We start from the raw sequence: 227346 nt of genomic DNA on the forward strand, positions 1-227346 counted from the left end.
ACCAGATGCACAATTTTCATATTATGCAGCAACAAAAACAAAATACAGAAACCTACTGGATGTGGGATGGGATACAGCTATCTAATATTGTGCCAGACATGAAGAAGATCTGTAAAGACAAACAATTTCATTAATCCCGTTAAATGTAAAGACAAAAAATGATTTCAACGTGGAGAATGGTAAGCTTATTTACTTTCTTACTATGCTTGTGTATGTATCAGGTTTTTTTAAAAACTGTAATTGACGATTAGGGTTCCGCGAGCAAAGCACTGGTCTAGAGGAATAGGTGAGTGCATGTGAGAAGAGAACACAAGCCCAGTGAAATTTGATAAACTGAGATTTGAAAATTCAGTATTCATACCACTTACCACTTGTCAGCAATCATATGAGCAATTTTCATCTCTATCAATGGAGAAAGCAGAGGACAGGCAGGAAGATTAGGATGAGTGAGTCCAGATGCAGTGGAGAAAGAAATTGACAGAAAGAGGTGGTATTCTTATAGGAGGGCATGTATTTAAGTGAGGGAGAGGAAGTTTAATGGAGATGTGTGGGACTCTTTTAATGGTGGATGCATGGAATGGGTGCCAGGGTTAATTCTGGAAGTAGATTCAATAGAAAGCATATGAATATGAAGGGATATCTATCAAGTCCAGAGTTTTATTTTGATCGAGGCATTGTGTTTGGCAAAGATGTGGACTGCAGGGCCTGTTCCTGTGCTGTATTTTGTTAGGAGCCAGGGAAAGAAAATATTACAAAGGTAGCTTGGGCATCAGTGCATTTATAGAAGTTGTCAATTCAAGTCTGTCTCATGAGATGACAATGGTGATATCGAGAAAAGGAAGAGAAGTGGCATGTATAGTCCAATGAATTTGAGGATAGGGAGAAAGTTGGTGGCAAAGGTGCTGAAGTTGATTCTGCATGGAGGAGACAAGTCTGATGCAGTCATTAATGTTGCAAAAAAATGGGCTGGGGAAGGTGTTCCACATGGCCAACAAAAGAACAGCATAGGTTGGTCCCACTCAAGAGCCTATAAGCTACCTCTTTAATCTGTAGAAAGTGTGAGGATTCAAGACACTGACAAGTTCTGCCAAGATAGATAAATGTTACTAGAGTGGAACTGGTTGGATCTTTCAAGAAACAGGCTCCAAGACCTCTCTGATGAAGTTGTAAAGAAACTGTTTGTCCATGGTAAAGGTAGGATGGATGGAACCAGAGAATTGAAGTTATCAAAATGGTGAAGGGCATGAGAGATATCCAGGATGTTTGAGAAGGGACTCAAAAATGTAAGATGAGATGGAGTCCAGGTATGAAGAAATGTGTTCAGTGGGGCAAGAGCAGGTTGAAATGGACCTCCCATGGCAGTCCTATTCATGGATCCTGCGTGAAAAGCAAAACAAACTGGCATTGGGTTTGGACACTGAGGTTAGAGATTGTTTTAGGGAGATTGTCTGGTTTGATGTAGTAGCTCAGTAGATGATGGCCTGGCATTTGAGTGGACTCATGGTCCTTGCCTCTAGTTATTACATTATCTCGGGTCAGGACATTTGTCTGAGTGCTACTGGTACCATGCAACCCAGTACTATCTGTCTCATTGTTGGTGGTTTGTGACTAAACTGGCTCCCCCATCAGGTTTGACTGGTGTGGAGGATGGCTCGACACCTGCAGAATGAAAATCAAGATCTGTCAAAGGGCAGACAACCCCCTAGCAAAAGCATACCTTGAAAGCTTGGTCTGGCCATTCAGTGCAACAGAACGTCCCCAGCCATCTTGGACCTCACCATGCTGCTGGATCTGGGAAAGGATGTCGAGAGGATCAGTCTGGACATGTGCAAACCCCCTACTCACCTAAAATCCATTGACGCACACGCTGTCCTATCTGAGCAATGGACCTGTACAGCCACTCTATAGCCTGTATGCACATATCATACCCCGCAAACTGACTGAAAGGAACCATCAACAGCCTATGGGATGGACAGCCAGAATAAGGCATTATCTCAAACTCCTGAATCTTCTTTCTGACGTGAGCAGAGTAAACAGATGTAAGTGTTTTAATATATTGGATGTTTTTACCAAGGTAGCATGAGTTATAGTTGGAGTTGATGGATGCGAGCAGGTATGTGTGATGGCCTGATTCACATTCACAACCCTCTGCTGTGGGTTGCAGTACAGAGGAATGATGCAACCTGATTGAATGCTTTCAGTGATGTACAAGTTAAGGGATGCAGGTAACATTCCAACTTTCCTTAGGCTTTCCTAAGTAATGGTGCTGCTGTGCATCCTTGGCCATTGCATTGATGTGATAGACTAGGACAAATCACTAGAGATATTTTGCTGCAGGAACTTAAAGGTGTCTACTATCTCCACATGAGCACCATTTGTTGTTAGCTGGAGATTGAGCTTTGTTCCACTTCCTGAAGACACAAAGTGCTTGGGATTTATTATGTTTTTGGCCCTTCTTAGATGGTGACATTTCTTTAGACCATATGATGTAAGGGCAAATATAGGCCATTAAGCCTGCCCCACAATTCAATCATGTGTGAGCTGATTGATTTTTCCAATCTGTCCCACTCCCCAGCCTTCTCTCCCTAACTTTTGATGCCCTGGGTAATCAAGAACCTGTCAATCTCTGCCTTAAATACACCAATGGTTTGGCCTCCACAACCATCTGTGACAAAAAAAATCCAGATTCTCCACCTTCTGCCTAAAGAAATTTCTCTGCATTTCTGTTCTAAGTTGTGCCCTCTTATCCTAGTCTCTCCCATTATGGGGAAACAACCTTTCTACATCAACTCTGTCCATGACTTTAACACTCAATGTTTCATTGAGATTCTCACCATTCTCCTAAATTCTAAGGAGTGCAGGCCAAAATACGTCAAATGGTCCTCGTATAACCTTTTCATTCCTGAAATTATTTTGTGAAGCTCCTCTGAATCTTCTCTAATGATAACCTTTGTAGCGGTCTGCACTGATCCGCAAGTGAACTAGGTCACAGAGGTGCAGGCTCACACTCGCTGATGTCCCAGTGGATTGGGGGGGGTGGGTGGAGGGGCACACAAAAGATCATATGGGTCTTGCTGAAGTCATCATTCATGAGTAGGCAGATGTCAGTTCAAATGAAATCATTTGGTTGGTTCAGCTCACTCACAACTTCCATATGGTTTTTCTTTCAATTGCTGCACAATGGAGACCCCGACAGTCCAAAATGGCATTTTGGACCCCACAATGAACAAAATCATTTGGTTGGTTCAGCTCACTCACAACTTCCATATGGTTTTTCTTTCAATTGCTGCACAATGGAGACCCCGACAGTCCAAAATGGCATTTTGGACCCCACAATGAACAAAACGAGCACACTTGATGCAGTCTCACTGAAGCTGCCGATCTTTTGGACCTCACAGCTGCTAGTTTGGTTTGAACAGGCTGAGGCCCAGTTTCAGGTCAGGCAGATCACCGCAGACTCCACAAGATAGTACTACGTGGTCAGTTCGCTCTAACAGGAGACTTCTAGATGAGTCATTGACTCTGGTATCAGGTGCCAATTGCCGACAAGTATGAGGCAATTAAGGTGCACCTTATCTACACCTCCGCCTTTCCCACTGCGAACGAATGGCATAGCTTCTCCACATGGATGGCCTGGGCTACTGCACGCCGTCTACCCTCGTGAACGATATGCTGGCATTAATGGATGGCCGCAGGCCCTGCTTACTGTTTGAGCAGATATTTTTTGAACAGATGCTGAAAGACATCTGCCTACTCATGAACGATGACTTCAGCGACCCACGCAGGTTAGCAGCCCATGCAGATGTCTTGTGGCATGCCAAGCAATATGGTAGGGTGTCCGTTGACCTAGTTGTTGTCATGCCCAGCGACTAATCTTCCACTTCACCGAGGAGGCCTGCGACAGCCGCAGCAGGTGGAAACTCAAACTCGATGGTGTTTCTATCATCAGAAATGGTGTTCTGGAGCCTGCTGCTGCCGTCCACCTTGCTCCGATTTGGGAAATACCGGGGCTGGCTGTCACTGATGGCTACAATGGTTCGCCACTGAGACCGCCTTCTTTATCTTTGGAACCAACACTCAGGGTGGTGTTCCTCATGGACATGGGTAGAGGTCAGCTTCTTGCCCCTCTCAAACCAAGGCACCCGTGCTGGGTAATCAAGACTGTTCCACACCAATGCCAACAATAGCAGCATACGCATGTACAGGATCCCACTCTAGTTTGGCTCCTGCTGTTTTACCTGGACCTTTGACATGTTTCAGCTCCTACTGGGCGCAGACTTCCTTCAAGCCCACTGCCTCGTCACCTTTTCCTCCTTCCTCTCTCTCCTAGTCACTCAAAGATAATTCTACTTCTGAGATGCTTGGGGCCCACAGAAGCCAGCATAATCCACGTCCATTTAATCCACGTCTTTTTGCAGCCTATAATTTGCTATTTGGTTGTACATGTTTTGAGGGAATCAAAAATATTAGCTATGGCTTGTAAATTTACTACTAGCTTATCCTTTCCATTGTTGAAAAAATCCTCACTGAAAAATGAATTTTATTGTCATTGTGCACCCTGCAAATTGAATATTGGCTGAATTGCAGAATAAAAGTAGTTTTATTCTATTTTGTCCAGCACATGGACATCTGTTCTTTTGAGATGCTCAGTGTTGTGCAGAGGTTCTAATATGCATTTGTAATTTATAAACTGCAGTGAATCAACTTGCTGCTTCATTGTGGCGCAAGGTACCACATGACTAAATTGTACCATTTCTCTCAAATTAAAGGAATGACAATTTTGTAATTTCTGAAGTGCTTCTTTGTAGAACCGCCTCTGCAACAAAAGGCCTGACTTGTTAAACATTTACAAGTGTCTGTTTAATCCAGTAGAGCTTTCGAAATGATTTGTCTACAATGTATTTTAATCTCGTGGAAGGTGATCTTCCAAGAATCATTTTTATTAATTGATGAAAGGACCTATATATTCTCCCTTTTGATCAGTGTAGTCTAGGGGTGGCAACCTTTTTTAAAACTCACATTCCACCTTAAGTATTCCCTATGCCATAAATGCTCTAATTGTTAAGGGATTGCTTAAGGTGATATGTAAAGGTTGAGAACCACTGCTCTAGACCCAGTTGTTACTGAAATATTTTGCTTGAGAAAAATTGTCATTGGCCCATTTCCTTTAGAGTTGTGAAACTGTCCACAAGTCAATTAGGTGCAATTAAAACAGTGGTTCTCAACCTTCATTTCCCACTCACATACCACTTTGAGCTCTTATGACATAGGAAATACTTAAGGTGGAATGTGAGTTTTTAAAAAAAGCTTGCCCACCCCTGGTGTAGTTCATCTGTGAACATTAGCCTAATGCAAATATCCTGTAACCAAATAAATTTTATTCTTATTAAATCTTTGAAGTAATTATTACATTGTTTTATTTAGTCCATTAACTAATGTTTATTTATAGATGTGCAACAGGACCAGAAGTATGTAATTGTAACATTATTAAAAAACCTAATTAGAATTTGTATGCACCAAGATACTGTGGAGAAATTTTGTGTGCTACTTAGTGTATTGATCCATGTGTCAGTGCAATAGCTCGTTCAGAGGATCGTGTTACAGAAAAGAGCAATTAAAACAGTGCAGGGCAGCAATTGGTTAACTTTAGGATCTTTTAAATATGAGGTCCTTTCATGAATCTAAAAGGAAGAAAGAAGCTGTCTTTGTGTATATAGGTACACATTTTCACATTTGTATTTTCTGCCCAAGGAAGAAGAGAGTAAGACTGGAATGGGTTAGTTGAGCACCTTTTGTTTGTATGCATCAACGGCAGGGATCTCACAGTGGCCAACCATTTCAATTCTGCACCTCGTTCCCATGCTGACATCTGTCCTTGGCCTCGTATACTGTCAAACCCAAACCACCCATAAATTGGGGGGAACAATACTTAATTTTCCACCTGGGCACACTCAAACCTGATATGGCCTGTTTCTGCGCTGTAAAATGTTATATGGTTATAACAAATGTAAACAAACTGTGCAATACAGAGAGAACAAAGAAAATCAATGAAAAGAAGTGCACAAGTAAGAGTCCTTAAATGAGTCTCTGACTTTGTTGTTGAGGATTGTGATGATAGGGGGATAGCAGCTGTTCCTAAACCTGGTGGTGAGAGTCTTGTGGCCCCTATATTTCTTTCCTAATGATGGCAGCAGCAAGAACAGCATTTGTTGGTGGTGTGATGGCAGCGTTCCCTATAGATGTGGTCAATAATGGGGAGGGATTTGCCTGTAAAGTCCTGGGCTGTGTCCACTACCTTTTGGAGGACTTGACACTCAGGAGTATTGGTGTTTCCATACCAGACCATGATGCAGCCAGTCAGCACACTTTCCACCACACCTCTGTAGAAGTTTCCCAGCGTTTCTGTTGTCATATTAAACACGCAAACTCCTGAGGAAGTAGAGGTACTGACGTGCTTTCTTTATAATGCCATTGGTGTGTTGGGTCCAGGAAAGAACCTCTGAGATAGTGACTCCTAAGAACTTAAATTTGCTCACTCTAAGAACACAGCCCTGTGGTGCTCCGGTATTAATGGAGATTGTGGAGGAGAAATTCTTACCAATCTTCACTGATTGTGGTGTAGAGGTGAGGAAATCAGTGATCCAATTTTGCAGTGGGGTGTTAACTCCCAAATCTTGGAGTTTGCTGATCAGTTTTGAGGGGATGATGGTGTTAAATGCTGAACTGTAGTCAATAAAGAGCATCCTGATGTATGGATCTTTGTTGTCCAGGTGTTCCAGGGCTTTATGTAGAGCCAGTGAGATGGCATCCACCATAGACCTCTTTCTACCATAGGCAAACTGGAATGGATCCATGTCACTGCTCAGACAGGAGCTGATATGTTCATCACCAGCCTTTCAAAACACTTGACTGTTGATGCAAGTGTTGCTGGTTGATGGTTTTTAAGACAGGTCACTGCACTCTTCTTAATTGACGCCTCTTTGAAGCAGGTGGGTACCATGCTTGCTGGAGTGAGATATTGAAGATATCTGTGAATACCTTGGTAAGTAGATCAACACAGACCTTTAATACTCGGCCAGCTACTCCATCCAGCTGGATACTATCCTCAGATTAACTTTCCTGAAGGCAGCGTACTCACCATCCTCAAATATGGACAGGATGGGATCATCGTGGGGTGTGGGTGTGCAGACGGATGGTTCTTTGCTGTTACAGTTGTCAAATCAGGCGTAAAAGGTGTTGCGTTCCTCTGGGAGAGAAGCTTTGCTGTCGGCTACTTTACTGGATTTGATTTTGTGATAGATTATGGCATTAAGGCCCTGCAACAGCTGCCTGGTGCCCATTTTCAACTGTAATCTCAACTTCACCCAGGAGATGGCCTTCAGCAGGTCATATCTGCTCCTGCTGTACTGATTTGGATCTCTGGACTTAATGCCTGTAATCCGGCTCTCAGCAGGTTCTGGATTTCATTGTCCTTCCAGGGCTTCTGGTTGGGGAAAATCCTGAATGATTTAATGGGGACACACTCATCCACAGCTGTTTTCATAGTGTGTGACAGCCTTGGTGTACTCGTTCACATTCTGAGTTCTTGAACACTGCCCAATATGCTGACTCAAGGTTTCTGCTGGCCTACGCTCTTCCCCATCCCTCTGTCTTTCCTTCAGTTGTCCACAACCTTCCCTCTCTATTCACAGAGCCATTCCCCTTCCCCTTGTTTCCTGGTGTGCCTTCCCTCCCACCTCTTGCCTGTGAGATTGTGCCCTTCCCACCCTCCCACCATTTTGTTGAGATACCTGCGCTACCTTAATGAAGGGTGTAAGCCTGAAATGTTGGTTATGCATTTAAGAGCCCAGAGAACTCACAAAACCCAGCAGCAACAGAAATTCACCAAGACAGTGGTTACTTAAACAAAAGTTACTTTTAATTTTCTTCAAACATAATATCAACCTTTCTTTGGCTTGGCTTCGCGGACGAAGATTTATGGAGGGGGTAAAAAGTCCACGTCAGCTGCAGACTCGTTTGTGGCTGACAAGTCCGATGCGGGACAGGCAGACACGATTGCAGCGGTTGCAGGGGAAAATTGGTTGGTTGGGGATGGGTGTTGGGTTTTTCCTCCTTTGCCTTTTGTCAGTGAGGTAGGCTCTGCGGTCTTCTTCAAAGGAGGTTGCTTCCCGCCAAACTGTGAGGCGCCAAGATGCACGGTTTGAGGCGATATCAGCCCACTGGCGGTGGTCAATGTGGCAGACACCAAGAGATTTCTTTAGGCAGTCCTTGTACCTTTTCTTTGGTGCACCTCTGTCACGGTGGCCAGTGGAGAGCTCGCCATATAACACGATCTTGGGAAGGCGATGGTCCTCCATTCTGGAGACGTGACCCATCCAGCGCAGCTGGATCTTCAGCAGCGTGGACTCGATGCTGTCGACCTCTGCCATCTCGAGTACTTCGACGTTAGGGATGTAAGCGCTCCAATGGATGTTGAGGATGGAGCGGAGACAACGCTGGTGGAAGCGTTCTAGGAGCCGTAGGTGGTGCCGGTAGAGGACCCATGATTCGGAGCCGAACAGGAGTGTGGGTATGACAACGGCTCTGTATACGCTTATCTTTGTGAGGTTTTTCAGTTGGTTGTTTTTCCAGACTCTTTTGTGTAGTCTTCCAAAGGCGCTATTTGCCTTGGCGAGTCTGTTGTCTATCTCATTGTCGATCCTTGCATCTGATGAAATGGTGCAGCCGAGATAGGTAAACTGGTTGACCGTTTTGAGTTTTGTGTGCCCGATGGAGATGTGGGGGGGCTGGTAATCATGGTGGGGAGCTGGCTGATGGAGGACCTCAGTTTTCTTCAGGCTGACTTCCAGGCCAAACATTTTGGCAGTTTCCGCAAAGCAGGACGTCAAGCGCTGAAGAGCTGGCTCTGAATGGGCAACTAAAGCGGCATCGTCTGCAAAGAGTAGTTCACGGACAAGTTTCTCTTGTGTCTTGGTGTGAGCTTGCAGGCGCCTCAGATTGAAGAGACTGCCATCCGTGCGGTACCGGATGTAAACAGCGTCTTCATTGTTGGGGTCTTTCATGGCTTGGTTCAGCATCATGCTGAAGAAGATTGAAAAGAGGGTTGGTGCCAGAACACAGCCTTGCTTCACGCCATTGTTAATGGAGAAGGGTTCAGAGAGCTCATTGCTGTATCTGACCCGACCTTGTTGGTTTTCGTGCAGTTGGATAATCATGTTGAGGAACTTTGGGGGACATCCGATGCGCTCTAGTATTTGCCAAAGCCCTTTCCTGCTCACGGTGTCGAAGGCTTTGGTGAGGTCAACAAAGGTGATGTAGAGTCCTTTGCTACAGGGGAATCACGTTGCTCTCCATTGCAGGCAAAATCTTCGCTAGGATTCTACTAAATAGAATAATACCTAGTGTCGCCGAGAATATTCTCCCAGAATCACAGTGCGGCTTTCGCGCAAACAGAGGAACTACTGACATGGTCTTTGCCCTCAGACAGCTCCAATATCAACCTTTAACTTATTACTATTAACCTTACTTGACCCCCTTCTAATTCTAAGTGCATGTGTTCAGGAAAGTTCTTTGATTCACTGTCCAATCATTCACTTTTCACTTCTCCAAGTTCACTGGTATCAGACATTTTTCATGCTGTGCACAGAAGATCTTCAACAATCTCTGATGCTTTAACATGAATTGTTACCGTAAAGGAAGGTCTTTGGTTTCAGATAGATATACTTGTTTGATGGACACACAAACTGATCTCCTTCAATCAGGCATTTCAATGTCTTGCCGAAGAAACTTGCCCCCTCTTGGGTTTTCTTCCAGGTGACCACAAAGTTCTTTTTCCCCTTTTCCAGGAGAAACATATTAAACTCCCATTTCCTTTTGTAATTGACTACAAGGGTTGACAATAGGCTGAACTCAAAACCAGTCTTCAAATGGGGTCTTATAGCAGTCTTATGAGCCCAGAGGACCCCAAAACCCAGCAGCAATAGATATTCACCAAGACAAATGGTTACTTAAACAAAAGTTGCTTTTAATTATCTTTAAATATGAAAACAGAATCACACTTTAACTTGTCACGATTGACTTAACTAACCTAACTTAACCCCCTTCTAATTCTAAGTGCAAGTGTATGTAATCTGTGTGTAAGTTCAGAAAAGTTCTTTAATTCACAGTCCGATCTCACTTCTCATTCCTTCAAGTTCACTGGTTGCAGGCAATTCTTATACTATGCACAGAATTTAACATTTATGAATTTCACCAGGCTTTGGTGCTTGAAAGGTAAATGGTTACCACTCAGGAAGGTTCTTGTTGGTTTTCAGAGATTCATTGTACGCAGACATCCACAACTGATTGACTTCCATCAGCCACTTCAGTGTCTTGCCGAAGAAACTTGCCCCCCTCAGGGATCTCCAGATGATAACCTCTTTCTTTCAGGTCACCACTGAGTTCCTTTTTCTTTCTTATTTCAAGTGTAACGTTAGATAGCCAGTCCTCTCTTTCATGAACCACAAGGGCTTTCACCAAACTGAACTAAACACTCACAACCCATCTTCCAAATGGGGTTTTGTTGGGTTGTACTTTTACAATCAGATGACAATAAACTTAGTGGAAATCAGAATTCAGTTTAATGTCATCTGGATGGAGAATGCCCAGATGGGATATTGTGTGTTGCTCCTCCAGTTTACAGATGGCCTTGGTTTGGCAGTGAGTGCCTGAGGCCATCAACAGACATGATCACAGATTGAAATGGTTGGCCACTTGGAGATCCCTACCATTATTGCTGACTGAGAACAGATGCTCAACAAGGTGATCTCCCAGTCTGCATACAATCTCTTTGATGGAGAGGAGATCACAACAGGAGAACCGGATTTAGTAGATGACCCCCACCGATTCACAAGTTAAGTATTGCTAGTGAATACAAGTCTAGATGATCTGATCTCCATTACAGTCCTATCATCCATCATCTCCTTGATTCCTCAAAGGCAAGTATACACTTTGGTATTAAAAGCCAAGCTGCATGTAATTCTCCAGATGTGGCATCACCAAGAATCACTACAATTGGAGAAAAAAAAATCTTTGAGCTATACTTGGCCTCTTGTGATGAAAGACCCTATGTTCCATTTAATGTCTTAAATTCTTAATGCACCTCAATTTTTGCTTTCAGCAACTAATGTGCAAGGATACCCAAATCACTCAGTACATTAACATTTACCAAATTATTGTTTAAATTGTATTCTTTTTCTTATCAAAGTTAGAGCTGCCATACCTTCAGACACAAGTCAGCTCAATTTAAATTCCCTTGAAGCCTCTTGGTGACCTCATCAGCAGTCATATAAAACGTGTATTCTGTGCCTTCCAGCCACATCTTTGTACGTTTGAATAGCTGTGACCCCCCCCCACCCCCCCCCCGAACCATGCAATGCAAACCCCCTCCCCCCCTCCTCAGTGCTTCTTCTTTTCTTTGGCTTGGCTTCGCGGACGAAGATTTATGGAGGAGGTAAAAAGTCCACGTCAGCTGCAGGCTCGTTTGTGGCTGACAAGTCCGATGCGGGACAGGCAGACACGATTGCAGCGGTTGCAGGGGAAAATTGGTTGGTTGGGGTTGGGTGTTGGGTTTTTCCTCCTTTGCCTTTTGTCAGTGAGGTGGGCTCTGCGGTCTTCTTCAAAGGAGGTTGCTGCCCGCCAAACTGTGAGGCGCCAAGATGCACGGTTTGAGGCGTTATCAGCCCACTGGCGGTGATCAATGTGGCAGGCACCAAGAGATTTCTTTAGGCAGTCCTTGTACCTTTTCTTTGGTGCACCTCTGTCACGGTGGCCAGTGGAGAGCTCGCCATATAACACGATCTTGGGAAGGCGATGGTCCTCCATTCTGGAGACGTGACCCATCCAGCGCAGCTTGATCTTCAGCAGCGTGGACTCGATGCTGTCGACCTCTGCCATCTCGAGTACTTCGACGTTAGGGGTGTAAGCGCTCCAATGGATGTTGAGGATGGAGTGGAGACAACGCTGGTGGAAGCGTTCTAGGAGCCGTAGGTACCATGAAAAAGACCTGTGTATTCCTATGTTTTGACTGTCAACCAGTTTTCATTCTATTTCCCCCTAATTCTGTTTGCATTAATTTGCACACTAACCTTGTGTGGAACTTTGCTAAATCCACAACATCCATTAGTATGCTGTTATCTACTTTACCATTTAAACTTTTATTTTAATATTTTCTCAGACCTGGTTTCCATGCCGGTTTTGTCCAACTCCACTGTTTTTTTTTAAATTCTCCATCCTTTATAATACATGCTGGTGTTTTTTTTCTTCTTGTCAATCTGTAATCCCTATTTTCTCTGCATGTTGGGGTTACAATATATAGTCCTGCTCATCTGAAAAAATTGCATGATAATTAACTTGCAGTAAATAAGTTGCTGAAGGAACTCTGGGTCAATCGAGATTGATGGGTAAAACTGGTTGGTCCATGTTTCGGAACAGGATCCTTCAATGAGATTTGAGTTTTTAAAAAATGTATACAAAGGAGAAAAGGGTGTTGGACAAAGGTGAGAGGCAGGAAGGCGAGAACATTGAGGGGTGGGAATTTGATGAGAAAACTATGAACAGCAGTAGGAAAAGAAATGGAAACAGGAACCAGATAGAGGTGGAGTAACCTAAAATTAGAAAAAAATGTTTGTGCCATTAGGAGATGATAGATGCTCAAATTCTGAGTTCATTTTTGTAGTTCCGAATCCAAGTAGTTTTTACATCATTGTCTTAAAATTTCCATTTTTTTAAAAAAGCTGCACAAAGAGACATGGGATGAGTTTGGTCCTCAAATTTCCATTCAGGAACCTCCCAGTTATGCCTCTAATCACTTTGAAATGTAGGGAAATTGTTTGAAAGTATTCCCAATCAGTCTGTTGAGGCCTCAAAATGGGGGAAAAAGAGAAACATATTGATTTGTGATGCAAATTTTTATGGTGTTGATATCAATACTTTTGGTGATACTGTAGCGGCCCATTCCACAGGCCAGCACAGCAAGCAATCGTTGAACACAATGATCGGGCAGACAGCAAGCAGATGAGACACCCGCTCCCATAGGCCGCAGGAATAGTGGTCGAATCAGCCAATCACAGCCAGCGGATCGCAGGGGGTCCAATCATGGCCCATACATCTGGGACAACCAATCAACAGCTGGACTCGCTCAAGCCACGCCCTGGTGATCACATGGCCAGCTGCCTACAAAAGACAGAGCTGCAGCCCAATAAAGTTATTATTGATTACCATCTCTTGGTGTGCGAGTCTTCTTTCTTCGAGCTACAACTGTAGCGACCCTGCTACAATACTGCAAATAACGTAGCCTGGCTGGATGTGCTGTTGTTTTACTTGTACATCAGTATGCGTGCTAAATGCCGTGCGTTCCATAATTGCTTTGTTGCTGGAATGTTTGAAGAAATGCTAGCAATCTGAACCCACTCAATGAATTATTTCCTCTACTGAAGCAGGGATGTAGCAAATAAATTGAAATATTAAATATCCCAAAACAAAACAAAAACTCAAAAGTTCAGCCTTGATGGAAGGTTCTGACCTGAAATACCATTCTTTTTCTCTCACTAATTTTGCTTAATCTGCTGATTTTCTTCAGCAGGTTTTTTTTAGCTCCAAGCTCGTGTGTTTTAAATCATGGGAGCTTGAATGAAAGATATTTTTGTAATTTATAGAATCAACTTGTCAATCCTTTTTTAATTGCATGCTTGGTTGCAAAAAAAATGCAGCTAAATGTAACCTTTTGCAATTTGTTTTGCATCGTGTGACATGCTAATACAATGAGGTATATAGACCTACGTGTGAATCTCACTAATGTGCCTGGTGCAGGAAGCTTTGATGCCAAATGTTGTATTGCTAAATCTGGGTATTACGGCAGATGAATCCACTAGCAATCAGGCTCTTTCCAAGTTGGTAATTTGGTTCAATAGCATAGTGCAATATTATCTCATGGATTTATTTAATGCATTGAGTTCTTGAGCTGTTGTTGATAAAACATTTCATGTGTATAGTGATCTTAATTAGGCAGTTTATTACAATAAAAGCTGGAACTCTTGATGACATGTACAATATAATTACTCCACATAAAGCACAAAATTAAATTCAGTGTGAGAATGTGGGTCAATTGCAACAGACAATGCAAAAGATGCACAATGGTTACACGAGGTTCAGTTTTGGCTTACAAGTTTTTCACAACTGGCCAGTTCTGTTACCAGCAGATATTTTTGCATGGTCTTTCCCCACATAGGAGGCATACTGTTTCTGAGTAGACCTCCAAGATGCTCGCAGGATGTCAAGAGTTCAAGGCTGCAGAATGTTTGTCAATCCTTGCTCTCCAATCCTAAAACCTAACAGACTTAAGTGAGACAATTGATGAGATATCTTTGACACCGGTTGGATTAGCATACCTCTGCTTTTGGTGAATATCAACAGAGTGCCCACCATAAGACTAAGGAGTACGTGGAACCACCATTGGGAAGGCCAATTAGGTGCTACCAACAATTCCGAGACACTGTCTTTGCCACCAAGGCGAATGGGGGAAACACATAAAAGTTCAATTTTGACCAGTCTAGGGTGAAGATGTCAATGGCCTCCGCTTGGGGATCCGGCAGCCAGGACACGAACCTCGGAACCTGAGCATCAAGCCTGGATGCAAACAAATCAATTTCTGGCATGCCAACGGTGTCTGGTAGCTGTTTAAAATATTTCTTACCCAGAGTCCACTCAGTGCTATCATTGAATTTCCTGGACATGAAGGTCCAACTATATGTTGATCCAACCCGATAGGTAGGCAGCAGTAACCCAAATGCTCCTCTGAATACACCAGCGCCAAGTCTCGATAGCTAACTTGTTACAGGAAGGAGATTTAAGACCTCCCCAAGTCTCGATAGCTAATTTGTTACAGGAAGGAGATTTAAGACCTCCCCAAGTCTCGATAGCTAATTTGTTACAGGAAGGAGATTTAAGACCTCCCCAAGTCTCGATAGCTAACTTGTTACAGGAAGGAGATTTAAGACCTCCCATATTATTGAGGTAGGCCACAGCTGAAGTGTTATCTAACCTTAGCAACGCATGAATGTCAGCTTCCCTCGCACAGAACGACTTTAGTGCTAGAAACCCCGCTAGCATTTCCAAGTAATTAATGTCTGATTTAGAGCCCTATGTCCATCCATTTGCCCCCAATAGAGACCTTTAGATTCGTGGCTCCCAACCTTAACTCTGGTGTCTGACCTAATCTCCAGGTCCACCTTTTTGATCCTCGTGTCAGCCCACGAGATATGGTCGATCCACCATACCAGGTTGGATCTGGCCTCACTCATTAGCCTCATGGGCCTGTCAGTGTCCCCTGGCAGTGTCTTCAGAGCAGATATTTTGTCCCTGTCCAGGAACCTATAATGTAATGGGCCATGTTGCACCGCCGGGAAAGCCACCACCAGTTTCCCAATCAACCCACTGCGGGCAGTCCTGGTCTCTGCCGCCTTATCCTCTGGCAGGTTTAAGTCTCATGCCTTCTGTATCAATAATGAAGCTGAGGAATTTTAAACTCTTGCTAGGCACCAACACTGATTTCTCGGGATGTATGAGAAACCTCACATGGCTTAATAATCTTGGTGGCTGCTACTGTCCTTTTTGTTCCTCGAATGATCTGCCCACGGTAAGAGTATCATCTAGGTCACCCATCCCCTCTTTCCTGAGTCTTGGCAAACACCGGCTTCGTAACTTGGTAAATGCCCTGGGTGCCGAGCTCAGCCCATTCAGCAAAGCCTTATACTGCCATTGCTCTCCCTTCCAGGAAAATTTTAAGAACTTGCTGTGCTGTGGGCAGATTGCAACCGAATAATAATCTATCGAGTCCATCTAATAGCCCTTGAGTAACACCAGTGACACAGAATACATGTTATTCATTTTAAAATACCTGGACAAGACATATTCGTTAAGATCTGATAGATCTCGTGCCGCCACTTCTTTTGGGCCGCGTGAAGATGTTTGATACAAACTCGTTTTTCGTGGCTACAGCGTTCAATAACATGTTCCTTTTTAGTGCCATGATCTTGGCATGTACAGCCTCCATCAGTTGCGGTCTGTGCAAAGGTGTATATAAGACCCTTCCTCCTTATCAGAGGGGATTTCTGTGGGTCAAATTTGATTTTGTACCTCTTTACTGTCTGCCAAATAGAAGCATCAGTGGTAATATTACACCATCTATCATTAGAATAGCATTTAATCGACTGCCAACTTTTGAAGCCTTGTAATTATCAAGAGTACTCAACTGTAAATGTGTAGCGTTCACTTCCTCAACCCACCTACTCTGCGGGCTGGTGTATTCTGGGCCCACCTCCACGAAGCACTTTGAGCGGGAAAACTCTGCTGCTGCTGCCTTCACAGAGGGCGTTGCCCTAAAAAAGACCTGCTTCTTGGAGCAGTAAACTGCCTTGGATAACCCGCTTACCGTAAATATTCCTGTATAATGCGTTCTGTGTATAATGACGTTATAGGAAACTTGCTCACTATGGCTGTCACCAGTTCCTCCAATTTGTCCAGACGACTTGCAATTTCGTCGTTGGTCAAGGCCTCTGCTCTCTGGCAGGCCTTACTCTTGGGCCCTGATCAAGTGGGTGCCTGTGCAGAGACCACGCCCTTCTTCGGGCTTTTTCTGGTTATTCTTGCCTGTAGAGTGGGTGGTTTCACTACACGACGTGTTAAGTTAGGCTCTGTTCTTACCTGTTCTTGTGCAGGGTACTCTCCCTCTCTGCCACTCGATATTCTGAGGTCCAATAGTCTCGCGCAGCTCACCTCATGCAACGGCATAATGGTATCACTGCTTGTTTTTTGAGGTCCCGGCTTCTATGAAGTCTAGTCGGTGGAACCGAAGGAACCTAGATCTCTGTGCCTGATCCCACCCCCAGCTGAGGTAGATTGGCATCGCTGCTCATCATCTGGGACACTGCACCCCAGCAGGCCTGCTGGATTTTTGGTGCTAATGAAGCACGATGGAGGCTCTTCTTGGAGGCCTTCCTCTTTGGGCCCTTACCGCCCTGCCTCTGCCCCTCATCAGGATCTGGGAACCTCCCTCTGGTTGTCTAAGACCTTTTCCGGTACATCTCCACCTCCGGAGGGCTACATCAAGGCCTCCCGTCATATATGGGGGACCCAGGAACCCCTGACCAGCAGTCCTGGAATTTTTACCGCTCCTCTCCTTCTCTGGAGGACTTATTTTGGGGTTTGATTCCATTTTGTGGACTGCACTCCTGCGATCTCCTTACTGTTTCAGCGCTTTTGCTCCTACGCCAAAAACACGTGCTTCTCCTTGCAAGTTAATGGCTGTGCATGTGTCTATGGGATCTCACGGTGAACCAACAATCATTGCGAAGAATAATGTCTTTTTACACCTATCCAGGCAGTCATTATTATTTGAAAATGAGAATGCTATCTTTAAAACAGAATTTGGTATAAAATGGATAAACAACGATATATATTTTGCTTTTTTTAAAAGCAAATATAATATTTACAGTAATGACTATTTCATCTGTGACTTGATATCTTGTGCTGGTTGTATCTTTTGGGTACTTGGCACATCAAGAGTATTGTATTTTCAGCTGTGCAGTTCACAGTGTTTTTACTACTATAGAGAATTGGTTTACACATGGCTTCTCAGGATAAATCAATAAGGTTGGATACAAACAGCAAAATGTTGTTTCAAAATCATTTTATCCCCTCGATTGTTGCTCTCACCAGCTCTCATTAGAATGATATTTTACCTCCTGGACCCCCAGTGAATTTCATAGAATGCCTGCAATCGTTCGGCAAGAATGAACTAATGAATGGGATGTTATCGATGATGCGACGCTGTACGTCGCATGTAGGTTATATGTCACGGTCAATATAATGGCGTCCTGCGTTGACCAAAAATACTGCACCTCATTTATTTAGTGTAAATGCATGCTGAGATCTGAATTTTTAGCTTTCTGGTCGTTCCAATGTGAATGGCCACTTCAGAAGGTGGATGCAATAATTGCCAATGGAAAAAAAACATTGTATATTTTTAAAACATGTGACTAAATGGCCTGCTAATATTTGGCTTTGCATACATTGAAATTCAGTCCTATAGAAGAGGAGAGGAAATTTGGCAAAGTCAACAGTGGAATGAATTCAATTTTCAAGCATACAACTCATTCCTATTGACATTTGTGTCTCAAGGCAATTTTTGTTCATGACTGATGAAGCAATTCAATTCAAATTAGTCATCATGGATCTAAAGTCAATCTGCTGGATGAACTCAGTGGGTTAAATGGAGTGGTTAATGTTTTTGGCCATACTGAAAAATGCAAAGGGGTGATCCTCAGTATAATGAGGACAAGGTGAGAGGGGTTGGACAGTGAAATGGAAATGGGAACCAGGAAAGAGTGAAAGCTGACAGATTGGCAGGTTCCAACAAAGGGGAGAGGGAAGAGGAAAAAAGATCAGGTGGTGGTAAGTGGAGGTAAAGGCTGCCATTCTGGAATCTGATAAGAAAACATGACTAGTAATCTTGTGAGAGCTATTGGAGCCTGTGGAGGCTGCGGGAGCACTGGAGGCGATACCATGGACACTTGGTGACTCTCTTTTGCTTCTCTCTCTCGCAGTAAGAGGCGCTTCAGGCAATTTCTGCAGATGGCAGATCTATCTTTTATAGCAGACAAATGGCAATTTTGTGTAATATGACACTTTATTACATGACAATAAATTGAATCTTGAGGGAGAAAAATCTATTTAGCAGGGAAATGGGGTGAGAGGAAAGGGTTTCAACGTGACCTAAAATGAGGTGAAGGTGAGGGCATCTCAGAAGAAGAGAGAGGATGTTACCCAAGATTGGAAAATACAATATTCACACAAATGCACTGTAGACTGTTTAGGTTGAATGAGGTGGTGTTCCTCTAGATTTTGTTGGGCCTCACGCTGGCAGTAGAAAAGACCAAGGATTGTCAAGTCAGTTGGTGTAAGACATAAATTTGCATACACCATGTTAACAGGCCTTTTTGGCGCATGAGCCCATGCCACCCCATTACACCCAATTGACCTACAACTCCAGTACATTTTTGAATGCGGGAGGAAACTGGAGTACAAAGAGGAAACCCACGCAGACACTGAGAATGTACAAATTCCTTACAGATAGCACCAGATTCAAACCCCAGTTCCATGTGCTAACCGCGATGTTAACTGTTTTCCCCATCTGTGCTTTGTCTATAGTGGCCATCTTGGGTTCCTGGCTGCAAACAATTTCAATTCCCTTCCTCATTCTCACACAACCTGTCTATCCTTGGCCTTCTCCATTGCCAGAGTGAAGCCCAAAGTAAGTAAATCAGATCATTTTAAGATTCCTGTATTTTCATCTAGTACAGGACATGTAATGCTTGCCATAAGACAAAGAATCACCACCATTAGTGTTGCCTGGCACCCCTTACAGCAGGGCCAAAATTAAAAACTTGAACTAAGTCGTGGGCCAAACTAAATATTTATTGAAAATTTTCAACAACATCTGCATGTTTTCTCTTCTTTCAACATATGTAATGTTAAACTTTTTCTTATTAAATTAAATGCTTAATAATAGTTTTGGTTAAACTCTTTCCAGAAAAAGCATTAACGAATGAGAAATAAAATATTCAATAAATAATATTTCTCTATAGCCTTTAAGCTCCTTTTAAATGTATTTTTTTTCACAAGTCAAAAAAATAACAACTTGCTTCAATGAAAATCCAATCTTTCAACTCTGAACAGTCCAAAGTTAACCAAAGAAAATATTAATCCAAGCTTAGCTTGCTACACTGTGATTTACTCTGATGCACCTGGGTCTAAACCAGATACTTGGCATCTCTTCTTAGATGCAAGTTCATCAAACTCTGGGGTCAGAGTTTGCCTCCCACCTGTCTTGAAAGGTCCTGTTTTCTGTCTTTCGTTTGGCCATTTTTCGTAAGGGGTTTATTCCATGTGAGTTAGGCGACAGGTCGCAGATACTAATGAAAGTAAAGAGAGGAGGTGGGGGCGATTAGCGGGCTGACGCCATCGCATTTGCAAAGCATTCTGGGATTTGTAGTATTAGCTGTGCATGCGCTATACTGGCACGGCAGCCAGCGGGCCAGCTCTAATACATATTTGATATGATCTCGCCAAATATAATTATATCACGGGCCAAATTTTGTCCGCGGGCCTGAGTTTAACATGTGTGCCTTACAGTAAGAGAAATAAGCAGAGTTTCTGAGTGTCTGTGGATTCACCTCAGCACACCCCCAAAGCCTGTGCAGCCGCATGGTCTCCTGTTCGATACATTGGCAAGCCAGACTCTAGATCCAAATCTCCAAAATGATCAGTTTTCAGTGCCTGAGGCCCTTTGGGAGTGCTTCTTTCCCTTATCATCCTCTTGAATCCTGGTTCTGATACCTGGTAGTCATGACCCAGTTTCCAGAAGCCCGTACAGGTCACCCGTCCATGTCACATGGCCTGTGTGAGCCACTGAGCCTCTCTATGGCCTGTTGCCATGGTGACCTTGTAGGGTCATTTAGCGGCTTAGGTCCTTGCTGGTTCACTGCCGTGGTCATTGTCCTGTAGTTGTCTTCTTAGCTTTACCTGTGCAGTCTCCAACCCAGTGATAGGAACATTGGATTTTTCAATTTCAGCTTAATTGTCCCATCTCTGAGCTTCTTCCATGCATACACTTGCTATTTTTTAATCCCTTTTACCACCCCTCCATTTTCACCCTTTTCCACCCACATTTCCCTCTACATCATTCTTCCTCCTCCTTTTCCTTCCCTTTTTCCTCCCCCTTCAATTCCATCTGTCTTTCATTTCTGCTCGAAAGCTCTTTGTATTACTTTTGTCACCTTGTAACATGTTCCAGTCATTGTATCCTCTTTATTACCATTTACAAATTTGCTGACGATACCACAATAGTGGGTTGTAAAAAGGGGATTGAAAATTTGGCTGAGTAGTGCACCTACAACCACCTCGCACTCAAATTTCTACAGAGGTGTGCTGACCGGCTGCATCATGGTCAGATATGGGGACACCAATACCCCTGAGCATAAAGCCCTCCAAAAGCTCATGGACACCGGCTGGGACATCACAGACAAAACACTCCCCACTATTGAGTACATCTACAGGGAACATTGCTGTCAGAGATCAGCAGCGATCATCAAAGACCCACACCAACCAGCACATGCTCTGTTCTCGCTGCTGCCATCAGGAACGAGGTTTAGGTGCCACAAGACTCGCACCACCAGGCTCAGGAACAGCTGCTCCTCCTCCACCATCAGATTCCTCCACGACAAACTCAGAGACTCATTTAAGGACTCTTGTGCACTTTTTTGATTTTCTTTTTTATTCTCTCTGAATTGCACAGTCAGACTGTAATCTATTTACAGTTCTTTTATACACATATTTATACTGTGTACAGTTTTTCTGCACTGCCATTTTCCCGCAGGAAAAAGAATCGTGGGGTTGTATTTGATGTGTATGTACTCTGACAATAAATCTGAAATCACTGCTCTCCATCTTGTACACTTGATTGTTTCTGTTTCCTTTTCCTTCGGCACTGCATGTCTGTCATCCATCATTTGCTGATTCACCCTTGTCCAAAGCCCCTGTCCAACTCCTCCCACCTTGTCTTCATAATACTGGCAATCTCCACTTTGTACTCTGTTAAGTTCTTCTCACTGATGCTGCTTCACCTGAGTTCCTACAGCAGATTGTTTTTAGCTCTGGGTTCCAGCATTTGCATTCTCCTGTGTCCTAAGTAATCATGGGTGACGTGTATATAACTGATTAACTGATCTGAATTACCCTGGGGGTTGGATGATGGCTTTCATTGCAGAATTGAGCAGAGGAGTTGGTCATTGGCAACTACCAAACAATTTTCTTAATGGTCACATGGTCAAAAACGAGAACTGCATTTTGTCGTTTCCAGTTTGCAGGCGGTTCACCAGCCAGTACAGTATTAATTAGATCTTGTACTAATAATACCATAGACCATTTCTCTCAACAGAACATCTGCCTTGAAATTGTAACATAACATATAACATAATTACAGCACGGAAACAGGCCATTAGGCCCTTCTAGTCCGCACCGAACCAAACACCCCTCTCTAGTCCCACTTTGTATATTTTCCAGGTCCATTCAATTGAATTCACTGGTGACTGCAATTGAAACAAAGCAGTACAGGATCTGTCAGAGGTCTGATGAAAGTAATTTTAACACTTTAAAAGCCTGATGTGACCAACCTTTAATGTCAGGTAGCCAGAGTATCATTAAATAAAGGGGAGGAGTAACTTCATGTTATTCCCAAAATATTTATGGTGCTTGTTTAAAAGTGACTCTACTGGTTTTGTAGGAGAAAAGTGTACGTGTTGTGGTTTTTTTTTTTTGCAAGTTGATCATGCAATTTGCATGGCGGGTTGCAGAGAAACCAAAACACTTGTACTTTGCCCAAATGAATGGATTTGAAGCATGTCATTACTGAACTGGAGCAAGTGTGGAGGGTCCAGCTTTGGTAAGGACCATTCATGTGCAAATGTAACTGGAAAGAAAGGACTTGCTGGTCTATTTAGCCCACCCCATAATGTGTTTTCAGGTTTCTAATGTTTAAATTGCTCTCATCAGAATATTGAATGCACTCTACTACTGCGTTTCAACTGTCATGGAATATTTCCCAGTTATATTTGACAATAAACAAAGAGCCTGATAAACTATTTTCAATTCAGGCAGACATTTTGTTAGAAAGTTGGTAATTTTTCTGCAAGGTTCAATAAATGCTGTGCAATCAGATGTCATCTGCAGACAAGACCCAAGGGATACTGTGGTTTGGTTTCCAACTCTTCTGGTTATTTGAGCTCATCACTCAACTGTATCTGCAGAATACTTTAAAGTTTACTGAGCATTTTTTCTTAGTCTAATGAATATTAATGGAAACTAAGGATTTAAAATTCCTCTGCTTGCTTTGGAGTAATTTAGCAGATTTAATTCACTGCTGTACTGCATGAGCAAAATAATCCTTATTCTCTCTACAGCAGCAATATAATTGCATATTTTCCATAAGTTATTGTGTAATTTGACTAATAGAATAATATACACTCAGTTGTGGCTTGGGTAGGATTGACTCGCTTCAGCCCGAGCCCCAGTCCTTTGTTTAATGCCTTGCATCAGAATTTTTTGTCATGAACGTGTCACAAAATTTGTTATTTTGTGGGAGCATTACAGGTGCAAATATTTTTTTAAATAAATAAATTAGTGCAAAACAAGAGAAAGGTAGCCTCTGTTTTTCATGGTTATTTCAAAAATCTGATGGCTGAGGGGAAGAAGCTGTTTTTGTGTCGTTGTGTATTCATCTTCAGGTTCCTGTACCTCTTTCCTGATGGTAGCAGTGTGAACAGGGCATGACCTGTGGGCAGTGGGGGTCATTGAGGATAGGAGGCTGCTTTGTTAAGACGCCACCTCAGTGGATTGTTGCCCTCCACCATCAGACTCCTTAACAACCTCTGCACTGATTTTTTTCTCTCTGTATTGCTCAGTTTGTTTACATGTCTACGTTGTGTACAGTTTTTGCACTACCAATAAGTGGTAATTCTGCCTGGCCCGCAGGAAAAAGAATCTCGGGGTTGCATGTGATGTCATGTATCTATCTTCAACCTCTCAGCAGATTGCAACTATTTCGATTCATCCTTGGCTTCTGGTTGGGGTGCTTGCGGTATGCATGTAAATTCTAGCCAGTGATACCAAGTTTGAGTTTTCCCTAAGTAGAAAAATAGGATTTGGCTCTTTAGTGTTGATATTGAATTGGTATTTCAATAATTTAAAATAAATATCATTTGAGTTGGAAATGTTTCATAGCTTTCATTATTAATGTAGAAGTTAGATAAAAGGGCCTGCTGCTCATGTCAGAGGATGAGCAAACATTCCCTCAATTTGTTGTGCTTGGCTTCAGAAATGAAATATAATTTTTAAAATGTGAAATCTAATATTGAGTGACTAGGCTTTTGTTTTACCAGCTCATAGGTCAAGGGTTATTGACAAGACTAGTATTTGTTCTTCACCATAATTACCCAAGAGAAAGCAAATATAGAACAATGCAGGAAAAGGCCTTTTAGTTCTTCTGTGCCAAGAACCATGTCCAAATCAAACTAACAATTTGTTTGCACTTGATAGATATCCCTTTATATTCATGTCTATCCAGAAGCCTCTAAAACACTACTTTTGCATTTGTATCCATCATTACTGTCAATATTTGCTCCACACATCAACCTTGCATTTCCTCCCTTGCACCTTAAATGCATGTCCTCTAGTGAGTGATGCTTTTGTTCTTGGGAAAGGATTCTGACTGGCCATCCAATGAGGCTTTGTAATTATGAACATCAGGTCACCCTTCCGCCTCCTGCACTTCAAAGGAAACAACTCGTTCATCCAATCTCTCACCTTAACTCTCCCTCCCAACCAGGCCACACCCTGGTAAACCTGAACTCGTTCCAAAGTTGCCACATTCTTATTGCAATGGGATAACCAGGATTGGAGTGCGACCTAACCAATATTTCGTATGGATGAAGATGACCTCCTTTTATACTCGGTGCCCCACCCAATGAAGCCAAGCAAACAATGCATCTTCTTTACCATCCTGTCTACTTGTGTGGAAATGAGCTAATGACTTGGACTCCCAGATACCTCTGCACATCAATACTTTAAGAGCCTTGCTACTAACTGCACATTCCCCTTACTTTTAACCCTTCAACGTACAGCACCTCTCATTTGTCTGGATTAATTTACATCTTCTTTGTCCATATGTGTAACTGTAAATCATGTATTCTTTGACAGCCCTCTACACTGTCCACAACTCCACCAATCTTTGTAATATGTGCAAATTTACTACATCTACTATTTCATCCAAGCCATTCGTGCATATCGCAAACAGGGCTCCTAACACCCATCCCTGCAGAACATCACTGGTCACGATCACCAGTCCAAATAAGCTTTCTATTACCCTTCATCTTCGAGCCCACCAATTTCTAGCCAAACTATTATCTTGCCTTGGACCCCATGCATATGTATGTTCTAAAATTAATTACTTTGAGGAATTTTGTCAAAAGGATTGCTAAAATCCATATGGACAATGCCCACTGCCCTGTCCTCAACATCCATCTTTGTCACTACCTCAAAAAAAAATTCTCAATCAAATTGGGTAGACATGACCAGGCCCTCTCAAAGTCACGTTGACTTTCCTTAAACTTTGCAAGGCCCCAACAATCTCATTGCTTGCCTTTTTCAATAACTGCAGATGTTTGCCATCAGGTGCAAGAGATATGTCCAGATTTCAGATTTATTGTCAGGGTATATAACCGTTTACGGAGCTGAAACAGGCCATGTCGGCCCTTTGAGTCTGCACCAGTTCACTAGAACAACTCCACTCGCTCAACCCTCCCGCTCTCCGCCCATAATCCTCCAATCCCCTTACCTCCATGTACACATCCAATCTTCTCTTAAATGACAGAAGGGACCCTGCCGCAACTATCTCATTTGGAAAATGATTCCATTCTGCCACCACTCGCTGAGTGAAAAAGCATCCTCTAATATTTCTCCTAAAGTTTTGCCCCCTTACCCTTAACTTATGTCCTCTTGTTCTAACCTCCCCTGCCCCCAGGGGAAAGAGTCTGTTTATGTCTAGTCTATCTATTCCTTTCATAATTTTAAATACCTCTATCAAGTTCCCTTTCAGTCCTCTACATTCCAATGAATAAAGTCCCAGTCTCCTTAATCTCTCCCTGTAATCCAGATGCTGTAAGCCAGGTAACATCCTTGTAAACCTTCTCTGCACCTTTTCCACCTTATCTATATCCTTTCTATAATTTGGAGACCAGAACTGAGCACAATACTCCAAACCTGGCCTCACCATTGCCTTAAACAGTCACAGCATCACCTCCCAGCTCCTATACTCTATACTATGATTTATGAAGGCCAGCATACCATACATCTTCTTAACCACCCTGTCTACATGGGAATCCACCTTCAGTGAATTCTGCACCATAACCCCCAGGTCCTTCTGCTCTTCTGCATGCCTCAATGCCCTCCCCTTACATGTATATGTCCGATTCTGGTTATTTTTACCAAAATGCAGCACCTCGCACTTGTCTACATTGAATTCCATCTGTCATCTTTCAGCCCACTCTTCCAAACAAACCAAATCCTTCTGTAATCCAAGAAAACCTACTTCACTATCCACCACTCCCCCTATTTTTGTATCATCTGCGTATTTGCTTACCCAGTTAACCACACCCTCCTCTAAATCATTAATATAAATAAACAAGGGACCCAGGATCGATCCAAAATACATGACAACCATGAGATTCTTTCCTGCAGGTGAGGCAAAATTACTTTTGGTAGTACAAAAAAAACAACACAATGTACGCATGTAAAAAAAAGTAAACCAATGGCAATACAGAGGGAAAAAATAAAGTACAAAAGTAAGAATCCATAAAGGAGTTCCTGATTGAATTTATTGTTGAGGAGTCGTGGTGGATGGGGTAGCAACTTTCTGAACTTGGTGGTTGAGTCTTGCAGCAAAAACAAGGCACATGCCAGGTGATGGGAAACCTTGATTGCTGCTGCTCTCCGACAGCAGCATTCCTTGTAGATGTTCTTGATGAAGGGGAAGGTTTTGCTTGTGATGTCCTAGGCAGTGTCCATGACTTTTTGCAGGGCTTTATGCTCAGGCGTATTGGTGTCCTCATACCAGACTGTGATGCAGCTGGTCAGCACACTGTCCACCACACATCTGCAGAAATTTGCTCGGGTTTCTGCTGTCATACCAAACCTCCACAAACTCCTGAGGAAGTAGAGATGCTGATGTGCTTTCTTCACGATGCCGTGAGTGTGTTGGGTCCAGAAAGGATTCTCCGAGATGGTGATTCACAAGAACTTAAATTTGCTCACCCTCTTCACCTCTGATTCCCCAATAATGACTGGATTGAACACCTGCTTTTCCCTTCCTGAAGTCTGCAGTTAGCTTCGTGGTTTTGGTGGCATTGAGAGAGAAGTGGTTATTTTAAATCTCCATGCTCCATGCTGACTCATTGCCCCTTTTTATACAACCCATTAATTACCATGGTATCATAAGAAAATTTGTTGATGTCCTTACGAAGTCATAGTCATGGGTTTATAATGAGTAGAGCTTGGGTCCATGAACACAGCACTGTGGTGCCCCGGTACTGATGGAGATGTCTCGTCTCTGCCAGCCCTTTTCCATCTAAATCTGAGGCACCTTGCATACCCTCCATTTTGGCAACTTTTGATTCCTCCAACTCTCTTCATTCTGCATGTCCAATTTTTATACACTTCCATCCCTGTCTGGAAGGTCTTAATGTCCTTTGCTTTCTACAGCAAAGATACAACCAGTACTACTCTATTAGTTCCTGCCTAGCAGAACAATGTTCTTGGGACACAAGAGACTGCAAATGCTGGAATTTGGAGCAAAAAATAATCAGGCAGTTGTATGATATCTCTTCCTGCATTTGACTCTCTTTTTCTCTTACCTCTCTAATTTCAGACTTGACAATCAGCTCTAGTAACCCCATCTCTTGCCCTCTCCATTTATTAGTCCTCCAAAACAGGTCCAGTTTACAACATCTGCAAATACTTCTTTCTCTTCTCTTTTAAAGTGTTGCAGTCCTTGCAGTAAAGGTGCAGCATAATGCTGTGAGGGAATTTTGTTTTAATCGAGTGCTGAAGGCGTATTGGGTATGGGCGGAGAGCTGATCTCTTACCAGATGACACTAAAAGGAATGTGTTTATGATGTTCTTTGCACCTGCTCATCCAGAAGTTGAAGGATGTGGGTTTGGAGATTCTGTTGAAGCTTTCAGAAGTTGCTACCATGTGTTCCTGTACACTTTTGTACCTTCAGGTGGAGGAGGGGCCTTGGGAAGGTGGTCTTTGCTTTCCACTTTAGTCCAAGTTAGAATATTAGCTAGTTGTATGTGAGGGTGGCTTATGTTATCAGTGGAGTTCTGAGTAAGACTGAAGTCTGCAATTATCAGTAAATATCCTCACTTCTATCTGAAATGGAGGGTAGTGTATTGATAAAGTACGTGGTCAAATCACTGATTCTGTCATGGCTAATTTGGGGTTGAGTCGACTGATATGGGGGCATAGATACCTCTGAGCTCAAAACCTTGTAAAAGATAGTGGACACAGCCCAGTATATCACAGGCAAAACTCTCCTCACCATCAAAAAAAATCTAAGTGCAACACTGCCGTCGGAGAATAGCAGCAATCCTAAGGATCCACACCATCCAGGACATTCTCACTGCTGCCATCAGGAAAGATGAATGTGTCACCATCAAGTTCAGGAACAGTTGCTACTCCTCCACCATCAAACTCCTAAACAAACTCAGTCAGAGCCTCATTTAAGGTCTCTGACTTTACACTTTATTTATTACTGAATATTTTTCTTTTTTAATATTTCTCTATTATATTAATATCTTTCCTTGATTACATTGGCCCACAGGAAAAAGAATCTCAGGGTTTTAAGTGATGTGTATGTTCTCCGACAATAAACATGAACTTTGAACTTGGACTTTCAACAACCATAGTCCAGTTCCTTGGTGTGACAGAAAACTGACCAGTGGAAAATTTCCTGCTAGTTACCGTTAACAAATTTTTACTAGGACACAGTCAAATATGGTTACCTTGATATAAATTTTAACCTTATCACTAGAATTTGGCTCCTTGCCTAATTAGAGATCAGGAGTCCGAACTCGAGCCAAGTATCAGTGAGCAATTTTTTTTTAAATTAATTGCATTTAAATGATACATTTGATGAATCTGAATAAATTGGCTGAATTTCAGTTTTCCTATTTTGTAGGGAAATACTGTGCAATTTTCTACATTTAGGGAAAGATAGGTATAAAGCCTTCTGATTAAATTATTCCTTGACTCGTGTTTATCAAATGTTAAAATGCAACAGGTGTCTCTGACTTCATCAAGACCTGAGTGGATGAGTGTGTGCTGGGTGTTCCCCAACCAAAAGCCCTGGATGAATCAGAGTTTGCAACCTTGAGGGTGAGAACAAGGACTTTTAAGACCAAGATCTTTACAACCTGCGGAAGGCTATCTCTGAAGCAAAGTGATCATTCCAGAGGAAGCTAGGGACAGTTACACGCCACCTATGGCAGGGAGTGCAGGCCATTCCAGCCTACAAAGTGAAGGTGAACACTATAGATGGCTGTGATGCTTCATTATCCAATGATCTGAACACCTTCTATGCACACTTTGAGAAGAATCACCAAACAGTGCCTACTAGAATCCCTGAAAGGCTGAAGGCCCTAGATCTGTATCTGAAGTCAGAACATCATTCAAGAGGGTCAGACCCTGACGGTTGGCACTGAAAATCTGCACCAACCAACTCGATGGTGTGTTCAGTCATTTTCTATCTCTCATTGGTCCAATCAGATTCCCTCCTGATTCAATCATCCCAGTACCCAAGCAGAGTAGTATGAGCTGCCTCAACAACTCCCACCTAGGGCTTACAGCTACCAAATTTTAAGAATTATTATAGAGCAGCACAATTAAGAGATCTATCAGATTTTTATCAAACAAGGGAAAAACTAGATTGGACCAGGTTAGAGCGAGATAAAATAGGGGAGAAGGTACCAGAACATACTTTAAAAGTGGGATGAAAAACTGGTACAACATAGAAGTTCACCAGTACTGCACCATCTGCTCAACGTTTGGCAGAAGATTCACGTAGAAAGGAAAAAAACAAATGACCAACTACCAAAATTATTATTGACGCAAAATCAACTAATCCCTTTCACAGTAGATAACCTTTAGAGAAAGGGAGAGAAAAGGGATCAAAAAATAGAAAATTGTTTTTTGGGAAAATAATTTATTATCTTTTGAACAAATGAAGTACAAATATGGTATAACTCGCGGTACAATGTTTGCATACCACCTACTGAAAATCTACTTGAAGGACAAATTGGGAAGCAGGCTGAGGTTACCAGAAGGTGATTACAGACACAATGATAATTAAAAGATTTATAACAAGCATGTACATCAAACTGCAAGAGAAAGAGAACGAGGAAACAAGCTGTAAACCCAAACAAAAGTGGGAACAAGATCTAAACATAAAGATAAAGAATGAAACATGGGAAAAGCTATGCTCCGGAACTATGAGAAATACAATAAACACGAGGTTGCGCATGATACACAGACTATATATCATGCCCCAAAAGTTAAATAAATGGGACCCAACAGTATCAGATAGATGTTTTCGCTGTAAGAAGGAAACGGGATCAACAGTACATGCAATTTGGGCATGTGAGAAAGTGGAAAAGTTTGGGAAGATCTAAATCTAAATAAAATCACAAAAAGCAATATACCAAAAAAATCCAGAGATCTTTCTTCTAAGTAATATAAGAAGTAAAGAATTAGGCCTCAAATTGAATGAAGCACAAAAAAGATTTATTATGATAGCCTTAGCTGTAGCAAAAAAATGTATAATGTCAACCTGGAAATCAGAAGAGAGCCTGAGAGTACAGCAGTGGTACATAGAAATGAATAAATGTATTCCATTGGAAAAAATAACATATAATTTAAAAAATAAAGTCACAGTATTCGAACAAATTTGGGAACCGTACATGGAACACAACAGAGAGGGCCTACCGTGCACCTCCACCCCCTAAAATAACAGAATGAGAAGACGACGAAATGAACTAACCCAGTGTGTAAAAGTAGATGACACAATTTTCTTGTTTATTTTCATTGTGTGATGACATTGTTTAATGGGTTTATTGTATATGTTGAATGTTTAGTGAGGGGGGTGGGAAGGGAGGGGGGAAATGGGAGAAAATGACACTGTGTATATTCAAGAGGGAAATGGTTCATAGTGTGAAAAATAAAATATTTTAAAAAAAAAAAAAGCAACTCACACCCAGTATCACTAACTTCTATGGTGATGAAATGCTTTGAGAGGCTGGTCAGGGCCAGAATTAACATGTACCTAAGCAAGGATCTGGACCTGCTGCAATTTACCTATCGTCACAATTGCTCCCCAGCAGGTGCAATATCGCTGGCTCTCCACTCAACTCTGGATTACCTCAAAAAACAGCAATTCATACATATGCTGCTCTTCATCAACTACAGCTCAGCCTTCAATACCATTATTTCCTCAGTGCTGGTCGAGAAGCTACAAACACTCGGCTTCTCTACCTCTGCAATTGGATCCTTGACTTTCTTATCGGAAGACCACATTCGGTACAAATTGGAAACAACGTCTCCTCCTCTCTGATTATCAACACAGGCACACCTCAAGGATGTAATCACCTATTTCATGCAGTAAATTCCCTATTTTGATTTGAAAAGCAGTGTTGAAACAATGTGCTGATATTTATTTTCAGAACACTGTAAAAAATCTTTAGAATATATTTCTATCAAGATGTTTTGAGCACGTTAATTGAATTGAGATGTGTTGAACCTTGGAGGTTTAAAGGATATTAAAACCAATGTAAAATTATTACTTGGGAACAGACTGTCTTGAGCAGTACTGTTCAAGTGCTAAAGAATAATGTGTCCATTGCCCTAAATTGAACAGTGCTTTCTAAAATTTTTTTGGGGTTGAGTAATGGACTCAAGCATTTTAATCCAAAGTGCTGGAGAAACTTAGCAGGTCATGCAAAGTTCTTCATAGCAAAAATACATAACCAACGTTTTGGGCCTGAACCCTTCAAGATGTGAGCAAAGAGCCTGAATAAAAAGGTGGGGATGGAGCAGGGAAAGGAGCATAGGCCAACAGACAGGAGGTCATAAGCAATTTATTCTTTAAAAAAAAATCCTGTCCATGTTTTTAATCCTTCAGTTGAATACAAAGGTAGCACTGCTTGTTCTAATTGAAACCCAAGCTATTTTGTAGCCCAAATGGATAATTACAAACTATAATTCAGTGGCATTAATATATGCAAGTTGTAATTGTAGCTAATCTTAACAGCAACATGTGGAAATCCCAGTGATCTTGGGGAGTTGAACTGAAAATTGCTGCCAAACAGCAGTGTATTCATGGTGTGTGAATGACTTTTCTGTTCTAGATTCATCATGTTGCACAGAATGGAGGCCTGTACAAAAAGCCATTTAATCAATCCTTTGAGGAAACTCCCATGCTCGTTGCTGTCTTGACCTATATGGGATATGGAATCCTGACGCTGTTTGGCTACCTCAGGGACTTTCTTCGGCACTGGAAGATTGAAAAGTGTCATCATGCTACTGAGCTTGAAGAGCAAAAGGCAAGTATATCATTTGCATCATTTCTCATTGTTTTACTGTAGCTTTTAAATGATGTATTGCTTTGTATTGCAGACCTGTATCCCCAGGCCAAATCAATAACTTACAATTTCCGAAGTAGGCTTTATTTTTGCATGATATTCAGGAATTTTCACAGCTCTGTAAAAATGAAGATCAGTAACCTTTTGTGTTTGTATGAATACATTTTTTTTAAGAAAATGATCAGTGCTAATGGTTTATGGTGGATACACTGCTTAGATTCAGTTCAGCAAGCTGCTCTGTGTGAAAGAAGTGAACAAAGGGATTTTGTCATGTATTAAGACACTGTACTTTTTATCCATTGGATAATCCATGAAATGCTAACATTTTTTCTACTAGCTCTGAATAAGATTACCAACATTAACAAAATAAATGAACGAGAACATTCTCTCAGGGTTCCATCTCATGCCATGTTAGAAAAATGAGTGGTTGTCACTGGGCTTTCAATAAAATGGTTCATCGGTGTCCTTTGATTCAGAAATGGGATAGTTATGCACCAATTTGAAAGTTGTATAGCGTAGTTTAAAAAAAAATTAATCAGTTGGAATTTTTGCATCGAATGATCAAGACAGCATTTCTGGCAATTTAGCATTAAATTGTCAACCTAGGTAATGCTGCATTGAATGAATGTTTTTTTGTCATGTGTCCCAAAATAAACTAAGAAGCTTTGTTTTATGTACTACCTACCTAGACAATTCAACTCGTACAGTAGATTCTGCAGGAATAACAAATATACAAAATATAGAGTATTTTGGCAAAGTCTTTGCTCATGTAACTCTGGCACGTTAACAAACTCTGGCAGAATGGGTCTACCCTGTGTCTCAATGTGGTTTCCGCACAGGGAGGCCAACTGTCAACATGATTTTCTCACTCCATCAACTCCAAGAGAAGTGCAGGGAACAAGAGAAACCCCTCCATCACTTTCATCAACTTGACCAAGGCATTTCGACCTTGTTAGCAGGGATGGGCTCTTTCAGATTCTCCCCAAGATCAGCTTTCCCCCAAACTCCATAGTACCATCAAGTTATTCCATGACAACATTAGGACTACTGTTCAGTACGATAGCAGTTCATCAGAACCCTTCCCTATTCATGGTGGAGTCAAACAAGGATGTGCGTTGGCCCCAACATTATTCAGCATCTTCTCTCTGCTATCAAAGTTTGGGACGTTGACAGAAGGCAGCTACATGAACACCGGGTCTGATGGGCGACTGTTCAATCCTGCGCACCTGAGAGCAAGTACAAAGGTGTGAAAGATATTACTACGCGATGTGCTCTTTGGCAATGAGGCTGCTATAATCTCCCACACTCAGCAGCAAATGCAAACTCTCATGGACCAGTTCTCTAAGACCATGCAAGAACTTCAGACTTACCATCAGCTTAAAGAAAACAAATGTCCTTGCCCAGAATGTAGTGGAGACACCAGTCATTACCATCAACAACTACGACCTATAAGTGGTCCATGAGTTCAAATACTTGGGGTCAGCCATTAGTGACGCCATCTCCCTTGATTCTGCAATCAATAGACATGTCGACAGAGCAGCAGTGATCCTTGTTCAACTCTCCTTGTGGGTCTGGGAGAATCAGAAACTCACTACAAAGACCAAGACTGCTGTGTACCATGTATGTGTTATCAGTATCTTCCTATATGATAGCAAGTGGACCACCTACTCCAACTCAGTGGAAACTCAACAGTTTTCACCTGTACAGTCTTTGCCACATCTTCAGCATCAGCTGGAGAGACGGTCCCAAATTCTGAAGTCTTCTCCCGTGCTGGACTTCCCACAATGTTCACGCTTTTAAGATTCTACGCTGGTTGAACCACACCCATCACATGAAGGATGGTAGACTGTTAAAAGACATCCTCTATGGAGAATTCGCAATAAGTAAGAGGAATGTTGGTAGACCCCAGCTTTGCTTCAAGGACCTCTGCAAGTGCAACATGGAAGCCTTAAAAAATCAACAGACTGCTGGGAGGATACAGCAGATGACCGCAACAAATGGCGAGGTACTCTTCATCAACACCTAGAGCAAGGTGAAAGGGTGATCTTGAGTCATTTTGAGGAGCAGAGAGCACAGTGGACAATTCAATGCTACCCTATATTTGCATTAACTACGATAAAGCCTGCAGTAAGATCAGCCTCCATAGCCATAGTCAACGCTGCTAAACAAACCAGTGACTACCAGAGGTGCAATCATGACTGAAGGAGACCAAGAGAGAATAGAGTAGTATAACAATTGTCAGAGTACAGGATATGGAGAAATAGTAGTTATAAAAGACACTACGAGGGCATCATCTTGTGAGATCCGTTCAAGAGCTAATAACGCAAGGAAAGAAACTGTTCTTGAATCTGGAAGTTTGAGTTCTCCAATGTAATCTTTTGCCCAACAGAAGGGAGGGATGGAGAAGAGAATGACTGGGGGTGGGATGAGACCTTTATTTTAGGAACTCTTCCGAGAAATAAATGAAGTTGAAGTGGGCGGTGGGCACTGGGGTGGGGGGGGGGGGTGGGGGGGAAGAACCACAAACATTCACTTTATCTATTTACTTGATGTTTCAAATCAATGACCTTCAGTTCTGAGGGAAAAGCAGATAATTATGAGCTATCAAGAGGTGATTATAAATTTTTTGGGCAGAATGGAATTAGCCTCTAGGAATGAGTTAATTGTGAAATTAACATAAATCTAGATTTTATGCTTGCTCATTACATCTGCACTGGCTTTATTAAAATATGAAATCTTTACAAATTTCTATGTACATACAGGGATGATGCATTTACTAGAGAAAATCTGAAAATAAGATGTCTGCTATGTAAAGTGATACGTTTGCATAAAAACTAAGGAATCTCTGCAATTCCCTACCCAAGAGAACTGTGGCATTTCAATTATTGATTATGGTATTTTCATAATCATTTCTATATTACTGGTCTGTCATTTATTTAACTCGTCCTGTTATTATAATATATGAAGTCATAATCATAGAGCTACACCCCATATAAACAAACCCTTCATCCTAAATTGCACTGACCAAGCTGCCTATCTGAGCGAGTCCCATTTGTTTTAAATATATTTCTAACCAAGTGCCTATTACAGTGAGAAGGGTTCTGAACAGACCTGAACATTTATGCATTCATTTATAGAGCACAATTTAGAGTTTAGAATTAGTGAAAATATCATTTGGCAAAGACAAGATGGTAGCACTTGTGAAGTTCATTCAGGAGCCAAATGGCTGTGGGGAAGAAACTATTTATGCCGATGATGTCCATTTTCACACTCTTCAGCCTTCTCCCTGATGGGAGGAAGAAGAGTGTGTCTGAAGTATGATGGGTCCTTCAATATGTTGGCTTCCTTTCCTAGGCAGTGAGAGATGGAGATGGTTCCACAGAGGAGAGGAAAGCTTGTTACTTGTGCCTCTAAAGTTACTAAACCATCCCTATCAGTTTACCTATTTAAATGTTAATTGTTTCTACCATACAGTAGCTTGATGTGGAGGGATGTAGATAATGCTACTTTTTTTTGAAAGGTGAGAGAAGGGCTTGTAATGTCCAATGTATTTATCTACAGAGGGCTAAGAGCATACTGTTACAAGATCAAACCAGCAACCACAAAGAAGGCATATCACACAGGGGTAAAGATGAACAATTACTTTATTAACAAAAAATTCACCTTCAAATTTTAATTCAAAATCCCCCCCTTTATAACAATGCCCACTATGCAAATTTCTATAACAGTGTAAAACTAATAAATTCCCCAGCCTTAATATAACATATGTAATTAAAGTCTAAGTTATATTTCCAACCAGCCCACAGAAAAGCTTAGACACAAAACACAAGACTCACAAAAACTTTGATCTCAACTGAAGCAAAGATCATAAACAAAATTCAGTTTGATTGGTAAACTGAAGCCAAAAGATCTTGGAGAGTGAGCACAAAATTCGAAGTTGTCTTGTGTTGCTTGCAGAGAGAGGAACCACTGGCTTGGTCCGGATCCTTCTAGTTGCCTTCGGAATGTTCATCCTTTTTGAAATCCCAACATTCTAAACTGTCCTCCAGACCATGACTCATGGTCTTAGCCTCCTTCCACTCCACAGCACCACCCAGTGTGGTTTATCATCCAAGTCCAGAAATTTTCTGGACATTTTCTGCACATGCTCAGTCCGTCTCCCACTCTCTCAGCAGTCCACCTTCACCTTGGCTCTCTAAGGCAAACTGTCACTTTTTAACATAAAACCATACAACACAGAACTCTGTAACAATACCCATGAACAGAAATTTCCTGGAGTTGTATATTGAGAAAGTGAAATTTCTTCCCCCCCCCCCAACCCATCACCCTGCTCTGGATTCTACTATATCCATTCCATTGTATTTCAAGCTCTGGTTGATGTTTCATTTTTTGGTCTTTGAGTTTTGAGAAAAATCTCATGCTAGAATATTGAACAATGAGAAGGGAGAGAAACTCTGCAGGTCAGAGAACATCAATGAAGAGAAATAGGCAGTGTTTTGGGTTGGAATTTTATTTGGAACTGTAAGGAGTGCTAGCAAATGTTAAAAAGGGAGAGCTAGGCCTATGGAGAAGCAAGGTGGTAATAGGCCACTGGACAAATGAGATGGGAGAGGTGCAATGGGAAGACAAGTGCTGGTGGAGACCACATGGTAGTGGTGGCTCCACCCAAACTTTCCCGGTTGACTGAGTTTTCAAGCATCTCCTTAACTGGCCTGTTTTCTGAATATTGCCCAACCTGTTTCCCATTCTCGACAGAAACCCTAGCACATTCAAACCACTACCCTTAATCTTGCAATCCAAGCTTGACTCTCGCACATTTCTTTTGCTTTTTTTCCTGTCTTCAATCTCTGGGCAACGCTCATCTCTGTGCACCAGACAATCTCAACTTTATTCTGTCAATAATTAGCAAGTGCCTTGGTCTGAAGCTTCTGCAATCTATTTAAAACCGAAAAAACTAAAATTAAGATGTTTTGACATTTAAAGATCTAAAAATTTTCTCTAACCAGGAGCTTTATTAGAACTTGTCAGTTTTTTGTTCTGTTAAATACCTTGCTTTCTTTCCTTTCATTATGGTGCGACATTTATGCAAGTCATACCATGACTACTAGCCCCCCCAACATCTCCATCGGGCACACAAAACTCAAAACGGTCAACCAGTTTACCTATCTCGGCTGCACCATTTCATCGGATGCAAGGATCGACAACGAGATAGACAACAGACTCGCCAAGGCAAATAGCGCCTTTGGAAGACTACACAAAAGAGTCTGGAAAAGCAACCAACAGAAAAACCTCACAAAGATTAGAGTATACAAAGCCGTTGTCATACCCACACTCCTGTTCGGCTCCGAATCATGGGTCCTCTACCGGCATCACCTACAGCTCTGAGAACGCTTCCACCAGCGTTGTCTCCGCTCCATCCTCAACATTCATTGGAGCGACTTCATCCCTAACATCGAAGTACTCGAGATGGCAGAGGCCGACAGCATCGAATCCACGCTGCTGAAGATCCAACTGCGCTGGGTAGGTCACGTCTCCAGGATGGAGGACCATTGCCTTCCCAAGATCGTGTTATATGGTGAGCTCTCCACTGGCCACCGTGACAGAGGTGCACCAAAGAAGAGGTACAAGGACTGCCTAAAGAAATCTCTTGGTGCCTGCCACATTGACCACCGCCAGTGGGCTGATCTCGCCTCAAACCGTGCATCTTGGCGCCTCACAGTTCGGCAGGCAGCAACCTCCTTTGAAGAAGACCGCAGAGTCCACCTCACTGACAAAAGACAAAGGAGGAAAATCCCAACACCCAACCCCAACCAACCAATTTTCCCCTGCAACCGCTGCAACCGTGTCTACCTGTCCCGCATCGGAGCCTGCAGCTGACGTGGACATTTACCCCTCCATAAATCTTCGTCTGCGAAGCCAAGCCAAAGAAAGAAGAAAAAAAACCAGTAACACTTGGAGATATGTTTGACCCAATCAAATTTATTGCTGATGTCTCCTGATACGTATTTCAATCTTTCTGCAGTGAAACAGCAATGATGTTGTGCAGTTAGCATAAAGAAAATTCTTGGACAATACCAGTCAGCTGTGGCTTATCCCAGAGTCCAAACACTGCGTTAGCCTTGAGCCAAGACCTGAGCACACGACACTCAACGACTGCATTGTCAGGAATGCCATCTTTTGGATGTGATATTAAACAAAGGTCCTATCTGTGATCCATGATGTGAATACTATGAGATTATTTCCAAACGTGGGATGTAATCTGTTTTTTTCTGTGCAACTATAGGAGCTTGCACTGCAAATTATTGCTGCTGGTTTGCTATGGATTTAAAAGGAGAAAGGTCATTTGAGAAACTCTGGTCTTGCAAAAATAAATTGCTGTAGCTTCATCCTAAAATTTCTACTTTGAGCAAAAACTTGTGCAAAAGACTTAAATTGAAAAATATAGTGAAGTTGAATCTTAGATTTGCAAAGTTGTGAACTTGGCTCAGGCCACCTCCGCTCCATCTATAACTCCTTTTGCCTTGGAAAAGCAGCCAATATATTAAGACTCACTCAATGTTTTGTGACAGTCAGTCAGTTTGGGTCTTCGTATGTTTCTCTGAACACGTAAATCTGATTTCTTTGTGCTGCCATTGGAATCCAAAGTAGATTATGGGAGTAGAAGCAGGAACTGTGTAAGTTCCTCAGAATTTGTGCTGCCAGTTGTTTCATCGGTTCGATTTTTTTTCTACTTCTAGAAGGATAAATCCAAAGGAGAAATTGCAATTTAATTGTTTCCAATTTAAAAGTATGTAGCGTTAATTTTGTTTTTTAATTTTGAACTTTCAAATGCTTCTGAACAGATGAAATTTTGACAGATCATGTGGCTGAGGGTGTAGCTTTGAATTATAAATGCCTTTCTCAGCAGTTTGTGGATAATTTTTCACGAGATTGAATAGGTATGAAGTCCTGGTGACAGATCCAGGATATAGTTAACCAGAACAATTTTCCACCCTAGTCACAAATGAGATCTACGCTCAGTGAAATTTAATCTCTGGATTTAGTATATTTCATCAGAATTATTGTAGGATTATTGAAAACCCTATCTCACTGATTTATCTTGTACTTTGAATGCTCTCGGGCACCTAATCAATTTTATTTTTAAGTTCAAACTTATTGTCACATGTAACAAAAGTGTAGTGACAGGGTGTTTGTGAACAAACCAGAAGAATCTTTTACATCATACAAGTAAAATTGTATAAAAGTGCAGAATTACAGTGAGATCATTCACATGAAACACAGGCAACATAATTTTACTATTGTATTCACTCAATGTCACCAAAACTAAGGAGCTGATTGTTGACATCAGGAAAGGAAAGCCAGAGGTTTACAACCCAGTGATCATTGGGGGATCAGAGGTGGAGAGGGGGAGCAAATTTAGGTTCTTGCTCCACTATCGCCGAGGATCTTTCCTGGACCCAACACACCAATGGCATCGTGAAGAAAGCTGGTCAGTGCCTCTTCTTCCTCAGGAGTTTGCAGAGGTCTGGTATGACACCAGAAACCTTGGCAAATTTCTACAGTTGTGTGGTGAAAATTGTGCTGACTAGCTGCATTATGGACTGTTTTGACACCAGATCCCCTGAGCGTAAAGTCCTCCAAAAGGTAGTGGATACAGCCCAGGACATTACAGGCAAAACGCTCCCCACTCTTGAGTTCATCAATAGGGAATGCTGCTGTTGTAGGGCAGCAGCGATCATCAAAGACCCACACCATCCAGCACACACTGTTCTCGCTGCTGCCATCAGGAAAGAGGTGTAGGTACCGCAAGACTCGCACCACCAGGTTCAAAAACAGCTGCTACCCCTCCACCATCAGACTCCTTATTGACAAACTCGGAGACTCATTTAAGGACACTTACCTATGCACTTTATTTTTTCTTTTCTCTCTGTATTGCACAGTCAGTTTATATTCATTACCTGTTAACAGTTCTTTGATTGTTTATGCTGTGTCCAGTTTACTTTTTGCACTACCAATTAGTGGTAATCCTGCTGCGCCCACGGGAAAAAGGAATCTCAAGGTTGTATGTGATGTCATGTATGTACTCTGACAATAAATCTGAAATCTGATTTTGGGATTCATTTAGGAGTTTTAACAATGGGAAAGAAACTCACTTGTGAATATTCCTGGCAGGAGCAGCGTAAGAGTGTGGCTGGAGAGGGGTGAATCTTTAAATGTTGGCTGCTTTTCCAAGTCAGCAGGAGTAGTTAATGGGAGGGGGTTGGGGGGAGGGAGGGGGAGTTGTATGAGAGACTAAGCCATGTTAACAACCATATGCAGTTTCTTTCTGTATTCAAACCATAGAACATTACAGCACAGAAGCTTCGAGCCTGTGCAGAACTACAGTACAACACCGATTATCTGCACTTGGATACTCCAAAATCCTCATTTATCTGACATTTTTTAAAAATTGGATAAATGAGGATATGAAAAACAATCAGAAATCCTAATTTATCCAAATTTTTTTGGAGCTGAATTGACCTCACAGGTTAAAAAAAAAGTTCACCTGACATGAAATTCTTTCTTTGGCTTGGCTTCGCGGACGAAGATTTATGGAGGGGTTAAATGTCCACGTCAGCTGCAGGCTCGTTTGTTGCTGACAAGTCCGATGCGAGACAGGCAGACACGGTTTCAGCGGAAAATTTGTTGGTTGGGTGTTGGGTTTTTCCTCCTTTGTCTTTTGTCAGTGCGGTGGGCTCTACGGTCTTCTTCAAATTAGAATGACAATTATCCTCATTTCAGGTAATTCCCTCCCCTCTCTCTTTCAATTTCTTCTTTACCTTCCCCTATTGATTTTTCTTTCCAACTCTCCCTCTCAAACTGCATGCCACTGTCTCCCAGCTGCAAGTGGTTGGGAATCCCTTCCTCCAACGTCATCAAGGAGAGTGGCCTCCCGGGCAAAAGAGAGGCCTCGAGGTCAATAGCATTCCTCCCCTTCCCTTCCTTCCTATGCCCTTCCCTCCCTCCTCGCCTCAGGAATGCCATCTTTTGGCTCCCGACGCCGAACTCTCCCCTTGGCCTACTGCTGCATATGCACACCAGACTCCCTGGTGTGCAGTAGGCCAAGGGGAGAATTCAGGAGCTCTGGGGACCAGGGAGACAGGAGCCCACCGACTCACTAGTGAGTGTTCCACCAGCCTGGGAAGCCTCCCCAGGAATCAGCGGTGATTGGCGGTGGTGTTGCAGCCAGCAATTTTTTGATTAAAGATTATTTTAATACTTAAAAAGCCTTTTCTTGTTGTTTGTTATTTAAACATTCGTACAAGTGATTTGCTGTTGCTACTGGGCTGTTTTTTAAAAATGACCAGTTCTCTGAAAAAAAATGTTTATCCAACATAAGCCCGGTATGGTCCCAACCATTTCAGATAATTGGAATTGTACTGTATTATTCTGCCTTGTCTCACTGATCTGCACCCATTCATGTACCCCATCCAATTTTTTCTTATAAGTTAAAACTGAGCCTGTATGGAACTGCTGGCAGCTTGTTCCATACTCTCTCCGCTCTGAAAAAATTCTCCCTACTGTTCACCCTTAACCCATGTCCTCTGGATTGTATCTCACCTAATCTCAGAAAACCAAGTTGAATTTACTCTTATCTATAGCCATCATAATTTTGTGTACCTCTATCAAATCTCCCCTTATTCTTCTCCACTCAAGGGAATAAAGTCCTAACCTGTTTAACCTTTCCCTGTAATACAGTTCAAGTCCCAGCAACGTAAAACTTCTTTGCATTCTTTCGATCTAATTGATACATTTTCTGTCATTAGGTAACCAAAACTGCATGCAATGCTCCAAATTTGGCCTTACCAACTTTATCATCACATCCCATCTCTTATACTCAAAACTTTATTAAGGCTAATGTGTCAAAAGCTTTCTTTACGATGCTACCTACCGAAGATGTCACTTTCATGGAGTTATATATATGTATTCCCAGATCCCTTTGTTCTCCTGCACTCCTCATTGCCTTACGATTTACTGAGTATAGGTATTCCCTGACTTGCAACCTATGTGACTTGCATCCATCTGTGTATATGACCGAAAATATTTTAAAATATAAAGAAAAAATATAAAATTTACATGGATTATGTTGTATTTGACAAAACTGTAACAGGGATTCAGGGCATGTAAGGCCCAAATGTATGTACTTGTTAGTTGGCATCCCGTGGCCTGTAGGCTGGGCACAGCCATCTTGATTTCTTTGCTCATGTGCGAGTCTTTAGCACATGCAAGGTGGGTTCGTGTATTGGAGTTCAGTTGGCACGTGTGAGAGTTGAGGGTGCGACTTCAATATCTTTAGGGTACTTAACTCTTGCACATGTGTCAACCAAACTCCAGTACACAAACCCACTGACCATGGGCCAACTGAAAACTCGCATATTTGCACAGGAATCAAGATGGGGGTGCCCAGCCTGAGGACCTGGAGACGCTGACGAACAAGGTAAGTATGGACCAGAATGTGGAAAGATAAACCAAGGTTGATCAATAAATTCAGGAAGCTTCAAGTTTTTATTGTTAAATCTACAATGAAATAAAGATTTGATTTATTTTTTTTTAAATTGCTCCATGTGGGTGGGCAAAATTTCGACGCATCCATTTCGAGATACGATTATCCTTTGGTCCTAATTACAGTCTTAAGTTGTGGAGAACCTTTATGTCCTACCTTGGTTTGTCTTTCAAATGCAAAACCTCATTGTCTGCATTAAATCCCATCTGCCATTTTGCAGTCCACCTTTCCAGCCAATCCAGATCCCTCTGAAATCCTTAATCCTTCCTTGTTGACCTGCAAACTTGCTCATCCAATTTACCACATTTTCATCGAAATCATTGATATAGATGACAAACATCAATGAACCTGGCTATCCACATTCTGCATGTCCCTGCTCGCCATTCCCATTGTCTTAACCATATAACCATTTACGGAGCGGAAACAGGCCATGTTGGCCTTTCGAGTCCGCACCGGTTCACTGATTTTGTGCGCCCTCTTCAGGCATTGGTCCCGGTAGATCTTCATCAAAATTCAATCATGTTAATAAAGTGCAATATTACACAAAATTCACTTCATTCAGACATAAAACGGAGATACATTAGCAGAAAGGTAAATGATGATTTTGTTCTTCACATAATCTTAGAACACCTTAGGATTTTCCTTAATCCTACTTTCTAAAGCCTTCTGATGATCCCTTTTAGCTCTCCTAAGTTTACAGAATCATATACCTGGCAGAAGCTTTGGCCCTTTGGAAAACTATTTAAAATACTGTCTGATAACTTCCAGCATGTTTTCTAGGTATACAATGTAAACACTGAGAATGGAATCATGATCTCGTACATTTTTTTCTGGGCTTATGAGATATATTTTAAAAAAGAAAGCCTGTCCTTGCCTTGTCTCAACTCCTCCACCACGTCAGACTCTGTCTTGGGTGGAGTAGTCCTGTACCATGGAGTTGATGTACCCTAATGAGATACTTTTAATGGTGCTCCTTAGAGGTTGAGGGATGCTGGTACCAGATTTACTCAGGCTCTGAGGAAGTAGAGGTGCTCACATGCTTTTTGACTATTGCGTTGATGAGGGTGGACCAGGACAAGTCACTGGAGCTGTTTACCTCAAGGAACTTAAAGCTGGCTACTATTGATGTGGACCAGTGAGTGAGATTTGTCCCTCCATGAGAAGTCTATAAACAAGCTCTTGGTTGATGCCTTGGCACAATGTGCCTTCATTTCTCTATTTTCTTATTTTAAGAGATCCTGCCTCAATGTTGGGATCATATGCAAATTTATATGAAGTATATATCCTTGTCAACCCACTGATCTTGTCATTACATCCACAGCAAAATTAATTGATGCCTTGTGCGCTGAAGGAATGCCTGAAAACAGAGGCATTATCTATTTGGGAAACATTATTATTGTATATTTTTTAAAACTTGTTTCCTTGTGGACCTGTTAAATACTTCAGTTAACATTTTATTTAAACAAAAAAAGTTCAAAAGCTGTTGGAAAACATTTTTTGTAAACCGAAGATGGTTGATTTATAAATTTGTCTTGATGTTGATCTCTTTTGGATTAACACTAAACCGTGTTTTTAGTTTTTACAACTTGAGTCATTTGAAAGGATTTCCTTTCTAAATTGCTAAATTACAGGAACCTGGGCGTAAGTTTCTGTGCAATCTTTTAACAAATCTTGGAACAAACATTTCCTGAAATCTTGGCAGTTCTGATTTTCAAAATTTTGTTTCATTAGTTTTATTTCAAAACTCATTTGTTGATCTTGGGAGTATATTAAAAGGTTGAAATGATTGGTCAACAATGGCCAATCAATTATCATTTTCAATTTGAAATGAAAACTGATGTTTGCCTCTCACTTGCTGGCTAAATGATCAAAGACTGTGCCAGCACACTGGAGACAGATGAATAGCATAAAGTGCCACACTAGATCAGAAGCCATTCTTTGTCAAGGGCGCAGGAACCAAGCCGTTCAGGTAAATTCTCCAAATGGTATTATTGGGTGCAGTTTGGTTTATTAACATTTAACTGCTCATGAACAACTAGACAAAACAGCGTTTCACCAGACCACAACTGCATAAACGGGCACACATTTCTCACACAGCACGTTAATCACAAAAATTAAGAAATATGTACAAATATTTTGGAATAATTTGTACTCAATTTCATAAATAAGAGACCCAAGGTTACAGTATCTCACAGCCTGTGGGAAGAAGCTATTTTGCAGCCTGGCAGCCTAATTTTGATGCTTCTAAATCTCCTGCTTGTGGTAGTAGGTCAAAAGGAACTGCATGATCTCAATAATTCTGAGGCCTATTTAAGCAGTGCTCCTGGTGAATGAAAAGAGTTTCTTTTCTGTGCTCTTTTTCACTTACCAAACCCCAATGAAAATTTTGAATGTATATTTTTAAGCACTAAGTTGCACAGTAGCAATTTTCATTTCCATTAGTGCTGTTAATATGAAAGCTAACAGCACAGATGAAATCAGACTGTGCATCGAACTCTCATTAGGAGCCTATATCACTGTTGGCTTTGCAGTTCCTTTACATTAACGTTGCCATCAATGCCAAATTGTAATGTGCAGCTGAATAATGAATTGGAGTTTTAACTGGTCCAGAGAAGCCATCTTCAATGTGAACATTTTTTGGTATCTGGGAAAGCTTTGATAGCTTAACTCCTTGAACCAGAACTGTCCTTTAAAACCGCTTTGGTTTCCAGAAAACCACTTAGTATTTGGGTTGCTTGCCAGTTTCCACTATGTAATCCAAAACTCGACTGCTATTGCAAGTTACAATTCTGGTAAAATTACACTCCACAAATCTGCAGTTTCTTGCACTGGATTTGTTTTCCCTACTTTAATATCTGCAGTCAAGCACTGCATGTTTGAATCTGCCTTAATGTTAAGTGTTGTGGTCCAGTTTAATAGCCATTGGACTCAAATGGAAGAGTACATAAGGGAGCTCCAAAGCTATAAGCCCAGATGTACAAGAGCAGTCCCTCGAATGATTATCTGACCAAGACTCACAACACAACCTCATTAGTCAAAAAGGTGCAGCAGTACCTACATTTAAGGGCCCCATCTTGACCGCATCTTTTCTTTCCAGAAGCACAAGTGAGTATCCTGTCTAGCTGAAGCATTGTATGGTACAAGTAACTGCAAAACAATAGATCGGAAGTCCATGCAAAGGGTCATTGAAATGGCTGAGAAGATCACTGTTTTTTTCCCTTTTCATTCACCAGGAGCACTACTTAAATAGGCCTCAGAATTATTGAGATCATGCAGTTCCTTTTGACCTACTACCAAAAGCAGGAGGTTTAGGAGCGTCAAAATTAGGCTGCCAGACTGAAAAATAGCTTCTTCCCACAGGCTGTGAGATACTGTAACCTTGGGTCTCTTATTTATGAAATTGAGTACAAATTATTCAAAAATATCTGTACATATTTCTTAAATTTTGTGATTAACATGTGCTGTGTGAGAAATGTATGTGCGTTTATGCAGTGTGCTCTGGTTGTTCATGAGCAGTTAAATGTTAATAAACATCAACCTGAACCCAATAATATTGTTTGGAGAATTTATCTGAACGGCTTGGTTCTTGCACCCGTGACAAAGAATGGCTTCTGATCTAGTGTGGCACTTTATGCTATACATCTGTCTCCAGTGTGCTGGCACAGTCTTTGATCATTTGAGGAAGCATTCAAGATGAAGCTGTGAATGAAAACTTTATCGTGTAAACTGTACGATTATTGTAGAGAGCTTAGCTTGAAACTAGTGGCCTGCAATGCGCAATTCATACTTCAGTAGTGTAAGCTATCAACAACAGAGACTGCAAAGCGTTGAAGCATTCTCTGAATCAATGGTCTTTTTGGGAATGCATTGGGACGATGTGGCCTGCCCAATGGAGCTAACTGAGCAGGGCTGAGGATATTGACCTGGAAGTGGATGCAGATGTGGCCTTATTTTTCAGAGACGACATCGGTGGTATCTCCAGTATTTTTAAATGTTCTATTCCAAGTTTTGGATGGATACAAAAGAGCAGAAATTCATGCGATCAATCTAATAGATCATGGGTTTTGTGCAAGGTCTAAGAAAATGATCTTCAAACACTTCCTCAATCTACCAAAAGCTGTGCTGATTGAGGGTGATGAATTTCATTATCGTCAGTTTCTGAGATGTGGGAAGTGGTCCATGTTTTCCAGTTTTGCCATGGACCTTTATTATTGGATGACAACTGTACACAGCAGGCAGGAGCACCAGTAACTTTAAGTTCCCCTTTCAACTTTAAATGTTTGATTCTGTTAAATGGGAGGGAATGTGTGGCATTCTCTCATTCAGCTGTGCATCGACTGATCTTGGTATTTCAGCAGACTTTTTTCATCCACTTGCACAACTTTCTCAACCCAGAATTTGCTGTAATTAATCCAAATGTCATGACTTCTCAGTGGATGTGTTGGTAATGTGCACCCTGCTGTTGACCCTGACCATCTTCTTAAGCCGTTTTAAAATAATTAAAGATGCATGTTGGATTTATTTCAGGAATATACAAATTATTACAATGGAAAATGTCTGAAGTGGATTTGCATAAATCACAACTTGAATGGGAGGGATATTTGGGGATTCAGTTTTATATAGATAATTGGAGGAAGATTAATAAAGATACTATGATAAAGTTAGTTAACGTTAGGTATAGGTTGGTAACATAACTTTATACATCAATTATATTTAACTCCTGAGCATTTGAAACAATAAACTGAGTGCTTCAGATTTGTGTTTTCGATGCAATGAGCAGAAGAGTACATTTTTGCATTCAGTTTGGGCATGTGATAAGATTAAAGGTTTTTGGGCTAATTTAAGAGACTGTTTGCAGGAAATCTTGAAAGTACATTTTTAATTGGGACCTTACTGAAACGGTTTTATTACAAAAATTTGATAAATTTCAAATGGCATTTTTGAGATTGGCTTTAGCTGTAGTAAGGAAATGTAGAGCTGTTTCATGGGAAGATCAGATAGAGCATGGTTTACGAAGATGTTATTCAGAAATGAAGTCTTATATACCAATTGAGAAGATAACTTATAATTTAAGAGGTCAATGTTATAGATTGAAAAAGATTTGGAGCCCATATTTGGATTATTTTAATTTGAAACTGGTTGTGTGCGGCTGGTTCGCCACATTGAATACTAAATAAATGATTGAAGTTGCTCTCCTTATCTCTTTCTTTCTCTTTTTTATGGGGAATAGGGGGTAGATATAGGTTAAGGGGAGAGGTAGAGGGGGGTGGGGGGGGTTAGGTTGTAGATTTTTTAAAATCCTAGTTTTATTTCTATGTAACCATGTAAATTGCTTTTTGATAATTTGTTAATTCTAATTCTGTAATTATGGATATTACTTTGTTTTCTAATAAATAAAATATTTTTAAAGAAGATGCATGTTGATTTTTGTTTTGAGGGGGAGTGAAATGATGTAAGCTATTGTCCATTATTTGTGCCTCACACATTAAATTCATTTTAAAAATTACAATAGAGGAAGTAAATGGAAATGTAATTATATTTAGGCTCTAATGTAACCAAAGAGCTGCAACCATGTGAACTTGAAGCCTGTTTGCTGGACTCTGCAGTCTTGTCTCCTTTATAAATGAGTTAATTTTTACATTAATTTGAGAGTTGGAGATGGTTTTGATTTGGGAATATAGTGGCATAATTAATATATTTTCTTCATTGTCAAAACATCTGCCATGTTTACTTAAATTGTTCTGAGGATAAAATGTTCTAAATTGCAGTGTTTTTGAAGGTTCTCCACAAGAACATGTGGTACCACTGATGTAAAAATAAAAACCATGGCCAGCTAACCCTGGCAACAGCACAAAAATTTTGAATTTTCCTGTATCACTGGTCGCTTTCTTCCGTCATGGAGAATTCTGTACCTTTATCCAAGTTTGTACATTCATAAAGTAGATATAAATAAGAATATAAACTTACTTCAGCTTCTTCCAAGTCATGAGGTGTAACCTTATTTGTCAAGACTTGAGACTTGTTGTATGACTTCCAAGGAAAATTAAATCAACTTTATCAGCTGGAGTTTAGTTTATGGTTAAAAGGCAATTTTCCTTCTTGTCCCCAATTGGAAAAGCATTCAAAATGGAAGTTTCTAATAATTTGGATAATATTTTTGATGTAGAGATTAGAGTGGGAGTATTCTTCCTTCTGACTTTAGATTCAGGTTTATTGTCAGAGTACAAACATCACATATAACCCTGAGATTCTTTTTCCTGTGGGCGAGGCAGAATTACCACTTATTAGCACTGCAAAAAAAACTGACTCATTGTACACGTGTAATCAAATAAATAAATTTAATCAAGCTGTGCAATACAGAGAAAAAAAATCAAAGTCCAAAAGTAAGAGTTCTTAAATGAGTCCCTGATTGAGTTTGTTGTTGAGCCTGATGGTGGAGGGGAGCAGCTGTTCCTGAACCTGGTGGTGCGAGTCTTGTGGCACCTATACTTACACTCTGTTCTCGCTGCTATCATCAGGTATGGTGTGGATCCTTGATGATTGCTGCTGCTCTCTAACGGCACTGTTCCCTGTAGGTGTTCTCAGAGGTGGGGAGAGTTTTTACCCGTGATATCCTGGGCTGTGTTCACTACCTTTTGCAGGGCTTTTCGCTCAGGTTGATGGGGGTTTATTGGTGTCCCCATACCAGACCGTGATGCAGCTGGTCAATACACTTTCCACCACACATCCTTAGAAATTTGCCAGGGTTTCCGATGTTGTGCAAAACCTCTACAAACTCCTGAGGAAACAGACGCTGATATGTTTCTTCACAATGCTATTTTGCCTTTCACCAATTTGTCTATTGTCAGTTAACTTTAAGTAATGGAGTAATGTCCCAAATTTTAAAGTCTGTAGCATATTTGATTTTGATTATAATGCCAAAATCTGATTTTTGACAATTCCTGTTCTTTCGTTTGAGTTGTGGGAAAACTATAATATCAATATCAGATCTGTTTATAACTGCATGAATTCAAAAGTGCAATGTTGCATATGCTGGAAATTTGAAAGAAAAACAAAATGCTAGGAATATTTGATAATTTTGTAAGGAGAGAAACAAGCTCATTTAACTAATGAACTTGATCTTTTACCTGAAATGTTCTCTCCATTGGTTCATGATGCTTGCTCTCTTCATACTGTATGCTGGGTGAAGTCAGGGATGAAAAAAAGCTACAATGCCCTCTATTATTAACCTTTAAGTCATGACTATCCCTGGTTATTTCTGTACTTTGGAGATGCTATTCTGAGGCATAGAGGGAATTCTTGTACTGTTCATTTCATTTCCAACTGTCCTTTCATTACTGCCCCAAAGCAAATTGATGCCATTTCTTTATGTATGTGGCAGACCACTGAGCACCTTATGAAAAGCAGAATATTACAGGTCTTCTGGGAGCAAGTAACTGATAAAAGTTGACAATGATACTACCTGACGAATCCTTTGCATTTTTAGGTGGTTTGCTATAAATTTGACTAATGTCTTGTTTTACAAATTTCACATCTCAGTTTCAAGATATTCTATACTGTTCACTTTGATCCTCTGAATCATTCTCATCTGAATGCAAAAGTTGCTGTTCGTGGAACATCTGTCTAGCGCGGCATCAGGTCGCTAACTTAGCGACTGAGAATTTGGTTGAACTTCAATAACATTTGACTCCATTTATTCAGTGGATTTCAACCAAACTGATTACATGGTGGCATTTCAAATGATTCTAGACTGGATAGCAAGAAAGACATTCTTTGAAGGAAGGAAAGGTATTGGAGAACCGGCTGGATTTTAACAGTTTGGTCATTAAATGTCAGCGTTTTGCTTTTTATAAATTTACTTTTGAATACCAGATCCTTGGCTCCCACAGAGTTTGTATTTTCATATGCCAGAAAATACATACTATGCAATCTGCTTAAAATAGATGTGTTGTTTCTAATTTGCAGAAAATTGCCATGTTTTGGCATTACACATGAATAAGTGTGTTTGTTATTCTATTTTATATGCATATTTTGTGATGAAGGTGTCTTGGTCTACTTTGGTATTAGCTACTATCTCTCAAGTGCTCTATTAAGACCATTAGAAACTAATGATCAATTACAACTCTTGGTTGTTCAGAAACAATCATGTAAGCAGTCAAAATAAATAGCATTTTGGCACTCAGTGCAAGAGACTTTGACTTCAGGTGCAATGACGTTTTAATACAATTATCATAGACTTTGAGAGGACACACAATATTGTTTAGTTTTGGCCTCGCCTAAGAAAGGATATATTTGCTATTGCAGGAGTACCACAACAGTTCAGCAAACTGGTACCCTGGGTGGTAGCACTGCTCCAAAAGGGAGAGGTTAGCCTGTATTCACTAGAATTCAGAAGAATGAGGGAATATCCTTCAAATGTACAAAATACTGACTAGGTTAAACAAAATTTTGGGACAATATTTGCTCTGGCTGGGGGAAATCCAGAATGTTAGACCAGTCTAAGACTGTAGGAGTGAGGAGAAATTTCTTAATTTTGTTAAAAACAAGTGAAATTCTGTATTAATGGCTTAAAAAATTAAAATGAAACAAGGTGCTGTCTGAGGCAAGAAGAGCAGTTGGGAAAGAGTAGAGATATGGAATTAAGGTGGGGTCAACCATGATATTAAATGAATGGTGGGTTCAGAGTCATTACCCTACTTTACTCCCATTTGTTATGTTTCCACTTTTTAAATGGGAGAAACTTCATAGGATTGTTTTTGCATTGCATGGCATATTTATGGTCAGTGACATTGAAGTTGCCATAACCAAATTACAGTATAGATGAGCTAAAGACAGAATGAATGCTTTGGAATCTGTTCAAGTATTGCATGTTGGCTTTGTAATTTCTTGGTGAGAAGGTTCCTGGATCACCTCAAACCTTGCACCATTTGATGTGATAAACATGAAAAATTTCAACTTGAAGAAACAATAAATGAGAGATTCCACCAGAATAGAATTCTGAAATGATTGCTGTCACATGACTAGAATGATGCGCGTTTCTTCCGAAATCCTAAATTTCAAGGTAGTTATTTAATTATTTATTATGAATAGTTGGGTCTTTTGTATGATGGACAGCGGTTCTAGGTTCCTTTCCAATTGCTAGTGGTCAAAGTTGATACAAATTAATCAGAATGCAGAATGTTTCAAGGAATGTTTATAAGGAATTAAATTTAAATCTATTTGAAGCTCAATTATTCAGTTAATAGGTGTAAAAGCCTGTTTGTCTAAACATCTCTTGCATGTTCTCTAACAGCCAAGTGAACACTACTATTATTTGGACCTTGATTTCATGCAGCATGTAACTTGCATTTGTGAAATATTTTAAATTGTGAAGGGTGATTTTTGGCACCATTAGAATTGTTTTAATTCTGGACTGTAAAACAGCGAAAGAGCTACCCTTGAAATAATCCGAAATTCTTCCTCTGCAGGATTTTGTACCTTTGTATCAAGACTTCGAAAATTTCTACACCAGAAATCTGTACATGAGAATTCGAGACAACTGGAATCGACCCATCTACAGTGTTCCTGGAGCAAAGTTTGATATAATGGAGAGGGTTTCCGATGACTATAACTGGACCTTCAAGTGAGTCATTCACCCCACATTTTACTAATTTTGTTTGATGGTGATGAATTGATGCTGCTGCTTACCTACTAAAGAATTTGATGGTGGGGTCCTTTAAGTTTTGAGAAGCATGCAGACACTTAATAGGAACACTATATCATAGTGGCAAACAGTAAAACTGGGATACATTCCTTTTTTTTTTTCAATTTTTTTTGTTAATTTAACAATCCATATACAAAATATTAAAAAGCAAGGCAAAATAATAACATACACAACATAAAATTAAAACAGATACACAGTATGCCATGCAATAAATCACCTATCAAAAAAATGACATTATACAGGATAATTATAATTAACCCAACAAATCCACTTATCTAAAAGGAGAAAAAAAACTTAAAACTAAAACTAATCTTACCCTCCCACCTTCCCCCAAATCAAGGTGACAAGAAAAATATAAAGATGGATCAGGTCACAACCTGTAGAAAAATGGATCAGCCCAAATCCATTAAAACTGGCAATTATGATAATAGTTAATAAATGGGCCCCATACCTTGTCAAACTAAATTTTAAAAAATATCTTTAATACTATACCTAACTTTCTCTAAGCTTTACATATGACATTACATCCTGCAGCCACTGTGCATGAGTCAGTGAGAGTTCATTTTTCCATTTCATCAACGTGCAAAAAGCTAAAACTTGAGTTCATCAATATGCTACAACATTGAATTCTCTAACATAGTTCTGGAATTCCCTGTCAAAAGCACACTACTGCTTCCTCTGCTTGAAAAACAATTTGTGAAGGTCAGATTTAATCTGTCCTCTTACAAAAGTACCTGGAGAAGTTTTACTGCTATATATAATACTGCTGTTGATTTAACTTTGGACCCAGAATCACAAAATTGGTGCAAAACATCGGCCATTGAAATATACCAATTTATGAAACTCTTCACTCAAAATTATTTTGCATTATTTTTATTGTAAAGTTACTTGCATGGAATAAGTTTATCACTCCTGAACATTTTGAAGAGACTTACATTTCTTATCAGTAATGAATGTGCATGTATTAAATAGGTTTACTGGCACAATCATCAAGGATGTCCTCAACATGGGTTCATATAATTACTTGGGCTTTGCTGAACGCAGTGGCTTCTGTGCCGATGCAGCAACCAAAGCAACTAACGAGTATGGAGTTGGCATTTGTAGCACGCGCCAAGAGATTGGTGAGTTGTGATGTTCCATAAATCCATACAGCCTTTAACCTGGTTTTATGTAATAAAAACAAAAAAAATTAAATATATCACTATTAATTATACAATGAATAAAGAAGGGACAATAGATTCTACACACACAATTCTGCTGGCCAATAAAATCATCCACATCCTTTTTGCCCTTGGAGGTGTGGCGGATAAGAGTCCTGGTTGACTCACTTGGGTGAGTCTGAGATGGTTGACTAATTCCGGTAAGGATGACATCTTCCCTGGAGGACATTAATGAATCAAATTATTTTTTTTTCTGTTACTGGGCCCAGTACGTTAAATTCCAGATCTTTTAAATTCTTCAGCTACCATGATTCAATTTTAACTTGTCCGTGGATGAATGGCCCTGAATTCTGACTATTAATCCAGTAACTTAACTACTACACATTTGTAGCACTTGAAGTTCTATCCATTTAGTATCTTAAGTACTTAAAGGCAAATGCAGAATGAAGATAGCAGTAGTTATAGGCTGTCTAAATATTATGACCTCAGAATATTAAAAATTATTGAAAGGTTGCAGTGATCATCGTTCAGAATGGAAGCATAAAATAACACCTTGTCCGGAAAATCAATTATGCCTCGTAAATCTGCCAAATACAAGATTTCTCTAAAATATATGAACTGATAAAGGAGGCAAAAATGAGGAAAAGAAATGGAGGAAAAAAAGTCGCTGATGAGCCTGTGTTCGAGGTGGGTACAACGAACAATTTTCCTACATGGGCAAGTGATAACGGGGCTGACATTGGGCCTTGTTTAGGCGAAGCCACAAATCTAAAAAATTTCTGGGAGAGATATAAAGGGAATATCAAAAAGACATAAAACAGCAACTGAATGTTATCAAGTCAGAGCTCACCAATGCTAATAGAAAATGAGGTGGTAGAGATATGATTTGAAAAGGTAGAAAATCAAGTCAAAATGTGGAACTGATACTAAGTAAGATGATAACTGTATTAAATCAACAAGAAAATAAACTGCTCAATCAAGAAGGAAGGTCATGACAGAAGAATATTAAGATATATAATGTTCCCAGAGGGGCTGTCCATGGTGGAGTTTGTAGAAAAGTTACTATGGGACACGCTGGAGATTTCCTGAGAGAACACATTGTGTGCTCGTCCCAAGGCCTTTTGGAGGTAGGGAAGATTCTTCTTTGGTTTGGCTTTGCGGACGAAGATTTATGGAGGGGTGATGTCCACGTCAGCTGCAGGCTCGTTTAATAGTAATCAGCTTCTTAGGAACAAAACCAAAGCAGGTCCTGAGGAAAGAAGGTATTTTTCAATGGGAAATTAATATATTTTGATCAAGATTACCCCCCACCCCGAGGTCCTGCAGAAACGTAAAGAATATTCTGAAGCAAAGTGAGTATTAAAGCAAAGAAAGATTAACTTTCAGACTCTGTACCCTACTGAACTGTGAGTGTTTTATGAAGACGGGATGTGGCTGTATCAGACAGTGAAAGAAGCGACTGCAGACATGAAGGACAGAGGGTTGTCCGTCAACCTGGTCAAACCGAGGGAAAACCTGTCTGACCGGTGATCCTGCTCAATTTGGGAAATAGTGACGGAATTGAGAAAGCAGGGGACGGGAGGAGGGAGAGAGAAGAATATCAGGAAGAGACTTGAATTTTCAGAACACAGACCTCACCCCCTTCAGAACAGTCATAAGGAGAACTTCAGTCACCGGAGCAATGTCTGAATTATTGGACTAAAGGAAGGAATTGAGGAAAGAGACCTGGTGAACTTTTCTCAAAAATGGATCCCACAGGGTTGGGAGAAGACAAACTTGGAGAAAAACTGCATATCGAGAGAGCTCACCGAACACTTGGACCCAGAAGATCCGGTGACCAGAGACCAAGACCAGCTCTGATGAGACTTTTAAGCGACTGAGAATGGGAGATAATTCTGGGAGGAGCATGTGATTACTCGAAACAGAATAACGACCTGCCCAAGGTTGATCATGAAAGAGGTACTCTTTTTTTTTTTCAAGGCTTTAGACCGACCTTAATTAATCAAAGAAAAGAATTTGAAGATGTGAAAAGACAATTACATGTTTAAAAATTTGAAATATTCAGTGATGTACACTGGGACTTTGAGGGTCGAAGTAGCAGAAGGGAACCTGTGATTTTTCAAGACCAAGAACAAGGTGGAAGATTTTCTGCAAAGTTTGTAAAATAGAAAATTGAGATTGCCAAGGGAGAAGATTGTGAAAATATTTATAATGGAACTAGTAAAAGTTGTATTTTTTTACTTTTGATAAACTATCTTGTATTTGTTGTTTAAAAGGTGCAGAAGTGTTCATGGAAACCTCAGTAAAGGGAAAAAAAATCTGGGAAAAATGGTAGCAGGGTAAAGACTCCGATCAAAGGGAGAGAATAGCACCTGGAAAGGAGTAACAAAAAAAAATGGCACTAAAGGAAGGGGTTCTTCTTCATCGAGAGATTCTGCAGGCTTTCATGGCTCTACGTATACATCACTATCGGGGCAGGGACATTTTGTGTTTTTCTTCAAGGGGAAGGATCACTTTACAATTTAAAGACTCAGATTTTATTGTTTAAAAAATATTGTTTTAAAGAAGAATACGGATAGAACATTGAAATTTATTAATTTTAATGTTAATGGAATTAATCGGAAATGAAGATAAAATGGGTCTTGGCATACCTAGAAATAAATTAAAGCCAGATACAAGAAACCCATCTAACCAAATTGGAACATGCAAAATTAGAGGATGGGTGGGGCAAGTAGTATCATCTTCATTTGGATCAAAAGCAAGAGGTGTAGTGAATTTAATTAATAAAAATATACCAATAATAATAGAAGACACATTAATGGATCAAGCTGGAAGATTTGTAATGGCACATTGTAAAATAATTTATGCAGAATCATGGATGTTTATGAATTACGCCGCAAACTATGGTGATGGTCTTTATGAAGGATATCTTTTTTAAAAACCACAGTGTGAAGAAAAAATGTATTGATTGGAAGAGATTTCCATTTTTGTTGCAATCCAATATTGGACAAATCGGCGAGAATAACAAGGGAAAAAATGACGTTATAATTTATGAAGGATTTAAATTTAATTGATATATGGAGACAGCTCAACCCCTTTGAAAGAGACTATTCATTCATTTCAAGAGTACATGATTCACATATAAAGATTGACCAATTTTTAATGTCTCCTCAGTTACAAAATAGAATGGTAAAAATAAAGTATTTGGCAAGTCTCTTATCAGACAACTCGCTGTTAATGTTAACTATTACGACAATGGAAAAGCAAGAAAGTATGTATAGATGGTGTCTTAATGCTACATTACTAAAGAAGGATTTTTTGTGAATTTATTAAGAGACAGATAGAAATATTTTGAGAAAACAATCTTCCTTCTACTGACAATAGTTTTCTAATATGGGGTTGCTATGAGCCAAGAGGACACCAAAACACAACAACAAATGGTTACTTAAACAAAAATTACTTTTAATTATCTTTAAACATAAAAACAGGATCAAACTTTAACTTATCTCTATTAACTTAACTTAACCCCCTTCTAATTCTAAATGCACGTGTATGTAATGTGTATACAAGTTCAGAAAAGTTCTTTCATTCACAGTCGAATCTCACTTCTCACTCCTCCAAGTTTTCTGGTTGCAGGCAATTCTTATACTGTGCACAGAATTTAATATTTATGAATTTCACCAGGCTTTGGTGCTTGAAAGGTAAATGGTTACTGCTCAGGAAGGTTCTAGTCAGTTTTCAGGGAGAGATTTGTTGTACGCTGGACATCCACAACTGATTACTTCAGATCAGCCACTTCAGTGTCTTGCCAAAGAAACTTGCCCCATCAGGGATTTCCAGATGATAACCTCTTTCTTTCCCTTATTTCAAGTGAAACATTAAGTAGCTAGCTGTCAACTCTTGTATGGACCATAAGGGCTTTGACCAGGCTGAACTAAACACTCAAACCAGTCTTCAAAATGGGGTTTTTCCACAAGCTTGCCAGCTTGTCACGTTCCAGTCCCTGCTGTTGAACTGAGTTCTCCCCCTCTCCCACCCCCCCTCCGCCCACTCAGAGAAAACCACATGACCCTCTTAGCAGACTGCAGCTCTGGACCTAATCTTCTGAGTTCGTTCATCTGTTGCTTTCCAAAACAATAATCCATTACTCCACAGCATGTCCAATTAACACCTACTTGTGAAGTCCTTATAGACATCCTTCAAAGTTTTTGCAAAGGCACCTGGACTGTCTGGCTTTAGCAGAGCTCTGGCATTTTAAATGAGATCTGTTTTGAAGTGTTTGAATGTGACCTACACTTAAAAAAAAAAACTGCCACAATTTATCTCCTATAAAACATATCTATATTTCTTATTTTCTTTGGCTTGGCTTCTCGGACGAAGATTTATGGAGGGGTATGTCCACGTCTGCTGCAGGCTCGTTGGTGACTGACAAGTCTGATGCGGGACAGGCAGGCACGGTTGCAGCGGTTGTAAGGGAAAATTGGTTGGTTGAGGTTGGGTTTTTCCTCCTTTGTCTTTTGTCAGTGAGGTGGGCTCTGCGGTCTTCTTCAAAGGAGGTTGCTGCCCGCCGAACTGTGAGGCGCCAAGATGCACGGTTGGAGGTGATATCAGCCCACTGGCGGTGGTCAATGTGGCAGGCACCAAGAGATTTCTTTAAGCAATCCTTGTACCTCTTCTTTGGTGCACTATATACAATATAAAGTATAACATGATCTGTCACAGGGATACACTTAAAGCTTACTTGAGGGGACAAATTACTTCTTATGCTAAAAATCTTAAAAGAGACTATGTGAGAGAATTAGAAGGAGAAGGATATAACAAAATGGGAAAAAGAATATCAGGAACACAAAAATGTAGAATGTTAGAGAATAAAAAGTTACAACATACAGTACAACTCCGATTCTCTGAAATCCTCAAATATCTGAAATTTTAAAAAAATTTCTGATAAATGAGGCCATCTGAAACAAACCAGCGGGTAAGGCGGGCTGCCGGTGGCAGTGGGTACATCGGTAAGGAGGTGTCTGTGATCAGCGGCAGCCAGCATTTTTTGGTGAGAATAAATCATTATTTTAATCCTTAAAAGCCTTCCCTTGTTGCTGTTGAAACATCTTTACAAGTGATTTGCTACTGGGCTGTTTTTTTAATGACTACTTCACCCAAAAAAAGTTTTCCAAAATATGCCTGCTCCGACCATTTCAGATAATCGGAGTTGTACTGTAATACACTACAAACATATAGAACAGAAAAAGTGGTACTAAAAACTAAGTAAAAATATTATGAACTAGAACAAGCACACATTGTTATCTCTGCAGTTAAAAGCAGAGGAGTCATCCAGAATGAAAGATGCAATAGAAACAGAAACTGATACCATGTTTAGACAATACTATATTAAACTATATAAATCAGAATTAGTAGGAGATGAAAATGAAATGGAAGAATTTTTAACAAATGTTGCACTTCCTAAATTAGAAGAGAGAGGAAAGAGATGATTTAGATGCACCTTTTTCAAGGAAAGAAATAGAGAAAGCTTTAGGAACTTTACAAGTTAATAATTCGTCAGGGGAGGGTGGGTTCCGTCCTGAATTCTATAGACAATTTAAAGATTTGTTGATGCCTCTTTTGATGGATGTGTTAGACCAGGCGGTGGAAAACCAACCCCTCCCAGAAACCTTTTCAACTGCTATAATTACAGTGCTACTGAAGAAGGGTAGAGACACACTAAAAGCCTCATCATACAGACCGAAATCACTTCTGTATGCAAGCTATAAAATTATAGCAATGGCCCTAGCTAATAGATTGGGTGAGTATTTACCAAAATTAATACATACGATCAGGTGGGATTTTGTTAAAGGAAGTAATTCTTCAAATAGTCTAGATTATTCAATATAATACACATGGCAAAATCAAAGTGGAATCCAAACATAACATTTTCTTAAGATGCAGAAAAGGCATTTGACTGACTAGAATGGTCTTTCTCTTATAAAACATTGGAAAAATTTGGTGTAGGCAGAAAATTCATAAATTGGATTTAAAAACTCTATCATAAGCCACAAACTAAAATTATAACTAATAACCAAATGTCATCTATTTTTTTCCCTTGAGTACATTGAGTAGACGGGTGTCACCTATCACCTGCATTATTTATTTTAGCTATTGAACCTCTGGTAGAGTCTATAATTAAGGGTTTTAAAGTTGCTCAAGATGAACATAAAATTGTATAAGACTTTGTGGTGTATGTGGCCTTCATGGTTGACCTGGAGCTTTATCTTTTGGGCAAATTTATTAAACTAAGTAATAAACTAACTACATTCCAAACATCATTTGCTAAACTAGCTTTAGCTGTGGCAAAAAATTTGTTATGATTATTGGATGTCCAACTCCCCTTTACAGATAGCATGATGGAAGACCGAGTTGAATAGTTGTATTCCAATGTGGGGAAAAAAATCTCATACAATCTTAAAAAAAATATAGCAATCGTATCTGGACTACATAGGAGCCCAAGTATAAAAAGGTCCTAGTATAAAAATGTGACCTCCCCAACGAAGATTTTCTTTTTTAACCCAATTATAAGCTCTGATGGTGTACACATTTATACTGGGAAGATGGAGGGAGGGAAGGGGTGTTTTGTAAGAAAAAAGAAAGTTATGTACATATATATTTTTATATTTTGAAAATGGAAAATTTTGATGAAATTTATGGAAAAAATATAATATTCAACAAAAAAAGGACAGAGCATAAATTGGCCTGTTACGCAGATGACATTTTGATACATTTCAGGCAACCAACATACTCTTTACCTGAATTGATGCAATTTTTTGAATAATATGGTCAATTATCAGGACAAAAGATTAACGTAGATAAAACCTAATTACTCTCGTATAACTATAGCCCCACCAAGAGAAATAAAGTAGATATCTCTGGGCATGGCAGACAGTCTGTTATGTATTTGGGCATCATTCTGGAAAGGTTATTAGAATACAATTATTTATCTATAATAGCTTTCTTAATTTTTTTTATATACAAGATGGAACCTAATTCCTCTTTTTAATCTCAGTTCAAGGATTGAATACATTAAAATGAATATATTGACCAGGCTATTGTATCTTTTTAGATGCTACCAGTAGAGATTAACCAAAATCAATTTAATGAATGGGATAAAATGTTATCAAGATATATATGGCAAGGTGAAAGGCCTTGAATTTGTCTCAAAGTATTGTAATTTGCCAAGGTAAAAGGAGGATGGGGCCTACATTTTTTTTTTTTTTTTTTTGCAGCAAGGTTGAGAGCTGCGATATCCTGGTGTAACCCATCATGTGATCCCCAATGAAAAAATATTGAGTAAAAGATACTTTCCATCCCATACAGGCAATTTTGGCTGATAACAACCTACAAAGATACATAGTATTGATAACCCATGGGTGAAATGGACTCTTTAAAATATGGAAAACTACTATAAAAGAATATAAACTAGGGGGAGATATTGTAATTCTTAAATGGTGTACGTATGACTTGGATTTCATGCCAAATAAATTGGATGCTAGATTTAACTACTGGATAGCTAATAGCAGTTCTTTGTAATATAATGAAAGAAGGAAAACTATTCCGTGTTGAAATGCTTAGAGAAACGCTTAGTAGAAAAACAAGACTTTTATTGGTATTTGCAAATGTGGCATTACAGTACAGACGTAACCTTGCACAAGTACCATGAAAATTAGTGCACATCCTGACGGTGCACACATACATCAAACAATGGCAGTATTCATTTCATGTATAACTGAGGTTAAAACTTTTAAGACGGTCTGTGATTTAATGGACCTAAAACGTCTACTGGAGAGCAGCAGTTCAAACGGATGATGACCAGGGTGGTAAGGGTCCTTCAGGATTTTGGCTGCCTACTGAGGCAGCGACATCCATATAAATTATCCAAAGATGGCAGTGAACAGCCGATAATCTAGGCCTCACTGATGACCCTCTGAAGGTCCCTTTTGTCTGTTGTCGAGCAGCTGGAAAACCACATTGGAATGCAGTAGGCCAGCACACTCTCGATTGAGCAGCGATAAAAGGACATCAGCAGTATGTTAATTGGAGAGTTAAAAATATAACTAAGGCAAGTGCATGTTTGATAGAACTGTTTAGAATAGCATCTATTTCAGATTATAGTGGTAAAATCATTTCAAGTGTATATAAAGCTCTGTCAAATCTTAAAACACACTCAACTTCATACAATAAAACAAAATGGGAAAAGGAAGGAGGATAACTAGATCTGAGTAAGAATGGAAAATAATATGGAGGTATCAATGGAAGTATACCAGTTCACAGAAATGGAGGGAGCTTGCATGGAAAAACCTGATAAGACATTACACTCTCTCAGAAACCCCATTATGATAGTAACCTCCCTGTAGAAACAGGCACAGTTTTGTTGAAAATATATTTGTACAGATGGGGTCAGAAAGATATGGGCCAAATACAGGCAAGAGAGACTAGACCAGAATTCCAACTGGTCTGCATTGACAAGCTAGACTGAAGGGCCTGTTCCATACCATAACACTGACTCTAAAATGGAATTAATGTAGAATTTATTAATTTTAAATTTAGACATACAGCACGGTAACAGGCCATTTTGGCCCACAATTTACCGACAACCCCCAGTACCTTTCAATCGAGAGGAGAAATCTGGAGCCCTCGGAGAGAATGTAAAAACTCCTTAGCACAGGATTCAAACCCATGTCCTGATCACTGACACTGGAACAGTGTTGCACTAATCCTACTGCCCAATTACTGTAAAATGGGTGGTTGATCATCATTGAAGACTTGATGGACAGAAGACTTTGTTTCCATGTTCTATTTAAGCTTTTTAGCAGGGCGAAAAATGAGATTAAACGCAAAAAAAAAAATTCTGTTTGAAGAGCAGTAAAGGGTTGGATACCTGTGGAATGTTATTCAGGAATTAAAAGCAGAGTTCTCATCTCCTTAGAAATATTATTGGGGATTATGGTGCAGGCTCACAGTAATTGGGAAAGTCACGTGCTGGATAAATGGACTGATTTAGCTGGTGACCTTTTTCTAAGCAAATGTTTGTGCTGTGAACAGATCAAAATAACGGGTTGCCTTTTTGGTGAAATTAGTGTGCTTTTGTTTGAAGAATTTTTTAATACAAGACAAAGCAATGCAGAGACCCAAAGGGACAAATGTATGGGTAATTTCCCAGCATGTACATAGGTCCGCCTACCAACGAGATAGACAACAGACTCGCCAAGGCAAATAGAGCCTTTGGAAGACTACACAAAAGAGTCTGGAAATACAACCAACTGAAAAACCTCACAAAGATTAGAGTATACAGAGCCGTTGTCATACCCACACTCCTGTTCGGCTCCGAATCATGGGTCCTCTACCGGCTCATAGAACGCTTCCACCAGCGTTGTCTCCGCTCCATCCTCAACATTCATTGGAGCGACTTCATCCCTAACATCGAAGTACTCGAGATGGCAGAGGCTGATAGCATCGAATCCACGCTGTTGAAGATCCAACTGCGCTGGGTAGGTCATGTCTCCAGAATGGAGGACCATTGCCTTCCCAAGATCGTGTTATATGGCGAGCTCTCCACTGGCCATCGTGTCAGAGGTGCAACAAAGAAGAGGTACAAGGACTGGCTAAAGAAATCTCTTGGTGCCTGCCACATTAACCACCGCCAGTGGGCTGATCTCGCCTCAAACCGTGCATCTTGGCGCCTCACAGTTCGGCGGGCAGCAACCTCCTTTGAAGAAGACCACAGAGCCCACCTCACTGACAAAAGACAAAGGAGGAAAAACCCAACACCCAACCCTAACCAACAAATTTTCCCCTGCAACCGTGTCTGCCTGTCCCGCATCGGACTTGTCAGCCACAAACGAGCCTGCAGCTGACGTGGACATTTACCCCTCCATATATCAGCGCGGACATTGGCGACTTCAGGGGTTTTTATGAGGCTCTAAAGGCTGTGTACGGCCCCTCACCCCAAGTCCAAAGCCCGCTGCACAGCTCAGACGGCAAAGTCCTCCTCAGCGACAAGATCTCCATCCTCAACCGATGGTCAGAACACTTCCAATCTCTTTTCAGTGCCAACCCCTCAGTCCAAGATTCCGCCCTGCTCCAGCTCCCTCAACAGCCCCTAAGGCTAGAGCTGGATGAGGTCCTCACCCGGGAAGAGACATATAAGGCAATTGAACCACATAGGTCCACTGTAATTTTTCATCTGGCAGTTTAATGGTGCATTTAAATCATGTTTTTGGACCATGTTCATTGGCAGTTGATAATTAAAGAGCTGTGAATCCTCGTCAAGTTGGCTCTACGTCTGGTAAATGCATTCGAGGAACAATATTTCCTGTTTTTGTTTTAAACAGAGGAAAATTTTCATAAATTAAATCTAGGCAATAAATCACATAACCTTTCCATCCTTGCCTTGCTTGACTATACTCCAGTTTTGCTACTCTGTTGAAATATCGACCTAGTGCATGACTTTTGGAAGAAACCAGCTTTTCATATGCTTAGTATCTTAATTGTACTTGTTTGAAGTTATACCAAAGGAACAGCCATGATTACAGGATGGAACACATTGTAGACAATGGAGGGTATGAATTTTGTGTTCTCAACATGATCAATTCTGTTGACAGGCAACCTCAACAAACACGAAGAGCTAGAAAAATTGGTGGCCCGATTCTTGGGAGTTGAAGCAGCCATGGCTTTTGGGATGGGATTTGCAACAAATTCCATGAATATTCCTGCTCTTGTTGGCAAGGTTTGTTAATTAAAAATTCCCTACTCCACATTCACCCCAGATCTCTGCTCTCTTGGTTTGCATTGCATTATTAAGAAGTTATGGTAACTGGTCAAATAATTTGTCAGCCTAAGTAATTAAGGCAGACATTTTGACTGTAACCATCATCAAGTCTCATCTGTATTCAGTAACCTCTGTAGATTAAATGTAAGAACCTTGATTTGGTTTGCTTTAATTGTCTTTCCTGAAATCATCAATTGTTGATAGATGGTTACCTCTGTTCTATAGCTAATATCTGTGACAAGATAGATGTGCAAAGGAAAAACAGGATAAATTAAGGCCACCCACAAATTGGAGGACCAATACCTAATATTCCATCTGGGTACTCTCCCACTGGATGGCATTAACATTAACTTCTCTGGTTTTCCATTAGGCTCCTTTCTTCCAGCTCTCTACCCCCTTCCCTTTCCATTCAGAGAGCTATCCCCTCCCACCAACACTTCTCAGCTTTTTTTTTTCCTCTTCTGCCCTCCCACACTTATTCTCCCATAAGCTGTAAGTCTTTGTTCCTTCCCCTGCCCTCCCCCTACCATTTTATTCAGGTTCCTGCTGACAATTTGCTCATACTCTGATGAAGGGCTCAGGTTTGAAATGTTTGTTAGGTGTCTTTATCTTTGCTACATAAAGAAGCTGCATGAATTTCTCCAGCAATTTTGAGTAAACAACAATCAGTGTCTGCAGATTTTCTTCTTTAACGGGATTTTGGAGTGGATGTTTACTTCTGTGAAGGAAGCAGGGCCCGTAGGTTAAATTTTAAGCTTGAGGAAAGTTTGCTTTAATTGGTTGATGCACAATTTGGGGAAGTCGAGCTAAAACTGTACCAAACACTAACTAGGTCACAGCTGCATGCAATTCTGGTCCTTGCACAGGAAGGATGTGTTGACGTTTGGGAGAGATGACTTACGAGGACATGGGGATTTTTGTTGAGAGAATGTTGAAGCAGGTGTTTACTTTGAAACTAAGTAGGAAGTTCATTTGAGAGGCCTGGATGTGATGAATAGGAAGAGCCTATTTCCCCTTGCAGAGAGGCCAGTAATAGGGCTTCTGTGGTTAAATGATATTTGCGGAAGTGGCCATTTTCACCTGCAGACTGTGGGTTTGGAATTATTGGTGGTGGAAGCAGAAAACTTTAACCACATTTTAAAAGTACCAGTGGAATTGTTGAAATCCAGTGGGAGGATGCCTTGGAGCAGTGCTGGTATTGCTAATGTGTTGCATACCCCGCATCTCTGGTACAATGAGTTCCAATTTATTTGAAATGCTTTAAACATGATAATGAATTTTAGTCAGTAAAAATTCATTATCGTGGGTCATTATATTATATGGGGGCTGAGGTCATAACATTTCAAACTGGTCTATCAGCCTTTAGAGTTCTAAAAATAAATTTAAATGTTATTATTTTTCCATCTTCAGGGTTGTCTAATCTTGAGCGATGAACTAAATCATGCATCATTAGTGCTTGGAGCCAGACTTTCAAGTGCCACCATCAGGGTTTTCAAGCACAACAGTAAGTATCTGAGAAATCTGTGTAATTCTCTGCATAGACTGTATTATGTAGGGGAGATATTGGAAGAAGTGGCAGTAATGTGCTGTCAGAAAATATCTTTGAGGTTTTATGGGCTTCAATGGAGCAATGTATGAGGTTGAAGCTGGAAAAGGATGAAGAATTGGTATTGGATGTCTAAAACTCAAAGTCACACTTGCAGTCTGAAGAGGGATTATTCACTCAATTTGTGCACCATTTCCACAATTTTGTTGATCTTTCAGAACTTTAAAATAGTATCTATTTATTTGCAAAGATAATGGATCAAAGTTCAAGGCCTCCCTGAAATCTCAACTGCCTGGAAAGGGTTAAGCAGAATTTTTGAGATGCACGCAGGCCTTAAATATGATCAATAAATTGATAGAAAACAGTTAGCCTTGGCACAGTTTAATGCAAAGTGTAAGGTGGTGCATTTTGGAAGGGCAAACCAAAGTAGGACATACACAGTAAATGGTAGGGCATTGAGGAGTGCAGAGGAGCAAAGAGAAATGGGAATTCCCTAAAGGTGGCATTGCAGGTGGACAGGATTGTAAAGAAAGCTTTGGCCATCTTGGTCTTTATTAATCAAAGTATTGAGTATAAGAGTTAGGGCATTATGTTGAAGTTATTTAAGACATTGGTGAAGCCAAATTTGGAATATTATGTGCAGTATTGGTTGCCTTACTGCAGGAGGGATATCAGTAAGATTGAGAGAGTACAGAGATTTACTAGGATGTTGCTGGGTCTTCAGGAGTTGAGTTACAGGTTGGGACTTTATTCCTTGGAGCAAAGAAGAATGAGGGGAAATTTGATCGATGTTTACAAGATTGAGAGTGGGTGCAAGTAGGCTTTTTTCCCCACTTAGATTGGGGGAGATAAATACAAGAGGTCATAGTTTTAAGCCGAAAGGGGAAAGGTTGAGGGGGAATATTAGGGGAAAGTTCTTCACTCAGACAGTGGTGGGAGTATGGAAAGGACTGCCATCTGATGTGGTGAAGGTGGGCTCGATCTTGAGTTTTAAAAATAGATTGGATAGATGCATGGATGGGGAGGTCTGAAGGATTATGGAATGGTAGCAGGTCAGTGGAACTAGCGAAATAGTGGTCAGCACAGACTGGAAGGCCTGTTTTCTGTGCTGTAGCGTTCTATGGTTCTGGGTTGATAAAATAAGTGGATCTTTACCATTTGAAGGGTTCCAACCCAAAACATCAGGAATTCTTTTTCTCCCATTGATGCTGCTAATCCCTGCTGAGCTCCTTCAACAAACTGTTCGCTGCTCCAGATTCCAAGATATGTAGTCTGTCGTCTGTTTCTGGATCACAACCTCATTCTCTTTATGCTTTCATCTTCCTTTCCATTTGTGGCTGCCATGAGTGGATAGGTGCTCTTGTCCAAAGTCTGCCTTTCATCTTAAATTTAATGAGATCACCTCAAATACATCACTGATAAAAGCAACAAAAAGGAAAGATGTATTACTGGCATTTTGGGCCTGAGCCCTTCAGGGTATGATGAAACAAAAATACTGCACATGCGTAAAATTGGAAATATTGTTGGAAATGTCCCATCAGTGCAGATTGGATGCATGGGAATGAAACCTGCGATCTTTGAGGTCAATAGAGTTTTTTAATTTGAATCTTGGAGCCAATTGATTTGCATACAGAGCAGGACATGGGGGGAAAAATAAAAACATACTTGAAACTTGATACACGTGTTGAAGAAACACAGCAGGTCAAACAGCGCCTAAAGGAAGCAAAGGGATACAACCAATATTTCGAGCCTGAGCCTTTGTCAAGATTTCTCCAGCACTTTGCAGACTTGAAATTTATAAAGACTCAGAGGGCCATGATTTGTCAGTTCTGAGTTTAATACTGCAGAAAGCTTAGAATGTAGAAAATATAATTAAAACATAACAGGCAATAGTAGAGGGCACTGAAATAAATATCACCAACAAAATCCAAATATGTTTAGACCTCAAACGAGAGGACTTAATGAAGTATGACCAAATCATTTTAATTTGTGTGTAGAAAGAAAATTGTCATGTTTTTAATGAACACTGTGGCTTAAGAAGGGATGATTTTGATGGAATTAGAGGAAGTGTTGGAATATTGAATGGGATAGACATTGTAGTAAGTTTATGATAAAGAGCCATTAAGCTGCAGTGTTGACTTTTTCCCTCCTCTCTCTCTTGGGCCCTCTTCCAAAAGGATTCTGCCTCACCTGATTATCTCCATTTTTTTCTATTTTGAAATTTTAGGTATTTAAGCATCTTTAAAACTGAATAAATCATCAAGTCAGAAGGAATGCATTGGGTGCTTCAAAGTAAAGGAGAAATTTCTGAAACGCTGGCCATCGTTCAATTCTTGACTCAAGTGCATTAATGGAGCACATTGTTTATTTTTTATTTAAAAAAGAGAGAGAAAAAAATAAGCTGTGTAATTGTAGGGCAGTTTGTCTTCAATGATTAACTGATTATTAGAATCAATTCCAAGGGACGCTGTAAACATTTTGGACAGACACAAGACATAAAAGCAGCATTCAATCATGAGCTGATCCATTTTTCCACTCAGCCCCACTGCCTAGCCTTCTCACCATAACCTTTGATACCTTAGATAATCAAGAACTGCCTTAAATACACCCATGACCTAGCCTCCCACATCAGCTTGTGGCAACAAATTCCACAAATTTATCATTCTCTGTCTGAAGAAATTCCTATCCATCTCCGTTCTAAGGGGACAGCTTCAATCCTGGACTCTCCCACCATCAGAAACGACCATACTTTCTCCATGTCTTTCAATGAGATCTCTTATCATTCTCCTAAATGCCAATGAGTACAGCCAAGAGCTGTCATGTGATAACCTTTTCATTCCCAGAATCATCCTTGTGACCCTCCTCTGAACTCCCTCCAATGTCAGCACATCCCTTAAATGAGGAGCCCAAAGCTGTTCACAAGACTCTGTCTCAGTGCCTTATAAAGCCTTAACGTCACACCCCTGCTCTTGTATTCGATTCCTGTGAAAATGAATGCAGGCGTTGCATTTGCCTTCTTCACTGAGTCAACATGCAAGGTTACCCTTAAGCTATCCTGCACAAGAACTCCTAGGTCTCTTTGTATCTGGGTATTTTCAATTTTATCCCCGTTTAGAAAAGAATCTGCCCCGTTTTTGTTTCTATCAAAGTGCACTTTGACATTGTATTTCATTTGCATCTTTTCTACCCATTCTCCTAATCTAAGTTCTTCTGCAGCCTCCCTGTTTCTCAACACTATCTGCTCCTCCATCTTCCTTTTTAATCATCTACAAACTTAACTACCAAGCCATTTATTCAATAATCTAAATCATTGATGCACAACAAAAAGAAGTGGCTTCAACACCGACCCCTGTGAAACACCACTGGCAACTTGCCATCCAGAACATCATCCTTGTATTTTGACTCTGCTTCCTGCCAGTTAGCAAATGCTCTACCCATGCTAGTATGTTTCCTATTGTACCATATGCTCTTATCTTCATGTGCAAAAAGCTCAGACCCAAAATGTTGCGGTTACCCTGTACTTCCTGTGTGACCTGCTGAGTCCAGCACAAGGCACTTAAATTTTAGATTTAAAATAAAGATAGTAGGGGAGATTGTGAAAAAAAGCATTTTTCACCTACTGGTAGGGATCCGAAGCTTGCAGCTTAGAAAGGTAGTTAAGGCAAAACTCTCATCACATTTTTTCTTTAAAAACCTGTCTTTAATCTCTGACCTGCAAGGCTGTTTACCAAATACTGTGAAGTGATTTTTCAGATGAGTGGTCTTCAACTGTCAGGTGAGTAGTCTTCAACTGTCGGATGAGTAGTCTTCGACTGTCGGATGAGTAGTCTTCGACTGTCGGATGAGTAGTCTTCGACTGTCGGATGAGTAGTCTTCGACTGTCGGATGAGTAGTCTTCGACTGTCGGATGAGTAGTCTTCGACTGTCGGATGAGTAGTCTTCGACTGTCGGATGAGTAGTCTTCGACTGTCGGATGAGTAGTCTTCGACTGTCGGATGAGTAGTCTTCGACTGTCGGATGAGTAGTCTTCGACTGTCGGATGAGTAGTCTTCGACTGTCGGATGAGTAGTCTTCAACTGTCGGATGAGTAGTCTTCAACTGTCGGATGAGTAGTCTTCAGGATGAGTAGTCTTCAACTGTCGGATGAGTAGTCTTCAACTGTCGGATGAGAGTTCCAAATGCATTGAGGAGTTTATACAACTTGTGGGAAGCTACACAACTATCAAAATAGTTACAGGGAATTATAACAGGCCAAATTATAATTGATAAGAATGGGTAACATAATCCCATTGTATTCCTAAGTTTGATAAAGCCTTTAGAAAGTGAAAAATTGTCATAAAAATGTGTTGTTTTGCAGGAGCATTTCCAGTGCAAAAATTAACATTTTTTAAAAAGATTGAAATAAATGGATGCAAAAGAGAAAAAGTGAGGTTGTTCATTTGTCCCCATAAAAAATCTGATAGTGGAGGGACAGAAGCTGTTTTTGTACCACCTTCCTAATGGTAGCACTGCCTGGATGAGTGTCCTTGATCAAAGAAGCTGCTTTCTTGAGACAGACTCTTGTGGATGTCCTTAATATAGTGAAGACTGATGGCATTGGCCAAGTTCACAATTCTCCATAATATTTCCCTGTGCTGTGTATTGGCACATCTATACCAGTCAGAATGTTCTGCATGGCACACCTGTAGAAATTTGTAAGAGTCTTTGGTGGTATACCAAATCTCTTCAAACTCCTAATGAAGTATAGTTGCTGGTGAGACTTCTTAATGATCACATCAACATGATGGGCCCTCGGATAGATCTTCAGGGATGTTGACACCCAGGAATTTGAAGTTCTTGACCCTTTCCACTGCTGTCCCCACAATTGATTCCTTGTAACCAGCCATTTCAGTATCTTGCCGAAGAAACTTGCCCCCTTCAGGGTTTTCCTGATGATAACCTCTTTCTTTCAGGTCATCACAGAGTTCTTTTTGGTTCTCTTATTTCAAGAGAAATATTAGACAGTCAGTCCTCACCTCTCTTGTATGAACCACAAGGGCTTTGACAAGGCTGAACTAAGCACTCACAACTCATCTTCCAAATGGGGTTTTTCCACAAGCTTTACAGCTTGTCCTGTTCCAGTCCCAGTTGCTGCTGCTGACTGTAAAACTGCAGAACTGAACTCTCTCTCTCTCTCTCTCTCTCTGTCTCTCTCTCTCTCTCTCTCTCTCTCTCTCTCTCTCTCTGAGAAAAAGCTTATTTGACTCTTTGCTTGTAAAACCACAACTTCCACTCCAGACAGCCTGCAGCTCCGACAAGTTCTTTCATCTGTTGCTTTTTTTTGTAAACAACAATCCCCTAGTAAAGTCTCTTGGGCACTCTCCAAAGCTTTTACAAATGCTCTTGGCATTGGCCTGTTTAGCATTAGCAGAGCTCCAGTACTTTAAATGAGATGTTTTTTAAACTGTTTGTATGTGACCTACACTAAAAAAAACTTGCCCTAATTTATCTCCCAGAAACATATCTATAATACAATACAAACACAACATAATCTGTCACAGTGACATCACAGATAACATAGAGATTCTTTTTCTTGCAGTCTAGGCAGAATTTCTACTTGTCGGTAGTGCAAAAAAAATGTCTTCAAGAAAAGATATGGAAACGAGAGAAATGTAAACAAGCTATGCAGTATAGAAAATATTCATTAACAAATATTGTGCAATCGAAGAATCCTCAAATGAGTCTGACTTTGTTTAGGGGTAGCAAATGGTTCCTGAGCCGGGTGGTATCAATCTTGTGGCCCCTTTACTTCCTTCCTGATGGCAGCAGCAAGAACAGAGCATGTCCTCTGTGGTGTGACGAAAGCTGCCATCAAAGAAATAGGGACTTTTTTGGCATTCAGTGTTTTGAAAAAGTGGAAAGGTTTTGGAATGAACTGAGTTTATTATTAGGGCAAATTATGAAGATAAAGATACCAAAGGATCCAAGATTATTTTTACTTGGATATATTTATAAAAATGATATAAAATTGAAATTGGACAAATACCAAGAAAAATTTTTAAGTGTTGCAGTAGCAAATGCAATGTCTAGTGATATCAGGAAAGATGAGAGAAGTGTTATTAAGTAGATGGTATAATGAGATTCTTTGGAAAAAATTACATATAGTTTAAGGAAGAGTTGAAATTTTTTTTATAGTATTTGGAAACCATATATGGATTTTATGGATAATTTTCCATCTGCCTCTTCTATCTTATCCACTCCTCTTAATTAGTAATTTTTAATAACAATTAATGATTATCTATGCTAATATTATTGTATCTTAAATGGTAGGTGTTTCCTTTACTTTTAGGGGGGAGGGGGATGGGGAGAAGATATATAAAAGTACCTTTTTTGTATCTTTGGCGATGGATATTTGATTAATGTTTTCATTTTTTTCCTGTAATTATTTAAGCAATTAAATAATTTTTTTTAAAAGAAAGTTGCCATCAGTAATAATATTGATTATTTCTTGGAGAAATTGTAATACTGAATTACCATCTGGGGTTTAATTTGTGCTCTTCAATCTCATGAAACTTATTCTTAACATTTTAATGCGACAATTACGTTTTTGGGCATCCACTGCCTGATGATGAAAGTGCTAACTTGTTTGTTGTTTAAAGGCCAACTGGATCATAGTCATTGTAATGCTTGTGTTACTTTCAGATATGCAGAGCTTGGATAAATTGCTTAAAGACGCAATTGTACATGGGCAGCCTCGGACACGCCGACCATGGAAAAAGATTCTCATCATAGTAGAGGGAATTTACAGGTACAATCCCAAGTTGCAGAATCTGGTCTGAATGAGACCTTTATAACGAAGTTTATTTGTAAAATATTGCAGTGACACCTTGTCTTGGGTAAACTTATACCTCTCATTTTGTTCGTTTTAGATTGGTCACAGTGTTTGAGCTACCAAAAGAAAATAGACACCCACACCGAGAGCAGTTCAGTTTATATAAATGTTTATTACAAATTCAAAAGCTGATTTCACACTACAATATGCAAGCCCTTCCCAACTATACTTATCAACGCTTGGACTGGTCCCAACTGCCGAAGCAAGGCAATGACTGCACACTTGTAGTAGGTTGTCAGGGCGCCGGTAGCAGCTTCTCCACCTCCCCTGACCGGGACGTTGGCTGGACTCCAAAAGTTCTTCTTCTTGCTGAGAGATGTTGCCACCTCTCAGAGAGTCTCAAACTTCAGCAGCGAGACCATGACTTATATTACCCAAAAACTGCTTACCCAAGCACCTATTCCCAGCACAGCAAGAAAGATAAGCAAGCAAGCTAACATGCTAGGCTTATAACGAATAACATAATTTTCAGCTTATCACTTTGAATACAATGGTTTATTTTGCATCAAGGCTAGGCCTCTGACAGTCTGTGACCAAAACAAGCAGGAAGATTAAATGTTCTTGGTACACAGATGTCCTTTCGTCAGATAACACCATCTCTGGCCCCTTGGTGGAATTTAGCTTATGTCTGCTGATTCTAAAACACAAGCAGATTCTCAGCCTTGCAGAACCCAGAGCTGCAAGTTTATAAAAACAGGTTAGAATCTTCCATTACACACCTTGTGTTAAATGCAGCATGTTGTTTATCTTGCATTATCTGTGATTCAAGCATTCTTGTCATTGGAATACAGATTTATTTAAAATATCTGGTCAGTTGAGTCCTAAGATTGTCTTGTCCAAATTGCAGTTTAACCATTTTCATTTATATTGTACTATTAGCAATGCAAACACCGTAATCAGAAAAGAAATTGAGAAGTATATCATCAAGTGAAATTTGGCACCAATATTAGGATGTTTAAGAGCTCAGTTGCCAACGTTTTATAGTGGAAAGTGAGTAGAGGGCTGAAAGAGTCGTAGTTGTACAGCACAGAATAGGCCCTTGGGCCCACTGACTTCACAATGACCAAGCGCCTATTTATACTTAACATTAAGTATTCTCACCAGATTATGACGGGGTACTCCAAAACCAAGAACCGAGGCAGTTGTGGGGCTAAGATTACAAAGTTAAGGAGGGATTTGGAAACTAGGATGATAATTTGGGTTTCATGATAAAGTTGCATCTTTATTTTCATACTTCTTTCCAGCATAGGCTTGTCCACCAGCAGAATTTACAGAGGTTTCGAGTAATCCCATTCTACCATTTGTTTCTTTTTTTGTGACAATCGTTCTGGATCTCACCCCTCCATTCTTCTCCAGTTTTTTCCACCAGCTATCTTCCTGCTATGACCTTGTGCTGAACATCTGGATGAGAAGAGTTTTAATCAAGTTTTAACTTGATAATGGACCTTGCTGAATAATATCCTCATTTTAGCTGAAGATGTCCAAATGTCATTGGCCGTTACATTTTTTCAGCAAAATATTTTGGGATTCTATTTAGTTGACTTGGTGCTGCCACTATTGAACATTTGTGTAGTGCTGCTTGCCAAAATTTCTGTCCAATCCTCTCCAGTCCAATCCCACCTGCCAAAATTCCATTACTTTGATAAAAGCTATTGCCAATTCTATTTCTTTACTGCAGTTTTTCGTAGCTATGCCTTCTTTCAACCAGGTCCTCGACCCTTAATTAATATCTTCACCCTTTTGACCAGTTCTTTTTCATATTCTTCTACATTAATTCTTTAATGTAGGGATGTTCAGCTACACTAAAGGCTCTTGTGCTCTTGTGTAAATATAAGTTATTGTTACTGATTTGATTTGCCTTCGGGTATGCAAATAGTGTCAATATGCTGAATTTCCAGGAGTACTGCTTTCATCCTTCAAAGGACAGCATTTAATTGCTAGATTTTCTTTAATGCATCACACTCCAAGGTTAGACTAACCTTTTATCCTTTGAATATCTTTTAAATTTGCACTGATTAATCACTAGTTACCTTGGGCAATATTCAAATGTGTTCCCTTGGTCTTAAAAGTGCATTTCTTGGAAATCTACCATCAGCATCAATTATTTTCGTATCTAGAGATGACTTTTTCTATCCTATTTGCTATTAGGCAATGTTATGGCTTGTAATTGGAACAACTGAGCGTGGCATGGTTATTGTAGCAGTCAGAACAATGCTATTACAGCGCCAGCGACCAGTATTCGAATCTGGCATTGTCTGTAAGGCGTTTATACATTCTCCCCATCTCTGCATTGGTTTCCTTCAGGTTCTCCAGCTTATCTCCACCCGTCAAAATTTACAGGGGTTGTAGGTTAATTGGGGCATTTATAGGCAACATGGGCTCGTGAGCTGGAAGGCCCTGTTGCTGTGCTTTGTCCAAATTTGAAATTGCACAAAGCAAATAAAGGCTGTCTCATTGTACATTTTAGTAAATGTTTAATAAAATGGAAAACAAATCAGTTATATGCAGCTTTGCTGAAATTATCTCTGCAACTTTCCCTGTCATCTCCCCCCAAAAAATCCTTTCTAAAATGACATTCTAAAAGTTGTTTCTACAACAGAAATTTCTAGTTTTAGTGTATGCATTCATTGATTTGGCAGTCTGGGCATAAATGTGTGATGTTCTTGAACTGGCATAGTGATTGATAGCACAGCACCTCATCAACATGTTGGCATCTTTTGTGAAGACTGATAGCTAGCTCCTCATTGCATCTCCAATAACCTGGATATTTTGGTACAGCAGATAGCTTTGGAACAGGCCTTTCAGTCCACTGTAACACTGTCAACCATAGCATCAATGTGAATCGTTCTATCTACTACCACAAGGTAGATCCCACCACATTCCTTTAATCCTTGCCTATTTGTGCCAAGCTAAATACTTCTGATTGCTATTTGCTTCAGCTCTGGGTTCCACTCACCAACCCCTATTTGTTTTAAACTTTTCTCACACATCTCCACCCTAAGAAAGACTACCCTATCTGTGGCTCTTATAGAACCATAAAATATGGTCCAAGTCCCACTGACCTGCACCCTGACCCTTAATACCACTCCAATCCATGTACCTGTCCAAATTCTGCATAAAAATTAAAATTGAGCCTGCATTCACCACTTCAGTGGGTAACTTCTTCCACAATCCCACCACTCTGTGAAGTTGTTCCCCCAATGTTTCCTCTAAACCTTTCCCCTTTCACCCTTAACCCATGTCCACTGTTTTCTCACCTACCCTCGGTGTTAAAAGCCTATCTATATTTACTCAATCTCCCTCATAATAATTACTTCTATCATATCTCCCCTCATCTTCTACGCTCCAGGTAATAAAGTCCTAGCCTGTTTAACCTATCCCTGTAACTCGGTTCCTGAAGTCCAGGCAACATCCCAGCAAATCTTCTCTGCACTCTTTCTATTTTACTGATGTCTTTCCTGTAGTTAGGTGACCAAACCTACACACAATACAAATTTAACCTCACTAATGTCTTAAACAACGTTAACATAACATCCCAACTCCTGTACTCAATACTTTGATTTATGAAGGCCACTGTCAGGGAATTTTGTATCTGTATTCCCAGATCCCTCTGTTCTATCATACTCCTTAGTACCCTACCATTTCGCATGCATGACCTTCCAAAATGCAACACCTCACACTTGTGTGCATTAAATTCCTTCTGCCATTTTTCCAGCTGGTCCAGATCCCTCTGCAAACTTTGAAAACATTCCTTGCTGCCCATAACACCTCCAATCTTTGTGTCATTTGCAAACTTGCTGATCCAGTTTACCATATTGTCATCAGGATCATTGATATAGATGCCAAACACCACTAGTCACAGGTTTCCAGCCTGAGAAGCATCATCATTCACTACTACTCTCTGGCTTCTCCCGTCCAACCATTGTCAAATCCATTTTACTACTTCACCATGAATATCGAGCATCTGAACCTTTCTGACTAACCTCTTATGAGGGACCTTGTCAATGGCCTTACTAAAGTCCATGTAGGCAAAATACACAGCCTTTTCTTCATCTTTCCTGGTAACCTCCTTTATATTAAAAAAAATCTATCAGATTGGTATCCCTAATCAGTCCCTGAGTATCTAAATAAGTTGTATATCTGATCTCTTAGAACATCTTCCAATAACTTTCATGCTCGCCCGCTTATAATTTCCAGGGTTTCTTTGGAGCCTTTTTAAACAATGGAACTTCATGAGCTACCCTCCAATCTTTTGACATCACACCTGTGGCTGTCATTTTAAATATTTCTGTCAGAGCCCCTGCAATTTCTACCTAACTTCCCTCAAGGTCTGAGGGAATATCTTGTCAGATCCAGGCGATTTATCCATCCTTATTTGCTTTAAGACAGCAAGCACCTCCATAATATACCCATAGATATATATATTTTATATTTGTCTGGTTGCCCCTCAGTCCATGCAACCCAATTTACACCCCATTAACCTACACCCCCAGTGCATTTTTTTGAACAGTGGGAGAAAACCCATGCAGACACAGGGAGAACATACAGCGTGGGATTCGAATCCCAGTCCAATCCCAATCGCTGGTGCTGTAAAGGTGTTGCACTAACTGCTATGCCAATCGCGCTTCCCTTTGTCCAACTTCCCCGTGTAGCTGGTAAAACACAGAATTCTGTTGACACTGTGGTTAAGTGAAAAACACACAAATGCTGGAGATACTCAGCAGGTCAAACAGTGTCTTTATGTAGCAAAGGTTTTTTCACTTAACCATGGTGTCAACACACCTTGATGAAGGGCTCAAGCCCGAAACATTGGTGATGTATATTTACCTTTGCTACATAAAGGCGCTGTTTGACCTGCTGAGTTTCTCTAGCATTTGTGTTTTTTTTCTCCTTATAGCTAATACTCTCCAATCCAGGCAACATGCCTTCTTCACCATCTCAACCACCTGTGATGCCGCTTTCAGGGGGCTATGGCTTTGCACCCTGCGGTTCTTATGTACACTGAGGCATTGATTTAAAGGACTGAATGGCATTTTGGAGTACCCCAATTTCGGGACCCTGTCTGTGTTCTAACAGTTCTCTAGGTAGTTTCTGCAACTTTAAAGAAATAGGCGTATGTGTAGATAATTGCAGTCCTGCCAGTTTCTAACCTGTTTATCATTTATATTTTCTCATTCTCCTGAAACCAAAAGTAGGTTAAAGTTAATTTTGTGTAATCGAAACCTGTTTTACAGACTAAGGTGATACATTTCAAGTTTTGCCTGCAATTCAAACACATTTGGATGAAAATACCATGGAGCTGGGTGTTATGAAGATGAGAAAATTGCAAATACCTTGTAGAGCATTACAAAGATTGCAAAAGTTCATTTGTCTGCAAGTTATTAAATGGTCTTTGAATTAAAATGGCCCTTTTTGGATTAGGTATTAACTGAGTAAGACTTGCTATCAATGCCATAGCCTAAGGGAGAGGTTGAGTAGGCAAGGGCTTTATTGGAGCGCAGGAAGATGGGGGTGATCTCACAGAGGTGTATTTCTGGGGTGGCACAGTGTTGCGGTTAGAGTAGCACTCGCTGTTAAAGTGCCATCGACCTGGATTCCGATCCCTGGCTGTTTTTTTAGTTTACACAAAAATAATAGAGAAACTCAGCAGGCTCCGGCCTGAAACGTTGGTTCTGTATCTATGACTACATAAAGAACACTCTGACTTGCTGAGCTTCTCCACCATTTTTGTGTAAGTTACAATCTCAGCATTTGCAGACTTTCTTGTTTAACTCTGTGGCTGTAAGGAGTTTGTATGTTCTCCCCTGAGATTCACCAGGTGCTCCAGTTTCCTCCTACATTCCAAAGTTCATGGTAACCTCGGTGTGTTTGGGCGGTGTGAGCTGAAAGGGTCTGTTGCTGTGCTGTATTTCAAAATTTAAAACAAAATCGTGAGGAATAGCCAAGGGCAACAGTCTTTTGCTCAGAGTTCGGGAATTGAAAACCAGAGGGCGTGGATTTAAAGGTGATGGGGGAGAGATTGTTGGAACCAGAGGGATGACTTTTATTAAACAAAGGGCAGTGAGTGATAGTTGAGTATGATTGCATAGTTTAAGAAACATTTAGATGGATACATGATGGAATGGATTCATAGTAATTATGGGCTGAATGCAGACAGGTGAGGTATTTTAGTTGGAATGGGTAGGTTGTGCCAAAGAGTCTGTTTCTATGCTGTATGACTCTGTCACGAAGTGAAAATCTGCATTTTTCATTAACAGTATGGAAGGCTCCATCATTCGCTTGCCTGAGATAGTGGCTTTAAAGAAAAAGTACAAGGCTTATCTATACCTGGATGAAGCTCACAGCATTGGAGCTCTGGGACCCACAGGTCGCGGTGTGGTTGAATACTTTGATCTCAACCCCAAGGATGTGGATGTTATGATGGGAACTTTCACCAAAAGCTTCGGTGCGGCTGGTGGATACATAGGTGGTAAAAAGGTACAATAGTTTTTAAATTTTTTTTTTACTTCCTTTGCCATATCCTTTTGTTGTGTGATGTAACTGCTATTTTCCTTCCTTTAGAAGCAATTTGTATTTTTCTGTTCTTAAAGTCGATGAAAATCAAAGTACAGATACTGGAAAAACAAACTGCAGATGTTGAAATCTTGAGGGAACAGCAAGAAGTTGGAGGGATTTGGCAAGTCAGGCAACATCCATGGATAAAATGGTCAGTTACTGTTTTGGGTTGGGATGCTTTATTTACAATCTTAAAAGACAAAAGTGAGACGATAAAGAATCCCACCCCAAAATGTTGACTATTTCTATCTTCAAATACTGCTTACTAGAAATAAAAGTAATGCAAAATTCCTCAGCAGCTTATGCAGAGAGAAGCAGTCAATATTTCAGATTGATATCCTTTTATCAGAATTAGCAGTTCTGTTACAAATTGGAAGGATTTCTTGTCCAAAATGTTCAGTTGAATATCTCGTTCTGAGATTTGTATGATGAGTGAAAAATTACGTCCTTTTCATTGTTACAGTGGGTTTCTTTGGAAAAGATCATGGGATGGCAAATTCCAGGATCCAGCTTTGCGTGCGCGCGTGCGCTCTCTCGCTCGCTCTCTCTCCATACATTGCTTACCGATTATTTTTGATGTTTTCTACCCTGAAAACTGAAATCTCTCACTCATTCAAGGCAGATTAATCTTAATATTAAGAGAATGAGGGGATAGGAAGTCTGTGTACAAAAGATGCACTGAGATAAAGTATGGGCCACAACCTATTGAATGGAGGATCTGCACACAGGGATAACTGGCCTTCTCCTACCTCTTTTTCTCTTTAATTCTCTGATCACCTCCATGTGACCTTGGTTTATACGTCACCTCATTATCACTCCCTGCCCACCCTCGAGGTAAAGCTTCCTTTACTCTTCACATTACTTCAGAGGACCATTCTTCTTTCTTCTTTGGCTTGGCTTCGCGGACGAAGATTTATGGAGGGGGTAAAAAGTCCACGTCAGCTGCAGGCTCGTTTGTGGCTGACCAGTCCGATGCGGGACAGGCAGACACGATTGCAGCGGTTGCAAGGGAAAATTGGTTGGTTGGGGTTGGGTGTTGGGTTTTTCCTCCTTTGCCTTTTGTCAGTGAGGTGGGCTCTGCGGTCTTCTTCAAAGAAGAGGACCATTAATGCCTTGTTTATGTCAGTAAGGCATGAATTCATGTTCAATCTATTCCTGATATCTGCACTTCATTAGCCCAACTGGGAGTATGTTTATAGAATAGGCAGCATTCACGTTACAGTAAGATCACATCAGTTTTTGATTAAAAACTGCAAGAGGAACTCTGGTCAGGTGGCAAAGGGATCGATATCCAACAGTTTTTGCTCCAGATTTCAATGTCTGCAATCTGTTATTTGCATGAGTTTAATTGGATAAATTCTGTGTTCCTGAACCTATTTAAAGCCTTGACTAGCCTTGCATCATATTAAGCATTTTGCATTGGATAATCTCTCCCCCTTGGGGTCAGGAGTGAGGAGAAGATGCTTGCCCAATTTCAGACATACAAACCATCTGTATGAATTTCACAAAACTTCAGTTTGGATTCTCTTAAATGTGGCGATGGATTAATGTTGAAGACAGGCATCCAACTAACCACAAAAAACTATGGTATTTGAAGCCCTCACTTAATGTGGTTTAAAATAAAATGAAATGATCTCGCATTTTAAAAACAAGTTTCCTTGTTATAGCCAAGGCAGTATTGTCAATGCTCAACATCACCAACTTCTGTCAATTTCTGGATGTGCCAGTACCATAGATTTCCTGTTGACCTTTATTTTGGAATTCAAAACTCAGCACCTAACTTAAATTTGTACTTCAGTTTAAATCTTCTGCTGCAGTGTTTTCAGTTCCAAGTGAGAACATTTAAATTGGTGCAACAGGTACTAAAATAATAAATGCAACTTGGCATTAATGGCACCTGCAGATTTTCAGAATTTATTGTCATGAAGATGCCGTGAAAATCGTTGTTTAGTGGCAGCAGCGACACAGTGCAAATCCTGTCATGTAGGGTGCTGTTATTGTCAAATTTCTTCATCACTGGGGACAAGATTGCTGTAAATGTTAATATTGAGTGTAAACCTTAAAATATAAAATTTGAAATGGCATGTCATATTTATAATCAAACGCATACAAATACATAGTATCAAGAGGGTCTGGTAGGAGGTTTCTGAAGCAGTTTGATTTGAGATTCTCCGATTGTCTTCACACAATTTGCATCTAAATTCTTCAATGCCTGTACATTGTATTTCTCACCCAGCCAATTGGCCACAAAACTGAGACTGAGAAAGTACAACATAATGTGAGATTTGAATCCACCAGGTGGGAGTAGTGATCCACAAAAGTGAATGTGCAAGCCAGGCTTGAAATCTAAGTAAATTAATGTGTGCTTGTCTGCATAGCAGTGGCACAGCAGGTAGAGCTGCTGCCTTGGGGGTCCAGTGACCTGGTCTTGATACTGATCTCCAATGTTGTCTGTGTATATTTTACCCATTCTTTGTGTCTGCTTGGGTTTCCAGAGGGTGCTCCAGTTTTTCTTTGAATCCCCAAGATTACTCATTGATAATTTGATTATGAATTGCACCTTGTAGTGGTAGCAGAAATTGAGAAGCATGTATGAGTGTAGAATACAGGAAAGTAAGTGGGATTGATGGGATTGCTTGAGTGCCAACGTAGACTCACTGAGCTGAATGACCTTCTGTCATGAAGAAATATGCAAACAGTGCATGATTCAAAAATTTTGTAAAGGGCAAATCTAACTTCTGTAATTTAACAATGTAGGCTCGCATGCTCAATTTAAGGGATTCTATGTTCACTATCAAACAATCTTGCAGATATGAAATGAGACTATGCAAAAAAAAGTATTTTGGTGTTGTAGTGTATATGAATTTGCCCATTCCACAAAACAGTTCATCAGAGCTTTGGGTCCAATTTATTGTTCAGGCAATTCTATTTTCTGGATCTGAGGAGGGTTAACCTATTTTAAACACATCATTCGCTAAATAGAAAGGAAATTAGATTTGCAAGATTGTAAGAAGGAAAAGCGTACATTTCCATAGTTTCCATATCCTTTAATTCATTAAGCTTGTTATTTAAAATCAGCACAGAATTTTCAGACACTGCCACACTGTGTCCAAGTATTTCCTTGATATACTTACCAGTGTACAGAAATCCTAGTTTCTGTCATTTAAAATAGAAAAAGCTGAAATACTCAGCATTTCTGGAGAGGGGAAACAGTTAATAGTTCAATGGCCTTTTCTTTTAATCTCCTTTCTTGCCCTTGGAGACTGGGTGTAGACAAGTGTAAGAAGGAAGGTTAAAAGAACACCTCATAAATCTGTGCTATGATCCTACCAACACCAATGTATCCTTCCTAATGTGTGATGTTCTAAAACAGCTCCCTGTGGTTCAGCTCAGACTTTTTATTACTACTCCAATCTTCTAGACATAAACATTAGAATTCTGCAGGCTTTTTTGTATTACTTTAATATTTATTCATGACTTCATAATCTGTTTACATGAATCCCAACCACACTCCCTTCTCCATTGCCTAGTATCTTTGGACTTTTGTGGCTCTAGAAAGAAATCTATTCTATCCTTTTGCATATGTTGAAATCTGTCTTGTCCTACTGCTTATAACTAATAGTTTCTTTTTACAACTTTTTGTCAACATCAAGACTGGACATTGCTTTCTATTCTGAGTTGTTCTTTATTCTGTTATTTTGGTAATTGATTGCAGCTTCAGTGCCAACCCTTGAGTTGCCTCAAATAATTACCTGCCACTTTAAGAACCTGCCAAAAATCACATCTGTGATTCTTGGAGAGGCCAGTTATTTCTCTTTAATGCCATAGACTTTTTAACTTTATTCAACCGCCTCTTTCTAGAAAAATTTATCAAATGGAACATAGGAACATAGGAAGTAGGAACAGGAGTAGGCCAAAAATGGCCCATCGAGCCTGCTCCGCCATTCAATACGATCATGGCTGATCTAATTTATGACCTAACTCCACCTACTTGCCTTCTCCCCATATGCTTTCTAGAAGCCCAGCTAGACTTCCCTGTCTGTGGGAAATCCTTGCTTGTGCTTTGATCAGCTAAAATTTAAATGGTTCTTAAAACTTTAACAAAATTTTCCGATACAAGGACAGTGAAATTGGTGTGAGAAAGGAAATTAAAGTGATACGGCACAGAGTGCGTGGACATGCTTGGAATCCAAGAAAGCCTACGGGAAAGGAAGTTGTAAGTTCTCAGCAGCATAATGGGACATGGTAAATGACATGATTTGAAATCCTTGCATTTGCACGAGGGAAGGTATTGAATATGAAAGAATAGACTAGCCTTTGAAGCTTTAATTTGAGTATTGTGGTATGAAGATGCGAGCAATTGTCGAAATCATGGGAAAGATCTTGGAAGAAAAGGAAAGCTTAGCATCAACATGTGCCTCCTGAATGCCAGTAAATGAATTTGAGGCTAAATGTGCCTTGGTTATTGCAGAAATGAGAGGGAAAGGCTTGGAATAAGCAAGAGAAAAAATTAATTTATTAACTTTTGATGTCAATATATTACAACAGCATTTGATCTGCAAATAAACAGAGGGGATAGACCATGAAAAGTCAAGGTAAGAGCCAATTATGGACTTCTAGATCTAAACCTGGATCACTTGCATTGTAATGCAGGCAGTGCCTCCAAATCAACACGAGTTAAATTAAGTACTATAGAAGTAAATGATGAGCTTATTGAGGGATCAGCAATTAAACAAATGCATATCAACTCTCCTGCCGAGAATCAAGTAATTGGAGAGTTCCCTCACTTTTCTGAAATAGTTCCCCATCACTTTATGCATGTACTATGTAATCAGAGAATTTGGTTCATTTTCTAATTGTATCATCGGTTCTCTTCAGAAAAGCAAAACCACAATGTCTGTTACGTAGACATAATATTTGGATGTGTTATATATTTATTTTGAGCACTTGTCCTTGGTATCTAAGATGTCCTGGCAATTGATGTTCAGGACATGAATGTCAAATTTGCCACAGTAAAATGGGCTCTGCATTTTTAAAAAATTATGCCAGATTTGATCAGTTTGATGTTGTGTAAAGTCTTGAAATTCAGTAGTTCCAAGAATACAGCCATTCATTGATTCTAATCTTTATCAACTGGATTAATAGGCATGTTTCTGCCTTGCAGGAGCTTGTGGACTACCTTCGCTCACATTCTCACAGTACAGTCTACGCTACTTCAATGTCTGCACCTGTTGCTGAACAAATAATTGCCTCCATGAAGTGCATCATGGGAGAAGATGGCACAACTCTTGGTAAGTCTTGATGGCTTAATGGAAGATCAGTCATCCCAGGTGGAAACATCTTGGTTGAGAAGATCTTTCAATAAAGATCTTATTAAACCTGCCCAGTCAGGTTAATAACAATGAAATAGAATATATACTGGAGAGATAATAGCCAGGTTGTGTTAGACATGTTTGCATACTATATGGGTTACTTTTAAAATTCTCAAATTTATCTTGCAAGGCTTGTTTGCTACTGGTGGAGTTGGTACTTTCCTATAAGACAGATGACAGAAACATCATGGCATATGTTTTGACATATTTTCTCTATCATGTTTGTGGCTAGACTCTGACTGTAGCCCTGGTGCAGCCCCTTATTCAGATAGAATCAACAGAAAGACTATTATTGATTTTAGCAGCATTAATTGTATTACACACAACTCTTGAATGGAGTGTTTAATGTATTTTAACATTTTTTGGCTTCCTAGAAATTTGGCTTCTTCGTGCTACATACATTTCAACAGCTTTCCTCGCTATCCAGAACCATACCAATTTTTTGTGTTGTCTGCAAATTTACTAATTGGATCACCTATATTTTGTCCAAATCTATATTTTAAACAGGCATCCCAGCATTTAACCTTGCAGAAGGTCACTGGTCGCAGATCTCCGGTCAGAATACTATCTTCCGTCACTACCCTGAAATCATCTTTGGCCAAGCCAATTTTAAATCCAATCTACCAAATTGTCACAGATCCCATGTGCCTTGTTCATCTTGTACAGCCAATCATGACAGACCTTGCTGAATGCTTCACTAAAGTCAGTGTAGACCACAGTCACGGCCAAATCTCATTAATCATTTTAAGAAATTCAAATTTGTGGGATGACCTCACCTATAGACACCCATGCTGACTACACACAAGTATGTTTCCAGATGTGAATAAATCCTATTGCAAAGAAACTTCTCCAAAAACTTCCCAACCACTGATGTAAGGGTCATAAAGCTTTATAAATCCCTGGTTTGGATGAGATCCCAGGTTGCTTTAGAACAGTGGTTTTCAAAAACTTTTTCTTTTTACTCACATACCACCTTAAGTAATTCCTATGCCTTAAGTGTTCTGTGATTAGTAAGGGATTGCTTAAGGTGGTGTGTGAGTGGAAAGAAAAAGTTTGGAAAAACCACTGCTTTAGAAGCAAGGGCAGGTTTTGCTGGGACCCTGATGGAGATTTGTTAGAGGTGCCAGAAATCTAGAGGGTAGCTAATACTACTCCTTTAAGAGGAGCATTCGGGATAGACCAGGTAACTACAGCCCAGAGAGCCTTGTATTAGTAGGAAAATCCGACGGGATCATATTTATGTTCATTTGGAAAGGCTGAGGCTGATGAGGGTAAGCGGGCATGATATTGTTCAGGGGGAAATCCTGTGACTTTTTTTTAAGGAGGTAGCTGATGAGATTGAAGCCAAGGCAGGTAACAAGATCCTGAATGTTAGAACTGTTCAGGACATTAAAATACATTGGATACAAAATGATTTGGTAATTGGAAAAGGATGATGGTACAAAAGATGCTTTTCTAATTAGAATATTACATCACAGTAAAGGACCTTGTGCTGACGAGAGCATTCCTACAGAACCTTGCGTAAGCTAAAACAGCATAAAGTGAGGAAGCAATTACCATTATCCTTCTTTGTTAATGGTTCTTACAATAAAACATATCACACTTTGCATGTAGTAAGCTTTAATTGTGGCTATTAGGCCTTGGTCACATGGTTACAGCCTCGCATTTTTTTATAAAAGCAAGAATCCCTTTTGTAAAAGTGAATTTGCGCAAAATATACATTTGTAAAGCGAGGTTTACCTGTAAATCTATTCCACAACAATCTAATTTTCCCTACTTGACACTCATAAACCCTAATTAAAAATCCATGACCAGAGATGTATTACAGGAATTGGTGCAGGGATTACAGCCTTATTATTTTTAACATGTATTAATAACTTGGATGTGAATATTCCAGTTATGATTACAATTATGGATGACAAAGTTGGTGGCTGTCTAAGGCTACAACAGATATGGATAAGATGAAAAGTTGGCTGGAGTGTTACCAGTTGGAATTTAAAGATGCATGTGTTAATGCATTTTGGGAAATAAAACCGTCATAGAACATCACAGAAAATAGTTATGCACTGAGGGAGACACAGGGTCCAAATCCAGAGTCTGAAAGTGACAGGATAGATAGGGGATGGGCAAGGCATGTGATATTTTTTTCTTCCTTTGTCACGGAAGAGAATGTAAAAGAGAAGACTTTGCAAAACACAAGACTGCATGGAGTATTAAGTTGTTCTGGCTGCCACACTATTGGAAAGATGTGTTTGCACTGGATAGGATGTGGAAAGGATTAACATAACATAACATAACAATTACAGCACGGAAACAGGCCATTAGGCCCTTCTAGTCCGCACCGAACCAAACACCCCTTTCTAGTCCCACCTCCCTGCACAATGCCCATAACCCTCCATCTTCTTCTCATCCATAGACCCGTCCAACCTTTTCTTAAATAATACAATTGACTCCGCCGCCACTATTTCTCCCAGAAGATCATTCCACACGGCTACCACTCTCTGAGTAAAGAAGTTCCCCCTCATGTTACCTCTAAACCTCTGCCCCTTAATTCTTAACTCATGTCCTCTTGTTTTAATCTTTCCTCCTCTTAACGGAAATAGTCTATCCACATCCATTCTGTCTATCCCTTTCATAATCTTAAATACTTCTATCAAATCCCCTCTCAACCTTCTACGCTCCAAAGAATAAAGACCCAATCTGTCCAATCTCTCCCCATACTCCAGATGCTTAAACCCAGGCAACATTCTGGTAAACCTTCTCTGCACTCTCTCCACTCTGTTTATATCCTTCCTATAATTAGGCGACCAGAACTGCACACAGAACTCCAAATGAGGCCGCACCAATGTCTTATACAATCTCAACATCACCTCCCAACTCCTATATTCCATGCAATGATTGATAAAGGCCAGCATACTAAAAGCCTTCTTCACCACCCTATTCACGTGAGTTTCTACCTTCAGGGAACGATGTACCGTTACTCCTAAATCTTTCTGCTCTTCTGTATTCCTCAATGCTCTCCCATTTACCACGTATGTCCTATTCTGATTCTTCTTACCAAAATGCAGCACCTCACACTTATCAGCATTAAATTCCATCTGCCATTTTTCAGCCCACTTTTCTAAGCAGCCCAAATCCCTCTGCAATCCTTGAAAACCTTCTTCATTATCCACTATTCCACCTATCTTAGTATCGTCTGCATATTTACTAATCCAATTCACCACCCCATCATCTAGATCATTAATGTATATAACGAACAACAATGGGCCCAATACAGATCCTTGAGGCACACCGCTGGTCACCGGCCTCCAACCTGACAGACAATTATCCACTACCACTCTCTGGCCTCTCCCTTTCAGCCAATGTTCAATCCATTTGACTATCTTAAAATTTATACCTAAAGACTGCACCTTCCTAACTAACCTTCCATGTGGTACCTTATCGAAGGCCTTACTGAAGTCCATATAGACAACATCCACTGCGCTACCCTTGTCCACATTCCTAGTCACCTCTTCAAAAAATTCAATCAGATTGGTCAAACATGACCTTCCTCCCACAAATCCATGTTGAGTGCTCCTGATCAGACCCTGTCTATCCAGATGTTTATAAGTACTATCTCTAAGAATTTTCTCCATTAATTTACCAACCACAGACTTCAAACTTACAGGCCAATAGTTGCCAGGCTTCCTCCTTGAACCCTTTTTAAATAACGGAACCATATGCGCAATGCGCCAATCCTCCGGCACTATCCCCATATCTAATGACATTTGGAAAATTACCACCAGAGCCTCTGCTATTTCCTCCTTCACTTCTCTCAATGTCCTGGGGAAGATCCCGTCTGGTCCCGGAGACTTATCCACCTTTATATTCTTCAAAAGCCTTAAAACTACACCTTTTCTAATCTCTATATTCTCCATATTTACCCAATTTGCTTTTTTTATCTCACATCTCCCAATATCCTTTTCCTTAGTGAATACCGAAGAAAAGAAACTGTTCAATATCTCCCCTATTTCTCTAGGCTCCACACACAGTTTTCCGCTCTGATTTTCTAAGGGACCAATTTTGTCTGTACCTTTCCTCTTACCATTAACATATTTGTAGAACTCTTTTGGATTAGTTTTCACCCTGCTTGCCATAGTTTTCTCGTACCTTCTTTTAGCTTTCCTAATTCCTCTCTTAAGATTCCTCTTACATTCAATGTATCTTTCAAACATCTCCTTAACTCCATGCTTCTTATATCTAATGTACGCCTCCCTTTTTCTTCGAACCAAGTTTCCAATATTCCTTGAAAACCACGGCTGTCTCCAACCTTTTTCCCCTCCTTTTAACCTTACAGGAACATAAAGCTTTTGCACTCTCAAAATCTGATCTTTAAAAGACTTCCATCTCTCTACTACATCCTGCCTTAAAACAAATTGTCCCAATGCACACCCTGCAAGTCCTTTCGCATCTCCTCAAATCTAGCTTTTCCCCAATCAAAAACCTCAATCCTTGGCCCTGATTTCTCTCTTTCCATAATGACATTGAAGCTGATGGCATTATGATCACTGGACCCGAAGTGCTCGCCAACACTAACCTCCGTCACTTGACCCATCCCATTTGCCAACAGTAGATCTAACACTGCTCCTTCTCTGGTCGGCACCTCTACGTATTGTTGTAAAAAACTATCTTGCACACATTTCACAAACTCTAACCCATCCAGTCCTTTCACAGAATGTGTTTCCCAATCTATATGTGGAAAATTAAAATCTCCCATAATTACAACCCTGTGCTTATCACAAATATCTACTATCTCCCTACAGATTTGCTCCTCTAGGTCTCGGTCCCCTCCGGGTGGTCTATAATACACCCCTACAAGTGTAACCTCTCCTTTCCTACTCCTCAGTTCCACCCAAATAGCCTCCGTGGATGTGCCCTCTAATCTATCCTTCCTAGGCACCGCTGTAATATTCTCCCTGACAAGCAATGCAACCCCACCTCCTCTTGCCCCTCCGACTCTATCACACCTAAAACAACGAAACCCAGGGATATTCAGTTGCCAATCACATCCCTCCTGCAACCATGTCTCACTAATCGCTACCACATCATACTTCCAAGTATCAATCCACACCTTCAGCTCATCCACCTTTTTTACAATACTCCTGGCATTAAAATATATGAATTTCAGAGATTTCCCAATTTTTAATCCCTGTTTTCACCAAACTATTGGAAGACTTTAGTTATAGGGAGAAATTGGATAGGCAAGGCTTATTTTCCTTGGAGTGATAGAGGCTGAGGAATGACTCTAATAGAAGTACAAAATTATAAAAGGCATAGATGGGGTAGATAGAATTATTTTCCCATGGTATTTGAGGAGAAAGGTTTTACACGGTTATATTTTCCCAGTTGGTAGAATCAGTGTCATTTCATTTGAGATATTTAGGCACTTAATAAGCAGGATGTAGAATGCAAATGGGATTAGTGTGGACAATTCAGCATGATGTGGTGGTCAAAGGCTGTTTTTCACCATCGTCCTTGTGTGCTATCTCTTTAGGTATGTAGGTAAAAAATTGAGTCGGATTTTATTTTTGCCCATTCTTGCTTCGAGCCCTCCAATATTTCTTTTCCCCATGTTCTCCAAAAATTTTCTGAAAGAAGTTAATTTCTTAAAATGACATCATTCAATATTTAATACCATTACTAATTCTGCTCCCCCCCCCCCACAATCCACATTTTTTTTTTAAATGGAGATGTCATCATTTCCAAGGATCTGACCTAATTGAGTGTGTACAACCATTGTCTTGTTTTCCAATCCATGCATGTTAATGAAATTCTTCTTGCCTTCCATTGTCCTGATTTGAGTATCTTGTAGGGTTTGTCTTTCATCCAAATCAGAAGTCAGCATTCTTTATATTGGTTGCAGCTTTCTGATCCCAAAGTCAGAGTGAGAATCTATAACTTCAATTGCAAGGATTGTGCAACAAAATATGGTACTGTTGATGCCAAGAAATGCCTCATTGGCACCAATTTCCCACTGTGAAGAAGCAAAAATTTAGATCTGTTAAACTTTGTGTATTTTCTTTTCCTTTCCCCCCCAAAAAAAACTCTATTCCCCATTGCCTTGTAAAGAATGAAGATCCGTTATAGATTAGAAAATCCAGTAGAAATGGTTTAATTTGGGAAAAAAAGTTTTCTTTAATTATAATCTCTGCATGCTGCGCATGGGAAATGATCTGATATTTAAGGAACTTGATGCTTGCCATAGATGAGGGTTTGTTTTAATCTTGTTGCGAGGTTACAATGGAAATTCCTTTAAGATTTAACTTAATTGGGTAATTTTGCTGCAGTTTAATGGAGAGGAAGTGATTCAAAGTTCATGCTTAAAGCAGTTTTTATAAACTTGGAAATCTAAAGGAGTAGTAGTTAATGTTATGAAATACTACAGCATGCTTAATATATTCCTCCCAAAAAAAACCTAAACCCTTGCTGTCTTGTAACCCTCTATTTCTTTCATCCATGTGTCTAAGGGGGTGTTTCTACTGAGCCGAGAAAAGCGTGGTGATGTGAGGTGATGCATGGTGACACCTCGAATCTGGCTGCACTGTAAACACATCCGATTGTGGCCAATGTGCGGCGATTCGAGGTGCTCCGGCGTCCTACTTTTGAGGTGGTTGATGCGGGGTGATGCGAGGGACGACCGCGGGTGACTCACCGGAAGTCGCAATTTTTCACCCGAGGTTTTCAATTGCTCATCGGACTTCCTGGTCACCTCGCGTCGCCCTGCATCACATTGCATCGCCCTGCATCACATTGCATCGCCCTGCATCACCTCGCATCGCCCTGCATCACCTCGCATCGCCCTGCATCACCTCGCATCGCCCTGCACCACCTCGCATCGCCCTGCATCACCTCGCATCGCCCTGCATCACCTCGCATCGCCCTGCATCACCTCGCATCGCCCTGCATCACCTCGCATCGCCCTGCATCACCTCGCATCGCCCTGCATCACCTCGCATCGCCCTGCATCACCTCGCATCGCCCTGCATCACCTCGCATCGCCCTGCATCACCTCGCATCGCCCTGCATCACCTCGCATCGCCCTGCATCACCTCGCATCGCCCTGCATCACCTCGCATCGCCCTGCATCACCTCGCATCGCCCTGCATCACCTCGCATCGCCCTGCATCACCTCGCATCGCCCTGCATCACCTCGCATCGCCCTGCATCACCTCGCATCGCCCTGCATCACCTCGCATCGCCCTGCATCACCTCGCATCGCCCTGCATCACCTCGCATCGCCCTGCATCACCTCGCATCGCCCTGCATCACCTCGCATCGCCCTGCATCACCTCGCATCGCCCTGCATCACCTCGCATCGCCCTGCATCACCTCGCATCGCCCTGCATCACCTCGCATCGCCCTGCATCACCTCGCATCGCCCTGCATCACCTCGCATCGCCCTGCATCACCTCGCATCGCCCTGCATCACCTCGCATCGCCCTGCATCACCTCGCATCGCCCTGCATCACCTCGCATCGCCCTGCATCACCTCGCATCGCCCTGCATCACCTCGCATCGCCCTGCATCACCGCGTATTCATCGCTCAGTAGAAACAGTTCGGGTAGTCCTAAAATGCGCGGTGATGCGAGGGACAAAAAATCACGGTGATGCGAGGTGTCCTTAGTATAAATACACACTAAGAGTCTCTCAAATGCCCCTAATGTTTCAACCTCCACCACCACCCCTGGCAATGCATTTCAGGCACCCACAACTCTGTGTCAAAAATAACAGCAAAACCTACCCCTCATATGTCCCCTAAACTTCCCTCCCTTCACTTTGTACAGTTTTCCTCTGGCATTTGCTATTCCTGCCCTGGGAAATGCTTTCTGCATATAAAATATATTTTTTAACTGTAATATTTTGCTATGGCTTTAACTGAATGTGTTTTCTAAGATACCTGCACCATCTTCATCTCAGGATTGAGGATAACTTGAATCAATTGGAGTTTTCTGGATTGTGCAGCACAATTTTAATTTATCTAATTGAGTACAAATGCTTTTAAAGCTGACCATATTTGAGAACTGCATTGTATTACATTTTCTTGAGTTTTGGCAACTCTCTTCAGTTAACTTTTATTTTCAGCTTGTGGTTCTCCTTCAATTGCAAGTTTTAAATGTTTAGTTATGCAGTCTTCACTTACTAGAATTATCACATTCGGAATTTGAGTAGATGGGGAGTGAAATCCTGAGATTTACAGTATGAAGATTGACTGGGGGTGGTTTAAATTAAACCCTATGTTATACATAGGGTACAAAGAGGATCAGCACAATGTCTGCAGCAATATGTTAAGCTCTTTAATAACCTTCCTTACAAATTGGCTGACAAACTATTATAAAGTAAGTTGTGAAAGTATTCAGACAAGTTAGAGTAAACTGTTTGCAGATGGAGCATAATGTGAGAGAATTAGATTATTTGGAAGGAAAGTTAACAAGACTATATAGTTTGTACATAGAGCAAGTAGACAAAATGCCAAAAGAAGTTGTGCAGGAATGTTGGCTTTTGTTACACAAAGTGTCTGGAGCACAAGCTTCACAAATATTGTTGCTTCAGTGTAGATTTTAGAATGATGACAGCTGGAGTAGTAAGTGCAGTTTTGGTCTCCCTACCCAAAAATGATGGCCTGGTTATAGATTAATTTGATTTTTAGGATGATAATGCTGAACAATAAGTAAAGTGGAATTGCCTACGTTCAAGGTAGTTCAGAAAAGAGTTGATGGATATCAGTGAAATGTGGAAGATTCTGAAATCTGATGGTGGAGTAGATCTTGTGGCTGGTGCCTTTAGAGCAAGGGCCCATAATCATGTGATAAGAGCACAAGAAATGAGAGAAGGACCAGGGCAGCAGCAATCATCAAAGACCCACACCATCCAGCACACATTCTGTTCTCGCTGCTGCCATCAGGTGCCCACCAGGTTTAGAAACAGCTGCTACCCCCTCCACCATCAGACTCCTCAACAGCACAGTCAGTCAGAAGCTAATTTTAAGGACTCTTACTTGTGCACTTTATGGATTTTGCTTTGCTCTCTGCGTTGCACAGTCAGTTGTTTACAATCATCACCTGTTAACAGTTCTTTTGATTGTTTGCATGTTTATGCTGTGTACAGTTTACTTTTTGCACTACCAATTAATGGTAATCCTGTTGCGCCCACAGGAGAAAGGAATCTCAGGGTTGTATGTGATGTCATGTATGTTCTTTTTCTTTGGCTTGGCTTCGCGGATGAAGATTTATGGAGGGGGTAGATGTCCACGTCAGCTGCAGGCTCGTTTGTGGCTGACAAGTCCGATGCGGGACAGGCAGACATGGTTGCAGGGGGAAATTGGTTGGTGGGGTTTGGTGTTGGGTTTTTCCTCCTTTGTCTTTTGTCAGTGAGGTGGGCTCTGCGGTCTTCTTCAAAGGAGGTTGCTGCCTGCCGAACTGTGAGGCGCCAAGATGCACGGTTTGAGGCGAGATCAGCCCACTGGCAGTGGTCAATGTGGCAGGCACCAAGAGATTTCTTTAGGCAGTCCTTGTACCTCTTCTTTGGTGCATCTCTGTCACGGTGGCCAGTGGAGAGCTCGCCGTATAACACGATCTTGGGAAGGCGATGGTCCTCCATTCTGGAAACGTGACCCACCCAGCGCAGCTGGATCTTCAGCAGCGTGGACTCGATGCTGTCGGCCTCTGCCATCTCGAGTACTTCGACATTAGAGATGAAGGCGCTCCAATGAATGTTGAGGATGGAGCGGAGACAACGCTGGTGGAAGCGTTCTAGGAGCCGTAGGTGATGCCGGTAGAGGACCCATGATTCGGAGCTGAACAGGAGTGTGGGTATGACAACGGCTCTGTATACGCTTATCTTTGTGTGGTTTTTCAGTTGGTTGTTTTTCCAGACTCTTTTGTGTAGTCTTCCAAAGGCGCTATTTGCCCTGTTGTCTATTTCGTTGTCGATCCTTGCATCTGATGAAATGGTGCAGCCGAGATAGGTAAACTGGTTGACCGTTTTGAGTTTTGTGTGCCCGATGGAGATGTGGGGGGGCTGATGGAGGACCTCAGTTTTCTTCAGGCTGACTTCCAGGCCAAACATTTTGGCAGTTTCCGCAAAACAGGACGTCAAGCGCTGAAGAGCTGGCTCTGAATGGGCAACTAAAGCGGCATCGTCTGCAAAGAGTAGTTCACGGACAAGTTTCTCTTGTGTCTTGGTGTGAGCTTGCAGGCGCCTCAGATTGAAGAGACTGCCATCCGTGCGGTACCGGATGTAAACAGCGTCTTCATTGTTGGGGTCTTTCATGGCTTGGTTCAGCATCATGCTGAAGAAGATTGAAAAGAGCGTTGGTGCAAGAACACAGCCTTGCTTCACGCCGTTGTTAATGGAGAAGGGTTCAGAGAGCTTATTGCTGTATCTGACCCGACCTTGTTGGTTTTCGTGCAGTTGGATAACCATGTTGAGGAACTTTGGGGGGCATCCGATGCGCTCTAGTATTTGCCAAAGCCCTATCCTGCTCACGGTGTCGAAGGCTTTGGTGAGGTCAACAAAGGTGACGTAGAGTCCTTTGTTTTGTTCTCTGCACTTGGAGCTGTCTGAGGGCAAAGACCATGTCAGTAGTTCCTCTGTTTGCGCGAAAGCCGCACTGGGCAAAAACCAGCAAACACTTGATGAAGAAGTGTCGGACATCAGTTGGAAGAATGTTGACAGCACTCGGCCCCGGTCCGGGCTGAGGGTAGGCAGCGGCGGCCCCGATCCGGGCAGGAGCAAGGGGGTGGCGGCGGCCCCGGCCTCGGTCGAGTGAGGCAGGCGGAGGCCCCGGTCCGGGCAGAGAGTGAGAGGCGGCGGCCCCAGTCCGGGTACAGGGAGAGCAGCGGCGGCCCCGGCCCCGGTCCGGGCTGAGGGTAGGCAGCGGCGGCCCCGATCCGGGCAGGAGCAAGGCGGTGGCCCCGGCCTCGGTCGAGTGAGGCAGGCGGAGGCCCCGGTCCGGGCAGAGAGTGAGAGGCGGCGGCCCCAGTCCGGGCACAGGGAGAGCAGCGATAGCCTCGGCCCCGATCCGGGCAGTATGGACCGACCTAGGAGGGGAGGCAGACCCCTCCAGCCCGGGTAAGAAACCTGCATAGGAGAAGGTCACTCCGATATAAAACCTACGACCCAAGGACCTCGCTGCCACGTCCCAGCTTGCTTGGCCACGGCACACGAACCATGGGTGTAAAGGGTGGGGCCAGTACTGCGCACACTGCACTCCACCTAAAAGCTCCTTTGCACAGGCCCGAGGACAGGTCCACGTCCTCCCCCTCCACGTCCTCCCCCTCCACGTCCTCCCCCTCCACGTCCTCCCCCTCCACGTCCTCCCCCTCCACGTCCTCCCCCTCCACGTCCTCCCCCTCCACGTCCTCCCCCTCCACGTCCTCCCCCTCCACGTCCTCCCCCTCCACGTCCTCCCCCTTAAAAGATGCTCACAAACTGAAGCTAGCATGCTGGAACATCAGAACAATGCTAGACAAGGCTGACAGCCACCGACCTGAACGTCGGTCTGCCCTCATTGCACATTAACTCCTCAGACTTGACATCGACATAGCCGCTCTCAGTGAAGTCCACCTGGCAGATGTATGCAGCCTCCAAGAACGCGGCATGGGCTACACACTCTACTGGTCTGGCAAGCCTTTGGATGAACGTCGCCTATCTGGTGTAGGCTTCATGGTCAAGAACTCCATTGCCTCCAAACTCGAAAACCCTCTGACAGGCCACTCGGACCGGATCATGTCCATGCGACTCCCCCTTCAAAACAAGCGTCGCATCACACTCATCAGTGTCTATTCTCCAACCCTCCAGGTGGAACCAGCAGAAAAGGACAAGTTCTACACTGACCTGTGCAACCTCATTCAACGCACCCCTACAGCCGACAAGGTTGTCATCCTTGGCGACTTCAACGCTCGCATCGGCAAAGACTCAGAAACCTGGCCAGGAATCCTGGGCAAGCATGGTGTCGGCAAGTGCAACGACAATGGGCGCCTCCTGTTGGAGCTCTGCGCAGAACAGCGGCTTGTCATTACAAACACCCTTTATCAGCAGAGGGACAGCCTTAAGACTACCTGGATGCATCCCTGATCCAAACACTGGCACCTCCTGGACTACATCCTGGTGCGAGAAAGAGACAAACAAGATGTGCTCCACACCAGGGTCATGCCCAGCGCGGAATGCCACACTGACCACTGGCTGGTTCGCTGCAAGCTCAACCTTCACTTCAAGCCAAAGCCCAGGAACAGTAAAGCCCCCAGAAAGAGGTTCAATGTTGGAAACCTGCAGTCAGACGAAGTGAGAGGAAACTTCCAGGCAAACCTCAAAGCAAAGCTCGATGATGCAATCCGCCTCACGGACTCGTCCCCTGAACCCCTCTGGGATCAGCTGAAGACTACCATACTGCAATCCACTGAAGAGGTACTGGGCTTCTCCTCCAGGAAAAACAAGGACTGGTTCGACGATAACAGCCAGGAAATCCAGGAGCTGCTGGCAAAGAAGCGAGCTGCCCACCAGGCTCACCTTACAAAGCTGTCCTGTCCAGAGAAGAAACAAGCCTTCCGTCGCGCATGCAGCCATCTTCAGCGCAAACTCCGGGAGATCCAAAATGAGTGGTGGACTAGCCTCGCCAAGCCAACCCAGCTCAGCGAGGACATTGGCGACTTCAGGGGTTTCTACGAGGCTCTAAAGGCTGTGTACGGCCCCTCACTCCAAGTCCAAAGCCCGCTGCGCAGCTCAGACGGCAAAGTCCTCCTCAGCGACAAGATCTCCATCCTCAACCGATGGTTAGAACACTTCCAATCTCTTTTCAGTGCCAACCGCTCAGTCCAAGATTCTGCCCTGCTCCAGCTCCCTCAACAGCCCTTAAGGCTAGAGCTGGATGAGGTCCTCACCCGGGAAGAGACATATAAGGCAATTGAACAACTGAAAAGTGGCAAAGCAGCAGGTATGGATGGAATCCCCCCAGAGGTCTGGAAGGCTGGCGGCAAAACTCTGCATGTCAAACTGCATGAGTTTTTCAAGCTTTGTTGGGACCAAGGAAAACTGCCTCAGGACCTTCGTGATGCCATCATCATCACCCTGTACAAAAACAAAGGCGAGAAATCAGACTGCTCAAACTACAGGGGAATCACGCTGCTCTCCATTGCAGGCAAAATCTTCGCTGTCATATATGTACTCTGACAATAAATCTGAAAAATCTGTCAGGCCTGACTGACCTTTCAACGAGAACAATAAAGGATCCTTCCTTTTTGACTGAGGTCATGTGGTATCCATTTAGATACTCATGAAATCAAATTTGTGCTGATTCCTGCTGAGTTGGAAATAGTCTTTTCTAATTGGCATTTCCAAGTCATTTATATACAGTTGAGATCTATGATAATGATTTCATACCTTGTCATTCTACCCATTTCATTTTTAATGAACTGATGACTAAAGTAGATAGAAAGAAATAGTGGAGATTTTTATTTAAACTGCATTGTCACACAGGCACAAGTTCACTCCATGAACTTGAAATGGCTCCTTGAAGGAAGATGACCAAAAGAATTGAGTATTTTTGCTCACTCCAGGTTCACAGGCCTCTTGTCCACAGGAAGCAAGCACTGTCCATGGCTCTCTGTGGACATTGAGCTTTTCCATTGTCATCAGCCCCTAGTGGTGGTTTGGTATTTGCTCTCCTTTGCCAGTCTTTCTCATGCTTTGAAGAACTTGTGGCAGTAAAAGATTTTGCCTATGGCTAGCTCCAAAATCTGAAATCCATACTCTAAGCCACTATCTCCTGGAACAAAGTTTTGGGTCTGTGCAGAATCATTGTCTTGGACACCACATCAAGGAATCAGTTTGAATTAGCAAAATCCATGACTCTGCACCTTTTAGTTCAATGTACAGGTAGGGGTTGTAGGAAGTGACCAAATAGTATCTTAAAATATTATTTTGTTTAATTCTGCCCTGCTTATTGAAAGGTAACTACACACTTGAACATATCTAGAATATTAGCACTCCAGTGTTCATTATATTTTATATTTTTTGTAGAATTTAATACATTAAAATTTGCTCATGTTTGAGTTGGAAGTATATTATGTAGAAAATATTTGGCAAAGATGTGTATTATAAAAACATACTTTTGAGAGGGAAATCAGGCTTCCCATGGGGGCTAAATTTTCCCAAGGCGCCAAGTGAGAGTCAGATGTAATGATTGATAGTGTTTGTGAAAAGCTTCTAACTTTCATCAATCAAAGTTCTCTGCCTTGCCCTTTATACAAGAGACTGAATCTCATTCTCTCTGTGGTTCATTATCCATCAATCAAAATGTTTCTATCATTCCATTTCAAACATTTAAATGAAAAATTGCATAAACTTTTCAAATGGGAATTTATGGGTTTTTTTTTTCAGAAGTTGAACACCCAAGAGTTGGTATTATCCAGGACATTAAGTTGCCTCTCCAACCCTGAACAATCTTTAAAATGTTCAATATTTTGAATTAGGATGGAATATGAAAGATGGAATTTGGCAACTGAGTTGAACATGTAATTGGGTTTTCAAAGTGTGAATTTATGTGGGCTTTAATGTTGATTCTAAAGACTTGTTTAAGCTGCCACACAGTGAGGAATGAATCTGTTCTTGGGAATGTTTCAACAAAGGAAGCCCTGACTCCTCTGCAATCCATAGGTCTGATGTTCATACGGTTTGATTTGCTGCATGGGATTTTGATCTCTACATTAAATATTAAAATAATTTTGCCAACTTGAGAAGTTGTACAACTCCTTGCCCTGAAGTTTAAGCAAGAATGCATGTGCATCAGAGACACCAAGAACTTTCAGTGGCCCTGAAATCCAGTCTCTAAATTACCATTCTTAAGCCAGACAGCTAGATTTAAATACCTATCTCCAAGGCTTGCCTGTCAAATTTTGAATGTTGAGGCTGCAAATTAGGGAAGAGGATCCAGAATTTAAAAGCTTACAAAGTAAGCTTCTGGCTACATATTAACATTGGGTAGAAAACCAACAGAAATCATTAGGAATGGGTGGTGGGTTGGTGGAGAGCATCATTTGCTCTTGTTTGCTTTCGCTCTTTGGTTAACTGCCCTCCAGTAAGAGTATGGAATTTCAAGAGTTACTGATTCCAAATTCAGCTTTCAACATGAACTGTTTCACTTACTCTTAAGATGGGCTGCAACTCAAGGCTGAAAAGAATGTACTATGCTTCGTTTGGGATTTTTGTACAGTAAGCTGAACCATAAATGGAAATGTAAACTGAAAGAATATTTACCGGAGAGGGCTCTCAATATATATTGCGTCAGTGTCATTGAGTTTATTCTTTCTAGAAGCATGCTTCCTTTTTTCAGTTTCTCCTGAATTCTTTGTGATGAGAAAGTTTGAAGTACATGTAAATGCTATAAATATTTAAAAAAAGCATTTCTTGGTGTTTTTACATCTGGATGTGTGCACTGTAGCGAGTGGGGTAGATTAAAATGTCTGGTAAACTTGCAGTTTTCTCCTCAGCATCTCTTAGTCTTTAGTTGTACAAGTATTGGTAGAGATATTTGGCTAGATTGGGTTACCAACCTATGATGGATTTAAATTAGTTGACAATGGAAAGAAAAAGAATTCCTTTTGAGGACTTGATTCTAGAATTTACTCTTTGGATTGATGAAAAAATTTTTGTATGTCATTTGCATAAGCAGGGGTATGGCTAGATTCCAAACTTGTAGGTCTGAATTAGACTAGTTGTGGAGGTTTGGTGCAATAAGCTATATGACCTACTTGAGTCATGGTCATACAGTACAGAAGCAAACCCTTTGGCCCACTATGTCGATGCTCGCCATCAAGTATCTATCTATACAAATCCCATTTTCTTGCACTCTTTGTCACTACTTTTGGTGCTTAAGTTTGTTCATGTAAATACTACCAAAATGCTGAGTGTTCACCTCTATCATATCTTCAAACATTGTGTTCGAGACTTCAGCCAAAAAAATTCTTCCTCGAATCTTTTCTGAATCACCCTCCCCTTCCCTTAAACCTTTGTCCTCTAGCCTTGGACATACTGTGTAGGGAAATTTTTCTCAACTCTGTGCCCTTGATTTTTTTCTAACCTGTCATGCTGTAGGATTTCTTGATCATTTACAAATGTATAAAATGCACTTTGTTGGATGCTGAAGCCCTTGACTTTGGAATCCCTCTTCATACTTGCTTTTTGTCTCTTGCTTATTAGAAAGGTCCTCAAATCCTACTTTGACCAAGCTTTTGGATATTTGCCTTAATATCATCTGTGGTTCAATCAACTTTTGCTTTGTGGTGTTCTGTGGAACACTTAGAAGGCATGCCAAATGCTACTATTGTATCTTTGCTTTTGGGTATCTTAGCTGACAGAAGGATGAAGTCATTGGATCATTAATTGAATTCTATATTGTGTAGAATTTTTTTTTAACATTTTTTATTTTTCACACCATAAACCACATTGACCATGATACATACATTTTCCTTTTCAAATATATACAGTGCCATTTTCTCCCCCCTCCCTCCTCCCATCCCACCCTCCCTACCTCCCCCCCCCCCATCCATTTAAAGTACAAAATCTAAGATACATTAAACCAGTCAAACAATGTTGTCATTCAATAAAAATAAACAAGAAATTCCACTGAGTCAATTCTTTTCATTTCCTTCTCCTTTCGTTAATTTAGGTAGTGAATGTCCCCGGTAGGTTTTCTCTATTGTGTTTCATGTAAGGCTCCCATATTTGTTCAAATATTTCATTATTATTTCTAAAACTATATGTTATTTTTTCTAATGGAATACATTTATTCATTTCTATATACCATTGTTGTATTTTCAAATTATGTTCCAATTTCCAGGTTGACATAATACATTTTTTTGCTGTGGCTAGAGCTATCTTAACAAATCTTTTTTGTGCACCATCCAAATCAATTCCAAATTCTTTGTTTTTTATGTTACTTAGGAGGAAGATCTCTGGATTTTTTGGTATATTCTTTTCTGTAATTTTATTTAATATTTGGTTTAGATCTTCCCAAAATTTTTCTACTTTCTCACATGTCCAGATTGCATGAATTGTTGTTCCCATTTCTTTTTTACATCAAAAACATCTGTCAGATACTGTTGGGTCCCATTTATTTAACTTTTGAGGTGTAATGTATAGCTTGTGTATCCAGTTATATTGTATCATGCGTAACCTCGTATTTATTGTATTTCTCATCGTTCCAGAACATAACTTCTCCCATGTTTCCTTTTTTATCTTTATATTTAAATCTTGTTCCCATTTTTGATTAGTTTCCTCATTCTCCTTTTCTTGCAGTTTAATATACATATTTGTTATAAATCTTTTGATTATCATTGTATCTGTAATCATATATTCAAAGTTACTTCCCTCTGGTAACCTCAGACTGCTTCCTAATTTGTCCTTCAAGTAGGATCTCAATTGGTAATATGCCAGCACTGTATCTTGAGTTATATTGTATTTATCTTTCATTTGTTCAAAGGATAATAATCTATTTCCTGAAAAACAATTTTCTATTCTTTTGATCCCTTTTTTCTCCCATTCTCTAAAGGAAAGGTTATCTATTGTAAAAGGGAGTAACTTATTTTGCGTCAATATTAGTTTTGGTAATTGGTAATTTGTTTTATTCCTTTCTACATGAATCTTCTTCCAAATATTGAGTAGATGATGTAATACTGGAGAACTCCTACGTTGTACCAATTTTTCATCCCATTTATATAATATATGTTCAGGTATCTTTTCCCCTATTTTATCTAATTCTAATCTAGTCCAATCTGGCTTTTCCCTTGTTTGACAAAAATCTGATAGGAATCTTAATTGTGCGGCTCTATAATAATTTTTAAAGTTTGGCAGTTGTAAGCCTCCTTGTTTATACCATTCTGTTAATTTATCTAGTGCTATCCTCGGTTTCCCCCCTTTCCATAAAAATTTCCTTATTATTTTCTTTAACTCCTTGAAGAATTTCTCTGTCAAGTGTATTGGCAATGCCTGAAATAGGTATAATATCCTTGGGAAAATGTTCATTTTAATGCAGTTTATCCTTCCTATTAGTGTTAATGGTAAATCTTTCCAATGCTCTAAATTGTCCTGTAATTTTTTCATTAGTGGATAATAATTGAGTTTATATAGATGGCCGAGATTTTTATTTATTTGTATACCTAGGTATCTTATTGCTTGCATTTGCCATCTGAATGGTGATTCCTTCTTAAATTTTGAGAAATCCGCATTATTCATTGGCATTGCTTCACTTTTATCTACGTTAATCTTGTAACTCGACACTTCTCCATATTCCTTCAATTTCTTATATAATTCTTTTATTGATAGTTCTGGTTCTGTTAAGTATACTATAACATCATCCGCAAATAAACTGATTTTATATTCCTTGTCTTTTATTTTAATCCCTTTTATATTATTTTCTGTTCTTATCAATTCTGCTAGTGGTTCTATAGCTACGCGAACAATAAGGGTGATAGTGGGCATCCCTGCCGTGTTGACCTGCTTAAGTTAAATTGCTTTGATATATATCCATTTACTGTCACTTTCGCCAATGGCCCCTTATATAATGCTTTAATCCAATTAATATACTTCTCTGGTAAACTGAATTTTTGCAATACTTTGAATAAATAATTCCATTCTACTCTGTCGAAGGCCTTCTCTGCGTCTAAAGCAACTGCTACTGTTGGCGCTTTACTCCCTTCTACTGCATGAATTAAGTTAATAAATTTACAAATATTGTCTTTTGTGCGTCTTTTTTTAATAAATCCAGTTTGGTCTAGATTTACCATTTTTGGTACATACTCTGCTAATCTGTTTGCTAATAGTTTAGCTATTATCTTATAATCTGTGTTAAGTAATGATATTGGTCTATATGACACTGGTGCGAGTGGATCTTTCCCTTGCTTTAGTATTACTGTAATTATTGCTGTTTTACATGAATCTGGTAAGCTTTGTGTTTTATCAATCTGGTTGATTACTTCCAGGAGGGGAGGAATTAATAAATCTTTAAATGTTTTATAGAATTCTATTGGGAATCCATCCTCTCCTGGTGTTTCATTATTTGGTAATTTTTTTATTATCTCTTGTATTTCTACTATTTCAAATGGTTCTGTTAATTTATTTTGTTCCTCTATTTGTAATTTTGGTAGTTCAATTTTAGTTAAAAATTCATCTATTTTCCCTTCTTTCCATTTGTTTTCAGTTTGGTATAATTATTCATAGAATTCTCTAAAGTTTTCCTTGATCTCCGTTGGATTATATGTGATTTGTTTGTCTTTTTTCCTTGATGCCAATACCATTTTCTTAGCTTGTTCTGTCTTAAGCTGCCATGCTAGAATTTTGTGCGTTTTTTCCCCTCGTTCATAATATTTCTGTTTTGTCTTCATTATGTTCTTCTCCACCTTATATGTTTGTAGTGTTTCATATTTTATTTTTTTATCTGCCAATTCTCTTCTTTTAGTTGTATCTTCCTTCATTGCTAATTCTTTTTCTTTATTTACTATTTCCCTTTCCAACTGCTCTGTTTCCTGATTATAGTCCTTCTTCATCTTGGTTACATAACTTATTATTTGCCCTCTAATGAATGCTTTCATTGCATCCCATAGTATAAACTTATCTTTCACTGATTCCGTATTTATTTCAAAGTACATTTTAATTTGTCTTTCAATGAATTCTCTAAAATCCTGCCTTTTAAGTAGCATGGAGTTTAATCTCCATCTATACATTCTTGGAGGGATGTCCTCTAACTCTATTGTCAATATCAAGGGTGAATGGTCCGATAATATTCTAGCTTTATATTCTGTTTTTCTTACTCTATCTTGCATACGAGCTGATAACAAAAATAGGTCTATTCTTGAGTATGTTTTATGTCTACCCGAGTAATATGAATATTCCTTTTCATTTGGGTGTTGTTTCCTCCATATATCCAAAAGTTGCATTTCTTGCATCGATTTAATTATAAATTTGGTTACTTTGTTCTTTCTGTTAATTTTTTTCCCAGTTTTGTCCATATTTGAATCCAAATTCAGGTTGAAATCCCCTCCTATTAATATGTTCCCTTGCTTATCTGCTATCTTCAAAAAAATATCTTGCATAAACTTTTGATCTTCTTCGTTAGGTGAATATACATTGAGTAGATTCCAAAACTCCGAATATATCTGACATTTTATCATTACATTTCTCCCTGCTGGATCTATTATTTCCTCTTCTATTTTAATTGGCACATTTTTACTAATTAATATAGCTACTCCTCTTGCTTTTGAATTATACGACGCTGCTGTTACATGTCCTACCCAATCTCTCTTTAATTTCTTGTGCTCCAATTCAGTTAAATGTGTTTCTTGCACAAATGCTATTTCAATTTTTTCTTTTTTCAGTAAATTTAGTAGTTTCTTCCTTTTAATTTGGTTATGTATTCCGTTAATATTTAAAGTCATATAGTTCAGCGTAGCCATTTCATACTTTGTTTATCTTCCCTTTCCGTTTCTCCATTATCACCTTTCCTTCTTATCCATTTCTGCTTTCTTGTTTTGAACAGTTTATAAGACAACATTTCTAAAACATCAAACATTTTCCTTATTCTCCTATTTAAAACTTCTTTAACCCCATTCTCCCCTCCCCCTCCTGAGTTGCCCTTTATCCCTTGTCGGGCAACCACATCTCCCCTCTCCATTTGGATTTGCGAATTCACTCGCAAACGTCAACTGATTTTGTAGTGACCGTAACTCCTCCCCACCCAGCCCCCCCCCCCCCGAAAAGATTTCAATTTTCATATGTAACAAAGGTCACTCTTTTAATTCCCTCCTTATTCCCTCTATTCCCTTTCATTCCCTTATTAATTCTTATCTATACTCTATATATTTTCCTCTAAATACGGATACATTCATGTATACACATCATATCTTTGGCTTGGCTTCGCGGACGAAGATTTATGGAGGGGGTAAAAAGTCCACGTCAGCTGCAGGCTCGTTTGTGGCTGACAAGTCCGATGCGGGACAGGCAGACACGGTTGCAGCGGTTGCAGGGGAAAATTGGTTGGTTGGGGTTGGGTGTTGGGTTTTTCCTCCTTTGCCTTTTGTCAGTGAGGTGGGCTCTGCGGTCTTCTTCAAAGGAGGTTGCTGCCCGCCAAACTGTGAGGCGCCAAGATGCACGGTTTGAGGCGTTATCAGCCCACTGGCGGTGGTCAATGTGGCAGGCACCAAGAGATTTCTTTAGGCAGTCCTTGTACCTTTTCTTTGGTGCACCTCTGTCACGGTGGCCAGTGGAGAGCTCGCCATATAACACGATCTTGGGAAGGCGATGGTCCTCCATTCTGGAGACGTGACCCATCCAGCGCAGCTGGATCTTCAGCAGCGTGGACTCGATGCTGTCGACCTCTGCCATCTCGAGTACTTCGACGTTAGGGATGAAAGCGCTCCAATGGATGTTGAGGATGGAGCGGAGACAACGCTGGTGGAAGCGTTCTAGGAGCCTTATATACCCCTTTACACACATACATATAGTTCGTGGTCATTTTTACTCTCATTACATGCCTTCATCTCTCTGCTTGTTTTGTAGTTGTTCTGCAAATTTCCTTGCTTCCTCTGGATCCGAGAATAGTCTGTTTTGTTGCCCTGGAATAACTATTTTAAGTACCGCTGGGTACTTTAACATAAATTTATATCCTTTTTTCCATAAGATCGTTTTTGCTGTATTGAACTCCTTCCTCTTCTTCAGGAGTTCAAAACTTATGTCTGGATAGAAAAAAATTTTTTGACCTTTATATTCCAGTGGCTTTTTGTCTTCTCTTACTTTCTTCATTGCTTTCTCCAATATATTTTCTCTTGTTGTATATCTTAAGAATTTTACTAAAATGGATCTTGGTTTTTGCTGCGGTTGTGGTTTCAGGGCTAAAGTTCTATGTGCCCTCTCTATTTCCATTTCTTCCTGTAATTCTGGTCTTCCTAGGACCCTGGGGATCCAATCTTTTATAAATTCTCTCATATTCTTGCCTTCTTCATCTTTCTTAAGGCCCACTCTCTTTATATTATTTCTTCTATTATAGTTTTCTATTATATCTATCTTCTGAGCTAACAGCTCCTGTGTCTCTTTAACTTTTTTGTTAGATTCTTCTAATTTCTCTTTTAATTCCTCTACTTCCATTTCTACAATTATTTCTCGTTTTTCCATATTTTCCACTCTTTTTCCTATCTCTGATATGGCCATTTCTATTTTATTCATTTTTTCTTCTGCATTCTTAATTCTTCTTTTTATCTCATTAAATTCTTGTAATTGCCATTCTTTCACTGATTCCATATATTCTTTAAAAAAGATATATCCATTGTCCTGCCTTTCTCTTCTTCTTCCATTTCTTTCTGTTCTTCTTCTTCTTCTTCCTCTGGGTTGACCATCTGTTGTTTCCTTGTTTTCTTTTTACCCTCTTCTTTCTTGTTGTCGTTATTTTCCATGTTCTGCACCTGCTGCTGTGTTGCAGGTGTCTCTCTCAGCTGTGGAGATCGACTCTGCAGCTGTTCCCCCCTCCCGTCAGTGTGGTTATTTTCATGCGCGGTTGCGCACTTTTACTCGGCTCTGCGAGCCATTTTTGTAGTCCCGAGCCCGGGGCTTCCACTGACCTGAGGGAGCGGGCTTCTCTCTCTGCGGCGGGCCTCTTCGGACAGGTAAGGCCTTCACCTGCTTCTTCCGACATTCTTTCTTCCTCTTCCCGTTGTTTTCGACTTTTCTCTCTTCGCTGCCATTTTCTTCTCACCTTTATTTTTACTTTATTATAAATTTTAATCTTGTACCTTTGTGCTTTGTGTGTTTTTTTTTAACTTTTCGGGAGAGGGCTGGAATTCCCTGACCGGCCACTACTCCATCACGTGACTCCTATATTGTGTAGAATTGATGTGTATTTAAATGATCTAGAAACTGGCTAAGTAAGCAATCTATACATTATTACAAGGATTTATTTTAAATCTCAGAACTTGAATGTTATTCAATATTAATACTGAATGTCTACTTAAAATTCATTATATTAAGAGAAAAAAACAAAAACTGCAGCTATTGGTAATATTAGGCAGGTCAGATAGCTTGGATGGGGTGACCATTGATCAGTCTTCACTGTCCTGAAGTTCAAATGTTGACTATCTCTCCTCAGCAGATAAGGCAATATCTGTGTGCTTCCAGTAATTGTATTCTTCACATTGTTTAATTTGTGTTTCTGCAGTAGAATTAATGTGAAGGGGAAGTGTCTGTCATGGACGAGTTGCAAAGAGCGATTAGAACAGAGTTGTATCCAGTATATTGTAAAAGAAAAATTCTAAATCTCTGCAGTTGCTGGAAATCTGGAAGAAGAAAATGTCTGGAAAATCTCTAGCCAGGTGGTAGTATCTGTGGAAAGAAACGGCAAAGGGTTTTTGACCCAAAACATGGAGCTACCTGACCTGTTGAGTTTTTCTGCTATGTAGGAGTTGCCATTTTTGGAATAGAGTTCTTTGAAAACACATTTTTCTTGTATGTATTTTGACTTGACTTTAACTTGTGAATTAACTTTCTTGACATTTTTGTCATTCTCTGAAAATAACTTGCCTTGCACTTAGACTTAAACAAAAAAATTGCACCTGGGTTGCTTTTCAACTCAAGATCAACTATGATAAGCAAAGATCAATCCACAGCCTGATTGTGTTTATTTTGTATTGTAACTCAAGATATCTTTCGCCACAAAGATAAAGATCCTGATGCTCTTGATGCACGTAAACAAGATTTCATTAAATTTTCATTCCAGTCTCTTGCTGGTCAAATCTAGGTTGTGCTAAACTGTCATTTATGAAATGAAGCACAATGCACGTTCCCGGACATGCGCGTTCCCAGACAGGTTTTATCGTTTTCAAATGTGTGATTTAGTGGCAAGGTCTCTCAGGCCTAATGTCTTGAGCATCAATATTAGGCATTGCCTCCCTCTCACAAACAGACTTATCTTGGAATATTTCCTTTAGAAGAGAACCTGCGGCTCCTATTTCTGAGAAAATTTTGTGAGTTTGAATCTCACAAAACAGCGACTGTGTGTGGTTGCAGTGGTGCCATCATCTCTTTCTAGCTTTTAAATATTCTTTGTAAGTCCTAGAATGGTTACAGTATGGAAGGAGGATATTAAGCCATTGCGTCTGTGCCAACTTAAAGTGGGAGCAATTAATGTAATCCCATTTACCCCATTGCCCTGCAAATTATTACAAAAACCTATCTAGCTCCCTTCTGAATGGTACAGTTGAATCTTCCCCCACCATTATCTTTGGCAATCCATCCCTTAAATCTAACCACTTCCTGGATTTAAAAACTTGTCACTTTTCTACTTTTCCTTGATGCTTGAATAACCCATTCACCATCGGGTTGCTTGAATAACCCCTTCACCATTGGGTTGCTTGAATAACCCCTTCACCATTGGGTTGCTTGAATAACCCATTCACCATTGGGTTGCTTGAATAACCCATTCACCATTGGGTTGCTTGACTAACCCATTCACCATTGGGTTGTTTGAATAACCCATTCACCATTGGGTTGCTTGAATAACCCATTCACCATTGGGTTTCTTGAATAACCCCTTCACCATTGGGTTGCTTGAATAACCCATTCACCATCGGGTTGCTTGAATAACCCATTCACCATCGGGTTGCTTGAATAACCCATTCACCATCGGGTTGCTTGAATAACCCATTCACCATCGGGTTGCTTGAATAACCCATTCACCATCGGGTTGCTTGAATAACCCATTCACCATTGGGTTGCTTGAATAACCCATTCACCATTGGGTTGCTTGAATAACCCATTCACCATTGGGTTGCTTGAATAACCCATTCACCATTAGGAACAGTTTCTCTATAACCTTTGATTTCTATTACACCATGTGCATCTCCTGAATTCACATCCCTTGATCATCCTGACAAAGTTCTTTGGCATCTTTCCACAGATGCCACCTCTTTCCTCAAGTTTATGCATCCAGATTTGAAAATCAATCTTGTAACTAGTTTTTTAATGAACGTTCATCACTATTGCTCATGTATTCTATTTAAAAGCCCAAGATCATAAAATATGTATGACCTCTATGAGCAGTGATAAATTTGTTCACATCAGCAAAGCACTAACTTGATAAAACTGGATGCATCTCACTTTTGTCCACATATCATGGGGACTACACTATAACATCTTGATCTTTAATAGGAATATTAGTGAAAAAAAAACACTATGCCATATCATGTTGAAAGTCACCTTTGAGAAGTATCTTGAGATCCTCTCAAGAGAGGTGAAAAGATTTGAAGGGAACATTTTAGAACTGACAGTGGAAAAATTAAAATTTGGGTTTGTGCAAGAGCTCAGTATTGGAAGAGTATAAACTTCAAATGAGGCCATGAAACGATTCTGATATTGGACCAGCAACCACTTTAAATTGACAGATGCAAGAAAGCAGAATAAATTGAGTTCTACAAGTGGGGGGAAATAAATTGGATTAATTCAGATTTAAAGAGTAAACTTTTTGTAGTTTCTTCCATAAAGAGACCCTGATCAGAATTTTCCAAATTCCAAGTCTTTTGTTGTTTAATAATAAGTAGCAAGATTTAAACCATGAATGATTTCTTTGCCATGCCATGATTTATTAAAATCTAATTTGAAACTGGAATGCTAAATTGATTAGACATCGGCCCTTCTAATTCAATGCTTAAAATTAGGTGAAGTATCCATTTCCACTCAAGCAAATAAAATTTAAATAGTGGCCAATGTACCATAAATGTTGGGATTCAAATACATTTAATTAAATAGATTGACTCGAGTTTATCTGGAAGCATTTTAGACTACGCATTAATAGGCATTGGTAGTATTGCTGTGAGACAGGAATTATCAAGCATAGGGAGACATTAGTGACTAACACAAGTCAGATAAAAAACTATTGGTGAGCACATGCCAGAGATATGAGTTCCTGTCCCAATCAAGAATACAAATCATTTTGGTTAATTTCGAGAATGAAACATTGTCAGAGCTCACTGTTCAGTGTCAGTTAATGCTGTTGAAGTATCAATATGGTGTGTTAGTAAATCGATCATAACTTAGCCAGAGCATCAAAGGTTATGGGGAGAAGGCAGGGCAGTGGGGCTGAGTGGGAAAAATGGATCAGCTCATGTTTAAATAGCAGGGCAGAATTAATGGGCTGGATAACCTATTTCTGCTTCTATGCCTCATGGTCCTAACTTTAAACATGTGGAAGTAGTACAGCAGGCCACATCGCATCTGGAAGCAATAGCAAGCAAGGTGGATCCAAGAATTAGATGATCTGTTGGAGAATCCCAGCTGAAACGTGGACCTGTTGGTTGGCTTTTCTATTTCCACAGACACTGCTGGACCTGTTTAAGGTTTCCAGCATTTGTACTTAGTTCAGTATTTTTGGTGAAACAACTTAACATTCAAGCCTTTTTAAAAATATTTCAATTTTTTATCTGCTTTTAATTGAAATGAACAATAACTTGAATAATGGTGAAAAAAAATCAGTGTTATTCTCACAAGAACAAAATAAACCTGAAAGAAAGCTTTTAAATAAGTTAGGTTTTTCCTAATGCAGGGCGCATTTCAAGAAAACGTCTTGTGATCAGGGTTTATTTTAATTATACACTATTTCTTGATGTTCATTTGTTTTCAAAAACCTAATTGTGATCTGAAGGGCACTGGCTGTGAAAGAGATGTATGTATTGATTCAGGTGAGTAGGTGAACTCGGTTTTGCTGTTTGCAGACTAGTTCTGCTTCCCACAGATGTGTCCTTGCATTCTTTTAAGGAGTGCATATGTTCTATTTTAGCTAGTCTGATAAATACTAATTCATCCCTGATAGTATTGAATGTATCTAATCTAGATCATTTAATGTTTAAGGAATGAGAAAATACAAATGGTTCCTTGTTTAACTCTGTGGATGTTTTTCTGAAGTACCTGCATGCCACTGCATTATGAGTGAGTGATATGGCATAGGCAGGAAATGAATGAAAATTGCAGTACTGGAGCAGTAGCTGTAAGGTGTGGATTAACCAATGGCCTGCTGATAAAACAGCATCTGTACATCGAAACAAACCAAGAAGAGCATAAAATTAAAAGTCTCGCAAATGGTGCAACGTTGAAAAGTATCAATTTGCCTCCACTGCCTCAAGTTACAACATTGATTAGAAGTGTCAAAATGTGAGGCAATGTGGTAGGGGCTTCGATAGTGAGAACAGACAGGAGTTTGTAGCCGAGAATGGGACTCCAGAATTGTTCTGTTGCCAGGTCTGAGTGGTCTCTGATTAGATATAGAACCTTCTGAAGGGGAGAATACCCAGAGGTCAGTGTGCACATGGGTGCTTAAATGGAGATGAGGTCCTATAGAGTGAATTTCAGGTCTATTGTTATCTGACTGTTGTAAGGTAAAAACATCATGAGAGGGGACCGGAGAAGGAGTCACCCAGTACTAAGGAGTAACAGGATGCAGATGTGACCTTGTCCACTCAAGATAAGCGTGGCACTAACAAGAATGATGTGCAGCAGACTAACAGAGAAGGATAGCAACAGTTTATTCATTGGACAATGTCATGGTATGATAATTTACTAAGTACGTATCCTGAGGTATAAAAAAAACACCACTTGCTGATAACGGCAGAATGCGCCTTCTCCAACTAACACTGTTAGTTGCAAGTGTTACAATCCGGCAATAAAGAACAAAGAACCTTGATTTCGACTCAGTCTGGTGTCTGACTCACTCATTCATGAACAAAGCAGACCTAACACTGTACATATACAACCTGGCAAAACAGCGAGTCTCCATGTCATGGTGCACACATAATATATAGTACATGATGATAATATAAATGACATCATCAAAATATAAATATTTAAGATGATTTACATGGTTCGCACCACAGTTAGCACAATGCTGTTACAGTGCCAGTGATCAGGGCAGAGCTTTGAATCCCGTGCTGTCTGTAAGGAATTTGTATGCTCTTCCTGTGTCTGTGTGGGTTTTCCCCTGGGGCTCCAGTTTCCTCCTACCCTTCAAAGTCAGGGGTGTAGGTCAATTGGGCAACACAAGCTTGTGGGGCTAAATTTAAAAATTTTTAAAATTCACGGTCTGCAGGAAGAAGCCTGGCGGACTGGTTTTGATGCTCCTGTACAACCTCCTTGCTGGTATTGAGTTAAAGATACCCTGCGCTGTATGGAAATTACTTTCTAAATAGGGCTTGAGGAATTGTAGAGGAAAAGGAGACCCCACCAATCCTGTTGGCTGTTTTAATGGTCCTCCATGTAGACTTCCGGTCTGATTCTTTGCATCTACCAAACCACACAATAATGCAGCCAGACAGAACACTCTCAATTATGCTCCTGTTTATTTTAAAAAAAGGTCAAGATGGGGGCCAATAAGCTTTCCCTCCTCAGGAAGTGTAGGCACCATTGTGCCTTCCTGACTAATTTAGAGTTGAGCAAAAGACTAAACTGCAGGTCTATTGGTCAAAATCTCAGGATTAATTGTGCCATGTACTAGCAAGAAGGAAAGGAGGATCGAACAGATGAAGAACTGGTACAGAAAGCGGAGCTTTGGGTGGTTGAATAAATAGGATTACCTCTGAGCAGGTGTAACTTGTACATGAAAGATAGGTTGTATTTAACCTGGAAGGGGACAAATATCCTTTCAAGGAAATTTGCTAATATTCTTTGAGGGTTTAAACTGCCCCCTAAACTCACATTCCTCCTTAAGCAACCCCTATGCCATAAGTACTCTGTGATTAGTAAGGGATTGCTTAAGGTGGTATGTGAATGGGAAGGGAAAGTTGAGAATCACTGCTCTCGACGGAATTGTTACTGAAATATTTTGCTTGAGAAAAATTGTCATTAGCCCCATTTCCTTTGGAGTTATGAAAATTGGTCAATAACACAGGTTCTCATACTTTTTCTTTTTCAGACACAAATCACCTTGAGCAATCCCTTACTAATCTTAGAGCACTTATGGCATAGGGATTGCTAAAGGTGGAATGTGAGTTTATGGGGGCAGTTTGAAAACCACTGGTTTAAATCAGTTTGGCAGATGGATGGGAATCTCAGTAGCAAAGTAGGAGATGGGGACGGAGGGGTGGGGTGATTGACCTGAATGTCTTGTGCAGCCATTCTCAATGGAGCCCCTATGGTCCCACCCCTAAGGCCCACAGCCTTGTTTTATTTTTCATCTCATGTAACAAATGTTTTTTAATGAGGTCGGTCAGTAGGAGAGAAGTACAGAAGAAACCAAAGCATAACTGGTTCACAGGGAAGGGGACATATAAACTTTGAGGTTGTATCTGATCACATCTTAGGAAATTTGGCAGGTTGGGGTGAAGCAAGAAAGGCTGCAGATGCAGGCCATGCATCATTCACAGGAAGAAAGGTTAACCAATGTTTTGGGACTGGGACTCTTTGTCAAGTGTAAGCAAAATAGGGTAGGTACCTAAAGAAAAAAGGTGGGGGGAGATGAGGGAGCAGGGAGAAGAGCACAGGCTAACAGGTAAGAGGTCATAAGTAGATACAGGCAGGAGGGTAAGGAAAAAAGCTGATAAGTGATGGGGAAAGAGGGCTGAGGGTATCTCTGATTTAAAAAAAAAAGAGAAGGGAGTAGGCTAGAAAAAAGATGGGGATAGAGAAAGATTCACGGAGAAGGAGTACACAGAAATACTCCAGGACTGCAAAGATCCTAATAGATCCTAATCAGCACAGAAAACAGACCCTTTGGCCCCTCTAGACTGTGCCACCCATCATCTTGCTAGTCCCACTGACCTGCTCCCATTTCATAGCCCTCCAGACCTCTCCCATCCATGTATCTATCCAATTTGTTCTTAAAACACATGATCGAGCCCACATTCACCACATCAGATAGCAGATCCATTTTACTCTAGAGTACCAGATTATTTCCCTCCAATTGGCAGCATCATTGTTGGGTAAAATTAGTGCTTTCTAGCATCTTGCCAATGCTATTTATTCAATAATTACTTCTCATGCTTTTCAGTTTGCTCTTATTGCACATTAACGTGCAACTTAATTGCTTAGTTTAATTACTTCATTGTATTAACATGTTTCCATTAGTGTTGAACAAAAAAGGACAAACAGAACTAGGAGTACAAGTTGGCCAGCATGCCCTACCATTCCACATTAGGACTGTTCTGCCTCGGGTGCCTTTTGTCATAAAAGGACAGTATTGATTTGGAGTTATTCTTTTAACAGGAAACTACAACTGGATATGCTCCAGCCCAAACTAAGATTTTGCTCTGGAACTGTTAACAGGAGGTAGATCTTTCTGATCCTTTCCTATGGTTAAACTAATTTCCTAGGATGTAAATTATGGTTTTGCATCAATATCCAATGCTGGAGTGCAACCTTCGTCAGTTGTCCTTGCCTTGAACTACAAGCGAATGAAACAAGGTGCATCCTCTTGGCACTTGTACATGACCTCAGGCAAGTTGCATACAACTTAATAAGTTTGTACATTAAAGTACTTAAGGTCACAAAAGAAAGTGATACATGAATTAACTCTTAAAACTGAAATGAAAGAATGTGTTTAGAGTAGGAATTCCAACTGATGCTGGCATGCAGAAAAATGAATTAATGTTTTTTTTAAACCAAGCTTGAAACTGGTATCTTAATTTTTCTGGAAGTTATCAAGTTGCTGAGATGGTGTAACAAAATTTGATTACTACCAGCATGGATGCCGAACAGCTTAAAAATATTGAAGGTGAACGCATCTTGATGGGTGAGGAGCGTCAGAAGGCCTTTAAGCAGCTACTTAAGATTGTTACAAAAATCTTCCAAAACAAATTGAAAACTTGTGGCACCTATTTTTAGCAGTAGCCTCGAGGGGTTTTGGGCTCCGGGGAGGTAGTGTACAGCGCAGGGCGCCCGTATCAAGGAGAAGCAAAGAAGACAACCTTAAGGATGGTGACCAAGATGGTGGACCAGCAAAGGGCTCTGCGACTGAAGGACTCTCATCAGGCCACGAGCTGCTGGAGACTGGTTCATGAGAACTAGGTATTGGAATAGTGGTTTGCTGAGGGCAAGGAGGGCTCCCAAAGGACCCTGGGGGCTGAATACTTCCTCTTGTGTCAGATGTTTGGAAGGGCTTGGGTGCTGAAGGTTTGAACTGAAGTGGAGTCTTGTGCGGCCACAGAGGCTGCAAGAACATTGGAGGCGAATCCACAGGCTCTCAGTGACTTTGGGGGACTCTTTTGCATCTTTTTCTCTGACTGTAAAGGGGTGCTGAGCAATGCCAATGACAAATCTTTGTCTGCCTTATGAAGGCAATTTAGTGTAATATTACATTTCTGTTTTATTACATGACAATAAATAGTATCTGATCTAAAAAGAGAACAATTTTTTGTATAGATGCCCTGGAAACTGCAGATAAGTGAATTTAACATCCTTTGTATACAACGTTCTGCCTACCTTCATTAAAGACAAAATTGTGATAGGAACTTGGATTCACAGTTCTTATCCTGACCTGTCATCCCAATACATGTAGTAACCAATTAAGTATGTTTGACATGCAGCGTGTGGGGTTAAGATTATGGCATCCAGTTTATATACAGCATAGTCTCTCAAAAAGCAGCAATGATAATGACCTTGTAATTTATTTGCGTGGTGTTTATTGCAGGAGAAGTATTGGATAAGACACCAGGGGAACTCCACTGTTCTTAGTTTAGAAACTAAATTGTAAAGTAATGAAAAAGAAGTCTTGCCAATCAACCACTGAGGAACTGAAAAGGCTTTGATTTAAGTTAGACCTTTGCAATTTTGCAGGAAAAGCTGGTACTGAAAATAAATTGGGATTCTGTGGAAGTATTCTACAATAAAACACCATTAAATGTCCAATTAAAGCCTGTGAAAGAGTTGGGTTTTTAAGCTTTGCAGAATATTGCCAGTAGGATTCCACACAGATGCTTCAGATAAAATCTTTATTCAATATTTTAATTGAAATTGAGGGATTCACTTTGACAAACTTGAAGTACTCAGACAATATAGAAATGATGGAAGTAAAACACGAAAGTCTGCAAACACTGAAATAAAAACACAATGCTGGAGAAACTCAACAGGTCAAACAAACATACCTTGATGAAGTGCTCAAGCCCAAAATGTCGATTATGTATCTTTATCTCTGTTTCACCTGCTGAGTTTCTCCAGCAAAGTGTTTTTACATGATAAAAAGGTAAAGGTTCCATTATTGTCATGTAATACTACATTTAGAATGTAACATGCATGAAATTCTTTAACTCTTGTCTACCATCGGGCAAACAGTGAGTCACCACTTTGTCCGGTGCCCCTCTCAAGTTGGTTTAATCATACTTGAATGAAAAGTTAAATTCAACATCAAGAAGAGCAAGAGGATAAAGTTAAAACTAGGTGATGCCATTGTTTTCAACCATAATTAATGGTTTAAAGTTAAAAGACTAATCAACCAAACTAGCTGAAGTGTGTCTGATCACTCAAAATATTATGCAAAAAAAATATTTCTTTTGAGCATGGAAGCAGATCAACACTGGACCATCTTGTTTTATGTTCAAGGTGAATTTGGTGTTTAACTTGTAGCAGATGATTTTCTGTTTGACTGGTAGTCATTATCCCACACTCTGCAGGCAGTCTTTTGCACTCTAGTTCTGCATTTGCAGATTGTGGAATGTTGCATTTGGTATTATATGTTTCAGCTTAAGCGTTCGTAGTAGCAGGTCTACGGATTGAATTTAAAGGAAGGCTCCAGAAATTCCTGGTATTTCGCCTGCTGGTGCTAAGTCTTAAAATTGTGAATAATTCCTGATTGTTTCTGAATACGTAATGTAAGTGCATAAAATGAGCTATATTTGTCAAATTTTGCTAATCCTATACCTTTACCAATATATTTTAAGATGGATGTTCTTCCTCGTCCAAATAAAGGTGAATTTGTTAAAATAGCTGTACTGAAGCATTCAAAGACTCGCTCAATATACACAGATCTGTGACTGGGTGGGATGGGGCATTTGGAGAGGGTATGGTGCAATTGAAGTAAATCACTTTGACATTTAATTTTACTGCTGGTCTTACAATATGCATTCTTTCACCCAGAACACTTGCATGCTTGCCTTAAGCAACTCCAGATACATTCATGGGGGGGGGGGGAGTTAAAAAAAAAAAGCTTCCAGATGTGGAGGCCGAATCCTTTTGAAACAGTTCTCTAGACTTCCTTTTCATCTGCCGGCAGATAATTACAGCGGTCGCCTTCCATTTTCAAGCTTCTAAGGGGCAGGAACGCCTACGCAGAGTATCAGTCAATCTGTAAAAGGTCTTTTAGTCTCGACAGGAAATAGAGCCGCACTCAAACCGCAGAGATTAAGTGAGTAACCGTTCTTAGCTGGTAGATGAAAATGACTGCGGGTTATTCGCCCAGGTTTAGGGATCGTTCATTTTTAAATAGGAATTTGCAGTTTAAGATGGTTGTCCAGGAAATTAAGAAGCTGCACTGTTAGATTTCATCCAACTGTTTTATTTTCTTTCCAGAAAAACATCTGGGACTGTTAATTGGTTTGCTGTCTTCTGTTGCACACCCATCAGCGTTAAGTTTGACCTGTCAAACTGTGACGACCATAATAGAAAGTAATACAAGAAGCCGCGGCAGCAGTTAAAATGTTCAAAGTAAAACCATAATGCAGCGGTGTTGATGTTATCACCAGCATTTATCTAGTATGAGCAAGTGGCGCATTCATTCTGTAGATACCTGATCTAAAACTATTAGTCATAACAGAATACATTTCAGATTGCTCTTTCAAGAGCTTTGTAATGGGTGAAGTATTGTTGAATAGCCCTGTACACTTACCTTTTTCTCAGGCTCTCTTTCATATGAAGCTACAGGTGCTTCAGTCAATTCTGATTCCTTCAAAAAGGGATAGATTCCGAATTTCTCCATGACCCTGGGAGTTTTTTTTCGCTCCTGACACACTTTCCTTTTGAAGAATCCTTCAAGTCATCCTTCATCCCTTGGAACGTGCTCCAAATTTTTATCTATTTAGAATTGCCTTTTTAAATATTCAAAAAAAGTTCCCACTTGTTTTTTCAACCATTGCCTTTGGAATGGGACTGTCTGGTTATTGACTCATCAGTCATAAGAATTGACCTTCACAATGGCATAGTTATGTAACTGTCCCAGAGTTGCTCTGTTTTGGTGCTGCCAAGTTTTCTAGTTAGCTGTCATGACAACAAGATAGTTCCGCTTGGAAACTGTGTAACTGGCCTACCCATTAGTGCATGGCTTCATTCCCCAAATTATATGAAGTCAGTGAAAATCAGATTGACAAGTGTTGATAAAAGCCTGCTGTTCTGATTGTCAAGGAACTGCTGTCAAAGAGCTTCCTCATGAATGTGGGATTAGATTCTCAAACCTGTTTAAAATCCGACTTCCAGACTTAACTTTTATTCTGTTACATCATGGGTGATTTTTGTTTTCTCTCTCAAATATTTTCTGGAGCTTTTTTTTTCTTTAGTAGAGATGTACATTATTGCAACTTATTGAAGATTAAGATTAATTAAAAATTAGGTGTTCCTAATAGTCCAAGGAATACTTAATATAATTTTCTTTACTGGAGAGCAACATAACAATAAAGAATAAACAAATGTTTGTTTACTTCTAAATGGAATGCTTGCTTCTAAATGGAAGAATTCAGATTTCTGTTTGTACAATATGTTCACAATTAACGCAGTGAATTTTTGAAAGTGGATCACTCAAAATGATTGGGTATGTTGTGGTAATGAAAATTTGATTTTTTTTTTAATTGAGTTGGAAAGCTGGTCATAACTTTGATGCCATTCCTTTGCTTAATCTTGTCTTTTCAACCAAATAAAACAGATTATCCCAGCTGCTCTGAAGAATGGTTGTCTGCAAGGAGTTTTTACGTTCTCCCTGTGTTTGTGTGGATTTTTTTGCGGGGGTGGGGGCGCTCCGGTTTCCTCCCTCCCTTCAAAACATACTGGGGATTTAGGTTAATGGGGTATAAATTGGGTGGCACAGACTCTTAGAGCCGAATTGGCCTGTTATAGTGCTGTATGTCTAAATTTAAAAACATTAGTCATTTGAATGAGAGTTCTGGTTGTAGGCATATCTGGACTTGAGATGGATTTGATCAGTCTTGTGTTTGACATTGTGCCATCTAATGAGTATCTGACAAGATCTAAATGATGCAGTGGACTGAAAACGACCAAGAGCTTTATTTAGAGCATTTCCATGGGTGAGATTTAAGAGTCATTAGGCCTTAACAACTATTAATAGGACACAAAAAAGGACTAAATGGTTCAAATGTAGCACATCGAATTTGACAAGCAAGCAGTGTCATTTGTATTGGCATCCATAAGAATTAAGCCTTTGTAAATGAAAACTTGCCACTGATGCGAACATTTCTCTTTACAGATAAAATTCACAGGAATGGATGCAAATTTAAGATTTGCAAGTGCACACTTAAATATTATCCTTAAGAGTTGTAGGCCTATTTTAATTCTTCACCAAACAGATAAATTCTTGTACTAGGTTGACCTTTGAAGTTTTTATTCACTTGAGGGACTTGTGCTTATCCCTAATTGCTCGAGAGAAGTTTGTGATAAGCTATCACTTTGAACTGCTGCAGTCTCTACAGTGTGTGTATATCCTCAACACTATTAGGAAGTTCCAAGATTTCAGAGAGAGATTCCTTTACCAGGATATCCGCAACTGATTCCTTCTCAATCAGTCTTGCTGACGAAACTTGCCCCCTTCAGGGTTCTCCAGATGATCCCCTTTCTTTCAGGTCACCTTTCAGACCGCCAGTCTTCTCCGTTGACCAGGCAGCCTTCCAAAGTTTGCCAGCTTGTCCTTCAGGAACTGATTTCTGTCTCTCCTCTCTGAGAGCAAAACTGTTCTCCCCAAAAGATCACGTGCTCTCCCAGGCAAGCTGATGTCGATACTTTGTTGCCTCCTGCAAAAAGCATTTTGCAAAAGTCGTGCAAATATTCTGTGTTTTAAAATGTGTGTGTGTGTAAGTTGCTCTAACAATTCCTCCCAAACCACCTCTAAATACTTTATCACACAACCTTCTATTGGAGTTCTATAGAGAACTGGCTGTTCTCAATAGTGGGGAGGGTTTTACCTGTGTTATCCTAGGATTCTGTTCAAAACAGAACATATGCAGTGAAGAGGAGGGCATTGAGGAATGCAGAGGAACAAAGAGATCTTGGACTAATGGTTCATCGTTCTTTGAAAGCGGAATCTCATGTGGATAGAGTGGTTAAGAAGGATTTTGGTATGCTGGCCTTTACAAATCAAGGCATAAAATATAGGAGTTGCGAAGTGATGTTGAGACGAATCAAGGCATTTGGTGAGATCAAATTTAGAATACTGTGTACAGTTCTGGTCAATAAGGTTGAGAGGGTGCAGAGAAGATTTACTAAAATGTTGCCTGGATTGCAGTATCTAGAATACAGAGAAAGATTGAGTAGACTGGGTCTTTGTTCATTGGAGCGTAGAAGGTTGAGGGGGGATTTGATGAGGTATTTAAAATTATGAGGGGATTAGATGGAGAATATGTGAATAGGCTCTTCCCCTTGAGGGTAGGTGAGATTGGAACAAGGGGTCATAAATTAAGGGTTAGGGGGCAAAAGTATGGAAGTAACATGAGAGGAAGCTTCTTCACTCAGAGAGGGGGGGCTGAGTGGAATGACCTGCCGGAAGAGGTGGTTGCAGCAAGGTCAATTTTGTCGTTTAAGAAAAAGTTGGATAGGCGTATGGATGTGAGGGAATTGGAGGGTTATGGGCAGGGTGGAGGTAAGTGGGACTAGAAATCACTTAAATTGGTATAGACTAGAGGGGCCAAGGTGGTCTGTTTCCATACTGTAATTGTTGTATGGTTAACTAGTTGTATAAACATGTACAGGTACACAATCCTTTATCCGGGACCCTCGGGGGACAGTGTGTTCCGAATTTCTGATTTTTCCGGATTTCGGAAAGTCCACTCAAATTGTGCTGCCATATCCACCCCCACCCCCTTCCAGTCGCCCAGCCGTCTCCCCCCAACCACTCAGCCGTCTCGCCCAGCCGCCTCCCCCGACCGCCCGGCCGCCTCCCCCGGCCACTTACCAGATTTTGGAACTTTCTGGAACTTAGGTGTCCTGATAAAGGATCGTGTACCTGTGTTATCACATCATCTCTAAATAAATTAACATAATAAGCAGCTGATATAAAGGTGCTTTATTTCTACTTTATTGTTTCAGAATTGGGTCAAAGGGATCTAATGTCAACCTTGGGTGACTGTTTGATCATACAGGCTCATGGTTCTGAATATGAGCCCATAAAGATCAATTTTCACAACATCTGTCATCGTAACATTTTGAGGATGAAGATGAATGATGACAAGGCCCAATAACAATTACCTTGTGTGTGGTTTTATTATTGCAACAAGGAATTTAAAGTGAAAACCTTAAGCAAGGGAAGTACAAAGTCTGGATGAATTAGCATTGTCTCAAACAGCAAGAGATCTGAACAATAAACTGCTCCGGTGTTATAAATTTGAACTGTTTGGCCTGCAGGAAAATCTTAAAAGAGCAATCTGTTAAATCTGTTTCTTATTTACTGATGCAATTGAATCCTATTGAGGGAACTAATTTCCAGAGGGAAAATTAGAAGACTCTGTTAGATAGTGTTTTTTTGTAGTTTTGAGAGCATTAGAAAAAGTAGGACTTGTCATCTTCATCTTATTCTGAGGGCATTAACAAACTGCAGTGTTAGGATTGGTTACATCAACCAGGCTGCCTAAACATTATAGATTTTTTTTCCTGAAAGACATTGATGAAACTACATTTTGTCGTGAAACTAATTTGTCAAGCAACACGGAACTTCTGTTGCCAGTTATCTGCCTGTCCATCGTGAATTCAGTTTGTTACACAGTAAGCATTGAGCTTGCAACATTCTAGTCAGGTACTGTAACTATTAAATTCTCGTCAATTCTGAATATAGATGAGTGTTTGAACATCTATAATGCATAACAATTTGAACATTTCAAGTTTTACTCTTCATTATACAGTAATACAAAGGAGAAAATTGATTCTGAATTCTGCTGTACAGAGGAAGGCAAAATATCATATCTTAAATTAGCCTGATTCCATTACCAATCTTTCAGATGCTTAAGTACTATAATCTGTGTTAAGGTCATTGGATTAATCCTGTTTACATGATATATAGAGCATGAATAATGATCGTGAGAGGCATAGATATGGTGGACAGCCAATGCTTTTTTCCAAGGGCAGGAATAGCAAATGCCAGAGGACAAAGTGAAGGGAGGAAGTTTAGAGGTGATATGAGTTTTTATTTTATAGAGTTGTGGGTGCTTGGAATGCTTTGCCAGGGATGATGGTGGAGATGAAACATTAGAGGAATTTAAGGGACTCAAATAGACACATGAGTGGAAGAAAAATAGAGTGTTATGAGGTAGGGAGGGTTTGGTACTTTTTTAAAGAATATATGGGTCAACACAACATTATTTGAGATATTAAACACAGTAAATGTTCCAGTGAACCTGGTAAGTACAAAAGGGATGTGAGAAACAGAATCAAACAAGTTTCAAGAAAATGTGGGGAAGCTTTGACACCGGTGAGTGGAAATGGGAACACGGGTACCAGTTTGTGAATGGTGAGTGCTGCAAATGTTAGTTGAGCTGATACTGAAAGGTCAGGATTCCAAAATTGTGTGAGCGTGGATGATCTGAGTTTTACTGTTTTGCTCACATAGATTTTGAGTTAATACAGCATTCATTTCGTGCACAAAAGCACCAAAATCTTTGAGTAAGGGCAGTATCTGGGTTCTACTATTAAAACAATACCAGGTAACAACATTTTGATACTGGCTTGGGTAAAACAAAAATCTGTAGACGCTGTCGTTGAAGTTTAAAAAAAACATACATTGCTGGAGAAACTCAGCAGGTCAGTGTCCTTTATACAGCAAAGGTAAAATGCATAACCGAAGTTTCGGGCTTCATCAAATGTTGGCAGACATCCAAGCAAAAGAGTAAGGGGGGGTGGTTGCAAAGGTAGGGGTGATAGGTGGAGAAGGGAGGGAGGGTACAGCAGCGATCAAGTGGAGGAAGGGTGGCTAGGTGAAGGGAAGGAGGAAGGAGAAAGAGGAGAGCAGATTGGCATAAACCAGAAAAGTCTATGTTAATGCCATCTAATTTCTAAATTTCCCATATTTAATATCAACCTAAACTGCTGCATTGCTAGAAATTTTTCTCTTTTCTTCATGAGGAAGTCAGACTAAAACTGCATGTTGTGGCTTGTAAACTAAGCCTCAGGTGGTAACTGAGTTGAACCATCAGTGCAGGGTTTAAAGTTCGTTGAAACCTAGTCGAGTTGGTACTTTTAAAACGTGTTATTACTTTTACATTTTGATTATTGATTCGTGCTGCAGTAAATCAATTCTATCCAATGGGTGGTAAATATATCATGTTAGTTCCTTTTGTTTTAATGTGGAGCTTAGTTCTTCCAGACCTGGCATTCTTAGCTCCCTGTTCTCCTCACTTTAGACCTAAAACTGTGTGGTTCAGTTCGACAATAACATCATCTACAAATGTGCCGATGATATCATGGTAGTGGGTTGTATATTTTTAAAAAAGGGCGATAAGTCGGCATACAGGATGGAGATTGAAAACTTGGCTGAATGGTGCACCAACAACATCCTTGCACTTAATGCCACTAAAACCAAGGGGCTGATTAATGACTTCAGGAAGGGAATTCCAGAGGTATACGAAACAGTTATTGTCGAAGGATCAGGTGGAGAGGGTGAGCAAATTTAATTTCTTGGAAGTCATTATCTCGGAGGATCTTTCCTGGACCCAACACTCTAATGGCATCATGAAGAAAGCACATCAGCACCTCTACTTCCTCAGGAGTTTGCAGAGGTTTGGTATGACATCAGAAAACCTAGCAAATTTCTACAGAGGTGTGATAGGAAGTGTGCTGACTGGCTGTATCATGGCCTGGTATGGGGACACCAATAACTCTGAGCATAAAGCCCTCCAAAAGATAGTTGACACATCCTAGGACATGACAGGTAAAACCCTCTCCACTATTGTGAACATCTACAGGGAACACTGCCTTCGGAGAGCAGCAGCAATCATCAAGGATCCACACCACCCAGCACACACTCTGTTCTCGCTGCCATCAGGAAAAAGGTATTAGAAACAACAAGACTCGCACCACCATGTTCAGGAATAGTTGCTACCCCTCCACCATCAGACTCCTCAATAACAATCAATTTAAAGACTCTTGAGCATTTTATTGATTTTTTGTGTTACTCTCTATTGCAATTTATTGACATTCATTATCTACTTAAGATTCTTTATTTACATGTGCACATTGTGTACAATTCTTTGCAATACCAACAAGTGGTCATCCTGCCTCCTGCAGGAAAAATCTCAGGATTATATGTGATATCGTGTGTACTCTGGCATTAAATCTGAAATCTAAAGGAGTGAAAGTTTCTCAAAGTTCTGGATATTACTGTTGGAATTGCATTTTTCTGAGTTAATAAATTTCTGGGTGTTGGAAATTCTGCCATGATGTATATTGATGTGTAGGAGTGTAATCTAGTCATTTAAATGTTTTTGATGGCATCCATCTTACTGTTTTATTATTCTACTATTTCATTTGAATTTTTAATTTGGACGTACAGCCCGAGAACAGGCCAGTTCAGCCCATGCCTGCCCAATTTACTCCCAATTAACCTACAACCCCAGTACGTTTTGTATGATGGGAAAAACCCATGTAGAGATGGGGAGAACGTACAAACTCCTTACCGACAGCGTGGGATTCAAACCCAAGACCCAAACACTGGCGTTGTAAAGGCGTTACGCTAACCGCTATGCCAACCTTCCCACCCTTTCGAGTTTCTATAGAAGAGGTGACTCACGGCAATTTAGCTGTTCCACTTTGACAGTTTAGGTGTACCAATGGAGAAATTTGCAAAAAGGTGCAATTTTTGAATGGGTGTCAACAATGTGTGATGAGATTATGAAGACCATCACTCCAGGTGTGAATTGACAGAGTATTGACAGTGGTGTATTGACAAAGTTTGGGTTGGCATCACACAATTCAATCTAATATTGCTGTGGCTTGGTTTGGCTTCAATGATAGGATATTGCAGAGCTTGAAAGTGATTACTGCAGATTTAAAGTACAACTTTTTAATTGCCTCTATCCCTTAAGTTTTCAACCCATACAAAAGCTCCAAGGTCATTGTTTTCACTGGAGTGCATTGATTATTCTGGGGAATGAAGTGAGAGTTTATACATGCCTGCTCGTAAGTTTTCTCTTGTGATTTTCTTTTGCAAATAGAAGTGTGTGTGAGCATAAATGTATGGTCTCACTCGACAAAGTGTCCTTGTATTAGAAGATGAACATTGGTGTTTAATGTGAATTCAACTTTTGTCATTTTTAAACTGGCCAAAATGACCAATAAGAACCTATTTCTAAAACCTTTTGTTAAGGCAGCAGGGAAGCAGCGTGGTAATAAATGGGTCTTTTTCAGATGGGCAGGTAGTTACTAGTGGAGTACTAATGTGGAATACTGAAAGGTTCAGTGCTTGGATCCCAGCTATTTACAATACAAGTTAATAATCAAGAGGAATAAATTGTATGTAATATCTCTGTAGATCATCCGCTGTGTTTGTATCCAGTATATCCAGGTTACTGGGGTTCCGGGGGATTCTTTATGCTGGCGCACTCCTGTGGCCATGTTCTGTTATTTTGTTTCCTCGATGTACATAGTTAATAAACTAGCTTTGAAGTTAATTCACTTGCTTTCATTCATCTAAACTCACAACATGGTGTCAGAAGTGGAATGGTCCTAACTTTTCAAGGTTAATGTTTTTTATCCAGGATTTGTTTTTTTTGAATGAGGATAACTAAGCCAGCCACAATAGCACAGCTAAACGTTGAATATGGTGGATGTATTCCGAAGGCGTGACCCACTTATCTTTCACGGTAACGTCGCCCAAAAACTGGCAGATCTTTGAACAAGAATATGATATTTTCATTGTGGCGGCATGTTCTGACAAGTCAGCCCATACTCAAGCATACATTCTCCTCAGTCTAGTGGGATCGGAGGCCATTGAACATGAATGGTCTTTCGTGTATGTGAGAGATCTTGGCGAAAGAAGACCAGTCTTTGTTCCCATGGAATTCCAAGAGGATCCTGAATGTCTCAAATTTAGAGAGATATGCAACCCTCAAACCAATGTTACTATGGAAAGACACAAGTTCAGCCCAGGAAATCAGGAAGCTGGTGAGACGATTAACTCGTATGTCAGTGATTTAAGAATCAAAGCAAGAAACTGTAGTTTTGGAGTTGTCTGTGATGAGCTTGTTAGAGATGGACTAGAGTGTGGTATTAATAATGACAACATGAGAAGGGTGCTACTGTATGATCGGGATTTGTCATCAACTAAGGCTATCTCTATCTGTCAAATTCAGGAGATGACCAAAGAACACAACAAAACACTGGGTTTTCCACAGCACTCAGTCATAAATGTTGATACAGTCCAAGCTAGGTTCATGAGAAAACAAAAGTATGAGACAAACGTGAAAAACCAGCCAGAAAAATTGGTGACAGTTTATTGATAACTGTGGAGGTGATCCTGCAGCTAAAAGAGACAAATGTGCAGCTTTTGGTCAACAGTGCCATGCCTGTAACAAATAGAATCATTTTTTTAAAATGCTGCAAGTCCAAACAACAGACCTACAATAGGCAGAGACCTAGGAGAACTGTTCACCAGATAGTACCAAACCAAGCTGATAGCAATATAGATGAGGCATGCTTCGTCAATGGTATACTCTGCAAATGGCTGTTGATTCAACTGATGCACAGATGGAAAAAAAATGAAGCTTTTGTCTTTGTAAGTTAAAATGTAAGTTGCAAGTGTAATGTCTTGTCGAGCGGGTAAAGAACAAATAAGAACATGCATTAAATCCACAAGCCTTATTGCATATGGGGGTAGCAAAATCGAAACAGTTGGTACGGTTATGCTGCAGTGCTACCTAGAGGGATGCCTATACACATTGTTCATAACGATGTTCTGCCACTGCTAGGGCTACGTGCATGCATTCAAATGGGGCTGGTGTCATTCAGCAATGACATTCACCAGTTAAGCCCCAATGAAGATGATCTGTCACTTCAAATTCAAGCTGAATACAGCAACCTTTTTTCTGGTAAGCTTGGAAAGAAACCCATGACCTATTCCATGAGACTTGACCTGGAAGTGAGACCAGCTGTTTGTCCTGCTGTTGCATTCCTGTGGCTATGAAGGACATAGTCAAACTGAGCTAGACAGGATGCAGGGATTGGGTGTCATCACTCCGGTTTCTGAGCCAACTGGTTCTATCGATGCCATCAACAAAAAGAACAAACAAGAAATCAGAATATGCATCAATCCAAGAGACCTGAACGCTGCTGTGAAAAGGCCACATCACCCTATGCATATGGTGGAAGAAATGGCCCCATAAATGTCAAATGCAACTGTTTTCGGTCTTAGATGCGAGGAACTCCTTTTGGCAGATTTCACTTGACTACAAATCGTCATTGCTAACTACCTTCAGCATTTGGTTTGGTCACTACGGTTTCTATGGATGCCATTTGGACTGAACTCTCCCAATGACGTCTTCCAGCGTACCGTGGATAAGATTTTTGCTGGATATCCCTGTGCAATCAAAGTCAACGACATAATCAATGGAGTAAAAAAAACATGGAAGAACACGATGCCAACTTGAGAAAAGTGCTCAACCGTGCTAGAGAGGTGAACTTGGGGCTTAATCCCCTCAAGTGCAGGTTCTGGCTGAACCAGGTCAGCTATATTGGTCACGTTTTCACAAATGAAGGCCTCAAAGCTGACCCCTTCAAAACAAAAAGCAATTAGTGAAATGCCAGTACCAGGAGATGTTCCAGCTCTGCAAATATTCCTGGGTGTGGTCAACTATCTTGGAAAATTTATTCCAAATTCCAGTCAGCTGACGACTCCACTGCAACAACTACTACACAAGGACAATGAATGAACTTGGCATGAGCAGTAGTAAAATGCCCACTGGTTCTGTCTTATTATGTCAATAAGCCAGTGATGCTTCACAGTGTGGACGAGGTGTAGCCTGTTTGCAGGAAGGAAAACCTGTAGCCTATGCTTCATGAATACTAACTGAAACAGAAACCAGATATGCTCAGATTGAAAAAGACCTGTTGGCAGTGGTTTTGGCATGTTCAAAATTCCAAGATTATATTTACAGCAAGCCAGTGGCCATAGAAACACCACCAGCTCCTGGTCACTATACTGAAGAAACCCATGCATGCAGCACTGGCAAGACTACAAAGGATGATATTATTACCCTCTCGTGTATAAAAGTGGAAAACAAATGTGTATAAAAGTGGAAAACAAATGTACCTGGCTGACGTTCTGTCTCGAGTTCCCAGCAAGTTAATGAAGTTAATGAAGAAGATAACTTTGACATGAAGACAGTCAACTACATATGCTCTTCTCACTTGGAGGAGTTAGAGACGCACAGTAGATGATACAACCCTGCAGACACTCAGACATGTGGCTCAGCAAACAGCGTCGTCTTCCACATGCTGTTCGTCCTTATTTTCCGTTCAGAGACTAACGATTGAAGACAGGATCATCATGAAAGGTCAGAAAGCTGTCATTCCTGGGTCACTACAAAATGAGTACATCAGTATTATGCACAGAGGGCATCCTGGTGCAGAAGCTACTAAACTGAGAGCAAGAGGGATACTCTACTGGCCTGCAATGACAGATGACATCAACAAGGAGATACAGTCATTCTCTGTCTATAACAGCACAAAACCACACCAGCAAAAGGAACCACTACTCCTTCATCCAATTCCAGACCTGCCTTGGTTGACCATGGCAACAAAAAAGCTTTGAATGGCACTGTCAGCAGTATTTGGTGCTTGTGAACTCTTATTCAAGCTGGTATGAGATTGGCCTGCTTCGTGATGTTACCTCAGCAAGGGTCATCACAAAACTCAAGAGACACTTTTCAGTTCATGGAACACCACATATCCTCATATCAGACAATGCCAGACAGTTTACAAGCCAACGATTCAAGGACTTTGCTGTACAGTGGGACTTTACTCATGTCACGAGCAGCCCAGAGTCTCCCCAATCTAAAGAGTTAACTGAAAGAGTTGTCTGCAACAACAAGCAACTCATGAGAAATCTCAGAAATAGAAGTGATGTTTTCCTCAACCTCCTAAACAAGCCACGAGACACAACGCTACGGTCTCCTGCACAAAGACTAATGTCAAGGCAAACACACACTACTCTCAACAAAGCTACTTGAACCTCATATGCATAAGCCACAGGAGGTAAAATCCCAGCTTCTCAATAAGAGACTGTCGCAAAAGTTGTGCTATGGCAGATCAAGCCAACCATTTTGGCCTTTAAAGGAAGGACGGGTTGTCAGGTTGCAGACCCCGCAAGGTTACAACCGGACATGCACAGTAAAGGAGACTTGCAAGGAGCCAAGATCTCATCTTGTTCACTCAGAAGGAAACCTATACAGGAGGAATTGCCGACGCATTCTACCTGTGCCAGCCCTGTCTAAGTGACACTGGCTATCGGAATCCTGAACCTGGGTCAAAAGACTGCAACACTGAGAGTAGGACCAGAAAGGATAGACACAGCGGTTTCAGGTTGATGTGCCTCCAGCTGAGCCACCCTCAAACACAACATAAAATCTGTATAGAACACACTCAGATCATGTTAGTAAGCCAAATCTTAAATACAGAGACTGAATCGTGTTTTACAGTGTATATATTTGTTTGGCTATAGTGTTTCTCACCTAAAATGGTTGTCATTTAAGTTGCTGAATGTGTCAGCTAAATATTGATCATTCTGTGATACTTTGTTAGCACTGAAGTTTAACAAGGTAATTTTGTCATGGTATGGAGCATGAGCTCAGGAAAGAGGATGTAAATCAGTCACTGTTCATATCCTATATATGCAGGTTACTGGGGTGTCGGGGATACTTTATGCTGGTGCTCTCCATTGGCCATGTTCTGTTATTTGGCATTCTTAATGTATATAATTAATAAACAAGGTTTGAGGTTAATCCACTTGCTTTCATATATCTCAACTCGCAATAATTTGCAAAGCTGTGAGGAAGATTCCAAGAGGTAGCAGGGTGATTTGGATACCAAACTAAGTTCATCAAAATTTTTGCCATAAAGAATCTCAAGTATTTGTTCATGAGGTTTTCATAAATATCATGTATTCCCTCGAGTTTAAATGTTATGGGTGTTCTATTCAAGGTAAGTAAAATGGCTGCTAAGGGAAACTATTTCATTCAGTGGCATATTCCCAAACAGGAGGCCATAATAAAGTTAAGGTTAAACTATTAAATGAAGAAGCAGTTTTCCCACACAGAACAATGGAAAGTGAAACTTGTTCCAAAAAGCTGTAACTGATGATCAGGTGAACCTTTCAGCTTGGGACTCTAAAACTTTGAGGTAATGAGGTTCAGGAAATGTGAAGCAAAAATGGATGGATGGAATTTGCCTCTACTGTAACAATTTTCAAGTTTGAAATACTGGAAAACCTCCCCATTTTTTTTGTGCAATGCAATCTGTAGCAATTTCCAAAGACGCTGCGTAAAGATAGTTCAAGAGAAAAATTAGTCTGCATAAAACAAAAACGGAGAATCCATCTTCTGATCCCAATATTATTATTTGAAGAAGCTGGTAGTTTAAAAAAAACTTTTAGAACTAGTTTGAAGTGCAGTATTCTTTCATGTATATATTTGCTACAGTAAGTTGTTGAACAACACAGTGTCACAGGTGGCAAATAGATTGGTTCCTGAATGATTCCAATATTTGTGAATGTGGGAGAAATATCAGCTACCTGGTGTAATATGATTGTCATCTGAGTCAACGGAGTATTTTCTTATTCTAGTGATTAAACCACCAAGCATATAGCATTGTATCTGTACTGACCTGCTATGTCAACCTTGAATATACTCCCAGATTCCCAGTTTAGAATCTGCTATTTACTGATACTGAGCCAAGTGGATATGAGTATTACTGATGGTTTTTATAGTCAAAGCTCTACTGCATGGAAATGCTTGATCTCTTTGGTTTGTTCAATTCTTAACTTGGTGGGTCATATGCATTAAATGGTAGGCTATTGAGATGTGGAGAGCAACAAAGGGATGGTAAATAGTACCCTCAAGGCTGATACTCAGGTAGATGGTGTGGTGAAGAAGGCATTTGGAATGTTGGCCTTCATAAATCGGAGTATTGAATTCAAGAGTAGGGAGGTTGTGATGAAATTGTACAAGGCATTGGTGAGGCCAAATTTGGAGTACTGTGTACAGTTTTGGTCACCAAATTATAGGAAAGATATAAACAAAATAGAGAGAGTGCAGAGAAGGTTCACGAGAATGTTGACAGGATTTCAAGGTTTGAGTTACAGGGAAAGGTTGTACAGACTAGGGCTTTTTTCTCTGGAGCGTAGAAGATTGAGGGGGGACTTGATAGAGGTGTTTAAGATTTTAAAAGGGACAGAGTAAATGTGGATAGGCTTTTTCAATTAAGAGTGGGGGAGATTCAAACTAGAGGGCATGGTTTAAGATTGAAGGGGGAAAATTATAAGGGGAACATGAGGGGAAATTTCTTTACGCAAAGGGTGGTAGGGATGTGGAATGAGCTTCCGGCAGACGTGGTCGAGGTGGGATCATTGTTTACATTTAAGGATAGCCTGGATAGTTACATGGATAGGAGAGGACTGGAGGGGTATGGACCGGGTACTGGTCAGTGGGACTAGGAGGGTGGGGATTTGTTACGGCATGGACTAGTAGGGCCGAACTGGCCTGTTCTGTGCTGTAAGTGGTTATATGGTTATATTTACATGGAGAGGAGAGGACTGGAGGGATATGGACCGGGTGCTGGTCAGTGGGACTAGGAGGGTGGGGATTTGTTACGGCATGGACTAGTAGGCCCGAACTGGCCTGTTCTGTGCTGTAAGCGGTTATATGGTTATATTTACATGGAGAGGAGAGGACTGGAGGGGTATGGACCGGGTGCTGGTCAGTGGGACTAGGAGGGTGGGGATTTGTTACGGCATGGACTAGTAGGGCCGAAGTAGCCTGTTCTGTGCTGTAAGTGGTTATATGGGTGGAAGTTGGACAGCTTGATATTTATTTTCCCATTTGTTTCTTAAAATATAGTTGTAACTTAATCCTGATGTGACTAGCATCAGTCAAGGTTGAACAGATCTTAAACCTTCAGGTTAAATTTAAACTACTGACCTTCAGTCCTGATAATGGCAAAAAGATAAAGTATCTCTGCAGAAGTTTGTAGAATATTGTTTCAAGGTTGACAATCACACGAATGTTGATCAGTTTTTCCAAGTGAAGTTCCCAGTTTTGCAACTTGTAACACAACCAAGACTTATTTTTATGTAGTCTTATTTATTGATGTCTTTAGATGGCATGTAGCGTAGCAGAACACTATGGTTAAGGAGCATGTGTTCGTGTCTAGGGAGGAAAGGTAAACAAGAACTGACCTCTCAAAATCTGCTAACTGCTCTCAAGAGCTGTAACTTTATCTGCAAACAATGCGTGAGAAGTTGAAAATGATACTACCCTATACAAGCTCTGGCGCCAGAACTATAAGGGTGTAAGATCTTGGGCAATACAATTGCATAGTAACATAAAAGATATCAAATCACTTGGCTGAAATTCTGAATTACAAACATGATTAATAGTGCCAGGCTCTAAATTGCTTCAACTTGTATGCCCTTGTTTTTTTTTTACCAAGGCCTCTGTACTGTACAGACATTCACGTTCTCTCAATACTTTTGTACAAACCACAAGGTTTTAGCAAAGAATTGTGTGCTTTCCCCTTCCCATTTACCCATCCAACCCCATTACCCCAAAGGAATACTGTAAGAAAATTGTTCTGAAGTCAATTTGAGTTGTTAGTCACTTTCTAAAAAATTGTTGGCACTTCACCGCAGCCATGATAAGGACTTCAATCGGGCCAAATAAAAAATGGTTCCAGCAAATTAAAATTCTCCAAGATGGTGTTGACAAAATAAGGCTATGTATATAAAGCTAGTATCATCATTTCACAAACTTTTTAATGAACTATATGATTTGCATCTCTAAACATTCTGGAATGCATTCTTCCATGATTTCCCCTGCCCCCCCCCCATTAAAAAAATGTTTATGCAAGCAGCTGATTGCCCACAAAGGAAAGTCAGAATTAGAATTGATTGCCATAAAATCTGGAGTCTGTAGCAGCATCATAGAGCAAACATTTATTATTATAACCATCTTACAACAATAAATATTAAAAAAAAATAAAAATAATAGTGCACAAAAAGTGAGGTTGTGTCTTTGAATATTCGGAAATCTGATGGCAGCGGGGAAGAAGCCGTCCTTGTGCTGCCGAGTGCTCGTCTTTAGGCTCCTGTACCTTTTCCCCGATGGTAGCAGAGTGAAGAGGGTGTGGCCTGGGTGGTGGGGGTCTTTGAGGATAGAGGCTGCCTTTTTAAGACACCACCTCATGTAGACGTTCTCGATGGAGTGAAGTCTGGTGCCTGTGACGTCGCAGGCCGAGTTAACAACCCTCTGGAGTTTTTTCTTGTCCTGGCCATACATCATGGATATATAATGAGAAGAGCAGTGGGATTCACCTGTGTTGATAATCAGTGAGGGGAGATGTTGTTTCAAATTCATACTGGAAAGTCAAGGATCCAGTTCCAGAGAGGAGTACAGAGACCCAGAGTTTGTAGCTTCTTGACCAGCACTGAGGGAATAATGGTATTGAAGGCTGAGCTGTTGTCCAAGAAGTGCAGCCTAATGTATGAAAGTGCTCCCTTGTGTGTAGTCCAGGTCAAATTTATAGATATTGGAAATCTGAAATGACAAAAAGAGTCAGTATTTGTGGAAAGAGACAATTAAAGTTTCAGGTTGAAGATCCTCTAAAATGTTTGAAGCGACTGTTGATATGAAAGGCCAATTTGAATGGACAACCTTCAAAGATTATAAATGCACAACTGATTGTTTTAATTTCCGTGGTTAAGATGTTTAAGAAAAATCAAAATATGGTAAGTAAAGGAGCTTGGCTTGCAATGTTAATTCCATTTCTTAAAGAGAAAGAAAAACTGTCGCTGCTATAATCTTGAGCGAACAAAGAGAAGCTGGAGAAATTCAACAGGTCATGCAACATCCATAGATAGAAATGGTCAGTCAACATCGACACATTAGGCAAGGAAACTTGGTACAGCAACTGAGTGTACATCTACAGCACAGAGCCAGTTATTTTATAACTTTGGGGTTGAAAATATTTGACAATAGGGTAATTATTTAATTCTTTATAGTGATGTCATTCTAAATAGAAGCTTAGAACGATACAGCACAGAATGGGCCTTTCAGCCCTTCTAGACCATTCCAAACTATTATTCTACCTAGTCCCACTAACCTGCACCCAGACCATTGACCTCCATTCCCCTCCAATTCATGGACCTGTCCAAATTCTTAAAAGTAGAACCACAGAACATTTCATTTTATAAATGATTTTTTTAAAGTATAGTTCATGTTGTATTGTATAATATAGCAAACAATTTGTCATGAGATTCTTTTCAGACCTTGGAAGTAAACAACTGAGTCTTAGTTTTATATTTCACTGAGAGGTGACCAAATCCAATGATCTCTGTGAAGGCTAATTGGAGAGCTTTACCTAATGCTTTATGCTGAATACTGCTCACCTTACAAGGAGATAAAATAAACTTTTGTCTTTTTGTTCCTGGCTTTCTTCAATATTTTTGGATTTAACATTGTTCATAAAGGTGTGAACTAAATGTGAAACTAAAAAGCTAAGTTGAGAGAGTTTTTTTGGCTTTTTGATTTCACTGCACACTTTTCATTTCCAGAATGGCCAATGGATAAGATGCAAGACCATGAAAGGGCTTTATTGCCACTCCAATGGAAGACTTTGGGGCTTAGTTTATTTGTTTCGCATTTCATGATTGGTCATTGTCAATAAAGGGTGCTGATCCAAAATGTTGACTGACCATTTCTATCCATGGATGTTGCATGACCTGTTGAATTCCTCCAGCTTCTCTTTGTTCGCTCAAGATTATAGCAGCAGCGGTTTTTCTTTCTCTTAAGAAATGGAATTAACATTGCAAGTCAAGCTCCTTTACTTACTATATTTTGATTTTTCTTAAACATCTTAAGTCAAAAACAATCAGTTGTGTATTTATAATCTTTGAAGGTTGTCCCTTCAAATTGGCCTTTCATATCAACAGTCGCTTCAAACATTTTAGAGGATCTTCAACCTGAAACTTTAATTGTCTCTTTCCACAAATACTGACTCTTTTTGTCATTTCAGATTTCCAATATCTATAAATTTGTATTTCAAGCCTCTGAAACCAGGAATTCAGTCAAAGATGAATAATACTGCAGCAGGGATACAGGCCTGCTTATGGCTATTCCTATGTGGCTCATTTCCCTCTTAACCTTTCCAAACCTTTTAGCTGTTTTTAAGTCTTTTAAAGATTATAATTGTACCACTTTCTCTGGCAGCTCATTCTATATACCACCCCGTGTTGAAATTGTTGCCCGTCTGTTCCATTATAAATCTTTCCCCTCTCACATTAAATCTGCGCTTCTCTATTCACCTATTACATTACAATTCTGATTATTTTGGATTGTCTGAAATCCTCATTTATCTAAAAAAAAATTCTGAGCTGAACTGACCTCACAGGTTGAAAAAAATCACTCAACTTGAAATTAGAACAATGATTGTCCCCATTTCAGGTCACTCCCTCCCTTTCTCTTTCCATTTCTTCTTTACTTTCCCCTATTGACTTTTCTCTCCAACTCTCCCTCTCAAACTGCATGCTACTGTCTCCCAGCTGCGAGCAGTCAGAAGAATCCCTTTTCCCATTATCATGAAGGAGAGCGGGGATGTCAGGATCTTGGGCAGGTGCAAGACGTCAGGCCCAATAGCATTCCCTCCCCTTCACTTTCCTCCTTTGGCACAGCTGACACCAACTCCGAACCGTCTCCTTGGCCTTCTACCGCACCTGCACTCTGGACTCCCGTGCATGTGTGCATGCGCATGCTGTAGGCCTGGGGACGATTCGAACTTGGCACTTGTTCATCAGGGTCAGGGGCTTCGGTGTCCGGAGACAGGAGCCTGCTGAATCACCAGTGAGTGTTCTACTGGCCTGGGAAGCCTCCCCAGGGATCAACCTTGGCATTTGGAACGTGTCAGGGATTGGCTACGGCCGGCATTTTCTGGTTAGAATTAAATATTATTTTAATGCTTAAAAGGCATTAAAGGTTGTTTGTTGTTGTTTAAACATTGATGTAAGTGATTTGCTGTTGCTACTGGGCTGTTTTTTAAAAATAATGACCAGTTCTCTGAAATATCCATTTATCCGACGTAGGCCCAGTCCTGACCATTTTGGATAATCAGTTGTATTGTACCTCTTGCTCATTAGCCAGTGCTCCTTCCTCTACCACTTGTTATTCCTGATGAAGGGCTCAGGCCCAAAGTGTTGACCACCTTTTACTTCCCTTGGATGTTGCACGGCCTGCTGAATTTCTCCTGCACCTTTTGTGTCACACTAGACCCTAACATTTGCAGATGTTCTTGTTTACTGCTAAATATCAGCTTTTATCCAGCTTTCTTGTGTACTGGATTCGATTGAGGATGACCTCTGTCTTCAGTTTGCATTCAATTTCTTTAAAAATGCGAGTGACATTGAAGCTGTGGAAGTTTTTAATCCGATTTAATCGATATATGCTGGATATTATACAGTGCTAATGAAGTTTTCATGATTCTAAACCAATAACAATGTAAATTTATGCACATTTGTATATCATTCTAATCCAGCTGACATAGCTGGTATCCTCTCTGCAGTTGGAATATGAGAAATTTAGCATGATTTACTATACTGCTAGATGCAATATTGTAGATCACTGGTGCCGCAAGCGGTCAGAAGAATCCCTTTTCCCATTATCATGAAGGAGAGCAGGGATGTCAGGATCTTGGACAAGTGTGGGACGTCAGGCCCAATAGCATTCCCTCCCCTTCCCTATCCTCCCTTGACACCAACTCCGAACTGTCTCCCTGGCCTTCTACCACACATGCACACCGGACTCCCGTGGACTCACAGATGTGTGAATCGAGCCAACGGCCTAAGCTTTTGCTTGCATGTATGTTAAGTTGCTGAGACTTTTTGATCTTACAAATCTGAACCAACATTGGATAAAAGTCTCAAGCAGGCCAAAAAAAAACAAATAATACCAAAAATGGAATATGCTTGACATGCACAGCGAGGTAGGCCGTATCAGTGGAGGAAAACACAGTTTTGCAGTGGAAATGGTTAAAAGATGGACAGGCTTTGAGATGCAGAGGATTGTTCATAAGAGCAGAATGCTTGTGTTGGGAGAAAAGGAAGGAAGATGAGGGTTCGTGATGCAAGGCATTAAAGCCTAGAAGAGGTGTAAACGTGGAATTAGCTGCTGCTATTGAAATAACTGAGCAAGAAAACTAGTGCATCGAGTGAGATCAAGTCCTGTTCTGAACTAGAATGGTACTGGTCAGGTCTCTCACCTGAGTGCAGCTGATACCATGTAACCCAGTACTACCTGTCGGGTGGTTGGTGACTAAACTGGCCGTCCCACCAGGCTTGCCTGGTGCGGAGGGTGGCTAGACACCCTGCAGGATGAAAAACAAGCCCTGTCAAAGGGAGGATGAACCCTCTCATAGGGTCAGCGGCCGTCTAGCAAACACGTGGCGTGAAGCACAGAAAGGGCATCCCTTGCATTGAAGCTTGGTCTGGCCATTCACTGCAACAGTATTTCCCCAGCCATCGTGGACCTCACCATGCTGTTGGATCCGGGAGGGGATGTCGAGAATGAGAAATCCCTACTCACCTAAATCCATTCATGCACATACTGTTCCTTTCTGAGGAGTGGGGTATCTTATCGAACCCCACAAACTGACTGAAAGGAACCATCATCATCCCATCGGATGGATAGCCCGAAAAAAAGAACTAGAATGGTGAAGGAGGCTGAGAGTAGAGGTGAGTGAGGCAGTGACAAGCAGTTGGAAGCTTGCAAATGTAGAGAACATAATTTCGTGACCAGTGAATGCAGCATACTGAATTGGAAGCAGTACGTGAATCAATGAAATACATGGAGATTGTGCTTGGGGTTAAGAGGGCGGGTGGGGAATGCCTTTGCCTGCGGGAAGGGAGGAGTTGGAAGGGGCCATGGCAAGGTCAATGGAGGTAGAAATGTGTCCTGGAGGAACCAGTCCTTGAGAATATTTTAAGTTGAGGAGTTTGAGATGTGTATGGTGAAGTTGCATGTAGGACTTGCCGAGTGTTCAAGGCAATGTTGACAGGTGCAAATTGGATTTTTCTGCCTTGATTGTTCAGTCAACCTACTGAAAATTAATTTCTTTATAAATAAATGTTTCAGCCTGTACTTCAACCTGTCCACAAGAGCAAATGTTTAACTAGAGGTTTTTTTTAATATAAATGTTTTGAAGTTTTTGCTTTAATTAAAGTCTGGATTTACCTGTGGTGAACACAAAGTGTTCAGGCCTAATTTGTTTCTCGTGCTGCAACTTTAATGTGGCTGAAACTCCCATCTTTAGCACAAACTACTAATACAGGTGGGCAGAGGAGTTTGTTTTAATGCCTTTTCCTTCAGCCCCTAATTTACATAGCATTGTAATTATAATCTCTGAACATTATATTTGCTCAAGATTTTTTTTAGCAACTTGACTAGTTCCTTTAATCTGAATTTTCTCATTGCCATGAGGATTTTTTGTCTAAGATGTTAAATCCCAGTGATTTACTGGGCTAAATATATTTAGTCTTCATGGTTATTTGAAAACCAGCAGAAATTTAATAGAACTGGTCAGCTGAGCTTGAATTTGTTCTACAACTGTTCTGTTATCTTCATCTCTGCATGCTGGGACCATTATTGTTTTTTATCTAGATCAACAATCTGGATGATTAGCTTGTTTGCAGATGACACCAAGATTAGGGTGTTAGTGAAGTAGAGGGGAGATATAGCCAGTGTTCTCCTCCCCACCCCACCACCATTTTATTCAGGCAACTGCCTGATTTTCAGCATTCTGAAGAAGGGCTCACACCTGAAAAGTTGACTGGTTTTTGCTTTCTATGGAGGCTGAGTTGCTGGTCACAAGATGAAAAATATTAAATATGAGATTATTTACTCAATTGATTTAATAAGACAGTTGCCTTGAACTTTTGTGGGCATGAAACTGGAGGCTGAAATCTGTTTTAAAAAAAAACAGCTGGAGGAACTTGGCGGGTCAGGCATCGTCTGTGGGGTGGGGGGACATTGCAGATTGAGATTGAATGGCAAGGGAAGACAGCTGTATAAAAAGTGGGGGGGGGGGGGGTGTTGAGATAGGCCATTAGTGATTAGACCAAGGAGGGGCATGGTATTATGGTGAGAAGGGATAGGTGGAGTTAGGAAACAGTCAAGCAGGAAGGGATAGGTGGAAGCAGACAGGTGAAAGGGCAGATGAAGCCAAGTAAAGGAGGGAGAAAATGGAGACAGAAGCTGGAGAGTGATGAGCAGTGACATGTAGGTGGTAGGAGAGGATTCTGATGAGAATCGTGACTATAGCAGCCATTTAAGGGACCTATGAAGGGCCGTAAGAACCAGTAGATTGAATTAGGGGGGGGGGGAAGATGGTGGGGGGGGGGGAAGATGGTGGGGAGGGAGCAAGATGGTGGGGGGGGGGAGCAAGATGGTGGGGGGGGGAGCAAGATGGTGGGGGGGGAGGAAGATGGTGGGGGGGGGGGGAAGGGAACAGAAGTGGGAGGGGCGGGGGATGACAACACAGGAGGTAAAGTTAGCCGAAATTGAAACTGTAGACTGTACAGGCAGAATGAGATGGTTTTCTCGTGTTCCATTTACTAATGTGCAAACTTGCCACCTTCCCTTGCCCTACTTGACTTTATCAACCTCTTTGCTTCTGCCCATTCTCCATGAGCTTCGATTTCTATCTCTTTCCCTCCCCAATGTACCCAACACCTTCACACACTCAGTCTGCCTAGCACCTACCAGACCTTGTCTCACCTCTCTCAGCTATTTACCTCTTTATAGTGTTGTCTTCCCCTCCTCACTCAGTCCTGATGCAGGGTCTTGGCTAAAAAAGTCAAAAATTCCTCCTGTCCTCTCCCTCTAACACTTTTTTTTGCTGAAATATTATACATCTCTGAAGATTTAAATATGCCACAGAAAGATTTTAATTACAAATATGGCAGATTGGGATTTGCTTGTCCTTAATCTGGGGTTGAGGGGCTGTTGTCGTGGGAGGAGAAAGAAATCCATGCCCTCGCAACTGCAAAGACAATCATTACATGATATTTTGATGATCTGTGAAAGGTGCAGAGGAGGGTTGATTAATACCCAGTTTAAAGCATCTTAGTCTCCAAGATCAGCTCAGAGCTGGTATTCTGTATTTTCAAAAGCGTAGGCTTGGTGATTGAAGTTTAAGATAAAGGGAATAGATTGTTTAGACAATTTGTCTCAACTTAATAGGTTTGATCAGGTCACAATCTCCATTTAGAGCTAGCAAATGCACCGAGCTTATGCTTGGGTATTGGTTCGTTTTATTTAAAATATGACGATCATAAAATAGTTAATAGGTTCCAATTGGTCCCTATAACAAGCAAAAGGGTCAGAAGAAATTTCCAGGTTTTGTTTTTACTTATTTTTGAGTCTACATTTTTGTCTCTCCTAAGGGGTTCCTGATCTCTCATATGGATGAAAAGTGTGAACATTGTGGTATGCAAAGTATTTTAGTTTCGTTGACCAGGCTGTGCTTGTGGATCATTTCCTGTCCAATATTTCCTGATGTGGCTGGAATTCAAAATGGGGATTTTTTTTTTGTTAGTTTTGGTGAAGGGAAGGTATGCTATCCTTCTGTTAAATAATCGCTCATTCTGATTCAAGACTCATTCATTCTTTCAGGAATAATAACATTCTCGTCTTTATTTGGCATGAGAATAAATGGCTTTGCAGAGCAATTTTCCAGTTTTTCTCCCTGCAGTGTTGCACTTCCCAGCTAGAGTGTAACTAAAGGAGTAATGTGAAGATATTCAACCTAACACATGCTCACTCCAGAACGAATGGCATCTCAGCCCTGGCAGTTAAGCTACCAGAGGTCGACTATTGTAATTCACTCATTTAAGGTGGTGATCCCAGAGTCCTCCTCGACTACTAAGACCCAGCATAAAGGCCACTGTTAATCTTTGGGCAACAGAACTGATAACCCACATGCCTGACACCTTAAACACTATTCTGAGGTCTGTCATGAATTTTTCAGGTAGCAAAAAAAAGATTCAAGAACCTGAAGCCTCTAAGGAGGTGAGGGAAGGAGTGTACTGTGAACTTGATCACCGTTATCAGGAACCCACTGGTGCAGGAATTGGCCTCTTTCCCACCCCTAAATTCAATACAATAATTCATACAGCCATCTATCTATCTTAAATATATCTAACGGTCTCGCTGGCCTCACACCCACAAAACAAAGAGATTTCCAGAGATTCACCATGCTTCGAGAGAAGAATTTTTTATGCACCTGTTTTAAATGACAATCCCTAAATATGCAGCTGCACCCCGTTGTTCATGCCTCTCCCACTACAAGCTGAGTGCATTTTAATTGGCAGAAGGAATTTACCACCTCGCTATTGACCCATCAGCTCGTCCCCTTGTGCACAGCCTGTCCTACCTGTGGTGGAATCCAGAGACCCATATTGGCCACATGAGTTACCTCAGCTAGAATGGATACCAGTCATTCACTGCTCTGTATCTAAACTGAAATTTGTTTTGAATCTTGTTTAGCCGGTTATGGTCAACTTAGCATTTAGAGTTGACCCCATTACTAAAATCCTCGAATAGACTGATTTGTGACATTCGATTTTCTGTTTCATAATCTTGTTTAAAGAGTTGAAGAGAATAGCCAAGCCTAACCAAAGGATACTTTTAAATCACTATTCAGTTTTGAGACTGGAATCCAGCTTTATTGCTGAGAATTGAAAATTCTAGACCCTTGTTAAAAAGCTTCACCCTCTTTAAAACCAAATGAAGGAACCAGGTGGTCCTCAGTAGGAGTTGTAATTTTTTTAAAGCCAAGTTGTTTGATGCTCACCAGCAAGTCATTGATGGCTTCACTTGGCCAAGCCTGATCCTGGATTGAACTGGTGAATGTTGATTGGCTGTCTTATCATGGTGTATGCCAGCTGCAACTTTTAATTGTGGGTAAACAATGCGAAGCTGGAGCAACTCATCGAGTCAGGCACCATCCGTGGGTAGAAATGGCCTATCATTGTTTCAGATCTGGATGATTCCATTTCTATCAATGGATACTACTTAAGACACTAAAACCCTCCAGCTTCTCATTTTTTCAAGATGTCAGTATCTGCAGCTTTTGTGTTTCCCTTAATTGTGGGTGTTCCGGCTTGTCTCTGAGGTAATTAGTTCTAACCAATACCAAGGCATAGATGCAAGTTGAAATACAATAGGGTCTCGTTCAAATATTAAAACACGGCTGAATGGTTGATTAGAAATCAACATGTCACAATTGTTTTGTTTGATGATGGCAATACATCTAAGGGACAATGATCCTACTTCAAACAGTACAAGTAGCAAGAGTTGGGTTCTGTGAAAAATCTTAATAGTCTGTTAAACTGCCTGAGTGAATTTCAGCCACATTAGAATGGATAGCTCAAGTCATTGCTGGAAGTAAAACACAAAAGTCTGTAGACAGTCAAAATATAACCTGCTGAGGTTCTCCAGCATTATACAGTATCCTTTATATAGCAGAGGTAAAAATACATAACTGTTTCAGCCTTGAGCCCTTTATCAAGGCAGGTCGATGCTGTATTGACATATCTCAATTCTCTATCCTGGCACTTACATGAACTTTGAATAATATCAATATATTTGCCTCCATTATATCTCACAGGATTGTTCCACCATGCTAATTACACACTGAGTAAAGTAATTCTTCTGTCCATCTTTCCATATTGCCGTCTATCTTTCCATGTTGTCATATTTGTTCTCTACTTGCTGTGATTGTTCACTTGTAAATTATATTTACTGCTTCTGTTCAATTGTTTGATTACATTAATCCCTAATATTTCTTTGCTACTTTCAAAACCAGTTCACTGCCATTAAGCTATATGCAGTCCAGCACCCTGAAAATAAATTGACCACCCATGGAATTCAGTAAGTTAGTTTTTAGTGTGAAGTCAAGCTTGTGAATACGATATAAACATGTGCAAGCAATAATTGTGAATAGTTTGTTCAGAAATATTAAATAAAAGTTGATTACTTCCTCAAGAAGCCAAATTTCTGTTGGCAAGCATTGAAGGTAAAGTAAGCCAGGGGCAATCTTCAATTATATATTGATTTTCCTCTGCCTGTGGTTGAGTGGATGTATTGTAGTTGGCAACCAATATGGTAGTTTAAGCAGAGGTCATAATGTGAATAGGTTTTGTCCTCTGACTGGGTAAAAGTACTCGCTCAACTTGCATTAGATCTCGACAAGATTTGATTAATTTTAAACCATGAGAACAAGACTAATATCAAACGATTTTCAGCAAGTATATTACCTTTTAACCAGGATGAGCATTTTATTATGTTTCACGATGATTCTGTTTCTGTGTCCTCAGTATCGTTGCACCTGTAGTCTAAATCACTTGCCTTATTGTTCGTTTCGTATGTAGGTCAAACCCGGGTTCAACAGCTGGCGAAGAACACTCAGTACTTCAGAAGAAGACTAAAGGAAATGGGATTCATTATCTATGGAAATGATGATTCACCAGTCGTGCCTTTGATGCTGTACATGCCAGCCAAAATTGGGTAAATGAGAAACATACTTGAGCTTTGTATTTTAGACTCCGATTTTGTGTTTAGTTTCCTTTAGCTGCGTGTAGTAACAAAATTAGCTGGAAGTTTTGCAAAATACTTCCACTGGACTGCATAATCAAATGAATAAGAATACAAGTAACCAAATTAAAAATGAATAGTTATTTCCTCTTATTGAAATGCTAATCAGGCTCTTCAATTTTGCAGTTTCTCTGCTGAGAGTAACCCCATGCATTGAAAATGAATGGGAGCTACCAAAGTTTGATTTCTTTTGGACCTTGTTTCTCTTGTGTTTAATTTGGAAACCAAAGCTATTTCCACCAGCAACTGCCCTCTAATTTGCTCTTCTAGTAGTGAGAGTTGAGATATTTTGGTCATGAATGGAAAAAAAGATGAATGGACCAGGTTAAAAAAAAAACACAATTTGGGTCAAATAGTGTCCTTTATATTTTCTTTCTTTGGCTTGGCTTCGCGGACGAAGATTTATGGAGGGGGTAAAAAGTCCACGTCAGCTGCAGGCTCGTTTGTGGCTGACCAGTCCGATGCGGGACAGGCAGACACGATTGCAGCGGTTGCAAGGGAAAATTGGTTGGTTGGGGTTGGGTGTTGGGTTTTTCCTCCTTTGCCTTTTGTCAGTGAGGTGGGCTCTGCGGTCTTCTTCAAAGGAGGCTGCTGCCCGCCAAACTGTGAGGCGCCAAGATGCACGGTTTGAGGCGTTATCAGCCCACTGGCGGTGGTCAATGTGGCAGGCACCAAGAGATTTCTTTAGGCAGTCCTTGTACCTTTTCTTTGGTGCACCTCTGTCACGGTGGCCAGTGGAGAGCTCGCCATATAATACGATCTTGGGAAGGCGATGGTCCTCCATTCTGGAGACGTGACCCATCCAGCGCAGCTGGATCTTCAGCAGCGTGGACTCGATGCTGTCGACCTCTGCCATCTCGAGTACCTCGACGTTAGGGGTGTGAGCGCTCCAATGGATGTTGAGGATGGAGCGGAGACAACGCTGGTGGAAGCGTTCTAGGAGCCGTAGGTGGTGCCGGTAGATAAAAATACATAACCTACATTTCAGGCTTGAGCTCTTCATCATGAATGGACCAGGTCCCTTGTCTGCATTACATCATGTATCTGGCAAGTCAACTATATTCTGGAAGAGTCGAGCAAGAATGAGGAATTGAGAGAACTGGTGAATTTAAAAGTGATAAATTCAAAGGGCCAGATTTCCATCGGAGTTTTGAAAAAGGTTCAAATTCAAATTTATTGTCAGAGTACATAACTTATAATCCTGAGATTGTTTTTCCTTCAGGCCAGGCAAAATTTGTACTTATTGTTAGTGTAAGCTATATTCAGGAAAAAGTTGCAATGCATACTGTATTTGAGAAAAAGAAGCATACATTATACAAAAGAGAGAAATGTAAACAAACTGTGCAAATACAGAAAAAATAAAATATTCAGTAATGTGCTAAGTAAGAGCCCTTAAATGATTTTGAGTCTGATGGTGGAGGGGTACCAACTGTTCCTGAACCTGGTGGTACGAGTTTTGTGCCACCTGTACAGCTTTCCAGGTTGCAGCAGCTTGATGATTGATTACTGCTGGGTGGTGTGGACCCTTGATGATTGATTACTGCTGCACTTTGATGGTACCATTCCATATAGATTTTCTCAATGGTGGGGAGCATTTTGCCTGTGGTGTACAGGTCTGTGTGGGAAGGCGATGGTCCTCCATTCTGGAGACGTGACCCATCCAGCGCAGCCCACTGGCCACCGTGACAGAGGTGCACCAAAGAAAAGGTACAAGGACTGCCTAAAGAAATCTCTTGGTGCCTGCCACATTGACCACCGCCAGTGGGCTGATAACGCCTCAAACCGTGCATCTTGGCGCCTCACAGTTTGGCGGGCAGCAACCTCCTTTGAAGAAGACCGCAGAGCCCACCTCACTGACAAAAGGCAAAGGAGGAAAAACCCAACACCCAACCCCAACCAACCAATTTTCCCCTGCAGCCGCTGCAACCGTGTCTGCCTGTCCCGCATCGGACTTGTCAGCCACAAACGAGCCTGCAGCTGACGTGGACTTTTTACCCCCTCCATAAATCTTCGTCCGCGAAGCCAAGCCAAAGAAAAGAAACAGGTCTGTGTCACTACCTTGCACTGAGGAGAGATCATCAACTGGGACTGTATCCTTTAGAGTATAGATGAATAAGAGGGTACCTCACTGAAACCTGCAAAATCTCTGAAGAGTTTGACAGGCTAGATCCCCAGCTGACATGTCAAGAACAAGAAAGGGTTAGCCATTTAAGACTAAGATGAGGGAAAAGCTCCACGTGAAGATAGCTAAACATAGAATTCTCCAGATTGAATCCCTGTAGTTGTACTGTTGTTGAATTCATCCAAAGCACACGTGGCTAGATTTTTGAATACTGAGGGAATTTATGGATGGAGTATGAAACTGGAAAGAGGTAGAATGCCACCACAATCAGAGGAGATGCAAACTCCTTGCTCTTTTGTTCCTGTAAAGGCATTTAGACTCGGACTACAAGTCTGTAAGGAGTTTGTGTTCTGCCAGTGTCTGCGAGGGTTTTCCCAGAGTGCTCCAGATCCTCCCGCACTTCAAAATTCATGAGCTTGTTGGTTAATTTGGGTATAATTGAGTTTCATGGGTTTAAAAAGTTGCTTCTACTGTGTGCTGCAAATAAAATTTAAAATTCTTTATGGCGACAAGACAGCCACAATCTGAATGCAATAATGCTATAATCTAACACTGCAGGAGGAATTCAGAAGGTCCTGATGTGGGGTCTCAACCTGAAATATGTCTATTTTTCTGCCTCCACGGATGCTGCCTGACCCACTGAGTTCCTTCAGTAGTTTTTTGCCTTATTGATTTATGTTGCCTTAAAGAATGCACCTTTTTTTTGGATTGTGGAAGAGAATGAGACAATTGTTTCCTAAAAAAAAAATAACAATTTCCAAAAAATCTTGTTTCTCTGATCACCAATGCCAATATTTATGTGAATCACTGGTCAAGTTTTAAGGAGTACTTTAGCTTATAGTGTGCATGTTTTTGGTAAAATTTCCATTAATTTAATGACATGCACAGCGAGGTAGGCCGTATCAGTGGAGGAAAACACAGTTTTGCAGTGGAAATGTTTAAAAGATGGACGGGCTTTGAGATGCAGAGGATTGTTCATAAGAGCAGAATGCTTGTGTTGGGAGAAAAGGAAGGAAATTAATTAATTAATGGAAAGTATATTTGTGAACAAGTTATGATTTGTGTGCAAGAATGTTAAACATTTAGTGATTCCTGCTAGAATCTATTCTCTTAAGGCACCATGCAATTCCGTTATTGAAAGCAGATAGATGGATTACATTAACTGTGTTAAACGGTAAATGTGTAATCTTATCATTTGCAAAATGTTTCCTTACTAATTCAATGAACCAAATAAAATGTTGAACCAAAATGCAAGCTAATGGGCATGTACAGGTACTGTAAATTTGCAAGATATGAATATCCAGTCCAATTTCTATTACTTCATAAGGTAAAGTCCCCTAAATCCTAATGGAGATTGGATTAAGCAGATATCTTCATTTCGTAGCACAGGTTTCTCTGTCCTCCTTCCTCTCTGCTCCTCCCTCCTTTTTATTCGGGCAGCTGCCCGTTTTACCAGCTTCCTGATGAAGGGCTCAGGCCCGAAACAGTGGCCTGCTGAGTTTCTCCAGCACTTGAGTGTATTGCTCTCGACCACAGCACGTGCAGATGTTCTAGTTTAACTCCATTGAGCAGGTATTTGAGGCTCAGGAACTTAAGGTTACAGAATTAAAGCACCTACATGGGACAATATGCAACAGCTTTTATTCAGAAGGGGGCCACATGTTGTTCTATGATTCTGGTGTCTATCATGTCAGAGCATCTGCAGCCATGATGCTGTTTAAAAGGTTGCAAGGTGTTGATAATTGCATTGTAGATTAGGAAAAGCAAGTTTATTGGAATTCTATTTTAATTGTTGCTTGTCCTTTTAACACTTTTCCACTTCTATCTAGTAATACCTGCTGTTCATTTTTCTCGTTTTTAATTTGTATTTTTTTAAATCTGGTGTGTTTCATTTCTACAGTGCTTTTGGGAGAGAAATGCTGAAAAGAAATATTGGAGTTGTGGTGGTTGGATTTCCTGCCACCCCGATTATTGAATCTCGAGCCAGATTTTGCGTATCTGCTGCTCACACCAGAGAGATGCTCGATACAGTAAGCTTTCATTTCATGGCTATTCTTTTACTCCTGTTGGACCACAGGGTAAATTTTATTTAACAGTTTCCTCATTGAAATGATTTGCCTCATTGTAAGTATCCATGAAAGTTCCCCAGCAATCCTTTGATAAATATAGCTGTATTAGAAGCTGTCGTAAGAACCCAACTGGACATGAAGTATATTCTCTTGTAATCCTGAAAGTAGAAAAATTATTTATTTTGATGCAAGTGGATGTGGAATGAATATTTTTAATCTTGGAAATAAGAATAGAGATTTGTTTACTTTTCCATAAGGGTCCCATATAAATACTTCATTCAAAACCACTTGGGTCTTAAAATCATAATGGCTTGGGTTAAATTCTGCTCTACTTTTTAAGGCTCGTGTGTATTTAGCCAGTCAACATGCCTGGACTAAGGTACCAGAAGCAGCAGTATGATGATCAGAATTTTAAGTGTCGATGGTTGAGGAATAAATGTTGGCCAGAACATCAAGGTAAATTGTTCATCATATTGTTGCAGGATATCTTTCACCTCCACCTGAGAGAAACTTCCTTTGTACTCTACTTCGTACAGCATTAGTGTCATGTAATTTATGCACAAGTCTGGTCCGTCGGTCTTTGATTCGGGTGAGAATGCTAGCCACAGTTGGAACTAATGATGTTAATAGCATTCCTTTTTCACTTTGGGAAATTAAGACTAGATATCCTGACTGCATTAACGTGGAGGCGTGAAAGGCAATTAGGGAGGTGACTTTATTGCTGAAGAATTTTAGTGCAAGGGTAAAGATGTCTTAGTACAAATAGGTAGAACTATGATGAGACCACATCTAGAATACTGTGTACAATTTTTTTTAAAATACTCTTGTGTTGAAAGAGTGCAGAAAAAAATATCAAGGGTTGATTTCTGTGGAATTGAATCCGTCCTATGAGGAGAGATTAAATAGATAGGTCTTCTACTTGTTTAGAAGAAGTGACCTCATTGAGAGATGCCAAGTCATTGAAAGGCCTGAGGGACTTGGGTAGATGCAGGAAGGACATTTCTCTTGGCTAAAGAGTCACAGTTCCAATTAGAGATAGGCCATTTAAAAATGAAAAGAACGTTCTTTACTTGCTATGTTGAATCTTTGAAATTCTCCATTAAATGCAATTAAAAATTGCACTTTTTTATATAAGATGATAAAGGGTTAGAGCAAAAAAATTTGTGATAGGTTCCAAATTTGGGTTAATATTGTGTTCCAAAGATATACAAGGTTAGTAGGTTAATTGATCTCATGGTTCGGGCTAGTGGGCTGGAAGGGCTTGTTATTGTGCTTTATCTCCAAATTAAATTCAAGGTAGAAGATGAGCCATGATCTTTTTGAATGGAATGGCAGAGCAGGCTCAAAAGGTGAAGTGGCCTACTGTTTCTTTTTCACTAGGGTTCCAAATATTTTTGTATGCACAAGTTAAATTTCAACAATGCAATGAGATAGTGAGATCTCGAGTTGAAGGGAATTCATCATGCAGTCAGAACAATAAGAGGATTCACTATTTTCTGGGACATTGAGTGCAGTACGACACTGAATGCCTTCAAAATGACCTGCTCATCAATGAGTGAAAGGCATTGGGGAAGGGGGAGCCTGTTTTTCTGGGAAATCAATAGACCTTTTTATGGTGAAACCGTGCATTATAGCCGGCTCAAGTTTATTAAAATGAAGCTGATTTTACCTTTTATGGTGACGACCTATAAGGCAGATCCCGCAGTACCTTTATGCAAAGCTAAGCTGGGAGCCGGCTTCTAGAGCTGAAGGAGGCGGGGCGAGTAGTGCAGTAGCACCGCCTGCCACCGTCGTCAAACTTGCGCGCCAAGATGGGAAAGCGGCCTATACTCGAAAATAGCGACCAAGCAAGTAAGAGCACTCGTGGAGATCTGTGCAAGCAGTCTTAGGACTCGTGCAGATCTCCTCCACAATGTAATAGCCTCTATTAACTATATGGCATCATCATGAACCCTCCCCTTTGTAGCCGCTTTCAGTGGCATTCCTTTTATGGAGGAGGTGGAGTGACTTCACTCCACCTCTAAGTGCACTCCCCTAGGCAGATGGAAGCTGGAGCAAGTTTGAGCAGTCAATCTGCCTTAGGACCTTTTTATGGAGGTAAGTGCAGTGAAGTAAAGACAGAAAATCTCTCTTTACAGTTGCTTTTTTTTCCTATAAAAAGAGCCTAGTTGTTTAGGTCACACTTGATAGGTGCTAGAAGACCATTGCAATGAATCACCAACAAACTTTCAAGCACCAACACCAAGTGAGCATTGGGACCCGCAAGTCAGTTAATTGCTGAAATGTTGGCTAATTCTGCACTTTGCTTTTTAAAAAGTCGTCGTCTCCGCTAAAGAATTTCTCCCCCGAGAGGACTTTGACTTAATTAGTACCATTTATGGCCTCAAAACAGATTTCAAGTAATGTATCAATTGTAACATAGAAAATGTGGCAGCCAATTCATGCCAGTCAAGCCCCACATTCAATAAAGAAGTAACTGACAAAGTACCATTACATTTGAGAAATGAGCAACAAACCTGTTGGCTCAAGCTAAAGTGTAAGGGAGGGAAGAAGTTAGAGCCTTTGGTTGATATGCAAAATAACAAGAATTGGGTAAGTCAGCCTAATAGTAAATCAAGAAAGCTGGATAATTTAATGAAAATTGTGATTGCTGCACTTCGTAGGTTTGAGTTTAGAAAATAAATGTCTTATCTGGAGACAATAGGTCATCCAGAACTAAAGGAGGAGAATCCTTGAAGGTTTATTGGGTCGGAGATTGGAATGGGTGAGGCCATCATGCGATCTGGACACCAGAATTAAATTTTAGAGCAGTCATTCTTGATCTTTTTTCGGCTACGTGTTTTTCCCTTCTTCCCCAGCCCTGCTCAATGTTTATGGGCCACCATCCCTGTGAATCTGTCAGGTTTTGGTTTCTTCCTTACTTCTCTCCTCCCGACTACATTAAAAAAAAATATTTGTTACGCAAGGTGAAAAGAAAATGAGACTTACTTAAACGTGTGCAGGCCCCTCTCATTGAAAATGGCTGTTTTAGACTATGGATTAAGCCAGTAATGATCAACCAATTTAGAGGGAGTGAGCGAGAAGTTTCCCCAGTAATGTAGAAAAGCATTTGTGTTCTAACATTTGATGTTTTGTACCTTTCCTTGAGTAGAATTTTCTTCCAATTGCTGTTGAATGGCATCGCATTTCTGGGCTTCACTTTTTATGTGGAACAACATTTACGGGAACAAAATGCTAAGTGACGTGCCAATATGGCTAAAATGTGATTGTGCTTTGAAATATTTGTCCCAAGAGATACTTATCAAAATCAATGCTCTGAGATTTTGTTCAAAGATAAAAGTTCAATTGGAAACTATCTTAAATCCCTCAGCGCTAGAAATCATAACCGTTCAAAATGTATATTTGGTGCGTTCATAACTGCATGCTTGAATAATGTACTCTGTTGTTGAAATCACATGGTGCTTTATTATAAATTGGAAAGCCTATTATATCCTGAAGTTCATAAAAGACTTAATTTTATTTGAACAAAATAACCAAATCAGTACCACATGGCAGGTGGCAACTTAATCCAAGAGAGTCTCCTGCTACACTGATTTTATTTTGTTTTGAGCATTGGCGGCAGTGTTTCAAGATTCATCTAATGAACTCCATATAATTGTCAAAAGATGTCATGATGTGGTGTTTATTTGGCATGCACCCAAGAACAGTCCACTTAATCAGTTCTGTAATGATTTTATTCAGGGAAGTGCAAGAGTCTGGGTATGCTGGGGCTTTTATCTTGGTTATTCTCCATCATTCCACCCAGGCCATTCTCCTATTTTCGCGAAATGCTTATAAATCATCAAAATGCATTGGCTGCACATGACAAGTTTATGCAGTACAATACAGAACTTATCATCCAAAGGAAGCCCCAAGATCTAATGCTCCTTACATTCCTTGAAGTTCTACTGGATTTGTATTTCAGTGCTTTTAACTCTGGGACAGCACTATTATTCAGAGATATTTTGGAATTCTTGCAAGATATCAGCTTGCTAAACCCGATTAGCAGGAAAACAAAGTTTAGTTCTAATTAACGCCAAGCTTGCGTCGTCTTTGGGTAATGGGCCAAAAACCTGAGGTGGACGAGTTGCTATTTGATTCTGGTGCCACAGATCTGTTTTTCTGATCCAACAAGGTTCCTGTGGTATGACCACTGAATGAATAATACAACATGTGGTTGAGTAATGGCACTTTATAAACAAGAGCCAAAAATTAGATGAGTACATTAGTGCCTCTGACCCGATGAAATCCACATTTCGGCTTGTCTCAATGCACATTTTCCTCGAGGGTTATGTACTGAAACATTGTTTCAAATAAAATCCCGTCAAGTGCTGCCAAAGTATTTTGCATTAGATCAATCCTGAAAAAAAAATCTTGTTTTCCTTGAATTTCAACTGTGAATTACATTTTGAAGATTTTTCAAAAGTGGGCCAATATTCCAAGGCTGCGTGATGGCATTTGGCTGTTACCAAAAGTAGTACGCATTCCAGTGTACTGATAAAAGATTGCTGCATGATGAGGAAACCTGGCCTCAGCAGGATGAAATTCCTGCATTGGGTGGTATATCACTTGTTTGAGTAGTTGTGGTGGTACCATGGACCTCTTACCCCAGGAAATTAACAATATTGAATCTCACAACAATTGTTGCAGGCCTAACCCTGTCTGTTTCTCAGTATGGTATCGTGATCAGTAGCTGTACACAGGCACTGACTGATCAACTCTCTGAAGGGCATAGTTAGGGCGGACAACTAACACTTATTCCTGGGGTAAGAAGAAACTACTAGAGGACATCTATTTAAGGAAAGTTTAAGGAAATAGGTTTTTTGACACAGAGTGGTGAGTGCCTGGAATGCATAGCCAGGGATAGTGCTGGAGACTGGTACAATTGGAACATTCAAAAGACGCTTAGACAGGCACATGAATGTAAGAAAGATAGAAGGTTGTAGATTGAGGTAGGGAAGTAGTAGATTAAGTTACATAGGTCGGCTTGTGAGCCGAAGGACTGTACTCTGCCGTAATATTCCATGTTTTTGCTTCACCTTTTGAAATGTTAATTTGCTTTATGCTGTTCTTTTATTTTGGAACCACCATTGACTGAACAGAATGGGAGGCAGTTATAATTCATGTATAGTTTATATCTAGCCAAATCACACTTGACATTCTCTAATTTATTTGCAACTGATGGTCTCTCTATTTCAATCTATGAATCTTTTTGCTCCAATGTATTGAAAATACTTTGTTGATTTCATGATTTAAAGTGCATTGCCCAAAATATTTTTAGCCTTCCAATAGTCGCACAAATAGCAGAACTGATTGCATATCCTTATGAATCGATTAGAAACTCATCACAAATTTCCCATCATTTGAAATCATGGAAAGTCAGATTTTTGGCATGCCAAGTACTTGTTTACCAATACCTACAGTGCAACTCCGATTATCCAAAATTGGATTATCCGAAATCCTTATTTATCCAAAAAAAATTTGGACCTGGACGTGAAGTCTGTACGACTCTGAAAAATTTTGGAAAAATGAGGTTATCTGAAACAATCAGAAATCCTCTGTTATTCAAACTGACCTCAGAGGATGAAAAAAAAAATTCATCTGACTTGAAATTAGAACGATTGTCCTCGTTTATGGTAACTCCCTCCCCTCTCTCTTTCCATTTCTTCCCCTATTGGCTTTTCTCTCCAAATCTCCCTCTCAAACTGTGCCACTGTCTCCCAGCTGCAAGTGGTCAGAAGAATCCCTTATCCCGGTGTCATCAAGGAAAGTGGCCTCCTGGGCAGGAACACAATGGGGAGGTGTCTGTGATGGGGTGTGGGGGGCGTGTGAAGGCAAAGACTGGGTCTGTGTCGGGATTCAAGATCGACAACTAGGATGCGAAGCTGGAACAACTGCTGCTGGAATGAGCCCACGTGGAGACAGGAATCCATAAGTCTCCCCGTGGAACGGTGGCAGCGATAGGGACATATTGGGGATCAGCGACAGTTGGGAGGTCTCGGTGATTGGCGGCGCTGTTGGGGGTTTATCGGGTATCGATTTTGTGAGAATTAAACATTATTTTATTGCTTAAGAAGCCTTCTCTTGTTCAAGCACTGTTACATGTGATTTACTGTTGCTACTGGGCTGTGTTTTTAAAAATGACCAATTAACTGAAAAATTCAGTCATCCGAAATTGGCCCGGTCCTGACCATTTCAGAGTTGTACTGTCCTTGTAATTAATACAAATAAAAACATGACTCATCTCACCACTTGAATGTCCCCAAATAATTTTTTTAAATCACTGTATTATATTAAAGATGCATACCCTGAGTCACTCATAATATTTGCTCATAATACATCTTGTTCCACATCATTGAATAGCATCTTTCCATGCTGATGGTATGGTTAAAGCAACCTAGCCCATTGCAATTCTTCTATTGTTTAAGTTGCTTGTTTTTTTTACTGGAATATTATTTTTGTACTTTGGATTTGCCTGTGGAACATCTATGTCACTTGCTTTGACAGTCATGGAAGAACTCACTTAAATAATTATTCAGCAAATGAAAAAAGACACAAGAGGTTTTAATTTTGAGGCTTTTGTCAAATAATAAAGGATTCGGGCTCTCCAGAATTCTTCAGAGACTGTTAACTGTTTCACAAATATCCAAACTTGCAGCAAAATTATAAAATTATTCTTGCTGTTAAATTCTTGATTCCGTCTCTGAACCTGGCCAGTATCAGTGAATCAACTCCCTTTAATTTGGCTAAAGATTATTCAAGAAACTCTACATGAGCATTCCATCGATGCCTTTGTTACTTTGATTCCACCTTGTGAGCATGTTTTTGAAAGGACTGGCTTCAAGATGACTTTGTATTGTTATTGGCTATTGCCTGCCTCAGATCTCTCCACTCTGCCACCAGCCTTGTGATCTGAGAACTCCAAGCTCCTGTCAAGCCTATTAAGTGCTGTTGTAACATCTTGCCAGATGCATGTCATGAGTGTTATTTTTGTACATATCTGAAAATTAAACACTACATATTTAACATTATATTTCTCTGCATAAAGAACATCTGTCTTCTTTCTTTGGTATACAATCAATAATATTGTCTGATGTCCTGCAACTGTACTCTGCAACTAACTTCAGATGAAAATAATATAGAATAGATGACAGCATAGTATCAGCCCTTCAGCCACAATGTTGTCGTGACTTATGCAAACCTAGTCCACGACAATAGAATTCTTCTGTACCTCACTTATTGTACTGCCCTTCACTACCATCACCCTGGCAATGCATTCCAGATACCCACCATTTTTTTTATATATGTGTATCAACTCTGACATCTTCCCTAAGCTGTCTTCCATTCAGCTTAAACAGATGTCCTCTGGTATTTGCTATTAGGTAAATGTGGTGGCTATCTACACAATCTAAGGCCCCCCCCCCCCCATAATCCCATACACCTATATTAAGTAACTTCTCACTCTTCATCGTTCCACAGAGAAAATCCTTACTTTGCTTCATGAGGCATGTTCTTTAATCGAGGTAAATCTCAAAAGCATCTATTTCCAACCTGTAATAAGGTGACCAAACTAACTGCAACATTACCTTGAGGCTCTGGAATTCCATCTCCCAACTAGTGAAGTGCACCATTTACTTTCTTAACCAACTGGTCAACTTGCAAGGAAAACTTGAGGGATCCATGGACCTGGTCCCTAAGATCTCTCTGTGCCATAACAGTGTGAAGAATTCTGTCATTAACCACTACTCGGCTTTGAAGTTTGATCTTCTAAAGTTCATCACTTCACACTTGTCATTTTCTTTTGTCACCTCGATGTCTTTTGTGGAAGTTGAATAGAATCATTATTGCTGTGGTGCCTACACTTCAAATACTTCTAAGATGCAAAGATTACAAAAGATAAAGCTATTTAAATACTATAATCAAGGAAGCAGGCTACTTACCAGAGGTGCAAAGGAATTAGGGTGAGGACTTGAGTATTGCATCTTGAGTTAAAGGTGCCATCATAGTTTCCCTTTGCCTGATTGCATATTAATATTTTGTTTGATTTCTTTTTAGGCTTTAAAGGTGATAGGAGAAGTTGGTGACCTCCTACAGTTAAAATACTCACGACACAAGTTGGAACCTTTAATTGACCATCCATTTGATGAAACCACCTATGAAGAAAATGAGAATTGAGAAATATCCTGGTTAGACAAAGAATTGCAGTGTTTTCAGTTCCATACCCTCTGCTGCTTTATGCTTTGAATTTTCACACTCATTTATATTTTTGAAAAAACCCAAACTGAACTTGAAGGCATTGAATGTGCCCATTCATTAAATCAATTTGTTTCATTAACAAGGTGTATGTAAACATAATTATGTTTTCAGCATAATTTTTATTATTGAAAATTCAAAACAAATGAGGCCCTTGAGATCCAGAGTTTCTATCCTCCAAACCTTGCCAAATGTGAGCTTCAATTCAAATCAGGCAAGTGCGTGTCATGGAAAAATTGGGGCCACTGCTTGCAGCCTGAAATCCTTCCTAATTGATCTTTTTTTCCCCTCATAGTCTGTTTTGATTTCTCACTGCCTTTCCTCCCAATCTTCCTCGCCAAAGAAACTCACTTCAACAAGTACACTAGCTACTCTAGTCTTTGTTGAATTTTTAGAAAATGTGTCAGCTTTCATTAAATTTTTCAGGAATTTGTTTGGCAGGGGATGAATGGCTGGTCAGGGAAAGTCTAAATCTCTACCTAAATTGTTGTGAACCATTTTTGTTGGTACACAATTGGAGGGTGGTGGGGGGGGAGAAGACCAAAAACTCCTGAGGTTGAGTATGTGCTATCTTTCACTTCACAAAAGTCATTCTTGTAGAAATTGTTTTTCAATTATGTAGTTGAAAATTATGAACTTTGAAGATAATATTGGAGAAACTTAATTTTCAGTAGAAATAATGCAAGGATGTCAATGCTTCAAACTTTTGATATTTTTAAATTATGTTGACATGGTTTATTCTATTTTTGAGAAATGATATGATTTCCTACTTCAGGTCATCCCAAAAGCAGCACATTTAATCGTTTATTTTCTCAATTGTGTATCCAGATAATACAGTTGAAGGTCCTTCCGCTGCTTCCTTCAATTTTATCCCTCCCAGATGTTCAGCTCGCTAACGGACACTGGAATTTTGTGTTTTGCTATGTTTGGAAAGCAACTACTTAGAAGGAAGGGATTGAAAACAGTCATGTTGGTCCCAGTGATGTCAGTGTGAGCATGTTTTCTAACCATATGTTTAATTTTGCTGTGTTTCAATGAATCCTGGTGCTATATATGTAAATGATGACCATCTGGTTGTAACACTTTTCTACAAGAAACTTAAATTTTGAAAATGGACTTTTTCATTTGCTCTTCCTTCAATAACAATATTCAGATATGGGATTTATTTGCCTGTTAATTGCTTAATGGAAAGTGAGCACAAATGACAAATGTGCTGCCATAGTCATCATTCATTCCTCAAAATTTATATGGAATATTTTCTATTCATTTGCTTTTGTTTCTCTGCAAATTACCAAGCGAATATTCAGCTCTACGGTGAAAGACATGGCACTTTGTCACATTTTTAATGCCTTTGCTGTTGGGTTGACTATTGTCTCAGTTTCTTGATCAGCATTTAAGATAAGTTTGCAGAATTTTGCCTGGCTCGAGAGATGTACGATTTCTGCACAAGTAAGCATAGATGTGGAAACAGATGCCTGATAGTGAGAATGTGGTTGTCTCAGGGGGAGGGAGTAATTCTCTTTGCAGCTTCGTTTATGTTTTAAGTTTAGCTTAATGACGATTACTGAAGTGTTTAACTAAAGCCTGTTTGTGTGCTGGCCATTACAGTTGAAAAGCAAGCGAAATGATATTCAAGTTTTTCTGAAATTTAGGCCATGGCCCTGTGTCTAAGTTGAACAACTCCCATTGTGAGCTGTGGGCGAGGTGTATTTTGTTTCCAGACTTCCTTTGCTTGCTTAGTTTTGTAATTCCACTCATTAATTTGAAAGTCAGCCACCCAATAATTTGATGGCTGACAATGCAGGTCACTCGGTGTGGATCTGAACCATGCAAGTTCTCAGATTGCTGCCAATCTGTTCTGAGCTAGCTGATCCCTGCCCCGAGTATTGTTAGTTGTGCTACAGTTCTTTGCTTCTCTGTGTACACAGGTGAAACAAAGAAACTGATCACAATTCCTAATCCATATTGTTGTCCATTGACCCCTTCTGAAATGTGTAGGTTTGGGTGAGGGCAGCACAAGAATCATGCATTCTATTGGCAGTGCAGCGTATTGGGCAGATGCATATAAGGTTAGTGTGTTGGGGATGGTGACGAGTGGGAGAAAGCAGCTCATGCTTGTTGCACAATCTATGCATCTAGAAAAGGAAAAATACTGAAGGAGATTTCTTTAAATCCAAAGAATCATCAATTTGGCTGGACTAAACTAATATAACGGAAATGTGCGTGTGTAAGTGAATATTTTGTGTGTCATCTGGCGTAACTGTGTTTGGGGAAGCCACCCCATTGTAACAATTGGCATTCTGTTTATCTTCAAGCCATGCATTATAATAATTCTCCTTTTATTCTGCATTGTTTTCTCTTTACAAATCATTTTATAAATCTCACCTAAAATTTAAGGATTGAGTTTCTCCACACAGTCCCTATAAATTATTGTACTAAATTGCACAGATCAGAATTTGTGATTCTTTTATTGTTCAGTAGATTTACTTTTGTTTCAGTTGAGGGGAGGCAAATGCATCAAATCATTGCAGGTAAATTTGCAGCTAGTTTCTGTGGAATGTTGCATTTTTTTAAATTTGGATTGGAAGGAGTTGCGTATCATATTACTCATTGGCTTAGATTCTGTTACCGGTATATTTTGAGCTGCATTCAGTACATTGCCAATCAGGCAATTCGTGATTATATATTGGAGATGTGCTTTTTTACATAAATCTGGGTCAATTTATTTACATTACAAATGACATAATTGGATTCTTGTAAGTTCCTCATTGAAGCTTAATGTACCACATGCTTTCCCTTTCCTTCCTTGCTCGAAGAGTATTAAGTTCTAGATATTGTACCTTTGAATAATGAGGGTTGCCATGATGGTCAATGACGTTGCTTCCCAGTTTCTGACGAAGAGGAGGAACTCCCTATATTCAGTGCAGGTGTACAATCTGGTACACAGTGCGCAGCCTATTATGGGAAATTGAGTTATAATTACAAATTCCATGTGACAAAGGAGAAAAATTATTTCATCATCCTCATTTGTAGGAAAGTCTCTGCCTAATCCTTTACATGAATTCCACAGATGATAGAGGAATAGGTATATATGAAAGGATACTTGAGAGCACCTTGCAGTAAGTTTCCATTATGTAGTGTCGGCTTGCCAGGATTTCCTTTATTTTTAAAGACATGAGTAAATAGCACTGAAGCAGTAAAACCTCTGAATGTTGGAGCATTTATTTCTCTGGCATTATTTGTGGTTTTAAAAAAAAACTCAAATTTTCTATCTACAGAAGATTTGAAGTGGAGTGGAAGGAGTCCATTTTTCAGGTAGATGTTCAGATACCCAATGTGGTAAAATGAGGCCAGCACAGAAATGTGAGGAACACATTTAAACCCATCATATTTCAAATGATGTCACAAATTCCGTAAACACAGAAGCATCTGGAAGAAATGTCTTCTGCCAGGTGCTTATTTTGTGCTTGACTCTGTGGTTGGATCTATTGCACTGTTTCATTTTAAGCTGATACTAAAAATCAGTCTCGTACCTATGATATGACTGGTGGTGGTCTTAGAGGTTGAGAAGAGATTCGGTATATTTGCTATATTGTATATTATTAGAAGAAATCTTCAAATGTTGTTATAAAGCTTTAGGCCTTTTGATGTATTGGCATGCAAATTATTCTTTGCCATTTCATAAATACAAGCTTTTGTTGGTGTTATATTTATACTATCATATCATCAATTAGTTTCAATTTTAAGCCTTTAAATCTTGTTCTATGTAAATGTTAAGCCTACGAGTGCAGTTATTTTTAGCTGTATGGTCAGGATGCTGCCAATTTGAGACAAGTCAGTAGTTGTACTGATTCCAACTGATGGTTGAGGTAGTTATGAAAGACCATACAGAGACCCTTGTACAAGCTCATGGCAATTGAAGCTATGCAGACCTTTTTTTATATATGAAATATATATTAAATAAATCTTTTAATATTGCTATGTTTAAAGAAAAAACAAATACTTGGGAGGGTAATGCAAGGGAGTGGAACTGTTGGAATTAATGTAAATGGTAGTCTTCGGTATGTGCCCTCAGCATCGAATGTGTAAGAGTTTATTTCTGTTAAAAGACGCCTTTTGTTTCCTGAAGGCACATTTGTTCTGCATCTGTGGACAATGTGCTCCCAATCTCAGCCAAGCTGTAATGACAAGGGAGGAAAAGAATGGGATGTGCTGAACTGGAGCAGGATGGCTAAAACTGGTGAGGCTGCAGGTCCCATGTCTCCACCAATGAATGGTAATGGTCCGAGGTGTTTGTAGGGGCACAGCAAATAAAGAAATACAAAGAAAAATGTTCTCTGGTGTTTAGGGTATGACTCGAGCTTTAAATGCACTCAATTTATTAGACTTTTGTAACTTTACAGTACCAGCCAAAGCAGATTATTCTTGCAACAAATTGCTTTTACTTCAAGATTGAAGCCAATCATTTTTTGGGGTAATATTTTTAGTGGCAGGTTATAAGGTTCACAGGGCTGGTTGGATGATTAGGTTTGCACATATTTGGGCATTGAAGGACCTCTCTTTAGACCGCTATTAAACAAAGTTACGCCCTGGTTTTTAGTGAAAAGGACCAGTACAGGTACTGCAAAGTGATAGTGTTATGAAGGGGAGGTGCTAATTAATGTACCCTTTGTGAGAATGCTGAGATTAAATCGATTTTGGAATGGCAATGCAGGACCTCTTTTCAGGGGAGATGAAAGGTATTAAAAAATGTGTCGGTCTGTTGTCTGACATTAAAACCCAACATTGTCCAATTAAATGGTAGCTTTCAGAAATTGGCATTGTCTGTGTTTTGAACACTGCTATTTATGAACATTTTATCACAAAGTCCATACCCATTTTGCGAAAGCAAGGCATATGAAATTTTTTCAGGGACCAGGTAAGTACATCGTATAAAAGTTGATTTTAAAAGTAGTACTGTATTTGAAGACTAAAAGAATTGTCATAATCTATTTGCTGAATGTATCGCTGTTAAAAAGCAGAATGAAAAATCTATGGATTACTCAGCGTGTCAATTCCTTTCCCACTTTGCCAGATTTGAAATCCAGAATATTTCCTTAATTCAATCATCCATGGGTTTGTGATTTTTTTTGTTCCTTTTTAGCAATCTAGTAAGAATCCTATTGAAATAGGATCCTATCAAAACATGTAATTTGCATATGAAAAGCCAGTTTATGCAATCTCAGTATGGTGAGTGTAGCGGTTAGCGCGACGCTGATACAGCACTAGCGATTGGGACCTTGGTTCGAATCCCATGCTGTTTGTACGTTCTCCCGTGTCTGTGAGGGTTTCCTCCTGGGTCTCTGATTTCCTCCCACCGTTCAAAACGTTCCAGGGGTTGTAGGCTAATTGGATGTAATAGAGCAGCACGGGCTCATGGGCTGAAAGGGCCTATTATTACCATATTGTATCTCTACATTTTTTAAAATTCTCTAAAGCAGGTTTTGAATATCAAATCATTTTAAACCTCATCCAAAATGCGCTGCGTTTATAATCCTAATATGACTTCAGATCAAAACTGGTTTTGTTCTAATTGTTATTTGTAACTGAGGCCTCGGTTTTTGACCTGCAATTTTCAGGCTGCACTGGGGGGTTCAATCTCCAAAGCAGCCTGCAGTCACCCAAATGCAGTGCATGTTCATGAAAAGTAATTGAGCTCATAATTAAAACTGCAGTGAAGTTTCTCAAGTCTTGAGAAATGTTTACAATTTTGGGATTTTCTTTTTTGTTTTGTGTTTTCTGGTAAAATCAACGACTCCGATTTGTGCTGTATGATTGCATGTGAGGTTGGTATTTTAAAGTTTCCAAATTATGTCGAGGTTTACAAAACAAATCCCAGTTTGTAGAAATATATGAAACCCCGTTGTGAGCAGCAAGAAAGGGTGGAAGTAGTTTCCTTCTGCAGTCGTTTCAATTTTGTTGCTTGATTCAAATGATCCTGGTCCTAAAAGTGAAAGATCAAATTGCAGGGTTGTGGATGCATGTGGATGTCACTTAAATCATTATTTTTGTGCATAGCCTGTCATTTTATACACAAGCTATTATAAATGTACTTTCTTTGACAGATCTGCCCGAGTACAATTACGTTTGTACTGAAATCTTGTCACCCTTTTACCTTGAATGTGACTAGGCAAACACCATTGGTTTATGAAAGTGTACTTTATTCTTGCATTGTTTTCAACGTGCATTATCTTATTGACACTGGAGAATCAATGACTTCTTAAAATAACTGATAATTGTAAAATGTTCCAAATAAAGACTTTCATTATATGTGTTGATCAATGTGTCATTACTCATGATGTTTGATACCCTGCAAAACAAGTACTTGCTCTTCTTTTGTGCCTTGTCCCATTGTTCCACATACAGTATTCTGTCATCCTCTGTTCACAACATTAGTATTGCTTTAGAATCTCATAGTCGCACAGGCCTTTTGGCCAACTGAAATATCCCACGATATTGGTGGAGATAACACCAAGGTCGTATGTTCAGTCCCCACACTGCAAGTATGTGCTGTATCCATGTTGTCAGGCCGCCTCACTTCAGGACAGTGCACGTTGCTCCTTCCTCGGTGCTGGGAGCTTGGGTAAAGTGAGTGCTGACTATGAACCTTTTTCATTGACTTGGGGCTGCAGGGTTAGCGTAGCAGTTAGCACAACGCTGTTACGGTGCCAGTGACCCCCCCCCTGTTCGAATCTGACACTGTCGTTCAGAAGTTTGTATATTCTCCCTGAGTCTGCGTAAGTTTCCTCCGGGTGTTCCAGTTTCCTCCCTCTAGTCAAAATGTGTGGGGATTGTAGGTTAATTGGGCAGTTCAGGCTCGTGGTCAGAAGGGCCTGTTATGTGCTGTATGTCTACCTTTAACATTTTTGCCACGCTCAGTTAGTGCTGTATTTCTAAATTTAAAAATATTTGCCACCCTCAGGCAAGACAAGTGAGTCTTCTAACACCTCACCTGTACTTAACAGCTCAATTTTCACCCATGGACCCTGAAGTTTCCTCTCTAGCTTCCCACAGTGTCCTTAGATATGTCTGATCAGGCCCAGAAGGTTTGTCTACCTTCATGTGCATCAGGACCTTCAGCACCAGCTCAGCTGAAATACTGACTGTTCTCAAGTTATTGATTACCCCAAGTTCCCCAGTTCTCATTGCCTTTGCAGTAAAAACAGATGTACTCATTGAGGACCATGCCCATCAGTGGCTCCGCACATAGTTGACTGCATTGATTCCTAAGGAGTCTGTTTTCTTTTCCTCCAGTTACCTTTTTTCCCAAACAGTAGCCACGATTTGGACAAAAAAATTGCAACAGCAAATTGAAAAGGCATGTCAGAAGGGCAATGTTATGGTAGTCATGGGGGAATTTTAACATGCAGGTTCTCGAGAAATTTTGTACAAAGCCCACTAAGGGATCGGTTGTACTGGATTGGGTGTTGTGCAATACACCTGAGGTAAGGTGAGAACAGAGTAAAGGAACCATTGGAGGAAGTGTTCACAATACAATTTTTTTTAAACTTTATTTAAGATTTTATAACATGAATAACATATAGGATTACATTTAAAAAAAAATTAAGAATAAAATAATAAAATTACAATACAATATCAGTAATCTAAATAAACTATACCCTCCCCAATAATTATTACACATTAATAACCCAAGTCAAGTTAGTCCAACCCCCCTTCCCCCCAAAATAGAGTGAAGAATTAATAAAGTTAATAATATATATGAGAAAAAAACCCACTTACAAAAAAAAACATAACCGATTAAAATACTAACAAAAAGAAAAGTAATTAATACTAAAATATCAGACTTAAAAAACATTTAAATCAAACTTAAATGCATATATTTAACAAACAGAGTTAAGATGAAACATATATTTACTCAAACTTAATATAAAAAATTAATAAAGTTAGTAACATTATCAAAATTCTTAAACAATAATCAATTCTTAAAAAAAATTGTAGCATGAAAAAAAGATGAAAAAAAATTTTCTCTATAGAGATAAACCTTCACCAAATATCAACTAACTTCACATCTATCATCATATTAGTCGCATAAACCACCATCTTAAAAACAAAATTCAAACCTCGTTAAGCATTGTACAATTCAATTTTAGTACTCTTCCACCATTTTTCCCTTATACTCTTGAATAGTTATCCAATAAAAGCTCCAATACCACATTTAAATATCCCCAATCATTATGTTAAAATTCAGATATCCAAATAATAAAAACACATCTACAACAAAATCTATATCTTCAACAAATGGAGCATAAACCACAAACAAAATTCAAGCCTCATTAAGAATTGTACAATTCAATTTATAACTTTCACCATTATTCCCTTCGTTCTATAACTAAAATAGCAAAAAAATATACACCAGAATTACCACTCCTTTCACCTTAAAGTTAAAGAAAAAATATTTTAAAAAACTTATCCATCCCATTCACATTTAAATTTCAGATATTCCTTATCTACTGAATAAACTTTACAAAAAAAACCACATCAATTTTTAGTTTTTTTTAAACAATCAAATACTTTCTTATGCTTTTTTTATATATTTTTAAAAAAAAACCTTCACTCTTTAAGCTAATAATACAAAAAAAAGGGAAAAAAACAGGTAGGAGGTTAAAAAATACCCCCTCCCGTCTAAACCGCGCAATGTGGTAACTCCCAAAAAAAAAATGGGTGTGAGATAACTCACTGTGCAAAACATTCACTAATACAGTTTAAAGTTGTTCATAGAGCTCATATGTCTAAAGATAAACTCCATCGCTTTTATTCTCATATCGATCCTATATGTGATAAATGTCAATTGGAAATGGCTTCCCTTACACATATGTTTTGGTCCTGTCCCTCTTTACAGAATTATTGGAAGGAAATTTTTTCCATTATATCTACTGTTTTGAATATTGATTTACAACCACATCCCATTACTGCAATTTTTGGATTACCTATGATAGATTTGACTTATTTATCTCTTCCTGCGGATCGTATGATTGCTTTTCTTACACTAATGGCTAGAAGATCTATACTATTAAATTGGAAAGAGGTAAATCCTCCCACTGTTTTCCAATGGTTTACCCAAACCATACTATGTTTAAATTTAGAGAAAATTAGAAACTCTGTCTATGAATCCCCTTCTAAGTTTGAGTTAACCTGGCGACCATTTATTCAATATTTTCATTTGTGGTGAGTTGATCTGGCTCTGTTTTCTTTCTATGATTATGTATGATAATTGGGCTGTAAGATGAGATCGGAGTGATCGGCGTGGTTTAGCTATATCTGTAGGTTTTTTTTTAAAGTTTTTTTTTAACTCAGATTTGTTTTTTCTTCTTTTTTGGGGGTTTTTTTTCTCTTTTTTCATATATTGTTATTAATTATATCTTTTTTTTTAGAGATAGTTCACACCCTAAACTGATCAAAAAATTTTTTTGATATATTTTTATTCTGTAATATTATTGTTTAATATCTCTGTATTAATTCATTACTTACTATGTATTTTTTTTATATCTCTTTGAACTGTATGTGTTTATAAATTATAATAATAATAAAAAGATTGAAAAAGAAAGAGATAACTCACACGTAGCAGATGACCTTCAGGAAATAGTGCCTATCCAGTTCTCTCCCCCAACTCTCACTTCATCTTAAACTAACATCCTCATTATTTAATATCCCTTTTTAAAAAAAAACATTAGAAAAAAAAGGACAACTCTTCTTTTAATCAGCTCCAACTGCCGAGTCACCATTACAACCATTGCTTCTTGGAGCACGGCTCTTTTCTTCCATCTCTTGTCTCCTTAGAGATCGCGGCGGACTACGTCTCTGTTGAAACTGAGTAATTGGCAGCTCTTGAGCAAATGCTATAGCTTCTTTTGGAGAATCAAAGAACTTTGGTTGGCAACCATCTTGAAAAACCTTCAAAACAGCTGGATATCTAAAGGTTGCCTTGTAACCTTTCTTCCACAACAACTCTTTAGCAGGATTGAATTCCCGTCGTTGGAACATAACTTCTTGACTCAAATCCGCATAGAAGAACACTCGATTATTTTGAATCATCAAGGGTGATTTTCTCTGTTGTGCATTTCTAATAGCCATTCGTACAATTATTTCTCTGTTGTAATAATTCAAGCAACGAACCAAAACAGGTCTTGGACTTTGACCTGAAATCGGTCTTCTACGCAAGGCTCTGTGAGCACGTTCCAGTATTATACCTTCCGGGAAATGTTCTTGATCCAGTTCACAATACAATTGAGTTCAATTTGAATTTAACAAAGAAATAATTAAGGTGTGTCAGTATTTCAGTGGCATGAGAGAGGAAATGGCCAAAATAGATTGGTAGGGGGTGCTAGAAGGGAAGACAGCAGAGCAGCAATGGATGGAGTTTGTGCAAGAAATGGGGAAAATGTAGGCTAAATACATATCAAATAAGAGGAAATATTGTATGAAAAATCACATGTGGCTGACGAGAAGACAAAACCAATGCGAAAGCAAAGGAGGGGGCCTAAAAGGAAGCAAAAATTTGTGGGAAGATAGAAGATTGTGAATTTTTTTAAAAGTTACAGAAAAAAAATTCGTAAGGAAAGAAAAGATTAAGCATGAATGTAGGCTAGCAACTAATAGCAAAGAGGATACAAAAAGCTTCAAGTATAAAAAGAGGTGAGAGTAGATTTAGGACCATTAGAAAATAACTGGAGAAATATTACTGGAGGTGGCAGAGGAATTAAATGAGTATTTTTGCATCACGTCTTCATGGTGAAAGACATCAGCAGTGTTGGATGTTGAAGGGGATCATGGAAGGGAAGTGAGTTGTTACTAATTCAAGGGAGAATGTGTCAGAAAGCTGAATGGTCTAAAGGTGGATGAGTCTCCTGAACCAGATGGATTGCACCCTCAGGACCTGAAAGAGGTTGTAGTAGAAATTACAGAGGCATTGGTAATGAACTTTCAGGAAACTATAGATTCTGGTATGGTCCCTGAGGACTGGCAAATCACAAATGTCACCCCACTATTCAAAAGGAGTGGGTCAGCAGAAAGGAAATTATAAGCCAGTGAGCCTGATGTCAGTGGTTGGGGGATGATGGAAGAGCTTGCAGAGTACCTTGAGGCACATGATGGGATAGGCCAAAGCCAATATGGTTTCCTTAAGGGAAAACTTTGCTGGACAAACCTATTGGAATCTTTGAGGAAATGACAGGCAATAACAAAGATGCAGTGGATGTTGTGTATTTGGTATTTCAGAAGACATGAGGCTACTTAAGAAATTAGTCCATTAGTGTGGGCAGAGCATTGTTTGATTTTTGGGAAACAAGAGTGTTGGAATACAAGGATCATATTATGATTGGCTGCCAGTTGCTAGTGGTGTTCCACAAGGGTTGATGTTAGGCCACTTTTTATATTGTATATTAATGATTTAGAGTATTAGAATGAGTGGCTTTGTGGCCATGTTTGCAGATGATACAAAGGTAGGTGGAGGAGCGGGTAGTGTAGACGAAATACACCAGTTGGTGAAGGACTTAGATTAGGAGAATGGACAGAGAAGAGGCAAATGAAATAAAGCAGAAAGTGTAGTCATGCACTTTGGTAGAAAGAATAAATTGGCAGATTTTTTTTTTAATGGGGAGAAAATTGAAAATACCCAGATGCAAAGGGACCTGGAATTCTTCGTGCAGGAGAGCCTGAAAGTAGACCTATTATGTCGAGATGGTCATGAAGAAGGCGAATGCAATGCTGGCATTCAATTCAAGAGGAGTAGAACATATCAGCAGGGATGTGATGTTGAGATATAATGCACTGGTGAAATCTCTCCTGGAGTATTCTGAGCAGTTTTTGACTCATTTAAGAAAAGATGTGCTGAAGTAGGAGAGGCTTCAAAAGAGGTTCACAGGGAGTTCCAGGAATGAAAAAAAAGATTATCACATGAGGAGTGTTTGACAGTTCTTGGCCTGTATTCATTAACATTTAGGAGAATGGGGGAGGGGGGTGTCACTGAAAGAATTGGAAAGTTGAAAGGCATGGACACAGTAGATGTAGAAAGGTTGTTTCCCACATGGGAGAACCTAGGCCAAGAGAGCACATTTCAGGATTGAAGGGTGTCCGCTGAGAACAAAAATGTGTAGGAATTTCTTTGGAGAGTGGTGAATCTGTGGAATTTGTTGTCACAGGTGGTTGTGGAGGCTGTATTTGACAAATTAACCGAAGGTAAATTAGATCAAAGGTTATGGGCAGTGGGGCTGGGTGGGAAATGGATCCGCTTATGATTGATTGGCAGGACAGTCTCGATGGGCTGAATAGTCTATTTCTGCTCTTATGTCTCATGGTCTTGTTTATGTACCTACACATTCGCTTGGGATTATCCTTGATGCCAGAAGAATCTCGTGCCCCTTTTTGCCCTCCACTCTCTCCACAACAACCCTAACCTCACTTTCAAACCTGCAGACAAGGGTGGTGCTGTTGTAGTCTGGTGCACTGACCTCTACCTTGCTGTGGCCAGTCGACAGCTCTCAGACACCTCTTATCAACCCCTCCCACAGGACCTCACCATCACCCATCAAGCCACAGTCTTCAACACCATCTCTTATCTCATCAACTCTGGGCACCTCCCCACACCACCACAGCCACTGACCTTATTGTCTCCCGTCCTCATACCACCCATTTCTACCTTCTACCCAAGATGCCTAACCATTGGGGCAGACCCATTGTCTCTGTTTGCTCTTTCCCCACAGAACTAATTTCATTCTACCTAGTTCAATCCCAACACACCTACATCCGTGACACCTCACACACCCTCCACCTCCTCCAAGACTTCAGATTCCCCAAACTGGACCACCTCATCTTCACGATGGATGTCCAATCCCTTTACACCTCCATTCCCCACACAGGCCACTTTTTCCTGGACTTCAGACCTGAGTTGTTGCCTTCCACCACCACCACCCTTCTCAGCCTGGCAGACTTGACCTCACCCTTAAAAATTTTTCCTTTAACTCATCCCACTACCTCCAGATTAAAGGAGTAACCATGGATACCCTCATGTTTGTGGGTTTTGTGGAGCAAAACATGCGACAAGCCTACATAGGCAAGAACCCCCCTCCCCCAACTCTTCCTCCGGTATATCTACAATTACTTCGGGTCAATTTTGCGGCCAATTTCCACCCAGACCTGAAACTCACCTGGTCCATCTCTGATCTCACACTACCTTTTGTGGAGCTCTCGGTCTCCATCTCAGGAGACAAACTCTCCACTGACATTTATTACAAACCCTCTAACTCCCACAACTACCTGGACTACTCATCTTCACACCTTGTCCCCTGCAAGGACTCCATCCCCTTCTCACAATTTCTCCTTCTCCACCACATCTGTTCTCAAGATGAGGTCTTCCAGTCCAGAGCCTCTGAAATGTCTGCCTCCTTCCACAAATGTGGCTTCCCCTCCACCACTATTAACTCAGCCCTCTCCTGCATCTCCTCCATTCCCCACTCATCTGCCCTAGCCCCCCTGCCCCTAGAAACAATAAACAGAATCCCCCTCATCCTCACCTACCACCCCACCAGCCTCCACATCTGACATTATCTGCCAGAATTTCCAGTACTTACTACAGGAGGCCACCAACATTTTTCCTTCTGCTCTCTCAGCCTTCCATAGGGACCGCTCCCTCCGTGACTCCCTTGTGCACTCTTCCCTCCCCACCCATCACCCACCCCAGCACCTTCCACTGTGGTCATAGGAGGTGTAATACGTACACCCACACCTCCTCCCTCACCACAGACTGAGGTCCCAAACAGACCTTTCAGGTGAAGCAACACTTCATGTGTACATCCAAAGAACTAATTTACTGAATCCGGTGCTCCCTCTGTGGCCTTCTCTATAGTAGAGAGACCGGTCGCAGATTAGGAGATTGCTGATCACTTCGCCCAGCATGTCCTCTCCGTCCACAACAAAAGCGACCTCCTCATAGCCAACCATTTCAAATCTGAGTCATACTCTCAAGCTCACGTCTGTCTATGGCCTTTCGCACTTCCCCACCCTGACCGCCTGCAGATTGGAGGAACACCATCTCATTTTTCGTCTGGGCACCTTCCAACCCCAGGGCATGAACCTTGAGTTCACTGCATTCCACGAATAAGCTTGTTTCCCACCCCCCCCCACACTAGTTATTCCAGTTCCTATTTCCTTTCCCTCTCCACCTAGCCTGACTCCTACCCCCCTCTCCACCTATCATCTCCCACCTTCACCACTCCCCTTCCCCCTTTTGTTCAGACATCCCTCATGTTCCCCACACCTTGGGCTCAAGCCCAAAACGATGATGTATCTCCACCTTCACTGCATAAAGGCACTGCTGAGTTTCTCCAGAATTTGTGTGGATTTTTTTTTCACTTAACCATGGTGTCAACAGAATTCTGTTTTACCTCCTTTTTTAACTTGCTCCTCCATTCCTAAATCTCCAGATATACTTTTGATTCCAGCTGCTTCTACCTGTCCCTCGCCTCCTCCTTACTCTTGACCAGAGCCTGAATTTCCCTTGTCAGCTAAGCTTTCCTCACAGCAACATGCCTGTCGTGGACTTTGGGCAACACACTTCTAAAAACGTCCCATTTTCCTAACATTCCTTGTTCTTCAAACAACCTGGTCCAATTGTTCTAGTCCCCATCAATTGTTGAATTTTTTTTTAATGGTAAATTTTGACACTTGAAACAAAATTGCTTTATTAATGTGATTCAGTGTTAGGTTTGCTTTTTGTTTTGTATATTAATGAATTGGATTATGGAATGAATGGCTTTGTGGCTGTTGCAGAGGATTTGAAGGTGGGTGGAGGATCAGGTAGTGTAGAGGAAACGGAGGCTGCAGAAGGACTTGGAATAGGAGAAAATGTCAGAGAGGTTGCAAATGAAATATACTGTCAGAAAATGTATGGTCATGCACTATGGTAGAAAAAATAAACAGACATTAACATTCTGGAAGCAATAAATAGTTTAAACCAGTGGTTCTCAACCTTTTTCTTTCCACGCACATATCACTTTAAGTAATCCCTATGCCATAGGTGCTCTGTAATTAATTTGCTTTAGGTGGTTTGTGAGTGGAAAGAAAAAGTTTGAAAGCCACTGTTTTAATTGTACCTCATTGACTCGTTATGTGCACGGTTTCAGAGCTCCAAAGGAAATGGGCCAATGACAATTTTTCTCAAGCAAAATATTTCAGTAACAATTGGGTCGAGAGCAGTGGTTCTCAACCTTCCCTTCCCACTCACATCCCACCTTAGGCAATCCCTTATAATCACAGAGCACCTATGGCATAGGGATTACTTGAAGTGGGATGTGAGTGGAAAGAAAAAGGTTGAGAACCACTGGTTTGAACAAAAGTCAAGTCATGCATTTGTAGTGTTATTTGTCATTTTCTGGAAGCCTATTTTCATTGTCTTGAAGTTATTTTGATACTTGATTAGATCATTGAAAAGCTCATTATGTATCATGTGGTTTTGCTCATTTTGTTTCCCCCATCCCCACCATAAATATTTCCTGCAGCCCTGCTCTTGCTTTTCCTGACCCCATATCTAAATTGCTATATCTACAGCTTCAGATTATGAAGGAAGATCCGTCTGAAAAACTAATCCTGCTTCTGCAGCCAGACATCACATTTTATCACCATTTTCTGAGTGCATTTCCCAATAAAATGGGAACTCTATTCATGTAATTTCTTGCTCATTCCCTGACATAACTGAGCACCTTCTGGTCAGCACTTCCATTGAATGTTCTCCTACTTGTGCAAACTTCTATGATTCCCTTGTGGCCTTTGTGCACTGTCTGAAATTCAATATTAACTGACCACACTTGCAGGCAGTGCAACTTCCATGAGTGGATATCTGATTATATTGCCATTGGCAAGGTTGAAAGATTTTATTTATTGTTTGTAAGTGCTGACTCAGGAGGTTTGCTGGTATTCGCACATGTATGTATATACACAGTACACTTTACATGTAGTTAAATTTATAAACATCTCTCAATGTTTAAATTGCTTTCATGTCATGTCTATTCATGGGACTCTGATCCTAGCAGATTCATGGCTCCAATTCATTGCAAGTTTATTGATCAACTCCGTGAAATATTCTACCAATTTAATTAAAATACAGTATATGTAGATTGTATAATTGTTGTAGAACCTAATTAACATTGACTACATTGTATTTCCTGATGGAGTAAATTCTGGTTGTAGGCCAGAAGGGCTTGTGGCCACACAATGTCCAAATTTCAAGGGTGGAGCGGTTAGCGCAGTTCTTGCAGTGCCAGCTATCAGGACTGGGGTTCGAATCCCATACTGTCTGTATGGAGTATATTCTCCCGGTGTCTGCGGGGGTTTTCCCTGGGACTGCAATTCCCTCCCACCCTTCAAAACGTGTAGGTCGGTCATTTAGGTGTCATTGGGTTTGTGGGCTGAAAGGGCCTGTTCCAGTGCTACATGTCTTAAAAAAAATTAAAGTATTGGCTTGTAATAGCTCCTTGCTGTTTGTCATATGGTTAGAACCGTGGAGCACAAAACAGACCCTGTTGTCTGCAGCAACCGAGTGGGTATTTGGACTGGTTCCATTTGCCTGTTTGGACCATATTCTTTTAAATCCTTCCTATCCATAATCTTTCCAAATGTCTTTAAAATCCGAGTCACACCCACTTCTAATACTTCCTCTGGCACCTCATTCGAGATCTCGGCTATGCTCTGAGGGAAAGTTGCCCCTCAGGTCCCTTGTCACTGCCCTCTAATTTTAGAATCATCCACCCTGGGTCACTCACTTTATCCATGCCCATTATTTTCTGCATCAAGGTTCAGCATTCCCGGGGGCGAGATAGCAAATGCCAGGGGGCACCTGTTTAAGCTGGGTGAAGGAAAGTTTAGGGGAGACTCGGAGGTCATTTCTTTGCCTGGAATGCTTTGCTGGGGGGGAGGGGGGGTGATGGGCTCTATCAATAACCACTGCTGGAACAATAGGCTTTAATGCACACAAGACTAGGTACAGGACTGCCGGAAAAGGTGGGGGGGGGGGGGTGGGGTAACGCGATCTTTATGTCCAGGGCAAAAGGGGAGGATTAGTGGGCGGCCCAGCCTCATATATACAGTAACTGGACGGGGCTATACAATGGAGGAAAAGATCTCAGAACAGAGGGGGGTGGTGGAGGCTGGCACAAGAGGGTTATGGGTGGGAGGGATCAATGGGGTAAGTTTACACTGGTCAGGACTTCACTATAGGTTCTTTGCGGTGGCCAGTTCAATGGATTTCTGAGTTCAGTGGCACTGCTGGTCCTTCCTATCGGTTCTGGGTTACAAACAAAAACTATTGGAAACACTCTAGTGGCCAGGCAGCGCCTGTGGGCAAAGAAGGGCGTTTCAGTTCCCAGAACCAGCACATTTGGTTTTCCCGACTCTTGCTCGTACAGACCATGCGCCTTGTGTGCAAACGGGCTCATTCCAAATGCATACCCCTGCACCTCCAGATCAGCCCTCCCGTTCCGCCCCCAGGGCCGAATACCCTGTTTTGTCTCGATGAAGGGTTCGGACCCTTTCCCCCCGCTGTTTGTTGATGCCGGCTCCGCTGCCTACTGGGCTCCGGCGGGGCATCAACAAGTTGCGTGACAGCGGTCGGGAGGCTCCTCTCCCCGCACCTGCACCACGGTTCAGGACCATTCGGCATCGGGCAAGAAAACCTCATTTGCTGGCATGTGAAATGGGGAGAGAACTCAGCCAGCTCCAGGTGGTCTTTCGTGGTGAATACTTTCCATGGAACCGTAGAACATTGCAGGACAGAAAACAGACCCTTCTAGTCTGTGCCGAGCTATATTATCCTCGCCCTCCATCTCCCTCCCATCCATGCCCAAATTCTTCTGACTCGTTCACACTGAGCGCACATTCACCCCTGCAGCTCGTTCCACTCTCTGGGTGAACATCCCATGGCCTCTGGTTTGTATCTCACCTGCCCTCAGTGGGGAAAAAAAAGTCGTCCTGCATTTGCTCTACCTCTTCCCCTCATAATTTCAAAAACCTCTACCAAATCTCCCCTCATTTCTTCTATTCTCCAGGGAATAACCTTTTTAAACCTTTCCCTGCAACTCAGAACGTTTTTAGAACAGTTCGATGAAATGTCTTCGATTTGAAACTATTCAAAAGTAGTCTCTTCTGATGGCCCCCTGACCTGGGACAGACCCTCCAGTCTTGTCCACCTTCTCAGATCCCAGCATCTATAATTTATCTTTAATAGACCATACAATAAAAATACTAACAAGTGCATAATATTTGAACCCCTTATAATCCCCCCCCCCCACCCTAACCCTTCCAACTCCTCTCTATACTACCCCCCAAAAAACACCCTTCAGTTATTCGCCATGGTTCGGGGCACCACCACCAATGCGTGGGGGAAAAAAATTAATGATTCAACTGCATATATTCCATATACGGGCTCCATATAACAAAAAAAAATTATCTCCTAAATTATTCCAACGGAATACAAGATCTCATTTCCAAATGCCGTCGCTGAATACTCGAATTAGTCTCATTTTTCCAAGTAATTGCCCAACATTTTCTAGCCTCAGCTAAAACTAATCTCAAAAGGGCAATTTGAAATGTATTTAATTTTAACTCCAAGCTCAATTTCTTAATATAGCCCAATAAAAATACCACAGGGTCAAGTGGAATCTTAAATTTGGAAGGTATTAAATTAGTAGAAGATCTTTATGAAACAGGATATTTGTTTTCATTCCAAAGAATGAAAGAGAAATATGAAATATCTTTGAATATTCTTTTTTTCTTATCAAATTAAAGCCCTATTGTTGGATAATTTTGGGTGTGTGTTACAGTTACCTAGGCGGTCTATATTTAAAATTGAACTTACTGATGGTGGCAAGAAAAGATTTATATCTGAAAGGTATGCTTTATTGCAGAATAAAATGCCCAAGCCGGATATTTATAAATCTAAATTAAAATGGGAAAAAGATTTGTCCATATCTATTTCCCAAGATGATTTGGATGTCTTTATGTGACTAAAATTGTAAATGTAAGGTATAGATCGGTTCGTTATAATTTTATTCATCTGTTATACTTAATTCCAGAGAAATTAAGGAAATACAAGTTTACTTCTGATTTATGTTTCAGGTGTCCTAAGGAAGTTAGTACCTTTTTACATTCTACTTGGTTATGCGAGACGGTGCGACCTTTTTGGCATCTGGTCTCAGAGCTCGCTCCATTTCCCTCCACACACACTTCTAGACGTGTTTTGGCACTTCATCGTCGTGTTATTAAATACTGAATCAGAAAGTGGTTTGCAGTGAAGAAGGCGATCGCGCCCATCTGATCTCGCTCTTCCAGAGGCCAATGCTAATCGTCAGAAGATCAAACTCCTACTACCTTCTCAGCCTCAATCAGTGGGTCTTTCATTTGTCCTTTCGAAATTGAAATTGTGCATGAGAGAGAATTGAGTGGATTAGACAAAGCCATTTAACCTGCCGGTAGAGGCGAACATCTAGAGGGACCACTAGCTATGAACGGAAGGATCCAACAGTCTTACAATCCACCCTTCAGCCCAATAACCTGTCCTGACCAGGAGAAACCCGCGTGAAATCATTCTTCCTCTCTGTGTTGCTTCTCTTTGAAACGATAAAAGACGTTTCGGGTGGAGACCCTGCACCATCTCTCTCCTCCGCAGACGCCGCCTGGTCCGCTGAGTTCCTCCAGCAGTTTGGGGATCTTTGGTTTTATTCCCGGTCCCAGCGTCTCTTTCGTGTCTCACAAACAACGTTTCATTTCCCACAGACACCCGCATCACCCCTACTTCACTTGGGATCAGTCCCCGGCATCTTCTCTCTGTCCAAAAGCCAAATTCCGTCCCAACAGACTCCACGCTGCTTGCGGAGCACGTTGTCTCACCTCTCTCCCCTCCATCTACTGCCCATTCTTTGTTGTTCATCCGCCTCTCCGTTCTGGGGAAACACCACCTAAGCCAATGTCTCCTGCTAATTCCCTTTCCCCCGCAATCCCTGCCACGTGACTCTTCCATGAATAAACTCCTTCTTCATCTCTTTTCCACCCCTCCGTTTCACCCTTTTATTTTCCCACTGTTCCCCCTTCTGCTTCTCCCCTTTGTTTCCCTCTGCTTCTTCCCTTTGATTCCCCCTCTGCTTCTCCCCTTTGATTCCCCCTCTGCTTCTCCCCTTTGATTCCCCCCTCTGCTTCTCCCCTTTGTTTCTCCTTCTGCTTCTCCCCTTTGATTCCCCCCTGCTTCTCCCGTTTGATTCTTCCCTCTGCTTCTCCCATTTGTTTCCCCCCTCTGCTTCTCCCCTCTGATTTTCCCCTTTGTTTCTCCCCTTTGATTCCCCCTCTGCTTCTCCCCTTTGATTCCCCCTCTGCTTCTCCCCTTTGTTTCCCCCTCTGCTTCTCCCCTTTGTTTCCCCCTCTTTCACCCCCTCAATGTATACAAGTAAACAAAGAAATGTAAACAAACTGCAATAGTGAGAAAGAAAATCAGTAAAGTGCAAAAGAGTCTCTGATTGAGTTTGTCGTGGAGGAGTTTGACGGTGGAGGGGGAGCCGCTGATCCTGAACCTGGGGGTGGGAGTCTTGTCACCTCTTTCCTGCTGGGAGCAGCGAGAACAGAGCGTGTGCTGGGGGTGCTGTGGATCCTCTCCGACAGCAGCATTTCCTGTCGATGCTGTTTCACCTGTGATGTCCCGGGCAGAGTTTTACGCTCAGGGGTATTGGTGTCCGCCCCATCACCAGACGGGTCAGCACCCTTTCCACCAGAGTTCCCGGTGTCATTTCGGGCTCTTCTGGATCTTTATCTTTGCTCTACAATCAATGCGCTGCTTGACCTGCTGAGTTTCTCCAGCGTTGCGTTTTCACATCCATCTTGCAGACTTTTACTCCTGTTTATCTCTTCTTTTTAACCTTGGTATCTCCCTCCTCTGTCACTCACTCCGGCCTCTTGACGTCCCGTCCCTATCCTCCCTGCCTTGAGACTGCTCCTCCGGGTTCATTCCACGATTGTGTCCTCCTGACTCCCCGGCCCATCCCTCGCAGCTTCTGAACTCCACCTGAATCTCTTCTCACTCGCCCCGGGTGTTCACGGCTTCCCTCGCTGCGGCCGTGACTTCCTCCCAATTTGTCTCAGCCCCACTCACATTTCACCCTGGCCCTCGGGATAATCGCCTCTCCCTTGACCCCTCTCTCTCTCCCCCCTCTTCGCCTCTCTCAGCTCCCTGCAGTATTTAAGGCTCTCTCCCCCCCGCCCCATGCGTCACACTGAAGCCTGAGACGTCTTCGCGGGGTCGGAGGCAGAGCGAAGACGGTTCGGCGAGGGTGGGGGGGGGGGGGGGGAAGGGTCCATTCATCGTGCAGAAGCCGAGGGATCGGGCGCCCGTGGTGGGTTCCGGTGACTGGCGCTGCACGTCTCTCGGACGAGGAGACGGGAGCCGGTCTGCGGGGGGATATGGGCTGTAACTGAGAGGACGGTTCGTGGCTGGGAAGAGTGAACTCAGTGAAGAAGATTTCCCAAAGAGGCTGCAACCCCCCCCCCCCCCCTCCTCCTCCCCACTGGACATCCACCAGCTGGTTGTCATCTGAGTCTCGCACCGACAAGGGCGAGGCGAGGCGATGCGGCTCGGCAGAGCGCCGGCCCGGTTACTCCTCCTCACCTCGCTCGCCGCTCTGTTCGTGTTGCTGCGAGGTGTCCCGACAGGTAACCACGGCGGCAGCGGGCGGCAGCGGGGGGAGAGCGCAACGAGCGACGCCGGGACCTCGGACAAGCAGGTGGGTTCAGATTTACTGTCAGAGCCAGGCAGAATGAGCACTTTATGGTAGTGCAGAGTCCACGTGGAAAGAAAGAAATGTAAGGCAACTGTGCAACAGGAAAGTAAATGCACCAATCTTTAAAGTTGGTTCTTGAGGAGTTTGAAGCTGGTGGTGAACCTTCGTGTCTTAAGACCCCGCGAATCTTCCGAAGAAATATTGGCAAATGTGTCAAATACCTCGAGTGTGGAGTGAGGCAGGGCTCTGGGGCGAAACGTTCGTCAATACTGCACGGCTTTGCCGTCAAACAAAATCTGCGGGTGCTGTGTGTGTATCGACGGGGACCTGCTCTCGTTGGCTGTTCTCCGTTTGACGTTTAATTGCGCCCGGGACCCCCCCCCCCCAAAAAAAAAGAAAGGACAGGTCGATGGAGATGCATCGTTTGGAGGGATATGGGCAGGGAAAAGGGGACGAGCGTGGGGGTGGGTTAGGAACCCCGTGGGGAAGAGGGGCCGAAGGGCCGGCGTTCCGTGCTGTGGAGGAGTCCCCGAGTCGATCCTTCGAGCTGAGCGTGGAGCCAACAGCCCTTCCCGGGAGGTCGGGCTGGTGCTCTCTGTGCCCTCGTTCCCGGACTCCACCCCCCTCCCGCGGCCACGGTCAGAGCCCCCGAGTGGGTCGTCCTCGCTCTTCCGTGCTGGGTGCGGGGACGCCCAGGAGTTGGTCAACCTCCCCCCTTTGTCCCTCCCGGCCCCGTTGCTTTGTTGGTCCTGTGTCGTGGAGACAGGAGCAAAGGGACAGTAACTGATGGTGGGACCTTCTTTACTGGGGATCCGGATCGACCGGCCGTTTCATGGGGTCCGTCGGGGCGTTGAATGGGGTCAGTGACTGCGTATCGGTGTTTCATCAGGTCCTATGTTCTCTCTCCCTTTGTCCCGCCACTGGTTTTGAACGCATCGTGAGCACGGGGTTAAGGCTTTGGCGTCAGGGTGAAGGTCGTGTTTCTTGCAGCAGGTGGGCAGACTGGTTGAACTTCTGCCAACTCTGTGTAGGATATTGGTTACACTGCGCTTGGGAAATCAAACTGAGATTACGAGAATCGATTGGCTCTGATTTACAGCGGGAAAGAGATGAGAAGAGGTCTGAAGTTACAAAACCACCTTCTGGTCCTTGAGTCCACTGTATTTTGCCTGGGGGGGGGGGGGGAAACCCTGAGGCTGAACTACCGTACATACTCGTGTAATAGTCGACTACCCCACCCTCTCTTTCTGGCCCAAAACTCACTTGTTTTCAGGATGACCCGTGTCCGTCGAACACCACTATTTTCCAATTCCTCAACCGTGGATCCTTGGCTCAGCCTATTGGAGCTTCTGACCACAGATCCTTGCCCTGAATGCCTGAACAAACCGGGGCCTCCTGATGCCCTGGTCGCAGACTCTCTCCGAGGCCCCGGCCACCCACCCATCTGAGCTCCCAAGTCCTTGAAAGACACAAGTCAAAATTAGTACCACTCCAAATTTGACCCGAAAAATTGGTCCCCAAAACTTGACTACTACGCAAGTATAGAGTATATGGTAAGTAACAGAGCCTGTTTGAACTGCAGTTCAGGGTTAAATCTTCTTGTGGAAGGATGTGGCATTTCCATAATTAGCTCTTATTCTGCCCTCGTGATGCCCTTGCAGGCAATTGACGTTTCGGGCCTGAGTCCATTTTTTCCCACATTCCCAACAAAGTGCTGAAGCCCAAAAAGTTGATCCAGCGTCTCTGTGTTTATACTACAGTCTCAGCCTTAATGCCTTTTGTCTGTCGGACTGTATTCCATCCCCTCCCATTCTTCCCGTTCACCAGCCTTTTAATATAGCCCCTTGCTCTCACCTCTGAGGAAGAGCTCAGGTCCGAAACATCAGATATACATCTTTACCTCCTATGGGCGCTGTGTGACCTACTGAGTTCCTCCAGCATTTCTGTATTTTTACCTCAATCGCAGTGTCTGCAGACGCTCACGTTTCACTCCAGCGTCAGCCGACTTTTGTGTTTCGTTTTTTGTGTTGATTGATGCTGCATGACCTGCTCGGATTCTCCAACACTTTTGTGTATTGTGTAAGTGGTTCATTAAGGGATTACTTAAGCTGGTATGTGAGTGGGGAAAAAAAGGTTGAGAACTACTGCTCTAAACTTTTCCTATCCATGTACTCATCGAAATGTCTTTTAAACATTGTAACTAAATTTTCCTCTACCTCTTCATGTACCCACCACCCTCTGGGCAGAAAAAAAGTTGCCCCTCGTCCCCTTTAAATCTTTCCCCTCTTGTCATAAATCTATGCCCTCCAGTTGTATCTCCCGTGCCCTGGGAAAAAGATCGTGACCATCTACCTTATCTATTGCCCCAAGGAAGGCTCAGAACTCAGTTCCTTAACTCAGTCCCCCCTCGTGATTTTTTAAACCTCTGACAAATTCAGGGAACCTCTACTTCAGGGGTAAAAAAAAGCCCAGCCTCTCCAGTCGCTTATGTAACAATCCCTCCAGTCCCTGTTACTTCCTTGAGAATCATTTTGCACTCTGCCCACCTCTATGATGCGCTGCCTGGAGCTGGGCAACCAGAACAACACATGATATTCTGATTGCACCCTTTTCTGGAACATACTGACCATGATCAGTGCCCGACTGACAGTTCAACTTAGCATTTAGTTAATGCAAAGGAACAATGAATCATCACAGCTGGGAACCACAAAGGTGTTCAAACAGATAGCCCTAGATCCCCAACATACACGACAATGAGCTTGAACAAGAGCGCAAGGCTGGTCTTTTAGGAAGGTTCTCCTCTGTGCGAGTGGAATTGGTTAAATTATTCTTGGCTTTGGCATGGTTCGAACATCTTTCAAATGCAATTCTTTGTTATTCTTCCAAAGTTATTTCTCTATAGTGCCCCAAAGTTTCCCTCTTTAATCAGTGTTTTCTGGCAGTCCCAAGCTCACAGAGTTAACCATTCCCCTCACCCCTATTTTCGGCAAATCACCAAACACCATCAGAGCAACAAATAGGGGAGGGAATCAAAAATAATGCACTTTGATCACTCCATCAAAAGCAATATTTTAGTCCAAAATTTTGTTCCTGGCTCATTATGCACTCCCTTCCCTTCATGGCCCCCTCCACCTCATCACACTTTTCACTCCTTCATTCCATATCTCTTGTTCTCCATCACCCTCGCCCCATGTCCCGTTTCTCCCCCCCACCCCCGCAGTTCTCAGGTTCACCCCATTTGTGCCCAGTCCTCAACTCTCACATTACCTCCCCACACCCCACTTCCCAACTCTCATTCTATCCTCCAATCTTTAAACTGACCACTCAATGCCCATCCACAACCTTCACACCCCACAGATGTAGGAAACAACAGTCTGCAGGTCAAACAGTGTCCTGTATATAGCATAGATAAAGACACCTAACCAATGTTTCTGGCTTGAGTCCTTCATCAAAGAACGACCAAAACGCTTGTGCCTGCCTACATTTTGCTCATACCTTGAAGAAGGGGTTGGGTCGAAACATTGGTTATGTATCTTTATCTTTGCTATAGGAGGTAAACTTTTTGCTATATCAGGTAAACTTTTTTTTACCTGCGGAGTATCTACTGAGTATTGCGTTTTCACTCTTGTACCCACAGCCCTTGCATTCCAAACACAATTCCAATCCCTAGCTCTCATACAATCCCTCAAACCCTCCTTTTTCTTAATCCATCACCATCCCAACCATCATGTTCACACCCTACCCTCCCACCCATCCTCTAAACCTCCCACCCACTGCTAACTCTTCAAACCCACACCCACCATCACTGACAGATCCATGAGTCCTCATATCCTCCTCAAACACCAATGCCTCTCATTTTTCCCCATCCAAAAGTGTTATGTCACGTGTTCCAAGGTACCATGAGAAAATGCACTGGTCAAACGTGGTGTAATTAGTTTTTATGGATTGAGTGGAATCCAGTCGATCAACTCAAACATAATACAGATATAAAAACAAAACAGAGATAAAGAAAGCGATCAGTAGAGCAAGGGCAACATAATTTTACTAGCCATGAGGCTCATTCAGGAGTCTGATAACAGCAAGAAAGAAACAGTCCTTGAATCTGGTGGTGCTTGATCTCACACTCGTGAATATTCTTCCCAATGGGAGGAGGGTGAAGAGAATTTGGCCAGGTTGGGATGAGTCCTTTTATACGTTGACTGCTTTTCCAAGGCAGATGGAGTCGGTGGAAGGGAGAGGGGAGATTTTTATGTTGACTCTTCTCTGAATCATGCCTTTCAACCCTGACCTGACATTCACCTCGGCTGGCTAACCCCGTTTCCCCTCAATAATGCCCCTGCTCTGCAGAAATCTGTCAATCAGACATTTTCACCAGACTTGGTCAGAATAGGGTTTTGGATCTTCGGGGAATCAAGGTATTCTCGTTGGTTCATAAATGTGGCACAGAGGTTATAGATTAGTCATGGTGGAGCAGGGATGGGGCAGAGGTGGAGCCGGACATTTCTTCCTTTATATTTCAGAGAGATCTAAATACCCAATCCTCTCTGTGTGACAAAATGCTCCCTGATTGGCCTGGCTTGAATGTCAATGCTCAGCCACCACCTCAGTTAGATTATGCCTTGATCTTCTCTGCTCAAAGGAATGAAGCAGGAGTCTGTTCAATCTGTCCTCACAATGTATCCCTTTGATGCTTGATGTCCATTTGAAAAGTGCCTTGGGATATTTCTCTGAATATTAAACACTGTACAGTTTGTTTTTGGGAAGATAAATATGTTAATGTGCTACTTATTTACAAGGGAACCTGTTTTTTCCATTTCAAAGGGATCAACTTTGATCATAGAACATAGAACACTACAGCACAGTGCAAACCCTTCAGCCAGCACGGTGCAGACCCTTCGGCGTTCTTTGTGCTGACCTATATATTCTAACCAAACCCAAAAAAATTAAGCCCTTCCTACCCCGTAAGCCTCTAGTTCTCATCCATGTATCTGTCCAAGAGTCTCTTAAATGTCCCCAATGTTCTAGCCTCCACCATCATCCCTGTCAAGGCATCCCAGGCTCCCTCAACTCTGTGTAAAAAACATATCCCTGATGTCTCCCCTGAACTTCCTTCCCTTCACTTGTACAGATGTCCTCTGGTGTTTGCTACTCTCTCTCTCTCTCTCTCTCTCTCTCTCTCTCTCTCTCTCTCTCTCTCAGAAAAAGGCGCTGGCTAAATCTTTGTTTTAAGTTATGATCAGGTTTGTTAACTCTGATACATCATGAGAGCACAAGGAATATCAGCAAGATGAGGCCATTCAGCCCCTCTTGTCAGCTCCATCATTAGTGCCTGCTGACCAGTAACCTCAAATTCCATAATTCCCTTAATACCTAAAATATGTCAGTCTCTGAATATAATGACTTAGCCTCTACAAACCTCTTGGGAAAAGAATTCTAATTATTCATCATCCCAGGGTAAGGACATTTCTTTTCTGTCCTGAACAGCTGATCACTTATTTTGTGACCCCCTAGTTCTAGATACCTCAGCCAGGGTAAACATTAACCCTGACCTCATGACTATGAGATCATGTCACTGGATTATTGATCTGGAGACTTGAAATTGATCCTCATTAAAAGGCATCTGGGAAATGTAAAATTCTAAATCTGGATGGAGAAGTTAGTATCTGTTGTGGTGGAATCTGTAATGAGTCTTGAAGAAGGGGTATGTCTCAAAATGTTGGCCAATTGCTCTCTCTTACTGATGCTGCTCGAGATTCCAGCATCTGCTGTTTCCTGTGCATCACTGGTGTAATCAGTAATGGTGTAATCCTTATTAGTGTTATCTGTAATGGTGTAATCAGTATTAGTGTAATCTGTAATGGTGTTATCAGTAGTGGTGTAATCCTTATTGGTGTTATCTGTAATGGTGTAATCAGTATTAGTGTAATCTGTAATGGTGTAATCAGTATTGGTGTAATCCTTATTGGTGTTATCTGTAATGGTGTAATCAGTATTAGTGTAATCTGTAATGGTGTTATCAGTAGTGGTGCAATCTATAATGGCATAATCTGCAATGATATAACCTGTAATGTGTAATGGTGTACTCTATGATGGTATCACCTGTAATGGTGCGATCTATAGTGGTGTAACCTGCAATAGTATAACTTGTATTGGTGCAATCTATAGCCCCTTTTCCATTGGAAACGTCCCAGGAAATCAGCACACTGGCATCAAATAATGTAAAATCACACCGGGGATTGACAGCCTGGACCTCTACTTACATCCCCAGCGTCAGATGATGTCGGCATGCTGATTAAACCAGTGGAAAAAGGACAAGTTGCATCCTGGGACTATTGTTGAAGGTCAACTCTTTTGTCCCCAAGGATAACTTGTAGGAAAGCCGTTTGTGCCCCGGTTAAAAGTGGCCCAGTGGAAACAGCAAAAATGGCTTCTTTAACTGGGACGATTAAATGGGATGCCCGTGGAAAAAGGGCTGATAATGGTATAATCTGCAATGGTGTAATCTGTAATAGTGCAATATATAATGATATAACCTGTAATGTTGATCACAAAGAATAAGACTGACTCTACAAGTTCATGAGTATCCCTAAAGAAATTAACCCACTGGATTTACATGGTAGTCCAAACTTGTAGTTGTGTAATTTACTTATAACTGCCATATGAAATAGCCCAGCAAGACATTCAATTAAGGAGGCCATAATGGGGGGGGGGACAATAAATGCCGGCTTTCTCAGTGAGGTCCACATCCCATGATTAAAAGAGCTCCAAATTACCCAATTCACAGACTAGTCACAACTGGGCTCCAAGCCACAAAAAATCTGTGACTGACCCCAAGTTGTCTAGGTGGTCACAAAGCTGACCAACTGGTTCCAATAGCACAAGTACCTTGCACCGTGAGACATTCCTGACCTGCCTCTCACTGGGGCAGTGCTGCAGCAGGCAACAAACACACCATTTCCATTGATTGATATCAGCACTTGTCTTCAGCCATACACATGGTCCTTCAGTCTATCAAGTCAGTACCAACCCATCTACTCTAATCCTACTTCAATCAGGTTCCATTTTCCCTCCCAAGATTCTACAATTCACCCACATATCAGGAACAATTTGCCGTGGCCAATTAACTCTCACATCTTTGGGATGTGGGAGGAAACTGGAATGCTGGTAGAAACCCGCACAAGTCACAAGGAAAACATGCAAGCTCCACACAGACAGCGCATGAGGTCAGGATCAAGCCCAGGTCTCAGGAGCTGTGGGACAGAAGCTCTAGCTGCAGCATCACTGTTGCCACCGTAGATCCATACGTTCTCGGATCACAGTGGGTCCCAAACTCCGGCTTCCACCTCCAGGGATTGATCCATGCCCAGATTCTTTTTCTTGGCGACGTCTTGAGAATGGCAAACAGGACGTGGAGAGCCCAGGCAGCATTATCTGCTCTCTCTCGCTCTCTCTCTCTCTCTCTCTCTCTCGCTCTCTCTCTCTCTCTCGCGCGCTCTCTCTCTCTCTCTCTCTCTCTCTCTCTCTCTCTCTCTCTCTCTACATTCTACCGCTGTGAAGTGACATCTCAGGTCAGCCCTTCCTCCAATGCTCCCGAATGCTTTAATCTACATCAAAGAGAGTTTTGTGTCCAGTTCAGGCCTGCAAGACCCCATATGGAGTCCTGGGCTTGTTGAGGGATTTCTGTGTTTGTTGATCGCAGATAGTCAGTAGGATCAGCTGAAATAATGAAGAATGATGAGTATTTTTAAATTTAATTTTTAAAAAAATTTAGACATACAGCTCCGTAACAGGGCCTTCCAACTTAGGAGCTGTGCTACCCAAGTACACCACGTGTGTGCAGTTCTGGTCACCCAGCAGTGGGAAAAATATCAATAAAATTGAAAGAGTGCAGAGAAGATTTACTGAGATGTTGCCGGATCTTCAGGAGTTGAGTTACTGGGAAAGATTAAACAGGTTAGGACTTTACTCCTTGGAACAAAGAAGAATGATGGGAGATTTGATAGATTGAGAGGGGTATAGACAGAGTAGATGTGAGTAGGATGTTTCCACTTCGATTGGAGGAGACAAATATGAGAGGTACAAGGGGAACATTAGGGGGAGGTTTTTCACTCAGACAGTGGTAGGAGTGTGGAATGAGCTGCCATCTGATGTAGTGAAAATAAATTAGATAAATACATGGATAGGAGAGGTCTGGATGGTTATGGAATGAGAGTAGGTCAGTGGGATTAACTAGTTTTATTGGTCGGCAGAGACTGGAAGGGTCGAATGGCCTGTTTTCTGTGCTGTAATATTCTATTCTTCTAACCAACAACCCCTGTACATTTTCAAGGGTGGGAAGAAACTGGAACACTTGGAGGAAACCCACGCAGACACAGGGAGAACGTCCAAACTCCTCACAGTCAGCACCAGATTTGCAGATAAAGCAAGACTTTTTAAGATTTAAGATTCTGTAATAAAAGAGATGTAATATCACATGAAATCGCATTTAGTCGAGTGTAAGGCAGACAAAGATTCGCCGTCAGCAAAAATTGCCCAGCACCTCTTATTCACAGTCACTGAGTGTCCGTGGATTTGCCTCCAGCGCTCCCGCGGCCTCTGTAGCCGCACGGACTCCAGTTCAAACCATCGCCAACCCGAGCTCCAGGTCCGAATCTCTGACCCGATCAGGAAGTCTTTATCGCCCGAAGCCATTCGGGAGCCCCTGCCACATCCTAGTTCAGATACTTGGTAATCCTTAAGCCAATCTCAAGCCAGACTCCAGCCTGGTCTGAGTTCTTTGATTGCAAGTTGCCAGCAGCTTGCCGCCTTCATGGGTTCCTCGTCTTGGGTTTCCAACAGCCCGCAGCCTGTGTGTTCTTCAGCCGCTCACTGGTCCGTCACCGTAGTCACTGTCTCGTAGGGTCACCTCCTCTGCTTCTCCTTCTCAAACGTCATTGGCTCCTTTAACAGGCTGTTTAAAGCCTGCACAGATCCATCAGCAGTTGGACTGGGCAGTAGGAGCCTGCGGAGCAGCGCTGTGTCTCTGCTCCCCACTCTCCCCAGGTCCGTGCCAGTGGCAGTGATGCCGTTATATGTGATAGCAGCTCCGGCAGCACCGCCATTTTTATTTGTATCTGTCTTCAGAGTGGAGGACCTCGGCAGGTACTGAAGAATCTGTAACAATTACAAATACGAGGGGCAAGAAATTGGAAAAAAACTAATAGGACTAAAAGCAGACAGATAAACACGAGGAGGTAAACAAATAAAAAAAATTGGTCTTTATTGCAGGAGGGTTGGAGTTTAGAAACAGGGGGCTACTGTTGTAATTAGACAGGGTACTGATGTGGCCACTTTTAGAGTATTGGGCACAGGGTTGGTAAAAAGGCAAAAATGCTGGAGGAACTCAGCTGGTCTCGCAGAGTCCATAGGAAGTAAAGGTGTATAACCAACATTTCGGGCCTCAGCCCATTGTAGAGCTCGTCGAAAGAACCAAAGACCTGTTGATCCAAACCAAGGCTTTTATTAGCAAAAGACCGGAGCTCTTCACAGGTGGCCGACCAGTCCGGAATGATCCGACCTGGCTAGGGACACAACCCTTTAAGGCCCAGACAATAGGCGTGGCTTAGCTCTCAGCCAATCGCTGTAAGCACAGTCTAGATACAGTAACTATATACACTATGTACATTGGTGAGAGATCTGTACTATCACAATAACCAACATTTCGGGCCTCAGCCCTACCTTGAAGAAGGGCTCAGTCACAAAATATAGGTTATATATCTATATAGGTTATATATCTTTACCCTCTATGGGTGCTGTGAGACCAGCCGAGCTCCTCCAGCATTTCTGTGTTTTTACTACAATCACAGTGTTTCACTCTAGCCACAAATTTGGTTCCTGATTTAGGAAAAGATATATTGGAAACAGTCTGATTCCTGGGGTGAGAAGGTTGTCCTTTCACCAGTGAATAAAGAAATTAGATCAATATTATTTAGAAGATTGAAGGGTGGTTTCCTTGAAATATATCTAAGCTCCTTTGGGGATTGTAGGGCACAGAGATGAGCTGAGGCTTTAATAAACAGAAGAACCTTGCTGGCCTGGATCCCAAATAGAAATGGCGGCAAGGGAAAAGTGGCTCAACCTTTATGGCCCAAGACCACGGGGGAGAAGTCATAGGGTACGAGTCATCCTTGGGCCGGCCACCTCCATATATACAACCGACAATGATAACTATATACAATGGAGGAAACATGTCACCCCAGGGATATGACATGGTGGGTGTCGAGGTGTTTCCAGTTGTGGGATAACCTCAAATGTGTGGAGAGTAATTTTCAAACTGAGGAATGTAGGAATTGCTTCTTAGTGAAGGTGATGAATCTCTGAAACTCCAGAGGGTTGTGGAGTCTAAATCATATTTAAAGAAGGAATTATTGAAAAATCAGCCAATGGGACAAAAGAGGAGATGAGGCCTAGAGCAGATCCGCAATGATCTTATTGAATGGCTGGATAGTTTGAGGGGGCAAGTGACCTACTCCTATTCTATTCTTGTGAATAGTAGAGCTACTGCCTCCTGGTTCCAGCAAAGAGGGGTTCAATCCTGGTCTCCATTGCTGTCTGTGTGGAGTTTGCAAGTTCTCCCTATGACTGCATGCATTTCCTTGAGGATGGTCACTTTTTGCAGATTGCGGCAGGGTATACAAACCCATGCAATTGCATGTTCGGGGAGGTCCATCCAGGAGTATTGGTTTGTATACACCACCACAATCTGACCCAACCAATCCAAAAACAATATTCTCCCATGTGACAAGCATTACCCTATCAGCATTAAGATGCACACTATTCATTTGCAAATTGCATCATTATGTGAGGCAATCGCTTAACCAGGTTCTCTCTTTCCTTGAGCATCGTTCTTGTGCGTCACCTGATCTGGGGAAACTCCAGGCTGATGGAAATTTACTGGCTCAGCTGGGGTTGCCTGGCAATGCCATGGGGCCCCTCTACATTCTTTTACAAAGCAGCAAGGCACATGTGGCATTAGTTAACGTCGATCAATCTACACCCATCTCCACCCGGCAGACCCTTACTTCCACATCCTCCAGGTGCACTGCTTTTCCCTCTACTGCTGGTTGGCCACTTAATAAATAAAATGCCCAAAGTATAGCTTAGTGGTAGGACATGGGGAGTTGATGGGAATGTTGGAAACTTTCAGGGAATATTAAAGAGGGACAAGAATTACTCTGGAACTGGGATAGACTCAATGGGCCAAATTATCTGCTTTTGTCATAATCATGGAATATTGAAATCATACCACTTCATTATTATTTCTTGGAGGCCACTCATGAGTCCCTCCTCGTGATCTTTGTCTTCTTTGTAAGGTGAAGAGCCATTCGATTTCAAGGCTGGTGCAGGGGCCAGAGGTGATGCCAGTGGATAGCAAACTGAAGAGCTGGAAGGAGAACAGCCAAACCCGTCATAAGAGGCGGTGGTCACCCCCAGCACCACAGGACTTCCCAGCGCAGCCAAAGTTTGGGTCTGGCCTGGAGGAAGTGGATCCTTTTGTCTTGGACCTGAAGAATTTCCCTGACCTAACCAATGCAGACCTCAATGCACAGAATCCCAACATTCAGGTAAGAGAATTTATCCATGTTCACTGACAGGGGAGTACGTTACAGGAGATGGCATAATACCATAAGACATAGAAGGAGCCAAAACAGGCTATTCAGCCCATCAAGTCTGCCCTGCCATTCAATCATGAGCTGATCCATTTTCCTGTTCAGCCCCACTGCCCAGCTTTCTCCCCATAACCTTTGATGCCCTGTCCAATCAATAACCTATCAATTTCTGCTTTAAATGCACCCAATGACCTGGACTCCACAACCACCCATGGCAACAAATTCCACAGATTCATTACCCTCTGGCTGAAGAAATTCCTCCACTTCAATGCTGAAGTTGTGCCCTCTTGTCCTAGACTCTCCCACCATGGGAAACAACCTTTCTACATCTATTCTGCTCATTGCTTTCAACATTCAAAATGTTTCAATGGGATCCCCCCCCCCCCCCCATTCTCCTAAATTCCAAGGAATACAGGCCAAGAGCTGTTAAACGCACCTCAAATGATAACCCTTTCATATTGCATATTTTCATGAATCTGGACAATATCTGGATATTCTCGAGATTCAAGACAACATTGTTCCTCTTTGGTTCTATTCTCTTCCATCCCCATTTCCCCTTCCTTTTGAGACCTCTCTTCAATTCTATCTGATCCCTCTTTTCTCTCATCTTATCCATTTCTAACACTGCAATATTTGTCTTTACCCACCCACTCTACCCTATGCAACTCATCTTCCACCACCTGACCTTCTTGTTTCTTTTGCCTCTCTCTGTCTGGCACCTGCCAATCCATTGTCTCTGTCCATCATCTTCACTGCTCCCTGGTTCACCCATCCCCCTCCTGTATAACCCCTCCCACACCCTATCTTTGTCATAAGCTACCTCTCTTCCACGCTCTCAGTCTTGGTGAAGGGTTCCAGCCTGAAACGCTGACCATTCTTTTTCTCCCGACTGATTCTGAGTTCCCACAGCAGATTGTGTCTTGCTCGAGCCCATGGTATCAGGTTCCAGGTGCCAGTGTTGTACAGGTCGACCTGACCTGTGTAACCCCATCAAACCTCTGAGACAATTTAAAGCTTCAAACTATGATGTGTCTCTTTAACTGCCCAGGAAGTCTTAGTTCTTCACTGACTCAGGAAGCAGACACAGCAAACAAATCACATAGCTTGAGGCCAGAGGGGTTCAGCAGTTTTTTTTAACTGCTGTCAACACAGGCATCATCCAGACTGATAACTGAATCTTTACTCTTTCAGATGTGGGCTGATAACCTTTGACTTGATAACCTTACACTCCCCCCAAGGCTCTACATGCACTTTGTGACACACAGAAGTCTGCAGATGCTGTGATTGTAGTAAAAGCTGGAGGAACCCAGCTGGACTTTTCAGCGTCCATAGGAGACAAAGATATATTGCTGACATTTGGGACCTGACCCCTTCTTGAAGGAATAATTCCTTTAAGAAGGGCTCAGGCCCAAAACAACGACAATGTATCTTTGTCAAAAAGACCAGCTGAGATCCTCCAGCATTTCTACATACACATTACTCACTCATGTCCTTCCACCTGCAGATTTTGGATACTGTTCTCCACAGGCTATACCTCTAAAATCCACATTGTTCACATCAACTAGTCATGGGTGTAACCCTGTCATTGATAAGAGTGAAACACAAAAGTCTGCAGACGTTGTGATTGTAGTAAAAAAAACAGTGAAATGCTGGCGGAACTCAGCTGGTCTTGCAGCATACATAGGAGGTAAAGATATATTACTGACAATTCTGGCCTGAGCTAGGGATACCAGATTTGCCAAATGATTTCTAATTTGCATATACATACATACTTAGAGATAAAATAATATTACTACAGGGGAAAAACTTGTATACTAAACAATATTGGTAAGACGGTCATCTGGAATACATTACAAATTTAATCAGGTTAACTTTAAGCAGGCGAGAAGACCCTGTTATTTCTTATCCAATTAAAATATAAATATTTAAATTACAAACCTTTAATTATTTTATCTTCTTCTGTATTTCTTTTAATCAAGAAATGTGTTATTTTATCAGTTTCTTTTGCAGAATCCATCTTTTGTGCTTGGTTAGTTGCAGACGCTGTTTTATATCTGACTTCCTGCCATTTTCGATTTTTGAATGAACAATTGCATCCTCCACAAAGATCCTCAAAATGTTTAATGAATGTCCATCCTTCAGAGAATTCATCATGAAATTCACACTTCCCATTCTGGCACGTTGGGGTTAAATTTCAAAACGCAAATGAAAAATATTTTGCGAGCTGATCAACACAAGATTTGTAAAAAAAAATTAACTGATCTGTCACTAACAACTGCAGACGCAGAACTAACGGGCTGGCTGGCTGGCAGTGTCCAGTGGCTGCCGCTAATGAATGCACACATGACATGTTTCCTTCAATGTAATAGTGGAGTTATTTAACGCTTTAGTTTTAATTAAGTAGTAACTAATAAAATAAATGAAAATTCCAAATAGTACAGCTCTAAACCTTTGCAATTTATTTTAAAAAATCAAAACAGGACATTTAAGGCATCCTTATAAAGCCAAAACAGGACAAAATCATTAAATTGTTCAAGGCATTGGTGAGGCCAAGTTTGGAATATTGTGTGCAGTTCTAGTCTCCAAATTATAGGAAGGATATCAATAAGGTAGAGAGGGTGCAGAGAAGATTTACTAAAATGTTGCCCGGATTGCAGTATCTAGAATATGGAGAGAGATTGAGTAGACTGGGTCTTTATTCATTGGAGCGTAGAAGGTTGAGGGGGGATTTGATAGATGTGAATAGACTCTTCCCCTTGAGGGTAGGAGAGATTGGAACAAGGGGTCAAAAGTTAAGGTTAGGGGGCAAAACTTTAGAAGTAACACTCAGAGTGGTGGCTGGTGGAATGACCTTCTGAAAGAAATGGTTGCAGCAGGGTCAATTTTGTCATTTAAGAGGAGGTTGGATGAGTGCATGGATGTAAGGGGATTGGAGGGTTATGGGTAGGGAGCAGGTAGGTGGAACTTGTGGAGTTTCACTTAAATTGGTGCAAACTAGAAGGGCCAATACGGCCTGTTTCGGTACTGTAATTGTTCTATGTTATATGGTTATATAGGACATGTCCTGTACATATGGGACACCTGGCAGCCCTAGCCTAAGTCCTTCTTCAAGGTAAAGCAATGCCTGCCTGTTTTTGCTTGATGAAGGGCTCAAGCCTGAAACATTGGTTGTATATCTTTATCTTTACTATATAAAGTACACGGTTTGATCTTCTGAGCTCTGAGCTTCTCTAGTGTTTTAACTTCCTCAGGGAATTGACCTCAAGTCACTGGACTGTTCAATCCAGCCCCTGGGTTACTCGTCTCATTAGCATGGCTTCCTCTCAAGTTGAGCAACCACACACTTTCATCCTAAGTTTGAGTTCTGTGTGGAATCTGCACATCCCCATGGCCATGTGGGTTCTCCATCACCTCCCCATCCAAAGGCATGTTGGAAAGTGAACTGGGTTAGTATAAATTATCCCTTGATGTATCAAAGTGGCCAAAGTATCGAAGTATTGCTGGAGCTGCTCTTATAGCAACGTTGCTGCTGGTGGAGACCCGGAAGAGTGGAGACGCAGTGCTGCCCTGAAGAGTTGAACCGCCTGGTCCTAATGCCAGTGACTCTGTACAGGCTTTAAACAGCCTGTTGAAGGAACCGATGGTGCTTTTAAATAAAATCCTATAACCACAGAAGTATGTGCTCAAGTTGACAGCATCTGTGTTTGGCAGTGGCCATGGGGAGTGGCAGACTCTAGGGGAGCAGCAGGGCACCAGAAACAGGAGAACACCCTCCATTGAGAAGGAAAATCAGAGGAGACCACGGCAGTGAACCAGCGAGGGTGGCTGAAGGGCCCACACAGGCTGCTGGTGACTTGTGGATGCCACATGGGCTGCAGGCTGCTGGAGAGTGATTCGTGGGAACCAGAATTCGAGAGGTACTGAGAGCAAGAAGGGCTCCCAAAAGGCCTCCGGCTCTGAAGGCTTCCCGATCGTGACGGAGGTTTAGATCTGGAGCTCGGGTCGCCGATGGATCGAACAGGAGTCTGTGCGGCTGGAGATGCTGGAGGCCAATCTACGGACTCTGAAGGGTCTCTCTTTTGCTTCTCTTTCTCGCTAACTGCAAGGGGCACCGGGCAACATTAATGGTGACTCAAGGCAGGGAGAAGGCAATTTTGTGTAATATTACATATTCTGTTCTATTCTTCTTTGGCTTGGCTTCGCGGACGAAGATTTATGGAGGGGGTAAAAAGTCCACGTCAGCTGCAGGCTCGTTTGTGGCTGACCAGTCCGATGCGGGACAGGCAGACACGATTGCAGCGGTTGCAAGGGAAAATTGGTTGGTTGGGGTTGGGTGTTGGGTTTTTCCTCCTTTGCCTTTTGTCAGTGAGGTGGGCTCTGCGGTCTTCTTCAAAGGAGGCTGCTGCCCGCCAAACTGTGAGGCGCCAAGATGCACGGTTTGAGGCGTTATCAGCCCACTGGCGGTGGTCAATGTGGCAGGCACCAAGAGATTTCTTTAGGCAGTCCTTGTACCTTTTCTTTGGTGCACCTCTGTCACGGTGGCCAGTGGAGAGCTCGCCATATAACACGATCTTGGGAAGGCGATGGTCCTCCATTCTGGAGACGTGACCCATCCAGCGCAGCTGGATCTTCAGCAGCGTGGACTCGAACCCGACAATAAAAGAATCTTGAATTTAAAAAGTGAGTTGATGAACAAGAGTGAGAGAGAATAAGCTGCAAGAAAGAATAGGTTTATTGTCATAGACACTAAACAAAGTACAATGAACCCAATAAGTAGATGGGAAACCATAGAATAATATTGATGCCATCTCCAGTCTCACTGACACAGGCAATGTAGTTTCTTGGTGGTGAAGAATAACTGAGGAGAAAGAAGAAGAATTTGAGGTTTTAAAAACAAACCTGGGTATAATTATTCAGAGCAAATGACATTTAGCTTTTGTGTTTGGCAGGTGACGATCGAGGTGGTGGACGACCCCCAGGCAGAAATTGAGATGGATCTGCTGAAGGGGAATCGAAATGATTGGTCCATCTCCTCAGCAGAATGGCTGTCCCACAAGGACATCTTCTGGCCCTTGTTCTGGGAGTATCCTGACTCCACTGAGGTGGGAAGCTTGGACTCGGCAAACGAGATGGACGGCGATGAAGAGGACGATCATGATGAGTATGAGGGGGAGGATACGTTCCTCAGCGCCTTGGATGGAGTTTGGGACAGGAACTGGCCTTTACAGAAGAGCTGGTCATCCAAGGAGAAGTTTAACTACGGTGAGTCTGGGGTTTCCGGGCTTCCTTCTTCCACCTGGTGTGTCGCTCTGGCAACCTCTATCACTGCATCTTGGTACATGTGACAATCCACTTGAACTTGAATCATATTTGGCTTGATTAAAGGGGCAGGTGAGAGCACTTGCTGTGCAAAGAATTCAGACACAAAGTTCGTAGACTGTACAAACAGGATTTAATCAGCTTAAACTTGTGCACACACAAGATCTCTGTTCCTTCCTGGCTCCACGTACTCGACTGACTGCCAAAGGGGCTGGCAAGTCTTTATACAGGCTGGTGATTGACAGCCAGCCAGGTGGGGCCAGCATCCCAGGTTACCTACCTGCAGGTACAGTGGTTGCCCCCTGCAGTAGGCCGGGAGGAGTGCAGCCAGTGTAGTGGTTGTATCACCACAACAGGTTAATTTAGTTCCTTATTCATCAAGTGAAACATAAAGTCTGTAGACGCCGTGACTGAAGTAAAAGTACAATCAGCAGGTTGAATATTTAGACCTTGAAGCAGCGATTACAGATGGGGATCAGAGAGAAAATAATTTTGCTCCATTCTACTGGAAAACTGTGAAATATCTTCGAGGGATGCCTACCCTGGAGAAGTTCTCCTTTGCTCTCCAAAGGGAGTTCTGTGCAATTCCCTCTCTCTGCTCCCCATCTGTAATCCCTGCAACTCTCAATCTTTGCCTGCTGAGTTTCTCCAGCATTGCCCTTTCACCCCATTCGTGGAGATGGGTCACAGTGGCCGAGCTGTGACCTGACTCAATGTATCTGTTCTTGTCCCACATCCACACGTACATTAATTTCACAAAAATCCGTCGGTCTCAGATTTGAAATTCTGGGTGTGAAGGTGCCCGTGAAGGGAGAGGAAAAACGATTTAGCAGAAAATAAGGGCACAAGAAATAGGAGCAAGGATCGGCCATCTGGCCCGTCGAGCCTGCTCCGCAATTCGATAAGATCGTGGCTGATCTGGCTGTGGACTTGGCACTCCCTACCTGCCTGTTCCCCATAGCCCTTAATTCCCCTGCTAAGAAATCTACCTGTCTATGTCTCAAATACATTTAACGAGGCAGCCTCCTGTTGCTTCCTTGGGCAGAGAATTCCACAGACTTGCTACTCTCTGGGAGAAGCAGTCCTTTCTCATCTCTGTCTTAAATTAGTGGGAAATGAAAAGCTGGAATCAATTTCAGCTTGTGGAAGAAGTTTCTGAACTTCTTCAACCCTCTGTGTGTGGAATTGACACCGAATGTCACTACTGAAAGGTTTGCTTTGATCTTCATTCCAAGTTACTGATCTCATGCACCTCAACCTACCCGGTCCTATCATAATATTGTAATAACCTCAGCTATTTGACCAGGAGACGAGTGTACTTCCAGTGAGTACGATTATATTATGTTTACATCGTATTTCTTTATGAAAAAGGAGGCCCATTGCCCAGGATGTAGAAGCAATCCTAATATTTCATATTTGTAAAGCCTATTAACCATATAACAGTTTACAGTACGGAAATAGGCCATATCGGCCCTTCTAGTCCACACCGATTTACGTGCAACTCCACTAGTTCCACCTTCCCACTCCCTTGACCATAACCCTCCAACCCCCTCACATCCATGGACTCATCCAACCTACTCTCAAATGACAAAATTGACCCTGCCGCAACAACCTCTTCCGGAAGATCATTCCACTCAGCCACCACTCTCTGAGTGAAGAAGCTTCCTCTTATGTTACTCCTAAAGTTTTGCCTCCTAACCCTTAACTTATTATCCCTTGATCCAATCTCCCCTACCCTCAGGGGAAAGAGCCTATTTACATCTACTCAATCTATTTCCTTCATAATTTTAAATACCTCTATCAAATCCCCTCTACGCTCCAATGAATAAAGTCCCTGTCTACTCATTCTTTCTCTGTATTCAAGATACAGGCAATCCAGGCAATATTTTTGTAAACCTTCTTTGCACCCTCTCTACCTTATTAATATCATTCCTATAATTTGGAGACCAGAACTGCACACAATGCTCCAAACTTGGCCTCACCAATGCCTTAAACAGTCTCTTTCATGCCCAGAACCTGCTCCCATCTGCACAAGGGGCTGATTTAGTGATCAATCCATCCACCAGCATGCCTTTGGATTATTGGAGGGAGGGGGTGGGGGGAAACAAGAGCACTGTGCAGTCACAGGGAGAACATGCGCACTTTAAGGGAGACGTGCAGGGTGGTATTTTTACACAGAGAGCGACGGGTGCCGGGTTTAAGTTGCCAGGGGTAATGGTGGAAGAAGATACAGTAGTGTTTAAGAGGCTTCTTGATAGATGGGTGAATATGAAGGTGATGGAGGCACTGGTGTCACTAGGGGGGTGGGGACCATACAAGGCGACACCATCAGAGGGGGGTGACACCAAAATGACTGTCTATAAATTTTTTGTGCAGTGTTTCAGCAGAAATTTATTATTTTTTAATAATAAATGTAGTGAGCTATAACAGCAAAAACATTTTTCGTAAGCCCAGCTGACATGTATCTATATCCCTAAAACTCGATGCTCATTTACTTTTTGAACCTTCTAATGCGTTCCAGTCAGAGACCCCACCCTCAGACTCAGTGCTGCTTCTGCCACCCCCCCCCCCAGAGCTGCCGCCAACCCCCAGCTTGGCGCTGCCGCCACCCCTCCACCCCCCTCGCTCAGCGTCACCACCTACCCGGCCAAGTGCCGCCACTCCCCCCCCATCGACTCAGCGCTGCCAACCCCCACTCCCCTTCCCCACTCAGTGCTGCCGCTGTCACCCTGGACATACAAAGAACGCATGCCTATTTCTTCTATCTCGGTCCATGGAGGGTAGAGTGATGACACCATGAGTTACCACACCAGGTGTCACTAACCCTAGTGATGCCGCTGGATGGAGGGGTATCTCTGAAGTTTTAGTGTGATTTGAACATCATGTTTGGCACAGGCACGTGGGCCAAAGGGTCACAGTTCCTGTGCTGAATTGTTCAACGTTCTAGTTCTGTTTGTGGTAAAGTGCTTTGCGATGAAGTGAAGTGACAAAAGGTTCCATATAATGACAACTCCATTTTTTTTCTTTCTCCTCCCATGCAAAACACACAGAGGAAGACAATGCCCATAACATCACACTGATTGAATCTTAATAGAGTCATACAGTTTGGAAACAGGCCCTTTGGCCCAATTTAACCATGCCGACCAAAATGTCCCACCCACACATCCCATCTGCCTGCCTTTGCCCCATACCCTCTAAACCCATCCAATCCATGGATTTGTCCAAAGGATTCTTAATTAGTACCTTCCTCTTCCACCTCTGGCACTCCATTCCCTGTTTAAAAAAAAGTGACCCCCCCGCCCCCCCCCCCCCCCGAAGGTTCCCCTCCTCCTTCACCTTAAACCTACATCCTCTGGGCAAAAGACTTTCTGCATTTACTGGATCTATCCCTCGCATGATTTTTGTATTCCTCTGTGGAACCACCCCACATCCTCCTGTGGGCCAAGGAATAAGAGCCTGCTCAACCTCTAAATACAGCTCAGGCATGCGAGTCCTTGTAAACTTTCTCCGCATCCTCTCCGGCTTGACGTGACTTTGCCTGTAGCACGGTGATCAAAACTGAACACAATACTCCAAATAGGCCCTCTTTAACATATTGTACAACTGCAACATGATCTCCCAGTGATTATACTCAATATTTCTGCCTGATGAAGGCCAATGTACCGAAAGACTCTTTTGACCATTGTAAGGTAAAAACATCATGAGTTGGGACCGGAGAAGGAGTCACCCAGTACTAAGGAGTAACAGGATGCAGGTGTGACCTTGTACGCTCAAGATAAGTGTGGCAATAACAAGATGATGTGCAGCAGACTAACAGAGAAGGGTAGCAACAGCTTATTCATTGGACAATGTAATGGTATGATAATTTACTAAGTGCGTGTCCTGAGCTATAAAAAAAACACCACTTGCTGATATCGGGAGAATGCTCCTTCTCCAACTAACACTGTTAGTTGCAAGTGTTACAATCCGGTAATAAAGAACCTTGATTTCGACTCAGTCTGGTGTCTGACTCACTCATTCTCGAACAAAGCAGACCTAACACCATCTCAGAGCTCAGGCAATGGCACAACAGAGGCTGTCTGCAGAAAGTGGGGAGGAGCAAGGATTGATCTGGTCTTTGCTGTAACTAGGGGTCTAAATGCCAGGACTCCACTGTACAGGTGGCAGTCGGGGAACAAAAAAAAAAGTTTCTGTTTGGTTAAAATAAAATGACTTTTTGAATGGCAATCAGAAATGATCTGGTTATGCTGCTTGTGAGGGTAAACATGTTGTCAGCCATTGGGTGGGGTGGGGGTGGGGGCAGCAGAAGTGATGATGTGAAAAAAGTCCCAGGACTAAGTCCATGCAGAACTGGTAACTCTAGGTTTCAGTATCACTAGCCTCTTTTAAACTGCAGCTCCTGGGTCGCCCTCCTGCGACCCGCATGCAATTACTGGGGCAAAGTGCTGGAAGCACATTTTAAATTGCAGGGGGATCTACCCATTAAATCGCCAACCCGGTGATTGAAGGGGGATTCTGCCTCCGCAATGATGCGTCACGCACTCACTGGAAGTGCTGCCAGAGGTTCGGATGCTGGCTGCCGCGGTGACGCATGCACGCCAGCGCTGATGTCACCGGAATAAGCGGGTCGACCATTTTAATTTTCACATTGCCTGTGGCTGTGACTTGGGTGAGTTTTACCAGGTTCCCTGACTATCTATGAGGTAGGTCAGGGACCTGCTTGGATTCTAACGGGGTTGACCGGGTCAAACCATTTCTAAGTGTTGCGTAACTGGGGCGCGAACCGGGCAAATTGCCCGGTTATCCCCATTTTACACGACAGTTTGAAAGGGCCTACTGACTTGCTGGGACTTTGGAAAGTGGTACAACTGCTTTGTCCAGTCACTAGGAGCTTAAGAAGATGAGTTTTTGTCTTCAATCACAGATACTTAAGTGACCACTGGACACAGATTAGAGTGAAAAACGAAGGTCTGCAGATGCCGTATTGAAGTAAACACAATGCTGGTGAAACTCAGCAGGTCTCTCAGCGTACTTTATACAGCAAAGATAAAGGTACATAACCAATGTTTTGGACATGAGGCCTTCATCAAGGGAGGAGAGGGAGAAGTCAGAATATGGCCTTATGTACTTCCAAACCAGGATTACCGTAAATTGGAGGAGCAACACCTAATGGGCACTCTCTAACTGGATGGTATTAACATCAACTTCTCTAGTTTCTGCTCGGTCACTCCCCATTCTCCTGCTCTTTCCCATCCCTCCTTTTCTCCAGCTTACCGCCCCCTTCCTTCTCCAGTCACAGAACTATCCCCCAACCCCTTCTCTTGTGCCCACTCTCCCTTATCCACCTATGACCTCTTGCCTGGGCTCCTCCCACCTTCCCCTCCTTCCCACCATTTTATTCAGGCTCCTGCCTACGTTTTGCTCATACCCTGTGAAAGCTTCAAGCCCGAAACATCAGTCATGTATACCTTTGCTGAGTTTCTCTGGCATTGTGTTTTTCCTGAACACAGATTATACTTATTCAGCAAATTCAGTCCTGTTAAAATTGTTTGAATTGTTCAGGCGGAGAACTCAACCAGAGGCTGATACCATAAGATCAGGAGTCGGCCATCCGGCCCGTCAAGCCTGCTCCGCCATACAATAAGATCATGGCTGATCTGACCTTGGACTCAGTTCCACCTGCCCGCCTTTTCCCCATAACCCTCAATTTCCTTACTTTGCAAAAATCTGTCTGTGTCTTGAGTATATTTAGCGAAGCAGCTTCCACTGCTTCCTACTGCCTCATGTATAACAAAAAAACAAATTTCTCCCTGAAAGGTTGCATTCCCTGGAGATCTGAGCTTGCTTCCTAATTGACAGACATCAGTGACTGATGTGCCTCCTGGGCTCTTGGCGTGGCAGTGCTTTCTTAGTTCTGATGCTGTTGACCCTCTCAATGGTTTGACTTGTGTCTTTAGATGATTCTGATAGTATGTTGACTGAGATCTTACTTTTAGATAGCTGATAATAGATTCATTATTTTTCCTTGTTCTAATTGATTTCAGATTGTTGTGGCAATGAATTTTGTTTTGGTAATGTACAGATTCTGAGTTTGACATGTCGAACTGTAATTATCACTGTATTGTACTCTTTTTAGATTCAAGTTATTTGGGTTTCTTTGAAGTCAAAAGGTTGAATAAATAAAGAATTATTTCAACTTCAGATCGCATACTGCAATTCAATTTTACTGCCAGAAAAATCTCTTGGAAACCAATCACTCAATTGATCCACTGTCAGACCTTCACTAATAAAGAATGTCATTCCTGAAAGAAAAGATTATTCGAATGGCATGTTGGTAGAGCCCAAAATGGCCCACTGAAGCTTTACCAAACCAAATCAACTCCCGCATGCAGGGTTGGTGGCATGGTTAGCGCAACGGTCAGGGCAACGCCATTACAGGACTCCAGACTCTCTCCCAGGCCCTGGCCATTTGCCCATCTGAGTTCTCAATACCTCGAATGCGGATTTACCCCCCAGTCACAGCCCATCCAAGCTCCCGAAGTCTTGAACGACACAGGTACTTACCACGGTCAAAAGTACACCCCATGTAAAAGTTGACCCCCCCCCCCCAAATTTGACTCTAAAAATTGGTCCCCAAAACTCGACTATTAGACGAATAGATGTGTTAAATGTGCTGTGGCCTCCAGAGGGTAGTGGGGCCCCTGTTGAGAATGGCTGGTGTAGAGGATGGAATCAGGTGCCAGCACAGATTCAATGGCCTGAATGACCTCTGTTTGTGGCATGTTATTCTGTGGATTCAATTCTAATGTGATGGAACAACACTGATACCAATTTGCAACCCTCCTCTTTGATCCCCATCACTCCTAGATTTCCTGTCACCTTCCCCACTGTGGGATTTATAGACAGTTTTATGTTTTGGAAATGGGTTTAGGGAGAAAGAGCTGTGTGGGTGGACTAGCCTGACTGCACGCCTGCATGGCAGGTTTCCACAGTCGGATGGATTTGGGAGGTTTGGAAAGGACTGACGAATCTAGTGTACCTTATCCTTCCTCCCACTGGAGACCTGGCCCATTTCCTTTGGAGTTCTGAAACCGTGCACATAACGAGACAATGAAGTATGATTAAAACAGTAGTTCTCAAAATTTTTCTTTCCACTCACATACCACCTTAAGCAATCCCTTACTATTCACAGAACACTGATGACTTGGGGTATACTTGAGGTGGAATGTGAGTTTTTTTTTTAAATTGCCCACCCCTGCTGCAGAAGGCAGGAAACATGGCTAGATCCATCATGGGCTTTGACCTCCCATCCATTACAGACAACTGTAATATGAGGCGCTGCCCTCAGGAAAGATGCTAATACCCTAAGTGACCCCCAGCACCCTGGTCACAGCCTCTTCTCACTGCTACCTTCAGGTAGATGGTACTGAAGCCTGAAGATTAGCACCTCTTGATTCAGGGACAGTTTCATTCCAACAGCTATCAGGCTCTTGAAGCTCCCCTTGTTCCAGTAATAATGGACTGCTCTAACACTGCACAATGACCCATCTGCACTAGTGCAACTCCTTTTTTTCTTGCATTATAGCAACCATAAACATTTATTATCCATCCACCTTTTGTATTTATTATCTCTTTTGAAATTGAGTTTAATATATACTATTGTACTAGTTTATTTTCTTTACTAGGTGGCCATTCTGCTGCAGTAAGGATTGGGATGGTTATCTACATTGAACAAAGTATAGGACAATAAACTCATCATCAATGGTAACAGATGACCAGCCTTAGAATTTGTTCGGAGCTGTGTATCAGCAAACTAATCTTGGTGTCAGGTGTAAGCTAAACGAAGAGCATTCACTCTGTTTCAGGAGGTTGTGGGCTCGAGGAGAGATTCTGGAAACTTATCGTTAGGATGCTAGGGTGTCACCTGGAGAGGGCACCGGTGGGAGTGAGGGGTTTGATAGGGGTCTTTCCAAGCCTGTTCCACTAGAAGCAGTGTTTTCAAATTACATCAAATACACACAGGCATTCCATCTCATGCACGCACGCATGCACGCAGACAGGCATACGCACACTCACACGCCTACACGAAGGAACATTTCAATACCCACCCCAATGCATTTACATGCACAAACTCCCACGTAAACATAAGCAGACACACACATGCTCACACCCACGTATATACACACTCACACCACCTGCTGCGGGCCTGGAGGTTAATTACCGCACATTTTAAATGACTCTGTGGAACACCTCAACAAACTAATGATTTGGAAGCTGTCAGCAACTTGCAGGTGTTAGTGTTTACAAAGTATTGAAGCCAACAGCTGGCCTTCTGCGTGGATCCCGTTTATTACTGCTTGTTAATCATTTGCTTTATTGACCTTGTGAGTAAGACAGATGTGGAGAAATTCCAGAAATGCTTGATGAAAACTGGTCAAGTGGACATGAAGGTATTGGGAACATGGCTGGAGTCTGATATTGTAAACTCATCCACCACATTCTTCCCAGAACGGAGATCCCTGTGTATCCTCATATCGAATGGTAGAGGGAACGTGCAAGGGAATGCACGGAAAGTCTCAGTATGCTCCCCCTCCAACCCTAGACACAAGGACAGGATTCCCCTTGTTCTCACCCACCACCCCACCAGCCACCACATCCAACATGTCATCCTCCACATTTTCCACCACCTACAATATGATCCCTCCACCAGATACATCTTCCCTACTCTTCCCCTCTCCCTCCATGAATCTCTCATCCACTCCTCCCTTACCACCAATCACCCTCTTGGCACCCACCCTTGTGACCTCAGGAGATGCTCCACTTGTGCCCAGACCTCCTCTCTCACTCCCGTTTGGGGGCCGAAACAGTCCTTCCAAGAGAAGCGACACTTCACGTGAATCTGCCAAGGGACGTCTACTTAGTCATCCTGCTGGGGCCTCTTTGCCATTGGAGAGACTGGATGCAGGCTAAGCACCTTTGCTGTAATAATAGCATGCTCCCAGTGGGAATCCATTTCAGTGCTCAGCCACACCAGCATGTTTGTCCATGGTCTCCCAATTGTGACCATTGGCAAATTGGAGGAACAACACCTCATATTCTGTCCAGGCACCCTCCAACTAGGCGGCATTAACTGACCTCCAGTTTCCATTAGGCACCCACCCCCCCCCACCATCTCTCTCATTCCCCCTCTCTTTCCCCATCCCTCTGTCTCCTTTCCTCCAGCTCTGCATTCACAGACCCACCCCCTCCCCGATCAATTCTCACCTTTTCTCCCCTGCCCTCCTGCCCATGTCCAATGATCTTGACTGTTGGCCTGTGCTCCTCCCCCTGTCCCTTCTTCCCGCCTACCCCAACCTTTTTATTCAGGTTCCTGCCTGCATTGACGAAGGGCCCAGGCCCAAAAGTTGATGATATTATCTTTGCCTCCTTGGGACGCTACAGGGCCCGCTGAGCTTCTCCAACACTGTTGTACATTTAGTCTAGGTGCTGTGTTGCTGAACCCTCAAACATGGTCCATATCTGTTGGCTCCAGCCCACTTCCCTGGAACTGGAGCGATGGTGTTGTGGTGAGATTCAATAGCTCCAGGCTGGAGAGGCTGTTTCTGTGCAGTGTGATCCAGAGACTAATGCACTGTAGCCCAATTGGAAAGAGGTGGATGCTGAGTCATTTGCCAGCCCTGCTACTTCATTGAGCAAGATCACACGCGTGTGTGCCTGCTGCCTTGATAATGGTTGCATTTTCCTCCACACCTTCCCCAGACTCTAATGTCCTTGGGCCAGCTCTGAATTGCTTCCCTCTGCTTCACAGATTACAGAGAGGATGAAGACTGGACTGCCTGGTCGCCCTGCACGGTGACATGTGGCACTGGCAACCAGAAACGCACCAGGTCCTGCGGCTATGCCTGTACCGCCACTGAATCGCGGACCTGTGACCTGAAGCGATGCCCAGGTGAGCAGGCCATGGGGGGGGGGGGGGGGGGGGGGGTCAAAGGGCAGGCTTTACCGCAGGGAGCCGGTCAATGTGAAGAGGGATGGCCTATCTTCTGAGGGAGAGATGTCACTCTCTGGGTAACTGGCAGAGGAGAACTGTGCACAGGATTTAATATTTATAACGTTCACCAGCTTTGGTGCTTGAAAGGTAAATGGTTACCGCTCAGGAAGGTTCTTGTCAGTTCTTAAAGAGAAATTTGTTGTTCGCTGGACACCCATTACTGATTCCTTTTTAATCAGCCATTTCAGTGTCTTGCTGAAGAAACTTGCCCCCTCAGGGTTCTCCAGGTGATAACCTCTTTCTTTCAGGTCCTCAGGGTTCTCCAGATGATAGCCTCTTTCTTTCAGGTCACCACAGAGTTCCTTTTTGTTTCTCTTATTTCAAGTGAAACATTAGACAGTCCTCTCCTCTTGCATGAATGACAAGGGCTTTGACTAGGCTGAACTAAGAACTCACAACCTGTCTTCCAAATTGGGTTTTCCACAAGTCTGCCAGCTTGTCCTGTTCCAGTCCCAGTTGCTGCTGCTTACTGTAAAACTGTAGAACTGATCTCTCTTTCTCTCTTAGAGAGAAAGCCTGTTTTACTCTCTGCTTGTAAAACCACATGAACCTCTTAGAACAGCAAGTTCCCCCTTCAGACAGTCTGCGGCTCCGACAAGTTCTTTCATCTGTTGCCTTTTTGTAAACAACAATCCATTGGTGAAGTCTCTTGGGCACTCTCCAAAGCTTCTGCAAAGGTTCTGGGGCCAAAATTTTAAATAAGATCTATTTTAAAGTGTTTGTATGTGACCTATACTGAAAAACCCTACCACAATTTATCTCCCAAAAACATATCTATATACTGTCACAGTACAACCAGTCACATTGGACTTAATGCTAGCGATACCAAATGTTTATACTGATATCGCAACCAAGAACTACAATATGCTACCTGCCATTCCTTGTCTGTCGTGGGCATGGCTCAGATGCTCTCTACAACTACAACAATATTCAACAGTCCCGATCCCTATGTAGTCCACAGCTTATCAACGAATCCTCCGGCATTGTCCACAGCAGGGTTCACCTCAGGGCCAAAGAACAGAAAGGGAAGAGCTACTGCATGTGTTGGACTTTATAGTACAGGAAGCTGGAGGGTCCGGCTCAGGTAATCACTAGGTGATAAAGGGGCCAATGGTCAGGTGTGCACCAATGGGTGGGCAGAGTCCAACCTTGATAGGCAGGTGATGCAACGTCCAACTAGGTATCAGACGGAGAGGTCACATGACCCTCCACAATCCACATTCCCACCAGGTTCCAGATGGAGAGGTCACATGACCCTCCGCAATCCACACTACACTCACTGACAAGGTTGTTGGGTGAACATCTGATTACTGAGTCCATCAACACAGTTACATAAATAATTAAAATGTTCAGAAGTTGGGGAATGTAACTCTATTTCTGGTCCAGTTTAGAATCCATGAGGTTCTAGGATGTTGGAATTTGATTGGTTCAATGCAATGAAAACAAAATGTATTAATCGGATTGCTGCTTTCAAATTTACATTGTGTTCAGGTGGGAAATGGGTCCACTTGCTCCGATTGACAGAAGTGGGGGGTGGGGGGGGGATTTGTTGAGCCGAGCCTCTAACTGACGGTACTCTTTTCCCATAGGGATGGAAGATGATCTGAACACAACCACGGAACAAACTCTGGATGAGAAAGAAAATGGGACAGAGTTGTTTGACACAGGTGAGTGGACAGAAGCGGCAAGGTGAGGGAGATGGAAGGAACGGACCGACCCGCCCTCTTCTGCCGCCCAGTAACAGTGGGAAGCTCTGTCTACCCTGACATCCGGAACTCGCTGCTCTCTCGTCTGCCTGGGAAAGTGCAAATCCAATTTCTTGTCTAGATAAGAGGGGGCCAGGTAAAATGTCGACCTGCAACCAATTTGAATTCAACTTGAACTGTTTCCAGTGCCTCCTGTTTTTAGATTGATCACTATAAACACAAGATCAGTCCAGCCACCTAGAGGGTCTAAATTGAGGTCAATTCTCCCCATGAGCTTCCTCTCAACCAATCCCATCGAGACATTCACTGATTGATTTCTTGGTTCTTAAAATTTAAAACATTTTTAAATTGAGGCATGCAACACGGTAACGGGTTCTTTTGACCCAGGAGTCTGTGCCACCCAATTATACTCAATTAACCTTTAACCCCCATATGTTTTGAAGGGTGGGAGGAAACAAGAGCCCCTGGAGGAAACTAACGCAGACGTGGGGAGAAAGGACAAACTTCTTACTGTGACAGATTATGTTATATTTTTATATTGTATATAGATATGTTTTAAAGGAGATCAATTGTGGCAGGTTTTTTAGTGTGGGTCACATACAAACACTTCAAAACAGATCTGATTTAAAATGCAAGAGCTTGGCTCAAGCCAGACAGTCCAGGCTCCGAGTGCCTTTGCAAAAACAATTTAAAGAATGCCAGTAGTGACTTCACAAGTAGATGTCAATTGGAAATGCTGTGGAGTAATGGATTATTGTTTTGAAAGCAATAGATGAACAGACTCAGAAGATTGGGTCCGGTGCCGCAATCTGTCTGAATGAAGTTTACTGTTCTAAGAGGGTCATGTGGTTTTCTCTCTGAGAGGAGAGAGAGAGAGAGAATACAGTTCGACAGTTCAGCAGCAGCAGCTGGGACTAGAACAGGACAAGCTGGAAAGCTTGTGGAAAACCCCATTTTGGAAGATGTATCGTGAGTTCTCACTACAGCCTGGTCAAAGCCCTTGTGGTCCATAAAAGAGAAGATGGCTGGCTGTATAATGTTTCACCTGAGATAAGGGAAACAGAAAAGGAACTCTGTGGTGACTTGAAAGAAAGAGGTTATCATCTGTAAAACCCTGAGGGGGCAAGTTTCTTCAGCAAGACACTGAAGTGGCTGATTGGAAGGAATCAGTTTGCGTCCAATGAGGAACAAATTTCTCTCTGAAAACTGACAAGAACCTTCCTGAGCGGTAACCATTTACCTTTCAAATACCAAAGCCTGGTGAAATTCATAAATGTTAAATTCTTTGCACATTATAAGAATTGCCTGATACCGGTGAACTTGGAGGAGTGAGAAGTGAGATTGGACTGTGAATCAAAGAACTTTTCTGAAATTATACACATGCACTTAGAATTAGAAGGGGGTTAAGTTAGGTAAAGTTAAGTTAATAATAATAAGTTAAAATTTGATCCTTTTTTATGTTTTAAAAACAGAAAAGTAACTTTTGTTTAAGTAGCCATTTGTTTCGGTGAATTTCTATTGCTCCTGGGTTTTGGGTCCTCTGGGCCTGTAACATTACAGACGGATTTGAACCCAGGTCTCCCTTTTTGTATCGATTAGACCAGACGTATACCCTTGCTGGGGCACACTGGCACACTCAGTGAAGTTGCTGTCTCACACCACCAGATTCCCTAGTTCAATCCTGGCCATGGGTCTACTGTGTTCAGTTTGCCATACTTACGGGAAAGATGTTGTCAAGCTCAGGAAGGTAAAGAAGATTTAAGAGGATGTTGCCAGAACACAGAGGCCTGAGCAAGAGGGAGAGAATGTGCAGGCTTGGGCATTATTCCTTGGAAAGCTGGAGAATAAAGGGTGATCTCAGAGGTGTACAAAATCGTGAAAGGAATAGATCGGGTGAAGGCAGTCTTTTGGCCAGAGTAGGGGAATCGGTAACCAGCATACATAGGTTTAAGGTGAGGGGAGGGGTGGGGGAACCTAATAGGAACCTGAGGGGTAACTTTTTTATGTAGAGGGTGCTGGGTTTGGAACTGGAGGTAGTAGAGGCAGGTACTACTGCAATGTTCAAGAAACATTTTGATGGACACATTGTTAGGATGGGTTTAGAACAGAAGTGGCACATTGGAAGATTAGAAGTGGTGGATTGTACCCTGGTGATAATGCAAAAAATATTACCAAAACCCGATTTGTTAAAACAATAATCTATAACAGGAATTCAAGTAGCTTAGAGCTAGAAATGGGTTTTATTGAGAATAAATCTAAAATTTAGCAATTATTTTTAGCAATTTAAAAAAAATTATTTCGTGCGAATGCTATCTTCTTTCACATTAATCTGTTTTGAAGTTTTTTAAAAAAATGTTCAGACAAGGAAAGAAGGACTTTTGTTCTGCAGTCATTCCATAACTGTTCAATACAGGTTTGATACTTGTTTGATTGTTAGGCGCCAGGCGTCTGCACCACCAGTGTGGTGCAGGTTTCTGCCAGTCAGTTCACAATTGTCACTCGTGTGCCATGGAGTTGGGCTCTGTTTGAGACTGTTTTGAAAAAGTACAAAACTGCAAATGTCTCATAAGGCAAGTAATGTTTATCTTGTTTACTTATTAAATCAATATACCAAATAAAAATGCTAAATATGTCTACATTAACACATTTTTGCAAGAATTTACAAGAGTTGTACAGCGCAACTGAACTCATGTGTGAAACTATTGACATATGGAATGTAACAGGTTGGCCACCCTGGTTTCAAATTATATGGGACAAATACAAGCTGGTGTGGGTGGTACATTTTGGTCGGCATGGGCAAATTGAGCTGAAAATTCCGTTTCCTCACTGAACTATTCTATCTTGTCAGTGTGGAGTTTATATGTCCTCCGGGTGCTCTGGTTTCCTCCCACATCCCAAAGACAGGCAGTTCAGTGGTTTTATTGGTGGCAGAGAATTGCCCCTGGTGTGTGGGTGAGTGGTGGAATCTGGGGATAGGTGATGGGAAAGAGAGAACAAAAAATGGGATTAATGTTGGATTAGGGTAAAAGGATGCTGAAAGCCAGTGCTGACTCAATGGGCCGAAGGGCCTGTTTTCTGCCTATGGGACTCGTCACATGCCCACTTTCCTTTCTGTTTAACTTCTCCGCAACCCTCCTACTCTGACCTCTCTGCCTTCAGCCTCCTACGCTGCAGAGAAACCCAAACTTGACGAACAACACCTTTACCTTCCAATCAGCTGCACCATAATTCACAGGCCACAGCCTCTGTGATGGACTCCTCCACTCCCCATGGTTTTGGTTCTGCTGGTACTTTCACATTTAATCACCCTCTCCTGTTGTACCTTTCTCTGACTTGCCTTCCATTGCTCACGAGCCTTTGGTCCCCTCTCTTGGCCAATACCACTACTTCTCACAGCATTCTGTATCTCCCGTTCTCATCCAATAACAAAAATCTTCTTTCATTGCACCAGCACGTTGTAAATAACCATATATAACCATAAAACAATTATAGTACGGAAACAGGCCATCTCGGCCCCTCTAGTCAGCATCGATTTAAGTGACTCTCCACTAGTCCCACTTACCTGTTCCCTGTCCATAATCCTCCAATCCCCTCACATCCATCCCCTCACTTCCATATATGACAATGAACTCCTCATTCATTTTCATGTTTATTGTCAAATTATATCAGGTACAGGATTCTAACAAGTCAACTCTGACGTGCCCACAGCCATACAAACAGCTGCTGTGGGCAGGGCATGACTGAGACACTCCCATCTTCACCAAGGGGTTGTGTGTTGCTTTTAGAATGTTAAACTTTTAAACTTTTAAGTTGTTATTTATTCTTATCCATTTTAATTTTATTTATTTTCTCGATTTTTTTTTTGCCGGTTGGTTGGGTTGCCGATTGCTTGAATTACAGATACCGGGGATTTTATTATATAGAGAAACAATGAAAAGATCAATTGGTACAAAAAGGTAGCATGAGACCACTGTTGTGGGGTTCATTCAGGAGCCTGATGGCTGCAGGGAAGCCTGTTGGATGTATGATTTTGTGCTCTTGAGGCTTGAGAAGTTAACATGTCAGGGGTGTGGTGGGTCCTTGTTATGTTGGATGGTATTCCTTGGCAGGAGTGACTGTGGACGGAGAGGAGGGAGGTTTGCGCGGTGTTCTGAATTGCATTCACTGCCTTTTGCCGCTCCTTCCGATGTTGTGCAGAGCAGCTCCCCATACTGCGCTGTGATGCATCCAGCATGTCTGCTATCGATGGAACACCTGTAGAAGTTGTTGGGGGAGAGGGGGTGTTCAAAACCTCCGTAGTTTCCGAATAAAGTAGAGGCGTTGGTTTGCTTCCTTGACCTTTGGTCTAGTCACTGGAAAAGTTTATCCCCAGAAACTTGTTTCCACTTCAGCACCATCAATGAAGTCAAGGGTGTGGATTCTACTGGCTCTCCTAAGTCTAAGATCAGCTCCTTTGTCACTGACGTTGAGAGGTTACTATCTTGACACCAGGCCCTCAATCTCCTTCCTGTATTCCATCCCATTATTACTTGATATCCATTTGTTCCCCAGACCCATAGAACATAGTATATTACAGCACAAAAAAACAGGCCCTTCTAGTCTGTGCCAAACTAGTCCCACTCACCTGCCCCAGTCTACAGCCCTCCATACCCCTCCCATCCATGTACGTGTCCAATTTTTTCTTAAATGTGAAAACTGAGCCCACGTTCACCACTATCAGCTGGAAGCTCATCCCGTACTCCTACCACTTTCTGTGGTGGAGAAGTTCCCCCTAAATTTTTCCCCTTTCACCGTTAACTGATGGTTTGCACCTCATGACACACGAAAGTCTGCAGACCCCGTGGTTGAATTAAAAACACAATGCTGGAGAAACTCAGCAGGTAAAAACTTCCCACCATGATGAAGGGCTCAAGTCTGAAACATTGGTTATGCACCTTTATCTTTGCTATATAAAGTACACTGTTTGATCTTCTGAGTTTCTCATGCAATGTGTTTTTACTCAGTGTAAAAAGCCTATTTGCATTTACTCTATCTATCCCCCTCATAATATTAAATACCTCTATCAAATTTTCCCTCATTCTCCAACACTCCAGGGAATGAAGTCCTAATCTGCTTAACTCTTCCCAGTAACTCGGACCCGGAAACATCCTAGTAAATCTCTGTTTTCTTTCAATCTTATTGATATCTTTCCTGGAGCAAGGTGATCAGATACACTATACTCCAACTTTGGCCTCACCAGTGTCTAACACATTATAACCCTCCCCATTTTCACTGTGATGGTTTTCCCTCTAACCTTTCCTCATTTCTGATTGATCTGAGATGTTGGCTTCACTTCTCTCTCTTCAAATGCCAGCTGGGTCTCACTGGCACCTTGATTTCACCCTTTTTACTCTTGCCCCACAGAAGTTGACAGCTGCGAGAAATGGTTGAACTGTAAGAGTGAGTTCTTGAAAAAGTACCTCACAAAGGCCCTGATGGACCTGCCCAGCTGCCCCTGCACCTACCCTGCTGAAGCCGTGTACAGTGTTGTCAGCATCCGCGAAGACGGCAAGGGCCGATTTTTCCGCTGGCGTGACGCCAGTGGTCCCAAGGAGCGCCTGGACATCTACAAGCCCACCTCCAAGTTCTGCATCCGCTCCATGCTCTCCTTCGACAGCGCCACCCTGGCCGCCCAGCATTGTTGCTATGATGAGCAGATGAGGCTGATCACCAGGGGGAAGGGCGCGGGGGCTCCCAACCTGATCAGCACAGAGTTCTCACCCGAGCTTCACTACAAGGTGGACGTCTTACCATGGATTCTGTGTAAAGGTGACTGGAGCCGCTACAATGCTGTGCGCCCACCAAACAATGGTCTGAATTGCTCCGAAAACCCTCTGGAAGCTGACTTCCTCACTCAGCTTAAGGAAGCAAAAGAGTATTGAGAAAAATACTATTTTTTAAAACAATGGACGTTTTCCAACCATGACAAGCCACCTCACCTCCAGAAATCTCAGTCAGCTTTTTTCTGGCAATATTGATTAGAATCAGTATCAGACTGATTCTAACATTACAAATTATATATTTATGCGTTCACCCCAAGAAAGGGACCTACTCCACATCAATGCATTGTTAACAAGATGAAGAATAATATGCTATGGGCCGTGTCACCGGTGTGTCTTGCCTGTGATTTACAGCTCTGGTATATCGTCATGAGGATTGGCCCTCACGCGCACTGTTGGTTCTCATCATCCATCTCCCTCGGTGCTCACTGGGTCAGTCCTGGCTTTCCCAGCCCTCCACTTCTCACTGGCCTTAACACTTGGGAAGACTTCCGGAGGAAAGAGGTGAGGAGTCTTCAGCCACCACTCCTGCCCACCTGCATCAACACTGCCAATACTTGTTGAACTGTTGGACACAGGTTCCAAACCATGTTTGCATGTTGTAAGGGTCCTGTGTCTAAAGGGTCTTAACCCCTTTGTTACGTAGAGGCTATATTAACATTCAATGATGTTAAACTCATGACCTCAATACCTACATTACAATAGCAACTACAATTTAGAAAAATATTTCATTGAATGTAACTTGTTTTGGGAAATTCCATTATTATCACAGGTTTATCTTTCTTTTGATGCTTCAGTTGTCATCTCCTTGGCTTCCAAAAATAACTCAGATGGTTAGGCACAGTCACCCTTTAAAAGCCGAGCTCATTAGTTTTTTTTTAATAGCGCAATAAACGCCGAGGAACAGCAGGCACGGGTTCATGATCCTCTACACCGGCCATTCTCAACCTTTTTTTGGTTATGCCCCAGCTCCCCCAGGACTTTGCTTAGAGTTCCCTGTGAAGCAGTCAAGTTTAATTGGTTTCTTCCGCATTTCTCTCCCACTGACTACGTAAAAATATACTTGTGTTGCATGAGGTGAAATGAAAACAAGGATATTATTTAAACGAGCTGTGGCCCCGGTGGGGCGGTGGTGGGGGGGGGGGGTGGGTGCAGGGAATGTGGAGAAGGTGTTGAGTCCCCGTTGAGAATGGCTGGTCTACTCTCAGCCTTTGACTTCTTGACTGGATTCAACGTCAATTCCAATGCTGACACACCTTGGTCTAACGCCAAAAGAAAGTCTGATTCCCGGAATTGGAATGCCTGGTCAACGGGGACAAAGTGAGGGAATCAATGCCCCGTTGTCACCTCTTGATCATCCATGAATCTCCCACATGGAGCCGCCGGATCTGGAATTTCCTCCCTAGTTCCCTCCATTACATGTCATATAGGGAGATGCAGCAGAGAGCCAGGGCCTCAGGTCTCTGAAACCAGACAACCATTGGCACCCATGATGTAGTTTTGTTTTTTTTTCCGCTCAAATTCACTAATTAACCTACAAACCCCAAAGATTTTTTTTGGAGGGAATCTGGGGGATTCCGCATGGGCAAGAGGCAATCGTACAAATTCCTTATAGACCGTGCTGGATTTGATCTCTGGTCACTGGCGTTGCAATAGCATTACAGTAACCACCTCGCTAACCGTGCCACCCTATTTTATACTTCTTTTATGCCGCTTGTAGAAACCTACCTCGGTGACCCAGTCCCAACACTGCTCCTCGTGACTCAGCCTCAGGATTTTGTTTAATGATCCTCTTGTGAGCCGCCATGAGACATTCCACAGTATAGAATACCCACCTTACAGCTGAGGTGTTAGAAAATAAGCAGATTAAGATGCACGGCAACACCACCACCTTCAGGTTCTCTCCAAGTCACATCCCAGTCTGATGTGGGAAGATATCCTAGCTCCCTCATTGTTGCTAGGTTTTAAATTTTTAAATTAAATTTAGACATAGAGCAGGGTAACAGGCCCTTCTGGCACATAAGCCCGTTTCCCTCAAATACACTAGTTGGCCCACAACCTCAGTACATTTTGAAAGAATCTGGAGCATCCGTGGAAACCCCATGCAGATACTGGGAGTACGTACAAATGGCTAACACCAGATTCAAACCCGGGTCGCTGGTGCTAACTGCAACACTAACCATGCCAGTCTAGTTCCTGGAACTAACTCTCCATAGGCAACAATGGAACCTTGATTCCCATTTCCCACTGGACCTCTCTACTCGTGGGTTCACTGGGTGGAGACAATGGTTGGGATTTGACTTGTTGGGAAAAGTTAGGTGGGCATGAAAGAACTGCCTCTGCTCGCCCTTCATCTCATGCATCCCACACCTGACCAAGATGGCCTCAGGTGTAATGGCTAGGGTGCCCTGTTTGCTGGTATCTGCGTCAACTGGACTAGAATAGGGGCAAGTCAGCAGTGGTTTTCCTCTCTGGTGACCCTTTTCCTGGGATGTGAGCAGTTGATGAGGCTGAAATTCACCTCCTGAACACAGCTGGTTTGACCTCTGGGGGAAACAAAACACAAAGCTTTATGTCGCTGATGTGCATCATGTTCCTTGACATGGGTCACACACCGAGGAAAAGGAACCAGGACACTGAGAAGTTTGGCTCCGTATAACTTTTTGGAGTAATATTCAAATGCTTGCTCCAAATCTGAGGCACTTTACTGAGAACTTTCCATTTTTTTTCCTTGTCTCTGTCACCAGTATATACGTTTCTGTAGACCGTTTCTCTGTCTAAAAGATTGTTGTGCATAGTGTAAGGACTTTATAGCTTTACTGTAATTGTGAGTTTCTTGTACAGTATTTATTGTCTATGTTTAATGCTTAAGAAATGAGACTGAAAAGTTTTACATGATTGAAGGTGCACCTACTGTGAGACAAAGTGTTTCCAAGGGACTTTTATGTTTCTATGTGAAAGGAAAGCATCATTTATCCTCTATTTTGACTTTCAATAAAATAATTAATTGGCAAATGTATACATCTTTTCCTTATTCCAGTTTAACAAGTTTGAGTTAAAATGATTATCAAAAAAAATCAGTTGAAAGAGAACAAGTTCACTCCACCATTCAATGAGATCATGGCTGCTCTGATGACAGACTCATCACCACCTACCTCCCATTTCCCCTTAATTCCCCTACTATTTAAAAATCTATCCAACTTTGTCTTAAATATATTTACTGAGATCGCCTCCACTGCTTCCGTGGGCAGTGAATTCCATAGATTTGCCGCCCTCTGGGAAAAGCAGTTCCTCCTCGTCTCCGTCCTAAATCTACTACCCTGAGTTTTGAGCCCAGTTCTAGTCTCCCCCACCAATGGAAAGAGCTTGTCTACCTTTTCCTTATCTATGCCTTTCTTAATCTTATACATTTCTAGATCACCTCTCATTCTTCTAAATTCCAGTGAGTACAATCTGGATGATTCAATCTCTCCCCAAAGGCTAACCCCCTCATCTCTGGAATCAACCCCGTTAATCTCCTCTGCACCACCTCAAAAGCCAGTTACTGTTTCAGATCCAGAACTCCAATAAAACTAGGGAACGGAGCAACAGAGTTAATGTTCCATAGCAGAGAAGGTGGGGAGAGGTGGGGAAGAGGAAAATATCCCTGGCAAGCTGAGTCTTTCATAAGGTAGGGGGACGAAGCTGAGGACTGCTGTACCATCCCAAGAGGGACTTTTGTAAGAGCACCGGGAGGAAATGGCTGTGACTTAGCAGCGGGGCTGGAGGTGAAAAGTTACAGGGCCCCAGCAAGACCCTACCGATGATGTTTAGATTTTAGCAGTGCATAGATACTGGGGGTTATGCATCAGTAGGTGAAAATCTGTGCTTTCTATTAGACTAAGAGCCTCGATCCACTGAAATCTGAGTTAACCCCAGTGACAGCAATGGCCCTCCAGCCATACGAGATGTTACATCTCATGTCATTTAAAATAATCCAGTTAATGAGATAGTAGTGAACAAAAATAGTAGAAATCCTACCGTCCTCCCAAAACCCATATAATATGACCATATAACAATGACAGCACAGAAACAGGCCAGTTCGGCCCTTCTAGTCCATGCCGAACACATTCTCCCACACCCGGCCCATAACCTTCCATATCCCCTCTTGTCCATATACCTATCCAATTTTTCCTTAAATATTAAAATCAAACCCGCATCTACTACTTCAACCAGAAGCTTATTCCACACTCCCACTACCCTCTGAGTGAAGAAATTCCCCCTCATGCTTCCCTTAAACCTTTTCCCCCTTCAATCTCAATCCATGTCCTCTTGTTTGAATCTCCCCACTCTTAGAGTAAATGTTAATAGACTTTTTCCATTATCTGTCCCCCTCATAATTTTAAATACCTCTATCAAATCACCCCTCAATCTTCTATGCTCCAGGGAATAAAGTCCCAGCCTGCTCAACCTTTCCTTGTAGCTCGAACCCTGAAACCCAGGCAACATTCTTGTAAATTTCCTCTGCACTCTCTCTATTCTGTTTATATCCTTCCTATAATTTGATGACCAAAATTGCAGACAATATTCCAGGTTTGACCTCACCAACTTCAACATGACATCCCAACTCCTGCACTCAATTTATGAAGGCCAACATACAAAAAGCTTTCTTCACCACCCTATCTACGTGTGACTCCACTTTCAGGGAATTATGTACCAGGATTCCTAAATCCCTTTGTTCTACTGCACTCCTCAATTGTCTACCATTTAATCTGTATGACCTTTGCCGATTATTCCTACCAAAATGTAGCACCTCACATTTATCAGTATTAAATGCCATCTGCCATCTTTCTGCCCACTCTTCTAACTGGCCTATATCCCTCTTCAAGCTTTGAAAACCTTCCTCACTGTCTACAACACCACCAATCTCAGTATCATCTGAATACTTACTAATCCAATTTACCACCCTATCATCCAGATTATTAATATATATGGCAAACAACAATGGACCCAGTACCGATCCCTGAGGCACTCCACTAGTCACCGACCTCCAAGTTGCCTTCCAAACTAACCTCTTATGCGGAACCTTGTCAAAGGCCTTACTAAAGTCTATATAGACAACATCCAAAGTCTTCCCTTCTTCAACCTTCTTTGTAACCTCCTTGAAAAATTCGGTGAGATATGTTAAACATAATCTATCATGTATAAAACCATGTTGGCTACTCCTAATCAGATCCTAGTTATCCAAATAATTGTAAATTCCATCCCTAAGAACACTCTCCATTAATTTACCTACCACTGATGTTGGACTCACAGGCCTATAATTATCCGGTTTACTTTTAGAGCCTTTTTTAAACAGTGGGACAACATGAGCCACCCTCCGATCCTCCAGCACCTTCCCCATGGCTAATGGCATTTTAAATATTTCCATTAGAGCCCCTGCTATTTCTACACTAACCTCCCTCAAGGTCTGAGGGAATATCTTGTCAGGACCCAGAGATTTATCCACCTTTATTCTCTTTAAAATAGCCAGAACTACCTCCTCATTAATCTGTACATTTTCCATGACCTCACTACCAGATTTACTCACTTCACCTGACTCAATATTCCTTTCCTTACTGAATACTGAAGAAATGATTTAAAATTTCTCCATCTCTTCTGACTCTTGACACTTGTGCATTCAAGATTCTTTTATCGTCCTGTAATAAAACAGAACTCGAAATTTCCTTTAGTCTAGTGTAAGCCAGACAAAGATTCTCAAAGTCATGGTCACTGATTGTCTGTGGAATTGCCTCCCACACTCCCACAGCCTTTGGAGCCACACAGCCTTTAGTCCAAACCATCAGCAACCCGAGCTCAAGATGCATGATCTGGAAGCCCTCAGTGCCCTCTTGTATACCTGGAATCCCTTGAGCCAGTCTGGAGCCAGTCTCCAGCAGTCCACACCCTGCTGCAAGTCCCTTGACCGTGGTTGCCAGCAGCCTGCCGCCGATGTGTTCTTTATCCTCGGAGCCCCTCGCTGATCCGCCACCGTCCTGCGGGTTGTCTCCTCTGCTTCTCCTTCTCAAACAGGCAGTGGTTTTCCCATTTTCTGGTGCCCTTCTTCCCCAGCATCTGCAATCCTATCTGCCGATATCTTGGGCCCAGGCTCTGCAGTGACAGGATTTTGAAATAAACCACCAGCAATACCTTTAACATGCTATTGAAAGCCTGTACAGAGTTGACGGCAGATGGACTGGGCAATTGGACCTGTAGAAGCTCTGTGTCTCTGCTCCCTACAGGTCTGCACCAGTCGCAGCGCTGCCATTTTTTCTCATTTTCTCTATCCTCAAAGTATCTCAATAGAACAGTCCTGATTTCCCATGTTATTTCAGCAAAGATTGTCCCAGGGATTTAAATTTCATAGCTACTGCAAGGAAATCTTAAGCAGACACATATCAAAGGAAGGGGGATGATCTTGCAGGGCCATGCCCTTGCCTCTAGGTATCTCATCCCTCTCTCTCCTCACACAGTCTGGGGCATGCAGTCCCAACTCCCGCTAATCTTATACTGTAGTCCCACTTCCTGACTTCAACTGGTTTTCCAGGTTATAGTCCTGAAATTGTTAATCACTCAGGCTGCATCTGCTTGGAATGTGGCCTTTTGGAGAGGATATCCAGGCAGACCTGGATTCCTGATGCAAGAGGGTTGGGACGGAGTGGGGCAGACGGAGAGGTGTGCGGAGTCCTGATCGTAAAGTTGGAGCCAAGGAGAGTGAAGTATTTGTCGGGTCCCTGAAAGGTGATGATAAGGCAATCTTAACTCACACGCGCACACACAGACACACACACACACTCACAGATACACTAACTTATACAGTCAGTCACACACACACACACACGCACACACACTCACAGATACACTAACTTATACAGACACAGTCACACACTCACACACACAGTCACACACACACAGTCACACACACACACTCACACACACAGACACAGTCACACAGACACACATACTCACACACACAGACACAGTCACACACACACACACACACACACACACACACACACACATACTCAGACACAGTAAAAACACAAAGAAAGGCTCAGCAGGTTAAACAGTGTCCTTTATGTAGCAAAGGCTGAGATATATAACCGACGTTTCGGATTTGAGCACTTCATCAAAGTATGAAAAAATGCCAATGAGTGGCAGAATAAAAGAGTGGGAGGGGGCAAGAGATGATAAGTGAAGAGAGGGAGGGGACAGCAGCACTGAGGGGGAGGGGAGAGAAAGGCAGGGTTGCGTGGGTAAAAGAACAGAAAAGGCATGAAATAGGGGAGGGGAAGAAAAGGCGAGCAGGTTTAATGGAAAGCAGTGAAGTCAATGTTCACACCATCTGGTTGGAGGGTGCCCAAACGGAAAACAAAGTGTGCTCTTCCAATTTGCGGGTGGTCAGGGTGGGACAGTACCTAAGGCCGTGGACAGACATGAGTGCGGGAGTGTGACCCAGAAATGAAATGGTTGGCTCCTGGGAGGTCGCTGTGGTTGCGAACGGAGAGGAGGTGTTGAGCGAAGCAATCTCCCAATCTGCAACCAGTCTCTCCAATGTAGAAAATGCCACAAAGGGAGCACCGGATGCAGTAAATAAGTCCTCTGGATGTACAAGTGAAGTGTTGCTTCACGTGAAGGGCCTGTTTGGGCCCCTGGTCCATGGCGAGGGAGGAGGTGTGGGCTCAAGTGTTGCATCTCCTGTGGGCACAGAGGAAGGTGCTGTGGGTTCGATGGGTGGGGAGGGATGAGTCCATGAGGGAATAGTGGAGGGAGTGGTCCCTGCAGAGGGCTGAGAGTGGAGGAGAGGGAAAGATGTTCCTGGTGGTGGGATCCTGAAGTAAGTGCCAGAAATTCTGGCGGATGATGTGTTAGATGCGAAGGCTGATGGGGTGATAGGTGGGGATGAGGGGGATTCTATGTTTGCTGTATCTGATGGCAAAGGGGGAGCAGGGCAGATGAGTGGCAAATGGAGGAGATGTGGGTGAGGGCTGAGTTGATGGTGGTGGAGAGGAAGCCATGTCTGTGGAAGAAGACAGACATTTCAGAAGATCTGGACCAGAAGACCTCATCTTGGGAATAGATGCAGTGGAGATGGAGGGATTGAGAGAAGGCAATGGAATTTTTTCAGGGGACATGGTGTGAGGAAGTGTAGTCCAGGTAGTTGTGGGAGTTAGAGAGTTTGTAGTATATGTCAGTGGAAAGTTTGTCTCCTGAGTTGGAGACAGAAATCCAGGAAGGGAAGAGTGTCATCAGAGATGGACCAGGTGAGTTTGAGATCGGGGTGGAAGTTGGCTGCAAAATGGAAGAAGTTGACAAGCTCATTGTGGGTGCATGAGGCAGCCCTGATGTAGTCGTTGATATACCAGAAGAAAAGTTGGGGGGGTCTTGTCTGTGTAGGCTTGCAGCATGGATTACTCCATAAAGCCTACAAACAGGCAGGCACAGGTGGGACCCATGCGGGTTCCCAGGGTTACTCCTTTAGTTTGGAGGAAGAGGGATGAGTTGGAGGAGTATTATTGAGGGTGAGGACAAGTTCTGCCAGGCAGAGGAGGGTGGTGGTAGAGGGTGACTGGTTGGGTCTTCGGTCCAGGAAGAGGCAAAGAGCTTTCAGGCCTTCTGTGTGTGGGCGTGGGGGGGGGGGGGGGAATAAAGGTATAAAGGGATTGGACATCCATCGTGAAGATGAGGTGGTCTGGTTCAGGGAATCTGAAGTCATTGAGGAGAAGGGGGACATGGAGGTGTCACAGATGTAGGTGGGGAGGGACTGGATCGGGGAGAAAGGATAGAGTCAAGGTGTGATGAAACTAGTTCAGTGGGACAGGAGCAAGCACTCAGACACAAAGGAGGCGCCAGAAGTTTTCTTATCACATGGGTTCCCTGATACAGAAGGGTTATGGATTATGAATTGCACAAAGTAACTCCAGGCTAGAAAAATTGTATGATGGTGAGCTGTGTATGTTGAGGAGAGCTGGAGGCGGGATGAGATTTCAGCCCTGTGCCCTTTTCCTGCTGCTGGGGTCATCCACTACCTGGAGAAAGGAAAGCTGAACTAATCCCTTCAATCTGTTCCAGCTTTGGCCTCCGCTAGGCTGCTGGTCATTAACAGAGCGCAACAGCTCTGAGCCCGCATGATTAATTCCTCTGATCAGTCTTGCGGGAGCTGTCAATCAAGAATCTTCCATTCAGACGTGCCCAAGGGCATCAGCAATTGTCAGACACAACAAGGTAGCGAGGAGAAGGGAAAGCCCCTTCAGTTTGCCCCTCCACGCACCCCATTCTCACAGTAAATGCTGGAGGAACTCAGTCACCCATGCAGCATCCATAAGAAGTAAAGATATACAACCGACGTTCCGGGCCTGACCCGTAGAGCTACCTCCTGTGGACACTACGAGATCCTCCAGCATTTCTGTGTTTCGACAACATTCACAGCATCTGCAGACTTTCATGTTTCACACACCTCATTCCAAAGGGAAAGCCCTACTCAAAATTCCTTCCCAGAACTTCAGCTCAAATGTCTAGCTCAGGCTGCCTTTACCATATTGTTCCAATCCAGTCTGTCTTGACTTCAACCCGGTTTGGTTTTCTATTCCCATTATTCAGAGTTTGTTTTTATTACGCGCAGGATGTGACAAGGCTGGTTTTTAATTGCCATTCCTTAACTGATCTTGAGAAGGTACTGGCCCCTCGCCTCCTTGACCCACTGCAGAAGGAGGTGAAAGTGTTTGAGCAGTGCTGTAAAATAGGGATTTCCAGAAATAATACATTTCCAAATCCACATGGTGTGCAACCTAGAGGGACATTAGATTGTATTTCCCTACACCTCATGCGATCGACTTCCTAGGGATTGTGGTTTTGAGTTAATGAGATAGTTCTGGAGTAGCCTGGGTTCTTTGTGACATAGAAGGGATGCCATTTTGCCCATCAAATCCATGCCAGCTCACAGAGAATAATCCTTCCCACTCATTGAACATACAGGGAGGTGGATGTGGCTCTTCTGACCAAAGGGATCAAGACAATATGGACATATAGCAGACATATAGACTGAGTCAAATGATCTGTCATGATTGTATTGAATGTTAGTGCAGACTCAAAGGGCTAAATGGCCTTCTCCTGGACCCATTTTGTACGTTTCAAATTTCCTCTGCCACATATTCCTCCTCAAAATCATTTATTCCCTCTGGATTCCACCATCCACCAGCAGCCAATTCATCTATCGAGCCTCATTTTCTAATTAAAAAGCCCTTGCGCTGGGAGGAAAGCAGAGCAACCTGCCACAGGGAGACCGTGCAAACTCCACACAGAGTGCGACCGAGAAGAGGACTGAACCTGTGTCCCTCGAGCTGGAAGATGTAGCTGTGCTCATTGAACCCGTGGAAGTCCATCAAAACTCAATGGAAAAAAAAATGGAGCTGCCGTAATGGCAGAACTGTCGCTGGTGTGGACTTGGGAGAGCAGACAGCGTTGCCTGGTACTAACGCCAGTGGCCCCTTACAGGCTGTGCTTGTATGTAAAATGCTGCAACCGCGAGGCCCGTGCTTGGCAACAGCCACGAGAGGTTGCAGATCTGGGGGGTGCAGTGGGTCAGCACAGGGCACCAAAACGGGGAGAACACCCCCCCCACCACCCCCCCTCCCATTGAGAGTGAGAAGCAGATGCACCAAACCAGTGAATGGTTCAGCAGCTGAGGGTCCCCCACCAACTGCTGGCGACTTGCGGTTAGGGGACCTGCACTGGCTGTTGGAAGCTGGTTCATGAGAACCAGGTATCGCAGCTGGGGTTCAAGAGCGGCTCCCAAAGGGCCTCGGGCCCTGAAGGATTTCTGATTGGATCTGGAGCTCGGGTTGCCGATAATGATATCAATAACTCGCGTCAAGACTTTAATCGCCATAAACCCCAAGCATGTGTTGTTGGTCCGGTTCCAAGGCCAGTACAGAGGGAGGGGGTTTGGGCGTAACAGCCTTTATGGGAATTCTGAGGGGAGCAGTCAGAGGTACAGGGGTGGGCCAGCCCATACATTCGTATTAGACAGCACTAACAGTAACACAGCAGCTCCAGGATCACTGAAGGCAAATCCATGAACACTCGGTGACTGAAGGGACTCTCTTTTGCTTCCCTTTTCCTATTGCCAGGGGCACCGGGCAATGCTAACAGCGACTCTTTGTTTGCCTTATGGCAGGTAAAATTTGAAGTACATCATGTATTAAGTGACAATAAAAGGAACCTTCAACCTGATGGACGCCCGGAATTATGTATATTGCACAGACTGGTCTTGTGGAAAACGAAGCTTTTTTTTTTTTAAAAACAGCTGTTCTGTGACTAACTCTGTGAGGAACAGAGAGTTTGAAATGGCACTCTCAGTGAGAGGATCCTTTGAAGTGATCACTGCCAGCTGTGTCAGAAACCGGCCTCTATCTGTTAGAATCCAGGAGATATCATTTAGCATATCCTTCCCCTCCTCCCTGGCGTGAAGGGCAAGAAATGGGGACAGAATGATTCCCCCAAACCTCTGAGTTGCCATGTGCTCGGCCTGCTGTTGAGCACTTGAAGCAGGTTAATTTTCTCTAATGGCTGCGCTGATACGTAAACATCTGGTTCCACTAAAGAACTGTGAGAGAACAAAGAAGACTGGAGTAAATTAATTTGACCATCACAGCAAGCAAGCAAGCTGGCACATGTCAAGATCCTGAAATTCCTTTGAAAACTTTGGAGAGAACTGCTGCCTTCATATGAATCCGGTTATGCAAACAGAACACAACAATCAATGTTTCGCCTGTGAACCTAGGCTGGGAACACTTATCTCCCACAGAGATATTAAGCCTAGGCTCATTGTTATCAGTACCAGGGAATACGGTCAGGCTGCCTCCCTTGCGTCATCCAACCTCTGTTGAGCAATCGACATATAACAATTTACAGGACGGAAACAGGCCATAATCGGCCAATCTAGTCTACACCAATTTACGTGAAACTCCACTAGTTCCACCTACCCACACCCTGACCATAACCCTCCAACCCCTTCACATCCATGTACTCATCTAACCTCCTCTTAAATTACAGAATTGACCCTGCCGCAACTACCTCTTCCTCTTATGTTATTCCTAAAGTTTTGCCCCCTAACCCTCAACTTATGACCCCTTGTTCCAATCTCCTCTACCCTCAGGGGAAAGAGCCTATTGACACCTACTCTACCTATTCCCTTCATAATTTTAAATACTTCTATCAAAAACCCTCTCAACCTTCCACGCTCCAATGAATAATGTCCCAGATGACTCAATCTCCCTTTACCTGGGGACATTTTTTCCTCACAGATTTAGCCATTGGGTCATCGAATGGGATTGCACAGAAAATGGCTCAATGACCCATCAGGATAACCCGGACTAATCCCACGTGCCCACTTTAGAACCATAGAACACTTCGGAAACAAGCCCCTTCAGCCCTTGCCAAGTATCTGCCTAAATCAGCCATTCTCAAGTTTTATTTTAGCTATGGTCCCCTTAGGACTTCTTCTTAAAGCTTATGCGTCCCATTCCCTGTGAAGCAGGTCAAGTTTAGTTTCTTCCATATTTCTCTCCTACCAACTACATAAGAAACCAAAAAAAATTATGATTTCAGTCCATGGCCGCCCTCCCCCCCCCCCCTTAAATGTGCATAGCCCCTGTTGAGAATGCCTCTCAGAAGTAGAAATTGAATCTGATTTAACAGACTGCGGAGCAAAGGTGGCTGATGGACATGATAGAGGTGCATGTGATTATGGGAGGTGCAGATATGGGAGGTCCATGCTAGGGGTGCCTAAAACTGGAGACCAAGGTGAAGGAGAGAAGGTCTTACAGGCATTTTTCCCCAACACAAAGAGGAGTTGGGATCTGGGAAGGTGGTGGAAGCAGGGACAGTCGCAATATTTAAGAGGCAGTATTACAGGTACTTGAATGAGCAGAGCATAATGGGTCGTGGGATAGTACAATGGTCGGCATAGAGACGGTGGGCCGACTACAACTGCACCACTACCTCTGGCAGTGTGTTCAGGATACCAGCTGCTCCTGTGTAAAATAAAACTTTCCCCTCTCATACTTTTAAAAAAATGCTTCCTCTCACCTTAAAACCTTATGTTTTTGACACCCTTACTCTGTCAATGCTTCTCAGAATCTTTATATTTCTTTCGGGTCACCCCTCAGCCTCCTTCACACCAGGGAAAGCAAGTCATGTGCAGCCACCAGCCACAGACATTTCTCCCTGTATCTTGCAGGGTGCAGAGTTTTCAAATTATTTTAAAATTAGACATACGGCACGGTTACGGGCCCTTGCGGCCAACGCCACCTAATTACGCCCAATTGGCACACACCCCCGGTACATTCTGAAGAGAGGGAGGAAACTGGAGCACCTGGAGGAAACCCATGCAGTCACGGGGATATCGTACAAACCTCTAACAGACAGCGCCGGATTTGAACCCTGAACGCTGGCGCTGTGAGTGTTGCGCTAACTGTTGTCTCAAACGCCAAGG

General features: G+C 41.7%; 2 protein-coding genes across 3 annotated transcripts; both read left to right on the forward strand.

Annotated features, from left to right (window-relative positions):
* The first annotated feature begins 3624 nt into the window (after nt 1-3624).
* On the forward strand, nt 3625-163801 carry sptlc2a (serine palmitoyltransferase, long chain base subunit 2a). The gene is made up of 13 exons (XM_069915467.1): nt 3625-3785; nt 19246-19348; nt 32110-32304; nt 52354-52508; nt 53562-53710; nt 64399-64523; nt 65976-66069; nt 72793-72898; nt 79240-79459; nt 84702-84828; nt 144779-144914; nt 149024-149153; nt 157287-163801. Exons 1-13 carry the CDS (start codon nt 3625-3627, stop codon nt 157404-157406), a joined length of 1821 nt encoding a protein of 606 aa, XP_069771568.1. The 3' UTR covers nt 157407-163801.
* Nucleotides 163802-178868: 15067 nt separating this feature from the next.
* Nucleotides 178869-214951, forward strand: ism2a (isthmin 2a). Of its 2 annotated transcripts, none has more exons than XM_069916034.1 (6): nt 178869-179293; nt 190642-190893; nt 195888-196200; nt 206066-206206; nt 207898-207975; nt 213418-214951. In XM_069916034.1, the coding sequence occupies exons 1-6, from the start codon at nt 179138-179140 to the stop codon at nt 213933-213935; spliced, it is 1458 nt and encodes a 485-aa protein (XP_069772135.1). In that variant the 5' UTR covers nt 178869-179137; the 3' UTR covers nt 213936-214951. The 2 variants fall into 2 exon arrangements, with proteins under 2 accessions (XP_069772135.1, XP_069772136.1); XM_069916035.1 differs by lacking the exon at nt 178869-179293 and adding an exon at nt 180045-180149.
* The last annotated feature ends 12395 nt before the right edge of the window (nt 214952-227346 follow it).

Source organism: Narcine bancroftii, chromosome 2, assembly GCF_036971445.1.
Source record: "Narcine bancroftii isolate sNarBan1 chromosome 2, sNarBan1.hap1, whole genome shotgun sequence".
NCBI lineage: Eukaryota > Metazoa > Chordata > Chondrichthyes > Torpediniformes > Narcinidae > Narcine > Narcine bancroftii.

What these genes read in the sequence shown, in the direction of transcription:
- sptlc2a (XM_069915467.1), top strand. Translation starts at nt 3,625, where the DNA reads ATGGATGGCCTGGGCTACTGCACGCCGTCTACCCTCGTGAACGATATG. An exon ending in ATAGTAGAGGGAATTTACAG is followed by an intron (nt 72,899 to 79,239) that starts GTACAATCCCAA and finishes TTTCATTAACAG; the next exon opens with TATGGAAGGCTCCATCATTC. An exon ending in TACATGCCAGCCAAAATTGG is followed by an intron (nt 144,915 to 149,023) that starts GTAAATGAGAAA and finishes TCATTTCTACAG; the next exon opens with TGCTTTTGGGAGAGAAATGC.
- ism2a (XM_069916034.1), top strand. Translation starts at nt 179,138, where the DNA reads ATGCGGCTCGGCAGAGCGCCGGCCCGGTTACTCCTCCTCACCTCGCTC. An exon ending in CAAGGAGAAGTTTAACTACG is followed by an intron (nt 196,201 to 206,065) that starts GTGAGTCTGGGG and finishes TCTGCTTCACAG; the next exon opens with ATTACAGAGAGGATGAAGAC. An exon ending in GACAGAGTTGTTTGACACAG is followed by an intron (nt 207,976 to 213,417) that starts GTGAGTGGACAG and finishes CTTGCCCCACAG; the next exon opens with AAGTTGACAGCTGCGAGAAA.